General features: G+C 41.7%; 5 protein-coding genes across 12 annotated transcripts in view; 4 read left to right on the forward strand and 1 right to left on the reverse strand.

The window, feature by feature from the left end:
- Window positions 1-15686, reverse strand: part of znf280d (zinc finger protein 280D) — a 16983-nt gene extending 1297 nt beyond the window's left edge. The window contains exons 1-21 of one of the 6 annotated variants that reach the window (XM_088920673.1): window positions 15365-15686; window positions 12603-13019; window positions 12179-12247; window positions 11722-12095; window positions 11428-11542; window positions 10863-11195; window positions 10695-10778; window positions 10114-10226; window positions 9127-9356; window positions 7433-7590; window positions 7157-7257; window positions 6909-7055; window positions 4998-5132; window positions 4683-4906; window positions 4074-4214; window positions 3407-3469; window positions 2716-2834; window positions 2549-2588; window positions 990-1032; window positions 463-521; window positions 1-363 (exon numbers count right to left, since the gene is read on the reverse strand). The exon at window positions 1-363 is cut by the window's left edge and continues 1297 nt beyond it. In XM_088920673.1, coding sequence (XP_088776799.1) covers window positions 1-363; window positions 463-521; window positions 990-1032; window positions 2549-2588; window positions 2716-2834; window positions 3407-3469; window positions 4074-4214; window positions 4683-4906; window positions 4998-5132; window positions 6909-7055; window positions 7157-7257; window positions 7433-7590; window positions 9127-9356; window positions 10114-10226; window positions 10695-10778; window positions 10863-11195; window positions 11428-11542; window positions 11722-12030 — 2777 coding nt within the window. In that variant the 5' untranslated portion in view covers window positions 12031-12095; window positions 12179-12247; window positions 12603-13019; window positions 15365-15686. Of the gene's footprint in view, window positions 364-462; window positions 522-989; window positions 1033-2548; window positions 2589-2715; window positions 2835-3406; window positions 3470-4073; window positions 4215-4682; window positions 4907-4994; window positions 5133-6908; window positions 7056-7156; window positions 7258-7432; window positions 7591-9126; window positions 9357-10113; window positions 10227-10694; window positions 10779-10862; window positions 11196-11427; window positions 11543-11721; window positions 12096-12178; window positions 12248-12602; window positions 13020-15364 lie in introns of those variants that run through there. The other 5 variants (XM_088920669.1, XM_088920668.1, XM_088920670.1 and 2 more) reach the window with 5 other exon arrangements.
- A 13473-nt stretch (window positions 15687-29159) lies between these two features.
- Window positions 29160-148281, forward strand: tcf12 (transcription factor 12). 3 transcript variants are annotated; one of them, XM_088920988.1, is made up of 21 exons: window positions 29160-29347; window positions 30401-30493; window positions 31347-31419; window positions 61301-61374; window positions 68288-68390; window positions 91927-91991; window positions 102520-102649; window positions 103477-103529; window positions 118415-118514; window positions 119512-119651; window positions 121362-121503; window positions 121704-121771; window positions 128340-128418; window positions 133594-133667; window positions 134325-134396; window positions 134891-135094; window positions 141700-141808; window positions 142942-143119; window positions 143385-143617; window positions 144596-144749; window positions 145153-148281. In XM_088920988.1, the coding sequence occupies exons 2-20, from the start codon at window positions 30422-30424 to the stop codon at window positions 144736-144738; spliced, it is 2112 nt and encodes a 703-aa protein (XP_088777114.1). In that variant the 5' UTR covers window positions 29160-29347; window positions 30401-30421; the 3' UTR covers window positions 144739-144749; window positions 145153-148281. The 3 variants fall into 3 exon arrangements, with proteins under 3 accessions (XP_088777114.1, XP_088777115.1, XP_088777116.1); XM_088920989.1 differs by lacking the exon at window positions 134325-134396; XM_088920990.1 differs by lacking the exons at window positions 29160-29347; window positions 30401-30493; window positions 31347-31419; ... (4 more) ...; window positions 103477-103529; window positions 134325-134396 and adding an exon at window positions 112779-112938.
- An 8936-nt stretch (window positions 148282-157217) lies between these two features.
- cgnl1 (cingulin like 1) lies at window positions 157218-198533 on the forward strand. The gene is made up of 19 exons (XM_088920547.1): window positions 157218-157384; window positions 165547-167121; window positions 167536-167630; window positions 169259-169364; window positions 169821-169922; window positions 170329-170477; window positions 171653-171794; window positions 172910-173122; window positions 184728-184934; window positions 185297-185401; window positions 186266-186418; window positions 187064-187234; window positions 189384-189545; window positions 190330-190419; window positions 194222-194305; window positions 195433-195557; window positions 196072-196180; window positions 196521-196684; window positions 196914-198533. The coding sequence occupies exons 2-19, from the start codon at window positions 165580-165582 to the stop codon at window positions 197044-197046; spliced, it is 3852 nt and encodes a 1283-aa protein (XP_088776673.1). The 5' UTR covers window positions 157218-157384; window positions 165547-165579; the 3' UTR covers window positions 197047-198533.
- A 6661-nt stretch (window positions 198534-205194) lies between these two features.
- Window positions 205195-226953, forward strand: myzap (myocardial zonula adherens protein). The gene is made up of 14 exons (XM_088922287.1): window positions 205195-205601; window positions 208439-208522; window positions 215412-215480; window positions 216192-216356; window positions 217223-217315; window positions 217949-218062; window positions 218884-219036; window positions 220346-220471; window positions 220794-220922; window positions 221568-221662; window positions 222791-222896; window positions 223138-223221; window positions 223653-223759; window positions 224541-226953. Exons 1-14 carry the CDS (start codon window positions 205539-205541, stop codon window positions 224716-224718), a joined length of 1566 nt encoding a protein of 521 aa, XP_088778413.1. The 5' UTR covers window positions 205195-205538; the 3' UTR covers window positions 224719-226953.
- Window positions 226954-227612: 659 nt separating this feature from the next.
- polr2m (RNA polymerase II subunit M) lies at window positions 227613-232590 on the forward strand. Its single transcript, XM_088922288.1, has 4 exons — window positions 227613-227871; window positions 229326-229952; window positions 230692-230914; window positions 231565-232590. Exons 1-4 carry the CDS (start codon window positions 227762-227764, stop codon window positions 231706-231708), a joined length of 1104 nt encoding a protein of 367 aa, XP_088778414.1. The 5' UTR covers window positions 227613-227761; the 3' UTR covers window positions 231709-232590.
- Window positions 232591-243793: the final 11203 nt, after the last annotated feature.

Consider the following 243793-nt stretch of genomic DNA (forward strand, 5'->3'; position numbering starts at 1 on the left):
TGCTCGCTCACGTCGGAGCTGACCGACTGGGGCTCGTCCACCTTCCTGAAGAACTGCTCGAAGGGAACGCTGCCCCCCGAGTCCGGCTTCTCCTCCTCCTCGCTGGCGGACGGGCTGGGAGGCGCCTTGGCTCCGGGCTCCTCCCTGGAGATGTCCTGCGACGTCTGGGACCGGGGGCCTGGCGTGTCCTGTGCTGGGTCACTTGCGGAGGGCTCCGTCTTCACGTCACTGCCTCGCTGTGGCGAGCTGCGGTCCCTCTCCTCTTTCAAAGCTGCTCCCCGATCGCTGCTTTCCGAGACCACCTTCCCACCAGCGGCAACCTCCTTCGCCTCTCCAGGATCTGGAGGGTCGACCCTCTCATTCCTGGGGTGGAGGAAACATGAACACACACAGATACGGTACATTCCAGTGACAATGCAACAGTGCCTTCTTACGTTCAGCATGTTTTTAAATGTTACTTACCGTTCAACATCTGTAGGACTGGTCGGACTTTTATTTAACTCATCTGTGCATTTACCTCCCTACAAAAAAAAAACGATCTTTTAAAAAAGAAAACATGGTGAACATTGATGGTAAAAAAAACGTGGTGAACATTAATGGTCAAAATCAGGGGTCACCAACTCTGGTCCTGGAGACCCACAGAGCAGGATTTACAGGTCATCCTTTGCTCATTTGTTCGGACATGTATACATTTTTAAAATAAATTTAATAAAATGTATTTAGTAAATTCCAGTCTACTGTAGTATTTGTGATAAAAAAGCATGAGGTATTTTCATACCAAAATGTCCTTTAAAGTACCTGCTAACCTGCATAAGTGGTAAAAGCAAATTATTGCAGTCAGTTATAAAAATCAGTGAATTTAGGCTGACCTACAGCAGCTGTTGAAATGCGGTTCACCAGGACCAGGGATGACCACCTCTGGACAAAATTCTTGTTCGGCGAGATTTCAATTATGCAATTTTGAAGGAAGTGCAGTACGAAATGGTTACCTCAGAATCCTCTCTCTCTTGAACAGCATGACTGTCCCGCGGCCTTAAAAAAAGGCAAATGAATGCATTTCTTGCTGTAAACAATAATGCCCATACTGACAGAAAAATTCTAAATAACTCCAATCACTGTACAAAGGCAACACTGAAAGAAGCTTTTCAAGACACAGCATGATTCATTTATTCTGTTTACATAACAAATGGCTAGTGCAAAGACAGCAAAGTCCATGCCTTCCATTAAACCTTGTGAAGTCATCAGTTTTAATACAAATGTAACCTTTCACGAGCCTTTGTTCAGAACGCACTGGTAACTGTATATTCTTTGTCGATGCTGCACTAAAGCCCGTTTTTATCTGCTGAAGTACCACACGGGATCCTTGCACATCCAAGCTGAAGTGTTATTAATCATGGAGTAAATGATTCATGACCTCAATGAGCCTTAATCCCTGCTCCTACAAGAAGCACTTAGCATACGAAGCAACTACATTGATTTTCCTGCTTTGGAATCTCAGGAGGATGGTGACGTTAAAGCGTTTCATGCGACTCATAAAAATAAATTAATGCTCCCAATTTCACTTCAGGATTTGGGCTGCAGCACTACTGGGCCATCTGTATTTTTGGAGTTTCGGTGGAGAGCAGCGATAATATCCATTAGCATGATTTTGCCATTTAAATCCATGGATGACCCCGCTGATATGACTGTACAATTATTTCCCATTACTTTCACCCTTAACTATGATTAATTAAGTGGAGGATTTCAGAGGGTAAGGCCCCCAGCTATCTTTCCTTGCAGGTCTTTTTAAAAGCCGTGTATACACAACAATTAAAAACACACAAAAAAATGAATTAAGGGTAAAAAATTACAACCAACAATAACTTTCAAAGCAATTTTAGGTCAGGGAGTTGGAATCTTCCTAAGGTGTTTAATCACGCTCAGTAGTTCCAATAACAGACGCAGCAGCTCAGCTCCAAACAGCTTAGGTTTCACTCAGTTAAAGCCAGTGTCATTGGTGAAAACAGTATGTACCTGATTACGTTGATCAACAAAGCAAGTACTGTTTAATTAAAAACAATTTCTTCAAAACTCTTATCGATTACATTACGTTTAGAAAGCAAGACAATACTTCTTCGTAAGGATAATGTTCTTGTGTGCATATAGTTTTACATTGTGCAGAGCCATTTTCAGAAGAAAATTATATTTAAGTCTGTATTTTTTGGATTCTCAAGGAAATAGCATAAAATTCACTGTAGCAGTCATTTTCAAATGCACTGGGCTATTAACTATCAATGTCCAATGTATGTCTATGTGTATTGCTTTTACTCACACTGTTATAGCACAATCTTTAAAACCACAAAAATAAATGATTCTCCTATATTTTCAGAAGTACTCTGTTCCTTCTTGACTTATTCCAACGTGCAAGGCTATAAAATGTATAAACAATACCTATTTTAGCAGAGGTTACAATCTAAAAAAATAAATAAAATTTTCCAGCGTGTAATCCTCATAATGTATACTGATGTGAAAAGTAGCTTTAACCCAAAAGGTTTTTTTAAATACTTACTCAGTTTTGATTCGTTCACCTGTGCAAATTTCAGCAGTTTCTGAAATAAAAGGGTTAAAAGTTAGCAGTGCAATAGCACATCTGAGACAAGTTTATTTTCCCCTACGCAAAAAGAGACTGTTTAAATTTTTTACTTATGAAAATGCTTGAGAATCACCTGCACACACCTTGCTCGACGATGACCTGACAGGTGTGGTTCTGCCTGTCGGTGAGGTGCTTGCTCATGCTGTCGGCACCAGACGAGTCCGTTAGAAAGTCGCAGTTCAGGCAAACTAGCGTGACACCCCTGCAACAACATCGGCATTTCATTCAAAGTGCCCGGAGTGTCAGGTGGGGAAAAACAATTCATTCACATGGGAGAAACGTATTACCTGCTTCGGCCTTTTATTACCAGCATTTTAATATTTCAGAACGACCCCATTTATATGCGTAAGTTCACAACATTGCAACTGGGAAAGAAATGGAAAAGCACAGAGAGAGAGGCTTGGCAAACAATGGGGGACGTGCTTCCTGCCAAGCCCTAAACGTCTGACCAAGATAGGGAGCATTGTGTATGACACTAACCAGGGAGGGCTTTGCCCTGCTGATGACCACAGCCCTCAACACCTAGCTTATAATGAATAGCAAATAATGCAGGCAGATGCCCAACCACTGCAATCGCAGTTAATTATTTATATTGCGGCAAGGATTCACACACACACACACGTGAAATGAGTGATCTATCTTAATAATTCCTTAACTGGAAACTCACACTCTTAAGGACAACACTATCAAAAATATTTCAATGTCTAAACTAAGAAAACCGTGAAAGGTAAAAAAGGTGTGAGGATAGGCATTAGAAGTTTTATTCGTTCATACCGTAGACTACCTGGAGGTCTGGTACGCTTTTGCAATCTGTCTCTGGAACTAGCAGTGTGAAACCTGGTGATGACAGAAAAGCAGGTAAAGTACTGCCAGCTGCTTTATTAAATCACATCATAAAAAACAATGAATCCATCCTTTAGCTTCTGTGGAGCGGAAATGTAGAGCAAAAGGCATGTTAATTAAAAAAGTGCTCACTACAGGACATTAGATTGTTTTCCTGAGCTAAAGCATGTTTACAAATTTTCTAAATTTACATACGATATAGGTCTCATCTGAAACTACAGCGCTGCAACAAAGGGAAAAGACCACAGGCATCACGAGGAACTGAAGACATCACTAAAATAATCAAATAATCATGTTGCTTAATCATGACGAACCTCACACTCAGACTGCTGGACTGATGGCATGCAGATTGAAGGTTGGGGCACGAATCAGCTCCACTATATACCTCTGTATGACAAACCAGGTAAGAATCACCCCTTCTAGTAACATACCGCTTTAATCACATTTTGACAAGCGTGTATTGCTCTTTGTTTGAAATATTAAATTTTGATAAAAAGAGGTTTTCCTTTCAGGGGGGTTATGCACTGTATTATTGCTTAGCATACATACAAGCTTTAAGGTGACTTGAACAAATGATCACACCAAAGCTGAGCAATACCTCATCATGTGGTTCGCAAAGGCTTTAGTGCAGCTTGTCCGGTACGTGCACATGTGGCAATTCACAAATGTTGGGTAGTGAGAAGGGAAGTCCTTAATTTCCATGTAACATTCAACACACTTCTGAACTCCCAGGTGATTCCTATATAAAGAAAACAAATTTTAGAAAGGCTGTTGCAAACAATCTGCACAATCACATACGTATTTATCCTCAAAAAGGTAAGCTCTTTTGAAGCCTGTCCTATGGACAAGGAACCTGTCGAACACAAAAGCACTTTTGACTCTTGAGAAAGTATAAAACCTCGAGAAATAATTCATACGAGAGGAAGTCATTCCATGCATCGTATTTATTCAGTTGCTAGTAACTTATTGCTGATTGATCTGTGGATATTTCCTGGCTGCGTCTTGAAGGATCACAGTGAACCAGCTTGAACTCAGTGGCTGGGCAGTTTGTTCCAGACTCCCAGTCTGCTCTGCACAACGAACAGCTTCCAAGTTCAGAGTTACTACGATGCCATTAATAACGACGATTCCCTCAGGCTGCAGCAGGTCTAAAAGTTCCCAAGGAGGAGGCTTTGAAAGGAAAACTTCAGAAAAGCTGTAGTTTTACCTCAAATTCCGTAAAGCCAGTGTGCATCTTCCTGAAAGTTTTGAATTGTTCAGCCGTTCCTGCTTCTTGTTGTGGGAAGAGGACCTGGACCTTGCTTGGCTAGACTGGGATTTGTGGGACTGTTTGGCATTAGGGCTGTTGGGAATAATGCTTATGATGGATTTGCTGCTGGAATTAGGAGATGCAGGAGAGCCACCTGACGCCAAAGAAGCCCGTATAGTAACCTGAAGGAAAAGCAAAGACAGAATGACTCTCGGCCACCAGGTGACCAAATCAAAGGAGAATGAGACACTGTTGGAAAAATTCACAGACTACCTTGGTTCCAGGAGGAAGCCCTTCTAAGGATCTGGGTTTTCTGAATGTTCGATGGTGCTGAGTTTTGTGATCCATTTTCTCCTTGCAGGTTAAAAACTGCAACCTGCACTTCGTACACCGATGAATCCCTTTTTTCTTATAAGAAAAAGAAGAGTACATCCAAGTTTGAAGTACACCAAAGGAGTCGTGTTGTAACAAGAGCTGATTCGTTTTAAATTAGCCTTTACAAACACACAAACACTGTCATCATCTGTACTGTGTATAGATCATTTGAAGCCAACAAGTCAAGTTTATATTCTCATTTTTCTCCAAAATGACAGCCAATAGTCCTAGCAGCACATATATCTGCTCCTCTCAAATTCAGGCTTATTGTCATTATACTCATACACAGGTATATGGTATAATGAAATGCTATTTAGCTGGCTCTCAGATGGTAAGTAGTACAAAAAACAATACAATTGCATCAGAAAAGAAAGACGGAGACAACAGGCAATGTGCAAAACAACAACAGGCAATCCTTAATTCTTTAAGCACTTTTTAATGTTCACCATATGCATAAATTGTACATATACAGCACCTTGCAAAATTATTTAGATCCCTTAACAGTTTACAAATGTTGGTGGATTACAAATTATTTGAAAATTGTGATTCACAACTGCTGTCCAAGAAACTTGAATGAGCTGGAGAAAATCTGCAAACAGGAATGGGTGAAAATCACTCCTAAGCTGTGTGCAAAACTGGTAGACACCTACCCCAAAAAAACTAAAGCTGTTATTGCAGCAAAAGCTGGATCTACCAAATATGAATGTGTAGGGTGTGATTACTTAAGCAAGCAACATACTTAAAATTACAAGTAAAAGGTTTATTCCAGGCTGAAAAGAGAAGAAAGAAAACACAACGTTTTTCTCTTTACACCATGGAATAAACCTATTACTTGTTCCTTTGTAGCCTACGCATGCTGACGCAGCTGCCCACCTGAACTACTTAAAATTAGTTTTTTGCCAGCAAATGTCTTAAGTATGTTAAATGTCTTTAAGTATGTGAGTTTGCAATAAAAATACAGACAGGAAAAAAAGATGCATATCATTTGTAATCCAGCAACAACTGAAAACTTTTAAAGGGGTTGGATACCTCTGCAAGGCACTGTATAAAAATACTATACAGAGGCTTGATTACATATTAAAATTCCACAATTAATAAAAAATAAGTATAAAAATAACCTCTATTTGTTCTCATTATAGTGTATACCACTATATATCTTCATAAAGATCGTGATTTTTTTAAAATTATGAGTAATGAAAAAAACTAATATATCTGATTTACAGCTTGAAGAGTTTCAAACTGCATTTTTTTTTGCAAATGACCGTTTTTGAATTAAATTTAAAAACGAAGTTGAAAAAAATACAATTATTTATGGTCATTTAAAAAAAATGTATAGACACTGCAAATGGCATTATTTATTTGTCAAGAAACCAGTCAGAATTAACTTCAGAATTCACGGCAAGTGAAAGAAAAAACACCTTGGTTGTCAAACCATTATATATTGCTGCAAGGTGCTCGATGGACGAATAATCAATCCCTGTTCAAAATTAAACTGAACAGAGCAATTCACAAGTGAGTTACGAGTTATGCTGACTCTGTTCAAATTGTTGAGCTACGAGCTCTGAATGCAATTCTTTACAAAAAATGACAGATGAAGGTGTTCAATACTTGTACGAGCAGAAACCTATCAGGCCCCGTCCTACTTCCTTCCCTTTGAGCGAACACCAGTGTCAACAGGACAGAAATCCTCAAACCTCCATTTGGTTGACAGAGCCAGCAAAATACTCCAAGGGTTGTAATTTCAGAATTTCAGATGAAATGAAAAGGGTCTGGCGTACCCCCTGAAAAAAGGAAGACTCTCAGCCTTACCTGGTGCCTCATATAATGCTGCATATAAGGGGTCCCACTTCTTATCACTTTAAGGCAAAACGGACACAGGAGATACTTTGTGTTCTCATGGACAGAGCGGAAGTGATTCTCCACTTCCGAAAAAAAGGATGACCTGTAGTTGCAGACCTAAAAAAAAAGTAAAAAGAGTTACGGGATCAGATTTCCCTTATTTGCATGTCTAGCCAGGCGTTCCAATTCCCAGCTGCTTTCTCGTTTTCGGTTATTACCTGGCAAACGTAGGGCATTTCTCCCGGCTTGTGATTGTCCTTCATGTGTTGTAAAAGCACTTGTTCAGATTCAAACGCCAATTCGCATATCTTACAATTGGCTGGAAAACAAAAAAGACGAAGAGAACGGAAAAGACTTTAAAAAAAAAACTAAGACTGGGGCAGAATGTTTTTACAATAACAAGCTGTTTTTTTTAAAACACCTGACATTTTTAACAAACGCGAAAGCATGGCCTACAAAGGATGCTACTGCACCGAATCATCTGAAAGACCTACTAGTTGACTCGTACGGACTGTGGGCACTTTCGATGTGGCACTGCAGCTGGAAGGGAGTGGAGTACTGGCGGTAGCAGTGCTGACAGGTGGTGTGGTTTTCCCAGCTCTCGTTGCTTTGCTTCTCGAGCTCCAAGTGGTGCTTCATGTGGTTCATGAACCTGCAAAAAGACAAGACGTGCATCTGTGTGAACATGCGGCCTTGAATGCCATTAAGGAAAAGGTCTGCAGTACCACTCGAGCTCCCGTGACCGGAGTGGCAGGTGTGCATTGCGCTCGTTTGTGCACATGCTAAAGCAAAGAGCGACATCAAAAGAGGCAACCTCAAGCGAACCGCAGCTTGTTTTCCTTTTTAACACTCGCAAGCCAGCTACTTAAATTAGATACGCAGGATAACCTAGTTCGTCGAAGTTTAAAAACGAGCATTATTTCATGGCCTTGTTCACTCAAACCTCATCTAAAAAACAAAGTACTTTGTCGGCAAAGCATAAATGGCAACTTTCTAAATATACAGCAAATGAACTGTGCTTGGGTTTTATTCCTACTTCAAAAACGTACCGAAATATGACCCCTACTCCCACACTTTCTAATATTATAGAAGTGTAATGAGTAAGATGGCCGTTCTCAAGAAATACAACACTCAGGTCTGAGGAGCATACCCTTTGTAAGCATTGACACAGCGCATTAGTTCCCAGCGGTTTAAAAGATAAATTACCGCTGCTCCTCCTTGCGCCTCTCTTTCTAAGCGCGTATAATAGCCATTATAATACCTGCAATTACAAGACCCTTTTGCTTTTCTTAATGATCTGCACTTCCACTGTTGGTATAAGCCTCTCCATTTTTACCTGCCGACTGTGGCCTGGCTAGGCATGGCCCATTTTTCAGTTTTACATTACTTCAGCTCCCCTAAAAGGGATTTTTATGCGAAAGAACTATGACCTTAACTGCCAGACAGAGACTACAATACAAACGGGTCTACCCATTAAAACAGCTTGCAGAGGCTTTTTGCTGCATTTGAGAGTAAAGTTATTTAATCAAAAGAACAGTTCTTACACTGCGTAAACTACCAACTATTATTCATCGCCGGTCCCTAATGGGAATTGAGCTGAAGCCTGCTGATAATGTCATCAATCTATGTGAGAAAACTGTAATGAAGGTTGTAACGTTGCGTGCTCTCCTCTCCTTCCTCAGCCTAATCACTCTCCACGGAGAACATCCGCGGACTTCCAGCTCGGTCCCGAAACTTGTTCCCTTTAATTTGCTGCAAGAATCAGTCACGCAACAGCTGTCAAGCATCTCCTTATCTTTACCAAGCATCACATTACACCTCTTAGAAAATAAACGGAGGACAAAACTCTCATTAATAACACACAAAAACAGCCCAACACTACGCATCTGAACAGACGCAAATGGTTTTAGCAGAAGACCCATTATCAATATTCAAACTCCTTTCTGAAATAAACTTGATCGGTGGTTGGAAAAGCAAGTAACTGACTGTAAAGAAAACTCTGGGGAAAAAACTGCTTCTTTGGAGCGACTGCTAGCTACCTGAAATGCTTTCTTTTGTGCTCATGACTGAACCAAGCCCTTCGACATGGATATAGAACATTACTACTAGCCTAACGTCACTGCCAGAATCACTTTCTACTGTAATCCATTGAGAACTAATTGGTTCCAGAATTGAGGTAAATGAACACCTTATGTTGTTCTTGAGGATTTTTAAGCAACTGCAGCACTTGAAGGTTGTGTTAGTCTTCTGCTCCTGCTGGCCGAGACCGAAGTCCCCCTCATGTTTTCCATAGTAGAACTCATTCACCAGCATAATGAGTTTCCCTTTCTCAGCATCAGCAGACTTGACAGGTGTGGCTGGCGTCTCTTGTTTGGAGGTCATGGGGAAGTACACATTCATCATCTCATAACAGCAGTACTAAGGGAAGAGAACAGAAAAGGGCTGATGATTAAGTTATTTTGCACTCTCAATTTTGGGTTCCAAGATCAAAACTGACTCCTGGTACACCTCCGGGTTCAAGTGTACAACAGTTTCTTCAAGCACCACTCTAATGATGTATCCAGTCAACAAGCAGAGACAAAACAGTAAGAATGAATTGCCTTAATTATTTAAATGGATTGCGACACAATACAAGTTCTCTGAAGTACATCTATATATCCAGAAATACTGATCAGAAATATCAGGACGTATAACGACCTATCTTTTGAAAATACACACATCTTGGGAAGATGTGAATGCCATGTTACAATATTCACGCTAAAAATGGAGAGAAAAAAATTAAGAATGTTCACCATTTTTTCACTCAAACCAACAATACACCATTTCTCTGCTCTGACTGGATTTTTTTGCGCCTCTCCCTGATATCGTCTTGATTTTCCTCTCTCTTTAAATTTTAAAACACATGGCTGCATGTCCTTCAGTCTCACCATCTGGCGACATCCACCTGTACACAAGCTGCACCTGAAGAGCACAAGGCTGCCCTGCTGCTCAACCTTTGGCAGTGAAGCTGAACCCATGTGATTTGTGTGCATTCAGCAGGGGTGGAGGAAACGAAGGGAGTCTCAGCTTTGCATTCCCTCTGGATACCCAGACTAAGGTCTGCAGCTTGGCTCTATGGGACAATTCTTCCCATAATGCATGTGGTAGGAGCCAAGGGAGGCATTAATATACTCACCCTCATGTGGTTTCTCAGAGGCTCAGGAAGGTTAAAATGAATGTTGCATTTCGGACACGCTTTAAGAAAGGGTGCCCCATTTTTAACATTGCCAGATGCACTTGAAGGAGTTCCTGAAAGATGAGTGATTAAAAAAATATTACAAGAGGAGTAAAATCATAATAATGGGAATTAAGATCATCACATATTTCAAGATTACCAAAGATTCTACACACTACTAGGCATTTGATGGCTTATAAAACAAAACTCATTGCAACTTCCCTTATCTGTATATGATACCCTGTCAAGCTACTTTTAATTTAGAAGCTCATAAGAAAACATCAACTGCTTTCTAATGACAATGGATGCACATGCTGAGACACCCTCTGTCAGACTAAAAAAAGATCAAATAACAGACAGCCATGGGAAGAAGAGGCTCAGACTACAATTCAGTAGTCAAACATTGTAAAGGAATTTCTGTAAAGCTTGACAGCCCTTAAACAATATTATGAAAGCACAAAAATGCACCACCTGCTTTGCTCCCGAGGCATGGTTCTGTAACAGGACGGGAACTTTGAAACAGATCAGAAGGGTGAGGATACCTGCGTCGAGTTTGGTCTTTTTGGGAACGTTGCCGTTCCCGTCCGATGCCGAAGAGCGTTTTGCAGCAGAGTTTGTACTATTGCCTACAAGGGAAAAAACAAAAGTCTTTCATACATCCTTGGCAAATCTAACCAGATTCCTTGCTTTGAATGAATCTCTTGCCATACCTGTTCTGTTAGTGCCCTGGGGTGCTGGCTGCAGTTGGGGGGAAACCACTGGGACAGACTGCTGCTTTGCGCATATGACCGGGGAGGAGTGCAGCGAGGCAGAGGCCAACTGGATTGGCTGCAGCTTTGTGGTGGTCATCTGCACGGGCTGCAGTTTCGCAGAGCTGGGCTGGGAGGAGCTCTGCACGTGCGCAAGGCTGAGGATGCTGCTCTGAATGGTGGAAGAAACCTGAACTTGAGGTCGATGGCTGAGGTTCGACACCGTCCTTACGGGGGTGACCTGATGCACTTGAGTGATTTGCTGAACAGGTCTGCCTACTTGTGGAGAAACCCCTTGAAAGGAAAAGCAAATAACAAACATGCTCCAAATAATCTGAGAAACAAATTCAAAACACACCACTGCCTTGTAACTATAGTAGATCTTTACACAAATGACCAGAGATAACTCGCCCGGAGCCCCCAAACTGCTTACATAAGGCAAGGAATGTTTTTTTTTTCTGTACCGGTAAGATAAAACTTTCAAAGGTAATGCACAAAACTTATTTTTAAAAACAAAGACTTGTACCTGGAAGAACAGCGATAGATGTTCCACTTGGATACTGCGTCCCACCTGAACTTGCTTTAATACCCAGCATCAATGTCGAGCTACCGGATATCTGAGGCGAACTCATTATATAGCCCTGGAAAAACAAAAGACACAAAAGGTCTTGGGTGTTCTGTGCTCTTTGAATACCAGCAACTTCAGCAATAGTCCTGCCCAAACTAAAGGCACAAGTCATTGACGTTGCCACTGTTCTGTAAAATTGGCAACCATGTAGAACTGCATTGAAAAATCAAGCGGAATGGATGTAACCACTACCTGATTATTTATAATTATCGGCTGGGCCGTGACTGCGGTCACAGTGCGGGAAACGTGCTGGGTCACAATCGGAATAGGCCCAGATCGGTCCAGGGGCTGTGTGGTCACAGGAATGAGCAGAGACCTGGTGACGGGCTGCGAAGCTGGAGACAGGGGCCTGACTGCTACCTGAGGCACTATGGGGGCAGGGATGCCTCGGCACACAGGCTGTGCTGACGAGGGTGCTGGGGAAGGCCTCTGAGCCGGCTGGGAGGAGGCAGAAGCTCCGGCAGACCTCGAGACGGGCTGGTAAATGGCCGAGACAGCCATGACACTCGGAGCAGACGCGGGTGCTGTGTAGTGCTGGTTCGCAGCCTTAAAGGTAGGGCCAGGACCTAGATACAAGCACAAGAGTTAACAGCCGGAATAAGTCATTCATTACAATTCCAAAAAATGAACCACTCCAAAAAAAAAATACCGGTATTGTAAGATGCTGTCGATCTGTTAGGAGTTCCATTATCTACAGGTAACCTCTGTGGTGCACTATCTGTTAACAGATAAATACATCGCGCATCACAAATTACTCCCAGGGACTGAGACAGCAGGTACATCAAGTCATCCTCATACTTAAAACACTTCAGTCAAGAACGCTCATGGGAAAAACACAAAAACGGTATTAAGAAAAACATTTAAGTCCATGCATCCCTAACACATTTCTACAAGACAACCTAAAGGACGGTTAGATTTGCTTTTATAACGCTACCTTTTAAACACTGAAGATAGCTGATTTACATTAATAATTAATTCTAAGGGACTAGACATTTTTTATGACCGCCCCTCCAGGTATAATGTTAAGGACAGTATCAGTTAGAGGTCATAACTGATAAAATGCAATCCATCACCTCAGGTGAACAACAACAGGTAGGAAGTTGAAGCAGCTCCACCGCTGAATCCAGGAGGACTCAGTGTGCATGAGGAGGACTCAGTGTGCATGAACACTTCAGACATAAGCAGCTTCTTACTTCAGAAGTGTTCCTGAGGCAGAAGATATTCTTCAAGCATGAACTCGTGCCATCTCCAGCGAGGGACTGCTCTAGAATGATAATCAGGTCACAGGCATGCACAACATTTTAAGAGAACAGTACAACTGCATACTCTGCCTGGAGCTGGCGGACGCTTTGGAGCTCGTGAACTCCCCGACAAAAATGGGCTCATCGTCGTCGTCATCGTCGTCGTCGTCTACCACTTCAGGAATCCTTCTCTGCCACGGCTCCAGCTCCTCCTCCTCGCATTCCATGAAAAGTTCCGCCATTCCGAAGCTGGGCAAGAAGAAAGTTCACACGGCCATCAGAACCTGGAAGGCTTCTGGACAGGGACTTTTGAGAAGAGGAAAGACAGGGCCTGTCCTGCTCAGTGTGAATACGCATAAGGAGCGTTTTATTTTGTGAAACTTTATGACTGGAAAAACAAAGACATCCCCACAACTTTTTTAAATGTAAAGCGCTTCCTTTCGTCTAGTGTTAGGATTCCGGCTCCAGTCCAGAAATCCCTTTCCATGTCTTGAAAGGGCAGATCAGACGTCAGGGGAGGCTGTGACTGGCGCTGTGTGCTTGCAGGTCCCCAGCAGAGAAAGCCTGCCTGCCTGCAGGTATACTGTGCAAAGGTACGACCAAACTCCTTTCCGTTTGTCAGAACCGCAGAGCCCACTTCTAATGTCGCTATAAGAAGAAAGACAAAAATCTAAAAGGTGGTACCGCATATACTGTATACTGTAAGTGAAATGTGTTCTTTCGTCCCGGTCCGATGATTTTTCAAAATGACGAGACTAAGGTTCGCAAAATGGAATCGTAAGCCTGAAATTACCGCAGCCATGAATTCAAAGTCTTCATTCCTCCCTAAGGGGAGTGGGGGGCAATTTAATCAGTCTTTACCATCTGAAAGCACAGGAAGAATTCTCCACTGTACTAAACCAAGCCCATGCGGGTGAATTCAGAACAACGCAGCTCAGCCTGCCCCTCAGAGACACTGGAAGAGGGAGCTATGCTGTCCCCCAGTCGTTCTTTCGGAGATGAAAGCAAAAAAACACCATCGGGGCCCCAGTGGTCTTATTGTTATCCACTGGCAAAGGAAGAGGTGACACTTCGCACCTGAGAAAACTACTGTGTGAGGCAGGCAGAGGGGTGGCAGTATGCATCGCAGCCTTTCAGCTCTTGGATCGCAGGGTTGAGGCCGGTTGGCCTGTGGAACCTTCTGTGTGGAGTTTGCATGCCCCCCCCCATGTCATGGTGTGCTCTGCTTTCCTCCCACAGTCCAAAAACACGTTGGCTGAGTTAGCGACTCTCTCTACACTGTCTCCAAGTCCTTGCCCTGCAAAGGCCTGTTCTCGCACCATGTTTTTCTTGGAGAGGCTCTGACCTGGCACGACCCTCGCGCTACAAACAAGCGGCTTTTTGACGAGAAGAGTGAGAAAACGACTCCTAATTTCCATGTCTGCATTATAACACTGCAGGCAGCTCCCAGCTGCTGCAGCCCAAGTCTTTGTTCTACCTGTAGCACACAGGCCTCCAGGATTTCTGCACCTCACATGATTTAAACAGAGAAATCCTCCCTACTACTTTATTGGGACACAAGGGGTGTATTCTGTAACTGTTAAATCATTCCTGTAAGCTGGGGAGATACTAACCGCCAAGCATAAAATAGATCATGGGAACTGCAATTATTTTCTACAGGAAAAGCTGTGAATAACGAATAACCAGATTTATGGACCTGTTGAAAACGATGTGGTGGAAAACATAATCACCGACCCTCCTGCACTATGAAAGCATAAGGTGCACACCTTTCAAATACATCCATGGAAATAACCAAACCAAGCCCACATGTATTACTTGAGCCTTTCTGAGAATTAAATAACATTTTTCCTAAGATTTTATTTATTAGGCACATTATACACAAATGAACCATGCAGACGGTTAACAGCTGAAGCGCTGTTCCTGAAAGAAACGTCGGAAAGTTGTCTCTTTTGTTCACTGCAACAGCACATCGCCCCCACACACACACACAAAACAAAACAAAGAAGGAGAGGAACGCAACAATGAAGACACCGGTACTTCTTCACAGTCGCGGGAGAAGTGGGACAGCCTGGGTCACGTTTAATCGTGAAGGAAGAGCAGTCGCCACCGGGTCGGCGGCGAGCGCACAGTTCCTGCTCGCAGGCAGAGAGCAGCAGCTCACACGCTGCCCGTTCCGTTCTATGCGGTTTCTCAAGGCAACGGCTGTGAACACCCGTCACAGAGAAACAGAGCAGAGATGTGCGCTCTCCCGAGCCAACGGCAAAGACGTGACCAAAAAAAAAAATCCAACGGCTCGTTATTTGACGGAAGGCCTCAGGTGCGCTGTTTTTTAAACGATCACGCCACACCCAAAGGCGCGGGGGGCCGTTTCCACTTTTGTTTTGGGGCGCAAACTCGCCGCCTGGTAAAATCGCCAAAACAGCTGCACACACGATCAGCCAAACATGGCGCCCAGCACAGCTACAGCTAGCAGCCTCCAGACAGGCATCCCGACCTGCTTTTACCCCCGTCTTTGCCGCAGGAGACCAGAGGAGTGCGGCGCGAATGCTCCCAAGGTCTTTAAAAGTACGAATGCAGAGGAAATGAGGTCTTACCGTCTGTGTTTAAGGAGTAATTAGGCGAAAAGCATTTTGCTGTTGACAGTCTGCATTATCTCGCCAGCACCAAGGCTGCTCGCTGGGAGTTTGCACTGAACACTGTGGTGGATGATGGGTAATTTCAGGTCAGCTCGGGTTTATTTTTCATTCCCGGGAACTGGGGATAGGGATCCTTGAGACATTGTACCATCCCCCACCCAGACATAACATGAAAACGCTACTTTGTAACTGTTATTTATTAGACGCGGTATTAGTGCTCGCAACATGTGAACGCGAGAGCTAAACGTGGCTCATGTGCATCAGGGCTGCCTAATGGCGTAGATTGGGAACGGACCCAATTTCCGACGTTCGCGTTTGGCACCACCTAGAAATGTCAACACTTACATAATCGCAAAACGGTGTACAGCAAAGGTTAATTTCTTGCCAATAGCTAAACTGCATCGTACATCGGGGCTAGTAGGCTTTCATTTTGGAAACTGGAGGCGATATGTGTGCTGTAATATAAAAGTAAATCTCAAAACGTGACGTAGTTACACTGGGAGATCACCTCATTTTGAAGCGTTCTGAAAAATTTTGCACGCAAACGGTCGCACCAGTGATGCTCATTGATAGCTTCATAAAGACAACTTTTTAAAAAACCACTACCCGTTTTTTTCAAGAATTTCTTGTTCGTAAAAGGCGAACACGGCTACGCATTGAGCTTGTTCCTACAAACGAGCGAAAACGCCTCCCTGTTGCACGTGGTACTGAACGGTCTGTGGTCACGTGCGGCTACAAGAAAGCAACGTGAACGCAAAACCCATAGGCGCTCGCATGTGGCTACAGCGAGATATTCTCTGTCATTTTCATATGGTGTCCATTAAAATAAAAATAATCATTCAATTAACAGTAAACACTATACGAGGGCACACGACACATTGAAAGGCCCCATTGGACAGTTATGTTCGCCTTTATAACTATAATATTGTAACGCGTACAGCCTCCATTGGTTGCGAGAGCCGGCTTACCAGCGCGGTGACGTCACCGCCCTTCCCTGTGAATAGCAGGGACAGATTTCCCTTTGGCTCAAGTGGCTGGGTCCCTGTTGAGTGATGCCAGAGGCCTGGGTTCGAGTCCCCGACGGTGGGGGGTCGACCTGAGGCGGCAGCGGCGAGGGCGCATACCCTGGTGAACCCCGGAGCGTTACTACAGTATAGTATATACCTATAATTTATTTTAAAAGATAATTGTCGCTCACTGAGCAGCACAGTGAGGCAGCGATTAGCACTGATGCTTTGCAACGCCGGGGGTTTGCGTTTGGGTCCAGATCTGGGCTATCTGTGTAGGGTTTGTAGTGTAGCGCCCACGTGGGGCGGTTTAGCGACCGCTCCGCCCCCTCAGCCATGCGCACGCAAGGCGGGCTGCATACAGCGCCTGAGGGGCGGGACTTGGGTTACCGGACTGTATATGTAATAGGACGGGGGCTGTGTGTAATAGCGGGGACGTCCTCTTTCCTTCCGCGTCTGTCTGTAGTGTGGGTGTTCGTGCTGTACCCGCGTGTGCGTGTGCCGAACCCTGTAGCTGCGTGAGGCCAATACATGTGTTGCCAACGCACTTAAGAGGTGTGTCAGCGTGCTCCTTTCCCTACCGAAACCCCGCGGTCGTTACAGTATGTTCTCCCCTTAATTGCCTGGGTTTCCTCTGGGTGCTCTGGTTTCTTAACACAGTCTAAAGACATACAGTATTGGCAGGTTAGTGTCTGAGAAAATTGGCTCCAGTGCAAGTGTGCGCCAGACACTGAACTGGCATCTTCATGCCCATTGCTTGCCAGTATAGGTTCCGCCTCCTAAAGTGCGACCCTGTATTGGATAAAAGCTGTTAGAAAATGGATGGATGATCTGTCATTCTCAGTATGTATTCAATGCATACAGGAGTTCCTCTAATTGCGATTGCTTTTTAGTGTGGCCTAAGATGCCATTTTATTGCAAAGTCCATGAATGATGCAGCTTCTAAGAGAACACGGTGGAAAATACAAGTCTCCCAGATGTTTAAATCCATGATTTCTATTATAAATGTCCATAACTTTGGACAAAGTCAATATCATATCAGGAAAAATAAAGCAAATCTAGACATAGATCACGTGATCAGGAAGCATCCGTATGGCTCCACTTAGCAGCTTCAAGTGCAGTTAAAATTTATGTTTCAACCTTTTTGTTTTAAAAGTGTCTTTTAATTTGCATTCTGATACTGAATTAATTTACTGTCTTAACGCAAAGCTGCTAGACTTTGTTTTCATTGTAGCAATTATATTACATGAGAGAGAGAAACATGAAAGGTTTTTGTGTTTTGAAAGTTACTGGTCTGTAGATTCTTCAGTAATAAAAATGCAAAGCCATGAACTGAAACGGCAAGGCGAAGAATAAGGTTTCAGTAAGAATGAGAGACAGATTGTTTTCTGCTGCCTCTCCCATTTCAGCCCCTTATCTGTAAGCGTGGTATTTCCAGAGGTAACAGGAAGTTAACATTTATCATCAGGGAGTTAAAAACAGTATTCTAAAAACATAGATCGTTCTTTGACATTTACTGTACATAAGGAGATACAGTTTGAATGTCAATAACATTACAGTATTTTATATTTAAACCTGTAGTTCCACACTGGACTGAAATTCACGAAATTCACAAAACAGTACGTTTAATTTGGTGTTTGGGGCGTACAAATATGCTTTGTTATGTGGACCATTTGGGCACTTCTGAGAGTATTAAATTGCAAAGTAATGAAATATGAAACTGAAACAATGCATTCAACTATACATAAAGAAATGCTTTAAATATAATCTTTAGAAAATGATCCATTCATCTCTTTTAAGAAAGGCTTCTTAAAATGTCTTATTTAGGCTCCTAAAACACAGAGGGTTATGAGCAGCCCTCAGCTTTGCCTGTTGTTTGTCTAACCAGGTAGTTTTCATTATCTACTGATACTTCAGCCTTGCCAAAGGCTGCTACATATGTCCATTTAGACCTCACACATGGATAAATTACAAGCTTCAAAACCACTTTTTAGTCACTATCATAAAACGCTGAGCAGGTTGCAAACTATTTATTGTGTGTTGTGTTGTAAAGTGAGAAGCAGAGAACTCAAATGTGTGATCAACTGAAGTTGAGAAAAAGTCACTCAAGCAGGCTCTTACAAACCTAATATAAACAGGTGACATTTCCTATCAGCAAGAGCCAAGTCTGAAGGCAAGGTCTGTTTCAGAGCTAAAAACAGCAAAGACAACCCAGACAGAAATTTACCTCCTCCTGCTTCAGTTGTCTGTCTTTTAGAAATATACTGACGTTCATAGCCACATGAGAAGGAAATGTGGTCGGTAAGTATCCTCAGATTGTTTTCACTAAATTAAACTGGCAGATGTCATCAGCTCTATTCTTGCCACCTCTACTCTCAGTGGTCAGATGATCCTGATTTCATCTCTGTAGATAAAATGTGTAACAGAGCAGCATATTCCTCCCACATTATGTCAACAGAAAGGATCCTGGAAGATAATGTCCTCCAAACAGCGGTTCTCTGCTTTCCTTACACTTGTAAAGGTCTGTCAGAACCAGAGGGGAGAGAAACTTGAAAGACCTCCTCTTTAAATAATTGTTCTTCGTCCAAACCGGCTTACATTTACACCTTTTTTTACACAGAAGCAGTTTTTTTTTACTGGAGCCATTCAGGTGTTCAAGGGTACAACAGCAGTAGCTTATCTGTGATTCAAACACACCACCTTCCAGTTGTATGTCCAATATCCTATCCTCTGCTCTACACGAGCTTTACACTTGGCCAATAGTGCTCGATACATACTGCTGGTATGACTTCTATAGCACTCTTCTGGCAACCTGCGTGAAACCTGCGTGAAGGTGTCATTTAGCATTTCTTTATCATCAAGAATTATTAATCTCCTATGAGAAACTACATAATGCTTTCATTGTTCTTTTGTTTTAGTACGGAAGAAAATGCTTTGCATTATTGTTTATGTCCCTGTTACTATATTTCTTTTCTCTCTTGGCAATTCTAGTACCTTGTTTCAATGCTCCTTTTGTTTCAAGTCGGCTGCATCTGTTTCTCTCAGTGCTGAAGTGGTTTTCAGCCACACTATGGATTGTCTGTGCATGAACCTCATCACAGTGGAAAAGCCTGACATGGGGGCTGGTAGCCGGACAGTCTGGGTGAGGTGCATTTTGATTGCACCGATGATGTCAAAATCAGAAATAATATGAAGAACTGGGACTGTTGGTTTCCACAAACACCCCAGGGTGCGCCTGAGGCACAGTGCAGAGATTATACCAGTCCCAGTGGGGTAAAGCTGAAGCTAGACCCTTTTTTCCATCTTAAGTTTTCTTTTTACAGCAGAAACAACTTAGAAAAAAAGCAGGAGTAACTCACTGGCCAGCTCCATTACGTAAAGAACTAAAAACTGCCACGTTTTCACAGCAGAAAGAGATATGCCTGACACTTCCTTCATGTGTGAATGGCACCCAACTCAAAATACTGACTGATGCAAGCCTCAGTGGGGTGATGTACAATGGGGGAAAGCAGCACCAGTCTGCATGCATATGATGTCCTGGAACAGACACTGAGACACTTTCCAAATACAGGACTTTTCAACAGTATAACTAAAAAAAGCTTAATTGTATCAATTGTAGCCTGGGGAAGTATTTGTTCAGTGACTGTAGGTCACCCAAAGCATGTATATTGTATACAGAAGTCATAGACTTTTATTTTTTAACTACTCACTGTTTTTCATGGTTTTCCACCCTGTGCTTTTTGTCTTTCTCATAGTGGATCTGATAAATCTTTTAGTCTCACACCTGTATTAGGAACTGAAGCCCACTGTATATATTCACAAGAGAATAAAAAACAGCCTTTTCCTGTTACTCCCATGAGACTTGTTTCTCTGATTTGGCATTTTGTGTCACTTTATCCCTACACACAGAGACACACATCAGGTCATCACGCCATCAGAGAATTGCTGCTCTCAAAACGTAATGCCCAGGGGTGACAGCTTTTGACACACACACACACACACGCCGGCAGTGGAGCTGTAGGACTTCAAGGATGTAATGCTGAGAGCTTTCTTTCTTGTCCTGGCTAGAAGGGCTGTGTTCCATGTGATGGAGAGGACAGTGACAATAACTCTACGGTAGAGCTTTCTGTGGATTTGACTGAGTGTCATTCTGATTTAAGCCTCCTATCTCATTCCAGGTGTCTCTACAGAACAGCCACACTCAGTTCGTTCTGGTCTGGGGATGTGAAATAGTCTTGAGGTTTTTGTTCCACCTGAGCTCCTTATCACTTCATTAAATCAATTATTGACCTAATTGGTGTGTATGAGCTCTACAGAGGTTTTCAAGTGACTTATTAATCCTGCAGGGCTGTGACTTTAGAGCTCCAAGACTGAGCATGACAACTGTGCAATACAACAACACCCAGCAAATCTGCAGGCACAAATAGCCTGGCTGTACGAGCGCTATTTCATAGAAAATATTCATTTAAATTCTTATAAGCCATATTCACTTTTTAGAAAACAATCTGCTTAGCGCTGCTGCGAAGACTCAATTTTTCCCAAAGCAGAAAACTAAAAGAAACTATTATGCCATCGACCTCTCAGCTTCTGCATCATGAGCTTCGGAACATCAGACATCGTGCGCTGTGAACCAGTTTGAATGGGGGAACTCAGAGGAGCATCCACCATTTGCAGCTGTGAATCTGAATTTAAACAAAAGGGAGGTGACCGAAGCACACAAAACAAAATATGACAAAAAAATCCCTTTTGAAAATTATTTTGACCATTGCTGCTTCTGTTTTTTTTTTATCCAGATCATAATGTAAAAAAGAATGGCAGGTCTCATATTAAGTGCCGTCTTCAATGATACAGCTTAAATATCTTGACTACTGCTCTAAGTATATATTTTCATGATGTGTATCTGCAGTCCTCTACTGCTGTAGATTCCCATAGCCTGGGAAGTTCTTATGATCCCACTGATTCCTCCATCTGCATGGCCAGGAGTGTCACAGGCTGATGAATGTTGGAGGAATTAATCACCGGGCAGAGGCTGCTTTAGTGAGAGTGAGTTACGGCCAGATCTGACTAAACATAATAGAAGTGACTGTGGGCTGTTAGTGGGCTATTGATGATCTTGTTAAACCTGTCCATGTCATAATTAGATGAGTATTCAAAAATGCGGGGGGCTGTCCAAGTCTGGGATATGAATGGAGCGTGAGCGCAGTGAGACACAATGGAAATGGAAAGGAGGAATTTTTTTTTTATACTGCGTGGTACATAATATAGATAACGTTTTAGGAACCAGAGCTTCTGGAAACATAGGGGGTGATGGCAGCCCTTCAGTGAAATTCATGCATTTTGAATGGAAATACTGCTACACTCCAACACACATTGCTGATCACCCCAGGCAAGGAGGGGTCACTCCGATTCCATTTTTGCTATTTTTAGTACAGTGCTGGTCTAGTATCCTATCGTAAAAACGTGTCAAATAATTACATGACTGAATACAACAAAAACAGAAATACACCATTTCTGACTCGAGAGCCAGTAAACACAGATTCTGGTCTTGGAAGCTGAGGTAGCATAAAAATCCTGGTAGACATTCTCTACTTTTTATTTTAGAAACTATTCAAGAACTAAAAGCTTGCATGACTTTCAATGTTGTATAAAAACACTGCACTGCTCTCAGTTTATTCATACCAACGCAGTCAATATTCTTGGAAACCTCTTTTAGCTTGGATATCCTTCAGGAGACTCTTCCTGTATTCTTATGATATTTATATTACACACATTTAATACCTGCAAGCTACCCAAATCCGCCATCTCTTACGGCTGTAACAGCGCTGGCTTAAAACTGAGGTCGAAATTGCACAAGCACAGTGCAATGTTTTTTATATTTTACCTTCTAAACTTGCCCAGAAATTATTTCTTTTTCTAGAAACAGGTATATGAAAAAAGAAACATTTGCAGTTTTTTTTAAATTGTGCAGAAAAAATTTTGATTTTATTTTTCAATCCATCCTAGTTAAGGAATGAAGCACTTTAGCTGTTGGGTCTCTGTTATGCTCATTCTCCCACTTACACAAACCAGGAGAAACACTTCATCTCCATGCGACGTGCAGGCAAATAAATTGCTTTTTAATAGTTAAACTCATTGTAACAAAATGATATTCTTTAATGAAGCAAAAAAATAATTAATTATGCTCTCGGAGTTCAGTGTTGTATTACTGTGCAGCTGCACAGTGACAACAGGAATTTGAGCAGGGAGAAATCAATAAAGAGGCAACACCACTCATCACACCAGTCGGAATCCTGGCTGTGTGCTTCTGTCCTTAGTGTGTGTGCTCTAATGAGGACAAAAGATAAGCAATATCTAATTATTTCATTCTGTTTGCATCCTGACAGCCTTCCTGGTTAGAGTCAAAAGGTAACAAAAAGTTTTGGAAAAGGAAATAAACCTGTATGTTCATTAAAACACACAAGCTCACAAATGTAAATCACCATCCCATACTCATGTACGCATACCTCTAGAGTAATAAAGTAATTTACTTGGTTCAGCATTAAGCAGGATATTGTAATGTTATTATATTCTACTTCATTCAAAGGGGCTCCATTAAATACACATTAATACTTAATATTTTTAGGGCAATAACATCACAAAGTGTTACTAAGATCCACCAGAGAGCAGTTTTACATCACTTTCCGCATTACCTCGTACAATCTGGAACAAACGGAGATCTTGCAAATCTATCCCGTCTTCTTAAAAGACCTGGCCATTGTGGCTTTAATCTGTAGTTCTGATTTAATCCTGCGGTAAATATGGACTGTGCATATGAACTGCTGCTGTTATCCACGGCCTGCCTGCATTTTGCCTTTAAGATGTGAATCTCCAGGCCAGTTGAAACTCCCTCTTAAAGCAAAATGTAACAGAACGTGATTGATTTAACTTTAAATTGCGAATTAAATTGATGGATGGAGCTATAATCAGATCCATATTATGTCATTGCTGGGCTCTATTGAGATAGACAATGCACTTCAATGCGGTGACAAAATGAAAAGAGAGGACTGTGTGGGCAATTTGTTGGGTGAAATACAAAATGTGTGTGAACACGAGCGTCTCACGGCTCGGGCTGCAGTCGTAATTGAATTCACCATTTGATCAAGAAACTATTAGTTGAGGAAATAAGAGGTGCTCCATATTGTTAGTCTCATTTGTTTTCTCCAATACCTTGTGTCTCAGGCTTTCCTTTGTCGTTACTTCATTTACATTAATTAAATAATAATTGAGGACATCTACGAAGGAAATCCCTTTTAAATCTATTGGTTTTAGAACCTGTGGGAGTTCCCGTTAAGTCTTCATTCCTCGGCTGGTTACGATTTGGATGAATTTTAAACAATGAAAGGATCTACCCTGAGTTCACCAGTGACACCAGGATGCCTGTAGCTCAGGAGTGGTGTGGTTGATACTGTTGTTGACGAGGTTATTATTTGCTACTGTTGATTTTTTTTTCTAAGCAAACATTCTCTGTGGAAAATGTGTCGACGGACGCGCATTGAAACCAGTCATTTGAACAGATCTCCCACTTGCTAAGAAAAAAAGCCTTGATTTACAAGTGTTTGTTCACCTCACAAACTGCAATTTTTAATTTCTCACGTACAAAAAAAAAGTACAAGCTAGCCCTAAGAACATGTTGTGTGAACGTGTGGAGGGAAAAAAGGAGTTAAATAGAAGTTTTCATTCATTTCATTAGCTTTGTTCGGAGTGCAAATAACTTGACATCTGTTTCTATGTGTGTAATTCCCGTCACCAGGGGGCGCTGAAACAGAGGTGATGCAGTTTGACACAGTTCGTCAAACACAGTGAGTGATGCTGAGCTACCCAACAGGTGGCACTGTGAATTTGACAAAACGAACTGAAGTAACGTGCAGAGGTAGAATAAGTGTGTATCTACAACTGTGATGTCTACCAGCAGATATTATCATTTTAAACTACATTATACAGCTCGGTCAGGTAATTGCAGAGATTTTCAAATGGTTGTCAAAATCTCGTGCTGCACAAGTAATTGTGTGTAATTTTGTGAAGCATTTAATTCAATATTTCAATAAAGAATGAACTGATGGAATGGACCAATGGTTATCTGTGTCGCAAAGTACAGCGTGTTTTCTTTTTCAGGCACATCTTTCTTATTTCAGTTATTTTGTAACATCTTTCTTATTTCAAAGTTATTTTGTAATCACATTTTTAAAGTAAAAAATAATGTTAAGACGATACCGTACACCAACCATAAACTAGTACTGTTTTCAGATAAGTTACAGTTAAAGCAATAAAGAGTGTGCAGTTCTGTCTTTATTCTTTGAGTGTGTAGGTGGTGTGTGAGGTGTTTTTGCGGTTAAGTGCAGTAAATACTGAATTATAGTCAAAACTTTCATATTTACATAATCACTTAATTGGACGCGTAGGACTAATTTATGCAGTCCACTATGGATGGCGGATTTAAAATGTACATAGAATTAGAAAATATAGTCCTCCTAATGTGACACTATCTGTAAAGGACTGTTTAAAAAAGGAACCTCCGAGCTCCACAATTTCCCCAACTTTCCTTTACAGTACGTGTGTTTTCCGGTGACTCATTGCTAAAAGCTATTTTATGAAATATTTTGCATAAGAATGACGTCGTCTCTACGTCCACATATATACATTTCAATTATAACAATAATCAAAATTGTGCTGGGCTTCAAAAAAATTCCAATTAATTCTTTGAGCAGTGGAAAAAAAAAGTAATTATTCGACTTGATCAACGTGACCAACAGGTTTCTCAACAAGCACTCGAAAACTTTTCAACTTTCTGCTACAGTTGACAATATCGGCAAAATAAAACGTTTTTGCTGCCCCTGTTGCGACTGAATCTGTGCGAATTAAAACGCAGTTGTCGCATCCTCTTTAGATTGTTACAATATCCATTGTCAAAAATCCAATTCTCTTACGTCATTCCTTTGTTTTGGGTCGACCTCTGCCGTGCTAACTGTGCTCCTCGCAGTGACTCAGCACTTAGATTGACGGCTGAAGACCCAGGATTCCAGTAACAAAGGCTTTTACCGTCAGACTTAATGCTGTGGTCGCAACAGAGAAAATTATTTCAGGAATTGCACTCAGAAGGGCAGTAACTAAACTGGACCAGACCCCCAAGCGAAACTTTGTTTTGGTATAACTACACGCAAATACAAAATAACTTTTTGTTTCATTTCCAAATTTTTTAAACGTAAAAACCCTGCCGGTTGGCAAAACGAAAGCATCGATTCCCTCTTTTCGCTGTGTGACATCAAGGATTTTTTTTTTGCATTGGGCGTTCTGTAGGGCGAAACATCTGGAATATTTAAAATGTATAAAAACTTAAAAGGTTTGTAATGGGCAAGAGAAAAAACATAAACGCAAATTAGCATAGAAAATCTGCTACAAATATGGTTTTAAACAACTGCCCGGCGTACAGGTACACAAGAAATTGTCGTTTTAAAAGACACAAAACATCTCATTCCTTGGGTAAACATCTGTATTTCCCAAATGGAATCGGTTTACACCTGGCAGTGGAACAGCCTGTTGTAGACCCTGTATTCAAGAATTAAGCCGTCCTAAAGGCTTCCTGCATTTGGATCGCGTTGGCTGGGCTTAACAAAACTCTCGTTTCGCGTGGGTTGGTTACTTTCAATTGTGTGTGTTTTTTTTTAAAAAAGACATTAAAAACGACAGCTAGCGAGCTCCCTCTTACGATGATTATTTTCGGAATTTCTCATAGGAATTTAGCACTAAAACGTGTGGCAGCTACGAAAACACCGTAGACACTGAAACGCGCAACAGCGATTGAAAATCCTTTCAGACGAATTCAACGGATTTCCTCTGTCGATGACTAAAATGAACGTCGGAAACCCCAAGAATGTGGTACTGTCGAGGCTCTGTCAGCAAGCTATAATTTGCATTCCATTTCTTGACAGGAATCTGCGTATACAGACTCCTAAAACACTAGCTGCAAAACAATATTAAACTCTCAGGGGCATTTATCTGGCCAAGCTCTTCCATTTCCTAAATACCAGAAGGCCCCTTGGTTAAGTTACCTTACAAATCCACCCCTTTTGTTCCGTGCGCTCAAACGCCACAGAAAACCTAGTTTTCGTTTTCCTTACAAGCGGAAATTTGGATTTATTGGTCGTTTGTCAGGCACGCCACAAACCTGCCCTTTGCTACCCACAGCCAGACAACAACTTTTAATTATCCAAAACTGTAATCACAAAAGCCGAAGGTTCTCCGAGCGCAAAAGGGATAAGATTTTCACTGATAACATCCCTACACCCCTTGACACTTCGTTAAACGTCGGAACAGTTAGACAAAGTCGTCTGAACTAAGAAACCGCGATAAAAGTATATAGGCTCTACAGCAGCATCGTTTTTAACACCATTGTCCTCTGTCCTTGCTCCCAAACGGCGGTCGTGCTCTCAAAGCATTCCCTTGGCTACCGCATGGACATTCACACCCGCGGCTTCTTGGCACATTTATTAAACGATGAGAAAAAATACAATATAATACGAAATATATCCTTAACATTAAATTATCCTTAACCCCCGTTAACCTACTTGAAGAGGGGGAAAACCACTCACATCCAGGTCGTTAAAAGGCTTTGCAAACCGTTCTTCCATTTCCAGTGTATCATAGAGCTAATCTAATTTCCAGCTTCCAGATTCTTAATGTATTCACTAAAAGAAAACTAAAGTTTTCCTTTTAAAGTTTACTTTAGTTTAGATACGAAGTAGACCCTTTCTTCTAGCAAATTATGAGAAATGTAACAATATTCCAGCAGTTACGAGTACCGACACACAACACCTTTTGAGATTCTTGAGTTACAGTCAATCTTCCAAGCAAACATGCTGTTCTCCAGTTCAGTGCGTGTAATGTGGACATTTAGAAGGTTAAACATAAAAAAATGCGTTACACTTTACTACAGCTTACAAAAATATTTCAACACATGTTTAATCGGTTTCTACAAACGTTTATGGCTGCTATCCATAGCACTGTTTGTTTTTAGGATGCCTGGCCTTTTGTAGTATTTGCACACAGTCCAACTGTTGCTGTTATCTTTTCCAAAACACTCCACCCCAGACACATTCTGAAACCGCTCAAACTAAACCAAGTCCGAACTAATATCAATTATGCAAAACATCACCATTTCTGATGATACAGAGGATTTGGCTCTGTTTCCCTTTTGGTGTTTGCAACGCAGGTTTTACAGATCCCTGAAAAAAAAATATCCCTTTGAAAAGTCCATCCCATTCGATCTGAAAAACCTTGGAGATGGAAGGGTCCTTCTTGATTGGTTTTGCTTGCACTACAGAGTCAGCGAGTAATCCGCTGTCAGTCATTGACAGCAAAACATTGAGCACAGTACTCCCCTTTGGCTCACCATGAGCGGAAGGAAAAATAGTTCCAGTTTATTGTTAGTGGTGGAGAAAAAGGAAACTTTTTGTTGGTGTTTATACAGAAAGTTCATGACAAGGAATGGCACCGGATACAACACGAGAGCCGAGCTTTTCGAGCGGAAAGCTTGTCCAATGCAATCGCATATATCTACTAAAATCTGTTTAGAAAAACCCCCTAACTTTTTTGGCACCATCACCAAAACGAGTGCCTATCGATTACTTAATGCCTTGTATGCATGCAAATTTTGGTGCAACAGTAGAATTAAAAAAAAACATTTTTCAATGTATTTGTCAACGTATCGGGTTGAAAATAATTTGGACTTTTTACTCTGTTCTTCGCCCACAGAAGGCGCTGGCATTAAGGGTGACATTATTTATATGTACTCAGAAATTGTGTGCGTATAACTCAAGCTTTTTCTAAAGAAAAAGGTGTTTTTAATCGGTATTTGCAACAGATGAACGAAAACCATCACACCCCGTTGTCTGCTTCAGTTGCTGGTTTTTTGGACTTGCATTGAGTCCTTCGTAATAGTGAAGACTACTTCTGCAAATGTTTTAATGTTAAAAAACGGTTGGGCGGATTGAATGCAGACACTACTCCTGTAATCCAGAGATCTGATGTGGAACTGTCTGGTGGAGTTCATGTATATCCTTTGTTTCAGTTTTAAAGGAAAATGTAAAATTTGCTTTCTGCACAGTCATTTAAGACACACTGCTGGTATACTGGTCCACTCTCCTCTCTGTGAAACTGTACAACCGCACTGAAAGCACCTTTCTCACCCTTAAAAGTTCACCAAACCATGCAGGGCTAGTTAACCGAATTCAGCTCTTAAGACGTTACATACAGTATAAAGTTTAAAACAGAAACTAAGAGGAACATTTTACTCTTACTGACACATTAGCATGTTAGCATGCGTGAATGCCTCTACAAAACAGCCAGTGCAACACACGCTATTCGCTAAATCGTCAGAAGGCTGCAGTTGTTCATTCTCATCGCCTGCCAGGTAACAAAAAAAATATCAAAATCTTGAACACGCAGGATCTGGACTATCTGGTCGCCAAGAAGATCACGGTAACTCCACGCTTTTTTAAATGGAAGAAATGACCTCACCGGGTCCCTAAGTATTTAGGTTGTCTCAGAAATGAATTTAATCGCCGACTAAGGACGCGTAATTCCAGCAGCAGGATTGAGGCTGTCTCTTTCGCTTGGGGGAGGGCTTGTCACCCCAGATGTACCCCCGGGGTCCGAGGGGTTAAGAAACATCTCTGGCTCCGCTTGGCGGAAGGATACAACACCCAGCGTCAACGTGGTGCTGAGGTTTGCGAAGCAAAAATGTCTGCCTAAGGGAAACTCGTAAGTTACATTCAGGGAATATTTGGCGAAAATATTACCGAAAACCCCTTGATTCCCAAAACGAGCAGACGCGAAGAAGGAATACAAGGCTCGATTTTCCACCTCCGATCGCCCTAGTTGGATTTGTAAACGGAAAAAGGTAAAAATATATAGTGAGTTGGGAGAAAGGGGTTCGGACTAGGTGAAAGAAGTTGGGATACAAGAAAAGACCGGAGCTGGTTTGAGGCACGGGTCGATATTTGGTTTACTACTTTTACTACAGATTGCATTTGAACATTTAAAGGGCACAGCGGGTAAAGCGGGATACACGATAGGTGCTTTTGCGTTTTCTCTAGCCTAAAAAAAATCAGGCATGGCTTTACTTTATTTTGTTTTAGCGCTGCACGGTTTCAGCCAAAAGCCTTTTCCAAAAATGAGAGACAGCCTCAGCGACTTTCCAGACCACCCATTCTATAGAGTATAGCCAAGTCCAAGTGCACAGTGCCGTTTATCCCCCCCAAAAACCAACAACGAGTGAAGGAAAGTTAGTTGCTATCGTACAAGCAAATTCTACAATGGGCTGCTTCGGTCTCTTTATTGGCCAAAATCAACGCAGACCGATGTTGCGGATGCGAATGTCACTTCTCGGGAGCTTGTGGCGTGCATTTAAACCGTTCAGCGCAAATTGGGTTGAAGCATTGCATTATATCGATTTGTAGTGAGAAATGTGTCTTCTTAACTCCCTAGACGGTTTTTGGCTCTTCCAATTGTGTTTGGAGCAGTATGAGAGGTAAACACGTAGCGCAGAGTCCACACGGAAAGTCGATTCTATTGTTACAACTATTGCCAAGTGCTAGCTAGTTTTTGCTGTCCATGAAGAATATACGTTTGTGGGAAATTGCCAGGTTAAATATTTATATTTCTTTTGAACTGGATTGCGTGATGTATGTTCTGTGCAATAAAAAAAAAAAATCGGACACAGCGGTGATCGCCGAAAGCACCCGCAAACCAAATCAAGTTTTGTGTGTTATTAGCTGATTTTTTTGTTATTTAGCGTGTCGTGGAGTTCGGCGTTGGGAGGAAAACGCGGAGAAGCCTTTAATTTTAGTGGTGATTAAAGAGCGACTGGTCGCCCCGATTGTAGCTGGTCTACGTCTCGTAAAAAAAAAACCCTTAAAATGAAGGAGATTCGTTTTCCGTGCTTGTTTTCTAGGTGTAGTTAAAGGAGCCCAAGATGAACCCTCATCAGCGGATTGCCGCTATTGGAACTGATAAGGAGCTCAGCGATCTGCTGGATTTTAGCGCGGTAGGACAGACGTTACATGTTGTCTTTTTTCATACTGCTTTCCTCCTCTTCCAAGGGAAATCCGTTTACAAGGCAGACTGGAAGTTGTCCACCCGTAGGTTCTGGGTTAATGACTCATTGCGAGACACCTGAACTTAGTTGTAACGTCTAGACCTCTTCAGATTAAATACTGTACTCTGGGTCACTCCATCTAGATAAGGAAAAGAAAATGCTTTGACCCAATCTACGTGTTATAATCTGATTTTAAGGTTTGTTGGGTTTATCGTGCTGTGTTTAAAGATGGATTGTTTTTTTAAATCAAGGTAGTTGTGTGCAACATTACCGAAGAATGCATTCTAGCATTTAAGAGAACAAATATTTTTTTTGACTTTCCTTGAGGCATATGCAGTGTTTTTTTTTAAACGGACAGAAAATGGCTTTAGATTAGCAAATCTCGAGCAGGAGTTTCCATTTCTCCTTCATGCACACTCGGGTTTGTAGTCGGTTTCATTGCATAGTTTCATGAAATAACCGTGTGATTCTGACTCATTTTTTGCCATATTATTCATTAAATAAAAGGATGGCGATGTGTACAGTGTTCAAACGCTTTGCCTGTATTACGTCCGTGTTAAAATATGGATCGATTTCAGAGCAAAAGGTATGAGAAAGTTATCGCAACAATTCAGGTTTGTTAAAAATGAACAAACCTGAAAATACACCATTTTAATTAGGTCTTGTAATATGCTTTATATGTAAAATTCATGTCAGGAAGAATTTGTGGGTTTGAAGTATTTTTACAAGGTTGTTCACTGATGTAAGGGATGAGGAAAGGCACTTAAATTATAATTTTCTTCTCTATTCGTTTGTTTTTTAGATGTTCTCTCCACCTGTAAACAGCGGAAAAAACAGACCTACTACCCTGGGAAGCAGCCAATTCAGTGCATCAGGTAGGGTAGAAACACATGTGGAGCCTGTGATTTAATAGGATTTTCTCTTTGGGAAAAACATGCATAGTCATGTAGCCCTCTTATGATATTGTATTACTGCTGTCCTCAATAATAATAGTAATAAATACTGTTTCCTTTATTAATTGCTATTGTAATTAGACGTTGCAGTGTTTTACAGTTGATCAGTAACTAATTAAGGATTCATGCTGTATCCCCGGGCACAACTGAGAAAGTTACTGTTGTTTTTTTTGTAAGTGTTAATTAGGAGCCTATAAAAAAAACGTAATCAGTATTCATCATTTTCCTGTACAGTTTGTTGTTTTTTTTTTGCGTTATACATGCATTCAGTTAGCACATCTGGTGTTTGAAACCTTATATGTCCACCTGGAATTGCCATGGTACATGCATGCTGTAAGGATGAGGAGATACTGCTAAACAGTTTCCTTGCTGAATAAAAAGTGGAGAGGTACAGTACATACTGTGCACATTTGCCATCTTCAAAACTGTCTCATCGTGCTTGAAAATGCCGTCAAAAGTTGGGCATGTCTGTGTTTATTTCAAGTGCGCAGTACCTGTTTATTGGATAAATGAGTAGGATAAATGCAGACCATATTGAAGAGCACTGCTTGACCTTTAAGGCTGTTGGGTGAAAGCACAAGTAGTACTGTACACTAGAATTATATGAGTTGACATCTGAAAGTATTAATTTAGCTGTTGCAGTGTTTTAAATATTGGGTTTGGCTGGGCATTAAGGACTGAAAGGGTTCTTATGTACTGAAGAGTTTAATTGTCTTCAAAAGTTGTATAGCCTGTGTAGAGCCATATGTCTGCTATGTGCATGTATGTGTTTATATCTCTGTATATGTTTTTCACATAGAGCTTTTCAATGAATCTGAAGTATTGATCTGTGTTACAGACTAAATGAATAACTGTATGCCGGCAATGTTATTGGAGACATTTAATGTGAATTTCTTAATGACTGTACTGTAAATTAGCACGTGGTGAAAACTAGAAATAATATCCAGCCTGTTTTAATTATTAGATAATTCACAAAAATAGCACAATCAAGAAATAATCAAATTTAGATCACAGACTAGAACAATTGCTTTCTTTTTTTCTGTATTTAAATTTTCACTTTTTTTTAAAATGCGTGTAAAGGAGTATAATGGAAATACAGTGTAGACCTCACATTGAATTTGCTATTATGTGTTTGTGTGCTACAGACATGAGCTTTGTCAAAATGTGATTGTTGTTTTTATTGTGCTAATGCAGAAGAGGGGTCTTTTCCTGCTCTGCTGCATTAAATACAATTACTGCGGTAGTTCCCCTGGCCTGGGAACATCCTGTGAAGGGAATATGCGTCTGAGTGACACACAATATGAAGGATGTTTGGCTGGTCATCTCCCTATTAGATGCTAAAGTTTATTTTAATAAAGACCCTACATCCCTGCAGAACAGCGGGCGGCTGATTTCATTTTTTTGTTCATGTTTAATTTAAATATTGGAAGGGTGTGGATATATCTGTGTCATTTCATTATTTCTGCTCTGGAAAAATGGGTGGAAGATTATTAAAGAAAAATACATCTGTCCCTGGTATGAAAACAATGCAGGGAGAAATCAAATACTCTTAGCCAAGAGCTCCTGCCTTTCATATTGAAGCAGATCAGACTTGGTGGATAGTAGGAATGCGTGTTGTCCTATTGGTATAGCAATTAAGAGCATGCATGCAAAGGGTTTATAGGTATTGACTGCAAGCTTTCATTTTTTTTTTCTTTTGGGTTTTTAATGTATCTTTGTTTTCAGTCATAATCTGTTTTTGACTTGGGTTTGTAAATGTAGGAAGATTTCCTTTGCATTCAACAGTTTTTCTTATGTATGTGCTTCCCTGGGGTTAAGTTGTCTGCAAGTAGGCGGCGATTTCCTGTCGCTTTAATCCCCAAACGGAGGGACGTTTTTGCGGCCTTCACACTACATTTAGAGTCTTGGTGTTCTGAGCATACATTCTGATTTCCTTACGTTTCTCTTAAACTCGCGGCTCATCTGTGCTTTGCTAAAGTGCATGTCACAGCCTGCTTCCAGTAAAAAAACAAGAGGTCGGTTATGAAAGAATGGTAGTGACAGAGAGGAGTTTTATCGATCGATTTAGTTTTCAGTTTTGACAAAATATTTAACTATTTGCATACGTAGTCTTGTTTTGAGAAGTGTCATTGAAAAAATGTGGGATAATTTTTAGTTTTTTTCTTTGCAAAGTTCCTTCTTGAGAACACACGCTTCAGAACCTTAGACCTACACTGATTTATTGTGCGATTTGCTCTTAGAATAAGACAACAATTGAGCATTCTGTGCCTTCAATACTTGTGTTGTATCTGGTGACAAAGCGGTGCTTGTAAATAGAGTTATCTGTCGTATAAAGGACAGAGTTTTTTTGGTTGATGATAATTGAATACCAAGACAGGAGAGGAAGAAAGAGGCTTTTGTGAATCCATTTCTCTCTTTGCCATCATGTCTTCCAGTCCACTTTTATTAAAAGGTGCAGTTTTTCAGACTCCTTAGAAGTCTTATGCATATGTTTTTGAGAGACAGTGTCTTCATTGATGATGAAACCTTTAATGGTTTTAAGGTGAAATTCCCTTTCAGAGCTGTGAAATTACAGTGGGTTAAACTGAAGAATGGTAATGTAATCATCTTGGTGGAAGAGTTGAGAGAATGTGGACTGTAATTATTTGAAGAAAAAAATTAAAATTTCTTAATGGAAAAATTAATATGTAGGCTGTCTCATACATGGTTTGGAACTTACAAAAACAGATTAACAAATTACTTTTGCTAGAAGAGTATACTGATAAATTGGTAATTTCTGTAATGCCTGTTCTTCAAAATTTTAACTTGAATGTAATAATTTTTAAAGTTTCAATAATTAATAAAATATGCAGTACACTAAAATACTGTGGTTCGTTCACATGAGCAATGAGACTTATCCTGTACAGGCATTTGTAGTTGCATAGAGTAGCCTTGATTACTTTATTTCACTTACTCAATTACATTTACTTATACATTGCAATACAAAGTGTTAAATGAAAGTGAAGTGAACACTGAAGTGTTAAATTTAAAACTACAAATGTCCTCATTTTAGTTAAAATGGTGAGACAGATTCTCTTTGAGTTGTTTGCTTTGTAAACTGTTGGTATGCCTTTTATTAGCCAGTATAAGTTTGAATTAGCCACACTTCCTGTGTGTCTGTTTGCCAAATCCTTTAGAAGGCTGTTTTAAAGCCTACTGTATTTTTCCCCATCCTTCCTGATTTAGGGGAGTGGTTTATGGGTAGCCAGAGTCAGGTAGATTGTCTACGTTAGTGCCCCAGGCTTCTGGTGTTCTGATCCTGTTCTAAAATAAATACATTATGCACCACAGGAAAGATGGCAGCAGTAATAATAATAATGCTCATTATCTCTGGAAGCTGTTAATTCTTCAGAGCAGAGTACCAAATGTCTGTACCATATTACAGCAATTCTCACTTTGTTGCCAGGTTATAGGATTATAGACAGACAACGGTTTTAAAAGAAAGCTTGAGAACATCCTCTGTCAATTTCACTGTAAGGGGAAAGGTGGATCTTCTTGCATATGTGTAAGCAGATTTAAAAAAAAACCCACCATCAGTAGGCATTTACACAGAATAGATGGAGGGTCTGAAAAACACAGCTTGGCTCACAATTGCTGGGAACCCCTTGACAGGAAGGAGTTGTCACATCATAAACGTGGCAGATGTATATCAGCCTTGCGGTCCACGAACTCAGGATTTTATAGCATGAAGTTCCCGGTTCTGAATTCCACAGAGGGAATATTCATATTTGCATTTTTATTTTAAGCCTCAGGTTTGGAGTGGTTTAAACTTCGTTTGTTTCAGCAGACAGTCTGCTCACTTGGCAACGACACGCAGGGACAGAAAAGTCACTTGTAGCCATTAGTGCTGCCGTCAGGGCAATTTATTCCAGTTGCAGTTTAAGGATGTTTCTGTTTTGTAGGTCTTGTGTCTTAAGTTTTCCTGATCTTCTACATTTCATGCTGTGCTGTCAAACTAACTTCATTGCATTCCTCCAAACTGAGAATAAATTGTTTAAATTTGATTATGTTTTTGTTACCTTTGTTGATATTTTACACTTTTTTAAACTTCTACTGAGCTGTTTTGCTCCTGACTCTGAGCTTATGTTCTGTGAAAATGATGACTGCTCTTAATGTCTTGAATGAATGTACTGAATGCTGAATGCCGCCCAGTGTAAGGGAAAATTAAACCAAGTTTCAGAAATATCTTACTCCTTTAAATAATTTTCACATGACTCATGGAAATGAAATGCATAAAACATGATTTGCTTGTGACTTATAAACAATGGAGAAACCCTAGGGTGACTTATTTGTAGCAGTTCAATGAAAATTCTTTTTGGTATGTGTATTTAAAAAAAAACAGCTGTATGATGTTAACAGACTGTTTTTATGCAATTTGGGTTTTTGTTAAATGTGAAAGATGCAAATTGAGTTAATGATAAAGCTATGTGATTAATAACAGGGTTCATTTTGAACATGGTTGTTCAGTTATTCTTGTGATCGGAAGTCATAATGTTCAGAAATCGGTGCTGTGCCTCTGGTGGTCTGATCATCTTCTCTGTAAATGAAGCCCAGGGTCTCTATATACCTGATTGGGAGGCACTAGGATTGCAGCTACATCTTCCTCTTCATATGGGCACAGCTGAAGAAATTCAGAGACAGAAAAGAAAAATGGTGAATGAAAGATTATCGGACAGCCCCACAACACTGGGAAATCCACGTTTCTGATTGCATGTACCCAATACGCAGCACCAGCAGTGACCTGTGTCCAAAAATAGACATTTTTCAGAAAATGTGTATATCGTTTTTAAAAGGGAGCTGATCCAGAATTAGGCTTTCTGACCCTTATTTTAGGATCATTTTATTACTTTAAACATAAAGATGGTGGGCATTTGGTTGGAATGTAGTGAGAAAGTGATATTTGTTACAGTACGCGTCTGATGAGTTGGGTCTTCAGAGATTTCATCTGGATTTTTACTTCCACTGGACAGTTGCTTCCTGTCTATGAAATGTATCTGTCAGGTTGCTCTTTCGGCAGAGTTTTTGGAGCTCCTCTGTCCACTCAGCAAAGCCCTGTGCCACAGAGGAGAGCTTTCTCCTCTTTCGTGAGTTGTGGTGCTTGGTTAAATGTTTCTGATCTGTCCCACTGGGCTTTGAAGAAGTTGTGTCTTTGAGGATTCTGACCCCTGCTAAAGCATGTGTTGATTAATTATTAATGAGCAGCTAGAGCAAGAATTAGCATATTCATCAAGGGGTTGGTGGCAGATTATCATTACATGTAAGCCATTTTTCCCTCCCAAAAGAAACCTGTGGAAAAGACTATCAAATGCACTCAACATGCTCTTTTCAGATAATTTCCTGAACAAAAACAATCCCGTTTTGTGTATGTGGTGCGATGTATGGACGCATAGAAAGTAGCAAAGACCTGCTTCAGGATTGCTTATCTTCAAAGCCTTTTTAAAGGATTTGCAAGTTTCTTTTTTTCTTGTATAAGACAACCACTAAGTCTTTCCTCCATCTAACTGTGCTTTTAAATTGAATTAATGTAAAGCAGATCTGCCCTATTTCTAAATAGCAGCTTGATTTATTTTCAACAAGGTTTTAAAGACTTTTTCTGCGCGAAACCTATAATTTTTCTCTTAGGAAGCAGTAGTGCCCAGGGTACATCTCGTTCTGTCTCCATTTTGCTTATTTTAGTACACTTAAGCTTTGATTGTCAAGGGTGCATTTATGCAAATCCATGTTAAAATTAAAGGCCTTGCACGGCATATCAAAACAGATTTCCAATGCCGGACTTGCAGTACATGGCACTGTCCGTGCGTAACTGATCACTGCTTTCGTACACAGGAATAGCAAGAGGAAGCAATCCCAGAATTTCCGTATTTTCCTCTCATGATACCAATCTTCTCACCGAACTTAATATGTGTATTTTCTCAAGTCATGCTATCCTACACCTCCAGTGTAATAAGCCTTCTTCCGTTTAAGCTTTTCTGTGATGCAGAAGGTAGTCTTTTTTTTCCAGGAACAGCTGTTTATTTTTAGATAACCTGCAGTACCTGCTCTGTGAACCATTGGCTACTGTGGTTTTTGATGCAGTGCAATCCCACCGGTGGAAATTGGTAGGTTTTTATGACAGAATGTGCCTGCTGCTGCAGGGAGGATTCAGTCAGAGTTTGGACATCTTTCATTTATGTATCATAGGTCGCCTCAGACTTGGTTACCGAGAAACATGCTGTTGCCATAGCAATGAAGGTCCTTTGAAGGCAGGTTACTTGACAGAGCTTTTGCATCTTCTTAGAGTACTACTATGAGGTTAGAAAATGAAAATATAGATATTTAACACTGTACTGTAACTACTTATTGTGGTCAAAGTTTGGTCACGATAACCTTACTCCTGAAAAATTTAGTTCAAAGTTTAACCTCACAAAACTTAGAGGGTGCAAAAACATAGACGTTTCAGAAATGGAGCTGAAACAGGGCAAGCTCATATAACAATATTTAAGATGTTCAGATACCCTTTTAAATCTGAAATGTACAGTTCTGAAACTTAACGATAAAAGCTTCTTTCACTCCTGCACAGCTAATGGGTGTAAAATTAGATTAAGCCTTTACAACTAAAGATATTGTACAGCAAATTTAATGTTGGACATTACATTTTTGACACGTGGCCTGCTTTTTAATTAAATTGAGGGATCTGGATTACCGTCTTTAGCCCTCAGTTTGAGTTCTGTATTGTTTAGTGAATGGCATTTGATAAGGGCTGTTAGTACACCCCAGCATACTAATCTTTTCGTGGATTTTCCTCTTTATGGAGTTGTAAAACTTCAGCTTGTTTTGGCGCAGAGTGAACAGCCCTCCTTCTCTTGGCGCTTTGTGACTTCTATTGAAACATGCTAAGATATTCCAGACTTCCACATCTGGATCTCCAGTCCCAGCTAAGTGATTAGCATGGAAATCCTTGAGGTCGGAGGTCAGGTTTTTTCAGGTGGAGAGCACGGCTGGTGCTGATGTGTGCCTGGAGGAGGTAACGCACACGTGTTGCAGGGGAGGATTGAGCCACTTGTGCTTGTATAGTGCTGAAAAGCAAGCCAGTAACACTGTAGGCATCTGCAGTGTGCTGATCTCTGAGCTGAAGGTGTGGATTGGTTCTCTTTAATATTGAACACCAGAGACCGGAGGCCATACCTTGACTCAAATCTCTCAAAGTAAAGTTTATTATAAGAAGCATTGTCAAGTTGTGCCCAAAATGGATCTTCCCTTTATTTTTTCTTATTTTGAGCTGCTCGTTTGTTTTTCGTTTTTCCCCCACATTTTGGAATAGCCAGTTTTTCTTTCTCACCTCGGCTCTCAGCTGCAGACACCGCAGCCGCACACGGGGCAGAGCGAGGGAGCCACCTGGCCTCTCGAGCCGCTCATCTCCCAACGAGTCGCAGGCGCCTTAGCGCCGGCCGGAGGAGAGGCGTGTTCCTCACTGACGGGACTGCGTGGCTGCAGTTACCCGGGACCACAGGGGGCCACTGTGTCACAGAGAGCGGAGAAAACCCTGAACCCAGTCTGTTTATCCTGCAGCTTGGGGAATTGGAGTCAGCTAGTGATGTGACCCAGGTTCGAACCCGGGATCGCCTGAGTGCACCTTTACCAGCGTGGCCTCTCAGGAGGTCTCCTGTTTGAGGCTTTTCGATTGACGGGATTAATGGGGCGGAAAGGAAAGGAACTGTTAAGATGAATGGAGGGAGGGTCGGCATAAAGCCATAATGCAAACGCTCTGGGCCTCCTGTTCAATTTTGCTGGCGCAAATGTTGCTGCCACTCGGCAGCACCTGAGAAGTTGTGCTTCATCCGTTGCGTTTCGTGTAAGTGATGCCAGCATTCAGAAGCCTCTCCTTATCCCTAAAGGAGGACTTCTTTCTGTGTGTTCAGAAATAATACTATAATAGTCACTTTGCATTTTTTTCCATCTGTTCAAGATAAAATCTCTGCACTTACCTGATAACCTTGTCTTCAGATTTAAGTGAGGCAGATTATCTGACAGAAGCATTCTGCCTTTTCCTTAGACTGTCTTTTCAGTTCTTACGAATATGTGAAACATGGTATTTTGTTTTTAAATTTCACAGCTTTGAAATCTAAAAAGGGATGGAAGTTGTTTAACTCAGGGCTGTATTCAGAGATGTGCTGCTGAGCTGCAGTGCCACTTGTTTTGTTTTTTAGTGAGAAAACACCACAAAGTGCCTTCGAAATCTCTCAGAATGCTGCTCTGAGGGCTGCTAAATAAATTTCCTCTCAATTTTGGAGCACAGGGAGTTTTTTTTCAGAAAAGTGAAAGGTTGTGAGTAGTATAATGACAATAGATATGTATATGACCCAGAGCAAACGATAGCCTACAGCATAGATTTCTGAAACTTTGTTAATTCATCCCCAACACACTGTACCGGTTAAATCTTAACCAAAATCCTTTATGAAAATAACACTTAAAACCCTTTTTAAGGCAAAAATAATGGAGCAGTCTCTCAGAAGGTAAGCAGTGTCAGGATGTTGCTTAGAATATGAGAGAATAAGATTGGAGACTAAAACCTTCATCAGGGATCCACATCATGTTTTGAGCAACGCTTGCAGAATCTCTTGAGTTAATATTATTTTTCATGTGTGTGGTTTCTGTTGTGTTTTCATAAACATTTTAAAAATGCTGTTTCAGTCTCTGCGAGGTGTGAGGAGAAAACGACACAAAGTCAGCCGTGGCCTGACTGCCTTCTGTGAGGGTCCAGGTCGGACTAGGAGAGAAGGCTGCAGCTTGGGTCCAGTGTCCTGAATCGTGTTACGGTAGTTGGGAACAGACAGTTTCCTTTTCTTTTCCCGGGGCCCAGCACTCACTCTGTGGTCTCCGGAGCTGAGGGAGACCGTTCCTTGAGCTGTGAAGGAGCACTCGGGCAGTCCTGGCTCGAGCACGGGCCCTTGGATGCGTCTCCCTGTGGCTGGAGATATTCCTGGATTTTCCTTCCTTCTCCCCGGTGGGTTCTGGCGCCTGCAGTAGTTGCTGCGGGGCTGCGGCAGCGCTCCAGGTGTGGAGTGTGGGATCTGGAATTGGGGTCAGCGGGGACCGAGAGGAGAGCTAGAGGCTGATGAGCTAGCGAGGCCGAGGGAACTGCAGGATTAGGGCACATGGCGGTTAGAAAACGCAGGGGGGAGAGGTGGCAAAACGCAAGATGAGCTGGAACAAGAAGACGAGCTGATGATGACGAAACTTGAGCTGCGCATTGCAGAGTGGTCTCTGTAGGTAGGACGACAAAGGCTCGACCAAGATCACAGAAATGAGACGTTTGCAGAAGATCAACTGCCGGATGGGATTAATCACAGTACAGACCTGGTATGCAAGCCATTGTGCGTGTTGTGTATGCCATGGTTAATTTGCATCAGTGATCTTCACCCCAGCTGCCTTATAAGGGTTGAGTATCATTATTAGTAGCATTTACGCACATCACCATAACTTTCAGCCTCTGACCAGTAGTTGTTTTTCTACTAAAGTCAACGACCCTAAAGAAAGGGAGCTGACAGGGAGAGTTATCTTGTGACTGCTTGCTTCCTGTATATGTATTATGTTTTTTTTGTCGATATGGTTAATGGTGAATAGGGCAGGTAAGAATCAAGTCTTATCAGACAAAACGGCCATTTTCAAACCATATTAACAAGATATCATAAGCCGTAATTTTTGTTTTGTTTTTCTGTGCTCCATGTTTTGGGCATAAATGCCACATTGTAGGTGCTCAGGACAAGAAATACCACATTTTTTGCATTCTCTTTTGCTCCATCCTTCAGAGCTCTGGCTTTATTTCCTCTCCCTCTGGGATCCGCAGTGACCATTACTGACCGCGGCTCTTTATGAAATTCTGAGGTTGCAACCTGCACCCTGGTCTGGTGGTAATTTCCATCGTGGTGATTTTCAGTGCCAAAGGTGATCAGCCCTGTGACTTGAGAGGCACTGGCCAGTGGAATTCCTAGACATCTGTGAAGAATTCATCACAAAGTACATGGAACAACTGGGCGTTGAGGGCAGTCAAACCCAGTTTCGTTTAATTTTTAAAGGTTTGGATAAAGTAAAGAAACAGCATACCCAGAAAAGCTCTGTAGGACCTTGGTTGTCAACTGTGCCTTTATTGTCTCTCATTCCATATATTTTTGGTCCTGAGAGTCACCATTCTTGGGTACATTGAAGCAATTTAATCCACTTTATTTCATTTTTCTGTAGGTTCATATACGTAAAGATATTGCAAGAAAAAAACCATCAACACCGGTTTTTGTGAAAAAATAATTTAAAGGTAATTAAAAAATAAACATCTTTCCAGAAACCCTGTGTTCCCATAGTAACTCCTAGTTTGGAAGTACCAAAATTTTACTGCGAGTTATTCAATCTGTACCTTTATGGTACAGATTGGCAGTTTTTGGTGTGCTTGATATGTGATCTTCAACCTTTTACACTTTGAGATTCAGATCAATAAATTGAAATCTTATTGCAGTTGGAAAATGGCACTCTGGAATTTATCTCCAGTCCGTGTTCTTGGTGGATTCATATAGCTTTTAATAATATTGTTTGCTTTTGGTCAACCTTTTTTTTGCCTTGTTTAAACATTTTCTCGGAATTATGAAGTCACATCCCTTTTGAAGACTATATAGTTCTTGAAAATCGATGTTAGCATTTCTGTCTTGGAAAAATCTATAAACTGAATGGAGAAACGTCTGGTTTCTGACTTGTCTTTCTGGCTAATAGACAGAATTCACTCTGACAGGTGGATATGTACTAGCTATCTAGCCCTTGGCCACAATGTAATTAGCACTGTTATGGTAGCAGTTCTGTCGGTGAAGATTTAGCAATGAAATGCTTTTCAAAAGCAAGACTTCTGTGTAAGACTTTATTTTTTTAATGATTTTTATCTCCTCAGAATTATCAGTGGCAGATGTGCATGTACCTTTTTCTCTCTGGTATTCCAAATTGAATTTAATAATCTATTAATGATTTTGAGAAGCAGAAAGGAGCTGCTTTCTTGTGGAGCTTTAAAATCAGATTTTGCTTAGAGCTATGCAGCTAACAGATCTTTGTTTTATAAATATTTACAATTGAATCAGAACCTAATATATAAAGTATTGGATTTTTGTTGCCTTTGCTGCTGTCTGACATCCCTACTGATGTAGAAAGCTGAAATATGAAGTAGATGCTCCGTACAGGTTGAGTTTTAATCTTAACTTGTACTTCATTGCAGTTGCTGAATTGACAGTCTTTTTATGTTAAAGCAATGGGATTAAAGTCAGTGTGAGATGACAATTGATTTAAAAAGCATCACGCAGTTTGGCAGTACATGTTAAATACCTGTGTTTCATATCCAAACCGCGAAATCCCACTACGTTTATAAAAAAAATATCTTCAGTCCTATAAAACGGATCTGTCGGAAGGGTCTGTTTTCTAAAATGTCCTTAGTCTGTTGTAGTTACAGTAGGACTGTTTAAAAACGAGTAAACAGTTTTCTGCAGGAAAAGTCCATATAAATGGCAAGACCCATAACTAGCCACTTTGTACAGAAAGGAGCCTTAATGGTGACAATTAGCAGAATGTTCCTTTGTGTGTCTTTTTCTGTGATGCACAAATGCATTCAGTTGTAAAGGAGGATTGATGCTCAAGTGCTCAACATAAGAGCTTTTTTTGTAAATTGACTGGGTGGTTCGGAGGTGTGAAGCTACACAGGAACGTAACAGTTTGTTTTCTCTGAAACATTTCAAGTGTGATCCTTCGAATGGAATATGAGAAGCGGTGAAGAAAATCAATCTAACGCGCATGTACAGGCAAGTACTGACAACCACAAAAAAAAAAAACATACCGGGATCTCGTAAGATGATGCACATTGACTTTGAAGAGCATTGTGTTGGAGAGTGACTGCAATATTAGTTTACCTTTCAAACTGACAGGCTCTGCTAGGGTATACTCCTGCCTTCAGATTGAGAGGTCAGTACTTAACTCTACACTATCTGCAGCTTAAACAGAGGGCTTGTAGAGTCCAGGGATGCGTTTGTCGTTTTTAGACACCTTTTTTATTTTATTTTTTTTAAGTTGCCTGAGCAGATTTGCCCCCTGGTTCCTCTCAGAACAGTAAGAATTCACAGCATTCACTACTAAAAGGTGGGCGGGCGCCACTCACGGTGGAAGTTGAATGTGTCTGAGCTGGTTTTAGCTGGGAGAGGGTGCAAAGCGTGTTCGGTTAAGGAGGAAGCTGTGAAAGGCTGGCTCATTTAGCTCTGACAACTAATTACTGTGGTAACCCTCTGAGGATGTTTCAGGGGACAGGGCTGCAGTCTTTGTCTAATGATTTTAAAGCCTCTGGGTATTTCTAAATTCTGGCTTGCTGTATGTTGTCAGTGCCTTGAGGAGCGGTAGGTTCGATAATACTTAACACGTGGGGGCTCCAAGGTTAGCTAAGACAATGCATGATGGTCCTTTGATCTTTCCCCTCGTGGGCGAGAGGCGGCAGCAGCCGGCTGTGTCCGTTACACTGGAGTGTGTGCTCTCAGGGCGCCTCCTCTGCCACAGTCGGGGGGTTTCGGGGTCCGACTGTGTGCGAAGCAGAAACTATTCAAACAAATGAAGCATTTACGAAAGTAGTTTCCATTGTTCTGCTGCAGCCTGTCCTGATGTGCCTGCCACGTAAAAAGACTTTTAAACTCGGACAAGAAGCTCATCTTAAACCTGTTCATCCTGGGAGGGATCGGGACCAGGGCTGCTGCACGGTTTTAGAATGTCCTGCGCAGCAAGAGAGGCATACATGTGGTGCCTTCTTTTTTTTTTTTACCAAAACGTTTATATTATACCTTTTTCGCACGCTTCTCTGATGCCCTTGTTGGCACGTGCAGGTCTCGATCGCGGTTTGTGTCGCCGGTCCTCCTGGGCAGGCGCGGGTCCCCACCGTGTGTGCCCTCTCCCCTCATGCCCCCACGCCCCCCTGCCCCTCTCATTCTTGTGCGAGCTGCCCTCCAGCCCCGTCTCCCGGCGGCGACGTTTGCTTACCTCCAGGATAAGCCGAGCGGTAACGGTGAGCTAACTGGGGCGTTCAGTGCCGCTGAGCATGAACAGAAGTGAAACAGAGAGGCGAAGTCGAGCGAAGTGTGGAACCTGCCAGAAATACCGGTGGCTGAACCCTGTGTGAAAGAACTGCTCCCTCTCTCTGTCCCTGTGTGCCTTGCCTTATTTATTAATTTGCTGTGGTATGTTAAGATGGGCGTCGGTGGAATCGCACGTTGTCAAGTCTGTGTTTGCACATTCACGTAAAGCATGTTTAAGGAACACAGCTGGGACGTTTTTCGAACCTGATATAAAAAAAGGGGACATTTTGAGTATTTCAGTGCTGGCTTCTTCAAAAAAGACTCCTGTAAGAGTCTTAAGAGTTGCGTTCGTGGAACAGGCACTGTGAGCGCTGAGCGTAGCATGACCTGAGGGTTGATGCTTTTATCAGGATTTACATTTCAGATATAGAAAATGCTGATGAGTGGAAGGCATTGTTGTATAATCCCAACAGTGAGTGGTTAAGGCTTGGCTATGCATCAGGATAATTTGGTTTTGCGTTCGCACTTGATCAAGCTCGTTATTTTATAGGAGGTTCTGAAATAGGTCCTCAGCTTTGTAGACCAATCAAACTGAACCTAAATCTCTGCCTTAAAAATACTTGCGGATTATTCTGTTCAACTGATTTGTTCCTGGTTTTAATTTGTCTTTGAGGGATTTGGAATAATAAATTACAGATGATGTGCTTGTACTAAATCTTGGTCTTTTGTAAAGCCTTCAACTTTACATTTATATAACCCCAGGTTTGTTTGTTTCCACGGCTGTCGTTGCAGTAATAGAGAAGATTATTCACTTCTGCTGATAAAGCCATATTGAGAAAGGCCCTTTGCATAATGTACAGAGTGGTTTTAAAAGACGTAAGTAACGGTGTGACGCAGGAGCCTGAATCCATAAAATCTAGCTTCCTCGGCACTTTTTTTTATTTCCTCACTTGTTCTCGCGCCCCTGCTCAGCGTGGACGAGAAGCACAAGTGTGCTCTTGACGAATTAGCTGTGAAAAAATGAACTAAGCTACGAATGTAGTTTCCATATGAATCATTGCAAAGACGCGTATTTTTTTTCTAACTCTTCATTTGGTTTTAGTAATCGGCTCCACCCCTCCATGTGAAAGTCTTGACAAAGTAGTTTTGGTTTTGAGCATCTTATGCATCAAACTTTTACCTGCCGATATATCTGGTATTTTTGTTTGGATAATTTTAGATTGATGGATTTTAAAAAAGAATTGTAGTACGTAAGAGAGCAGACCTATTAAGGGTAGCTGTAAAGTTTCTCGATGCTTGTCATTTGTCCCCCTTTTGAGCCGAGACAGTGAGAAAACAAGCCACCTAACACTAGTGGGACGCAAATGACTGTTTTTGGTGTTAATCTCTGGGCTCTGTTTAGGAAGGTGAGTTGTACGAGATCACATGAGTACTGCCTCTAATAGGAAAGGGTGATAATTAGTTTCTAATATGAAAATAATTGTTCTTGTTCGTTTTTCTCCACGTTGGGAGCCCCCCTTCAGACCATACCAGAGCAGAGGGGTGCACAAAGGGCAGAGATAACGTCAGCCTGATAGCCTTTTATTTTCTTTCTTAAGGTGGGGAGTGGTAAGTTGTGTAAAAAGTCAAGGTGTTTCCCTCCTCCCTTCCATGAAACTTCACCGATGTTTGAGATCACAGGGTGTGAGAAACCTGGGGTCCAAGATGGGCACTCGGAAGATCTCTGTTTCGATCCTCGGTGTCACACGCGCACAGTCCTGCCCCGCTGTGTTGGGGGCAATGACAGGGTTGTGACTGGTGGGGGGTGAATGGGCGAGCACTTTGTCAAATAAAACAGTGCACTCAGAATGCCACAGTTTGTCGTCAGAGCAGTGTGTATCTGCTGCTGCTATTACAATCTTTTCATTAATGCGGGTAATGACGATGATGGAAATGCCATTATCCTGACTTGATGCAGTGGCTTAGCTGCATATAGGATGATTAGAAATCAAGTTCTGTTTCTGATAGTAGAAAATGTTCCTTTTTTAATTGCTCAGGTGCTGTAATAGTACCATCTATGCAGATTTCTCCAAAGAGTTTTCAGAATTGTTCAATGCGTTTTCAATGAATACCCACTGCTGTGTGGTCTGATATCAGTCATAAGGCTGTGTCCTCATTAACAGTACTAATGAGCGGCTCAGTACAAATGAATTATTTTCTTGTAATAAACATTGCAGTGCTTAGAAGTGATTTGTGGTATAGTTGCAAGCTAATCCTTTTGTGCTGCATGTGTATCCTTCTGTACAGACCATCTGAAAGTTATCGTATATTAAATATATTTAATGCTGCTTTTAATCTGCATGCTTGTACCGTACATCTAAAATTCAAGAGGCACTTTTGCTGTGTAATGAAACATGAATGCAAAAGCAACCTGGTGGATAGGTTTCTGGCGTAAAACGTGGTAGGTAAGAAAGATCCATGCCGATTTTGTTAGTGTCTTTGACTCATTTTGATCCTTTTTATAATCATTCAAAATCTGTTGCCTTCTTTTTTTCTTCTGCCCACTAGCCTTGGGGTGGTTGTGTTTTTAATCACAGTTAGGCCCACTTTTAGGGGAAGGGGAGGAGTCAGCCATTGATCAAAAGAGCACCTTTCCTTTAATAACGGTGTCTGAACATATGGCGCGGGCGCTCAGTGCAGGAAGGAAGTGTGAAAATTGCAGGGAATGAGAGTTGGGGATTAGTCCGTCTGAGCTCAAATGTTCACACACAAAAAAACATACGTTAGGCAAGTTGCAAAGACTGCTGAAGTCCAACATTGGGGAAAACAGCTTACAAGAACAAAATGGGAAACAATTTACCTATAAATAAACATTTGAACTCAGCAGTTGTGGTTTTAAACCAATGCCTCTTGTACACCGATCTCTGCTGCTTGTTGTGGGAAACCTGGAGCTATTGTTGGAGTCCGGTTTAGTCTGTCGTAGTAAATAAAACAAACGGCTCATTTTGTGAATCGGCTATGTACTGCAGATTGCCAGAAATGAAGAAATATAACTATCAGGCGTAATTTGTGTCCTGCGTGTGTGTGAGCGAACTGACATCTTGTTCTTATTTTTCCGTTTGGGCAATAAGATTAAAATGAGCTATTTATGTTTCTCCAAATGCAACAACTGAGGCGCATTGGTGACTGTAACGCTCTTCACTGCTTTTTTTTTGTAAGGAAGCGTTGCCAGAGTGTGATGCGGGGTCACTCTGCTCGCTGTTCTGTGTCGTCCGCAGGCAGGCCCGGCCCGGATGATAACTGTAGTCTCTCCTGGCGTCTGCCGGCACAGCCAGCGCGTTTCAGTTAACAGGCCTTTGGCGGCCTCTCGGGATAAGTGGTGCGCTAATCTGAAAAATGAGAAAACGTTGTGATTTTCATGTGTTACATTTCATCCTGTGCTGTGGGTTTTGGAGGTATTTTATTCCGCTTGCTTGGTTTTGCTGTGTTTATTTGTGTGGAAGCTTGGCCCCACACAGAGGCGCTTTTGAGTGGTGTCTTTGGCACATGCACAGGTCTTTCTCTCTTTTTAATTTTTTTTTCTTAGTCCAGCTGGAACGCAAGTCACGTCAGAATCCTTGTGAGCGTGAAGGTGGCACTGTGGTTCTGGTTTTCCTGGAGAGGTTAACCTTGTGAATTCAGGTATCCTTTAGGGCGATGCTGTTGAATGGGCCCGTTTCTGAGGCTGCGGACTCGCCGACTGGTTCCGAACAGGGCTTTTAAGCCCTTGTCAATCCTGAACCCTTTAACCCTTAGAAAAATTTCAGAGAAACAATGTTGTTTTTACCTTGGGAAGTTTTAGCTTTTGTCCCTGTTTATGTGATTGAGGGAGGTGTGCTTGATAAAATGTTTAAGTAAAAGCAGAAGGAAGCCAACAACTAAATAACTCGTGAGAGCCTTTAACAGACCCACCAGAATGTTTGCCATTGGATTTGTAATTGGGTAAAATTGCTGTTTCTTGGCCCTAATTGATGGTCCGTTGTTGTCGCTCAAACTGTATAAACGTTTTTGGTTTGTTTTGGAGCATTTTGGGTACCAGTATGGGCTAAACACAGGTGCTGTTGGAAGCTCTAACTCTAAACACACTGAAGCAAAGCTCTAGGATGTGAAAATAAAAGAATCTCTTGGCAGCGACAAACAGATTTTGTTTGCGAGTGAGGACACAGTGTCCAGCAATTGCAAAAACATCTGGTTTAACACATTATTGCGTGTTATTCCAGCGTGTTATTTGCATAGTTTTGATTCATTAGAGCACAGAGAGTCGAATGAAGGCCTCATCCTCCCCTTTCCTCCATGAGACACAAGCCATCGTGTTGTTCAGTTCAAGATCTATCAGAACTCTGCTAGGTCAGGTCCACGTTTCTTTATTGTGTTAGTCTATTTTGTTCTGTTATCTTTTGACATTTTAATTGCTCCTTTTGAGCACCAAACACTGATTTGAGAATCCAGAATTTAAGTTTAGTTTTTTGTGTGTTTTCTGCTGTACCACCTGAATATGACCCCTCCACAAATAGAGTTTACTTTAAAAGAAGCATGCTATTGCACACTTAATTTTGTGGGGAATTGGTCTGCTTAGGAAATTCCTAGTAACCTGCTTAGGTAAATCTTGGCAGTTTTTTTTTTACTTGCTGTTTCAGCAGAAGTTAAATTTCTGCTGGCCTTCGCTGAGTAGACTGAGATCATTATTTTCTCATTTTCGTTAACCCTTGTGTGTTTCTCCGTGTGTGACTATTAACATCATAGAAATATGCGGCCACTCTCTGGGCACCCTCCTTGCTGGGTAGGAGCAGCCTCTTCTGTTTCATGGGGCTATCTCATGCTGTAAATCAGTTGTCTCCTTTTCAGGCTGTGTGGGAGATGATGCTTATCACTTCTGCAATGCTATGATATATACAGTACATCTTCACAATCAAATCTGAGATCAGAGGTAGCAGGTAATTTAAACAATGCCTGATGGTTTGTTAGAATCACATCAGTATTCCCTAGAGATCCAAGGATACTAGAAACCAGTTTACACAAGCTTACCCTTGTCTCTTAAAGAACGAGTTTAATAAATGTCCATTATAAAGAGACATTTTCAGACTATGGAAGATCTGCTGGTGTTTTTGCGTAATCCAGATCCTGGTTACCTCAATTTAACTCTTTGGGGATATGTTTCCTCTGGATGTCCGCAAGGGCTAGAACTATAGAACTATCGAGTGCAAGCTGTAAAACCGTCTGCAAGACGAGCAAGGCTGAAAATGGTTTTAAGTAGTATTGGAGGAAAAAAAAGAAGGATTTGTCATTTTAGCTGTTTAACGATCACACTTGGAAACCCATTCAAGTAATTAAAATGAAAATGACCATGGATTGCTCTTGCATTGCTCTGCGTGTGTATTTCTCTCTCTCATGAATTTGTCATGTTTTAAGTGTAAGAGAACAAGCTTATGAAATGGGTGTGAAAAAGTACAGATTTACATCTATATTCCAAGTTTGAGAGGGTAGCGGTTCTGTGCTGTTGTGTGTGTATAAATAAAGACGTGATTTGTTTTGCTCCATGTTTGGTAATTTTCAGAATGCATGCTTAGTTTGGGAAAATACCTGTTGGCAAGCACTTAAGATCACGTCACTCGTGGTGAAAGCAACACCAGATAGAACAGGGATAACTTAAAATAACTTCTGCTCACAGTTGAATCCCCTGAAGGTGTGGAACTTTTATGTTAGCTAAAGCTACAGAACGGTACTGTCCACAGGTAATATACCTTTTTTATTTTGAGCATAACTGGTTAATACTGGGGTCTCTTCAATGCACTGTGTCCTCTGAAATTCTAGGATTCTCCTTGCTCTGACAGCTCATTGTAGATGACTGAGCTCAGGAGCACGATTTGTGTTTAATGAAGACATCTTGATCGTCTTGACAAACTCTCTTTCATCAATACAGGTGCACTGGAGAAATTGCTTAGAATACCACAGAGGCTGGCATGACAGGCACAGAGCTTGATGTTTCCACCAACACGGAGTTCACTTATGTCTGCAGACAGGCAGCTTCTACATACTCAAACAGACACGGGACAAAATTTCTCTCAACTCGCCTTCTTGTGCCCTGCCCGACATTTCAGCTTTTTGAAATCATTTTGAAAATGTCTTTTGGTTTTTATGTTACAGCGTTCTTTGGGTAGTAATCCATGTTTTGTTTCTCCTTAAGTGTTTAATTTGTAAATCTCACCAGATATTTCATCTCCTTTCTGTAGTGCATTTCTGCTGTTGTATACCTTGTAAATTTAAGAAACTCTAGACCTCGGCTGTTGGGACAAGACGGACTGATTTATTAAACATGCCCAATATCAATCGTGCGAAATGCTTAGTTTTGCCTACATTGCCAAACTGGTGAGTTGGGATGGATTTGTGTGTATTATATTTAATATTTGATTTATATATGTGAATGTGTAATGTGTGTACATGTGCATTTGTCTGAAAAAGTCATATTAATTGCAAAAAATAAATGTGCTTATTTATTACGGGTGCTTAGTGGTAAAGGAATGTGTAGGGGAAAACATTTCTTTCAATTTTCCTGCGAGGAAAGAAACTGTAATGCTTTAGCAACCACAGACGTTACCCGTTACTAACGAGCTTCTGTCATCGATCGATTTCATCCTCATCACTGATTTCGTAGGTGTCGCTCCAAATGCCTAAAACAAATGTTTGCGTTTCCCAGCGTTACGCGGTAGCCAGATTCCGTCAGATGACTTGGAACCTGCTTCATGAAGTCACGTCTGGCGAAATGTTTTTTCAGCAGCAGCAAAACAGGCCGTTTTTCAGGGTTTGCCAGCAGTGCGCTGGTTTTTCCACTTCTGGGCCTTCCAGGGCTTCGGTGGCCCGGACCGCCGAGGAGGTGAGGAAGAGTTTGGGCACCCGAGGAAGACGCGCCGGCCCTCCCCTCAAGGTGGCCCTGCTTTGTGCTCGGTGCTGTGTGCTGGTGATGGTGCACAGCGTCGTGATCCCTGCTGGAAGAGGAGGGTAGAAGCCAGCGCGTGTGGCGTTTCAGGTCTTGTGAACACTAGGTGAAGGAGAACGCGAGGAGCTTGTCAGGAAGCTGTGTGTATAAGGGTCTGTGTGCATTGCAGGCCCGTTTTGTTTTAACACCGAGATCATCTAAGGTCGGCAAGCCTCATCCCCTTTGAGTGTGGGACTTGCTCCTGTTTTGCATCCTTGCTCGCCTGACTTCAGAGCACGTGCAAGCCCTGCACATGTCGTTGTGAATGCACATCCACATAGCCAATTATGCCTGTCATATTTAATTTTCATATTCCATTACATAAGCTTTCCTTAAAACAGGCCTTTCTGCAGAGACTGTCGCTTACCTCTCCAGTTTTATGTAGTCGTTTTTTTTTAATTTGGCCAATTTTCGCGAATACTTTCAAATGTTCCACCCTGCGAAAAGGGGGTTGTGTTTTATTTTTCTCTCCCCCTTTTTTGGTAATGAGCCATTCGTGCTCGTCGAACGCCGATCTGGAGGCGTTCCTGGGGACACCAGCTCTGTGAGGAACAGGTAGAGAGAGTGTCACTTCATTATCTACAGGGATCGCTGACGAATGCTTTCTCTCTGAACAACATTCACCCTTTGGTGTGTTTTTTTACTGGATTTTAATTATTGTATAGTTAGACTGTTCTTCTAAATGGTTAACTGATGAGAAAAATAAATCCGTTCTCTGTCTCTCCGATGAACTTATTTTTTGGATATGCGCTGTCTTGCGTAAATGGAAAACGATCTTTGGTTGTCATATTGAAGTGTGTGGAACTAGTGCTGACACACTTCATGTATTTTTGCGAGTATTTGTTTTTGCAATTGTATTTTGCTGGAGAAGTTATAAATAAACAAAAACGTGTTTTGTCTTGATACTGAAAGTGAACTGGATTTGTTTGCCAGGCCAAGAAAATACAGGTTCACCTGAAAGCTTTTAGGTTATCAAGCTATTTTTGGCAATAACCATTATTTTTGCTATTTATTATATTAGATAGCTCCTATTTGTGAAACTGTTGTTTCTAAAAGGAACTGGAGTTAACCATTAGCTGGTCCACCTTAATTTTAAGATTAACAGTACTAAAACTCACAATACAGTATTTAGTACCTCGGAGAAGTCACTACATCCTGCTGCTTTTAGTAAAGACAGACAGGGCTTCATAAAGCTTTACATCTGAACTTATTGCAGCTCACATACAAAATCGCACAGTGAAGGAAAGTGTTTTTTATATCAGTGCCCAGACTCTTCTTTACATCTCGGAGAATTTTTTAAACTGTTATTCAGTAATTACGCACTCCAGAGAAAATTGTCTCGGTCTTTGCCTTCCTAGAACTTTTTCCAATCAGGTTTCACCCAAAATGTATTTTAAACAGTAACTGCGTTTTCATTTTTTATAATTACCATTTTAATTATTAGTCTTAACAAATGTATTTTTCAAATTGAAGATATTTGGGCCATATACAGCTTCCACGTTGCGATAATTTCGCCACCCGTGTTATTATTAGAAAGTGGATAAAAACATAAGAGTTGAGATCAAGGAGGTCTTTGGCCGTACACATGGGCCAAATATGACAAAATAAGTTCAGTTTTAAATTAGGAAACTTAATAAAAAAGTAAAAAAAAAACATTTAATGTGTTTCACTACCTCTTAAATTTGTAGTGTGAAAGATTTGTGAGTTTTCTCATGAGAAAAAAAGTGGGTGCTGATTTAATTCGATGGTAAACGTTTCATGAATGCGGCCCATTGTTAAAGAGTTTCATTCATAGCCCCTTAGCGCAAGATTGAAGTGTGTTTAAAATGAGAGCTTGAAAATAAATCACCCGCTATACAGCGCTCAGAACAATTCCGTGCATGATGCAGAAGAACATGGACACTCTCCAAAGGGAAGTGAATCTAAGGCATAATCACTGTTCGGAATAAATTCCCATGGCATCTATATAAAATGTAGGTGTTACACGCACATGCAATCTGACAAATTATGCTGTCAGAACGCACAATAGACAATAGGTTTATTTGCAACAGAATGAAACAGATGTATAAAAAAACACATCAGCAGGATATAACCGCGACGTTGGCCAAGTGTGAGGCTGAAGTGTTTCACTGAAATGAGCACCAGTTTTTCCAGTAGAGGTAGAAAAAAAGGGAGAAGATTTCAACGCTTGGATTGCTGTGGAAGAGAAATAGCTGATCATAATTCGGCTGAACACTTTCAACTTTTGCTTTACCATCCCAGAAATACAAGGTTTGATACTACAACCCTACACTCTTGATGCAGAGCGTTGCAGAGGTGTGGAACTCAGTATTTCTTTAAACTTGTGTCTTTGTCAGCTGACCAGACCCGTGCTCCAGTCGTGGGGGGAAAAAGACCATGAGAAGCCTGTAGTTATTATTTTGTTATAAGGTTGTGCTGGACCCTAATTTTGTTATTGGGAGCCGACAGAGTTCCTTGAGTAGAATGCGATGAGAAGTGTTCCAGGGAATGGGATTTTGGTGTGGAATTGGAAGGTGTGCTCTAATAAAGCTCTCGTGTTTGCTTGCCGTGTTTTTATAACCATGGCTGATGAAAACTGGGGATGTGTTTTTCACTTCCCCCTCAAGTACACAGATGTTTAAGTTGAAACACCTTCTATTTTGGAAGTTGTGAGCAAAAGGTAAATGACTGGCATTTGACATACAATGACATACAATGTGAAAATTGTATGAACAGAAATGACCTTTTCTGACTGTATTTGTAGCTTGGAAGTATATCGTACTCATATTGACGATTTGATTCTTTTTTTTTTGCTTAAAAACAATAAGGCCATCCATTCATTTTTGAACCGCTTTATCCAACGGGTTGCGGAGGAGGAAAAGCCTAACCCAGCAAGCAGTGGGTTACAAGGCAGGATACACCCTGGACAGGACACCACACAGACAAGCACACACTCAGACCAGGGGCAGTTTTCCTAAGAGCTACACTGTAGTTAACCTACCAGTATGCCTTAGGACTGTGGGAGTGTTTCTCTGGGAGTAAACTGGCAGAGGCAGAGAGCACCCCAGGTCCAGACTGACCCCAGGGCCCCAGCGCTGCAAGGCAGCAGTGCTCGCCACTTCAACACTGTGCCTCCAGTGCTTAACTGAAAACGTCATTTCTGATGTGATTGGAATGATCTGAAAAATCAGACAAAAAATTAAATGCATAAATAATCCTTAAATAAAGGAAATAAAAGAGTGGAAAGTTAAACAGAGATCTCTTGCGGCTGCTAGACATTAAAACAACAACAACAAAGACAAAGAGGAGAACACAGCGCAGGGGCTGTGCCAAAAAAACTCCACATTTAAATCCTCTTCTTGACAGACATTGCATGTAAATGAACTTGTTTTGGCACTGGTTTAGGCAGAGGACGCAGAATTAATAAGTTCTGTGCAAGGAGAGAACAATGCAACAACTTTATTAACTAATGCTCTTGGAATTGACTGAAAATTTCCCTTTGTTTTATATGCTCAGGCCTACGTCTTTTGCTAATCATTTTGGAGATTGGGGAGGAAAGATTTTGTTGGCCTCTGGGAGGGGGAGGGGGAGGGGAAGCATGTGGCTAAGGATGCTTTAGATTGAGCTGACGTTCGTCTTGGAATGGAGCCCAGAAGATTGCATGCCGACCCAGAGCTGATTGCACAGAAGGATGCGCGTGTGAGGTTTATTTAACCACTGAGTAAGGCGTGCAGCTCGTCTTCAAGGAGTTAGCCAAGATGGCTGCAGGTACCGAGGAATTTGCATCTGTAGAGCTGAGGCTATCTGGCGCACCTGGCTAAAATTAGAAACCACATGGGGTTAAAATGGTCATGAAATGAAAGGGCTGATGCCCGGAGTCGATAATAAATTGTAACAGAGAAGTGTATTTCTGTGACTTCTGATTCATCTTGTTTCGGGGCGGGGAGAGGGGCAGTCTGATATGGCGTCTGTAATATTTAATTATTAATTCGAAAAGCTGAAAAAAATTCATACAGAGTAGGCCTCCGAATTAAATTTTTCTTTTCTAGAAAAGCACGGTTACTCTCCGTGAAGTATGTTTGGGGGGGGAAATGGTTTTATACAATCTCCCAAGTGTAAAAATGCCCTTTAGCATTGTTAAAATCTTGGTCCTTTAAACTTTCTGATGGGTGTAATTCGTATAACTAAGAATTGTTTCAGGACTATATGTTTACGCTTTGTTAAACGGTGAAAAATTTAATTTTTTCAAGGGGTCAGTGATCACCGTGTTCTGAAAGTACTCCACAGATTTGGTGTATTCATATTTTTCAATGTCGATGATCAGGTAGTCGGGGTTAATAGAACTTTATTAACCTTTTCCAGCTTTGATCCATAACAAGCTGAGGGAGAGAGCGTTTGGTACGCTCTGGCACGTCTTCCGTAGTCGCCATTAGTCCGCACTGGGTCAAGTGTGCCTGGCAGATTCTGCTCGTTGGTCAGAAACCTGGCTGAAGAATTCAGGGTAATGTCATTGGCCTGGTTTTGATATACCGTTCCTTTCCCGGTTATGATTGAATTTGTGTCGCTAGCACGTTCCATATGGTGTTTTGCAGTTTCTGTAGTAGAAAGTTATTTACTGGTTTGTTAAAGTAGCATTAATTATACTCCCCATTTTTTTTTGTCGTTTTACATTTCCACAAATTAATTCAAGGTTTTGCAGTTTTAGATAGTAGTCACCCCCTAATGTGTATTGTAATGTTAACGTAAGAGGAAACTCAGAATACCATTTGAATCAAGCAACAACTGGAAACAAAACAGAAGACATTCCTAAATTCTAGGAATGTTACGTTTTACAAGCAGGGTGGCGTGGTGGCGCTGTGGTTGACATTACTGCCTTGCAGCTCTGGGGCCCTGAGTCCAATTCCAGGTCTGCGTGGAGTCTGTATGTTCTTCTCATGTTCACATGCGTTTGCTCCGGCTGCTCTGGTTTCCTCCCGCAGTCCAAAGGCACGCTGGTAGTTTTAATCCGCGTGTGGGGAAATCGGTCCTTGCGTGAGTGTGTCTGTGTGCCCTGCTGTGGACAGGAGTCCCGTCCAGGGTGTATCTGTTTCGGGGATAGGAATCGGGTAGAAGTTTTGTGAGAAACCACTCTTCTGTCATGGAGAAAAAATTAGACTGGCCAGTGGAAAAGACGTTAATTGCACATCTTTGTAATGCTCAGTGGGGGAAAAAAAATGTGGTCATACAGCAGAAACCAGTAGCTTTCACCCGCTAAACTACACTTTGTACATGTCTGACATCCGGGGTGCAGGATTGTATGACATTTTGTCTCGAAGGATTTAGAAGATGGTTAAAGCAGCTGAGTCACAGCAGAAGAAACCACAGGAAAAGTTCTCTTTAGAGCTGCCAAATGCGATGATACTCAATGTCCAGAGGCTTGAGCACTGGAGATTTCTTACAGCTTTTTAAAGTTCTCCTATGTTTTCTTAAAATCTAAACCTCAACATTTATCAGAAATATAAATAATTGATTTCATAGGAAAAAAATGTATTACTCATAAACTGTAGTTCTTTATTGGTCCTTGGGGAAGAGCATTGACTCATTCTGGATGATGTCATTTCCTTCACTTTAAATAAAAGATATACATAGGATTTTGCGTAATTTAATGAGGTGATGTTTTACCGCTATTCATACAGTTCAGTGGATTGCTTACTTCACCATTTTTAACTTGTAGATCTACTGTCGGGAATTTTCTGTTTCATGATTTTTATTTTCTGTAAATAAAGCTGATTTCCATCTTTTTTGGATCCATGTGTGTGAAGAAAGCGCTGCTGTTGCTGCACTGCTTTAAAAGCTGCTGGGAGTTTTGCATAACCAGCAGTGCCACCTGCTGATTTTCAAGCATGGCATTTTTTTTTTCAAAACAGGGATGAGGGATAATATTTCCGGCTGTCAGTTACCATCTGGCAGTTGTACTCTCTCGGTTATTGGCAGAATAGCTAAATTGTATTTGGGCAGTATTTAATTGTATTTCTGCTACAAGTCAATGCGGAAAGAAGAAAGAGACAAATACTTGAAAGTCCTTAATGAGGTCATGTTAGTTTGAGCTCATTGGCTTGCCATGAGCCATGCTGGCTGCTACATGTCACTACTTGCATGAAACACGCCTCCTGCAGACAGTTTGCCGGTGCCTTTCTTTCTACTGGGCTTCTTCAGCCCTGACCCATTCTTACTCACAAGCAGTACTTAAAACAAGAAAGTCCATTCGGCTCTTCTAGCTCATTTGTTTGGTAATAGCTGATTTGTTAATTAGCTAGTTGCCAATTTTGCAGTTTCCTCAAAGACTCCAAGTGATTGGCTTCGGTTACATGGCCCCTCAACAAGAATGCGCTTTTAAATGTACGGATGCTGTCTGTTTTTCGTGTACCCGTTCACCCGATTCGCTGTAGCCAAGTGGGTATTGTTCACGTCTCGGCTTGTGATTGCCGACCCCGCTACTGCACACGGGAGACAATGAGGAAGTGCGGGCAAGCTCCTGTGCCCCGCCCACCTCAGCCCCATACTGGAGATTGGAGGACAAGCTGTGTCCCATACAGGCAGAACCCCATGTCTGAGGTGCCCAGGAGGTTGTACGGTCTGTGTGGCTGAAAGAGCCCAGGACGACTAATCCCACCCTACCTTGTGCTCCGTCCTTATTGGTCCGGCCAGTCGGGAGCCCCCCATTAGTTGTGATATGGACCGATGACAATTACAGTTTTCGCCAATATGTTTTGCGGAGGAGGAGTGGCCCAGACCTCGAGGGCACAGGTTGTACTTCTTGAGGTTTCTCTGTGGGGACAGAGCGTTGCGTTATAACATACTTGTTCCAGACAGGGTGGTGTGGTTAGTATCATGTGGTCAGTTTTTATTTCGGTTCTTGATTCCCATGTCTGGGTCTCAGATGACCTTCACTCTGTACAGAAAATGTAAGGAAGCCAGGACACACAGATCGTGCTGATCATCCTGACCATTATTTCTGTTGGTCACCCTGGCTTTTAAAACCAGTCTAATTCTTGAACTTGAGGTACTTCTTCATTACTTGCATTCATTGGCAAAACCCAAGTCATTCATTTTTAAAACCAGTTTCATTTCTAGACCCTTTGGCTTTCTTGTGGGTTTGGGCAGTACGATAGTTCTCGGAGCAGAGCAGACGGCCTTTCTGTTAAATTGGTAAATGAAACTTTTTTTCTTTGTCCGTTTCTAAGAAAAACATGAAATGCCCAGTAACTGCTTTCAATTTCTCATACTTTACTGGGTAACTCAGTCGTGTTGTTGGACGGGGGGTTCGAGATATTTCGTTAGGTACCTGGAAAATGCACGAAGCAAGGAAACTGACGAGCAGGCATTTCACTGCGCTGTCCAGGCAGCTCAGTGCACATGGCTTTCCTTCCATTGTTGGTTAACCGCCCTTGACTGTGCTTGAGGCGTAGTCGGAAGGGGTTAAAAAGCGCTACATCACTGACAGGTACTGCACAGAGCTGATTAGAGGTTCACTAGAGACCGCCGTAAGGGCAGGCACATTTCAAAGCACAAGGGAGCAGAATGTATAGATTGAAGGAAAATCTGTCAGAAGTTACTGTAAGAAAGAGACAAGTGTGTGTCATTACAGGAATTAACGGTCTAAAACTCTGCACCAAGTGACTGAAGCGTTTGCACAGGAAATTAACAATCTCTTGATTCTGGAATTAGAATGAGAGCTATTCCTACATATTCTGTGCACCTTAAAACACTTTAAATTGATAGGAATATATTCTTCTAATTTATTATTGTGTCATTTCCCCGAATTATCCAAACAAATTAAAGTATTAAATTAAGCATTGCACTTAGGAACAGTGTGAAAATGTAAGGGTGTTTCCCGTAGGGTGTTTGAATATCTTTAAATGTAATAATATTATAGAGATTATTTGTCTTAAAAATTGTATTGAACTGTTTTGAGGAATGTCTTTTTAGGATTATATAAAGCTAATTTAGCCATGAAGTCTTTTTCCAAACTTTTTTTCTGCTATCTTAATTTTTGAAAAAAAAAATACACCTTCGTACTTTTAGTGAGTGATTGTATGTGGAAAAAAATTGAATAAACTATAATACTTCTTAGTGAAATGCATTTATATGAAAAGTGCGATCAATAACGCGAGTTTTCTGCAAAATTCCGGTTTACAATTATTTAGCTTATACAAGGATCTGTGGAAGGAACATTGTTACCTGCAAACAATATTGGATAAAAGGACATTAGGAGAGAGAAAACTCATATTTTTGAACTGAGTAGAGTCTCCATAAATGTAATTTGCTGGGTTAGATATTACATTTGTTCATCACATAGCAGATGTTGAATCCATACAATAAAGTATACTCTTTTTTGTCTTTGGCAACACCGTGATTTTAAAATGAGTTTTATTAAATTAAGATGCTCAGCTGCTTTTATAGGGTCAGGCTCTAAATCATTGCCAATCTCTTTCTCTGTTTAAATTGCTTTTTAGCAAACTTAAATGTATACTTTTGTAAAGCGTGCTTTGAAATTTCCATGTGTTACTTGTATAAACCAAAATAAATGAAGCATGGTGAATTGCCTTAATAATTGAGCTAGCCATGCAGATTTTTTTTTTAAAGTTTCTTGAACACGTTAGTCATCAGCTTCCAGGAATACTGTCAGACCATTGTTTAATTTGCCGGTAGAACAGCAGAAGTTTGCCTGATGACTGGGTTGAGTTAAGATTTCATGTTAATATGATTTCTCATCTGCGCTGTGAGGGCGAGATGAAGATTGACCAAAGATGGTTATGAAATTCATGTCTGTTCAAATGGCTGGCACAGTGGCGCAGTGGTTGGCCGGGTTGTCTTGTAGCTCTGGAGCCCCGGGTTCAATTCCAGACATGGGGTGGAATCGGCGCTGTTGCTCGCTTTGTACAGTTTGATGCTCTCCCCCTATTTTTCCTGTCCACAGACATACTGGTAGGTTAATTGGCTTCTGGAAAAGTTAGCCCTGGTGTGTGTATGTGCGCATTTGTCGTCCCTGTGGTGGACAGGCGTCCTATCTAGCCCGCTTAGCACCCGTTGCTTACTGAGACAGGCTCCAGCTTCCCTGCGACCCTGAGGGTAGAGGCGTTTATTGCCATAATTACACCTGTACATTGGAATTCATATTCGCGCTGATCTCTCAGGCCAGGCACAGTACAGCAGACAACACCACACAGTGTAGACAGCGCGTTATAGAGTAGTGGTACATAATAAATAGGAACAACCAGACCAATAGATAAGTTGTAGAGAACAATAAATATGTGGTAGTAAAAAAAAAACATTGCACAGTTACCTGTTAAAATTGAATTAAACACCCGGATTGGATGAAGTGGTTAAAAAGGGGATGGATGCCTGTTTGTTGAACTCTGTGTCTGGTGTGGAAAAGAGACTATCTGAAGTCGCCTAGTGGGAAAGAAGCTGCATTGGTGACAAATTCACACACGCAGAGCTGCAGTTTTGCCATGTGTGCTTTTTGGATGAGATTTCTCTTTTAACGACACAAGCTAATTATAGCTGTCAGTGTGTCTGTCCGCCTATGTGTTTCTAGTGGTATCTTTTGTGTGTAAGTGTGGCTTCACTTCTGCCTCTGCCTGCGGGCTTCAGCACCTGTATGAGCTACAGAGGACAAGTGGGGTTGGTGTTCGCCTGCTGGACTGATGTGGCTGTGTGTCTTCTTCAATGACAGGTATGGACGAGAGGACAAGCACGTCGTCCTGGGGCACCGGGGGCCAGCCCAGTCCTTCGTACGAATCCTCCAGGGTAAGGCTGCCTGCAGATAGGCACTCTCCTTCCTTCTTAAGTACAAGATCACAGAAAATTACTATTTTTTCTTCTCTTTTGTCCCCCCCCCAAAAAAAATTCAGATCTTATTTTCAGACTCTCAGGCTTAATTTTAAACTTTACAGACAGCAAGCAAGACCTGTCCCTGTTATTTCACCTCTTCACATGAATCAGGAGGAGATGGATGAATTCAATTAAGCGTATTTTTTTTAAACTGAGTGGGGGATTTCTTGTACTGATTTAAGTTTTTCATGTTGGATAATTATGTTTAATATATAATATATTAATTACATCAGGATTTGGAAATATTTGTGTATTTTCATTTAATTTTGGTTGATGTGGGTGTGTTCTTTTCTCTCTCTTTCTCACTTCATCATCTCTTGAATACTAATCAGAATGTTCTGTTACAGTTACACTCTGAAACAAAACAAAGAGAGAAAGAGGAACTGATAGTAGATCTATAACCAACAGATTAAAATGAGTGCTTATTTTTGGCAAATGGTAGAGGGGTTCAAGTTTTCCTGTGAAAGGGACCAACCACTGTTTTACTGGCTAAACATTTATATTTTAAAAATACACACACAGAGTGCTTGAAAATATGCATTAAAACTGCAACAGATGTTGCTGCTTTCAATATTCATTTGTTGTCATTTAATACCTTTTCATATATAATATAATCTGCTGGCTGTTTAGGCAGCCCAAGCTAAACTATTTCAAAATGTATTTGCTTTTTTTGTTGAGGTTTTAAATAATCATGAATGAGCTTAAATTGATTACAATTTGAACTCCTCTCGAAATGTGTTGTTAACATTGTGCGTTGTCTTGGAGCGGTGTGTTTCTGTGCGTTTAGGAAGCGGGGTGGACAAGCGAATAAAGTAATAATACTCGAGTGAACGAGACTGTGCTAATACTCCAGCTAAATGCAGATGAAATACTCTCATTGATTTACTGTGTGAGAGCAGGACAGATAATTCCTGTTTGTTTTACACATTTGTTGTTCTTGCTGTCCTGTATGAATTTCATTTAATGTCAATCTCTTGTCACTTTTCATTAGAAATCAGTTAAATGTCAGATCCACAGCGCTGGCGTTCCCTTGTTTATTTCCCAGTGCCCTTCCCGAATGAACATCTACAGGCTATAGTACCATAGACAGGCTGATTTGAATTACAAGATAGAGACACATGATATCTCTGCTTCAGGTACATATAAATCAGTATTTCTGACATTACTGGGAAGGGAAATAAGTCAACAGACAGATGCTTTCGCCACTAAAGTATAAACAGGCGCAATCATTTCAGTGCACATTTGTTTGCTGAGCTTCTTTGCATATAGAGAGCCACCATGATTAGGCCACACTGGGCTGGGGAAGGTGTGATGCGGGGGGGGAAAAAAAGTTGCTCGAGTGTGTTGATCAATGCAGTCATCTGTCCTTGTGATGCGTTTTCGTGGGGGGAAACTGCTTTGCAGGCAGGTAAAGGACACGACGCAATGCACAGTGCATTTAACACAACATGAACCCATTAGCTCTTAAGAGACATACGTGTATGGTCCAAAAAATATAAATAAATAACGTAAAATCTGGAGGGGTGTGTCTTGAGCGAGTTATCGTCCCCCTTCTGAAAAAGCACAAGAACTCCGAGAGGTTGACGGTTCACAAAGCAGGCGTAAGTCAAGAGATGAGAAGCCTTCTCTTTTGCAGTTTTGTAGAAACTCATCTCAAGAACTCTGAGCTATGATCTCATTCAAAATTCATATGTTGCGTTTTACAGTTCGGCTTCAGTTCATGTCTCGAGAACAGTGCTGAGGCTCCAGGTTGCTGTGTAGAATGGAACCAGTTTAAGGACGGCAACACAACCATGTACAGTCATTCTCTCCATTACATGTCTCCATGGGTCTGCGCTGTACAACTGCAGAAAGCAAAGGGAAACGTTCTAATCCCCTTGTATGCATGAACTGATTGTTTTTGTGAACCTCTCTATCTTTCTTTTTGTTGATCTGCCTTCTCTGTCTGTTTAATCCTCCTGCTCTCTCTCTGGTACACAGAGTCATCTTCAGCTCTCCATCAACAAATGCAGTCACAGTAAAAGTTGTGGAATGTTCCCGAGTGTGTTGCACTTTGATCAATTTTTGTAGTTACCTGCGGAGAGCAATGTGATGAGCGTCCATAACTTGTTGCTTTGAGCCTCCAGGAGTGCCTCATTGTCAAGCACTGACTGCATCCAGTAAAACAATCAAGCACTCCTATTGATAGAGGGGCTTTTATTTTGAAGGATAAAATGCCATTATGACATCAGGCTATTTTTGTTCAGTGAGTGAGCGCCAGAAAGAAAGAGACAGAAATAACAGGATGTTTTTGTTATGTGTAACAGACCCAATCTGCTGCCCTTCCACCATTGTTTGTTTTTCAAAGTTCTTGGTAGTTCTTTGTTCCTTGGTTTTAAAATCACCCTGATTCTTTCACCCTCTCCAGAAGTTTCAAGCTCCCATCATCCGCTCCAGTTTGATGTCCATGCCCGTCTACGCGATGTGTGATGACGGGATTAGGCTCATACCGGAACATAATGAACCTGCCTTTGTGCCTTTTCTGGAAATCGCCTTCTAACAAATGATTAAGCCATTGGATGCGTGCTTGTTGTCCACTATGCGTCTGCCTGCATTACCTGCGTTTTTGAACACTGGAATATGGTTGTGGAGTGCAACTTGTAAAACACTTCACAGACATCTCAGAAATTATTCCAAATGAGAAAGAAAATCCATCATAACCCCCCGCCCCCCGATCCGCTTGCATATAGGAAAACCACCCTGACAGACTTTTGGAACTGCCTCTTTAAACCTGAAATTTCTTTTCATTGAGCAGTAAGCCCCTTGCTTTGCGTTTGTTTCTGGTCTTGCAGAAACCGTGCCAGATTGTGCTCCCACAGAGGTGGGTTCTGAGAGGACGGATTATGATTCTTTGAAGCGATAGGGAGAGAATACTTAAGGCACTGGCACAAATATATTTGCATCATGTCAACACTGCTGCAGATGGTATTGTTTTGGCACAGTTTTAATCCTCACGTTAAATTTCCTTTTAAATATTTTAGCATTGAAGTTTCTTTATTTATGCTAAACAATTTGTACATGTCACATACCCACTTCTCCTGTTCTGCTGCCGTGTGTTGTTCACTTGCGTTTCAAAAAAAGAGATGTCAGACAGGATGTGGAGGCAGCCTAGAGGGTTTGTGTGCCAAGCTGGGAACAAGGTTACATTTGGCTGTGAACCTCGCATGGATATTTGGTTGTTATGAGCCATCAGACGTTTGCTGTCCCTTTTCTTAAATAAATAATTTTAACTGAAGTGCACTCCGGTCTGTGGTCTTGTCATATGGCATTTTCTCCCTGACAGTACTCCCAGATGCCTTTGTACCTTTGGCCTAAGTGTGATATCACACCAGTTCTATTTCTTGACCCTCTCATCCCTCTAGAGCTCACTTACGATTTTTTTTCATGTTTCTTCGCACTAGGAAGAGAAAAAACTGTGTTGTGGTGTGAGAAGCAGACTCCTCAGACTTTAAAGAGCAGAAACTAAATTTGGTGATTTGGAACTACAGCGAAATAAAAAAGTCCTTCATATGATTCTGAGGAAGGATTTGCATAAGTGGTTGCACTTCTGATTCTGACTGTGATTAATTCTGCCTTATCTTGGAGATATTTCAGAAAGGTGCCCAAAACAGGGAATGAAGGGTGAATGGGTTTCCAGCTTTGGTCCTTTTTAGAGGAAGATGGAGAGATGCCATTTGAATGGAAATTTCTGCTTGCTAATATTTGCCAATATATGTGTGTAATGTGAATGTAAATATTCACCATACTACGAATTATCCAAATAAAGTAACACTAATGAAACTGATTGTCATTAAAAATTAATGGCATTTTAAGAAGCAATCCCATCCCCTATTTTTTCTTTTAGTATCTTAGATGAGAAATGTTCCAGTAACATGTATACGGTTGTGTCTGTTTGAAGCAGAATTTGTCAATAATTCATTTAGTTTAACACTGTTTGTTAAACCGCGTTTGTTTGCCTACCAGTGAGTTATTCATCCCAGCGACCAGCAGTAAATATTCTGAATTAATGGAGCTCGGGCAGGGGGTGCAGATAGTATTCTCTGTGGCTGCAGAGTTCAGAGCAGAGTGCTACCATTGGTGGAAGGTGAAAGGTCGTGACCTTCCTGCCTGTGGTTAATCAAAGCTCTTGGAGGTCAGGCCAGACTTCATTAACATATGAAATGCAGACAGAACACAGCAAATGTAACTTGTTCTATGAAGAAAGTATGAACAGAAAAAAAATAATTTCAAATGTATTTCTTTCAATTCAAATATGTTAAAATTCTGTAGATGCACGTAGGTATAACCTGAAACACTATGGAGTATCTCCTTGCTGATGGACAGCATTAAGCTCTGCTCCTTTCATTTTACAGCTGCCAGTAAACAGTCTGAAATTGGTGATTTTTTTCCCCATTTCTCATCCCTTTTATAGATAAAAAAGAGCATTTCCAGTAACTGATGCCGCGTGGCAGAGAGACAGACAGGAGCACTTCCCTGAAGTAACTCCAGCCTTTTCTGTTGTCAAAGGCTCCCCCCCAACCCCCCCAACGCACGCGCACGTGTAATAGTTCATTCCTCTCTTTGGGGGCGCCGCCGCCGCTGCGCCACGCTGACCTTGGCCAGGAGCCGCTGTGCTTTCTGGGCAGCCGCTGCTGCCCGCGCCCCATCTGAGAAACGCATGGGGCCGCGCCCGCGGTTACCGCAGGACAGCCCCCACCGTCGCCTCCGCCGCTCTGCGCGTGTCTCCGAGCTTGCCTCCCCCCGTGTCCGTCACAGGCGCCTCGTCATGGGCAAAGACTCACCTGGGACACGAGACTCGATGCCAGTTGACTTTAAAGTGGCATAGCGAGGGGGGCGGTGACTCGCATCCTTAAGTGGCTTCAGTGATGTGACAGTTATTTAGCCCGGAGTTGCTGGCCCCCTGGCTGAGCTGACAGCGTGCAGCCGAGATAGCGAAGCCCGGCTTCGTTCCCATTAAGGCCTTCTTGAATGCTGGCCCCGGAGAGTGGGAAGTGATGAGTGTCCTGTGATTGATGATCTAATAGCCCCGGCGGACGGCGCGGACGCACGCCGTTGCTCCGAGCTCTTGTCCACTACTCCTTAGCCTTTTCACTCCCGTCTCCCTCCGGGATCCTGTCAGCCCCTTCAGGATCCAGGCAGCGGCCATGCCTTATTTAGGTTATGATATTTAACCCGTCAGTAAAATGTACTCGGAAATGAAGAACTGTTGAACCTTAAGAACGGCTTTCTTTCTGCCTTTGTTCTCCAGACAGGAATTCAACCTGCAATTATGGTTACGAAATTTCCAGACTTTCTGTACGCTATTGTTGTGTTCCTGCACAGTTTATTTTCCCTACTTCCTCGGTGCGGGGGGCGGTTGTGTTATTTTATTTCGTCGTGGAGCAGTGACCATACAAGCACAATGGGAAATCTCAGCAGACTGCTTTGATGCAGCCAGCATCCTGCTGCCAGTGAAATTATTCGATCACCCTCCAAAAAAAAAGACGGATAATAAGATTTAGCTTTTAGTTTGTGTCAAATTCATACGGCCGGAGTTCTGGAAGTCTATAGAAATGCAGCCCCATGACTGTGTGCGATTTTGCTGTTCATCCCATCCACATTAATGCAGTTTTGGGGAACAGATTGCGCAGCCCTGCACCAGACTCGCTCGTCTTGAGTCCAGACAGATTTCCTGGGAGGTTAGGATTAGTATTGCTACAGAGTATCTTTTATTGCAGGAGACCCAGAGTTTTTAAAAGATCCAAGTGTGACCAATATTTAGGCCAAAGCCTTATAGCTGATAGCTTTCATGAAAGGGCACTGTTTAAAGTACAGTGGAGGAAGAAAGGTTTTGAATTTACAGACACCTGACGGGTGAAACAAGTTATAGTGGTCTTCTTTCAAGAAAAAAATATACGCCTATTTAGCAGTTCTGCTTATTTTAATGCTCTAAACTGGTGGCATAAGAATCTTCTGCAGAAATGATGCGACAGTAAGTGGCCCTCTGCAGAACAGTGCTCTCGTAAGCCAGGGAACACTGAAAGAAAATCCCTCACCTTTCTTCGAATGTGGGCAATGGTTCTTTTTTAAAAAAAAAATTGAAATTTTGAATACTGTAGTAAATACACACTTGTCTGCAGCAGTCAAGCTTACACATACAGTAAGCCTTTATCTGCAATCAACTAATTTATTATTTGGATAGAACTGCTAAGCAGTCATGCTGTGCTCTACCACAGTTGTGGGCTCTGGGATCTGATGAGTACCCTACAGTGTCTCTGTATTGAAATCATCACAGGAGTCAAGGCCAGCAGCACAGAGTGATCATTTGTGGTCATGTTTACTGGATGTGGGTTGGTAGAATGTATAGACTCAATGCTTCCCAGCGTGTGTAAACAATTTTAGGAAACTGTGTAAATATATATAATTATAATAAATATATGATCGGCCTTAATTGGATCTTTTCAAATCCTCACCACTACTCAGACCTGAAAGATGAGGCAGTACCTGTTTAACCTTGTTTTGCGGTCTGCGGCGATATTATGGGAACTGAAAGCCCAGTTTGTCGCTGGGTCTTTTCTGTTATCTTTAAGGCTAGTGTTTTGGTTGTTTTTTTTTTGTTGTTGTTTTTTTTTTCTCAAGACCAGACCAGTGACAAACCTATGATTAACACCAGGCAAGACGCAACACAAATGGGAAAGCTAATGTTTGCAGCGACGATCGACCAATTGCAGTCACGCGCACTAATTAGAGGAGTGTCATCGCACTCAATTAGGGGCACCGGCTAATAATCTGTGTAATACTCTTCCTGCAGGGGTTTGCAGACAGTCCTCATTATGGTGATCACTTGACTGACAGTCGATTAGTGTCCCATGAAGGATTGTCCCCGACACCTTTCATGAACTCCAGCCTAATGGGTAAGTAGGTAATTCTTGCCAAGTAGACCCTCAAAGCCTCTTTCGTCAGGAAACAGCCATTCCCACCCACCCCCACCCCACCCCCCCCAGCTCTCTGGACAAGGCGCATCGCGCATCTGGGAGCAGTGACAGAGTTTTTTTTTTCTGCGGTGACAGTACTGTCTGTGGAAGCTGACCGTCCCCTGGGGTGCAAGTCACACCATCAGTATGATTTTCCATCACAAAAGCCTTGCTCCCAGCCATCAGGAAGCCAGTGGCAATGCGGGACCTGCGAAGGGTTTTTTTGTTAAGGAGATGGGGCTGTAACAGACATTTCCGAGGCAGCTATGGCAGAAGCAGTTCAGGCCCATGTAGAGTAAAGAAGGGATTTTCCACATAGTTAATTACTTCCAGGTGATCGTGCTGTTTGTTCTTTTATTAGTAGTCATTCAATTCCAAGGTACAGTTGTGGTTCACTGGTTTGCCTGCTTGCGTATGTTAGAAGTACAGCAGCGTTTTCCAACATTTCGCCACGCTGTGAGGTCCAGACTGGAGGATGGGTGCAGAGCAAAGTAAAAAAATCTCAAGCAAGAAGTAAAGTTTGCGACTGCAGACCACATGGGAGCAGATTGCCTTTTCTAGATAGTGGTCTAATTGTACTTGGAGTATAAGCAGCGAAATATGGAAATGGGACTGGCATAGTGATTCATCAAGGAATTAGACAATCTGATTTCATGTGTAAATTGCCTGTGCTTATCTGACAGAAGGATTGGCCAATTCCAGGAGATGAGCCTTTTCTTATCAAATGGAATTTTGCTGTAATATCTGGGATTTACATGGAATTACTTACTTTGGAGCAACCTTATTAAATCAAGTCTTTAAGGTTATTATTTGGAATGAAAGAGGTGAACACGTGTGTTAGATGTAATACAATTAAGCATTACGATCATATGCGCAGCGTTTCAGGAACGGCGGCTGCTGTTTGTGCGCGTGACCTATTTTCTGTGATCTCAGCATTGCCATTTTAAGACAGAGCCGTCCATGGTAATCTAAGTGGATTACCTAAATCCAAATCCTAGTGGTCTGCAATTTCTTTTTCAAAACCTTTCTATATTGCAGCTTCTTTGTCTCGAAACACAAGATTAAACGGAGAGAGAGGGGGGGCGTAAACAAACGCGAACGAAAGCTGAACAGGCCTCGCTATCCCAGTACTGGAGAGTTGACCGAAAGGATCTGGCGAAACGCCACAGTACAGTTGCTTTTAAAATCGAGTGACAGGTATGCAGGTATTTAGTTTTGAAATCGCAGCGTGGTGCGAGTTGTTTTACCCAATGTCGAAACAAACGAGCGTTTCTTTCCGCGCTTCCCCGGAGTTTTGTCCTCAGGAAGGCAGCAGGGTCAGGTCTAACGGTCTGCTGTGAGAGGCCGGTCTTGTCGCAGGTGGAAAACGTTTCTGGAAAAGCACCCCCCCGACGTTGCAAATTTCTGTGCCACGGCTTTATTTCTGCACGTGTAGTACATGGGGGGATTCTGACTCATAATAACAAAGAATCCTCATCCGCGGCGATTTATAAGGGCTTCTTCTGAAGCAGCTTTAGAAGTGTGCAGTGGATGGATTGCTCTTTGTCGTTCAGCCCAATTGTAGTCCATAAAAAATTGTTGTGATTACAAAGCTGAATAGAAGTTTTACATCATGTAATAAAGTGGGGTCTGACAAGCCGAAACAGCTTGGGGTTATTAAAGGTCACCCATTGTGTAGGGTAATGAACTTGTTTCAGTATTTGAGCATAGAGCAGATGGCTGATAATGACCATTTATTTGACATAATATTTTAATTACGAGACAAACTTGAATGTCCTACTCTATAGAAATGTATTTAAAATTTCAAAGGTCATGTACTGTCTCTTTTTGTACAGAATAAGAGGCAATTGTCGCCATGCAGTGCTTCAAATTTACAATATAGAATGCGCTCCTCTGTGGATCCTAAAGTAACTTTTAACTTGTAATAGTTCTTTAAATCTTATTGAAAACAAAAAGGGTGAATTTCAGAATGCTTTGTTCTTGCCTTGTGCCGTCTTACCTCCTCCTGGGATGTTTGTGAAAGGAGTTGTTTTTGTTAGCTGTTATGTGGCCTGACGTATTTGTGCTGGAGATGTACTCCCTTGAATGTCATGCCCCTCCAAACCCTCAACACTTTCCAAACCAGGCGGGGGCCAGACGTGTGTGCGCGCCCACTTATCAGGCACAAATCCTCTTTCCGGGCATCGCCCTGAGGAGTCAGCATTGCCGCCCAGCCATGACACTTGAGAGAGGGGCTGCACTGTGAATGGTCTCTTATTTTTTGGGTGCAAATTCCTGTCGATGTGATGAATGCCCGCCTTTTTAAGCACTGCCTGGGTAGTAGTTGCACAGAAAAAAAGGTACGTGCTCAAGCAGCCTTAAAAAATAGCCGTGCTGTCCTGATTGTCGATTAGCTCTTTGTCTACTCCAAGTTCCCATGGCGCATTTACCTTTAAACCGGCGTTCCCCTGCCAGCGTACTCCTGTCTGTGCAAGGCCTTTCTGTTATGAGCCATTTCAGAACTAGCGAAGGCAGTGCGGATGACATAACGGGACCACTTGGAGAATGCTGGAAACCTGTGAGCGCACACGGGGGAGAGTGAGAGTTACCGAGAGTCAGAGAGTTACTGGCCGAATGACATTTTGAAGTCAGTTGAAACTTCAGCTGGCAGTGTTGCAGTGGGGACCAAACAAGTCTGATTCTGCTCCTGACTTTTTGTGATGAACCCTTTCCCAGGCCTGTACGTTTTCTGTCTGATCTAACATGTTTCACAAAGGGCATGGGGTGATTGTGTGAGTGCAGTGTTGATGAAAACAAGGGCTAGTGCCAGTCTTTTTCAGTCAGTTGTCATGCCTCCCAAAGCTCCTTATTAGTGGCCAGAATCGCCAAGTGTTTTTGCGAAGTTAGGTTGTGGTAGGGCTTAGGATGTCTTGTGTATGATTCAGGAGAGAAAACTTTTAGATAAATTTAAAAGAAAAATGTGCAAGTCTCCTTTCAGTGTGTACTGAAAGAGTAGAATTGAGAAAGATAAGTTGTTCTTTTTCTTTTGTGCCGATTCTGGACATGATGAACATTGATGTGGTTCTGGCAACATTGCGCTGGGGTTGCGCTTAACTTTTTATATAGCGATGCTTGATTCTCAGCAGAATTCAAGTTATCTAATATAAAAAAGGTGTGTGTTTTGTGGAGAATGTCTGCTGCAAATTGAATTTTAATTTAGATTTCAGTTATAGGAATTTTCCAGAATGGTAACAGTGGTTCATTGTTTGAAGCAATTTTTAATAGTGTTAAAGCCAGCTTTAGATTACATCACAGTGTGCACACAGATAAGGAATCTTGCTTCTTCAGCGACTGCAGTACTTATTGGTCATACAGATTATGATTACTAAGACAGATTGTTTTAGTATTTGTGATAGGCAAGATCAAGTCAGAATTTCATACAGGAGCTTCCTGAGTGGCTAAAGTGGTAAAGGTGCTCACCTGAGCACAGGTTGAGCTCTGTGATCCCGGGTTCGAGCCTGGGTCGTGTTACTAGTCATCTGTGACTGGGAGTCCTCAAACAGTGGTTGTGGCACTGTTGTTGAGCGAGGTGCCTCTCCTCCAGTCAGCTCTGAACCTCCAGTACAGAGCCACGCTGTCTGTGATGTGTTAAAAGATTATTTGCTTGAAGGTAGGTGGGTCAGAGGAGTCTGACCACACCTCCTCATTCTCCCTGTGTGCAGTAATGGGTTTTGTAGCTTCAAGCTGAGACATGAAAAACACAACTGGCCATTCCTAATCAGATATGTATAACAACAACAACTGGTAAATCTAAATTTTTTGTAAAAAGAGAATTTCATACTGGTATATTAGCCTTGCAATGGCAGTAACCATACAGAACAAGAAATGTTTAACAGTTAAATGATGAAGTTTTCAGTCATTTACTGGAAATAAGGTGCTGTGCTTGTTTGTATTGTTCCAAAATATAACACGTCAAGGTGTAATTCCCTGTTAGTTTGATACTGTTTTCTTTGTTGCCGTAAAACAGTAAGTCCTTGGTCTGAGTATGCGAGTATAGGCTCTTGGGAGAAATTTCATACAACAGCACCCGAGTTATTGATTTGAAATGCCCTCCTGTATTGAGCTGTTGATGAAGTATTTAGAATTCATATATACGAGGTTCTCCATGCAGTAATGCAAAATATGAAAAATGTTTTGGGCAATGTTTATGTTAAGGTCATTTACATTAATTACATGCATAAATATTTTAAGACAAGGCTTTGTTGAAACTATTTTTATGTTTGGGTTTGGAACAGTTTATAAAAATGTATTCCATTAACTTTTTTTCAGAGTATCAGCTTTCAGAAAAAAATAGAATTATGATGAGGTGAGATAGCATATTTAATACAACTGGTGTGAAACCTTGCATTATAGTGTTTTTCCCAACATTTGGAAATTTGGTATTTCATTAAGAATATTTAACAGATGAAAGGGACAGGACCTTGGGTAAGCATTTAACTGAATTACAGTTACTGACAAAAAAATTATACGTTATAGAAACGTTGTATTATAGTGTTTTTTCCAACATTTGGAAATAAATTCCGTGTCATTTTGTATTCTATCAAGAACATTGAGCAGATGAAAGGTGCAGGACCTTAGGTAAGCATTTAACTGAATTACAGTTATTGACATATAAGTTTCTTGCCTGAAAGCTATGGGGAATGTGTAAATCTGTTTTATTTTGCATGGACACTATAATAATGCAAGAATATATATTTATTGCTTTGGAAAAAAAATAATGTAGCAATCCTCTTTTAGCGTCTTTGAAGTTCCAAGTTTGGATATGAGAACTGTTTTTTCCATAGGCTTTACGCCACCCAGCGCAGCTTTATGGTTTGTCACAATACATTCTGCAGTGTCATGTCAACTTCTGGAGCTCAGTGCTGTATCTTCATTGATCCCCTGTGTTCTCTCCTCTGTGGCAGGAATAGGCCTAAATGAGCAGCCTCTTTCAATTTCAACATTGTGCTTAAGTCCCATGGACAGAGCTCCTTAGCCAAACTGTTTATCAGGCTTAAACTGCCTTTTCTTTCTTAAAATACTTTAAACCTCATGCATTTTATGGTTTGCAAAGTCAATTTGAGGCAAAGTGATGTATGAAATTTGTTTTTCCCTTTTCTGAATTGTGATGTTGGTTGTTGTTTGACTGCTAGCCAGCAAATAAGCTGAAGTGTTCACCCTCGGGCGCATGTCTTCCTTCCCCTACTTTTGGCAGAATTTTGCTTCTGTTTGTATTAGCATATATTACATCCATAGCTTCAGAGCTGTCATCTTTGACAACAGTAATTGAAGTCCTTCCTCATCACAGGACAGCAGTGCACACAGCCCCTTGGAACTGAATGGGAGTCGCAAGAATCATCTTTATAGAAGTGTAAGCAATTTGGCAATGTGGTGTTTTTAAGGGAGATTCAAAAGGGTGTCAGTGTCTTCCTTTCATTATTCAGGCCCTGTTCGCGAGATCTTTCGCACAATTGCGGGAGAAGAATTTCACGCAAGTGGACCCGATAATGATCTCTGTAATGAACAATTACGGCAAAACGAATCATTTCCATTCTCTTTCATATTTTTTCCGAAGCTTTTCTCACAGGAAGCGAAGCTATTGTCTGAGCTCAGATGCGGCTTTGTAAGTGATGGATTTCCAGACTGTGCCTGTTGATGTGTTGGTGTAGTGAGAAGGCCTTCCTATTGCTGAGATGGGACTACAGCAGCGTCCTTGTCGCTGGGGGGGAGGGAGGGCTGATTGAGGAACTCCATCTCTGCACAGCTCTCCACGTCGGTTAGGAAGAATAAGATCTTTAATGCATCTGTATTACAGTAGTTGGGGTAATTTAACCACATTCCTCTCTCTTTGCTGCTCTTAATTGTGTGCAGTTCTGGATGGTATCTTTTGTCTCCCCAAGTCATTACACTGACTCTCGTACTATATCTCCCTATTTGAGTTGTTTCAAGTAATTTAGACTAGAGCATGTGACTTTTTTTGGAATGAGGTGGATAAATACGTATATTTAGAAAATACTCAATATTTGCGGTGTATCTGATTCAGATTGTACTTCTTTCATGCCCTCCATTCAGAAAGATGTATGTTTTTCTTGACTTGAAACATGATACAAAGCATCCTTCCACCGTTTTGCACTGAATTAATATGTACATGCTCACTAGATTTGACGGGGAGCTTACAGAATACTTGAAGAATGCAGTAGAAGAGTTTGGAAAAGGCATTTAAAAAATGTTTGTTTTTTTTTTAAATCCAGTGAGCCTGCATGCTGTTAAAGTCCAGTCAAGTCTCAGGGTGAAGGATACAAGGAGAGTGTTCTTGAGAGAGGTGCGCACGAGGCTGGCGGTTCTGGGCCTTGATTGCATTTATACTAGCAGAGAGTGAAGGGTTTTCGGCCTTCTGCTAAGCTTACGCCAACAAGTTAGTTATTGGCCCTGACACGATGGGATGATTGAGTGCCTCTTCCTGCACAGAGCGCAGGGAATCTTGCGGGCGCAGCTCCCGGCTCCCGTGAAGCGCTGAGCTGGGAGAAGCACAAGGATCCCACCGCTGACTCGGATGCGGGCTCTCTCTTGCTGTCTGGAATTCGGGATTTGGTTCAGGCTTCCCCTGGGCCACAGCGACATTTCCAGAAGTAGATTTTGGCTGGTCATTTGTAAACTCGAGGTGGAACGTCTCAGCCGAATAGCAAATTTGCCTTCTCCCATCCCCCGCCGACCCGGAGAATATGAACGCCGAAGAGCGTTAATAGATATCATGTTGTTACAATATTGCCACCTTGAATGAGCTGTGAAGAAGAATGTGCTAGAAGAAAATGCACGTACCTCATCATATGATCACATCTAAAGTGGAAAAATACACAAAGCGCACCACAAACGAATCTCTTGTCTTTGCTACAGAAACTTCAAATTTCTCTCCAAATTTTATTGCCGAACCTTTTCTGCGCCCTGCTGCCTGGCTGATTTGTGATGCACGTGACCCCCTGAGATACACCACCCCTGAAACAGACAGGGACTTCAAAGAAAGCAGCGCTGTTCTGCAACAGGGAATCAGACCTCAGTGACTGGCAGCTGTGTGGCTGTAGCCCGAGAGAAAAACCATTCAAACTCAATGTCACAAGACTGGATTTCTTCTTCAGTCAGGCCGATGATTTCACATCAAAGAGATCCAGGCAGAAATATCTGTTTCAAGGACGCTTAAAGCCCACGGACATGATTGCTGGAAGATGTCCTTTCTCTCTTGTTAATTTACAATACTTGCAACTCATGTGTGAGTCAAGGAGAAGTTTGGGGGGTTTAAGTTGGAAGGGTTGGCTAGGCAGAGAAATGGTTGGAGCCTGTATGAGTACTGTTCCTCGCAGTCTAGCCACTTGGATTTCGTTTTTGATTTTTTTTTTTGCTACTATTTTATATGTTCTGGATCCTGTTTGTCAGACCTGTGCTGTATGAGTTTATCTAACTTACATAATCTGCTGGACTGATATATCTGGGATATCCGTGGATCGGTACTACATTCAGTTTTAAAATTTTAAGATCTGCTGGCGAGGCCTTTTCCAGGCGCCAAGTGAGAAAACTCCACAGCGTTTTCTGTGAGATGTCTTGGTTTGAAGGGCTGATCTGACACAGCATTTCCATACATTCTCTTGGACTCCTTTCTTGTTCTACCATGTGATTCTCAGGTGCCTCTCTTGTCCCTGGGCTAACTGTTGTCTCGGGGATCACAATTAAAAACCTATTAAACACTCATGATATCTCCAGGCAGATAAAATCTATTAAGTTGTTGCTAATAGACTGTAAGAAGCCAGGCCTGGCCTCCAGGGCTCAAGTTCCAAGTGGGCCTCGAGACAGGCTGACTGAAGTGCTTAGGCAGCAGTGGGGAGGTGTGGCTGGGGCTGTGGGTGTGCATTCTGGGTGACGTGGTACCACTGTTCCCTTGATCCCTTATTCCAGGGTTCTCCACCCCAGTGGCGCTCCGGTAAAAAGCATATTGTATAAACGATTGGTATAGAAGCATGAGCTAGATAAATTAATCTTACAAATAAAATGCTCGCACGACTGCTGTCTCTCAAGGTCAGTTCTGTGACTCCGGCAGTCAAACCTCCCTTTTCTCCTTTTAATCGTCGAAACGACATGGGTGGGAATGATTTAAAGACGTGTCACGTCCCATAGTCCACCACAGCGCCAGTGGAAGCGGCTGGGGGGATGTTATCAGCCTGTCTGCCGTGTCTTTTTGTTGTGTCATAGCGGATCCGATGATATACCTCGAAATATATCGCCCGGTGCCAGCGAATGGTTTTGTTTACCAATTTTTCGAAAGCAGCTGTTCTTTTTAGGGCAGAGCTATTCCCTAGATGCACTTTACTCTCGGTCCTGTTTGCTCACTTATGGGTTGCATGTGGGGATGTGAAATTAGATTTGGACATTCCAAATTGGTGAGCAAAGCAGGGAGGAAAACCATATTAGACTGGCTAAATTAAAAAGAAGAGGACAGAAATTCCTTGGAGATCCTGAATAGTTGGATGATTCGTTCTCTGCGTTCCTCTTGGCAAATGGTGTAACCTTAAAAAATTCTAGATACTGTGTGTCAGAGTCAATGTCAGAGCCTTCTCATTCTCGGGGAAAACTGCAATATGTTTATATACACATCATTTTTCAATATAGATGTAAGTCCTACCCGTCAGTGTCTGTGTTTGGTGTCAAGCTCTGCTCGGTTTGTCAAAAAATGAATCTTGTCGAATGTGGATATTTATTTTGTTCTAAAAATGCCCAAGATATTCCCATGAAATTCATGGAACTCTTGAGATGCAAGTAAACCTTGTCTGTTAATTAAAGCACTAGGTGGGGTGTAAATAATTTGTGCAAAACCCATTCGTGCTCATCGGTTGGATCTGTTAGTGTTTCCTGCCAAAGCACCACTGTCTTACTTCTGCTTCCACTGATTGTAATTATTATTGGAAATGCCTTTGGAAGGACCAGTACAGCCAAATGCTCATCTGCTGTACAGTATGTAGGGATTGGAAGGTTTGTTGTGGCATGAGTGAGTTTCTGGCACCTTAAAAACTAGAAGTAAGTAAAATATGTTTAGAATTTATGTTCTTAAGAGAAAAGACCACATTGCTACACTAATTTTGTACATTTGCATACTCATTTGAAGCATGTAGTGAATTTGCTGCAGTTAGTCCTCATCTCGCTAGGTATTGTGCTAAATGAATTCTCCTTGCACAGAAGAATTGTTCTCATCTGTTTTTCATCTTCTTTTGATGAAACCTAATGGGTTTCCAGGAAATTAAATTATGCAGTCGTTTAGTGACAATGCAAAGTGTGCTGAGCGTTTGTAGCCTAGGGTTTTTGTATACAGAAGCGACAGTGTAGCCAAGCTGCATTTTCCCTGCCTTTTGTGTAACAGCAAAAAAAAAAAATCAATCTCTTTAAGTGCCTTAGTTGCACTTCTTCTCCCCCCCCCCCCTTTTTTAAATTATTCCTTAAGGCTTATCATACAGCGCCAAATCCCACATCAAGTAAATGTCCTCTGTGCTCTGTTACTGAAGCAGGTGTCCGCTCGCCTTTTTTTTCTTTCCCCCACGCATTCCCTTGAGAGCCTTTCCTCTCCTCTTCTGTGCAGACAGCTGTGGCGGAGGCAGTGATTGTCGTCAGGTGGCGATCAGGTGTGCGCAGCGCTAGGTAGCGCCGGCGCAGGTCACAGGTGCTGGGAGGCTGCTCTCTGCAGCGCAGCTGATCTCCGGGCTCGGCTCCTCCGCTCCACTTGTCCTCAGCAGGCGAGCTCCCAGGGATTCCCAGGCTGTATTCCACCGGGCCCCGGGATGAAAATGGGAATGCCAGGCTCTCCCCTTGTCAGTGTCTTTTTTTTTCTTCCACCCCAACAGGGACGGAGGGTATTAAGGGCTGCGTTTATCAGGTGTGAGCAAGTGTCTGTGCTCACGTACTGTATGTGTGAGCAGCTGTTAAAGCACTAGACTCTCTGTGGTCTGTTCTGTGAGCGTTTGTGATGCCGGCTAATCTGTCGTTCCGGATTGACCTCTGACCAAATGTGGCTTTCGAGGAGAGGTGTAACCGTGTTCAGTGCTGACACTCTGCTCGGTTCGACTGTGGGTAGCAGTTTGGTGTTCAGTGATTCTCAGAATAAAGATTTTTGAAAATTGCGAGAATGACAGACAGAAATTAGACCACGTTAAACACTGAGCAAATGCACTCCAGTCTTTTCTTTCAGCGGACATCCAGTGGAGAAGGAAACTGGCGCAAGTTGTTTTGTGGAGTGAAATCAGGACAAGGTTGTTTCTTCAAAAAGGACATTTTTTATCTTATGTGTTTTAACTTCTGCAACAAAGCTACAGAAAGGGAGCCTTATGTAGAATTGTTCGCCGAAGTGTGAATAGTCTTTTCACAGTAGATTTGCCGAATGTGTTTATAAGCGTGTCCTGTATATAATAACGTAGGCTTTGTGTGATTTCATTTTTTTTAGCATTGGATAAAAAAAGCCTGAAAAGAAGTCAAGACTTGGGCACAGAGGTGTTCTAGATCAACAAGGCTAGCAACAAAAGAAGCAAGTGGAGAGAGTGTCGAGGTGGTGGCAGAGTGAAGTGGAGGAGTTGTAGCACGCCGCTCTGCTGAGCTGCAGGGTGTGTTTATCTGTTGCTGGGCTCAGCGGAGCATGAAGAGCCGAAAGGGCACACTTCCCCCCGCTGGCCCTGCCCTCCCCAGGCACTTGTAAGTGTGCTGCCGGCCTGCCCAGCTGCACGGAATCAGCTGCGCGGGGCAGAGGGAGCGTGGCTCCCAGCCGCCCCCGGGACCCGCTGGCTTCTGGAGGAAAGGGGGGAGAGGGGAGGGGGGAGGTCCAGGCCGCGGTGATGTAACGCGTCTCGTGTGACAACTGCAGCGGCTCTAGAACGCCAGGCTGCGCTGGAGTGCTCTAGAACGCGGGGGGGTGCGCAGACATTCTAGGGTGCGCCTCTGCCTGGCAGCCCTTGTGTCCTCCTGTAACATGTTTTTTGTTCTTCCCCAAGCCAAAAGCGCGGCCTGTTTCATTCTCACAGCGCGACAGCAAGGAGGAACAGCTCTGGCTCTTCTATCAAAAGACATCTTCTTCCCTCCGCCTCTGTCTCTTTCTGTTTCTAGTTATGCTCTCTTTTTTAATAGAAGGCCGAGTGACACATCAAAACCCATTTTTGAGTGTATTGCTCGCATTTCAGTTATAATTATGGCAAGCATGGATTTCAAAGTCCTGCAGGCAGTTGCAGTATGAGGGTGACTAAATCATGCTGAGCTGCAATCATTTCAGCTGTGCAGTGTTTTGCCTTGCACCAGACTAAAGGACAGCACAACAACAAATCCTTGCTGCCTGTATTAATTGCACTCGGTGTAGGAGGCAGTGGCAATAGTGATAAATTAAATCGCTGCTTTGGTTGATAATCACTTAAAGCATTCTTAATGTGAAAGAAGCGAATTAATACTACTTCTGCATTCTACCTGAACTGGGCTCAGCAGGAAAGCACTGTTAAGAGGAATACCATGCTCATTACATCACAAAGAATGTAGTGGTTGTGGGTTTGGATTTGGGTGGGTGGTTGGGGCTGTTGAACTCGGTTATGCAGTTGTCTTGAGTCAAGTGGGTAAATGTGTCAGCTGCATTCGAAACCTGTGTAGGTCTCTCTCCCCTCTCTTTCCCCCTCCCCAGTCCTCCCTCAATGTCCAAGACCCTCTCTGGGCACTGATAGCACCTCTTCCCCTGGCACAAACAAGCTGCTGTTGCCAATACAAACCTTTGTGAGTGTTAAATAAAAGAGCACATTGAATGGCAGTGATTCATTATGAAAGAATTCTTTGTCGGAACAAATGAAGTCTCCTCTTTCTATTAACCTGTGTGATAGCTGATGCGACTCCCATGTCTCCCGATACCCGTTTATAAAGCATCTGTTGGACTGGAAGTTATGTGCAGGGCACAGTCGTCATCAGTCAGTGCTCCCCAGATACAAGTGTTTTCATATTAACCGGATTGTGTCGTGCTGAGTGTCGGAGCTGTCTTGTGTCTGTCTGGCTCCAGATGCGTTCTGAATGATTTAACTGGAGTTGACGTAGGCGTGTTGGACAGTGTGATCCCAAGACTTCATTGCAAAAGAAACCTGAATGGAAAAAATATTTGGCATTTCAAGAAAAGCTGGGGAGTGTCACAGAAACACAAGCCACACCATTGCAGCACAGCTTAAACGGTCATGGCACCAGAGCCTGTCTGTGGATTTCTGCAGCATCTGAATACAGATGACAGGGATGCTAAAATTGAAATATTAAGGTTACAGGGCTTTAATCACTTGTCATTTAACTGATTTTAACTTCTGTAATTTTTGTTCTGTTGAAATTAATTGTTCATTGATCCACAGTGTAATTTTATTTAATCTTTTTTGCATCGCTCTATCTATGAGTAATAGACTTAGCACCAGCCAGGCTCCCAGCCCTTCTTGTTATCTCTCTTCCTATTAACTTGCTAATTAACTGTGGAGTCCCCACATTCAGTGGGAGGCCAGTGCACATGAAATTCTGCCGTTCCTGTTATTAATGTGTTCCACCTGAAGTTGTGTAGATGTTCGGAACATGTAAAACAAGCATACTTTCTGGTTCCACCTCTTCTGCTTTTTCCGAGACGCAATGGGTGTGATTGGTGGAAAGGATTACTTTATTTTGGAGGAAGCTTTCAATCAGTCAATTAATCAAGGTTTATTCATCAGTGCACAAACTGTACAACATACAGCGGTGTTGTCGGCAATGAAATGCTTTGTTAAGAGGGATAGAATTTATAGGGATTCGATTAACATTAGGATACAATAAATTAAACAATTGCAATTTACAGATTGTGCAAAAGTAACACAAGGATAGGAGGTATTTAGCGCTCTTCTTATGTGTCCTGAGAGTGCAAGTGACAGCAGGGCGCCGGTGCACCTGTCAGTTCGAGGAGGTTGCCTATTCGCCAGCAGCCGTTTGGGTGACTGCAGGCGGCTGCTGTGGTTGGCTGTTTAAGCAGTCTTACTGCCTGGGGGAAGAAGCTGTTACGAAACCTGGTGGTCTTGGTCTGAATACTTCGGTACTGTTTTCCGGGTGGTAGTAGAGAGAACAGGTTGTGGTTAGGGTGACTTGATGATGGAGGTTCTTTCGTTCCTGGGGATGCAGTCATGGGTGAATAGGGAGTAGAGGAGAGGGCTGAGTACACAGACTCTGGTTTCTTGGGGATTGGGACGATGGTGGTTTTCTTGAAGCAAGAGGGGACTGTGCATTGAGATTAAATATGTCCGTGAAGGTGTCCACTAGTTGATCTGGGCAGGCCCTTCAGGACACGACCAGGGATAGTATCGGGGCCAGGAGCCTTGCGTGGATTAGTCTTTTTAAAGACCTTGTACATGTCAGCTCTGGAGACAGACAGTGGGTGTTCCCCCTGGTTAACTGGGATTTCCTTAGCTGGTTCCATGTTGTGGACTTCAAACCGTGCGTAAAATGAATTTTGTTCATCGGGGGGAAGAGTGGTGTGTGTCGTGTTGCTGTGTTTCACTTTGTAATCTGTGATGGTTTGTTCCACAAGCTTCATTTTCTTTTATTTATTTTTGCTTTTCCGTAATGAAATAGAGCTGTGAAAGAAAACTTGTTGCAACCCCTGTACATGCAGAGTACCTGACCTGTTGCACCGAATATTACACAGGTTTTGTCAGTCTCTGAAATCTGGAGTGGCTGGGCAGCAGTGGAAAGATGACAGGCCTGAGAATGAGTCTTGGTGGGATTCATTTGGCCTGCTTTGCTGCAGGAAACCCTGTCGCCTGAATCATCCTCGCGTGCTGCACACCCTTCGGAATCAGGCGGTAGTTGTGGTAAAGCGATCAGGAGGTAGAGGAGGGTGTATCTACTTAGCTCTTGCAAGCGTGTGCACATGTATTCTCCAGGCTGCCATCTCATCAGGTGTTCCTGCTGCACTTGGCCAAGTGCTGTGAAAGGTGGTTTCGGAAACAGTGCACCTTAACACGGCAACCTTATTCATAGATATACAAGCCTGACTTGTCTTTAACTGGGCTGGCTTTTAGTTGCAAATGCGAATGTTCGGCTTCCAAGCAGCCAATAAATAACTGATTTTTTTTGTTTATAATTTGTTACATGGAATCCACAGATGTAACCCAGTGTAATATAATACAACCTGGAGGGTTTAATCACTGATGATGTGTCCCCAGAGTATATAATAATGCTGCACTTTGTCCTTTTCATTCATATTAGATCTTTTTTTTTTTTATTCATTGCTATCCAACTGAGCCTTTGGCGGCGTGGCCTAAGTTTAATTGCATGTGATGCCTAGCTGTGTTTCAGTGGCCTATATTTATCCCCTCAGTTTTTCATTTGACTAATTCTTGCACTTGCGCGTCACGTGCGGTTCTGCGCTTCGTCTAAGCGGCTTATTGTCAGGTTACCTCTACCAAGCGGGACCAGCCCCCCCCCCCCACCCCATCATCCTTCCCCCACCCTCCTTTGTTTTTGCTTCATTTACACAACCTTTCCCTGCGTTTGCTCAGCCTGCACGAGCAGTAAATAAAGTGTCTGGCGAGGTGGGACAGAAATCGGCGCTAAATGAATGAGATGCCGACGGATGGCTTGCTATTAAACGTTCCCCGATTTAGCAGAAGTTGGTCACCAGGGTAGCCTGAAGTCACCCGCGCGCCAGGCCAGCCTCCTGCGAGCAGCTCTTGCAGGTTGGCTCTGACACTTTGCGCTGTGCTAATCAAATTCTTTCACATGCTGCTCTCTGCTGCAGTGGCTCAGTTGAGCAGAGGAAGGAAAAGCAACCTAGTAAAATAAAATTAAATCACGAACCGAGAGGATGTTCATTTTTTCCCCCTTTTTTATTGCCTTTTCCCTAAGCTGTAAAGCCCCTGGCAGAGACTTGCCAACCCCATTCACAACATGCCTTTTTTCTTTTTGCGGTGCTGCTCGATTGTATGCATTCCTCATCTGTTTTGGGTCCGACTGTGATTTATGTGTAATAGAATATGCTTTTGGAGCTACATGACTAAGAGCTAGATCAAAATTCCTGACCTTTCTCATCCTTCCTCGTCCTTCATCTCAGCTGGCTGGTGTCTTATTGTTTAACGGTTGCCTTGCGTTAGATGCACGTAGTGTACACAAACTTTGATGTGGCACAATGAATAATGTTGTCATTGATCTCGGACTGAATGGAATATCCTTCCCTAGACATAAAGGAGCTTTTTTTTCCGCCTCTTCATTTTTTTTTTTTTGGCTCTAGGTTTGTCTCCTCTGATCTGCAGGCTCTGCGTGTGCCTCGCGTTGTGAGGTCGATCACTCCACTATCAGTGCCACCCGCGCTATTAATATGCGCATCGTGATCATTTCCAGGGGAAGGTTATTAGATTGCTAGTTGGTATCCTCCAGTGAATGAAATGATGTGTGATTATGAAGTCATCAGGCATGAACCAGTAGGGCTCCAGAGAGCCTCCCCCTCTTGGAGGTCCTTAGGGTGCCATTGATTGGTGACCATGTGTTTGTGCCCGATAGACTGTGAAATGGTGTGTTTCTGCACGGCTGTGATGCACCTGCGCCCCACCGAGGTGATTGATTGGTTTGGTCATGTGGAATGTTCCCATCTGGTCTGCAGTAATGTGTTTTTTTTTCCCCCTTTTTTTTTTTCATCTGTGAATAGCAAGTACTGGCTGGAGGATAGTTAAGCTGTAGACTGCGGAGGCCAAATGCGACCCCACTCCTTTAAAAAACGGCTTCGACACAAACAGGCCGAAGTTGTCGTACCCCCCCCCCCCCACCCTCCATTTGAATAATCTGTCTGCGGGGGGAAAAAAAAGGGGAAGAAAATAAAAAAAAATCCCCTGGTAATCCGAAACACTGAGGTGTAGAAAAGAACTAAACGAGAAATTAAATCCCTTTTTCTTTCAGTCGTCTTGGAGGGGATTTGTACCGGCTGATTTTAAAAAGAGGGCTTTAATGTTAAATTATGTGCTTCGTAATATATATTACCTTTTATCCAGCTGCACATTTAGAATCTGATATCGGCTTAGCATTTCACTTTTAAATACCTTCCATGCTGAACTTGAGAGCCAGCCACTTTGCTATTAAAGAGAAGCCTTTTATTTTTCGGCGCATGAGTCACCTTTAGAAGACTTGTTTTTTTTTTTTCTTCGTTCATTCCTTGTTTGATTTCTCTTAATCCCAGTCTCTCTTTTTAATTGATCTATTCATTCCACCTAATGACTAATTACATATCAGAGCGCATCAGCAGCAGCATTCATCATCGTAGAATGTAATAATCAATGACATTTCAACAAAGGAAAAAATAAATATGCAAATAAGGACTCATTAACATTTGCATGAGCTGTTTGAATAATCACGTCCCTGACAAGGCTGTAATTAACAGAAATTGATGCTGAGCTCAGGGTTTGATAGTGTGTTTTCTCAGCGTTTTATTGTTGTCACTGCGGGGGCCGAAATGCAGCTCTGCTCTACTTGTACTTTGACATGAGCCTGATACACTGGGCACTGCCAGGTACTGGGGGCTTCTGGGAGCCTTAACTCATCTCTGACCTACCGACAGGCTGCATTCAGATGAGCTTTTAATTGCTTCGATGGAAGACCTGTCAAAAAACACCAAAGACTCTGCAGTGGGGCAGACGTTTTTTTTTTTAAAATACGGTTTAATAACGGTTTGATGCAGATGATAGTTATTTTGTAAGACGTTTAAAAACTTAAATGATATAACAGATATGCTGGGGCTTAGATTGTTTCTTACAGTTCTGAAATTCTCGATAGGTGTGTCATAAAAAAACAAAAAAAAACTGCTTGATTGCTTGTGGATCCCCAGTGTGATTAATTGGTCTTTATGTGTTTTTGTGTTTTCTGCCTTTTAAGTTCCCAGCTCCCCCACATTCCGCCTCCATTTCCTGCCTCGTTTCCTGTTTTTGTCATGGATATTAACAGAAAATTGCACCAAACACAATAAAGCTGTTTATGTCAGTTTTTTGGATGGCTGAAAGTGCTGATTATAACAAGTTTAAGGAATTTCCTTTGTTGAATGTGCACCCGTGCCATATGGTTCAACATGGAACATTAACTTGACAGGGATAATGGATTGTGGGGCATGGAGATGGTTTTTCCTGCAGCTTTTATGCTCTGTAGCTCGGAATGCGGTCGGATCGCAGGTTCATGCTTTAAAAAGGATACAGGAAATGTCCATTTTGGTTTACTTAATTTCCACCTCCTTCCCTGGCCAAAATTAGGAAGCGCAGATTTTGCTCTGGAATTGTTAGCACAAAGAATAAACAAAGGAGGCTATGGAATGCCTTTGAAAGGCTGTATAACATGGTTACTAATTGGCTGTTTGTTGCTTGGGTTTTGAAATTGGTCCCCCGAGAGTTATAGATCACTACCTCATGGAGCATCAAAACATGAGCAGTTCAGCCCCTTCAAAATACAAAATATCTGTAGGCCAGAGGATCCGACTGAAACCTTTGCACGTCTCACAGCCTCTTTTAGTTTTATTTTAAAAATCACTTTGTGTAGCGATTTCTCTTTTTCTTCTCAGTCCGGTATTTATAGCTTCTTCTCAGGTCTGACTATTTGAAATGTGCAGTCAGTTTTTTTAAAAAAGAAAAAAAAACTGAATCGTGAATCATTACTTTAATCATTTTCAGTATGATTTATTACAGTAGCTTAGGTTACATTAGAGTATCTCTTCAAAGTGCCTGCAGTTAATTTTACATCTCTACGTGCGAGGAACGTTCTTAAAATAACGAGGGAAGCTGAGTTTAAATTTGTCATTAATAGGTAATGTTCTGCACTGTCATTGCTGTGATATTTTTGTGTGCTTTGGAAATTCATTTATAACATTTCTCCTCGTCTTGTTATTTTCCTGTTATTAAGAGGACTTTTTTAGAAGGAGCTGTTCTCTTATTTGTGCCGGGCTGAGGATTCGTACTGATGTCAGGGCTATAGAGGCTGTTAAACCCTGTCAGCAGCTGGATGGTGATGGTGTATTCTCGGCTTACAGTGTGAACAGTGTGACGTGCTCATTTTCCACCCCATCATTCACTGCACATAACAGCCTGTCGGCTAAACAAAAAAAAATGTTCCATAATAATTGGAATCAGTTTTTCTGATCCTAAAGTTAAGTGAAATTGAAGTCTTTGCAAAAAAAAATCCATTGAATTCTCTAGTTTTTCCTCTGCAACAGGTTAGTGAGCTTTGATCCACTGGTTATCTCTTTGGGATTGGCTTGGTCTTCAGGTGCTGTAAAGGATTTACTAGCTTCTTGCCATGTTGCTTTCCATGCTCTGCGTCTACACATGGAGCATCATCAGAACCTTTACATTGGGCCCGCTGGGCGGCGGCCCGGTTTAAAGGGGACTTACGAAGCTGTTTTTATATTTGTCAGAGTTAGAAAGAATCAGCCTTGATGATTTCAAACCACAGGAGTAAAACATACACAGTAACTTGTAAAGCCTCCAATATGCATCACAGAATAGTTGCCAGGTATGCGCAGCACCGTATTCTGCGATTTGGAACGAGGCAACCGAACTTCATGTGACGTGAAGCAGCCCTGTTACATTGTAAACAAGCAGGCTTGTGAAAACATCTATTTTAATCCAAGAGAAATATTGCTCTCGCCTTCCAGTCGGTTTTGCGGACAAATCCTGCTTACTTGTTAGCTCTGCACGCAGGTCACGTTGGGACATTTCTGCAGTGAAACGTCTGCTGCACAACCTGTACTTATTCGTTTGCGCATCACATCTCATTAGTCATCCCAGTGACTAGTGAGCAGGAAGGGCTGCATCATGTCACAGTTCGGGGGCACTCCCACCCTCGCCTGTGGCCAGACCCAGGGGTATGTGACAACGTGGCGACTTGGAGCGCTTTAACAAGTTTTGCGAATTTGTGCTTGATTTGAAATTTGTAAAAATATTCCTTTGCTGTCAATTAATTTATTTTGTGACCGAGATTTCAAAATCGATCTGAGCAATAGGGATTGCGGTTCCCCTTGAAGATTTTCATTTCGCTCTCTGCACGTAGCCCTCTATGGAATGTGTGCGAGGAATAGCAGAGATGATGATCCAAATGATCTATTTCGGCTCTAACGAGCTGCAGAATCCTTGGACAAGAGGGTAACCAAGAGGCTGAAGTGCAGGCTTACCCATTTTTTTTGTGATGTAATTAACAACTAGTCATCACCTGGTACCTGCAGTTGGTAACACCTGAAATAGCTCAAAAAGTTAGTTTGATTTCTATACTTGGGGATTTCCACCTTGCTTTCACTAGGGTAGAACATTGGGTGGAAAGAATTTCTTAGTTTTGTGTACTATTTTATATGGAATTTGTAGATGTTAATAAAATAACTTACCTTGAGTTTTTTTTTTAAATAACACAATTAATGTTCACTAATCCATGGTTGCATTAGCCCAAAGTTAAAAGGTTTTAGCTGATGGGTTAATTACAAAGTAACTTTGAGATGTGACAGCTTAATACTATACTCTATTCTCACTCTGCTGCCCTTTTGAAGAAGGCATCAGTGCGCAATTCAAGGAGAAAGAGTGCTGAAAATTTAATTAATTTCTGTTTAATGTAGGTGGAACCAAGGTTTCTTAGGCCATTCAAGGATCAAGTTAGTTATTGTGCCGAGAAGTCGGCAAAAAAACAAGAGCTTTTATTCAAATAACCCCAGCCTTTGAAAACATCTCCATTTTCTATAATTGTATATTGTGCAAAGGGCTGGATTTGGTTTTGTGCTGCAGTCTTCTAACACCTTTACAGATATGTTTAGTGTTATAATTGTTACTGTTTCATTATTGTTCCAAGAAAATGTTTTGTTGAGAAAAACAGAAACGTCTGCCCAAATACTGAAATTTTAAATCCTAGCAGACAAGAGCAGCACCATCCAAACACTGTAGTATTTACATGCATTTCTGTTGAGACTTGCCAGCTTTCTCTGAAAAAAAAAATCCAGCATCTGTACTGTTGTGTTTTGTGAATAGAATATTAATTCTTAGACCTGAGACTCGGCTTGGGCACCGACTACTTTTGTTTGCTGCAGAACGGAGGAAGTAGCTAATTTCACTCATGCGTTAGGTAATCAAAATATGCTGGAGTTCTGAAGCATACCACCCTGTGCACTGAGCACAGGACTAAATACAGACGACCGTACTGCGAGATGGTGGCTGTGCAGATGTTTGACTGGCATCCTGCACGTATTTCTCCCTCCCTTTTTTAATTGTGGTTATTTTGCGATATGAATCACTGTTGTCACCGTTTGCCCCATGATGTCTGATGCTCTCTATTATCAAGAGCAGGAGCCTACTGGTGGCTTGTGGAGAGGTTGGAGAGGGGGGGGGGTTATTGATTGCAGAGCGGTTCGCTGCTCTGAATGCCTGTCACTCCTGAACACGGCGCGGGGCGAAGACGGAGAATACGCCGAGATAACACGACGGGGTCGGAGGAGCCGCGGCCGTCCGTCACCGACCTCTACGCGGGATCCTGGGGGTTTATCTCCAGCCTGGGCCGCGGCCGCTTGGCGCGCGGGGCAGGAGGAGGGCGCGGGGGCCGCACAGCTGCGCTGGCTGGCACGGGCCCCCTTTGACATCCTCCGCGCCGCCCGCAGCACGCTTGGCACACTCCCGCGCCAGTAACGCTTCAGCACACTGCAGCAGGAATGGCAGGACTGTCTTACATTGTCGATTCACATCCCTAGTGGGGTTTTTCCATTGATGCGGATCTTCCGCAGTGAGGAATCCACCCCCCCCCCCCACACACACACACTTCCACATATCTTGTCTTTTTTCTTTTTGACTTTACCGTAATTTCATATTTTTCAATTGCTGTGGGCGTTTTTTTGGTGGAGATCCTGGAAACATCTTTACACATAAAATGTCTCTAATGCTGTTGCTCCACATAACCGGAAGCATTTTCCGCAGCGATCAGGAAAGTAAGTTTCCCGTAAGGGACAGACACCTATAGGATTAATCCAAAATGGGAGAGAACAGAGAGAATGCTGTTTAGGTTCTCTAAATACTGTTTTTATTCAGCTGACCTACCTGTTTTTTTGTTAAACTGTAACTGAAGTGAAACAGCAATTATATTTGATTGTTTTAATATTCTAAGACACTGCTGACTAAAATGTGCTCAAAGTCATTGATGATATTTCTCAAAGGCTGAAAAGCTTGTGCTATTGATGGTACATTTTTAGAAATCACAATGTTGATTGTAAAAGTTCCTCACATAGTACCAACATTCCTCACATAGTACAGTGAATGCACTGAATTTAGAAGAATTTACTGAAATTAATTGCCTTCATTATAAAATATTAATAAATTAAACACGGTCTGTTTCCCCCTTGTCTAGTTGACCATGAACATTAGCCATTTAATGTAAAAATAAATTTGTTTTTTAAACAACTGTTCGAAGAAAACAGAAGTTTGCTTGGGCTATGGAGAACGGTATGAGTTTCCTCCAGATCAACTTTCTAAAATCTTGAGTGAGATTTGTCAGAATAAAGTTGTTGTTTATTCTAATTAAAAGACATTGAGCCTCTCCAGCTCCCTCTTTTTTAAGTAGAGATCTATGATGTAAACACTGTGATGACAGAGAGCATGGTGACTTGTGACTTGCGAATCGGAACATCTTTGTTTACTGGAGCTGTATTCTTAGCACTGTCTGCTCATGCATGTAACTGCTCTAAAACAGTTAAACGCCTGTTTACAGTTTGAATCCTGGGGGATGTTTTCCCCTCAGTTTCAGTTGCATTGCAGATTATAGTAAGTCCCTCAACACATTATAATGCTTCGTTTAGCTCGGTAACACTCAGGAGGCTAAGTGCATCTCTGAGGCTACCTTGAGCGTGTGGTTCCAAGTCAGTGTACAGTCCCGGCAGTTCACACACAACAGCTTGTACCACAGGTTATTTACAAAGAGGAAGTGTGAACGTCTCATACGCAATTAATGCTTTGCCTGTCTATTGGCTTTTTCTCATTGACCTCTAATTCATAATGAATGGAATTTATGTGTTCAGTGGTGATAAATGAAGCACTGCGGTGTGGGGAAGAGGTTTTATTTTTGCTCCTCTCACCCTGCCTTTTTTTTCTTACACGACTATCAGCCTTATCAAACAGATGCATTATCTCATTATGGTGGCAGGAACTGTGTAGTTGTTAACCCTCAACCAAATGTGCATTCGTTTCGTAGGAAAGGTAACCCAGATATGTTAGATCATGTTTAGAGTTCTGTTAACCCTGAAAGGAAACAAAATTGTCAGTTAAACCACCTTTCCTGATTTCTTCGCTCATTCTGGGTAGTTTTAGTTGTACTTTGAAGGTTTATTTTTTGTAGCTGATTGCATGACACATGCAACTGTACCACCATGTTCAGCTTCCTTGTACTAATAGCAGGCTCAGAGCTGAAATGTGCCTCTCAGTGCACATGCTATATATATGTGCGTAGGTCCAGACCATTCATGCCATTCCCTTTCTATTGCATGACAAATGATAAGATCAGATAGTTTAAAAAATATATATCCCTGCTGCAGTTATACTTGCTAAAATATTTACCTTTCCCAAGAGTAAACAATTTAGTTTCAGTGCTACATTTGCTCCTGTAATTTTTGAAAATCTGCCAAGAATAATGTATGATTTAGTCAGAGCTGTTTATCATTTCATGTACAATTCATATTTTCAAGAGGGGAAAAATGCTGAGTTTAGATAATGCGAGCAGCATGATCCATCTTGGTTCAGATGATTTTGCGTACTCTGTGTTTTGTTTGTTTTTCGCCTGATGGCTGTTTCATGGCACATTGCTTCAGCAGAATCCACTCGCATGCATGACATTGATGTAAGCATTTTACACGGAGCCCTTTAGGAGAATCTTTTATTGTAATCAATATTTCGGTGATGAGCGTCCTTGAAGGATCTCCATAATGATGCGAAGCAATGGAGCTGTTCTGTAGTGCATTATTATACTTTTTTAATGAGGCTATATCTCTGTTTGGTGTGATCATAAAATTGTGACCAAATAAAGGACCAGGGTTAGAATGTCTCTTGAAGTCATGTGGCTGTCCTCTGCTCATCGTGCCAAGAGCGAGTTCAGCTGCCCATACTGTATTACAGCCTAGAGTCCATCTTCATCTGTGGAGTAGTGTTAAGTACTAAGAAGAAATCCTTACAGATCACACTGCTTATTAGATTATATATTGGTAACAACCAGAATTATATTAATTGGTTAAAATACCTTTGAAGCTTTCTCTATATACCTGCTACATTATCATAAATATCACATTCATGCGTAAATGTGGTATTTAATTATATAGAGAGAATGATGTTTTCCAAAGCTATTACTGATTTTTACTTTAGTATATTTGAATTCTTGGAAGCCCTTTGAATGTCATCTAAGCATTTTTTTTTTTCTGTACTGTGACTTTCAGGTAAATCTTCTGAAAGAGGTCCATTTTCAGTGTATGGCCGAGAACCAGGTGTGTCAGGATGCCAGGTGAGTAGCACCTTATTACCATTACCGATTCTAAGACTGTTTGGGAAGCTCAAGCTGCCAGCAGACAAGGAATGTAAATCCTGTTGCGTGTCATTTTGGAGCTTCTTTTGCACGATGCGTACTTCATGTTTTGTTCGCTTTTGGAGCGGGTGTTTCACGGCAGGTCCTTGACACCCTTTGAAGTAGACGACACTGTGCTCTCTCCTCCTGTCACAGCCAGCCACCAGTTTTCACTCGGCACGGCACACTGCCCCTGTTCGGTGGAGTTAGTCTTGAGGGGGTGGGGGGGATAACCGCACTGCATGCTTCTTGGGGTGCATAGCACCCCCTGGAGTGTCCTGTTGCATGAGCCAGCTCCCATTCCCCGAACCTTGGGGCGCCCTGTCTGTTATGTACCTTACGTGGGCTGAAATGACCCAGAACTGGGGTAGGAGCCGCTCTCTAAACCAGCATTTCAACTGGCAGAGCCGGTTGTGTTCCCCTGTGCTACTGCTGTGCAATGCAGAAGTATAACACTTTGGGATGAAAAGTGTTGTTGTTGTTGTTATTGTTATTATTATTATTAGGCTTATGGCTGGATGGTAGGCCAGTCCATCGCAGGGAACACACAGACATGCCCACACTCACTGCAGGGCCAATTTTCAGTCTTTGTATGTTTTGTGGGAGGAAAATTGATCACCCGGAGGAAACGCATGTAAACACAGGGAGAACATACAAACTCCACACAGATAGCACCCCAGGTCCGGAATTGAACCCCCGAGCCCCAGTCAGGCAAGGCAGCAATGCTAACCACTGCGCCACCGTGTCGCTCCTTAATATTATTACTTCAGAGTATGTAACACGATTGCTTTTGTATTTGCTACCACCTGCACCAGTCCAGTTAAAAAATAGGTTTGAGTGGTGAACTGCAAAGGAACAGGTAGCTGAATAGAAAAGAGAAAAAACAGTGCTTCTACTGTGGTGTGTCTGGTTACGTGAGGAAGGCTCCAGAGCCAAAATATTTTCTTCCCAATTTCAGCATGAAACTTACCTTTAACTTCCGTTGTTGGGGGGGAAAAAGGAACCGTGGTTTCTTTGTGCTGTGCTTTTTTTTTCCCATGTGCATTTTAAGATTCTTAATTGATCATTTTTCATACGGAAGGAATGACAACCTGAAAAGCTTGTGCTTGAGGACTGCTACAACAGCACTCTAGTTAGTGTGATAATTATAGACCAATTAGCTGTTGCAACTCAGATCTTTCTCAGTCAGATTTGTTTTCCATGGGAAAGTTGCAGTGAGTTTGAAAACTGTAAGTAATGTTTATAAGAAGGGCTGAGTGGTGAGAGGTAGGGACACTAGAATGCAGGCTGCCCATTGGAGAATTGTAATATGAGAAACGGTCTCTGCAAAAGAGTTGTAATAGAAGTCTCTCCGGCCTCACAGTGATGAAGAAACAGTTCCATGCTGCGTGCAGTAATATTAGTTACAGCTCTCATCTCCGCAGAGACACCATTAAATAAGGGTCACGGTGAACAGCTCCCCCCTGCCTCCCTTCTCCTCCTCCTCTTCTGAGGTCGACAGATGTTACAAACAAAGGCACAATTGTGTCTGCGCCGAGCCGGGCCGCTCATTAATTCCGAAATCTTCCCGTGATGTCAAAAGGATCGCTCCCGTCCCAAACCGAGGGCAGCAACCTGATCGGTCACAGAAAACGTCTTCCTTCGCGATCGGACCGTGTCGCAAAGAGGGAGTTGCCTCCAGCCGGACCCGGGATAGGTGCTCTGTCCCAGCATGCTAGCCCCCCGCCCTCCCCTTCAGTCTCCCCCCGGTCAGTGAAGAGTTCGCCACGTGGGTGAACAGTGTGGACCTCGTCAGGGACTGTGGATTTTGTGCCAGTGTGGAAAATAATATTATGGATGTGGCAGTGTTTGTGTATTTACTTCTTTAAAGTGGAAAGTAACATTTACAGCACTTTCTAGTCAGCTCTGTTTGTTTTTTAAGCCTAAGATATCTCAGATATTTTTTCCAGTCCCTGGCCTAACAAGGCTCTGAGTACCTGGATATGGGGAACAGTTTATGAAGCGTGCTGGGAGCAGTTAGGAATGATCAGTGGGCTTTTCACTTGATGCTGTTGTAAGATGTAGTTCCCCCCTTGCGGATCCCACATGTTCTTAAACACGGTATAAAAATAGACACTGCAGGAGAACCCTGCATCTGGTGTCTCAGCCCTGCACTACTTTTAGTGGAATTTAGTCAGGCAGAAGACTAGTGTAGTAGCTTTTCCATTCTGCACTTGAAGGGCTGTCTGACGTAAGATGATACCTTTCTCATGAAATGCTTAATTGTTGCACATGTGATTTGACATGCAGTGCAGTGGAGGGGACAGTCAGTGGTGCCTGTAGCATTGTCACCTGTTGCTGACGTCAGGTGCTGCGGTGAAATCGATGGTTGAGTGTGGAAATGTAGTACTGTGCTCTGATTTCCAAATGATTAATAATTAATTCCTTTGTTATTAATTATCCCGGAGGATCCCACGGTGCTTTTTGTATGGGAGGAGACCCATTTCATCCACCGCTGAAGTGCAGCCCCCAAGTGCACCAGTAGTCCCAACACACAGCAGAGCAGGTGGTGGAATGAGAAATTGCTTCACCTACTGAATTAAGGTGCAGCCTGAGGGAGACTGTAGAAGGGTGGAGTTTAGCCAGAGCAGCAGCTTTAACTCTTCTGCTCTTATGAACAGTGGTATGGGATCTCTAATGCCCACAAGAAGTCAGTACTTCCGTTTAAAATCTCATCTAAAGGGCAGTGTGCTCTGTCTCCTAGAGCATACTACCCTTGGTTACCAGATTGTGAATAGCGCCACCTACTGATCTACCAAACCAGCAGCAACCTGCGTTTTCTTAACAGTTTACCCTTCGAATATTGACCAGGTGAAGTCCTGCTTAGTGTCTGAGATGTCATGAGATCAGTTTAGGGGGAATGTTGTGTCTGGTGGAAAGTTCCTGTGAATCAATTAAATTCTTCTTTTAATTTCTGCCTTTTTTCTTCATGCTAACAACGTGCTGAGAAATGGTGTTGAATAATTTTTGAAAATGATTCCATACGTTTTGGACATTTAAGTCCATTGAAAATTTAAGAAACCTATTTTGAATTTCTTAAATTTTATTAGTGTTCAAATTTTTTTGGCTAAGTCGATTTTTCATCCTGCTGAAATACACATTGGCTTCAGAACTTTACCTCACTTTCAAAGAGCAATGCTTCACGTGAAAAAGGTGATGCTGGAAAAGTCTTTTTGTTGAAGTGGAAATGATGTAGTTCTGCTGCTGCTGAAAGAGTCAACAGAGAGACAGTTGGTTTAGTCACACCAGCAAAACAGGAAAACCAAAAAAAAAAAGATGCTTCATTCCAGGGAGAATGCCAGAGGAAAGCTGGCTTGAATACTGTATTATTAATATTATATAAGGCTCAAAGTCATTATCACAGCTCTTGTAATTGCAGTTCAAGTGTTTAAGAAAAGTCACACGGTTGTGGAATTAACAGTTAGCAAAGCTTCTCAGGTGCAGCAATTATAGGAGGCTTTTTAACGAGCTGCAGAATGTGCACTGCTGTCCTCAGAGCCCTGATCTGTGCTGCTGCTTTTCACATTACAGCTCGATTACCTTGGATATTGTTCATAAAGATGTCCACATCAGTATCTTCTCGCTGAGGATCAATAAGAAAATTTAATGCAAAAATAATCTATCAGCATTGTCACTAGTGTTATTGCACTGGTCTCTCAGTAATGGCCCATCCGTTATGTGATTGTCATGAAGCTAATGTGAGGTGACTCATTTAGCAGCATGTTATTACATCATCTGAACATGATGTAAGATGCATCATGTCTTATTAAGTTAGATATTCTAAGTGTTCCTGCAAGCTGCTGCCCCTGTGTCTCTTGTACAGAAGTGTGCTGGGAAGCTCACTTCTTTGACAGTGCTGGTGTCTGCAGCACTCTTTCAGGTAATACTTTTTCATAAGGTGACTTTGATTTGGCAAAATCTTCTGTTGTTTAGCTCCCCCTTCACTGAGTGTTCAGCCACATCGCGTGTGTAAAACCCTAGCTTTAAAAGAGAGAAAAGTGCTTTTCAAACTGTATTTGGTGTGATTTTCATTTTTCATGCTCTTTCGTGCACAAAGCTGAAAATTACAGTCGTGGTGGGGCTATCAGGTCTTCAGCACACCAGCTGAGAACTGAGTACTTAGTAGGTGGAAATCCCCGTCAAGCTGTTTCTTAAACACCGACTGTGCTAAGAAAATGTCTGTTGCACTCGTACTATAGGTGGGCCAGTGACTAATTGTATATTCTAAGCAGAAGATGGTCGAGTCTCCTCTAGATCGAGGTCAGGCCCTCTTAGCACTAGAGCCATTCCACTGCGAGTCCTCGCTCCTGATAATGCTTCCTGAAGGCCCGTCTTCCAGCTGATCTGCTGTGAAGTGGGGCTGCTGCTCGCCGCCCAGGTGGGAGGTGCGCTGCAGTGGTGGATGCAGGGGTTGTAAAGTTACTCCGGGTTCCACTGGGATGGAGAGCACAGCAGCAATGCAAGGAAATAACTGCTATTATTAGGAAGATGGAGGTGATCTCCCTAATTAATTATGGTTAATAATTATATTAATTATTATGGTTAATACTTAATAATATGGGATTGACAGTGCGTTTATCGGAATTTGTAGTTGTAAGACCTGTAAGTCCTGTAATGACACAGAATAGAACAGCCTGCTCGTATTGTAGGTGCTACATAATCTAACGGTGTGATGAGCAGTCATGAAAGCAACTAAGAGCCTGAATTTTCTTTCTTTTGTTGCTTGGTGATTGCAGCATCAGGCTTGTGACCCCATTGAAGCATTGACCTTTGTTTCCTTGTAGCTCCTAGGGTGCAGAAAGTTTCAGCTCACCTCCCCTGTACGCAACAGCCGCCATAGCACTTTCTGGGGAATAGAGTGAGGATGGCTTAAACGCCTTGAACCCTTGTTCTGTATGGGATTGGGCCTGTAAAGTGGGGTCACTAAGACAGCTCCCCTTCTTAGGCCTTGTGAGGCACATGCTTGGTTTCATGACTTAATATTTCTGTTCTGGGATAGGAGGACATGAGAAGGAAAATAAGAAAAAAATGACTGTTGCATTGGTTTCCAATACATCCTCTTAGGAGGACACACAGAACAGTAACTCTTTTTCACCAGGATGTTGAAGCCCACCACTGTTAATGTAGGCAGGGTAGATGCCTCTGGTATGTGCTGGTTTGCCTTACACCCTGCACCCATAGAGATCTAGGAGGATGTCAATCAGCAACTCGCGTGTCACTGTTTTAAACATTTCAAACATTTTTTTGTCTGCAAAATAATTATTGGTGTCAATTAAGATAGCGCAACAGGTCTGAAGAATGTGTTCTTTGCTCTCAGTGGGTCTAGTCGCTTCTGCAGTTATTTAACACAGCTGAGAGGCGGTTGTGCTGGTTATAGCAGGGGATGGTGTTGCAGTGTATGGGAACGAGAGAGATTCCGCAGGTAGCTGTCTCTCTGTGGCAGCGAGACAGACCAGGCTGATTAGTCTGCCAGGATGCCATTGACGGATGACTGTCATTATCTCCTCAAACCTGCGTGACATTTCTGCACTGAGGGTGATAATTAAAATCTGAAGAGCAGTTGAATAGAAATCTTGTGATTTGAGAGATTTTTGACATAATAAACCCTTGTGTTCAATATTTTTGTTCGAGCAGGATCGACTCCACCGTTCTGCTAATAAAAGCCAGCGTCGGCATTGATATCGGGATTCAGCCGGAGTGTTTTTCTTCGGAGCTCAGTAGATGGGGGGGGGGGGGTGTCGGGATGTGGCCTCAGATAGCAGTACAAAAAACCGACACAACCATCTCCGAAAACCAAGAAACACCAGGGTCATATTCTGGGCTGCTCACTTTAGTCACTTCGAGTCTTACAGCTCTCATCAGCTAAAATCTTTTCTGAGTAAGATTCCCTGTAATCGACACCCTCAGGCCCTGTGCTCACCGTATATCAGACACCTTCCTACGAAAGGGTTTTAGTGTGATCATCAGAATCCTCAGCATTATCCCTGCAGGAAAATAGTTCTTCAGAGGAACTCATATTGATCCTTGTCATATGGGTCCTTGCTACAGTTCAAGCAGTGAGCGAACAAAGCCAGCCAGACGTCGGCACCTTTGCTCAAGTGATCCGCTGTCTGCGGGGGAAGTTGCTTGCCCGTCCCCGTCCTTTTTCTTCCCCTTTTGCACTTGCCGATGGGCAAATGTTGAAGGAAAGAGAGCCGATTCCCACATGCTGACAGGCTCGGTTTCAGTGTATTGAAATAGGATGCAAATATTGTACTTCTGTGTTCAAAGTAAACAGTCAGGCCACTTCAGCAGGAAGTCTTTTTGAGTTTGCGTGGCCTGTGTGTGACGTCATCATTATGATTAGCTGTACTGAGAAGCATTCAAAATGCAACTGGTACTCGTTTGTTGCTTTTTAATGCATGTCAGTCTTATCTGTGTCTTACTAGGAGCACCTTTCAGAGTTATGGTGTCATATTGCAGTCACTATGAGTTATGGGAACGTGAATATTAATTGACTCCCACCGTTTAACATAGCTGAAAAGCAGAACTGTCCAGATGGATTTCTGATTCCTTTTTGTCTTCATGCGCATGAGGTGGGATAAGAAGTGTTTTTAGATGGTTCTGCATTCTACTTGCTCTTTATAATATCAAAACTCTGACAGGTGTTACCCATAAGACCTATGTCCTGGTCAGACTTAGCTATGCTCCACTGATGAGCCATAATAAGGACAGAACAGTTGTCCCTTACTGCTGCTAACCTCGACTTTGTCTGAAAAATGGAATTAGAAAGCTGTTTAGACTGTTGTGATTTTCGGCATTGTAAAACTGAGAGTTAATATTCGCATTCCCAGATATTCGCAATTTTCATCCATCTATTCAAATTCATATGTTAGGATTGCAGTGAACTTTTGTTTCACTTAAGACTTATTTTCCAGTAGCTGCTTTGCAGAGTAATAACTTGACTCCTCTCTTCTGGTCTCTGAGCCATGTTTAGGGTGTGTTTGCGCTGTTATGTCCTATACTGTCACCACCTACACTTCTACCACAAGAGCTCCTAGAAACAAATTGCTCTAGCAAGGTGGAGTACTTAACCTATAACCACTATGTCTCCACAGTCCTTGTCGCAATGAGTCAGTGGGTTTTCTTTGTAAATGTCGAGATTGTGTCTAATGCAGACATTTGATTTTTGTATTTAGTTACAACTAGAACAATTTGTTGTAATCAGCCAATATTTATGGAAACCTATATATACATTATGCCTGTTTTGAGCTGCATTAAAAAAGTTATTTAGTAAAAAATTAGCAGTGACCTAATTCTAAGGGCTTTGTCAGATGTTTTGACAGCATTCTTTGGTCCTGTTAAATTTCACCTGTTGTACGTTGTAAATGGTAAACAGCTGCAGCTGAAAGACTGAAACAATTAGCTGATTATGTTCTCCCTTTAAAACTGTATTAACTTTGACTTGTAATTTTGTTTTCGATCCCGGCCTTCTGGAACAGCCCTCCTATTGTCCCTTTTAAGTGCTTACAGAAAGCATGTAAAACAGGTGCAGCTTATGAGTCCAAGTCAGTGATGGATTGCAAGCACTAGGACTGCTTTTTTATGTGAAGTTTAACCCAGTCTGCTCTGTGCAACAGATTGTCACGTGCACGTCAGGTAAGGGCACCTAGTGATTGTGACCTTACGTAGTTTTGCATGCAGGAGGAGGTCTGTAAGTATGTTAATCCTGAGCTATCAGCCAGTGGTTAAGGAAGCTACCCCTCACTTGGTTATTCTCTGGTAATTGGATATTTGTTAGAAGATGAGGGTCTAGCAGACTAGTGGCTCAGACATTCTATATCAGGGAGTTTTGTCAAGTTAAGCTGCAGTCGTGTCTCTGAGCTTGGAGCTCCCAAAGATCAGACAGATGGTTTGGTGTGAACCATGCCCGGCTTCCGCCAGCCACCCACTAACCTTCCTCCTCGCCTCGCATTCAGAGGGGAGGTTTTGATTTTTCTCTTTGTGTCTCTAGATGCCTGGAGGCCGTGATCAGTGCTAATCAATAATGTTTCACCGCAGACTTAACAAGGTGGTGAAATCAATAGGTCGGGTTGCTTGTATTGATTTGTAACCGCAGTTCGCTGTGCTTTTGAACCACTGTGTGTATCTAAGCGTTTGAAGTTTCATACCCAGCATTGCTTACTTTTTGGGGATTCCTCCTTTAAATTACTATAATTATATCAAACCTGACTTTTACCAATCATAACTGTTCAGCCAGCTGAACAAGTTTTTGTAGAAGTACTTAGTTTAAGACGGTGACAGTGCAGCTTTTATCAGAATGTTTTTCTGATATGAACTGTCCCGCATCATCATATCTGGGAACATAAATTTCTCAAAAACAAAAACACTCATCCGATGTATTCCAAAGAAAGCAATTTCGTTCCACATCAGTTGTTTTCCTGTTTTTTCTTCTTTTTCTCTTGCTCTCTCATTACCATTAATTGTTGCCTTGACTCTGTTCACTGCTGGGAGTTGTTCATTGGAGAGCATTTTGCGTAATTCTCTGCAAATAGTAGGTAGTTTGGAATTGTTGTTCGGATGGACATGGTGCTAAACAAGACTGGGGCACTTCAGACTAGCTAAAGACATTTCCCCTGCTTTTTATAGTACTCTCTAAAATAAATAGTAAATTACTAAATGGTAGGATGTTTGCTGCAGTTAAAATAATGCCCAGCCACCAAAATGAATACAAGGTTTTGCTCACTTATTGCCAATAATGTCTGTCTGTTCTTTACTCATTATATTCTGCATCCAAGCCTGCCAGTCTTCAGACCTCATTTGCTGTGCAGAGATTTTGTTTCTACTTCACCCTGTCCCTGTGTGTTTTTTTGTTTTGAAGTTTTAATGCTTTTAATTCCGGAGAACATAAAATAGTTGCCCAGTGAAGCCTGCTTTGGCAGTATAAACCCTTAACATAAACATAGCAGCCTTGCTCTCTTTTACAGGAAAGGTTACTGAGTCACTACACAGTTTACAGTAGACATTTGGTTGGGCTTTTGCGACTTGGCCCAGAGTCCCATTAAATAATTCCTTTCTTTAATGGGAAGAGGAGCAGTTGGTTTCCGGTACGCCTGATGTCCAGGACTGCTCACCTCCAGCGTGTCTCAAATAGTAGCTTTTTTTACATTGTTAGGTGAAAGCAATGAGATGGCACCAACTAGCTAAATATTATTCTGGTTTCTTTTTTTTCTGCAAAAACATGTATAAAAATGTGTAAAAGGTTATTACTAGTGTATATTAAGGAGTGAATTAAAAAAAGAATTTTAGCACATTCTGAAAGGAATGTCTTCTGATACAAAGGATTTGCTGCCTTTGCTGTAATTGAAAATCATGACACAAAGCATTCAAGGTCTGCTACCTTGCATGACTGTGTATGATTGTCTTTTAACTGTGAAACACATTACAGTTTTACAAATAAAGCTCATGACTCAAGTTTTCCAGCAGGACTTTTGTAGTGTTTAAGAAAAACAGCCATGGTCCTCATTATAAGCTTTTAACAGTGACATATGGAAACATTTAACATTAATTTAGCTAGGAAGTGAATTAACAGGCAGCATTCTGTCTGGAGAAACTATTCATCTACTACAGTCAGTCTTCAGCAGGTACTGAGTATCCAACAGAAAAAGACACAACGACTATGTCTTTAGTGTACTGAGCATTTTTTTCTTTACAGATAACTCTAGTTTATTCATCTCTTGTTGTTACTGTTTTTTTTTTGTACTTGTAAAACTACGGTTATTTTGGCCATGCAGTTGTCAGCGCTGCTGTTGACTCAAGTATTTTGAGTCCCGGGTTTGATTCCACCCTGGTGTGGTCTACGTGCAGTCAGCATGTCTTCCCCCTGGCTGTGTAGGTTTTATCCACCCGGGGGCTGCAGTTTTCTCCCCTTTCCAAAGACATGCTGTCTAGATTGAGTGTGCCCAGCGGTGGACCGGCCTCGTGTCCAGGGTATGAACTGCCTTGTGCCCGTTGTCTGCTGGGCTAGGCAGTCCTGGACTGAGCTGGTGTTGAAAGTGTGTCTCAGAATATACATCTTGGATTACTTCTGTTGTCGGCGTAAGCTCTCTGCATATAGGGCCTTTGAAACAGTCCAGAGTTTAATTTTTCACTGTGCGTTTTTTGCTCGAGGCCTTCAAATTACCGTTGCCATGTGCGTTTCGTCTGCTGCAGTGTACCTCCCTGGCACCCCCCCACCCATGAGGCACGATGGGAATTTTTGGTTGTTTCTTTTAATTTCTCCTGCAACAAAAAGGGCCTAAGGGTGATTCGTGGACAAGAATCCAGTCAGTTACAGCAACCGCCTTGAACATATGGCGTAGTGATGCGTGTCCCACACAGCTTTAGGCTCCCATTGCATTCCCGGAGTTAGGCGTTGTATTACTGTACTCTTTGTGTTTTCTTTTTTCAGTCCAACCTTCGGTCAGACATGGCGCTGGCCAGTCCTGGACCGGTGTCGTCTTCAGCGAAGCCTGGGACTCCGTTTTACTTCTCTGCTTCAAACCCCCGAAGACGGCCTCTGCAGGACTCCGCTCCTCTAGGTCAGTGGTCATTCGAGGGGGCTGACAGGCTGGCAGATGACAGGAGGATCGAAAACACGCTGAATTCTGCTGCCTCGTTCTCCATTTCTTTTTGGAGCTGGAAAACAGACAGACCAATGTGTATAAAACTGTAGTGAACGGTGAATTAATTGATACGCAAATAACGACTCTTGACTAAATTGTGACAAGTGAAACATCTCCTGGATTTATGACTCTGTCAGCCAGGAATTAACAAACAATAACCTTGCACATCCGTCAGATGTAGCATTAGTCATCTTTAATTAAAACAGCCGTCCTTCTCTAATTTAAACACCCTCTTTGGAAGTGTACCCGCCTCTGTTATTCTGAATGGTTTTCTTCTTCTTCTCTGTCATCAATTTGTTATTTGTTCGCCTGCTTGAACTGGTTGTTTTCGGTTTCTAGGCGCTTAGAAGGAGATCTCTAGATCGAGCTGTACGGATATTGAGGGACAGACACAGTGTAGATGCCCCAGTATGGATGCTTTTTGACAAGTTCAGAATGGTGCACAGAATTAAAGTACTAAAGTTAGATTTCCGTATTCAGCTCTGTAACATGGTGGCTCTAATGTAAATGATGAAGATCAGCTGAAACATTGGTAGTTAAACAGTCCAATGGTTTTTTTCCGATGGGAAAAATAAAGTAGAAAAGGGTAGCACCAGGCACGTGCTGTTGTGGTGTTCCCGGTGTCTATCCGATCGTTTCTTCAGACCCACCCAGAAAGCTGTACACAGGTTTGTGCTGAAGGCTTCGTCTTGCTCGCCTGTCTTTCATGCTTGCCTTCCTGAATGCTCTTTATCTCTCCGCAGATCCCTTACAAACAAAGAAAGTGAGGAAGGTCCCTCCTGGATTGCCTTCATCTGTGAGTTGAGGTTCACTTTCTCTGTCTGCTTGTGATAAATAGATCTGGGTCATGCCACACACCCGAGGCTGTTGATATCAGTGCCACAAACTAAACTCGGTTTTCGCTTTTCCTGTTCAATAACACTTTGGAAAACACCCGCGTGTGTCGCCTGTGCAGATACAGGGCTGCTCCTCGTGCGCTGCCCTTGATTCGATCATAAACGCTGTTGGTTTGTTACACCCGGCAGTGAGTGATTTGTGAGCTGGCTGATACACTGTGGCCTCTTCGATACCTCTCTTGGGAGGAGAGCTGGGACAGCAACTGTCAAAGAAGATCTCCAGTACAGGTCTTTTGATGTTTAATTAGTCATTATGTTGCTGAACAGGAGGACAGACAGAGATTAATAGCTCTGAATCTTAGAAATTTACATTTGTAATAATCCCAATGGAGCTGAAGACATTAAGATTCGGTGGAAGTGTGGAGCTCAGCTTGCTTTGCTAGGGCTGGGGTTATTAATATGCATATATCACTAAGTCAGATGTTCTTTGTGAAGCCCTGCTGGATTTTTAAAGCCTTTATTAAGCCGTTCCTAACTTCAGCCCAGCACTAGAAAAAGCTTAAAAGCAACTAGTTTGTAGATCCCTCTTGCTTGAAAATGTATCCCCTGGGAATAAAGGGCTTTGATGAAAAAAACGCTGGAAGGGAGTTTGCTAAGGGGAACAAAATCACTGTTGGCTGTGATAATCTGGTACTCTTGCAGTGTTCTTCTTGCAGAATTAAATGTGCTTTATTCTTTAAAAGGAGTAAAACTGTTTAGAAACGAGTCTGGATTTGCAAACTTACATCACTGGGAGGGAGGGAGAGAGGAAATAGGAAGAATAAAACTGGCATAGCAAGGGAGAAGTGCAAGATTTTATCCCCCCCCCCCCAAAAAAAAAACAAGCAAGTAAGGAAAGAGAGAGACGGGGAGATAGAGGGAGAGAATGAGAGCGAGCCTGGTTGCCGTGCGGGGTACATCTCTTTGTTGTGTAAATGGATGTAGGGCTTTTATTTGTCAGTACTTAACACATGGGCGCAGGTGCACTGGGATGAGTCATAACTCAAAGCAGTATAATGCTGAATGGAACAAAGTGCATTGGCAGCAGTGACGGAGGGAATCAGATGGGTTTTTTTTTAATTCTCTTTTAAGTCTGGGTAAAGCAGAAGTGCATCTTGCAGGAATTTCTCCCCATCTCTCGGTCTCCCCCAGTAAAAAAAAAAAAGAAAAGCTGCAGACGTTGCGATCGGAAACGTGCGATGGCGCGGCTCTCCAGATGCAGATGAAGCGTTTCTCTTTGCCTGGGGCAGCTGTGCTCAGAACCTGCAGCCTACCTGGGAGCGGGATTGCAGCTGCAGGCACTCTTGAAAGCTTTTGCTTGCATAAGCACTTGGGCCCCACTAGAGGCTGAATAGCTGCTTGATAAACAAAATGAACACAATGCCTCCAATCATTATTCCCCAGGCCAGGAATATTTTTTTTCCTGTAGCTAAAAATAGTTTGGTAATTTACATTTTAACAGTTGTACATTATGCAGTGGCGGATTTAAAGCTCGGTTGTAGGTAGTTCCTGCCAGATTAACAAAACTGTAAATGTGTAAAAAGGGGGACCCATAGTCTGCATTTCCTTATCTTGGAAATGTCGTTTTCACATGCATACGCCATTTTTTTCCAAGTTAATGTGTATGTATGAGCATTTTCCCCCCCTCTAATTTTTTTTTACAAATGATAACTACATGAAGATGTACACGTGGGGATAGGATTCTTTCTGGAGGCTTGATGGTGGAAAGAGGAAATCCGGGTTTTCTTTTTGGCCAGCCGTCACCCCGTAGGATCTCTTGCTGCTGGGGATTGCTGGCTGTTGCTCAGGCTGTGACAGAATAAGAAATCAGACTGACGCGAGAGAAGCGCCTGTACTGGCAGCTTGAACCTGAGATATGGCATTGATGATTGATGATCCCGCCTGCTTTATAATATTGCATCTTGCCAGCGAGAGATGGACGCCCGGGCACACGGGGAGAGGGGTGGGGCTGCGGAGAGCTGACCCCCAGGTGTATCCAAAACACCTCAAAGCAGACCAGTAGCTCTCGAAATCACCCGGAAAACGTCTGGCCTGCTCCCCAGTTCTCCCGCTTCGCACTTATTGTCGTTCTTTGAAGGCAATCTTGACTTAGTTTGTGGAAGTCTACGTGATCTCCTGAACATGTGTTGATCAATGTCTCACTCACAGGTAAACGCGTATGTTCGGAGTAATAAAATACTACAGTCAAGTGTCATTTTAAAAGATGCATTATTTCGGAGAAATGCAGGGGGCTCCCCAGGTTACGTAACGCTCCACTGTACATAAAACCTCAGTCAATTTTAAAAATCCGATTGGCGGAAATTATTATGGATATGCCGACATAAATGGGAACTACTCACAGTAGCATGCAGCTTCCTTAAATAGCGCTTCCTTAAATAACTTCCACTAATATTCCATGAGCTATTTTTATTGCTGCCGAGTCTGTTAAATCCGTGATTTTCATTTTATTGCAGATTACAGTGTACTCGTTACATTAAAAATGTGATCTTGTGAGCGTCGCAGTGCAAAGAATAGGACAGGATAGGAACTCAATACTGTCCAAGAACAAAATAGCGAAGATGTACAATTAAAATCCGTCTTGTGGAATGTTTTCCTGAAAAGAGCTCCTAGCAGAGCATGTAGCAGCCTGTACATGTTTTACTTAGCTGTACTTTTTGTTAATAACTTATGTGGCTGTTCAATTTGATGTCCACCCATTGTGGAGTCGCGGTGTTGTGTGTTTTGGCGCACAGAGACAACCACTGCAGCCTCGCAGGGTGAGTGAGGAGCTGGCACAGGCTCCCCGCCTGACAACACATTCGTCTGCAGATGTGATCCCCGCTCCCCGCTGGTGTCCGAGGACAGCCCCTACCCTCGCTCTCCACGGGCTGGCCAGCGCCCGGCACTCGCCTGGGCGCCCAGTGGCGCCGGGAGCCGACAGTGCCCTGCCCCACTAATCCCAGCCCTTCCCTGGGCGGCACTCTGCCAGCTGTGCCCAGGCTGCGCGGGGAATCCCAGTCGCGCACTCGTGACGAGCGCCAGGCTGGAACGTGCGCCATCGGGGTCACGGGTCGCCAGCTCCTTCTTGCGGAAAAGCTGATTAGTGGATCGGAGTTGGCTTTTCTAATAAAAAGCCCACTGGGAGCTAAGAGAGTGCCTGTACAAAACACAAACACATACGAAAATTGCAAATGAAGGGAGGCCATTTGGCCCATCTATCTAGTGTTATTGTTAGTAGCTAATTTATCCAAAACTCTCGTACAGCTATTTCTTGCAAGGAGACAGGGTATCGGCTTCCGTATCCTGTCTGGATAGCTTGTTCAACACTCCCATCACCCTCTGTGCCTTTGCGTAAAAAAAGATTCCCCTACGTTCTCACGCACCTACTAAGTTTTCATAGACACACAATGTAAGCCTTCCCAAATTGACAAATCAGTTTCATTTTTTAAAAGGAACTGTGGGAACGGCTGTACTTCTGAGGTTCTCTTAAGGTAATTAAGTTAAACATAAGAGACAGTGCCACCTGGAGGTCAGGGATAGTTAAAGGCTTGCCTTTGACCAAGGGTACTCCAGCTGGAGCCACTGCAGAATCCTGATTACTTCATTAATTGACCCTGTTGCTGTGAATTCCTTATCTACCGAAGGAACAACCGGAATAATGACTTGCAGTGGAATTCCTGAAGACCCAGTGTTGCCCATCAGACCAGTAACCATTGCTTCCCAATATTTGCCTCCCAGCCATGCAGATACAGCCCAGGTTACCAGCTGCCTGCATCCACGGCACATCTGTATCTTGAATTGCCTAAGGGACATCATTTATTGTGCCCCTTTGAGCAAACAAATATATAGAAAAGAACTAGCTGGAAAAATTGGAACCTTTGGTTAGTAGTCTTTTCAAGCTTGCAGACTATAAAGCTCTCTGATGTCCTGTGATCAAAACGGAGTTTGGTTCTGTTTTCTAGATGTGCCCTTCGGTTAGACAGTAACACTCGTCTACTTTCACAGAAGAGCAGGAACACTACAGACTTTGCTGTATGGGAAGGTATTATGAGCTCTAGTGTTGGAGTGGCATTTGACAAGGGAAACCAGGACAGCTACAGCTCTTGGGGTCCTCAGGTGTGCTGTGCTGAAAGGTAGAGGTTTAAAATAGCTTGTGCTGTGGGTGAGTCTTGGCTTGGCATAACTGCAGTGCTGGATGGGACTCGGACTCTGTTAGCAGAGTTAGGCTATAAAACAAATATTCTGTTCCCCTTGAGGCAGCACGGCATGCTGGAGCCCTGCCTGTGAATGACAAAAAGATTGTCGTTTGGGTTTGACGGATCATTCCAGCAACATTCCAGTTCAATTGAGAGAGAGTCACCCTGTGCAAAAAGAACTGGACAACACAAGGAGATGCTTGGTCTTCTATGAGCTTTATTTTAACAACTTGGGCATCCTAAACTGTGAAGTATCCGCGCAGTGGGTTCTGAGATGTGAAAGTGGATGGACATTGTTAAAAAGCAAACATTGTTAAACAGTGGCCTTAGTTAAGCAGCTGTAGTTCATCAGGGTTTTGCCTATAGAGCCATCTACAGGCAGAGCACGGATATAAGGCGAGTAAATATTTCTCTTTTTTCTTTGAACTTCAGAATCTAATGCAAGGTCAGGAACTTGCTTAGAGCACCTCTTGTGAAGTGACATTCAGCAGTAGGAAACACATAACAATACCTTTGTAGTTAAGTGTCAGGAGATGGAGTTTTGATGCAGTTCTTTCAAATAGACATTTCTCTTTGTTCGTAAAGATCTTCTCTTTCACTATTTGTACACTTGACAAGTGCTTCATTAAAAACACACACATACAAAATAACTTTGAAAATAAAGCACTGGGGTAATTCACAAGAGTCGAACACAAAGGTTCTTTAAAAAATAGATTCAAAATAGTATAGAATAAAGTATTTCTATGCCATGTCAATGCACATCTTTAATTTTTGTGCATGATAGTTTGTAATGAAAGCCCTGAAGATCAAGGAAAATGTTTGCCATTTGTTTTGCTCTGGTTAAGGAATTTTTCTGGTTGTATTGGTTTGCTTTCATTACATTTAGATGGCTTGCAGTTTATCATTCATCCACAAGGGGGGGTGCTGGGTCTCACTCATACCTGTCTGCAGTTTAATTGTCTTTTGAGCAGCAGATTAGATAGATGGCCTGTAATCCAGGCCCAGATGATCTTAAACAGAAATGTGTTCCCTGCAGAGTTAGATGTGTTTAGATTTGTTTGGGATTGAAATGCACACTTGTCAGGAACGGCTGAGATAACGGATCGGAAGTCTTGCACGGGAAAGCAAACAGCCGAGGGAAGCACAGTTTTTATCTTTAACATTCTCTTAGGGTGAAAGAAGAAAAGAAACAGATGGAAACAATTATTAATGCTTTGCAATGCAATATGGTTATAAATGAAATGCTCGTCATAACTATGGACTAGTAACAAATTGAAAATGTGGAAAAGAACCTTTACTAGAGCAGAGGTTAATTTTAACAGGATATTGTTGGGGAAATATGGTTTGATATTTTCTGTGTTCACGTATACAGACGATAAACACCAGACACATCAACTCTTGCTACAAAGTATAGGGGAGTTACCGAGTAGTGTGGTGAATAGCTGTCCAGCAAACACAAATCTGCCAAAGCTGTATCTAACTTTGTTTTGTGCGTCTGTGCCGTGTCACTAGGACCTTCTAGAGCTTGCAGAGCCCAGCTCAGCGTCGGGGTGCAGAGACGGGCCAGGGCAGAGTGACGGGGCAGGATGCTGGCCCCCAGACCCCCCGTGCTGTGGCAGAGCTGTATTAGCGCGAGCAGGGGAGCAGGACTGGGTGGTGGTGGGGGGGGGGGGGGCTTTTCTGGAGCGCCTTATCCCCACCCACGCTAAAGGAGCCCCAGCAGAAAGCAGAGCCTGCCGCTGCTCCTGCAGCTGCATACCTGTCCAGCTCCCCGCCCGTCCTCTCCGTGTAGAGCATTCGTAGAGGATCAATACCCCTGCCAGATGGGACAAACACTACGTCCTCAAGACAAGAAAGAAATAATTTACTTTTCCATTTGTACTCCATGGACTAAAAACAAAAAATCAGATAATACATTATTATACAGATACAATTCTATGGGCATCTCCAGCTCTGAAAACACTTCTTGTAGTTTGTTTACTTTTTAGAAAGTATTTTAAATGACTAAAAGGTGCCATCCAGACAATGGTATCTTAAAGCTATAAGGCATGAGATACAAAATCGAACTAAACTGGCTTGTTGGTACTTAAGAGTCCAGTCTGGTCCGGGTGGGATCAAGCCTGGAGGTGTCACGTGCCAGTCCAAGATCACCAAGCAAGCCAGCCAGCCAGCCACTGACTGAGCTGGGATTAAGTCTGGAAGAAATGTAGGATGTATATATTTACACGGTAAACTATACAGACAGCTTTATAAATTGCCTATTACCTAATGCAAGGCTTCCCACTGCAAGTTTAAGGAGTTAGGAACTGGGTCAATACAGTATAACAGGTCAGAGTGAAAAAATGCTTTCAAAAGTCTGAAAAATCCTTAGCAGTTGGTTTATGCTGTTACGATTCGAGATTGACGATTGTACTTCTTTATACATTGATCTTGCGTGCCTTCAGCACTGACCTGTTTAAATTGCTACTGTAATAGAGTATGTATATGTGTCATTTTCAACGTTTCACTTTTTAGGTAATGCTGCATGTGTGCAGTTTTAGAAGCTCCGTTTCTGTGTTGTAACTCAAGACCCAGAGCAGTTGGTTTTAAAGGCCGTAATTCGGACACAGCATGAGAAAAGCTGATCGCTATGTTTTCAGCCTTCTTCCACTGTAAATTGAAAGGACAGTTGCATGTTGAATAAATTAAAAACACGATTGCTAGGGGAAGTAGTTTCAGCAATTAAGAATGAGTAACCTCGACTCTTAAAAAAAAAAAAACGTGCGTGAGTTATCCGTCTTCTGGTCTCTAATGGAATTGACCTAGGTGGATTTGTGTTTTCGACACCCAGACGGACCTGGAAGGAAAGGCGACTGCTCAGATGTGATTAAGAGTGAGGTGCGGGCGCAGTGGCCGATTCGGGGGACGTGTGTGTGTTTGTGTCCCACAGCGAGCACAAACAGCGTGCCGTTGTGTCAGGGTCCTAGGTAGGTCACAGGCGGGACAGACTTGAGCTCCCCGGTGTACGTGGGTCCAGTGTATCTCTCCACGCTGACGGCATGTCTGTCTCAACTAAAGTTTTTTTTTTTAAAAAAAAAAGCTCCATCTCCAGCTGACTCACTTTGTCAGACTGAGCCACGGATTAACCCTTCACGTGTCGCCCGGGAAACTGGAACAAACAACTGCTTTGACCCGGGCACTGTGAGAAGAGTGGAATCCATTCTGAATGTAACAGGATTCTCTCGGCTGGCCAGGGAAAATAATACAGTGCAGCTGTGACAGTTTGTAATGTAGTTTAGCAGATTTTGTTAAACAGAGTTGGGGGAGGGCAGTATGTGTATTATGTAAGTTCTGCTAAAGAAAAACGTCACAGTTCCACACTAAGAGTACGGTTTTGTTGTGTGATCGGGTTGTAACCTCATTCATATTTTAAACCCGCATCTGCCAAACGATTTCTTTGATTTTTTTTGTGGAACCTTATTTTTTTTCTTTTTCCTTCGTATTGTCTCTGGGAACGTTGTATTTCGACTTTATTTGGTCTTTAAACAATTTTTTGTACCAATTTTTCTTTATAGCTTCACGTCAAATGAAACATATCCAATTTTAAAACAGTACCAGCATGTCCTCAAGTGCTTTGGAAACCAGAAAGCACTCAGAAAAGTCAGCAATACAAAAAAAAACACAACAAAAAAAGCATCTTTTTCTATATTGGCTCAGGAACAATGCTTTCATCTTTTCATAACAATAAAACTATTCAAGCCCTTCATCTGCTTTGGAGAAATTGCATTTATTCCTAAATGCCCTCGCCGTAAACAGTAAGAGCTATGCATCATTGCAATTGGATTTTAATCTCTTGCTACACTAATGTCAATAGAACCCAGACTGTCAAAAGAGATTCTGCATCTTGCTAGTTGAAGAAGACAAAAGCTTTAGCGGAGAGGTTTAGGGAAAGACATTACTTATTGCAAATAAGTTTTTTTTTTTTTTCCCTCCTCCCCCTTGGTCTCTGAGGGCTGAAATAAGCCTTTGTGGCTCGGGGAGAAAGAGGAAGTGGCGTGTCAATGTGCTGCCTGGCGTTTCAATGGCCTGACGTAACACCTCGGCCTGCTGCAGCTGCTGCTTGTTTTAAAGAACTTTTTGTTGATCGCCAAGACTTAGTGCTGTTTATTAGCGCTTCAAGTGCACACCACAGCCTGAATACGTTCCCCCCTCCGCAATATCGGACTCCAGCTAGCACTGAAATATCAGTAAATATCACTGTTGGCCTGTTTCCGAAGGTCACAGGTATTGTCTGGTCGGCTCGGGCTCTTGGGTTTTCAAGTTCAACATTTGCTCTTGTTAAATGTTACAGGGCGGCCGCGCGTCTTCGCCATTTTACCACGTTGCTGCCCAAAACTGAATGAAGAAAATGGAATAAAATTGTGAACGGAGGGTTTCACCCGTGTTATAGGTCCTTGAAAATAAAATCCTGCTTCCCCCCCCCCCCCCCCCCCCCATTGTCCGGAGTCCGATTACTGATTGGGAAATTTCTAGAGTTTGGGAGCAACTTAAAACCAAGCCAGATGGCGTAGGCGCTGGAGGTGCATCAGCCCCGGTCTCATACTGCCACGAGCGCTCTAATTTAATTAAGACAAAAACAAAAGATTAACCAGCTCAGGATTAAGCCATGTGTTTATTGCTCTGCAGCTTTTAGTGGGTTTAGATAAAGCTAATAAATAATAGCATGCTCATTAATTAATATGATTTTAGTTAAAGCTTCACATTTTCCAGAAAATCTTTTTTTTTTGTTGAAATCCACCCCGTGAGTCGTTGTCGTCCCCCCCCCCCCACCAACTCCCCCCCTTCTCTCTTTGCATCAGCACTTATACAGCTTAAGAGAAAACCTTGGAGATCAACCCCCTCCCCCCTCCACTGCTGCCTGGAATGGTTCAGCCCTAATTTGCATAAGTTCCTTCTGAGTTGATCCATGTGTGGAGGGACAGTACTGAAGGAATTAGTCCTTTTTCTGCGGGTTGGATGTATGTCTGGGATAAAAAGGTAGTGTGCTGTTGCTGTACTCTGAGACTGTATAATTGCTAAACCCAACATGTACTGCGCTTACCCTGTGCCTGGAGTGGGTAGCAACTCCTTAATGTATTACTACAACGGTAAAACGGTAAGTGCACTTCTTTTCATATGTGTGTGTGAGACAGAGAGGACAGGTTTTCACACTGGTCCGCAGGTTTGAAAGAGCAGAACAATACTGCTGTCATTGGGTGCTGTGTTTAGTGAGTTTTCTGCCTAGTTTGATTTTTTTATGTTTTGTTTTTTTGAGGCTTGGCTATGACTGTTTTATCTCAGCATTACACACACAATATTTGTTTTGCCAGGTATAGCTGTTGTATGCATCAGTGTTTCCAATAAAAATGGAAAACTTTAGCAGTGTTATAAGTATTTGTGAGCTTTTGTCCTGAACTTTGTGGGAGAGTGTTTTCTTTTAAATATTTAAGATTTCAGCTCACAGTTTTTCAGGATTTCTGTTTGAAGATCTGATTAAAGTGTCACAGTGTGTGAAAACATGTTGCCGGTGGATTAATGAATGAAATGTGATTTGAAAAATAGTCTTGTGGGTTTTCTCTCCTTGTTTTCTAGATTCCCCTGTGATTTCTTTCTAACTTGAAACATAGCTACAGAGTGAAATACCTTTTACTCGTTCTTCTTTATAGAGTTTAACTTGTTTAAATTATATAGGTCTGATAGACTGAAAATAGAGTTCTTGTAACTTTGGATTTATTTTTATTGGCAAGTTCGTGCAGCAGGGAGAGAAAGATGAAAGCCTTTTTTTAGTTAGCTGAAATAATAACAAGTACAAGTCTGGGAATGATTAGGGGAAACAGTCAGACTGTTAAGGTTAGACTTTCCTGTTTGCAGTTTGAGGTCCAAGCACTAGCTTTGCTGTTATTCCATCTGTTTCTAATCAAATCGGCATTCTTGACCCTATGGGGAGCCTGATCTGATTCCTAGCCATTTCAGTAATAGCCTCTTTGATATTGTGCTGTTCTGAAAACTTTATTTTGTGCCTTGCCTGGTGTGTGCGTTTGTATGGAGTGATTCCAAAAGATGGTTAGTTTTGTGAAGGATTCTGTCACAGGTGTAAGTAATAGAAGTAAGGTGCTACATCAGTGAGACTTTAGATGTGCAGTCATGTTGAACAAAGTAAGAAAAACATTACAGCCTGTTGGTATCTTTAGCTCCCCGCGGAGCATATGCTGGGTGATTAAAAGAAAAAGAAGTCTGTGTTGTTACAAATATGCTAAAGGAACAGGTTCTGCATTGTACTTTCTGTGTAGTAATTACTACCGTGTGATGCCATTTTAATATTTAATAAGTTTGCATTTTATCTGTGAATCTTAAACACCATTAAAGCATCTACCAATGCGATAAATTAGTGTGTGGTACTCTGGTCACTGTTCTTTGTTCCAAAAGGTGTTTTTCTAAAATGTCAAATGGCTTCGCCTGTCAAAGGAATATTATCCACCTGCTAGATTTTAAAATGTAAATTTATTAGGCTGCAGAAAGAAATTTGGAAGTAGACTAACTTGTTTATTAGTCCTTCTCAAAACGCAAATGTTATACTTTGTTATATACTTCTGTCCATGCGAGAACTTTCCAGCAAAAAAATACTGAGGGCAATACGACTTCCATCTATCCTTACTTCTTCCCTTCCGCATGCCCCATCACAACATTTCCCTTTGTTCTTGCACCACAAAAGAAACTCTTTGATCTTTTTTATATTAAGTATTTCCAGGCTTGTATTGTGCAGGAAGAAGAAAATTGATAGCATGTGGTCATAACGGGTCAAAGTTGAACTTTATGATTCAGAACAGTTGGTAAATAACAAATAAATCATTGATCGCCAGAGACTGAGAATCAAATGATGCATTTAATGTTCATTTATATATTATTATTCCTTACAGCTTTAAAGTTTATTGACACTCATATGTGCAGGTCTAAGAACTTTGTGTAGTTTTATAGCAAGTCATTTGGCTCACTGTGCTGTTGTCTCCTTGGTTTCTGAAGTATTTTTCCTTTGTCCTCTCCACGTTTGCTTAGATAAATACCCAGATGTTGAAGAAACTCGCATATTTCAGTGGATTGGAAGGGCAGGGTATATATTTATCTAAGGTGTTGGCCTTTCCTGTTCAGTATCCCTGAATAAAAGGGGGAATTTTAATGAATAAAGTTATTGAAGGAAAAAGTTCAGTAACATTACTCTTGGAATGATAAAACCCAATATTTGTATTTCCACCAACCTTGGGATTTCATTTTGAAATTAAATATCACATGTTCCAAAACCAGGTTTCGTTTTTAAAATAACCAGTTTCGTTGTGTTCGGGCAATCTGGGTAACTTTCACATTGTTTACACTCGCAGTCCAGTCTGCGACAGAACTTAGGATTGTGTTTAGAGCCAGATCATGTTCTAAAAGAAAGAAAATGCAAACGTATTGCATTTTTCTCTTCGATAAAAAAACACATTTTTTAACCAGCCTCACTGTTAACAAGTGATAACAGTAGGCCAGTAGTGTACTTTAAACTTAAAATTTCACCCCGTTTCAAGATGCCAGTCACAGAACTGAAAAGCTAACAAGTCTTATCAGGAAAAGACGGAATTGAAAAACGAAGGACTCTTGTGTTTAGGCTGCGTGCCTTCTGTCTTTATAATTGTTACTTTTTTCTTGAAGAAAAGAAGAAACCCTCAGGCGAAGTATGATTCAAACTAATGGCTTGTAGGAACAGGATATTTTGTTGTCGCTTACAAACCAATTGCTTTGAGGTATTCTGGTTGAGCTTTTGTTTTACAGTACTCTTTTTTTCAGATTCCCTCCAGAATTAAGGCGTGCTGATGGTTTCATGGTTTTCTCTTGTGCCGTGTTCTCACTGCTGTAATGTTTATATCAAATACAGGTGTCCCAGGGAAAGGAGGTTGGGATGTGGTAGAAGAGAAGATTTGCAATATCCAGCAGATCCTGATAAATGACTCCCATTTACTGTTGTCCTCCTTGTTTTGGTCTCATTAGTTACCTCTTGGCTGATGGGCACGTCCGTTGAGAATAAAAAAATTAGTAGTAAAACATCTGATATTAAAATAATATGAAGTTATTGATATGTTATTACGAGGTAAGGCACGTGAGGATATGTGAGGTTAAAGACAGCGGGGGTAAAAATCAAATGTAAACGAATCCCCACAAACACACACATCAAAAAAGCAACTGCTTGGGTTTGTTAAAGGCTGAGACAACGGTGACTGATTGATTTTCACAAATGCGCCCATGAAGAAATAAACTAAACGCTCCCAGCCTCCTCCAGAGACCAGAGTATCTCGGGTGCCCGGTGTGCCGTGGGGGCTTATTAATGGGCTGGCCGCTTGGCCAAGGGTAAGGAGGACAATTAAGTTTATCCAGTGCCATATGCTGTCCATCACGGCTCAGACAGGGGACAAAGCTGGGGCCAGCGCTGGGGTCTAACCTGGGATTGCCTCCGAGTCGGTGGGGGTGAGGGGGGGGGGGCATTTGCCCCAGTGAGAGAGGAGCCCAGGAGAGTTTCTCCTGGTTGAGTTCATAGGCTTCACCTTGGCCGCCTCTGTGCCTCTTTTTTTAAGAGGCAGATTTCCTTCTATATCCTAACTTCTCAGTCTTGCTCCTCTTGGCTGCTTCCAAAACCCAATTAATCATCTGTGTTAAATCACGGCTGTTTGTACCTGACAGTCACTTGTTTTCAGACAGAGCCTTAGAGTCTGGAATCGCTGTGGAACTCTGCAGGACTCTGTGACAGGTTCTCAGAAGAGCCTCTTTATTAGTTATTTCATGTTCACTGTTTCACCATGTTAAAGAAATACACTGCTTAAAAATAATAAAGGATCAAAAATAAAAACTCGGAAGCTTATGATGGCTGTGAACTTCATGCAGCTATTCTCTAAGATACCTTTTTTAAAATCTGCTCATCCCAAAATAATTGAAACATAGAATTAGTTATGTTCTCTGTCATGTCTGGTTCAACATATTATATGATTGGAGCATTTTTAATATTTTTCAAAAGGAAATGTACTCACTTTCAGCTTCATGCCTGTAAGGAGAAGTGCTATTTTCCTATCTTTAATCATGATGTATTATTACAAATTTAAAGGTACGAGTGGATCGTTAAATGCAGGGATTGCCATTGATCTGCAGGTGATCGGGTGACATGTGGGGTCTGTTTTTAATTTGCACAGTGTTCTGATTGTAACTGAAAGAGACATGCTCCTTTTTGTGGCATGGAGTTGCAATTCTGCTTCCATCTGGATTTCATGAAGTCCGAGACCACATCAGTAGTGTTTTGCCACAGAACCCCTTTGATCCTTGAGGGTTAGACTGGCATGGGCGCAGCTACATAACTTGCAGTTTCATTTATGTTCACCCGAAGTTAAAAGGTACAAAAACAAAGTAAAAGAACAGACTGTCTTTCTCTCTCTGGAGTTTTGGTTTCCTTAGTGCTTTTTGCAAAGTGTTTAATGTTAGGATATTTTTTATTTCATTATCGTCTGGGAATGAAAAAACAGACAGTCCAAAAAACAGCTGCTTAGTATTTCTTTGGTTGTATTACTCGTTTGGTTTTACTTTATAATTATTAGCCAGCTTTAATAAAAGGGTCTTTAGGGGTTCCATCATTTAATCCCAGGTGTCATTGAATGTCCATCATGAAATGGGAAACTAACTAAGAGAGATCTGTGGTACTTTCTCACATTAATCAACACTCTGCTTCTGCCCTCATTGCTTCTCTGTGACTTTGCTACAGCCCAGCCTGTCTTTTTGCATTGCGACATTGATGGATTATCCATCAGCTTCGGCATATGTTACACGAGTTGGAGCAGCAAAAAGACTGAGGTTATTAAGTCTGATTTTGCTTAATATGTTAGAAAGGCTTTGTGACAAGAGTCTCGGTCCTGCCAGTTTTCATGGGCGGGCGTCAGTGCAGGATGTAGTCAGTATCCTGGGATTTTGCTCCGTGTCTCTTGACTTCTCTCAGACAGCTAAAGTTGAATATTTTGGCCACAATTTAAGAGGTCCCTCCTCCATTTTGACTTTTTCCCCTAAATAATTGGAGTTGGTCTTTTGCCAAAATGAGATGCTCACGCAATGCCATACAAAAGAAGAAACATTTCACTCTATTGAAATGGGTGGTCCTGTAACAAATGGAGAAGCTAGCTGTATTTTTCTTTTCTAAAATCTGCCCAATGCAGATGAATCATGAGAGGAGGATGAAGACAGGGATTTCTCTTCAGAAAGAAATATCCTCAATCTGGATTTAGAACGGCATTGATCTTTGGCCTGCAGAATGTGACAGCTGCTATAATCGTGCTTCAGATTATGGGATTTTTAAAGTTCATCAATAGAAAACATTTTGAGCCCTCCCGCCTTTGTGTTTCTTAGTTCAAAAACCCCAGATGTATGTTTCTCCTACTGATGGTTTGGAGCAATTCCCAGCGAATGTTGAATGTGTTAAGAAATACACTGGAAGTTCTGAAAGCAAGTAGTGTGGCTTTGCAGCCCACAGAGTCTTTTGACTATGTAGATCAAGATGTTGTGTAGTAACTTCTCCGGTTTTCTTTGGGTAGGTGTACGCACCTTCGCCAAGCTCAGATGACTTCAACAGAGATTCTCCCAGTTACCCGTCTCCCAAACCTCCCAGTGGCATGTTCGCAAGCACTTTCTTCGGTAAGTGAAATTACAGCACTCCCCAGGATTGCTTTTGAATGTTTCCTGTAGGGACGCTGGTGAAAGCATCTTAAAAAAAGATGAGAATTGTTTTCTGTTAATGTTAATCTGCCGGTGTCTTCCCCCCCCCCCCCCCCCCCCCCCAAGATTTCCTGCAGCTTAAAAAGTCATTTTTTTTACTCTTTTTCTTAATCTTGTTAGTTCCGCCACACAGTTAAATAAATAACATTTTTTTTTGTTTTGTTCTGTTGAAAATGCTTTCCCTGTGAGATTATTTGGGCAGAGGTCTCTATTCAAAATATATAGTTTGGCTCCTCTGTAGGTTTGTGTTTGCATTGAAACAATGGACGAGACCTGTTAAATCTAAGCTATTCTATTCAGCAGCAGACAAAATGTCTCTGTACATGTAGGGAAGGAGCCTATTTCTAATTACATTTTGAAAGAAAGTTGTATGTTATGAAGCATTTTTTGTTTCCAAGGACAAACTCCTGTTTTCAGGCCTCATGAATTTTTTGCCCTTCTGCTCAGCGTAAATCAGATTGCACTCAAGGTCTTTACAATTAGTAGGGGGAAGCTTTGTGTTTTCTCAGCTGTGGTCAGGACTAGGTTTCAATTTCAGCAATAAAACAGAGGTTTTCAGGATACCAGTGTTATCCTGGCCTAAAAGCAGAGTTTTTCCTGTATTTTCAGACCAAGACATGCTGTATATAAGAGTGATAAACACTATGTTTAATGTTAAAGCGCACTTTTAATCACATCTAAAAGCAGCCTAAAAAGTAATGGTTTACAGAGCTATTGATTGAGATAAAATAGTTTAGCTTGCCCTCTGTGTAAACATAACTGGAAATTTATGTAAGTATAATAATTTTAAAGACGCAGAACAGGCCGCAGGCTTGTAAAAGCATCTCTTTGTGATAAATGTCTTTTTTTTTCATTTCATTGTAAAATCTCGTTGGGACCGGAACTCTTCTTCATTCTTATTTATTTTTTTTAATAGATGGGACCCACAATTCCTCTGACCTCTGGAACTCGTCCAATGGGATTAGCCAGTCAGGCTATGGGGGAATGCTGGGAAGCTCGTCCTCTCACGTGTCGCAGTCTGGCAGCTATGGCAGCCTACATACACATGACCGCTTGGTAAGACAGCTCTGTGTGTGCCCTCCCAGGCCCGTCATCTTCACTTGGCTCTGCGCAAACGTCTCCAGCTATCTAACAGATCTTCGGCTGTCTCAAGTTTTAATTGTTGTAGCTCATTTCTTCAGGTTGTTTTGGAACGTTAAATATTACTAGAGATTTAAGCCTTCTGACTTGGAATTTTTTTTTTAATCTGACACATTTCTTATAATAATGACCTAACTTCTGCTTGTTTTCTCTCTATAAAAGAGAGATACTGGTATAGTAAGAACAGGGCTTGAACTTATTTTTACAGTTCTGGAAATGTTTTGATTTGTGAAATTCTCGTGTGTATGATTACAGCTATCTTATAAGGTAACTATACTAAAATATCTGTGTGATTGATTAAGCAGTGCGCGGCGATAGTATAAAAGGGGCTGAGATATGATTTAACTAATATTGACATCTTTGTATCGGTTCTCAGCCGTGGAAAAAAGCCGGTCTGAAAGGGCATTAGATCTAATCTGGCAATTAACACGCATTAATGGATTTGTACCCATAGGTTTAAGTGATCCCTTTCTGTTAGACCTGTGAAGTGGTAATTCGGGAATAACAGTATTGACAGGTTTAAAGGGAACATGTCAAGTAAATCATTTTTAGCTTCAGGATCCATCAGTGTAGCTGCGGTTGACCTTTGTGAACACGGGGAAAGAGGTCTGGGATTGTGGGGCTGTTCTGGAAATCTGCTCCGCTGTACAAGACTCTCAGTTCGTGGTCTTCTGTTCAAGATCAAGGCTTTGTCGATACGTTGCCAAGTTCTATTCAAAGTATTTTTTCTGCGTGACATAGATATCAAAGGGCCTTCTCTGATGATCTGTCCTCTCAGCCTATGCTTCTGAGCCTTCTCCTTCATCTGAGCATCTTACCCTCATTTTGCTATAAACACTCGATTATATTCATTTACCAGAGTGTAGCATGAGTGGTGAGGGTGAGGGGGTCTTTTTTTATAATTAGCCCTAAAGGAATGGCTGCATTGCACACTGTTTGTTTTCCACCCCTCTGATTCTTCCTTAGTAAATAAATGATAAAATCCTCAGTCTGCAGCCCTTCACCTCCCCTCCTCCCCCCACCAGTAGATACCTCTCCTGCGAGAGTGTGGCAGACCGGCGTAGTTTGTACATTCGCTCCTCTGAATTTCTGCTTATCGCGTCCGTGTCTGGTTATCACCTCTGCCTGTTGCTCCGCCCGTATCTGAGTTCCATCTCTCTGCCGAGCGCTGCTTGTCGGCCTGCTTGAGGTGGCCACTGCGCAGTGCTTGAGGCTGACCTGGGGTCAGAATGAATTTGCAGCTGCTGCTTCCCAGCTCTTGGTCTCACCGCTCAGTGAAAGTGACTAGTGTTGGACACGGAGTCAGCTGTCTCCTGCCCGTAATACTTGTCTGTCAGTTGTCCTGAGTTCTGGGTACAGACTTGGTGACCTGTGAGGCCTGTTAGCATCACAACGACAATTGTGTCATCTGTTGACACAAATAGGACTAGCCGTCATTTTTAATGCTTCACACTGCTTATTAACCTGGCTAAAAGACAGACGGTAGAAACTGACTGTACTGCGTTTTACTCCTCTAAAGAGAATATAGTTAAAGATCTGGAAAATACTTGCGGTTATAATTTGATGTAGAATCAAACTGCTTTTAGTTGCGCTTTCAACTTGTGGTGTATGTTTCCTTTTCCCCAGAACTACCCGCCACACTCGGTGTCCCCGACAGAGATCAACGCCAGTCTTCCGCCCATGTCCAGCTTCCATCGCAACTCCAGCACTTCGCCCTACGTCACCACTTCTCACACTCCCCCGGTCAACGGCACCGAGAGCGTTCTGGGTAGGCCGCGGGCCGCCGTCGGAGCAGAGCGCCCTGCTTTAGCAGGAGAGCTTAGGGAACCAGATGTGCAGGATAGGGTCTTTGCGTGTGCGTGTGCTGTTAGGGTCTGCCCAAATTAAAATTTATTTGCCTGCTTTATCCGCTTTAATATTTAAATGCTTATATTTTAATTGAAAAATGTTTTTTTTTTAACCTTGCAGCAGGAAACCGGGGAAATGCCACTGGAAGCTCGCAAACTGGAGATGCACTGGGAAAAGCTCTGGCTTCAGTAAGTACAAAGCAGTCTTTCATCTGTCTCTCACTTCTGCTCTTATTGACCAGACTCTCTTTCTGGAGCAATTTAAAATTGTTCTGTTTTAAACATCCTGGTATTTTATCAAACATTACGACTGCAGTGCCCCACCCAAATTGTTAAACAAACAGCCAGGGCACGAACCATTAATCATTCCTGCTGTCTTTACCCAAAGGTTGGTGGGGGTATGAAACAAGCTACCCAATCATTATGCTGATTGATAACTTGGTTTCTTTCAAGAAACTGCTGGATGACATCCTCGGGGGAATTAGCTATCAACAGCTAAACAGGCTGGCTTGAATGGCTGAATGACCTTCTCATGTTCATAATCTTTCATATGATTTTATTTATCATTTATCAGTGTTTTTTTTTCAGACGTCTGCATGATAATATCCTTATTAATAATTCCTTGCACTTCTCTTGTTTGTGACAGTCCCTATGCCTGAAAGGCATGAAATAGATGCTGTCTGTGCAGTGTTTATGCGTCTTTGCTAAAATGCATATTGCCGATTTGTTATCTTGAGTTCAGAAGCTGATTCATGGGAGACGAAGCCCATGTTAAGCTGGTTACACAATAATTGTGAATTGAATTATCTGCATTGTAGTCTTAGCCTTTTGTTGTTGTTTGATGTCTCCACTGCTAAACCTAATTTCCTGGTAATGCCTGATGCTGTTCAATGCTGTAACAACTTCCATAAGGACAGGCAAGAAAACGTTTGTGTTCCTCTGTTTCTAACGTCTAGATTGTCTCAGTTTTTGCACTGCTTCGTTTAGAAGAATAGTAGAGAAGATAACATTTTCTCAATTTTCTTAGTGTTCAGTTTTTTTATTTGTTGATGAAATGGTTTACAAGCAAAATATACAGTTTTTTTTCCATTTTCTTTTAGCTAACAAATGCACTAGAACTCTTTACATTAGGACAGCAGAGATAAGGAGTTAAATTCAGAAATATATTTATTCAAGTCAAAATTAGTTTGGTCATTACAGAAAAACAAAAGCAGTCTACACAGAAATATTACTTCCTTTTACTTCAAAAAATGAAATCAAATCAAATCTAAATTTTAAAACCGGTTAAGACATTGTTTTGCCAAACTTTTCTCACTGTAAATTGAGAGACAATCTTAACCTTTCCTTTTTATAAATCTCACTCACAATGTTCAGATGATGGAGGTTCTTTAATAAGCCAGTTTGTGATTGCTTTTATACTCGAAGCTAGAAGAAATCCTAGAATTTATATCTGTCTTTTTGTTCAGTGTGATCAAATGGAAAAATTCCAAAATGCAAGTTTCTTTGTTTTACTTGTATTTTGGGGCTAATGAAGAAACCATTTTTTCCCAAAAGACATTTCTCCATGTATGTGGACTTTTTTGTGCTTATTTGTTGAAATTTGCATATACTCTTCCAGTGATTTTATTTACATATATTTAGAGTCTTTTTCATGTCCACAATACTAGTGAACAACTTTGATATTATTTTATTCTGATTACTTTGTTGATAAGCAGGTATAAAAAATATGATTTGGTAATATTTTGGAAGTTTGTAACACATGAGGGCACTTTCCAAACAGACCCAGTCTTTGGGGGTGTTTCATATAAGGCACAATAAAGGTACACCATTTCCTATTGAAGTTTCCTTTGAATTGCCTTGAAATATGACACTGTCCTTCAAGCTGGAAGATCATAAGAGTGATAACAAATGAGAATAGGCAATTCTGCCCATCTATCCTGTTAGGTAGTTAGTTACTGTAGTAGCTAATTAGAAAAAGTAGGTTACCAAACTTTCCTTTTCACAAAAGCAAAAAAAAAATTAAGTGATTGGTTTGTAGTGAATTTGTTTTATAAAGTGAGCTCTTATCCAGTTAACCACCTACCTTTAATTAGGGTTAAAAAGGTTTTTATTGTGTTTTCGGGATTTAGCTGGTAATTGGCAGCCCTGTGTTAAACTGAGACATTTTTGTTTTCCAGGTGAAAACCTTTAAAGTTCTGATTTCAACTTGAGGCCGACTAGTCCCTTTCAGTATTACAATAAAATAAGTACCTAAGCAGTGCAGAAAATTCAAAGTTAGTGGTCATTTGTGGAAAAATCTGGCCATTGCAGAGGTTTACAAATTCACGGGCAGAGGAAATCAAGGCCGGCAATATGTAATCTGACTGGTGGGTGGGCACTGGTTACCACGGTAACTTGATTTTTGTCATCCTGTGTTGTTGCTTGGCAGGAGCAGCCAGGTCATTCCATAAATCATTTCTGTCATAGCTGATGGTGATGCATTCCATCTGGCCTATCAGTGCATTCCACAGTCACTGCATTTCAAACCCCGCACTCACACATCTTCACTGATTTCACTCAAATACTGGAACGGAGAAGAAACCCCAAAACAACAGGTGAAACAACAAGAGGCCGTTGCAACTGCAGGGTTATCACCTCAAGTGTTACAAATCGCATGACAAACGCAGGAAAGGTTTGGAAGAGGAAAGATGGGGCGCGCACACAACGCTCGTGTACGCGGCGATTCATTCTGTCTGTAAAAATTGTAGGAATTTTTGTTGTCCCCACCTCTCCCGCCTCCAGAAACTGTTTAGACCATAAATTGTTTGCAGCCCTGTTTGCTGATCGCGGTGCTTTAAATTGTTAGATTACACGGGACACACTTAAAATCATTTAGGGATTTTCCGACAGAATTAACCTCTGCCATCAAACGCACTCAGACCAAAGGATGGCTGATAAATTAACCATTCGCCATCCCACTTTGAAACAAAGCAGGGTGGCTGTACTGAGTCATTCTTGCATGTGATAGCTCTTTTTTTTTAGAAATTGATACTGCACGCAAAAATAATGCCCTACTTCAAACTTCAAAGAAAACGACCTTTGTTGTTATGACTGGGTATTAACCGCTATCCAGAATACTACAGTATGTGATTAAACATGTAAGGCCAGATAATACATTTGCAAATGTTTTTTTGGGCCTAAGCCTGGATAATTGTGGTCTTAATCTCAGAGTATGCAAGAAAGGGAATTGTACATAAAAGTATTTACTCAGAGTTCCCAAAGCCCATGGATTATGCATTAGTTTGGATAATCAACCAGCCTTGATAGAAGCAAAAGGAAAATCTGGGTATTCGTGCCGTTTCTAATGTGTTTCACTGAACACTTGCCAAACAATAACCCTTTAAGATTGTGCCCGTGGAGGGCTTGTGAAGGCTAAAAACATCTGGTATTTCTCAGTGCCTAATGTCAAATCAAAGCACACTTCACTCTTTAAATTCCCAGAAGATCAAACGGTGAGAGCATTTAACTAACACTTTGTTTGTTATACCAGCGCTGTCCCTGAGAAAGTTTGCTTTGATTTTTTTTGCCATACCTCGGAACTCACTGAGCGGCAGTTCGCCTTTAAGGTGTGGGTGTGTGTTTGGGGGGGGGGGGGAGAGGAACGCTGGCTAATAGCTTTTTGGCACAAAGGAAAAAGGAAAACATAGGGAAGTTGACTACAAAAAAAAATAATAATCACAAATTAAGTCTTTTTGTATTCGCAGACTCCATTCTATTTGCATGACAAAGCTGATGTGAAATGTACACTGAGGGGCTGGGGGAGACGGGGGGGCTCTGGGCTCAGGGGTTCAGCTCTGCAGGCTGCCCATTGAATGTCCTTTGTCCGGACCCTCTTTCAGGGGGCTCTCGTTATTGGCACCCCGCTGGCTGGAGCGGAGCGTGACCGATGGGGAGGCGGGGTCTCATTTGTTGTTGTAAAATGAGTCGTGTTACAGTTTAAATCTAGCAGAAGGCGCAGGAGACGGCGAGAGGCAGCCCGGGCGCGCAGCGGGTCGAGAGTCAGTTACATAAGCTGAATGCGAAGCAGGCCGCAGAATGCATTTGTCACGTTAATTCTGCTTTGGGAGAAAAAAGGACGCGGGAGATGCATCATTGCCTGTTCTTTGTAATAGAGCTGCAGGCGTGTCACAGCTCTGAGCAGCATTTCAGCCCAAGTGGTTAGGAAGTTGGAATTTGTAGAATGAGGGCAATTGCCTATAATCTATAAAGTATATAACACGTCCTGTAATATTATTCGTACAGACCTTAAAGAATCCTCGACCTCTATGTTTTTTTCTCTGAGTTTACTAAAAGGTTTAAATATATGTATTTTGTATCGGAAACATTTTTAAAAAGTTACCATTTTTACCATCAGTGCTGCGTTGTTGAATGATAGTGTGGCATTCAGCTTCCTTAATTACATTTTAGGTGTTAAGCCTGAAAAATGTTTTGTTTTGAAGGGCTTGCAATTTTCTCTCCCCTTCAACTGCAAAAAAACAGGTCAAAGGTATCCATTTCCTTTATCCTTTGCGCTTTAATTGGTGATAATACTGTTTCTGCCATGCAGTTAATAAGAGAAAAAAGACTCTTTACAGTATAATTACTACATACAATGTGGCTTTTGTTTACAGGTCAGTTTGTAGTAAGAAACCTTTTGTGTGAGGTATGCTAGAAATGAGTTATTAGCCTTACATTCTGTACTATTTTAAATGAAGAACAGAACCATAATGATGAGTTGCAGTATGAGACAGAGCTGGATTGGCAGGGTTGTTTTTGTAAGCACCATATGCCAGAAATTTTAATATGATCACAGTGTTATTTGTGAGAGGTAAATACAGAAATCATGACAAATCTAAATTGCCTTATTTCATCACTTCATGTAAGACATTTGAAACACAACAAATGTAATATCTGTGAATGCGGGCTTAGTGCTTTCATTTGTAGGTTTCACCTTCTGAGCAAAATGCAAAACCTGACCAAAGAAGTTCCCTGAATCCAGTGATCAAGATTTTTTTAAGATCGAATGTGTTTGAAATGTGGTTTGAAATGCAGCATTGATTTATCACCATAATAACTAGTTGTTAAATTTTAATTAAGGTCTTAACAGCATGGTACATCACACATCTTTTAAGTCTAAAATATTAAAATACAAGCTTCAGCTTTCCTTGATCATACAGTTTCTACCAGTGGTGCTATTAGTTTCTGTTCCTAAAAATTATGTTTTTAAAACCCCTGGGACAAATAAAACTTAAGACCTCAGTTTTGTTTTGTTTTTCCATCCCAGTTGTTTTTCTCCAAATCTTTTAAAAGCCATTACAGGAAATGAACATCCAGTTTCTCTCGGAACGTAAGGCGTTTCTAGTGCCCTGGGGGACACTGTTGAGAACTAATTGAGAAGTGTTGTGAAAGAACTGAAGTTGACCATATTTTTGAAAGCTAAATAGGCTTTTCTGGTAAGCTGCAAATTGATGATTTGGACCCTCTGATTGAGCTGTTCTCTACTACAGATCCTGCTGGATGTGCTATGTGTTGTAGAACTAATTAAATGGATAGAAACCTAATACCCTAGTCTTCAGAAGATATTGTCCATTATGTGGTGGAACACCTTCTTATCAAATGAAGAAACAGTGAAGCTTTGCTCATTATAATCCATCTTTTGTTTAAACAAACACAGCATAGAGCTCTCTGGCATTTCATAGATTTTTTAGATTTAATCTGGGTCTTTCAACTCTTGCATACATGAAATGGTTTGCAATCCCCTTCTCTGTTCCTTGCAAATCTGAAAAGAAAAAAAAGCCGAGCCTTTCTGTGCGTTGACGGTGTCTTTGTCGGAGGCGTGCTTTGTTTTCCAGATGAACACCCGACAGGTCATTTATCTAGAAAAAAAAAAGCAGAGCCTGCCATTATCTGGCAAAACGTCTCCGTTGCTAATAGCAAGGATCAAATGACTGTGTCATTTTATTAGATCACATCAATAACTAGATCTCACATCATCTCCCTGTGCTGCACTCTTCTGCCAAGGAAAGTATTACAATGGGATAAGCACAGGGGTGGCTGCTCTAGCAACAGAACTCATTCAGACTGATGAGTAAAGAAGAGAGATTAATGATGCTGAATGTTCTTTTTGTGCCTGGCATTCTCCACTTTTCTCCTCCCTCATCTCTGATTGTGTTCCACAGAGGCAAGCAGAGTGTGTGCGTGTGTAATATTGCAGCGCATGTTAAGATGATATTAATAGGATTTAATGGAGATTTGAGTCAAGCTGTAGCTTCCAAGTATTAGGGATACTATTTTTACTTTTTCAGCAAGGGTGGAAATGCGTTTCCTTAGCCTTGTTTGAGAATAATGATTTTTTTGTGTGTTTACAAATCTTAAAGGACATAATACACACCAGAGAAAAGCTGCATGATTTGCGCATCGTTCTTAATTTAAGAAGAAAAAAAATGAGGGGAAATAGATTTTCTATATTCATGTCGCTGTAAATTATGAGCGCTGTGGATTTGGTAGACGGTATTGGAGAACAGGCTTCCCAGTGTTGTTAAGGACCTATATGTATGCAGTGAGCATCTTTATAGCCTCTCAGGTAGTAAAACAGCCACAGGATTGATGAGCCAATTTTGGCTACAAGCAGGCTGAAGGGTGACAATAAAGGCTATAAAAAGTATCAGGAATGACAAATTTTGCTTTTACAGTTGTGTGTGTTATTTATTGACAAATTCCTGTCTTTCTCCTTTGTCAGATTTATTCTCCTGACCACACCAGCAGTAGTTTTCCATCTAATCCATCAACGCCGGTTGGGTCTCCATCTCCTCTCGCAGGTACAGTACACACTCTTCCAGGCAGCGGGACAGCGCAGTGTGGTGCTCTGGTGTCGGCAAGCAGGCTGGGGTCACATCACCAGCACGAACAGATCGCACAGCTGCAGGGCTTTGAATGTTAAGAGTGTTTCAAGCCTTTCCTGGTACATCACGCTGCTTTAATAAGTTCAGTCAATATATATGGTTTTAAAACAACTACCTCAAGGTTTGCATGTATTGGTTTTATTGACACTGTCTTACGAAGGGCAATATGTGTTTGGAGAGATGCCGTTGTGCTGCAAGCCTCTTGTACAGATCATTGCTCTCATGCTGGATAGAGATTGTCTGCATCTGTCATGGCTTGACATTTTGTTTTTTTAAGGATTTTTTAAGGTTTGATCCACTTGGATAGCTTGTTAATCGTTTAATAAAAACGGTTATGCCTTTGGTTTCTAAACGTGGCTTGGTTAGCAGGTAAGTTCTTTCTATCTCCATGCCACAGCAGCTCGTTGGAACATACTCTGGTTTTGGTGGGGTTAAGGGAACTAGAGAGCCAATGAGTGGACAGGGCACCGGTCCACCACAGGGATCACCCCCTCCAGCAATGTTGATCCCCCACTTACACAGCTGGGTGGACTGGAGCCACTGGGATAAAGTACCAGCTGCGCTCTTGTGCACCACCCACCAGTTGGGAGAGCAGAGATTTTCCCAGATATGCTAAGGGGTTTAGATTTGTAATCATGATTTTTTTATTGGCATGTTTGGCTATGGGGAAGAGCCACGTGTGACATTCAAGGTGAGAACCTGGAAGCATGTGGAGGTTTTTGTGTAGTGATGGGAGAGGGCTCCGGAGAGGCGGCGGCGACACAGCCAGCTGTCTCTTCCTCCCGCTCTCTGTCTCCCACCCCTGTCCTCAGCTGCCTTCGCGCCAGGACACAGCTGTTCCTCCTGCAGACAGGCCGGCCCTGGGCTCATTGATTGAAACTGGTTCAGGGGGAGCTGGAATTGCACAGTGCTGATGTAACTTCAGCCCTTTCGGCGCTGATCACTCTCTTCTCCAACTCCTGCACCATGGTTTTATGCTGTTTGAAGGTGGGTGTGATGCGCTGTGTGTGCATTCCTGATGTTCGAGTTGCACACTGCACCGCTCTGCTCTACAGTGGAACCTCCTGCAAAACGCAGCCAGGATTCCTGTGAGTTTTGGTTTTACATCTGCTACTGGTGCGTTTGTTTTGACATGCCCCCTCCCAGCTGTTAAAAATCAGGTTTTATTGCCAGTGGGTAACATTGTGACCATACCTGAAGGATGGTTTTCCTTTTATTTGATTCCTCACTGACGTGCCTGATAAACGTGTTACTAGGCTAGCATTCCATGCCCGGATGGCTATAGTAGGTTCTTTTCGTTTGCTGCAGCAAATGTTGGGGAGAAACTAATAAGCATCATTGTAGTAAAGGAGAAATTTCTTTAAAAACAATCCTCCTCCAGACCTGGCTTGACAGGCCTGTACTGTATTTCTGTCCCAACTGTACACAATGGGGCAGTAGGAGGGAGTTCGTGGTCGAAAAGAATACGGTGTTCAATCGTTTATTTAAAGTGCCGTTCGCCAGATTTTTTGGAAGGAGCATTGTGGACCTCTGTGCTTACAAGAAATTGGAGAGCCGTGCTTTAGCAAGGTGCAATGTGAGCCTGCTGGCAGCAGTGCAGTTGTGCAGGGGCACAGCCTCTCAATGGGGCCCTTGTTGTCGGAGGGCAGTGACTTGTGCCTAATAGTCACGGGGCGGCTCTCTCCAGACCTGCTTTTTAATGTGGACACACGCGCATAGAGATCAAACTCTTTCCGTTTTTTTTCCAGCCTTCTTTCCTTTTGATTAAATTTCCACAATTCCGCAGGGCTGTTTCCAGTCCTGTACACATTAAGAACTGCAGAAATATAGGCCTCCAAGCCAATTCAACAGATTTTGTGAACTTGAAATAGCCAACCTTTATTCTGTGAGCCAGGGGTGTAGGTGTGCTAACACATCAGTAAGCCCTTGATAATAAAATCCACTGATTTATTGATGAATACTTTTTATTTTTGTGTTTTCACATTGATTCACAAATGTTGTTTTTTTTGGTACTGTTCTGAATTGCTTACCGCAAGAAATTTTCATTTTCGCCAGAAATAAAACAGCATAAAAGGCAAATGGGCAATGTGTTGCTGTCCAATGTGGGCCACCTTGCAAAATGTCAGTATTTTTGGCAGGAAATTGTACTTCATTCACAGTGCCATTGAAAATCTCTTTGAGAATGTGAAAACAAAGCGCAGTCGTGCACTCAGGTTCATGCTCCCTGAAAGCACAGCATTCAAGCTGCTGTTTGTGTTGGTCCGGTGAATATTGTGTGCCAGAGCTGTGGTGGTGGGCAAGAATGGACTTGTGGGAAGGAAGCAGAGCTGCAGGGCCCTACGGCCTGAACCCGCCCAGTCCTGGATCTGAGCTCCATTTCCTCCCAGGAGCCCTGAGGTGGGGCTAATCTGATTATCTTTCATGGAGGTGTTCTAAAAAAAATTGTCCTTCTTTCTTTTTTTCTCCATTATGTTTTAGAAAATATAGACCGAGTCTGACAAAGAATTATTAAAATCTTCCCTTTGAGCCAAAACTTTGATGTCTGCCAGCAGTCATAACAATGTTTTTTTTTACTACACTACAAAGGGATTGTTGGGTCTTTTGTAATAATGCTCAAATAGGTGATATATCAAAGGAAAATTCAGAACTGTTTTTCTTTCTTTTCGTTTTAATTGATTGTTGCATTTAAAAGATACAGACCAGAAATCAAGTTACCAGGATTTGGAATCATTTTGATAGGTTGTTGCTTTCCTACCTTTTTTTTAATTAGCACACAGCTATTTTAGTGAGTTATAAATAATCTGGCATGATCTACAGATTAACTTCAACTCCATCCATCTAAAATGTTCATTAGGATTTGGTCCTTTAATTCAGCTTTAATTACTCTTCTCCCATCATAGGAAAAATTAAAACAAATGACTATTTAATGTAAGAATGTGGAAACCTTTACTGATATTTAAAATTGTTTAGCAAGTGTTTGTCAGAAAAATTATTTTCCTTAACAAAAGCAGAGAAAGGCTGATAGTTTGTTCCCTGTGCAGGATGAATACATTGGGTGTTTTCATTGAAGTCAAAGTTTGTACCTTTTTAAATAAAATGGCCCTATGTCTGGATTATATTTCCCATTGTGAAAACTGACTGATGTTATATCTGTTGTAAACTCAAATTTAAGAAAATATAATTTGGTTCTTACCATGACCCTGAATTAGTTATTGAAAGTGATGTGATGATTTTGGTACTTTGTAACATATAAAATACATTTTTTTTTTCCTCACTGAAGATTTTTCTAAATAAAAAAAAGATTTTAAACATATTACTGTTGTTGGAGCATATTGGCACGTGCTGAGGAATATTGTTACAATACATACCTGCCAGATTAACAACATTACTTATTCTTAATAAACTTACAGGTATATTAATAGGCAGAAAGCATAAAGGATACAGACGTTATTTCAATATCTATGCACAGACCAGGACTGAGTACTGGACAACTGAAGTGCTGTAAGAAACAGAGCTCAAAGAGGTCATTAGAAAAGGGTCCTAATCACAATGGTATTCTGTTAGCAGTACTTTTTTGCCAAGATTGATATTTGAGGCCATCTTGGGGTTATTGTAATAGTTCCACTACTGATACTCCACACTTTTTTAAAGCAGTTGATAAACAGAAAGAACAACTGGGCTCAATGATTGCCACTTGCCTTATAATCCAGCTTTTAGCATTCGTACCGATTCCTTGACAGTTTTGCCACTGTTAATGGCAGTTCTCCGAAAAGGCAGTGTGGTTCGAACGTGCAACAGACTGTGAAAATAAGAAGTGAAAGCAGAGCACAAACAAGATTAAGATAAACAAATTTGTACTCTGTGAGTTCTCATTAGCTGAATGTTTATCTGAGAAATGATGACCATGGTGCAGCTTTCTCCCAGATATTTAAACCGTTTTTAAAAGTATTTTTGGATTTTATTTTTCTTTATTTTTACTTTTATTTTGTTTTGTTTTTATCCTTAAAAAGACCATGGTGTTGAAAAGTGTTTTAAAAGGTTTACACTCTAGGCCTTGTGTAATACATTATTTCCTGTTGAGGTGTGTTTGCCAGTAGGATTATGCAAGCTATATATGGAAAAATCAGTCTGCCTTTTTTCATTACAAAAAAAGTTCCACTTTCTAACTACAAATGTGACTTGCAGATGTGCATTCCTTTTGCATTATATAAACTTTTACATTCTCATACTTCATGAGTTTTTATTTCTTAATTATGATTAGGATCCTTTCCACGTACAGAATACTTTTACATTGGTAATATTACAGTAAACTGTCTGAAATTTGTCAATGAGCAGTGTCGTTAGATCTATGCACAAAAGAAAATGCTTTGTGTCATTCACAGTGATACCATTTTTTACTCCATGAAATGTATTCTGAATCTGTTCAGACAGCGTTGTGTTCTTGAGTAGATTGTTCCTGTTTTAAGTTGCCAGTTTCTATGTGTAATAAATTATTTTTATATGTATTGTTTTGCCTCTGGGACGGGGATGTTGGGGAGCTGGATATAAAACAGATTTCTGGCAGAAGATGGACCCTCTGTCTTCTCCCTGGAAGCAGAGGGGCTCCAGAGAATCTGACATGTCCTTCCAGAGCTCCCCAGCAGAGCAGGGGGACTGGGTGGGAGGGGCAGTGGAAGTCATTGCGTTTAGGCCAGAGGAGAGGGATGAGCCAGGATCCCACATTGGGCTCTTTAAGGATTGGGATCGAAACAGTGCCCTCATTGTCCTAATGTACCTTTTAATGATTAATTAATTAACAAATGGCCGGAGATGCAAGTAAATTACCGTAAGGGGAAAGAGTCTGGCTTTTCTGCTTGGGGGCACATAATGCTCAGGATGCATTCCTTTTCGGGGGAAATAGTTCTTTTCCACACACACAAAGAAAAAACAAACTGAACATAAAAACGTCCTTAGCGTCTCGTGTGCTGTGTGCATTAGGCCTTGGAGTGGTTATAGTCCTGGAACATGAGCGTCTGGAAGCTTGGTGTAGCTGTCCTTCCTTTTTTGCCGGTATAGTTGGGTCCATGAAAGATGCTTTTTGTTTTCATCCAGGCACCAACCAATGGCCCAGAGCGGCAGGACAGACCCCATCATCCCCCAACTATGAGAACTCCCTGCACTCGCTGGTAAGGCCGCCGTCGACCCCCTTTTAAGTGGGTTTTAATTGACAGCGGCAGAGCTGATTGGTGTTGCAGGGGTATCGCTGGAGAGAGGGGCAGGGTAGCGTTACAAGTACATTCCTTGCTGACAAATGGTGGGGCTGGATGGAACAACACCCGACACACAGGGTGTGTCTTCTCTCGCCATCTGTTCCGCAGTCGTCGGGCTTTTGCTTTCCGAGGACAGCTGTTGCAGTAACTACTGTTACAGGATTCCTGGGCTGATTTCACAGAGCTACTAAAACAAGAGATTACTTTTCATTTACACCCCCACTCAACATCCGCATACACAACGCATTTGCCCTGAGTGCGCGGCAGTGTCTTTAGATCCCTTCCTCTGCGCCTGGGTTTGCGTTTTACAGTTCCAGGTCAACGCAAGCCGTTGTCGGTGGCATGCGTTTGGTTTGCTCAGTCTACTAGAAATCGGTGTTGAGTGGTTTTTGTTTAGGCTTAGAGGGGTAGGTGGGCATTAGGGCTCCGGGACTGTTTTCAGGGTAGCTTGAGCACACACCTGCTGTTATAGCTGGACTAACATGTGGATGCTGACGTGTGTTGCCTTCCTTGTCTCTCCTTTAATAATCTAAATGTGTGCTTTTGCTTCCTGTTCTATCTTGACTTTGCCAGAAAAATCGGGTTCAGCAGCAACTTCATGAGCATTTGCAAGATGCGATGTCCTTCTTAAAGGATGTCTGCGAGGTACTATTTCCCTTTAGGTAGTGCCCTCCCCACCCCTCCCCCTCCATTCCTTGTGTGACTTTTCGCCTCTTTAGTTCTGTGTTGCCGGCTTGCCCCGACTTCAATTCATGTCTGTCGCTGTGCTTGTTTATTCCTTGCCGTTTCAGTTTGCACGAGATGCACACTAATCTGCTTATAAGAATTAAATGCTTAATAAAACATAATACCAAATTAATAGTCGTAGTATTGCAAATGGCTTAATTTGACCAAATCCCGGTTTTACATTTTGCCAAGGAGCTCAGTGTTCTTATGCGCAGATGAGTTCCAGGCTGAAATGGCTCCGGCTCTTCCTTATTAGATCCTAAAAGCAGCTCCGAATGTGTCTGTCTTGTTTTTAGTGCCGTCTTGTCAAGAATGCATTATCCAGTCAAAATTTCTTTACTTTTTTTGGGGGGGTTTGCTTACAATAACCTGTGCTATTTCTGCGCCTGTCTCTTTTTGCGCCCCGGAAGCAGTCTCGGATGGAGGACCGCTTGGACAGGCTGGACGATGCTATCCACGTGCTCAGAAACCACGCTGTTGGGCCCACCACCAGCCTGCCAGGGGGCCACGGAGACATGCACAACCTGCTGGGACCAGCACACAACGGGCCAATAGGAGGCCTCGGATCAAACTACACCGCATCTGGATTGGTCGCATCCAGTCGGACAGCACCCATGGTAACTACCGCAAGCTGCTGCTCAAGAGCAGTTTCAGGAGAGATGTCAAGCCTGCCAGTTCTCTTGTTTTTCTTACTTTAGAATAACATTACACATCAGTTATGACTCTACCGTTAACGATAGAATTGTAAAACTAAAACAGTCCCAGAGTTTATTCAAAAAATATAATAAAACGTGCCTCAGACAGTGCCGATGTTTGTATTTCTACACTTTGAAGGCCGCTGTGAGACATTTTGTCAAAAAAAGGCGTTTGCCTTGGTCCTGTTTCTTAGAATTTATTACCGTCTTGGGGACGTTGTCCCAAAATCAGTTCTCACACGCTGTGTATATACTAATACCTGTACGTGCACAAAAACAAACTGCCCTCCCGTTATTAAGCCGTCCCAGAAGGGCAAGGCGTTTTTCAGCGATTTCCCATGTTTTTAGTAGGACAAAAAAAGGTCTGCCTTGCATAAGTGTCTTTCCAGGGAACATTCAAGTGAGCAGAGGCCACCTGCTCCGGCAGCTAGTTTTCAATTAGAGGTGAGCATTTCTGAGTGTGTTTATGCAAAGGAAATTTGGTGGCCCGGGAGATGTGTGGCCACGGCCATGTGCAGAAAGCCGAGACTTTCCGCAGAGAGCAGTTTAGCTTATCCTTGCATATTTTCCAGATGTGTAATCGCTGGTAGAAGAATTTTCTCCTTGAAATAGAATATACAGAGTGAATGGGAAAACCATGCAAGATGGACTGAAGTTTCAGTTGCGCTCATCTGGAAAATGTACGCCTCCTGCACTGCAGCTAAGGGACACAAGTGCAGATGCTGGCTGGGAGGCTGAAGGGAGCCTTTGCTGGAATGTCATGCACGATGTTTGAGATTCTAAATTTCAGCCTTTTTTCAGGCGAAACGGGATTTGAGCACAGCTGTAGTGGAAGTAACAACAGAGGAAACAAGTTTTAGATTAATCCCCAGGCAGCATAAAATAATTCAGTCCATCTTCTTTTTTTTTGGTGCAAAATGCGGGACTCGTTCCTAGTCAAGACGGGGGGGGGAGTAAAATCACCACAGATAAAAACGCATTTTAGCAAGTAAAAACTGTATTCAGTGAAATGCTTCAGGGAGGGCCTGGTGGTTGCTGATTTTGAAATCGATCGTGTTGAAAAAGCCTCCGATGATGGTAAAGGGTTTCCTGCATGCTTGCATGTTTGCCGTATCATTTTAATCCCAGATTCCCGCTGTGAAATGTGCCCTTATAAAACTGAAAACCAGCAGGGTGTCTTTGTGATCAAGGCAGAATCTCACCTGTCATGAAAATAATTAGGTTGCTCAAATTGGTGTATGGTCATTCTGTTTGTAATTGGATTGGTTCCAGGTTGGGTTACATACACAACAGAAAGCCATTTATATTCATTACAGAGGTATGGTAGTAAACATCAAAAGAGCCTGTTTTCCCCGAGAACAACATTTTCTCATTGCTTTTTTTTTATTATAGTAGCAGAGCCTATAAAAAACGCAATCTGTAAATAGGCACAGTCCAAGATCCATTTCAAAAAAAGCTTTACCCGGAATGAATTTTAAATTCATTTCCTAAACTAAATGGTTTATGATTTGTTTTTTTTTCAATTAATAACCTGTGTCCCGAGAAGACACCTACAGCCTGAAGGGAGATCTAGGTCTTCTTCAATCAGCTTTCTTATTTCGTTGTACTTTATAAAAAATATCATTTTTGAGTCTACATTTACAATGGAAGTATGTTAAAGAATGCATTCTTTGAAAACCTATAAATTAGACCCAGTCCTACATATGTTTGTGAGGAAGGTTTTGTTTCATGTGTGCACTAAAACAATCTGCTGATGGAGTCTTTCTTTGTTAGGTGGAGTTGTTCCAATAATTTTCTTGGGTTAGTATAGTGATTTTTTTTAATAAGGGCAGTGTTGTGACCCTGTTCCTTTTTGACAAGTGTTTTTATGCAAGTCAGCTCAGCTGCTAAAGTAAACATTAAATTAAATCCCCCTCAGAGAATACTAGCCTTGGCAATCGACTGTAGGAAATAAGTAATTTTAACTCTTATTTTATGCGTGTAAAGTAAACGGAGGCAGTTTGATTGTTTTTTTTTTGTTTCATTTTCAAGCCAACTCGTAAAAAAAAATCCACCATTTCCTGCCTTCTCAGTTCTGTTTATTTTTTGTCTTGTATTTAAAGCTGCCTTTCACACCAGTAAGATAATTCACAAAACCCCCATCACTAGGCTTGAATTTTCATCCAGCTTTTGTTGTATTAGTAAACGTCCAAGTATTTCTACCCTGTTAAGTCTGCAACATTTTCTTAGAAGCAGTTAACCAGCAGTTGTTGTCATCTGTGTTTTTGACTTAAAGTCCCACTAAAATCAGTACAATTAAAGGTAGTAAAATAAAAAAATACAATAGAAATAAAATAAGGATTTAGTGATTATAAAATGATCAGTACGTGAAGTGTTTTTATTATGAAGAGTGTGAAGCTTGTGCTATCTTCACAAGCTTTAGGGAGAAAGAAGCTATGGCAATTGAATTTTGCATTTTAATTAGAAAAGAAAACATGCCTCATGAAAATGAGTTCATAGAAGCCTGTAATACACCCTAACATTCATCCACCACTGTAGTTTTATTTTCTTATCTGGATGCACTGGTTACACAAAGGGTTGTAGGAGCAGGGAGCTGGCTTTTCAGCCATACAATTGAGAAATGGCTTGTTGTGATGAACCTGAGATCAATAAGCTGTCAATTAACTATCAAACAGGCTAGACCAGCTGAATTTGATTTGTAACCTGTTCTTATTTAGCCATCATTGTTTTTTTCCAGAAGTTTGATAAAATTGCATCTTTTTCTTAATCATTTCTGGCACTTTTAAAACGCTTTCCATCGAAAAGCGCTTTCCATTTTGAAGGCAGCCGTCTCGGAAGATCCTTATTTAATACTAAAAACAGCACTAGTGTTTCTTTTAAATATTCGAAAACAAAAAAGAACAGCCCTGTGCTGTCAACTTCAGGAGTCTGACCCAGGTTTCGAGGCTGTGGCTGTGCTTGAAAAAACACACAGGGCTTTTACTTGTGAGGTGAGAGCTGTGGGAAAGGGCCCTTTTTTCATACAGAGCAGTGATTTAACTTGGCCTTGCACCAGGCTTTTATTTTGGCAGAGTGGCTTTCTCCCTCTCTCCTTTTACAACTCCTGGAGATCTAGACAAGTGTGTGTCTGAGGCCACAGTCCCCACCCAAATAGGAGGCTCTCAGCTGTATGCTGATGAGCCCCTACAATTAAAATGCCACCCTATCTGGCCACACTGAGCCCTCCCCTCCGCTGAGACAAAGGCTTGTTTGGACACCTGTTGAGTCTGCAGCGGGCACATTCTGAGGAGCTGCAGAGATTAGTGCTGGGGGAGGGGTCGGGGGGGTGACGGAAGGCCAGCAGTGACTGGGAATCACATTCCTTGGGAAAGAGGAAAGGGAGGAAAAAAAGTCTCAGCCCCCTCATTGAAGAAAAATTATCAAGAAATGAGATAGCTGTAGCTGGGGAAAATGTGATTGCATCTCAGGATTGACACAGTGCTGTGGGTTTTGTCAGAGCAGAAGGGCGATTTCCACCTGTTCCATTATGAGCAGAATTGATTTTTTTTTTCCATTATTAATACGTCACATCAGTATTTGAGCTGAGTTCAGGTTGCATTTTAAAGATACCTTTTGAAATGGATTATTCTGATCTGAGTGTATTTTTATGGTATAGATGCACTTTACTGAAGAGACCTTGGTAGGTGTCTGTGGTGGTCATCGAAATGGCACATAGTGCAGTATATCCACTTGTTTAACTTTTTGCAATAAATGTTTTTGAATAGTTAAAAAATGGTTTTCCCTTTGAACTCTGTGTTTTGCACTGTGACAATTGACAGATCTAAAAAAAATGTTTTGGGGGGTCTCAGCTGACTGTTCTTTGGTAGCAATTGCTAGAGTTATATAATTCAACAAGTGAAAATTTCTGCTTCTTAATCAGCTCATTTGCAATGATTCAGCATAGCCATGTATATCAGAAAATCAGCCATTTGTTGACTGTTGAGCGGAGAGTTGAATTAAGGAGGAATGCAGCTCACGATTCCTTCTACTGACTCGAAGTATAATTATCAGAAAAGAAAAAATACCCAAACATATTCATGGTATAGAGTGTTCGACGTATCATCCTGCAGTTTTAAAAGAGATAACTTGTTAAGACAAGTGATGTATGTTTTCAGATTTTAATTGCTGAGGTTCTTCTCAATAAAAGGAGATATTCAACACCCTAGATCAGGTGTCTGAAGCTGTAGTGTGCAGTGACTGGTAATACCAGATTTTTTATAGACAGATGGCTCTGAAACAAAAACCCATACATACTAAATTGCATATTTTAATAGAGTGAAATATGGCAAATGTCTAAATTAATGCTTCTTTTTCTAGTATAACAGACATATTGCAAGGCTTGCACAGCTAAGGATGAAACGCAGTCTGAAAATCATGCTTTAGTGGCCTAATTGTGGTATCCTATAAAAAATAATAACATATGGTATGTGTTGCTTGAGTGGATAAACATTTCATATTGCAAATCACTGTGGTAAAATACAGTGCAAAAGCACCCCCAAGTGTCTGGTTTAAGGACTGGATATGAAAGAAGAGGAGTTAAACTGATTTTTTTAAAAGCATTGCCTTCTTAAATCTGTTGACTTAATACTCTGATAATTCCATTAACTGTGACTACCTTACCTTATTCAGTATAATTGTACTGTGTAAAGCTAGTATTAACCCTGAGAATTTATTCCCTTACTCTAGACAGTTAATTATATTCCTCTTCAAAATTCAAAATGAGCCCCAAAACCAATTTCTGAGCTAATGAGAACTTATTGGATCTCACCATATGCAGCCTTCTGCCAATAGTGAAGAACAAGGTATTCCATATTCTGTTTAGTCTGGCTATTGGCAGGAGAGCTCATGCCCAGCTCAGGTCTTTTTGTCAGCAGAAACATGGCACACCTGAAGCTGAACCATCTTAGTGTTTCTCTGCTTTTAAGGCTGGCTCAGAGCAGAGGCTGAGAGTCATCTCAGCTGGGGTATCAGTCTAGCTTGTCCTTGGGCTGAGTCACACAGGAGAGCATGTTGGTGCTCTTGGCTGAGAAAAAAAGGGATGAGGCAGCAAAATGCTTACATTCAGCTTATAGATATCTAAGTTTTTATTTTTTTTGCTGAGGCCTGAGATCCAGATAATTGTTTTTGAACTGTTTTCTTTCTTTCTAGTTCACACACTAGAATCGAATTAGATCTGGCCTAAATTTAAATGTTTTCAACGTGCAACTTAGTGCTGGTCACCTTTTGTTCCAATTTAAGTGGCTTCAGCATTGTCTTACAACGACTCGCTCACTAAACACACTGAAAGTCCTCTCTTGAAAACGGTGTGATGTCTGTATGAGTAACATTTTCTAATCATGCCAATTCGATGTGAGTTGGCCAGTGCTGATGATATTAAAAGAGATGACTACTGCAGTTGTACAAAAAACACTCAGATGTCTTGCATCTATGGAGCACCAACGCAAGAAATTGACTCTATAACATTGTTAAATTAGCTTTTGTCTGAAGACTTTGATAAGCACCAGTTTACCAGTTTACTGAGTTATTTCCTTTCGGCTTTGCATTTTTGGGATGGACTGTCAACATGACAGCTTGTATTGTAATTTAGGGCTCTTCTAGTACTGACCAGACATAAATATTAAAATAGATATTAAATATTTGTGTCTTCTGATCTCTGCATCCAATATTAGTGTCACAGTGAAGTTTGAGTCCTGTAAGTGTAGTTGACATTTCTTCTTCTTTAGTTTTAGTGGAAAGATAGCAGATCATTTCTATGTGCAAAACTGTTTTATTTGCCTGATAAGAAAGAGGATTTTTAGTTTTGGGTTTATTTAGGATTTGATATTTTCTTCTCTGTTCAAGTAAAGACCTTGTGTACAACAAAACAAACAGAAAATAAGTTGTTTTAAAAAAGGTTCCACACTTGGTAAGGCTTGATTGAAACGCATTTTAAGAGGTAGAAATTGCAATGTACAAAGCACATTGTCTATTAATGGAATAACTGAAACTCCGGAAGCCTTACTGCAGTATTAACCAGACTGTTTTTCTTTCTTTTTTATGTTAGGCACAATGAACTGTTGAGTAGAAAAAAATAGTGTAAAAGACCTCTGCTTCTGGCCATCAAGGATGTTGTAGGAGAGAAGGTCAAGAGGAAATATTTTAAAGTGTTTCATTTACAAATGCTATCAAATAAACCCCTCCATAAAAAATGCTTTCAGGAATTTTTACTTCAGAGTTCAAGGGTGCTATATTTAACTGTGAAGCCACTGAGCATTTGTGGTTTGTAAAATCTGGGTCCTTCGTGACAAATTTCCCAAGTGTAGAATTTATTTTACAGGAGTTTTAGAAATGACAAGCCTGAAGAGGCTGATCTTTAGGGTTTTTGCTCTTGGTGTGCAGACAGTGGCGGAGTGAAAATATGGGATTGATATTCTGGCATTATGTTTTCATTAGAACCACAGAAAGTAGGCACTGTTCCTTAAACAGTGGCTTTCTAATTTTATTTCCAGGGTGGAGCACATCGTGAAGAATCTGTCAGTCTTAACAACAATCACTCAGTGTTGCCCAGTACCGTTCCCACTTCAAGCACAGAAATAAACCATCAGGACAACTACAGAGGTCAGTTAAACCAATGTATTTTTCTACTGAAGTATCTTATATCTGTCTAATTATCTGTGTATATGTACACTGCTGAAACGTTCTTAAATTTTCCAGAAACGGAGATGCATAGACATTAATATCACATTCCCAATTTTAAAGAAATGGTGAAATAACATTAACATTTACTGGATATCAGATGCCATTGGTGAAGTGGTGTCTCACCTCTGCACCTGATCCGCTGTGTGTAGGAATCACTGGTGCAGAATTTCTGCCATGTATCACCCAGGTGGGGTGGTGGATAAATTGGGTATCTTCTTGTATGTAAGATGCATTGGGATAAAAAGATCGTGAAATACATCAGATTCGGTTCATTTTAAATAAGAGTGCAATGAGGAAATAAATGAGCAGCCCGGTGGCACAGTGGTTAACGTTGCTGCCTCGCACTGATGGGGCTCTGGGTCCAGTTCCGGACCTGGGGTGCTGTCTGTTCTCCATGTGTTCGTGTGGGTTTCCTCCAAGGTTCTCTGGTTTACTCCCACTATAAAAGGCATACTGGTAGGTTGAAGTAGTTCAGGTGGGTAGCTGCGTCAGCATGCGTAGGCTGCAAAGGAACAAGTAATAGGTTTCTTCCATGCTGAAAAAGAGAAGAAAGAAAACCGGCTGACTGCCCTATCTTTCTTACACCCGAAGAAGTCTCCACAGCCGAAACGTTGTGTTTTCTTTCTTCTCCTTTTCAGCATGGAAAAAACCTATTACTTGTTCCCATACTTGTAGATTGTTTGGTTCTGGGAAAATTGGCCCTGGTGTGAGTGTGCGTGTGTGTGTGTTTGTGTCTCTGTGTCTGCCCAGCAACGGACTGGTGTCCAGTCTGGGGTGTACCCTATCTTATACTTTTTGTTTGCCAAGATAGTCTCTGGCTCACCTGTGACCCTGAATTGGAAGAAACAGTTAGAAAATGGATGGATGAACAAGAAATTAATATTGATTTCAATGGCGCGGTTTGTGCTATTTAAAAAGCGAGGAAAGGGATGTCATTTTGAGTTTTTCTGCATTGGGGATGTAACGGTGGAGAGGTGTGGCTGCCAGTCATTGTGCCTGCCTGCCTACCTGTCCAGCTGTATGTGAGACATGCTGTTCTGGCCGTCCCACAGGTCTTCCAGGGAGTTTGACCACTCAGGCTGCAGGGGCTGGACCACTTGAGCTGAAAACAGAAGGGAAGGACAAGGATGAGAACTCGCACGAAAATAACTCATCGGACGACCTGAAGTCCGATGATGAGACTGAGAAAAAAGACATTAAAATGACACCCAGAGGAGGAACTAGGACAAGGTAACTACAATAGCTCCATTAGACATACACTGATCCTAACGAGGATGTGCTAGAAGGTCCTTGCTTCACTGAAACATTTAGTGAAAACATGCAAAATGGCACAAAATGTCTGTTTCTTCCCTGATTGTGAAATCAAGAATGAAGTAATAGTGTTTCTGTAAATCACATTTAAACCAGAAGCACAAATGCGTTCTTTTAAAGCCCTCGCACATGTTCGAAGGCTCCTCTCTCTGGACCTGACAGAGTGTCGTTTTGCCCCCTGCAGCAGCATCAACGAAGACGAGGATTTGAACCCGGAGCAGAAAGCTGAGCGGGAGCGTGAGAGGAGGATGGCCAACAATGCCAGGGAGCGCTTGCGGGTTCGAGACATCAACGAAGCGTTCAAAGAGCTTGGGCGCATGTGCCAGCTGCACCTGAAGAGCGAGAAGCCCCAGACGAAGCTGCTCATTCTGCACCAGGCTGTGGCTGTCATTCTTAGTCTAGAGCAGCAAGTCAGAGGTCAGTCCATCACTTTTTGCCCGTGCTGCATGAGGCAGCCCACACCCAGTAATCCCCACCACCAGGCTGATTCTCAGCTTTGTACATGACATTGTTGGTGGCTGGCGAGATGCGAGCAAATTTTTCGGTCCTGCAGGATTTAAAACGGTTTATCAACCTCAAGTGCAAAAAAACACTAGCTTTTTCCATAAGGCATCTTAGCCGTGAGATTGAGTTATTCACTTGTCTCTTGCCACTGGTGAGGTATTGTGGGATATAATACGCTCTTTAATTTGGTTATTTGAAAAGGCTGGAGAGCGCAACTGAGGGCTCCGCCGCATGCGGGGCTGCTGAGTGATGCACCAGCGGCACATGCAGATGAGTCACATGACCAGGAGGGGGGCCCACATGCAAACTAGCGCTTGGTGCTGAAATGGCTTGTCGGGATTTATGGTGCTTTTCAGGCCTGCTTATGCAAATCTCATGGCTTCCAATTCTAATTGAACAGCAGAATAGCTGATTTTTTACTTTCCGGTATAAGAAGTCAGGGCTGCTCTTGGGCAGAAACGTAGAAGTGACTTTCGCCAAGATCTGTCGTATTAAAATGAGCAAACATAAATGAAATCGTTGGGCAAAATCTCTAGGAACAAACTAGAAAAACATGGTAAAGACATGCCTTTACCGAAAAACATATTTTATGTTAATTATGATTACATTATATGTAATTTAACTTCTTTTTGAACTCAGTGCACAAATGTGGAAGCAGTGACTGTTAATTGTAGTGGCTACTTTAAGATCTCACAGTAGCTGTAGTTTGCAGAGGAACATTAAAATAATTAAAAATAAAGGACTGGTGAATGCAACAGCTACAGAGAGTTAGGGATGGGGCGGTGGGATTGGACACAGCAGTTCACTTATAGATGGAAGTGAAGCGAAGCAAAACACAAATGCTAATAGTGATATTTTTTTTGTTCTGGTTGTTTCATTTTGGAACCTCAGAGAGGAATCTCAACCCCAAAGCAGCCTGCCTTAAGAGGCGGGAGGAGGAGAAGGTGTCTGCAGTATCAACAGAGCCCCAGCCAGCACATCCCACAGTGCACCCTGGGCTCACAGACTCTGCCAACCCCATGGGCCACATGTGAAATCCAGCCAGGTGGGTCCACACGAATGATCAGTGCACACAGTCAGTGCAACACCAAACAGGCTAATTTAGTGAAAGAGGGCAAACAAATGTATCCAGTGAATATTCTATAAAAATGTTGGGTAAATTTAGCTCATCTTCATTCCACTGCCTCCCCTCTCTGGCTTTTATTGACTTCATTCAAAAATATTGAACAGCCTTTTCAAAATTCTGAATTGTTGTGTTGTGGTCATGTTTTTCCTTTGTTGTGGTAACTCCGGCAGTATTTTTTCAAATAGTGCACATGGAGCTTTAAGTACAGTTGTAGTGCTTCTAAAAACACAAACGTATTTTAATTTTTGGGTGATTACCTAAACGCTAAATGGCTAAAGTGCAAACTTCTCTTATAACTCAGAATTGCCTTTCTCTTTTTCAGGTCTGAATTCTCAAGATCAATTTTGTAATATAAAGAGTGGGTGACCTTGCTTCACAAGGACAGACAGAATTAACTCTTTGTGACATAAATTTGAAAAGACAAACCACTTGAAGCAAAAATCCAGAAAAGCAATCTTGTGATTGAAGAAGAAAACTGGCCGACATCCAGCTCCCTGTGAAAACATACAATGCTGATGAGAAAATTTCTGCCCACGAGAAGACTTCAGCACATATCATTCTGTTTGCAAGCAGCGTGTGTCGCATCTGAACAATCAGAGACTTGTCGCGATCTCTCCACTCCTTGTGGAAGTTGACTTGTGCCTAAACTGAATTGACGAATGCATTGTAAACACAAATTTTTATTTATTATGTTACTGAGCTATAAAGTCTATGTCTAAAGGGAAAAATGATATTGTTTTGACGTAATGAAGTTTCAGTTAATCTACAGTTTGCCAGAACCCACTAGCTTGGAAGTCTCTGGAAAGTCCCCCTTTGCTTTGTGCAGTTGGATTCTGAGCCAGTGCCAAGGGCTTCAGAAATAAAAATGAATGGAACTGCTCACGATACCATGCTCATGGCGGTGTAGGTCGAGGGGTGAGCCTGTGCCAGGATAAATTGGCGATGTGCGTTGGGTGAAGACCTGCTGTGTCCCAGCACCCAATTTGGGTCATGAACTTGGTGTAGCAAACTTTTGCAGTTCGTTCACGTCAGAGATGAAAGTAGCACATGAAGAAAGTCTGAAAACAAGAGGAGGCCATATGGCACATCTGGCTCGTGATAGAAACAGTGTTTAGTGCTTCGGCGTTGCTGTCTGTTCCATGTTCGATAACTATTTAAGAAGCAGTCATGTGACTAGGCCACTTACTAAAACCACACAGGAACATTATCACTACTGTTTTCCATCATCCAGTTGTGTGCACAGGAGTACTAAAATGGCTGCCCTGCAACACCAGCTTGGTGACTCATAGAAGAGAAATACTAAAGTTAAGATTTTTTTCATGTTTTAATAATTTGTCAAGAAGCAGCGCTTTCATACTGGAACTACCTATTTAATTACCGAGTCTGGTTTGCTATCCCATACACTCCAAAACTGGATAATTCAACAGCTGAAACTGCGGCTTGTGTATGTGAATGTGGCAGTTTGAAATTGCCTCCAACCCCCTCCTTTTAGCTCAGATACTCTACAGGTGTGAACCATGGCAAACTGTAGCTTCCCTGAAAGATCAGCTGCAGTCTTTTTTTCAAGCTGTTCAAATGCAGAGAGCAAAACACAATGTTTTTAACCCTTAGCATTCCCTGCGTACCTGTTAGTGTCTTAACTAGAGGAGAAAGGCTGCCCTGTCCAATATGTTCCTTTGCCATATAGTGTTTTCAATGTCAAATTGAATTGTTCCTGGTTTTTGCGATTTTTCATTTTTTATTTAATGTTTTTTTTTTGTCTCTGGTTATCTGAACAGTTGTTATGGTCATAATTTAAACATCTGTGACGATAAACACCATTCGTACTTTTACCATGAGCGGATTGCAGTGGTATCAAAGATTGCTTCGAGTATCAGTTGAGAAGCAGTACAGTGACTGTATTTACGTATCACCTGGTGTAGCTTTTTGTTTATTTTCTTTCTTTTAAAAAACATCAGAGTAACCACAATTTATATGCTTTATTTGTAATTGTATGCAGAATCATTTCCTTGGCTTCATAGTAAAGCTTGTAACGTGAAGTGTGAATTAGAAGAAAGAAATTCTAATTTATTAGAATTGCTTTGTTTTCCAAGCAGCGAGTACTAAATATAGTACAGAACAAAGTGTTAGCTGTGTGCAACCACAAATGCTTTACAAACGACACCATCGGGCTCCACTGAACCAGTAAGATCATGGCTCGCCTGGGCAGGTAGTGATTGATGAACAAAGCCGAACTTTGAGCAGGAGTCTTTGGGAGGAAAAGAGCAATGGTCACAGCTTTCTGTCTTTGGTTTGTGCGTGTGCTTTATTTCTTCCCTGGTACCACGGTGGTTAGCCAGTGGGCAGGTTTTAACGTTATTCAGCTAGCAGCATTAACTATCCAAACCAATATAAAGCCATTTGTGGTACTGGCGTGAGATGTATTTAAAAAGCGAACCACGAGAGCATCACACAGCGCAATCCTCTTGGTCTTAACTCTGTCGCTTCATGCTCCTCTAACTCCTGTCTACGCTGTCTTCCATTACTGTTGATTCCGACGTCAAGGCTGTCACGTCACGTGTTAATCTTGCCTTCTCATTGGTTGACAGCAGAATGAACAACTATTAATCAATATTTTAAGAAATTTCAAGAACAAATATTGCCATTTACGCTGAATATTTTGTTTTGCAGCAGGGGAAGGGGTTTATTTCTTATCAAGTTTACTTGTGAAGGTTTGTGGATTCTTTTCCCTTTTTTTTAAAAAAAAACATTGTCAGTATCCACCTGACTATATTTATGGCCTTGTTCTTCATTTCAGTGTTTATGAGCTTAAAAACATGTTGCTTAAACTGCGTGACAAAGCTCACGTGTCACTGCCTGGCCTTTTTTTTGTTTTCGTTTTTCTCCTCAGCCTGTTTCTTCGCTTGTCTTTTTGGCTATATTAGACTTTGTCGTATGCCCAGAAGCTTTCCTTCATAAAAAATAAAAAATAATAAAAAACATTTGGCTTATTTTTCACTGTAGTTAGTATTTTATACAATAATCTTGTAAGAAAATTTCTTGAATTCTAAATATTACTCTTTCTAGATTTTTGAAATCGAAAAAGTTTTCAGTAAAAAGTTTCTTACTTTATTTTACTATATTAGGTAGTAAAAATGTAGGGTTATCTACCATAACCTGTCCATTAATATCAGAAATTTACAAATAGCATCCTAAGAACATAGTAGGGCTCTAGCATACCGTGTAGTACGTATGGAGTATTGTACGAGCTAAATCTTCGAGACGAAGCGCTTCTCATCTTGTTCTCCAGTCTCCATTGTTGGTTAATAATGATTTGTACCTGTTCAGATTTCAAGGTATTGTTGATAAAACATTTAAAAACAGCAGCAAGAGGTTCAATTTTTCTGTCACTGTAACAGAAAACACAATATGTATATAACATTTATGTAGCAATAAATGTGCCATCTTTTTTTAACAAGACCCTATGTGCGTTCATTTCTTTCTCCTCGTGGTTTTTCATCTCTGTTGCTGTTTATGTCTGTGTATACGTGTGCATTCGGCCAGCCCTCAGAAGTACCACAAAGTATTTTGCTGTCGCTGCAAACGTACTGTTAAAAGACAGAAACGCAGCAGAAGTCTTTCTCCCTTCCGCAGTAATATGCGTTCTGTTTTTGAAAGAAGTGTCACTTAGTTTTTAGTGGTAGAATGGTTGACTGACTTTTTATTTTTTTATACTGCAGATCTCAGCCAGCTTAGAAACACTGTGCAAAGTGTGATTTATAGTGTGTGACATATTAAATGAAACTTTTGAAAGTACAGTATATTGGTGGACCATTGTTGTTTGTATGATAAAAGTACTATGGAATACAATGTTTCTATTTTTTAATAAAGTATGATAGTAGCATAATGCTTCTTAATGTAGTCCTATTTTCTAGAAGCTGTGTCTATTTTCTGAAATGTCATGCTGTAGAATGGGTATTTGGTACATGAATTACACAACAAAGCAGCACATCTGTGAATGAGTTAACCGAGAACTTGATTGTTCTGCATCAACTTCCTTCATCAGCCATTGGCAGCTGCACGCAGAGCTTGCTTATTCTCAGGTGAAAATCTGTTTTGCGCTGCTCACACAGCAGGTGCATTAAAATGGTACTAATAAAGTTCGATTAATAATAATAATTGCTTACACTTATATAGCGCTTTTCTGGACACTCCACTCAAAGCGCTTTACAGGTAATGGGGACTCCCCTCCACCACCACCAGTGTGTAGCCCCACCTGGATGATGCAACGGCAGCCATAGTGCACCAGTACTCTCACCACACATCAGCTATCAGGGGGAGGAAAACAGAGCAATGAAACCAGTTCAGAGATGGGAATTATTAGGAGGCCATGATTCGTAAGGGCCAATGGGAAATTTGGCCAGGACGCCGGGGTTACACCCCTACTCTTTTCGATTGGTTCGTCTGATTAAATAAAAGAAGCACATTAAAAGTAAAAGTACAACCCTGCAATCACACAAAACTGCTGTTTTCAGAAGTAAAGTGGTCAAAAATGTGCTGCAGCAGGTCTTTTCATTACAACTGTTAAGACTTTTTTTGACGTTTTGGTTCTTTAAATGTGTGCTGCGCTCCCTCAAAGAAAACGTAATTCAGAACACTCCAAGCCTGTCTGATGTGACTTGGAGCATGATGGCATTTGTAGAATAACCCTGTGCTGCACAGAAATACTGCCACAGCTGAGCAGAGATCTCCCAGCGGATTCTTCAGTACAATGAATCGCTTGAACCCAGGCTGGACTTGAGACTGAGGAGAAATGGAACAGTTGTGCTTCAGGGGAAAACAGTAGGCTGAATCATTTCTGAATTGGAGCTTAAACGTACTGTACCAAGTAGTCACTATTTTTTCCCCGACATGAGCAGTTAGATTTTACCGTTAAAATTTGAAACTTTTCCAAACCGTATTAGTCAGTTTATGTTTTTTCTAATTTATACGCTGATATACCTGTCTAAACGTTTTTAATTATGTGGGTATGATTTCCCAACTCAAGATCATCAGTTTTATTATGTCAAGGAGATCAGCCAATAGCTGCATAAAGACCTTCGTATTACTATGAGACCTCTTAATGTCCTCTTTGCCACACACAGTCACATCTCTGTGTTGTTCAGTTGGCAACGAAAAGTCGTGGTGTGTTGAAAGGTGGTGTTCCTGCCCTGCTTCACCCAGCTATGAGGCCAGAACACATAACCCTCCTCTTGCTTATCAAAGCTCTCACCTCCAATTACAATAAATACAAGAAGTACAGGGATATATACAGTATAAATATATTACAGTTGTGACTTCTGATCTAAAGTGAGCATGTTTATCTATAGCAACATCAGACACAGGATGGTGAAATGTATGTTTCCTGTTAATACTTTTTGCAGTCTTGTACTAGAATGTTTTGGTGCAGTTGATACAAAAGTATCATGATCGTGAAGGCTGCCTGCTAACATCTGACTTGACGTGATTCACTGTGAACACATACCTGCACAGGCCTTGAACACCACCAAATAAATCCTTCTAATTCCAAGGACCAGCTTTATAACCAACTACTGTATAGCTGTGGCAGATGATGATTTTACAGACATTATGGTTTAGTTTCATTGCAATTATAAAAATAATTTCTGTAATTATTACATGACTGGTTGTCTGGTTAAGAAGACAGGGATCAAGTCCCCAAAACCCACTGCAGTTTACTGTAGTGTTCTATCTTGCAGTTTACTGTACAGTTTAGGATTTCTGGGCTCAGCCTTCCTAAGACCTGTGCTGCTCAATTTGAAGATCAAAAAGAAGATAAGGCACTTCAAGAGAGATCATGCCTGGTCTGTGCTACAGGTAAATTCTGCAGGTGATACCTGAATGGTTATGTTACGATTTCTTTAATAAGTGGGCTTCTGTGACAACATAATAACACAAAAACATCAGAACATGAAAAAGGGCAAGTAAAGCTCATAACATTATTGCTATATTGCATTATTGCTACATATTGCTATCCTACTGTCCATCTAAAGCACTTTAGTAAAGTAGGTTTTAACATATGGGGAAGAATTTTCTTGGCTCCATCTTGTCTCTGCCCTGTGATACCATTGTATCTCAGTCAATGATGATTGTCTACCATGAATCTGGACTTTATGACAAGACCAATACATTATTGTATTTGTAACAAGTCATGGACTTCACTACTTTCTTCCAAAAATCACCTATTGATTACAAAGCCCAAATTTCAGTCTACATTCCTCTCTAAAGATTTGACATCCCAGAAAATGCAAAGCACAGGCTTATTTACATACAGTATTAAACAATTAGCAATGCATGTTGCTTCAATGAAGTAATTGATAACTTTTAAAAAATAAAATACATGCAAGTATAAAATAACAGTGTGTGCATGTGGGATAGCATGATTTATTGAGCTTTCTTGGTAGCTGATATTCCCAAAGAATAGAAAAGCTGTTAATTGAGTGTCCAGACATATTTTGGGTTAATATGTTGATTCCAATTTAACACAATTTTAAAATACAGTATGTACTGCAGAGTAATTCTGTCAGGATTTACTTTGTTGTAAAGAATTTTATTTTCATTCTAAAATGAAACCAAGCCCTACATTTTGACTATTTTATACCCCACTTTTGCTGGCACAATTTAAATAATTCTAAAAATGTGCAACAGTAAACTAAATGAAAAGATCAAAGATAAATACGTATGTTTTACTTCTAAATTCTTTTATCAATAAATAAAAATAAAAAAATATTTATGGAGTGAAAATCAGTTTTTTTTTACCAGTTAACAGGGATTTCAAATGCTTGGCTTCTTTAAGCAATCATGTTAGTTTCAGTGCTGCTTTTCAGTCCTTGCATAGATTTCACTTGTTACAGGTTGTGTGATGTGGCATAATTTAATTACAAACCCATTACATGTTTGTTCTTTTGCAGTTGTACATCAAGTATGAATGTCTTTGTTCTTCTGGCGAGCATCAATTAACACAAATAAAGTCATTTCTTGTAATCATCTGCCATACTGCTGAAGAAGAAACATTATGCTCTGTATATTTTGTTGACAACATTCAAGACAAAACAATTTCTGAAGTATTCTCTTGACTCCAAAGGCTTCTTGAAACCTGATAGCCTTCTGTGTGTTTCATCATAGATGTATATAATTGGCTCTGCCAATTATGGATATGCTGAAAGAGAAAGATAAACTAGAAAAATATTTAATCTTGCTTAATGTAACTAAGATTTCAAAACACAATTGAGCAGGGTGTTCATGAAATCTCTTAAGTCTAGTAATGAAAATACTTTAAAGATTGCTGTTGTGCTTTTGGTGTTAAACTGGGACATTGTGAAAACCACTAGGACACATTTTTTGGTCAGTATTTTTGGTCAATTAAATTTGACCAGTGCTACAGCTCACTGTATATGTCACTGAAGAGGTTTTTAAATCATGCTTTGTGTTCTTACTTGGAGCAGCAAATGTATTTGTCCTGCTCAGTGCTAAGTCATATCATTTTCATGACAACAAGAATTTGTTTCATTCCCACTACAAAATGGCGTCATGTATTAGCAGAATCATGTAAAACTCCAATCAGGAGTGAGTACAATTTTAGTATATGAATACATGCATAATACACACATGCTAAAACCACAGGAAAATAATGGACTATTTTATTGGAATATTTAAAAACTATTCCAGGCACAAGGCTATCATCGTAAAACAAGTAGTGATAATGGCGTTTTTGAGCTTCCCTACAGCCAGGGCCTGGTCAGCCAGTCTGGCCATTGCCCTCAGAAAGTGACCACTGCCATAGGCAACAAGTCTGTCGCCCAGAGGTCCGAGCAAGCCCTTTGACAAAGTATGTGCTGACAACCACCTGAACAGTGCTGACCTTCCGCTTGGGAAGACCACTGTCAACAACAATGTGCTCACAGACCCCGCTGTGAAACACACAGCCGAGGTCAGATTCGAGGAGAGATACGAGACTGGCCAGAACAATTGGCTCTTCCAGAATCGCAGAGCAAAATTGTATCTTTGCTGTATCAATAAATATATAAAATGCACCGAAAAAAAGACGTCCTGGGCAGCGTCTTGTTTTGTCTTCAGAAAACCTACAAAGAGTGAAAGCTGGTGATTTAGTCATTCCTAATCTCAAAAATTGGATACTTGCTCTAGACAAGGAAATTGGCCATTGTCCTGACAGCTCTGAATTGTTTTGATAGCAATTCAAGTGTTTTTGCTTCTTTTGATCCCATTAACCTAAAAAGCGGCATATTTAATCTTTTTTTCTGACTGTAGTCCCCATCTTCAAAATTAACATTCAGAACGGCTTGTGGCATATTTCTGTGGATTTGTAACTAAAAGTAATTGTCTGGGAACACAGGAGGGGGCTGCAAATGTGACAGACATGTTCTAGCCATCACAAAGCTATTTATTTTCTGGCTGAGAAACCATATGCTGTGTTTTAAAGCCAAGTTAACAGCAGTGAAAATAGGTAGAATACCTTCCCTATGTGCTCCTGGAGCATTTTACTGTTACAAGAAACTGGATCATAGTCCTCAAGACACTGGCTGTTTACACAAAGAAAAAACTCAGATAACAAGGAGGCTAAAGATGATTCCGCTTAAAGGTGCCTAGCTTTAGTTCTTCCTTCTCACACACAACCAAACATTCTACACATTTTTTTACATTTACAAAAGCCCTGCTTGCTCAGTTATTAAAACATTCCAAAACCCACATCTTGTCCCCAAGGACTGGACTTGTAAAGCCTACAACAGCTGCACATTGAAGTTCATCTGTTTGAGTGTGCGTGTGTGTACTACAGTATGCGTGTATAGGTAGGCATGCACAACAGCTCTGTTTCCTTGGCAGTGGGAGTCAATTTTGATATATTTTTCTGATTTCTAAAGAGTCCTGTAACGGATTAGATAGACACCAAGTTGTACTTTGGCAGCAGTGATAATCCGATATTTTTTTTGTTATTGTTTGCAGGCCATATACAACACCAGGTCTGGGGCTTGTACAGCATCCGATGCACAAGACATACTCTTAATTTTCTGACCATCACATTTCTTTTCAACAACAAACGCATCCAATAGCTAGCAGCTCATTTCTTCTTCTGCACTCCTGTATTATGTCATCAGATGTTTACTTGTGGTTACCTAAAGGGACTGGATTGTTTGATTTAAAGGCAGGACCACCATGTTTGTATTCTGAATTCCTCCCTGCCTCCATGCCTTGAACAGACCTTTCCTGCACGTGTGGGCTGTCCTCGGGGTGGCCTGCTGACAGCCTGCTCTTGGCTGGTGTATCTCTTTCTGCTGCCTGTTTATTCGAAGCAAAAATACGGGCCCCTCTATATTGTATTGCAAAAAACAACCTATTTGCTTTGTAGTTTACAGAGGCTGAGATGACCCTATTCTGAATTTTGTTGTTCGATTGTGTAGTCTTTTCTGTTTACGTTCAAGGAAACTGTGACTGTTTCTCTGTTTTGCAGAAAATTCCAACAGAACATTAAAATTGGATTTGCAGTCTCGCAGAATTCACTGACATTTACAGAAGATGACAGAACGGTGCAAGATTTCAACAATGCTTGTCTGAAAGTATTTCTTTAATCTAAGCTTGCACTTATGCCTGCCAATACCACAAAACAAATCTAACATTTCTGTTTCGGATTCCTAGAGCTTAACATTCTGAAGCTGCGTAATGTCATGTATTTTTGTGGCTTTATGGAATACAAAACTACTGATGTGATGTGGTAACAAACTGGTAAAAGACCAAATTCAAATGAAAAATTATCCTCACATTAACACTTCAGCATGCAATGCTTCTTCTACGTCCGTAGAGCAAATTGGGCCAGCTAAGATATTTGAGTGAAAGATTGCTTGCATTGGGTCAGCACTGAAGAGCCCCTGCGCTGTACTGAGCATGCTCTGTCCAGCCCAGCTGGGACATATCTACCGAGAACAATGCTCCATTGTGTTTGTAACATTATACAATGCCGAGGAGTTAAGATTAAAGTTTGCCCCTACACATCTAGTTTTCCCACTCCCACAGATCAAGAAACGAAAACACACAGCACAACAAAGCAGGGGCAGCTGGTTTTGACTGAGTGTTTCTGAAACCTCTTTTCTGCTCCCCATAACAACGCACTTCAAAGACCTGGGCTTATTACATTACACTACTGGCCCTCTCTTCTCACACCATCTTTGTTGGACCTCATAGTGCCGCATGCTTTTAACAAGAATTCTTCCCATCTCTGGTCTTCTAGAAAGTGACTTGGCAGCAAACAACAGTCAGGAAAGAAAGAATGAGAAGCACAATATGTAAACATACATCACGAGCTCGTTTGAACACTACAGTTCATATATTAATCACAGCAAGCATTCACAAAGTATTAATAGGTTACACTTAGAAATTTGGGTGTAAAAGCAAATAATTTATTTCAGAAGACTGGAAATGTTCTACAGAGTGGCCATCTGCAGCCAATTATAATTATTATTATTAATAATAATTTTTCAGTTTTTTTGTAGGAAGGCAGATATACGAGAAGTATACAGAGCCACTATCCAGATGATTATATAGGCCATCCTTAAACCAACGTTTCTAAAATCTTGTTTTCATTCTGACAGCTGAAATGGGCGGTTTCTTTCAGTTAATTAAGCAGTTTTCAGATGGAGTGAAATGCAAATACCAGCACCCTGTCGCTTTAAGCCTTGCTTAATTGAACCAAGTTCATTTACAAAACCCACGTCTTTCCAACAAGACCTGCTGGACTGTGGTTCTCCAGGAACAGGGGTACGCAGATTTGTCATGCACTGTTACGTGTGCCCTCAATTCCAGTAATATTGCAAAAATGTAATCGAGCACTAGATGGCGGTATTGGCCTTGCTGAATGCTCTGGAGAAAAGGGAAATCACACCACAGCCTAGTAATACGGGTCACCGCACTTTGTGCAGTAACAGTAGCTGGTGAGAGATAATGAGCACTGCGGACGGAATGACACCATTCCTCAATTCTTACCGGTGTAAGCAGTCTATAATATATTATTATTGAAGGAACACTGCGTACCTTTCTGCCTGCTCATGATGTAGCCCAGAGCTCAGTGGGCACGTCGCCATGGCCCACCCACGACACAAAACCCCCGTGGTAGTAGTGGGCACGGAATATTAAAAATTTGGGATCTGCCAGGCAGTGGAGGGAACCTGCCCGAACTCTACCTGCTCAGGGAACAGAGGTGTTCAGTCGCAGAGCTACAGTATCTGCACTACTCTTTCGTAACTACGGTGACGGGGCGGTGAGGGAACAGCAATGAAATTAGTCTCTGTTCTGTGTGTATGTAAATACTTACTGGAAATATCATTTGAGAACATTAGGGAGAAAATGTTATGGGGTAAATTGAGACGCATATTTAACATAAACACACCGGCGCAGTGAAACGCAATAGTCTTATTAGTAGGGGGAAAAAACATGCCCTTGTTTTCTTGAAACAAGATTCAACTTCAGAGAACTGAAACACACATCATGAGGTACCGCCTCTGAACAGCAATTCTGATCGCATTGTTCCGAAACATTTCTGCTTATTCACAATGGTATACTGCGAGTGATGTTTTTTTTGTCAAAAAGATCAACAGTATCTGAGCAGGAGGTACAGAAAACACAATGCAGCCAGCTTGCCTCCCTCTCTTATCAGACAGCTCACACACAGGTCTCTCTGGAAACGTGTTCCTGTTTTGCTTAAAATAATCATCTGTTGCTATCAGTGTCCTTCAGAGCAGTCTTACCGACAAACAGTGAAAGCCATGTTTGACGACGGTAATAGCTGATTCTGAAATGAATTTACTAGCCTTACTTTCAAATTAAAGCCCTACTACTTGAGTGAAATGGCACTGTACCTCAGAGTGAATTACAGGATACATACAGTAAGTAGTTCTATAGATTTGTCATTCATATTGACAGTGATGGAAACTATTCCTTAAAAATAACTTTTCCAGATTCTATACAAGGTGGACCAGGGAAAATCGAAATATATGGATATAATGTAGATTAAAAAAACGAAAAGGCGTGATGACGGGAGACGCAAAGTGGCGCAGCAGGCCTTTTGAAACACAGAAACCGCCAGTGCGTTTGTCTTTGGTTTGTGAAGTTAAAAGTGAACTTTCAAGAGTATAACGTTCACCTAAAAGTCCAGTTAAAAAAGTATTTTTCCCCAAAAGCATACTGCCCGCATCCATCCAAATGTTGCTCGTGTGCACACTAACCCAAATACTTCTCCGAACGCCCGTAGAGTCAGCGTTGCTAAGCTACGCGGCCCGCATGTCACCTGTGCGGAGCGCCGCCGCCAGGCGGGAGTGGGCGGGGCCAGAGGGAAGCGAAGCCAGGCTGGGGGCGGGGCTGCTGGATGCCCTGTAGGAGAGAGCGAGCCTGCCAGAGCTCTGCAACAAGTCTCTGTGATTATCGCCAGCGGCATGGCACTTTCTATGCAACTTCTAACTTACTATTAAAAAACTTTTGAATCATTATATGTACTTGTCTGCGTTAAGAAACTGGTAAGTATACACCGCATTTTCGGGGTTTTGTGGCTGTTTTCTGTAATTGTCCTTAAGTTACAGCGTGGGAAAGTAGTTTTGGCAAGCTTTTTTTCCGCTTTATCTGATTTCAGTGTAATTCACCCCTTTTCAGGCGTCGACGGTGTTAAATTGAGCTAGAGTTAGCGTTTAATATGCGATGTGAACTGTTTTTGAAAAAAGACAGGCTTTCTGTCGGTGCTGATTAACATTCTTCAAAGCGTCATCTAATTAATAAGGGCCAAGAGGCATTGGGTGCGAGTTTTGCTCAAGAGGGTAGCAGAAAACGTCCCTTTTCAACAGTGTTACAGTGTGCTGTGTTTGCTACAAGAAAAAACTTTGAAATGGCTATGTTGTACAGTTTAAAAGATTCTTGTCAGTTAACCTCGTCAGAGAGACCACCCTAGGTGTTGGCAGACAAGATCCTCTGGAGATGGAAAATAGTGCTTGATTTTTCGTTTTCCGAGAAGGCAATCAGCAGTCGAGGTGGAGAGATTAGACGACGGGGTTCGTGTTTCACAGGTGCAGTTTCAGAGTTGCGCGATGGCTGATAATGAAATTCTTCATTTTCTACAGGAGTTGGCTTGTTAAAGGAGTCGCGGGAGTTTATTTCCAGTATGTCTTCAATAAACAAACTAGCAAGCATTGAAGTCATTTTCAAGGGTTGGGATGTTTGGACAATTAGATACAAAAGTGTACATTCCACTTATTTTCTACAAAGGCTGTACAGAAGTTTTGTTAACAGGTATTCAATGTACTATTTCTTCTGGATCAAATAACCTTCCGTTGTTTATGTTTAGTATTATTTTAATTGAAAAAGACAAACTATCAAGTGTTCTGTGTTTCTGATCCTGAGGCCCAAAGTCCCTGGTCTTTCTCATCTCTAGCATTTTTTCCCCACTAAACTCTTAATTGAACTGCTCATTAGCTTACTTCGATTTATTGAATAGTTTTCCAGGTTCTACAAAAGGATGATTCTGCATTACTTGCAAATATTTGTAGGTCTCTTGAAAATATCAGCGATGTCTTAGTAAAACACTCCAATTAAGGATTCAATTAAGGAATTTATTCACATTTCTGTGCAGAAAAACATCAGAAAACCTGTGATGACAAGCAGGCCTGGGGCATACTGGGTTAAGTGGTCTGGAAATAGTGACAGTACAGTGCTTACTGTAAAATGGTTAATTGCTGTTTGTTTCTCAAAAGAGTTCTGTGCAGAACTACATACCTAGACATAAGTTGCTCTTTGACTAATGTTGGTAACAGGCAGTTTACAAAAATGCCACCTTCTCATTTCAGGGCTCTTGAGCTCTGGATTAGAGAAAATGTAGCCAAGAACGGCAACACAGAGCCTACAGTGGCTTTGTAGAATTTGCAGCTAAAGGCCATTATTACCGTAATTATGTAATTACAGAGTATCGGTGCTTTAGGCCAGGAGAGAGGGGAGGGTACACCTTTTCCAACCAACACCTTGAACAGCTGCAGTCTTGGGCCTGGAAGAGTTGTGGGGCAGACGCAGAGATGTAACCGTTTCTTTAATTGTGGATGAAAATCCCTTGAATTGTTTTTTCAAGGCTACAGCGATGAATGGCAAATGAGATAGCGTGGCCGCTGGGAAGATCAAAGATGATGTCTTTTGACATGTCGTCCCCCTCGTGTGACTCACCGCTGCACTCTGCTCAATGTGCAGGCACAGGATGCTACTGCAAAAAAAAATGGTTTTGGAAGCAAACTTGCTTCCTCCCAAACAGCAAGCAGTGCTTCTGCGGAGCACAATGTGAGGAAAAGCACAGCGTTAACACCTCAAAGCCCCTATGTGCTGGATCCATGTGATACTCGGGCTCAAAGCAACTATTGTTTGTTTTTTCTCTGCTGAAACTATTTTCCTTCGGATAAGGGCCTCAGCATTACTCACTCATATTGTTCTCCTCTTCCTTCTGTGGGGACTGGAAAGTATTAGGCTCAGTTCTTTGAGTATTAATAGTTTTTTAAGAAGAGCTGTTTTTTGTGCGTGAGTTTTGGTTGCATTGAGCAGAAACTGGCGCAGCGCGATGGCGCAGTGGTTAGCACTGTATCCTTTCGGTCTGTCCGTGTGGAGTTGGTATGTTCTCCCCGTGTTCATGTGGGTTTCCTCCCACAGTCCCAAAATATAATAATAATAAACTTTATTTTATATAGCGCCTTTAAAGGTGGCTTCTCAAAGCGTTTTACAGGATGACAACAATAAATAAGAAGAATACACAAGATAAGACACAATTACAATATACAGTATAGAGGAGACCGTGGGTGGTGGTACTAAGAAGAGCAGAGGGGTGAAGAATGGAACCAGTTCAGTAAAGGCTTTTCTGAAGAAGAGGGTTTTGAGTCTGGCTTTGAAGGAGTTTAGAGAAGGTGACTCTCTGATATCCTTGGGCAGAGAGTTCCAGAGCTTGGGGGCATAACAGTACTGGTACTGGTAAAATATACTGGTAGGCTAATTGGGTTCTGGAGAAACAGGCCTTCATGTGAGAGTGTGCTCGTCTGACGGTGTGCCCTGAGACGGACTAGGGTCCCGTTGTCTTGCGCCTGTTGCTTGCTGGGATAGGCTCTGGCTTCCCCGCGTCCCATGAATTGGAAGAAGTGGTTAGAAAACGGATGGATGGAGAAGCTGCGTATGAGTTTTTTTTTATTGTAGTAGTACAGATGCCTTGATCTGTTAGAGAGGACTGTACAGTCCAAAGCTTATTATTTCAGTATGTTTATTCCATTGTATTTTGCATGGTTTATTGATTTAAAAAATGCTACTGGAAATGGCAATTCAGCCACATTGTTCCAGTTAATCCATTTCTAGGTTATTAAAGAGCAAGTGTATGGTGGTCAGTTAATCCATACTGAACAATGTGATTTTACTAGTTGTGGTCCAGTGTAATTGATTCTGAAATGTAGTGTAGAAACGCAGTAGGTCGCTCCGGCCCATATAAGACAGCAGATTCCTTAGGCAACTTTAATAGTGAGCATATGTATGAACTGATGAAGTTGGTGCTTTCCAGTTTTATGTACATGTCAATATTACCTATCACGTTGCTTAATTAATACAGCATCAGAATGATTAAGGCAAACTCCTACATTTCCTGACGTAAAATAACACCTTTTGCATCCTTTGGAGCCAGATTCTCTCCACCTACTAAATAAGATCCTCTTCTGAGACGCATCATTGTCCACAGCGGCATAATTACAATGTGGCAATAGCAGAGAATTGACTGGTGCATTTTTAACAGCCGTTTTTGAGATGCACTGAGGCTGCAGGCTTCCCACAGAGCTGTTGCTCAGTCTGCCATTGCATATAGCTGTTTCTCGCAGGAGGAAGGAAGGCCTAGATTTAGTTATTTCGAGCAACAAGGCACTCTTAATGCCCAAGCCCATTATCCTGTTTTCCTCAGCAACTTTGACATTTCCTCTTCTCATCCTTCACCGCCCCTCTGAAAAATCATGGCAATTCTATGCAGGCGGTAGCCATGGTTAATACTGCGCTTCAGCTCTTAAAATTTGCAGACGGGTTATTGATGCAGCTCTGAAGAAAAGCCGGTTGTAAAAAAGCTGGTGTATATCGCCAGCTGAGCCTCAAGCTGCTTTGATCAATGGCCTCCCATGTTTCCGGTGGGAAGGGTGATTAAAAATGACTGTTAAGTCTGAGGCTCGTGGTAGCAGTGATTGACTGTTGCACATGAAAACAAAAGTTTAAAATAAATAAAAGTTTATATAATAATAATAATAATAATAATAATAATAATAATTACTTATGCCTATATAGCACTGTTCTGGAAACTCCTCTCAAAGTGCTTTACAGGTAATGTGGACTCCCCTTCACCACCAAAGTGCAGCCACACCTGGATGATGTGACGGCAGCCATAGTGCGCCGGAAGGCTCCCCACACACCAGCTATCAGTGGGGAGGAGAACAGAGTGATGAAGCCAATTCGAAGATGAGGATTATTAGCAGGCCATGAATGGAAAAGGCCAATGGGAAATTTGGCTAGGATGTCGGGTTAACACCCGTACTCCTTTCAATAAACGCCCTGGGATTTTTAATGACCACAGAGAGTCAGGACCTCGGTTTTACATCTTATCTGAAGGATGGCGCCTTTTTACAGTATAGTGTCCCCGTCACTATACTGGGGCATTAGGACCCACACAGACGTAGGGTGAGTGCCCCTTACTGGCCCCACTAACTCCTCTTCCAGCGGCAACCTTAGCTTTCCCAGGAGGTCTCCCATCCAGGTACTGACCAAGCTCACACCTGCTGAGCTTCAGCGGGTTGTAAATTGAGTTGCAGGGTGGTATGGCTGCTGGCTGCTGGCTGCTGTTTATTTAGCAAACAGAAACTGGACAAAGACTTCATTTTTTAAAACAGTTCTGTCAGATGTACTGTAATCAATATGTGATTCAATACTTAACTCTAATAACTATGTGTTAGCTATCGGTTAAATGTATGTCAGTAACATATATTTTTCTTACCAGACTTACCAGATGAGTTGTTGCGATAATATAGTGACTCAAATGTTCTTGTGTAAAAGATGTTGCATGCACATTGCTTATTCAAAGTACTTATACTGCCTTTATCTCCAAATGCATTGTGCAGAAGTACAAAAAGTCTTTGTTTTGGGTTCTTTTGCTTATTCATTCAAAATATTTCAATATTATTGTGGTCATTCAAAATGTATGTGCGTTAGGTGATGTCTGAGTCTAAGCTTGAAATGGAAATATTACGACTGTAATCTCCTGAATGCCTTTACATGAATGAGACCCGCAGACTGCAGTTTGATATACAGTGGCAAATAAGGAATTAAATCCGAATAAATCTAAAATAAATCTAATTTTATTTTAGAATAAATCTAAGCATGGGTTTGTTTTCTATATCAGATTTAAAGCAATATGTTTGTTTTTGCAAAAATATAGCAAAATTGAATCCCCATTGAACCTTTGCAAATGTAAATTAGAGTTGGTTTCTTAACTGTTCCTCATTAACATAGGAATAGCATCTATGAACTTCAAGTTCAGTTTCACATTAGAAAAATGGATAGGTTTCATGCACTGACTGGAGTATCCTGGCTCTTGTTCCCTAGTGATCTTTGGAAAAGGTCTGAGACATCTGTGTGAGCATTTTTTAAATGCCCTTGGGCACTGTTAGCACTGGGTTGGTATGCATGCAGAATTTAAAAAGGATCTATTATTTTCTAAATTAACTTAGTTTTTTCAATGCATTTTGAAAGTGAACATATTTTTGCTGGTCCCTGTTTATCAAAGGTTATACCTAACCTCTTGGTAATTCAAAATGGCTAAATTTAATATAATTGAACTAACAGGGTATGGATTTTCTCTTTTAAATTGCGGTGCACATAAAGATGGTGGAGTTAACTTTATGGTTGGACTTTATTTCAGTTTGTTTGTGGTCGGCGTAAAAATTGTATACTGAGCCTATTGCTCAGATTTAATTCATTCACTCCAGACTTGCAAGAATGGAAGAGAATAAAATAATTTGTATAGCAACATTTTCCTGCGTTTCTATTACTTCAAAGAGATTTATTACATGGGCACTTTGGAAACAGTGTTTGACAGAGTTATGGAGCCACTTCAAAAACCTGGTTGAATACAGATATAGCTCTACGTTTACAGCTTCAGCTTGAAAACCACACTCCAGTGATTACATTAAGATGAAGACATTAAGGAAAATAGGATCTCTTCTGCGTTATCGGTATTTAATGTCTCCTCTGATTTCTTTCTATAATTGTCTTCAGTTTGCTTCACAGTGTTGCATTGTTAAATAAAGCCCAGGCATAAAAGGTTGAAACAGACATGGCAATAATGGAACGTTTTGCTGAGAGTTCATCTTCTAACCACTCAATTAAGAGAAATATGATCTAGGGCTGAAACAAGCCAGTATTTACAAGTGTGTAGGCAGAGTTGAGCTCAAATGGTTGGGGACTAAGAGAAGCTATTAATTTGACTATTCTGGAACAAAGTATCAAGATTGGCCATAATACGTGTTACAGTTAGAACTCTTTTCTGTTTTAGTATAGAAGCTGCTGTATGTAAAATACACCTCTATTTTTCTCTGCTGCTTCTTCATTGTGTTGTGTATACATTAATGGAAGTTAGAAGGATACATTATTGCTCACAGCTAAGAAGATGAAACAATTTGTGGATGTGCCATTGCATTTCACTGACAGTGTAGTATTTTTTGCAGACTAAGCAAATATTTAGTAGTCTGTTCACCTGCTTGCATTTATTTTTCTTTGTTGAGTCACTTTACCACTGGGGGACTGGATGGGAACTTATCCGCACCTTTCAAAGCTCATGTTGTGTGGAGGGTTCTTGGTTCCCATAGTGTACTGTTACATGTCACAGACTTAGGGGTCAGCAGGCGTTTGAAATGTGATTTATACAGGGCAAGCCAGGCATGAGCCAGCCTTTCAGCCTTTCCCTAGTGTGTCCACTTTCTACCCTTTTTCTACTACTACTGGGCTGGTTTTGAAATCCCAAAGTCTGCTGCTGTTGACCAAAGCCAGCTGGAATCGCTGTTGCACAGCCCCTGAAGTGATGTACTGTAAATCCCCTGTACTCACTGCAGTGCGGCTCTCGGCTACTGCTGCTGACGTGGGCAACCTTAGTGAACGCGCAGGTGTGTGTGGAGAAAGAAGTGGTTATCGCAGGAGATGATCATTCTGAAGAGACGGGACAGGTGGAGGAGGAGGAGGTGGAGGTGTGGTACAGTACGTGGGAAGAACTAGCAAGTGGTGGAAGCTAACATAGATGAATCCAGGGTCTCAGTATCTGTCGGGCTCTTATGACTCAATCAAAAAAACACATTCAGAGGGCATTGCGTTAGGAGCGTGCTTTCCATTAATAAAGGTTAGTGGGAGATCACTGCTCTGAGCCGTGTTACATACTGTATAAAGTATGGGTTATTGATCATAAAGTCAGAATCTGAAAACCTACAGGCCCAGCAGCAGGTACAACACAGTGGATGTGTTGCAATAATAAAATCGGCCTTATAGCATATGACTGTAGTATATGCAATTACTAATTAAAAACATTTTTGAACAAACGTTTGCTGGGAGTATTTTGATCTTTTTTGTACGGCTTTGTAATTTATTGAGAAAACACACTAAGGTTTTGATTTGCGAACGTTGAGGTAATTTGACTTGAGGTTCCAGTTCCTTTGATGAACAGTGTCCCACTCTGTCCAAGCAGTTTGCATGCTTTGTTAGACTGGGTATAGAAGCACAACAAAGAGCTGTAGTGGGCAAACCCACAGCAACCTGTGAGTGAGAGATGCTTTCTAATGCACTGTTACCTGTGCAAAATCTTTCATTTGCTCTGCAGTCTGCCAAGTCTTTGCATTCCAGTCAGGGGTGTGGGGGTTCAAATATAATGTACAGATACGGTGCAGGGCCAGGAATGCTGGGTATGTTTAGCTTTTTTCACACGGGGGTGGATGTATTCCCATAATCCCCTGTCTGGCATGTCTCTTATTTTTATTCTCTCAACATCTACGTTTTAATCTTATCGTACTTCGAGGTTGGCAACCAGCATTACTATAAAAAGAGTTTGACATTATTTTTCAGAGCACACATATCAAAATAAAACTAAGGTTAATTCCATGTTGAAAAGTTGGAAGAAAACAACGCAACATTTTGGCTGGTGAACATTCTTCAAGTGTGAGGGGGAGAGAGGTAAGGTACAAGGATATAAACCATTTGAAGAAGACTCCACTATCAAAAATTTTTCTTTTTCATTTTCAATGTGGAATTAACCTCGACTTGTTTCACAGCTCCCCTCTTGAACCTTATTTATCAAAATATATCTGTAGTGTTTTTTTTTTTGTTTGAAGGTTTAACTGTGAGTTTTTTTCTGTGGCATCAGTATATGGTACCCATTGACTTTGACATTGTTGGCTGGAAGTGCCCTCTACAGAATTTAAAGTGATCTGAGTGACTGACTAAGCAAGCAAGCATTTGGGGGCTTTAAATGTGATTTAAGTGAATTATATTATTAAAGCGCTGCATCTTTGAACTTAAATTAGTGGCCAGAATTGCAAAATGTTAGCAAATGTTATTCCGATAGCATCTTTTCGGATTAATAATGAGATTACGTTCTTGCTTGCAGCTGTAGACTTCAGCCAGTGGAAAGGGTTTTGCCATGGAGTCGTACAGAGTTGGTGGTATTCCAAGCAGCCCAATTCAGCAAGATTACATGCAGTGTGATCGCACAGGAAGATCTCAGAGCAACGGGACCGGGTCGTATGGCGTCAGCATCCGCGTTCAGGGCATTGACGGTCATCCCTATGTTGTGCTGAACAACCGGGAAAGAGAATCGCTGCCCTGCAGGCCCCAGAATGGATATTCCGCTCCCTGCAAAGACGAGGGGGAATCATTTATTGACCACTACCATGAGTATGACTTTAAGGGAAGCAAGCTCTCGCGTTCGGAGAACCCCTTTGTGGAGTACAGATCTCAGAAGCAGATGCTGTTCAGCGGGTCACACAATGGGGTCACAGAGTTTAAAGAAATGTCAAGGAAGACCTCCACCCTCTTGAATTTTCAGAGGCACCCGGAGCTCCTAAAGCCTTACGATCCAGAGAATAACAGCTGGAATTTGGAAGGGTGTCACAGCCTTCCTCCAAGGCCGGCCTCTTTTGCCGAGACAGGGAGCCGGTTTGGGAGTTCCTTGCCACTGAGGGCTTCTTCCCCAATACGTTCCTCAAGCTTCGAGAACCCCCAACCCGAGAATAACGCAGTGGTCAAACCCAGTCCTCCAGCGTGCCAGGAGAAAGTGGGCCCTCAGTCTTCCAGTGCTGTCAGCTGTTCAGCTGACACCCCCAAGCTCACTGCTGGAACTCCAGGTACCACCACCAGCAGCACCGATTCCAGTTTGGAGCGTAAAAGTCCGGGGCCTGACATCCTCCCTCTTCGCCGGTACGATTCCAGCGGGCCCGTGCTGGAGTCCTCGAGGTCCCGAAGGTCGTCGGGTTCGTCCACGACCGCAGCGTCGGTGACGTCCGCCAACAAGCTCCTGCAGGATGACCAAGACGACGCCCTCTACGCGGAAAACATCAACAGGCACGAGAACAGGCGTTACATACCATTCGTGCCTGGCACGGGGCGCGACATTGACACGGGTTCCATCCCTGGGGTGGAGGAGCTCATCGACAAGTTTGACAAGAAGCACAGCCCTCAGAGGAGGGGCCGGGCTGGGAGACGGAACAGGATCAATCCCGAAGATTTCAAACGGTCCAGAAGTGTGGACAGCGCACTCCCCTTTGGCCTGCGGGGGGATGCAGGTTACTCGGATCTGTTCCGCGAGAATCAGGGCAAATCAACTGAACGCCTGCTCAGGCCCTCTCGGTTGCGTCAGCAGAAGGCAGCTCCAGGTTCGAGCCTGGCAGCCAAAGCCTCTCAGTCTGGCCAGCCCAGCAGTTCTGATGTCGGCAAAGTCGACGACGAAGGTCCTGTACAGGACAGCAGCCTCAGGCCATCACCAGGCTGCAACAGTGGAAAAGCAACCAATCTGGGAAGCAAGCCAGTATTATGTCGGTCTTCCACGCTACCATTTGAAAGTAAGGGATATGAAGAGGAAAAGATGCCAAGGTCTATAAAAGTGCTGTCCACCACAGTAGCTTCACCTCTGGCCAAGACTACCTGGAGCGCTAGTAAAAAGTCTGACGGAGAAAGGGACACGCAGGTACAGTATGGGCTCTGAAACGAAATACGTGATTGGTGTTGTTGAAATGAACGTGAACCAGTTGCTGCTAAAATCAATAATTCTCAACGCAGGATTTCCCAAAGATAAATCATAATCATTAGGTCAATCCGGGATTATAAGAAAGTGCTAAGAAAATGACTCTTTTTAAGTATACTTACTGTAGATATACTGTATTTGCTTGGAAATAGAAACAGAGGTTTTCTCATATGAAACAGACAAATTGTATTAATCCATTTTATCTTGTGGGGTGCCCTTTCATGGCGTCATCTCAAAGCTCAACCAGGCACAGTAAAGCAGAAGAAAAAGGAAAAACTACAATGTATGGTCAGGTCGCCTCTATGTTTTACATCAGATGTTTTGTGTTATTTTATGCTTTTTTTTCTTCTCACACAGGCAACACCTGATCTTTTAAAAGGTCAGCAAGAGCTTTCACAACAAACAAACGAGGAGACTGCAAAACAGATCTTATTCAATTACCTCAAGGACGGGTCAGTATATATTTATCTCTTGATGAACACTGCGCACAAATTCAGAATGCACCTTCTGTGGTGCGTGACAGTGATTGAAAGAAAAACAGGAGCCATGTTGGCTGATGTAGCTTTTTTTGATAGCTGTTTGTTTAATGTTCCTCTTCTTGAAATGTTTATACTAGTATTTGTTCCCGGCAGGATATAAAAAATGAGAAATTCTAAAAGGAGCTTGAGGATGAAGAGTAGTGTAATGACAGTCGAAAGAATGTGAAAACATTTTAAAATTTTCAGCACGGTTTTTTTACGTTTCCTTATCTGAGCCTGGCTGTTAGTGATAAAAGTTGAGGTGTTCTGTATTCTTGCTCACCAAGCAAAGCAAGAGCTCTGACAGCTGTGTGTGCTCACATCACCCTTTACTGCTTATCATGTGAACATTGGATCACCTTCAGGACTGTAGAGCTCGCTTCTTTTAAAAACTGCTTTTGAGGGTGGAAATTAATATTTTACAGACTCGCAGGGGATTGGTGTTCTAAGTTCAGCACCCTGACCTTAGAAACCGTCAAAAAGAAACGTAAGACTTTCTAAATGCAGAGGAAGGCTTCCACTCTTACTGGTCTTTCAAAGAAATTAAAATCCTAACTCCTATACCCTCCCTGAGGGAAGTTTTGTGCCTTGAAGAAACTGCTAGTTTCTCTTTAATTCTCCTTACACACTGTCTCCGCTAATTAAGGGAGACGCCTTAGCCCCTCTTGTCACAACATCTGTTGCTACATCTGTGGAATTTCACAAAAAGGAGGTTTTTTATGTCTACCGATACCCATCTTATATCTTCCTTTCTCTGCACCAGCAACAGCAGTAATTGTAGTCATTTGTCAGTGGGTTTTATTTGTGTTCGAATCATTTAATAACCTCGCACTTGGATGTGGGACTGAGCTCAGCGGGTTCTAGAAGGCTTTCCTCTGCAGCTGTGGGGGAAGTCTGTCTGCTTCCAACAGCCCCCCACCCCCTCATTCTGCCCTGAACATCTGGCTGAGGACACTGCCGAATGCTGCCAAAGTGCATCCTGGGTGTTGTCCCCTAGACCAAAGTGCATCACTAAACTCTTTTATGTATTTTGCCAGCTTGGGACCCCACATAAAAGTGAAGACAGGATGAGGGAAAAAGGCCTCCTCATTCAACTGAATGTGGAACAATAAACAGATTTAACAGTATTTTGCAGGTGTTTTCAAGGCAAGGAAGTTAACTGCAGGAAGGTGTAGTTTGTAGAGAGCCTCTTTGTTTGAGGGGTGCATTACCAATGGAAAGATCTCTCTTTAGGTTTTGCAGTAGTACCTGTAGAATTCTGTGGACCCCTGCTGTTACTTTTTATGTTCTGTTTGGGCTCTTTGAATGCAGTATCAGCTGTGGTAGCGTTCTCCATCGGTGTATTATGATGCTTTCAAAAGCTCTGTCCAGGGAGGGAAACGAAGGCCAGGGGTGAAGAGTTAAAGCAGTGTTATCTACTGACCTGCTGGGAATGAGGGGGGGGAGCCTTTCAAGACATTCCTGGAAGCCGAAATTCCAGGATTTGGGTTTGATCCATGGTGCAAAGAGATAGAAGTTGCAAATCAGTGCGTCGTCAAGTCGGGGCTTATTTTGTTTTTCAGGAGCACTGATAATGATGACACCACCAAGAAGAAGGTCAACCTGGTTTTTGAGAAAATCCAGACTTTAAAGTCGAGGGCTGCAGGGAATGTGCAGACGGACAACAAAGTAAGACTTTGTTTCCAGGCTGGGACTGGACTCGACGAGCAGCCAAGCTGGCATTTGGCTCTTAATATTGAGTTCAAAATATTTTGCTTGACTGGTAATAACTGCTGCCAGGTTTGCATGATGTAATTTTTAAGTCACTAGAGCAGGAGCAACTTTTAATTGCTCCTGTTGTGTGAGAGAATGTCTGTAAAAGTAAAGTAAATGTGCAGTATGTGTGCAATTAGAAGTGGCTGCTGGAAACATGAGCTCGAAAGGGTTACTACAAACATGGTAAAAAATCATTATTAGACTACTCTTCACATTTCCAATGTAAAATCTCTGGAAAATCACTCCACTAGTTCACCATTTTTAGTCTGTGCCTCTTCTATCACATTCTACACAACGACCCAGAGAAACGAGTTTGCGCGAGGCCTGTCCGGCGCCGTGTAATGCGTCGGCGTTGTTTTCCCATCGCAGACCCCTGACTCCTCGGCCGAAGCGAAACTACTGCTGGAGCAGAGAAACGGACTGGAAAGAAAGGTCACGGAGCTGAGAAAGCAGCTGGAGGAAGAAACGAAGGTATTTTTAATGCTGCACTTCATCTGTAGTATTTTAACGTCTGTCCAGAGGAGGTAAGGACTCGTGTTAGTCCAGAAGACCGATAATGGTAAACCAGGGCAGGCCAGTCCCGGGCCTGGAGCACCGCAGTGTACCGGGTGTTGTAGGTCACTTTGAATCCTCAAAGGCTTAGGTAGAAGACCTAGAAGAGGACTGGTACTTCTGTGCTATTATGCAAGCAATGGCTTCAGTACATAAGGCCTTGTGCAAATCTGAAGGGCAGAAATGGACATGCCTGCCTTGGCCAATATGTGTATTCTGGGACACTGATGCCAATGTGAAGCACAGTTACCTGGCGGTGCCCTGCAGGGCAGTACAGCTAGTTCTGCTGTTCGGATTTGCATCGTTGAGTTTCTGTTCACTTCAGACCCACAGGCGCCTGACTGAGACGAGGGAGAAGGCCGAGGCAGACGTGACGGAGCTGCAGAAGAATCTGGAGCGGAGTCAGGAGGAGTGCAGCAAACTCAGGGAGCAGCTTTCCAAAACGGAGAAGGAGCTGCAGGTCACAGTAGAGGAGTAAGAGCCGGTCAGGTCCTTTCACAGCCCTGTGGCTGCAGCTCACAGACAGGGATTGTTTTTCTCTGACTCACACTCCTGAAAATGACGGTGTTCGACACCCGTCTGTGGTTTTTGTTAGTCTGTGTTAATCTTTTTGCATTTCATATGGCCTGCTAGAAATGTTTTAATTATGCAAAGGGAGAGGTAAAGGTTTAGTCCATGCTAAAGGAAAAGAAAAGAGACGATGATTTGGCTGTGGAGTCTTCCTCTTTGCAGCCTATGCGTGCTGATGCAGCTACCTACTCGAATTGTTTAAATTATTACTCTACGTGGATGAAGGGTGTTCTTTTAGTCATGAAACATCATGCATTCACACCTTATCACCCTCATGCGAATCCTGTTTAGGCTCTTTGTCCTGTAAATAAAAGAGACCGCAGAAAAAAAAACCAATCCCAAGCTGTGCTTTTCATTGACAGACTGTCCTTGCAGTCCTCAGCCTCTCCCCCTGTCGTTTTCTCGGTTCACTGTTCAGGCCACATTCAAAGCCCCGCTAAGCAATGTATTGCTAAAGTTTAGACACCCTTGCAGAATTTTCTTCAGTTTCTGCAAGGCTTATCCCATAAGCTTCTCCCATCCAAAACGGTATTTTAATTCTCTTAATAAGGGAGTACAATAGAGCCCAGCCTATTGATAGGATAACGATGGACATCTACTGGACTGGGGATTCCAAAGCCCTGCAGCTCTGGTTGGAGCTGTAGGTGTAGTCTAAGCTTTAGGATGTGTAGCTAGATGTGTCACAAAACAATACAGAATTATACCACTGGGGAGCACAAACCATGAAGAACTTTAATGAAATTCAGAATGCAATTTAAACATGCTTAAAGGCTAGATTGGATATAATTCAGCAGGCAACTCTAGAGAATGGTGACCTGTTATTCGAAAGACCCATCACCTTCTATTTTCAGAGATGGTCAGTAAGGCTCATTCATTACAATGCAGAGCCCAGGGAGCAATGTAATTTTACCACTTTAAGATGGAGCCCAGCTGTGTAGTGCTTTGTATGTGAATAAGAGAATCTTAGCACTGGCGGGAATGCGACAGGCAGGCAGTGTGGGTTTTCAGGGATGGGGGGTGACTGGTGTTCTAGCCGATGTGCCCAGGCTTCTCTTCAGTGCCAGGATGGTGCCTTGCAGGCTGTTCCAGGTAAAGATGGAGAGGGAGCAGTATCAGACGGAGATCCGGGACCTCCAGGATCAGCTGTCGGAGATGCATGACGAGCTTGACAGCGCCAAGACAACTGGGGCTGATGAGCAGGAGAAAGAGGCTATTCTGGAGGTAGGGCTTGAATCCATGGCTTCTCCTGTAGCAACGTGCCTGCACTTGCTTAACCAATTAAGATGGTACCCGCCTTTTAAATGGGGGAAATGTTTATTAATCTCTTTACTCAGCTCTGTTTATTTAGATTTTCCTGATGAAACTTAAAGCATTTTGTTTTTGTTTTTCCTTATACACAGGGAGATTCATGACCGTTTTGGAATTTATAGCTTTTCAAACAATGAATTACTCCCAGAATAATTTTGCAAAACCTTTAACAAAGATGATATTGTAGACACATTTCACAACTTATTATGATGACATCAGGGAATTTCTCTTTATAGTTTTGTAGCTTTGGTCAGCAGAAATACATTTTGTATTGTAGTTCTTATAAACGGCATGCTGTATTTAAACTTCTACAATACACACCTAGACCACTGTCCACATTGCTGGGAAAATAGGTTGCTTTGTGTTTTACTGCTTGTCAAATCCTTGTACTTGGAATGTGATGTGCTCAGAGCTCCTGGCAGAAGAGACTGTCAATCTGAGAGCAATGTTTAATTGCAGGGTTGTTTTGGTGAACAATTAGATTGACTGTTAGACACAGTGCTGAGACTGGTTGACTGTTTCTTTTTTGGAATGCTTTATGTGAATGCAGCTAAAGATCACGATTGTAGCTCCTTTTTAAAACTACACCACGTAACAACGTGCATAATCCTTTACAACTGTTTGTGCAGATAACATTACAGGACTGTGATTATTATTTATAACAAGAAAGTTTTGACTGACAGCTAAGAGCAAAACTCCAGGCTGAAAGAAGTCGGTGAAAATGTTAGAGGACGCCATTAAGCGCTCACAGAAGCTCACAAGGATTTTCTTTAACAGGGTCCTGGTATGCTTGTGGTATTTTACTTTGCTAAGTGGTTTCTATACATGTGTTTTTGTGTTTTATAGTGTTGATGCATGAGTTACAACTGTGTTTTTAGCCTCATTCAGGTAGAGTGTAACTGTAATTTCTTTTGGCTGATATAAACTCTGCTGTCCTGATCCTCGTTTTTGTGAACCCATCAAAATATCAGATGGGATTTAGTTCTGTAGCGGGTTTTTTTTATTTTTGCCCCTGCAATGTTCTTCAGGATATGTTGCAGCTGAAGCTGGATTTTCAGGAGATGATGATTGTGAAGGAGGACCAGGAGGAGGTGCTGAGGAGGAAGGAGCGGGAGCTGACTGCCCTCAAGGGGGCCCTGAAGGAGGAAGTGTCCAGCCATGACCAGGAAGTGGACAAGCTGAGGGAGCAGTATGAGGAGGAGCTGCGCAGGCTGTGTGCGTCAGTGGAGGAGGCTAAGGAGGTACGGAAATGAGGCTGTAGCAGCTGCTAACACGTGAATATTTGTAGCTTTAGCTACAAATATTTTCTTAGTTAAAGAGTGATGAATTTTAGACTTTTTAGAATTTTAGAACTGCTCGTATTCATGTTTAAAAAGCAGTGTGCTTCCTTTTTTATTTGTCTTTAATATCTAGAAGTGCTTTCATTGCTCGTGATCCCGTGTGAATTTCACAGAAAGGGGCTGGCTTACACTTTACAGAATTGAATGGAAGATTTAAAGTTGTGATTTGTTTTCTGCTATTGTGTTAATTTATTGAATGATGCTACGTTTTTCTTTTTAAAATGAACTCCCGTCATGAAGTCAGTCTTCCCACTAAAGTTTTTTCTGGGATTCTGTCGATGGGTTTAAATTACTTTTTTCTGTAAAATGAATAGACGGCAGACGTTACTTTAAGCCTTTGGCTTTGCAACATGGCATTCTGATGAATTTATCACCTGTTTTTTAGCAGAATGTCATACACTGTAATTATTGCCTAGGAGGAAAAGAGGAAGCTTTGGTGCTCTGACAATTAGTTGAGATATGATCAAAGATGTTTAGCATTAACAATTCCAGACCTGGGGTGCTACCTGTGTGGAGTTTGTATGTGCTCCCCTGTTCCAGTAGGTTTCCTTCAGTTTCTCCAGTTTCCTCCCACAGTTAAAAGACATGCTTGTAGGTTAACTGGCTTCTGTGAGAATCGGCCCTGGTGTGAGAGTGTGCTTGTATGTGCCTTGTGATGGACTGGCGTGCTGTCCAGGGAGTATCCTGCCTTGCGCGCTTTGTTTGTGAGGTTGGGCTCCGGCTCCGCTGTGATCCTGTACTGGATAAAGTGGTTAGAAAATGTAAGGATGGACTGCTTATTAAAAACAAAAACGACTCACCCACACAGGAGTATGGCCATCCTCTCACAGGAAACTCCCTAGTCATCTCTTTTCATGGGAATTGCTGACCCCATACAAACAGATATTCTTCCCGGGTGAAGTAAGATTTTGTTTTAGAGTACATAAGCTGGGTTTTCCAGTAGTTCATTTGTACTTCACCTTGCAGTCTTATATGTCTTATTCTGACGTAGAAAACTACACAGGAAGCAAAGTGATAAAAAAACGAACCTCCTGCCTGTATGTTCATATGTAGTATGTAGTGAGTCTTCCACTGATGTCCCTGACTCTGGTGCGAAACTTTGATGTACGTTCACGTGAGCATGCTTCCTGTTTGTTCAGGCTCTCTGGTCTTCAATATCCTGTGCTTTTTTTTGGCTGGGGGGCAGCTTCCTTGTGCTGTAACTAGAGGTAACGTTCATCCCCATCTGCTGAGGTCATTGCCCTTTTCTGAACTCAATTTCCTTTTCTGAAGCAGCGACAAAAAAATCTGCTTGGTTATATCTTTTCCAGCCTTTGAGGTCTAAATGTCTGTTTTCTTTTTGTTTCTGAGTTGCACTACAGGATGCAGTGCAAAGTGCTCATGAAGTATTTGTTTCCAAGCTGTAGTTTTTTTTTTTTACTGGCTCATTTACGCATCAAAGCCCAGCTGATTGACCCTGGGACAGCTCTAGGCAGGAGCTGCTACCACTCTTCAGAATAGTTTGGTAATTAAAGAGTGATGAATTTTCGAATTCGTATTTAAAAAGCAGTGTTCCTTTTTTGTTTGTGCTTCATATCTAAAAGTGCTTGCATTACTTAGAGTGTGATCCCAAGTGAAGGAAAGTAGACTGTTAAACCTGTTTGCAAACAGCTCTTTTTTGCCCTGTTAGGCAGGGCTGCTGGTAGTGTCCCTGGGCTCGTCCCGCTGTGATTTTCTGTCCTGCTTTGTTTCACAATGTCACTCTCCTCTTTCTACTTCATCACATTTGCATTGATACCGCAGACCCATGCAGAGAAGAATGTGGGAGACTGGAGCACTAAATTGCTCCCTTTGCCATTTAATTGCAGTGGCAGGCCATCGCTAATGAGCTGTTGTTCGGTCTCGCTGTATTCTTCCCTTGAAAGAACTGTAATTGTGGGTGACAATTAATGAACGATGAGTTTGTTTCAGACTATAATAACAGGTCTGGCAAATTCAAAATAAGTGGGTCAGTGTGCTTGTGAGTGGGGACTATTAATAGTGCTGCATGATAACATTTAACTGGTTTTATATCTTTAAGAACGTTTTATTTTAATAATGTGTTTCCAAACATTAATACAGGCTCTGTTGGTCTATAAGTGTCTAATAAAATGATGTACTATAAGTGATGAGGGAAAATAAGCATGTAATGTATCAAACTACAAGAGTAGTAATGAGGAAACCAAGGTCAAGTTCCTAAAGGGCCTGGTGTCTTCAGGCCTTTGGACCAACCTAAAAACTGTTTTAAAACAACTAACCAAAGTAGTTTCTTGGTAACTGGGAGATTACATTTTTCTCAAGATTATATTAAGTTGATTGTTCACAATGTTGACAGTATTAAAGGTACACAGTTGCCTGTAAAACACCTTGAGGCCTGGTTAGAAATATTCCAATGCAGTTAATTAAATAATTAGGTAACCTATGTGACAGAGCTCAGGTGGAATATAAACCAGAGGATGTTAGACCCTCCAGGAGTGGAGTTGGAGACCCCATGAGTGGGTGCATGTTCTCTAGGGTTTGTCTAATTTTTCACTCTTGTTGGTTCCTGGGTGGACGTTCAGTAACACAGTAAACAGTGTCTCTTTATTTTCTGTACCATATTCCATTAATCTGTTAAAGATAGTGCTATAGTAATTATTCAATTCTTTCAAAAATCTGTTCATTTCTTTGACTGTGATGGACTCACTAAACAGGATTTCAAAAATTCAAATTCAAAATGTTGTGCTTTTATATTTACTTAGCTAAATTGAAAGAGGTGGTATGTTTTATTCTGTTCTATTTTGAACACTGAAAGCACTCTGTAAAAGCGTTTTGAAGCGGATAAAGGGCGGTTGTGAGACGAGACGAACGTTGAAGGCGAGAGACGGACTGTTCTTCGATACCTAGCCGTCAATGGGTGTTAAATACCTCTTCACGGCACGTCGCGGAATGGGTTTCTCTTCCTCCCAAACTCCATCGCCTGTGGTCTTTCCAGAAGATTCCACCGCTCTCTTTCCAGAGAATGTAATTCCTGATTATAAACAGGTTCTCACCATAGAGTGTAGGATGTCATTCTCTCATCGCAAATGTGAATGTTTGCTTTTGTGTGTGTGTATCGGTTCATCATTGCAGGCATGCGGCCATCGCGTTGCCTTGTGAAGTTTGTTTAGGTTGAACAGAGTCCAGGGGAAGATGGTGTGTTTCCTCAGCTGATGAAAGCTGTGTTCTGGGCCTTCCTGCAAGGTACTGATTTAGTGTGAGTGCGTGGGGGGGGATCCCTGCCAACAATATAGTGCGAGTCATTGCAGGAGGTCAGTAAGTGTAGATCTGGTTCCCATCAAGAGGGTTTTATCTCATTGGGGTGTAGGGTCTGTGAAAGGTAGTGCACGAAAGTTGCGAGTTTTTTGCTTGAGTTATAGAGTACTGTACTTTCTACCGATCCTTGTGGCATAAAGGAAAGACGGGACTTTAGCTTGAGGGTTGAAGGTGGGGAACAGTGGTGCTGTGTACACTGGTACAGTGGAGAGCTTTAGCTCATTGCCAGTGAACGGGGGGCTCTGCCCTGGCCTGAAGACCCACAGTCAGTCACTCCTGGGCGTGTGCCTGGCTGGACGTGTTGCCATGCCAGATTGTGAGCCTTTCAGACACCCACTGGGGGGCTGAGACTGGGGGTGCACTGAACCCACTGAGCCTGCGAAGTGTGTCCAATTGGACACACAAATCCAGAGATGTAACCTGATCTCGCCTCTAATGGGAGCAGAAACATGCCACAGTTTTTTTCTTCTCTTGTGTGCGTCCTTGGAGAACACCACTCCCTCCCTCCCTCATGTTTTGCACCTGGGCTTTTTTTTTTCTCCATTTGACTGGAGAACTTTTTTTTTCCCTCTTCATTTTTCTTCTTTCCAGCTGATCAAATTGTCCTCCCAGAAATCATTCCTTCCTCTGTGCTGTGGGGCTTTTTCCTGGTGATTTGAAATTTGGTTTCTCACACGCGTTGAAGGCCCGTGCAACATCCTCTCAGGGCTAAAGGGATTGTGGACTCAGAAATTTATAATTACTCCTTCGCACAACACAGGCTCTCAAGTTAATAGCTGAAATCCTGCCGTTAATCTTAGATTGGTCATCAGACTGGGGGAGCAACTGTGGGGCGGTCCTGAGGACATGTCTTTGTTCTGGAAACCTGTCTGGGATTTGGTTTGTGCCCTTGAGTCTTGAACGGTGGTTTTCATCTACAACATCCATAAACTAAGGGGTATTGACTATTTGCTTCTTGAATACTTATTTTTTTAGTAATACTGCTCCTGTGAGGGAGCGGGGGTTCATCACCTGCGATCTTTTTGAAAATGTTCAGTCATCTTAGGCAGTAAAATATTAATTTATCATACTTTGTAGTGTATGTGTTAACAGTACAGGCTCCTGCTGTCTAATGATGCTGTCTATTATCCAAGTATCCAGTGAAATGTCCCCCCACCCCCCCCACCCCCCGCCAAATAAAAACAAACACATACACATCACCTTTTCTTCTCTATCTTGGATAATATGATTTAAATAGAATGGAACGGCACCACACTCTCCCTGTAACAAAGGTGACCTTGACAGGGGTGTCAGAGAAGTGTCAATAGCAGTCCCTGAAGCTTTGGTGTGAAAGGGCTGCAGCTCCACAGTCCAGACAACGTGTTTCATTCACGTGAACAGGGCAGCGGCAGCTCCAGGCAGGCTAGCAGAATGGCCATCTCCTGGCTGAACTTCATGCACAAATACAGATCCAGTAAAAAAAAAAAAGCACTGCTGTAATCTACTGTAATCTACCGTTGCTTAAACGTTTTATAGACTGCTAAAATCCATGATTTTATGTTATCTGAATATTAAACTCAGCTGAGCTTTTGTCTCCCCCCCCCGCGTAATGCAGATCCTGTTTAATTTGATGGGTTTAAATGTGGCTTTTCCACTAGAGCTGGTGAGCCACTCTGCTGTAAAGGTCTTTATTTGTATGCGGAGTCAAACACCCATGGATTCAGTTGTACTGGGTGGGTGGAATCTCCATTAGAAAAGGTCTTTAGGCTGCTTCTACAGACTTGGTTCGGATTGCAGACTTTTTATGGAAACTGGAATATTGCCAGCCCCTCTCAAGCATCGCTTTTTAATTTCCATAGCAAGCATTTTCCACAGATCCTTAATTCCCCATCTTTACTAAACAAATCCCAAGTCTGTGCCCCTTTTGTTTTGAAGAGATTCATTGTAATGCATACCTGGCAGATGACTGAACAGACCAAGGCTTATTCATTGCCAGCGGGGGTAAGCCATTGAATGGATGTGGTCTTTATGTTTTCAAGAAGTAGAAGAAATTTGTGCAACGCTTTTGAGAAATAGCTGTTTGAAGTTATTTCCAGGTGGCCTAGCAGAAAATTACAGTTACCACTTTTCATATTTTTGTCCTTGTTAAATTATACCTTCCAGAAGTAGTTTGCCACATTGGGGATTGTAATTGGTGTTCTCTTATACAATTAAGAAAGCACTGTAGTGAACATTTGTTTTTGCAAAAGTCATGCAACACTCCTTAATTTATCGTCCGTCATAATGAGCTTATACCTGCTGCTGCAAAGAGGGGAAAAAAACGCGCGTTAAGATTAATTCTTTATCACGTGAACCCAGTGTGAAAACCATTAAGAAGTCACTACTTATCTGTTTTAATAGTCAAACATATAAGTGAAAGAGAAATTTGTTAGAACATTAATATTAATTCATTAACAACCACGATTAAGCAACAGATACTGGAGCGTATTGTGCCCGTGTAAAGATGAGTGTACATTGGGCTCTTTCTCAATCACATTTGATTTTGAAAATATTTGGCGAAAATGCCCCTCAAACTGAAGATGTTCTAAAACAGCGTTGAAGATGCAGGCGTTACCTGCAAATAGCTTAAAGCTGTATCTTGGCGCCTTCCGTAGGTTTATCAGCTTCACGCTGAGGACTCACCCTGTAGTCTGGATTTTAGAGAGAATGGTCTCTTACAGAAAACGGTGTGCTTATCAAAGCTTTTGTCCTTTAGTGCAAAGTGCTGGGGGGTAGTGGAAATCCTGTTTGTTGTTATGCGCAGTAAGAAAGGTTAATGTTATCGCTTTTGTATGCTAAACAAAGTTTTAGAGACGCCACATACTCTCCGCGAACTTTTGTGTGCACAAAACTCACTTCCAATGGATAAGGTTCGTGATACTACTGAAAGTTTTTTTTTGTACCCATGTCGGGGGATTATTTCCATAATGAAAGTTGTTTTCCATTTTAATACTTCTCCAGAGATGCACGTCAATAAGTTTTTTGTAAAAGAAAAATCTGGCATTTTTCTTGGTCTTCCTCACCTGACTCTGAAAGGACGAAAAAATATTTAAAAAACATTAAAAAGCCCGAATAAAATCTTTCTGTGACCTAACATCACTGCTATGTTTGAAATGCGTAATCAACAACTACCTAACATATCGCATACCCACGTGAACCCGAGAGCGCTACAATATTTTGCAATCTCCTTATAAAAATATAAATGGTATTAATAGTGTTTAACGTGAGATCTTTGCTATCGGTAATCAACAACAAACCTAACATATTTTGCAATCACCGTCTACAAAATATAAACGGTATTAATAGTGTTTAACGTGAGATCTTTGCTATCGGAAGAGCTCTAAATACTTTTTGGAGTTTTTCTCCCAGGTAATACCAATATATGTTTGTACGTAATTTGATTAACGTATGTGAAAGTTCCTTTGATTTTTGTTGTTTCCGTTTTAAAATATTTTTGTATTAAAATCCTCCACACGGATGCTGTTCAGGATCAAGAGCGGTACACACTACGCATCTGCGACGCAACGTTTAATGTTAGATCTCAGTGTATCGCACTACCGCCGGATAGCCTAGTGCGCGAATATAAATGGTTGTTTTTATAGGTGATTTTATGATGGCAAAGAGTAATGGAGACGCGAAGCAGCTCAAGGTCAGGCGAAACTCTATTCCGTACTGCGCACAATACTGTAGAGAAACAGGATTTTCATCTGCACCCTTCAGCACGTAGGTTTTCTTTGCAGCTTTTGAAGTCTTGAATATCATTTGCTTTTACGCTACTGTACATTTACACGCTTTTAAGTCCCGTTAACACCTCAAACAAGAAGCTGTTCATTCTGAATTTGCCTTTAGCGATCTAAGAAAACCGAGAAAATTCCGTAGTGTATTAGCCCTTAAACACACAGTGCTTAAATCGCACCTGTCTGGTTTTAATAAAATGCATACAATGCCTGCTAATGCTAAACTATATATAAACAGTTTAAGGACCCCACATGATCCCTCTAAACAGCTGTAGAATATCATTCTGAGTGTTGTAAGTTTCTGAGGAGACGTTTCCTTTGATTAAAAGAAAACACTTAAAGTTTAAAAGAAAACGCTAATGACACTTGCTGAATTTTCACTGACAAGTCTTTATGTAACCCCACGGAAGTCCTTAAAATAGCTAATAATTTTTTTCAGAGATAAAATCGGTGGTTTTGTGTAGACACACATGGTTAATTTGTATGTTTTTACAATTTTTGGGAGAGGGCAAGCAGGTTGTGAATCTGGGCCTAGGAAGAGACACTTATTGTGTGCGTTTTGTAGTCTTGTGTTGGTCCTTTTCGGTCAATTAACTCCATTTAAACATCTATGTGAAAGGCTTCAGTTAAACACCCATATTTCCAGTGACAGCAGAACTGACTTTCAGCTGTTTTCCACATCATTCTTAGATTCCTCTGCTGTGGCGTGATGCCTGACACAAATATAACTGTGATTTTTCTTGCACACAGTCAAATGGCTTATGGCCTGAGGATAGCTTAGATGTATAATCATTGTTTATATTCATGTCTAGACTACAGACAAACATGTACAGTATAACAGAATTTAATTTTGAATGCATGTTTAAGTGATGATACACACATTCTTGTAGGCATCGCAATGGCAGTTCACAAACTGGTGTTGTCCCACAAAATACATCACTCACATTTTAAGACAAATCGTTTGTTAGAATTTTATTAGAAGCATAACTTTTGTTGTTTTCTTTTCTAAAGAGACACAAGCACATAAGGGACACATCTGACTGTTTCTTGAAAGGTAGCCGATACCCTTACTTAACATGGTTGGGTAGTTTGTTCCACACCCCCACCACATTTTGTGTAGAGAAGTACCTCCTTTTCTACTGCATAAATGCCCTTCCCCATGTTTTCCGCTGGTTGTTCTTTCACCATTTATGTACTGACAAAACAAGAATCATGTCTTCTCCTTTCAAGACAAAAAAGATTAGTAGCAGCCCATCGGTGTAGGATTAATAATAATGTGAAGGGAAAGCTGTGGTTCATGGTGTGGGAAATGCAGGAGTGACGTACCCATAGGCATCAGAGCTGCACAGCTTTTTTCAGCCCTTTTACTCTGTGAGCTGTTGAAATGCCACTTCATGCCACTTTCTGCAATTTCCCTCACGGGATCAATAAAGTATCTATCATTTTAAGTCTTGTAAGTAATGTCACAAATTGTTTTCTTCTTAGTTTTTAAGAGAATTATTAATTGCTGACTGTTTTGTGATATTGAATGTTAAGGTTGATGATTTTGTTTTAAGTGTTTGATTTATTTTTAAGTCTTTTTTGTTTCACACAGCAGCCTACTTTTTACAGTTATATTGATCTGACTTTAGGTTTTATATGATATAAGTGTAAGGCACAGGCTAAGACAGACACTCTACAGACTGATCTACTGGGAGACGGTCGGTGGCTGGGAGATCACTGAGACATTCTGCCCGGCTGTCACCCCAGCGTCACCCAGCGATTCTGCTCCTATTGGTGTGACTGTGATGAGCGGAGAGCATATTCCCTCAAGTGGTCTGTTCCTGGCCGTGTCGAAGCGCATTAAGTGAGAACTAATTTGCCCCAAGAGGTAGAAGATGTAGTACTTATACTTGAGACACTTGAAGAACGTGCTGCAAATCGAGAACCACTGGTACTTCCTGAAGTACGCGTTCCTCAACTTGTTTTCTTCCAAACATAATCAGCAGGCTGACTTGCCCCTCCTTGCCCCTTTTTCCATGTGAAGAGACCGGCTCTCAGTCTTTGGTCGGTGATAGGGGAGAGAAAGGAGTGAGCGTGTCAAACAGGCTGCAGTCACCTGGAATTTGTTTTAGTTAATCATCTGCCATTTTGCTTATGAATGACTTCAGTCACCTTGTCAGAGTCCAAGATCAAGGCGCTTAACATGAGCATATAGCAATGTTCAGCTGCCTTATATGTGGATGTGGGGGTGGCTTTGTACTGCCCCAAAAAGGACATAAATCTGCCATGTGATTACTAATTGCTAGCCATGAGCCACATTATAGAGTTTAATGGGCTAGGTCTAATCCATAAACCCCATCAATGGCACCTGTAGCTTGACAGAGCTATTAGCAGTAATACTTCTAGAGAATGTCATTAAATTCTTTGCAGTTACAAGGGCAGGGATTTGTTCAACTTTATAACAAGTTTGTCGATTTATAAGTCAATAACAGCTATCACGCTGAGTGCTTTGTTAGGTCTAATGCAAGAATACCCTCATGCTTTAGTTAAATTGGTGTACTGCAGCGTGTGAAATGCAGTGAAGTGCTTTTTGGGCTACTTGTCTTTTAACCTTCTGATGATGTGTTACAACAATAAATAACCCAGTTATTTTAAAGCAGAAATGGAGTTCAGTTCCTTCTGTTTGTACTTGGATTGCATTATACAAGTTATTTGATGCAGCAGAAGTTGTAACATTTTGCAGTTGCTTTTTTATGTGGACAGTCAGCAGAGGTGTGGTGATGTTAGAAGGCTTCACTTGTCTTGACGCAAGGACTCGCAGGCTAGCAAGGAAGAGGAGGAATCTGAGGCGAGGCTGTGTCTTGGGAGGTAGGCCAAGGAGCTGGTCAGCAGTGTGAGTCCGTTAGTGAGTGATTTTTTTTTTTTTTTCCTCCAGACTGGAGAAGCTGATGGAGGAAGCAGCTCATTCATAAAACTCCCACAGCCCCTCCCCCCCCCCCCTTTTTCCCCCCACTTCCTTGGCAAAACCGACCAAGGAGAAATTAACAAAAAAAAGCACTGCCACCAGAGTCCTTTGCTAATTAGTAAATCTTGTCATGTTTAGTGAGAAACGCTCAATGAGGGAGAAAATTAGGCTTAAACCGAACTGAATAAATGTGGCAGGTCAGAGCCGCTGACAGGTAGTACATTGCCATTCTCACTGGTTCGGGACTGCTTAAGAAGATTTATTGAACGGGTCTTCATTTAAGTCTTTAAACAATCTCTGCTGTTATGTGTGAAGCAGTTTGCAGTGACAGCATTTGAAAGTTGTAGTGCTGCTGAAGAACTCGGCAGGTTATCGTCTGGTAACGAGGTTTTCTTGAGTTCTTGAATAAAAAATGTTCTACTGCAACAGGGTGCAAGGATATTGGACTGTAATTGAAGGTCAGTTTTCCAATATGGTCAAAGCGGGCGGGGGTAAAACTTGGGGCAACAGCAGCTGCTCACGCCAGAGCTCATCCAGGTTTCTGTTGCCTAAAGAGGACTAGAGAAACCCCATCTGCCCCTCTGCTTCTACAGCTGTGTGGACTGGAGCCCCTGGGGTAAAGTCAGGAGTCTAAAGGCTTACCCACAGCTCCCTTTATAATTTGGACTTGCTCTAAAATCAAGTGAACATTTAGTGCAACTGCTAAGTGAGCAGCATGTGCAAAAGATGACTCCCCCTACACCCACCCTGTCCTGTTAAGCCTGCGCCAGGGTTTTGATTTGTGTACCGGAGCTTGTCTGAGCACATGTGGTACTGCAGCACGTCTGGCTAACGCCAGGCCAGAGATCACAAGATGAGAAGAGCCCACTGGACTGCACCTGAGGCCACTTGTGTATTTAGTTTTGCCTCTCTAGTGTGTGTGTGTGTTAAGGGTAGAATTATTAATAATGCAAGGTGGCCATGATCCGCAGCTGGGGCCAGACTGGGCAGCACTTATCACTGTTCTAGTTTTCGTGTGGCCGGCTGAGCACTGCGGTTCCTCCACCTGCCAGCTCCCCAGGGGTTAGAATGACTACAGGGAGACCATGACATCCTTCCAGGAAGGACTGGTGGGTATGTGGCCTGCAGCAGTATTACAAGCCGATTCACTAGTTGAGCTGCAGGAGTTGCAGTTCTGCTGCAGCAACTACCCCGACCCTAAAAAGAGCTCATTTTGTCCTAATGAGGAACAGGTGGATCTGTAATTGTAAATCTTGTTTCGGTGTTTTATTCCCCCTGATATGCAACCAACTGCATGTATTTTTCAAATGGCAAAATTCGGAAAAATTAAGAGTTGTTACTGGACTAAATCGGTTTTTGACTGGAATCAATTGAAATTGTAGTTTCCCACGCATGTTCTTGGTTCTGCAGGAGTTAATTCCAGGCCATGTGCGGTTTGGAGTGACTGTTAATTAGGTGCCCTTACCCTGAGCCCTGCTCTACCTTCCCACAGGGCCGTGCTTCTGTGTCGAAGGAGAAGAGTGAAGTTGAGGCGGCAAAGAGAGCGGCGGAGGACAAGGCCGCCCGGCTCGGCCAGGAGCTGGAAAAGCTGCGGAGGAGAGTCCAGGAGCTGGAGAACGAGGTGGCCAAGCTCAATCGCATCATCGACCAGGCCAAGCTGGAGGAGAGCCGCAGGGCGGACAGGATGGGCCGGCTGGAGGTACCGGATAAAAACGATCAGCCGTGTGCCAGCCGGAGGACGAGTTTGTTCAGGATCCATTAAGGGGGGGGATGAAATATGCAACTCTGCCTTCCAAACATGCGTTGTCTCATGGCTGGTTTGCATGGTATCTGCTTGTATTTTCAGAACGTCGGGAGCAGTAGTTGCTGTAGGACAAAACTGTGAGTTTGGGGAAAATCCCCTCTCTGGAATAAGGAAAAGTGTTGGACCTGTATTACTGTTCATTATGAAGCAAGATTCAGAAGCTAGATGATATCAGAAAGCCATGATACTGTCCTGAGAGAACATGCACATTTTTTTCTGCAGCATGGAAGGGCATAAAAATGTATGTTTCTCAACAGAAGGAGAAACGACAGCTGGAAGAGAGTCTAGTGGAAGTGAGGGAACAGGAGGAGGCGATGACCGGCGCCAACAGAGCCTTAACAAATCGCTTGGAGGAAGTTCAGGTAGAAGCCTGTCCAGCTCCTTTTTATTTATGCAGCCTACCCATTAGTTCAGAATTGACAACATCAAAAGCTCATGGTTTAGGCTTCGGTTCAGCACAGCGAGGATGAGGAGCCGCAGACATGAGCCCTTGAGACGAGACGATCACCTACCAATCCCCACTCTTTGACGTGCTGCAAGCTCCCATGGTGCCTTGCAGGAAGTTAGCTCTGATTGAAGGAGCGCCACCTGTCCGCAGGCGCTCATTGAGGTCTATAAGTCTCAGCCAGTGTAAACCACCACATCTTCAATGTAAAAGTTTCAGGTTTCTGAATCTGCTTTTTTAGAGATGCATTAAAACCAACATACAAATTTCTCACATTTCTTAGAATTAACTTCTGCAGTTGATTTCTTGAGTTATTATCTGTAGAGTTTCCTTAATCCATGAATGATTTGTTTTTGTATTTTTGTTGTAGAACACAGTGCGTTACAAAATAAGCTAAGCAGTGCATAGGAAAGGCTGGGCTCCGACAATCTTCCAAGTTTGACGTAGGAAACGTGCACAAAGGATTACAAGTAAAATCCAACTTGCTAAGTGGTTTGTAGAACCAAACTCATGCGCAAGCTGGGGACTGTCTGTGCAAGATCTGCAGGCACCTTGCGAGTCACAGGGCTTGCTTTTTCACAGACTTCTGTGAGGAGCCTGTCTTATAAATTGAGCCTGGTCGCATGCAAGATGAATGTGACCCTGGCTGATTACTGCTCACCCTACTATAGTGACACTCCTGCTGCCTGGGGAGTCCCTGTCACGGTTTTCTACTTACACATTTTACGCTTTAATTAAAAATGGGCTTTCTGACGGCTTTTTTTTCCCCCCCCTGTTGCAGCGAAACTTAACCAAATTAACCCACGAGCACAAAGAGCTAAATGAGAGACTGAAGGATGAGAAAAGCCAGAAGGAGCAGTTTAAGAAAACGAAGAATGAAATCGAGGATGAAAGGAGGCTGCTGGACAGAACGGTGGAGAAGCTACAGAAGGAGGTGAGGCTGCATGTTAACGAGATCAGTCAAGCCTTCGTTTACGGAGACACAACTAGTTCTCCTTCGCGATAAACTGCAGAGGTACACAAAACTCTGACCGTGAGAATACAAAAAAAAATAGTTGGGAAAACTATTGGGTATGGATAATGAACTAACTCTAGTTTTTTGGCTGTTAGTTGTAACGTCATCCACTTGAGTGCTGCAAGCAGAAATTATTGGCGATTCCCACCTGGTGAATTGCTGCCAGTAACATTCATGGGTTTAAGCTTTGTAATAACAGGTTTAGTAAATGGGAGTAAATTAAATGGCCGAGTCTGATTGTATGTGCAATAGTCTTGGTGATGAAGAGAGGTTTAGTTACGTATGATTTATCCAACAATTTCTCTTCAGACCTTGCATGGTTGCATGCAGGAGAGAAAAAAAAAAACATCTCAAAAGCATCTAACAAACTTGTAGAAACCACCCTAATCAATTAGAAAGATTTACGCCTTTAAACAAACAAGGCGGACGTCCCATAATTTCTTAGTTCAAGCACCATTCAGGCTTTCCCCTCACAATGCAGAGATCTAACTTTGTATTTTGAAAAAAAGTCTTCAACAGTGTAGTTGTCTGCGTTTTAGATCATAATCTTTCCGATTTCTTCAGATGTGCGAGATAGTGGAGGCATCACAGACGTCCACCCAGGAGCTGCAGGTGCAGATCGACGAGTACAAGGAGAAGAATCGTAAAGAGCTGACGGACCTGCAGAGACAACTGAGGGACAGGTCCACGGAGCTGGAAAAATCCCGGCTGGCATCCAAGAAGCTTCAGGACGAGGTATGCTTTTGAGAAGCAGCTTGGCAGTCCCGCCTGTGACCAAGAATATGCGGAGGACAGTCCGTTGTGCTCACCCAGCCTTCTGTAAACCCCTGCACCTGATAGTGAAGTCATTGCTCGGACATTCTGATCTTCTACGCAAGAAGGTCAATCTTATTAATCAGAGATTCACATGAAACATTGGTGAACGTTTTGACACGCAGAGTTCACCTCATGTTTTAGGCGTTAAAGTTTTAGGCACAGGCCTTTTTGTTTTCAAGAAGATTTGCAGTCCTCTTATTTCTGTGATGAAAGCCAGCCCCTGTGCTGTAAAAGTAATGTGTTGGGTCACGCCCTGTAGGAAGTTCCACATTAGTATGGAAGGATATTGGAAGGACAAAGCTCTGTGCCATTGCTAATGAGAGGCCGTAAATTAAGGTGAAGGCCATTAATAACCCCTCTCATGTGTTCTCCAAGGAAGATGTAAAATATGAGTAAATTCTGAAACGTGGTGGTGTTTGGCCTCATGCACAGAATAGAGGGGTAAATTAGATTGAATCTGGGTCTATCTGCATGGAGCATGTAGTTCTGTGAATATAGAGCAGTGGAGAACTTTATTTTACTTGTTTGGCTGCCAATGTGATGACCTGTGGAATGCAGCCTTTATTCTTATGACAGATTAAAAACAATGTGGTCAGCGCACACAGTGTTGTTCCGGACCCCTTGCCTCTCCTTTGTGGTTACAGTTGTGCTCTTTAACCTTTGTTCTGTTGAGGAATCCTGGGAATGTTTTTGTTGTATATGTGAACTTCATAAGAAAGTATCATTTGAAGGGGAAAGGGAACAGAATTTCTTGTTTCTTTCTTTCATACGACTGAATCAGATTGATGGCTGCTTTAACAGAGAACATGCAGGAACTATTTTCTTAGGAGTTGGAAAAGTTGGAAATGTTTATCAAGACTTTATCACCGAGATGGACCTTGTTATTATCTAAGTCTTAGAGCTAATTTTGTAAAACCATGAAAAACTCTTGAGACGTTTCCAAATGTTTGGCAAGAATCTTTTTTCGTGTGCTTTTTGTGCTGACAAGCTGACAAGAATTGTATGCAAGTGGAATCAAGCATCCAGGAAAAATAGGGTGCGGCAATGTTTTTGAAAGGGTTTGTCCAGTGTGGACTGTTTTCCATCATCTAGACATGTTCACAACTACTTCAGTTCCCCCATAACCAAATGGTCTTTTCATAATAAATTATGTCACTTTGTTTCCAGCTTTTATCAGACTAGGTACTGCAGAAAACACTGTCTGGTTTCTTTTTTGGCTGAGACCTTCAGAGTCAGGCTCGTGAGGATTTATAATTAGCCAGAGGAGATTATAAACCCGAAGGTTCTCATGGTCTCAGAACTTTGCCCTTCACTCTGCGTTCCTCTCATTAGTTTTTGGCAAAGTGAAACATCATTATTTTCTTCTCGTTTTTATTTCTAGAGTACTTCAGATCAGATTTCTCAGGTCTTTTTGTAACACAATATCTGCACATCTGTGAGTTTTAATGCAAATAAAATCTAATTTGTCATGGCTAGAGTGAGACATTCAGAAGTGGGAAATGATTCATACATCTCAAGCTATTAAAAAAATTAAAATATTGTCCCTATAAAACTTCTGGTTAAGTCAGATGGATAAAGGCAACATCCTGTGGTCAGAAATGAAATTGCACAGTAGGTTTTCTGTAGTAAAGTGTAGGAGTCCTAAAAATACCAACTAAAGAAGGCTTTTGTTTGTAAAAGGTTTTGCAATGTACTATAAAGTATGTACTGCAAATTCTAAGCCTTTAATTTAAATATGTAGTACTATAAATGAAGACACAAATGTTAAGATTTGTTTGATATGGAGGGATAATGCTCTGTGTCCAAGTTAAAAAGAGGTGTTAACTTAACCCTGAAGGCCATCAATGACACCTTGTATCTGTTCTCCAAGGAAGATGTAAACTGTGAATAAATTCTAAACCATGTGATGCACAGAATAGAGTGGTTAATGAGCTTGAATCTGGGCACATCTGCGTGAAGCATCTAGTTTTACAGATGTATAATGGTGAGTAACATGTTAATTTATCTGTTTGGCTGCCAATATGATGACCTGTGGAGCTCTGTGGTCCTCTTCTCCTTTTCGATACAGCTGACACTCAGAGAAGAAGATCTGAGACAGTGCAAGAAGGAGCAAGACGAAGCTGTTCTCAGAGGACAGAAACTGGAACAAAAGATTTATGACCTAGAGATCGAGCTGGATGCCAAATCCCACATCAAGGACGACAGATCGCGACAAGTCAAGCTGCTGGAGGTACCGTATGTGAGCTCAACTGTAGAGGATTAAACCAGGAATTTCTTTTTTTGTTTCCGCTTTAGGGGAAAAAAAAGACTTTCGAGGACTAATATACAGGGTCAGATCTAGAAATCCTTTGGCACAGGTGCTTGAACGTGCTTTTTTCCTGTGATGTCAGATTTAACAGCTTTAATGCTGCTGCCCCTGTGTATTTCAGCATTGTGACTGTCAGTGGAAAAGAGACATTTTAGCTGAAGAAATGTGTTGCTAAATATCACAAGGTGCGGCTGATTATTCTGATGATGGCATAACAAGGGCAAAGGAAGCTAAAACAAGCACAGTTGACAGTCCAAAGAGAGACATTGGCAATTCTGTTTAGTGGCTGGAATTAAATGTTCAATGGAAGAGACGCACATGTAATCCCACTGTTCCTTTTGAACACGCTTCCTAAACGCGATTCCTTGCTGGTTCTCATTCGTGCTGAGCTCTCAGTGACTTAATTGAATCAAAGATGTGACCTTCTTAATGCTTCTCACGATCTGAAGGGTTGCGGGTTTTAAGTCACTAATCAGATTTTATGGGTGAACCTGAAATCCCAAGCTGTTTTTTTTTCCCCCCCCCCAAAGAAACAAAAATAATTTAGCGGAGCAAATTATTTGTTCAATACACTGATTGAGCAGAATGAAAACCAGATGAGGACCCGGGACCCTCAGATCGGGCTTTGACAAGCCGCAGTGCGGGAGACGATGTTTGTTTTGTGAAAGTGAAACAGTGGCCCCCCTCCTCCTCCCCCCGTCCACAGGACAGGATTGCCCAGCTGGAGCTGGACCTGGAGGAGGAGAGGAACAGTGGAGACCTGCTCATGGACAGGATCGACCGGGGCCGCGAGCAGGTGGGTCAAGACTCCTCCCACCCACCCCCCGGTTAGGAGCCAGCGAGTCCAGTTAGTCCCTGACCTGTGGGACCGCTGCCAAGTAGGCACAACAGGAGCTCGGGTGGAGTGGAACAGCGGGGGTCTCTCTGGCTCTTGGGGGCCACCAGTGTTCACCCTGGCTGAACAAGTTGTGAGTGATTGTGATCCCAGATGCACTAATCTCTGCAGACAGTGTCACAATCAGGATCTTCACATCTATCATGGTTTTAACCAAACTGATCAAGGAATAACTTGCTTTCAGTCAACCTAATCTGATATCCAACTAGTTGTTAGGCTGCTTTCTTTCTGGGCACAGAATTCTTTGGATTTGCATTACACAAACATTGCCAGCCAGGCATAAGAACAGTTACAAACGAGAGGAGGCCATTCTGCTGAACTAGTAGCTAATTGATCTAAGGACCTTACCCTGGCTTCTTTTAAGAAATGGCTGGATATCAGGTGGAGAGCTTGTTCTACAGCCCCACAGCCCTTTGGATAAAAGGTGCCTCCTATTCTCAGTTCTAAATGCTTTTCCCCACTTACCACTTGTGTCCTCTGGTTTGAGTTTCACTGTTAATTCTGAAGAGGTACACTGGCATGACTTTATTACTGCCTTTAAGATTTTGAATACTTGTGTCAAGTCCCCTTCTCTTCTCTGTTTAGACTAAAAGGGTTCAGTTCCCTTGTGGGACATTCCCTTAAACCCCGGAATGGATCTAGTTCCTCTTCTCCAGACTAATTCCAGAGAAATCTGTGGGTTATGCAGGATTCAAACGTGCATTGGAAAATCCCATTGGATTTCAAGTACAGCACCTTAACCACTCTACCATCTCAACTCTTGAAAAATGTGTTGAAAAGGTTAAGAAATCTGATTGGTTTTTGTGCTTTTTTGCTGCCCCTGAACTAGTTTGATCCCTGTTTCTGACTACAGAGGCGGGAGTGAATATTTAGGTCACAGCACCTTTGTAGCCAGAGACTGTATTTAGAGATGTCCATCCTGAAAACAGGCTTTGACGTGGCTGCATGGTAGCAAAAGACCGGTCATATATTCAGCGCATTTTCATTGTGATAGTAGTGAGGGTTCTTGTTAATGTCTGCTCCAGTGAAATTGGTCTTTTAGGGAGGTGTAAGAGGATCTTGCATAATTGTTAAGCTTGGCAACATGCCCTGTTAGTATTAATAACCCTACCCCTCCAATTTCATGCATCAATTACAAAAGGTTCTTTATTCAGCTGAGACGCCAGACATCTGAAACATTTCACAGAATTTAGGTAACTTGGCTGTTTAAAGATTTGAAAGAAAATGTTACATATATACTTTTAGACTTTTATGCTTTTGAGGGTTTCTTTAGGTTTTTGTTATTTAATGATGTAACTTACTGAGGGAGACACAGTGGGCTGTTTTACAAAGAACATACAGTGAAAACAGCTGTTTCAACAAATTTCCTAAGAGAAATTTGAGAAACCAGCAGTTCCCCTAACATATTCCAATCTCCTGCACCATATCCCATAAGTGCCTGCTGTGATGATGTGTGTCTCTACACACCTTGAGAATTCCACATCACTTTTTGGAACATAAAAAAACAGATAATAGCAAGTTATTTATCTTTTAATGGTAAACAAATTGTTTTAAATATAGGCGTTATGTTTCAAGAAGTAGCTCTGTTTCTATTAAATTGGGCTTCATAAACAAAATCAGAACACAATAACAGAAATATAAAAAGTGTTTTAAGTATTGGCCTCTGTATCCCTGTCGGCATCAGCAACTGTATCACTTGGCTTCACGGATGAATGAAAAAGTTTCTCACGGAACATCACGACAGACAAGTTGAAATACAAGCAGTTTCTCATCTGAAGCCAAAGACCATGAAGCCTAACTGCAGCAGTAGGAGAAACCAGCTCGAACAAAGCAAGAGGAAACGGGAAAGAGGAGAAACCACCTCCATCTCCCAAACCAGATTTTCGTCTCTGTGCCCAAGAGCAAAACAAATACAGAACAGAACTCGGTGCTATTTTCTGGTTGCTATGAGAAGCACGGGGTTGCCAAGGAGACGCCAAAGGCGAATACAGAAGGGGAAGGCTGTTTCAGTCTTGGCTGCCCGCTGGTGCGTTATCGTGCAAGGTTACGGTTATGGCCCACCTGCTCCTCTCCTGGTAGCAGGTGTGCCGTCTCCTCTAAATGGGAATAATCTCCCCATTCCCAGAATGCGGGATAAAAAGCTGATTTGCTGCGCTGAGTTCCAGTCTGCTGAGTCAGGTCCCTGAAGCATTTAAATGCATGTACCAGTTTGTAGGCCATCATTCAAAAGAGGATGCCCAATTCAGCTTGTAATTGGCATACAATATCTTCCATTCTGGGCTCCTTTATTGGAAAAAGAGCCCATCTCGTATTATTCAGCATCATGCCTTTTCCCCATTAGTTCTGTTCAATCACCGTCATTTAATCCCAGTGAAGAATGGCAGCTTTCACTGTGGTGTGAGGTCATCGTCACCATTCTGGTTTGCCAGGAGGTTGACTTTTGTTTCTTTGTGTGCTGAAGGAGAATGTGCCATCACTGGTTAGCAGCAAAATGTTATTGAAAATCAAAATAAGAAGTTACCTCTTGTGTGAAAGCCTTGGCTAACAAACATGAAGTATGATTCATGTTGTACCTGCGCTGTTGTAACGATGCGACGTTATTTCCCTTCTGGCTAAAAAATGATATTTGATCTTTTTTTCTCCTACATTGCAGCCTCCTGCAAAGGGAGGATCAGATTTAGTGCATTAAAACTGCACATTTCCCTGTGCACAACCTAAGCTAAATGCATTGCAGATATGCATTAATTGGAATGAAACCTATGACACGAGCAGAATTTCCCCAAAGCCATCTCGGTCAGATGTGGGCCTTTCCAATCTATCCCTTTGCAATTGAGTGGCACAACTGTTTTTTTTAATTGTTTAATTAACTGACAAGTAATTAAATTAGAAAATTAGCCATGTGAATGTACTGAAATCCTGCACTGGGATGGTTAGGGAGTTTACGGACCAATGGCCAATAGAAAATGAAGCTTTTAAATAATTGATCTGGTCTCTTTGCAGTCCAATGCCATCAACTTCTAATTGTCTGCAAGGTGCAAATTCAAACGAAGCAGTGAGCCAATCTGAAGTGCATTGCAGAATACAATCTGAAGAATGCTAATCGCTTTATGCAGAAAGAGATCTATGCTAACATTTAAGTCAGCATAGCCGACGTGACCTTCAAACAGCGTACCATGGTATTGCTCTGCAGGAAGGTTTCTGGTAAAATGCTGTTCTAGTGACTTAAAAGGGCAGTTTCAATTGAGCTGTTTTTTTTCCCATGGGATGTTTTGCATGCCTTTCTGTGTTTGAGTAGAACTTTCTGCCTACCGAAAAGAAACCTTAACTCGCTGGTCTAACAGAAATATCATTTTCAGAGAAACTGCCTGAGTGGGTTATGAGGATTGTGGGTGTGTGACGTGGCACAAATGTTGTTTTTTTTACCCTCTTTTCCTCATATCCATCTTGGATCACTCATTTTCATGTCTTATTTTTGTTCTCATAGTTTATTCACCCTTCGGAAAAAAAAATGCATAATGGAAGTAAGATATGATTGTATTTCCAATTAATTCCAAAAATGCAGTATCTTCCAGCTTTTCGTAGGAGATCCGAAGGAAAGCTGGACTAAATTTGTGGCTGTGATGGACTTGTTTTTTATTTTTTGAGACGGCTGATTCTCGCAGTGGATGTCTAGCTGAAGACATGTTTTTTGTTTCAATGACAGCTCGAACAGATGAGGAATGAACTTCTGCAGGAGAGAGCTGCGAGACAGGACCTGGAGTGTGACAAGATTTCACTGGAACGACAGGTAGACTGCCTCGTCAGGTGCCCTATTCATCTCATTACTGCCTGGGGTAAACGGAGAGTTTCTACTGCAACTCCATTAAACTGAAATAAAGAGCACTTCTTAATCTCTCTTTTATTTCATCCCCCAGTAAGTCTGACAACCTTTATCTTCTCTTCTTACAACACGTTTTTCTAATGAACCACCTCATCTGTTTTCTTTAGAAGGGAGTATTTCTATTGGGGAACTTTTCACCCTCCCCCAATACACACAATACAAACCCCATCAGCTGCAGCTTTATCTGAAGCTGTACAGGAGTTATCTGGTGCCACAGTGCTGTTGCATCAACATTTTAAAAAAGGAGCGGTATTGCGTAATGACTGACATAGCTTGACATGGTAAACACAACCACCCCACTCTTTCCTTAGGAAACCATGTATTAATATGCTTCCCTCTCTAGACAAACTGGTGATGACCTATACTTCTGATTTCTCACAGCTGTGTTCAGTGCATCTGCACCACATGGGCGCAGCATTTGGGAAAACATGCACATTAACCTGCATTCCCATAAACTTAATTATAAACAGATGCCAATTTAGAAACTCCTATTGCATTTGTTATACCTACCTTGTAAATGAATTAGCTAATTGTGTGTTCGCACACGGGAAAGTGAGGAAGTGTAGGCAGACTCCTCCCACACACTCACCTTCCAGACAGTTGCCTTTTGACACACACAGGCACCACAGCCCCATACCAGGGATTCAGTGCCAATTGGAGGAGAGAAGTTTCCCCCAACAACAGCACGATGTGCCTGAGCACTTCACTGTGATAGAGACAAGAGTGCCCTGGTCAACTGATCCCTCCCTGTCCTTGATAGTGCTCAGCTAATTGTACGTCCTAACCCTAACTTGGCTACTGACTAGAGCTCAAACCCTGATCCTATAGCTCAGTCATCACTCGAGGGAGGCCCATTACTGGTTGAGCCATATGGGTAGCCCCCAAAACCTCTGTTTTTAATTAATGAGTCCGCGGAGTGCTTCAGATGGGGTTTGTGCACTCTGTTGTCTTATTTCAGATACAATACCACGTGCTCGTTTCACCCTTCAGGTGTTGTTGAGTATTAATGTGAAATCTGTTTTATTCGACTCCAGAATAAAGACCTGAAGAGTAGAGTGGCCTATCTCGAAGGCTCCCAGAAACCCAACAAGGATGGCCTGGTCTCCCAACTGGAGTCCAGAATCCAGGAACTGGAGGAGCGTCTGGAAGTTGAGGAGCGGTAAAGATCTAGCAGTGGGAAAGCACATTTCAATGTGGCTCTCTGCTTTCAGTCACAGACATCGGAGAGCAAAACATCCTGTTTGTGAAGAGACTCCAAACTGAATTTAATACAAGATCGGTTTTCCAAGTAACTGGATCTGGTCACTGTCTCTAAGCTGGCACAAATTTTTTTCTCTTAATTATGGGAAAAACTCTGATAAAATTAAGAAATATTCTTTCCATGTTGTAATGGGAATAATTATAGAATTTCAGTTAAGAAACTAATTCCTGAAAAATCAATGTACTACTAGTAATTCCTACTTTATATTCCAACAAGAATGCTGGACTCCAGTATCTTGAGATGCTGTATATGATGACAGGTGAGATATAGATGGCCAGTGTAATACAGCAATAGTCTAGTTCTTGGTTTCAAGCTCTGTCCATCAGTGGCTGTCATTCAGAGACAGTACACAGGCACAGGGGAGGGGGTGTCTGAGAGATGGGATGACTGAATGGTGCTCTTCCTCCTGTAGGGATCGCGCTAACCTCCAGATGGTCAATCGTAGACTGGAGCGGAAGGTCAAGGAAATGATGATGCAAGTGGAGGACGAGCATCACACTCTGATGGACCAGAAGGACCAGGTGAGATTACTAGTGTCACTGGGGGCCAGCAGCCTGACTAGCGGCCTTTCCCAAACCAGTTGGAAGCATTGATTTTTTTTTTCCCTTTTCCAGTCTTGTTCAGCTGCAAATCCTTTATTTCCCCATCTGCAAAGTTAACGGACACTTCGGTGTCATTTACAGTGGACTCCAAGGCCAAGATACAGATGCTTAGCACGTTTATTAATGTGTAAATTCAGAAATAAAGCCACCAAGGAGCTGTTAGAGTGGTCTTTTGGAGAGACGTTGCTCACACCCACGGAGAGCTCTCTCTTGAGGGAATGGCTTGCTTTTAACCCGCCGTGTCCTGGCCACCTTTCAGCTGACCCTGCGGCTGAAGGCCCTGAAGAGGCAGATGGACGAGGCGGAGGAGGAGATCGACAGGCTGGAGCACAGCAAGAAGAAGCTGCAGCGTGACCTGGACGAGCAGGTCGAAGCCAACGAGCAGCTGCAGGGGCAGCTGAGCTCGCTGCGCAACGAGATGAGGTGAGCGGGCATTCACGTTGGATGGCGAAGAACGTCCGAGCGTCCGTTCGTCGCTGGTTTTTACCCCATGTAAAAGTGAAGGTACCGCATTTTGCGTTGTAGTCGCGCGTGGCTGGTCCTCTCTGGAACATTGAGATTGGTGGGGAAATGGCTGAGGTTCGCGTGGGCTCTGTCCGAGCCGGTGCACACGATCTGTCTGAACACCATCCTCTCGCCTCTCCCTCTGCAGGCGCAAGAGCACGCCGGCAGCTCTCCTCAACGACCTCGACGAAGACGATGACGATGACCTCAGCATCGATGGAGACAATTTCTATAGCTCGTCTACCGGATACAAACTGTCTAATCAAGATCATTCCCCATGAATGAGCATCTGCTTTATACGCAACACAAAACTGGACAAATTCACTTGAGGTTGGAGGACTTGGCCAAGCAAAATTATGGGAGTTTAAGCAAATGTTCTACTTCCAATGAATTAGTTATTAACTCCATGTCTGCTCCATCGCCTGCATGCAAGTCAGCACATCTTTTTGACCAATTGAGACTGTTTTCAAGCAGGCCGCCCATGATGTTTGGATTCTGTTACTCTTTTGAACCTATCTTGCGTTTTTGCCATCTTAATTAACCTGCGAGTCAAAAAGTAGGTGTTTGTTTTTTATTTTGTTCTTTAGCAGTTTTTCTTTGTATGCCATTATTATTTCTGAATAACTTGAATATGCGTGCTGCCAACTTTGAACATAATGCCTTAAATGTTTTATTTATTATTTTCTGTATAGAAAACAAAAATGAAGGATGAGAGATTTTTCAGTAAGGGATATTGTCATGAGGGATCATGTTTTATATATATACGTTTTAAATAATTTTGTACATATTTAAAAGATTTCAATTCCTATTCATTTTAAACATGCAATTTTTTTTGTATTAAGCTTAGGTGGAATTTTTAAATCCTGTCTAACTGGAGGAAATTAGAAGATGCTTTACCAAAACTCCCTTTTGACTATAAACAAAAAATATATTTATCTTAGAAAAGGTATCAGTTACTACAACATATGTTTCAAGTGTTTATTTTATGGTTGACAGAACCTGAGACTTTCTACAGCTTAATTTGCTTAACCGTTATTGAGCATGAAGACTAATTTTCTTTAAAAGTTCAGAATGGAATACCTTACGGACTAGCACATAGACATCCCCTACTGATAAAGTGCCTTTGTGTAGCCTTAAAGTATCATTGAGGCGTTTGGTCTTATTTTTGTAAAGAGAATGTCTGTACAAGAATCTTAATTTTTCAGGTGGCAGACACCGAAGCATGTGAAAACAAACCAGTGTTATCGTCAGTGTTAATGTCGCTGCTTCAGTCAAGAACTTCATAGTGAGCAGTTTCTCCAGACAAACTGGAGTCATTGTGTAAGCAGGTTTTAACCACAGCCCTGCAATATAGAATCAGATGGCCTCAACACAGAGGTAATACAAGCGTGACGCAACACCGAGCCGAAAATCCAGAAGAACCAGCACTTCCCAGTCTGGTAGTTCTTGGCGCTGTGCATCACACAATTATACCGCAAGTGCAGAAGTGTTGAGGAAAGACATTCCAAACTGGCTCATTCCATTTGAGAGCAATTACTGCACAATGTTACACTGACAGTCCCCAAGCTGTGCTGCTCTGGGGTGTGTTCTTCATTCTATCGCTTTCACATAGACACCACTAGTCCTACCGGGCGGCAATGTTGCTGGTCTGTTGCTACTCCATAAGCCATTGGGGAACGAGTCAAAAATAATTACACTGCTACCTCTCGGTGTCCGGAACTGTAAAGCTGCAGCAACACCTTTTGGGAAATAAAGGATTATTAGCCAACCTGTTGTGCTGTTCTCTTTCGGATCCTCCGGTGATAAACTGCAGGAAGCGCTGTTTGTCTTTGACCCAAGTGATTCACCTTGGACCACATAGGCACTCGCTGTATCCATGTTGTTTTTTTTCCCCAAAAGCATGATCCTTTGGGGAAAACGGAAGGTTTCAGATTCATTCAAAGCTGTCCAGCGTCAAATAAAAATGCACGCTCTGTGCACCGAGCACAGGCATTGAGCATATCGGACTTGAAAAACATTATGTACACAAGAAAAGCCTGGTATTTGCCCTTGCATTAATGTAGTAGGCAGGGTCATTCAGTTCTTATTAATTCCTTTCAGTTCTCCAGAAGTTGTTTTTAAAGGATCCCCAGTTCTCTATTCTTGACGGCTGCATCCGTATCAAGATCAAGCCCCTTCCAATGATTGTCTAGTATGAAATGGTTCCCAGGGATCCTGTCAGAGCAGCTGACACTATTATGCCATCACATGTCTTGAAGAGAGAAAATGATGAATCCCTTGTGTCGAAGTGGACCCAAGATGGAGTATGCATTATTTGTGGGTGTGGGGGGGGAGGAGAAGGTCACACATTTCTTCATTGTATTAAGAGGTAAAATAAAGATCTGACGTGCCACCTCAACCTTGTGCTATTTTCCGAGGGTCGTCACCTCCACTTGTTGCCCGTCCTTGAAGCACAGAAAAATGTGACCTCAACGCGAGGGGACAGATTTGCCTTTTCTTCTCCGTCTCGCACATTACCAAGTCACACGCTGCAGAAGTTCTGTTGTCCGTAGCTGAAACGGTCACCATTCCTGGAATTCCTCTTCTTTGAAACGCCGAGCTGTGTCTCGGCAATAAACGGTATGACGGGATGCTCCAGGAGGGGCTGAATTCTGGAGCTTTTGTCATTTCATGAGGGATTAACCATTTTTTTTTCAATCAAATAATTCTAGTTGCATGATTTATTGAGTTTGTGATAATCCCTTTGCTAAACCAGGTCAAGTACTTAAAGTCTTGAGTTGAATGCAAATTTAAAGCTTCACCTAGGAGCCATTTTATTAACCAGAGTACCAATGAGTACTTTTTATGACTGGCCGGAGAGCATATATATATGTTCTCAGTTCAAAGTACATCTGAATATCCCCCTCAACAACACAATAAAGCAATACTTTAAGTTTATCAGTGACACTGAAATGGTTAAGGGCAGCAATTTCTCACTGCTGTCTATGCTTTTGCGCTGAATGGCTCCGTGCGCTATTAAAGCCGTCATTGGCTGTCGACCTTTCTTTCATATCACCGTGCTGCAAGCCAAAACAAATTTCTTTTCCCATGAGGTGCAAAACATAATCTTTGAGATTGATATGATTATTCGTGACGGAATGAGAGATACTGTAAATGTAAGTTTAAATTTCTACTACGTACCAAATAGCCTAATGTAGTTAGCTAGCTCAACCCGCTTGACGCTTTAGCGAAGGAAAACGGTGGTTTTTCTATCCCTGGATGCCCCCTAGTGGTAATAAAAAAAACATAATCGTGGTTTAATTGTTTTTCAGTTTTGGGTCACTGCAAAACGTAATATTGCTGAAACTTTGCAATTAAAAACTTTTCATTTTTGAAATTCGTGTTTGAATGCAATACAACACGTCAGTAACATTATTCAGTACATATCCTTTCTGTATATGAAGGTTAACCAAACAGTTTTGATTGTTCGTTTGATCTACTGTAAGTACACGATATTAATCTTCATATAACTGTTTTCAGATACTGTAAGTGAATTTTTCACAGTTTCTAGCAGCAATCCTATATGAAATGAAGGTTTTCTCCACAAAATATCTACCATGCAGTTTAGAAAAGACAAAAGCTAAATAGACTTACACTTATTTTTTTCAACACGCTAATCCCTGTGCTTTTGGCGGCGGGGCTGTTAGTGGAATCTGAGGCAGGCTGCATAATTGTAGAAGCTATATGGTTGTTTAGTGCCTTGTGTGTTAGTTATGTGCAATGTAAGAGACCTGCATGTTGTAGTCGTAGGGAGTTGTGGTCCCAGGAGGATTAAGGGCAATATAACTGGATCCCATGAACCCTGTGATGAGACAACCAGGTGTAGATTCAGAATATAGGAATTCCCAAAACCCAAACAGCACACATGCTGCCAGCAATAAGAGAAGCACCGAAGGCCATTGTCCTGCTAAAATTAAGCTAAGTCTCTCAGAGCAAATATCAACCGCAGTGGTCTGGCTCTTTGCATGAGACACATCTTTAGATCCTGTCCTTAATTCCTTCATGAGGTGGAAGGGAAGATAAATCTCAGATTTGTTTCTGGAACTTTGAATGGCAGGCATGGCAATAAAAAAGGAATGTAGCATTCCATGGGCACTGCTGTGTCTTTTCAAAGATCAGAGCCTGTGAGCTGAAGAGCAGAACGTGTCTGTAAACAGGAACCAGTCTGTGTCACAGGATTCTTGGAAAAGTCTGTCATGCTCATATCACCAGAAGGGAAGTTCTAAAAGGTTAGTATCATGTGGGGAGAAACAGAACTTGATTTCATACAATTTTTCAATCGCTACAGATGTTTTTCATGAGTTAGACCGAACGTTTCTCCCCTTGAATGTATCAATTCTTGTTGTGAAGCTTGAAGGAAATGTTTCAAAAATGCATGACGTGCACATATATTAGGAGTATTTTTTTTTTTAAAGAAAATGCTCCTCAGGCAAAATATGATAAATTCAATTAATTTTAAATAAGATTACAATGAGGAAATAATCAGGAGGCACAGTGGCTGCCAGTACTGCCTCACAGTGCTGGGACCCTGGGTTCAGTGTGTCTGTGTGTCTGCCCTGCGATCAGCTGGTGTCCTGTCCAGGGTGTACCCTGCCTTGTGCACACTCATGCTGGGATAGGCTCCAGCTCCCCCTCAGCCCTGAATTACCTGAAGCGATTCAAAAATAGATGGATTGCTTCTCAACCACTCCAGAGGCATGTTCTAAGTTGTTTTTACATAAGTAAAAAGTAGAAAATTCAGCGATGTCCCCCCCCTCTTTGGAATACTCTTCTCAACTATTCCAAAAACACCCCCTCTGATGAAGTTTTTAAATCATGCCTCAGGTATTCTAGTTTTCTATTTCTACCTTTTATTTTCCTCAGCTACCTTCAGTTCCTAACCTATTTCTTTCTTTTATTTTCATAATTAGTTCAATTTGCTTATTATACTCTTTCTGCTTCTGTGCATTTTTTGTCATTTATGTACAATTTAGGTAAAGTGCCTTGAGAACAGTCTTAGCGTAAGGAAATGTTCTCTTTCTTCTCTTTTCAGCATGGAATAAACCTATACTTGTTCCTTTGCAGCCTACGCATGCTGACGCAGGCACCCACCTAAACTAGATAAGAACATTATTGATTGATTGATGGATTGATGAGAAGAAGAAAGAAAGATGGTTTTAATAGCTCAGCGATGTGCGATACGACAGGAGTTGATGCTCATTTTGGGCCGAAGGAAATACATACATAGCCAGAACACACATTGGGTGTATTTTTCAAGGAAGGTTTCCACCTCAGGCGACTTTTATTTCACATTTGTTGCTCCAAGAGGAACTTCAGACTGCTAACCCAGTCTTAGCCAATATCTGTACTTCTGGACCTTTGTCAGCTATACCAACCTGTTTATATGGTGCTTGTAAAATGTGTCCTTTAGTGCTGAAATAATCAAGGCAGCTGGCTGTCCACATTGTTCACCCAGTGCCCAAGGAAAACTGGTTTGAACTCTGTTTTCTTTGAGAATTAAAAGAAAGTGTCACACCTGTCCAAAGCTATATGTACTCATTTAATACAGCAAAAAATTCCACTGCTCTGAATGGTGGACAAGGTATTGCAAAACATGAGCGGTATGTATGTGTGTTTTCAGTTTAATTTCCTGGCTGTACTGGAATATGCAGGGTTTCGGTTTCCAGGTCATTCTTGGAGTGTTTGCTCCCAGTACTGGTGTGGAGACCACAGAGAAACAGATGCAGAACAGCACCAGGCCTCCTCTGATATGTAGCCTTCCTGAATGTTTTAAACATTGACGAGGAACACACAGCCTTATTGTGAGAGTGTGCCATCGTCACAAGGACAGCTATTCTCCTTACACAGCCTCTACAATTTTCATCTCCGCGCCCCCCCCCAGAGGCTGCCTGACAGGTCTTTTTAACTCTTCTTCACACTAAAGCAAGGGAACGTGAATCCTGAGTCCTTGCGGGCTTCATACTCGAGTCTCCTCTCTGCCCGTGGGTTAGTGTCTCTCTTAAGAGTTACTGATCACCCAGCCTGGGAGATGCCACATGAGGACACTTTTATCAGCAGTAATAAGAGGAACAACAACAGCAGCAGCAACAAAAACAGTAAATTGATATTACAAAAACTTTCCTTCCTTCATAATCTATTTCTTCCTTTTAGTTTCACATTTATACATCACAGTTTTGTTGTATTTTTTTGTTCACTTTTCACATGTATAATTTATGTTAATTGTTTTGAGAGTGCTCTGGGTTGGGAGGTTCTATATAGAAATACAATTGATTGATTGATTGATTGAAATACCGTGTAAAGGTTTATTGAACTTAATGGGACTTGTTGGGAGGAATCAGCCACGAACATTCTGGTTTCTGTAAAGAACTCAGTCTCAGTGTAGCTGGCGGTACACATGGGTTTAAATTCAGCCGGCAGTCATAGTCATGTTAGGAGCTTGAAACTTGCAACTCGGCCCAATTCCTTGGGCAGTACCTCTTCTCCTGCCTCTGGTTGCACTGATCTCTCTGTCTGGTCATTCTTGAAAGACACCAACAGAAAACACTCTGGAACAAATTAACATGACAGAGACTTAAAGTAGGAGCCGCCTAATCGTCTTCAACTGATCGTTACAGAGGTGTGAAAGGATTAATACTACATCATATTTTACCTTTGGTTACTGGCCTGTCTTTCTCACACCTAAAGAAGGCTCCATGCCCGAACCGTTTGTGTTTTCTTTCTTCTCTTTTCAGCATGGAATAAACCTATTACTTGTTCCTTTGCAGTCTACGCATGCTGACGCAGCCACCCACCTGAACTACATTATATTTTGACTTCTTTCAGCAAAGTTTATCAGTACATTTTATTATATGTTAGATGGTATTTTATCACAGCTGGGACTTCCTATGGTCATTTTACACATTTGTTCTATGGAAGTTAGAAAGTTACAAAGTTGCTCTACTGGTTAATGTTTGTTTAGATGCACAATACTGCATGTCTGAGTTACTGGTAAATTATTCCTTAAAAATGTCCATGACGCCTTACACTATTTCCACATTTGCCTTACATTTGTGGTGTATAATATGTTATCTAAAGAAGATAGCTCTTGATCTGTTGAATCCAGTTTTATCAAGAAGCTCTTAGTTAAATTGGATCTGGCTCTTTTTAAATTTCTCACCTGTGTCCAGTGAACAGTCTGACTATAACCCTCAACCCAGCCCTTCTCTTAACTCAAACCTGGCTGGATCTTGTATATAAATGTCTTCTGCATAAAGGTTTACATTATTCATTTAGATAAAAATGTGACAAAACAACAACTTCTATGTACTGATTAAGGCCCTTACATTGAACATTCAAATTAAAAGTACCTTTAGGATTCAAAAACATTGAATCCTACACAATTTAAATCTTATTTCATAATGAATTTTGTCAGGTGTCACACTAGAAATCTGTTTTGTTTGGTTGGTGTGTTTATGTTTGGATTGGTCTGCTGAGCATACATTTTACTAAAGACTGATGCTGTGAAGAAAAAAACATTATAGCAGTCAGTTCTTTATTATACAATCTAGTCTAGTCCCTGTTTGGTATCTCCCTGTCTTTGGCCAGAGTTTTCAAACTACTGTTGCACTGTGAAGAGCTGGATGTAGCTTAACTACTATACTAGTTTGAACATTGTCTAGTTTCTGCTGTGATCTGACACAGAGTCGGGTGAAAATGACAGGAAAGGAATCTCGCTGATGCAAGTTAGTTCTGGTTGTCCTGTCCGGAATGCAGGCCAACTTTTTAATTCAGTGCAGTTATTTATGCCTCATTGCGAGAGTAAAGAAGTCATTGCGTTTTCTTCGGTGTTTTTAATTCCTTTTTTTTAAGCTGACTCACACAGTATATTCAAATACCTCAACGCCCTTCTACAATAATAAGAGAAAGGGTGGAGCACAAGAGGAGAGGCTGAATTCCTCATCATTTGATAATAAAAATGTTGTGCATGAAATAGACGGGCATGAAAAACTTACACGGAGAAAAAAGGACATTTGATCTACTTTTTAAAAAATATATCAATTGTTTTGTTGTTTGGCCTATTTTGGATTTCATTGTTATACATATATGAGTTGATATTTTCAAATAACCACAGCATAGTGTGCAACCGAAGGGAACAACTAGTTTAATTTTTCATAAATGACATTTGGAGACCAAGGAAGACGTTGAAGGCGGTTAATAGCATATTTTTCGTAGCAGCGGTCTGTGGTTAAATGTATTTCTTCCAACCAGCACCTAGGAAATTGCACCTGTCACCTTTAGCACCACCCTCAGAAAATACTCTCCAGCACTGCACTAGCAACGCAGGTGAAATGTAGCTAAACAGGTCTGTTGAGAAGAACAGGCCAGAGGTGCATTGTTTCTGCTGAAGAACTACTAAGAGACTATCTTTCAGAGATACCCAGGTGTTGCCTCTGTCAGCTCAGTGTCCTGATTATCCTGTGTAGAGGCACTCCTGCTTCCCTTGAGCTCCACTTTTTGGCACCGGGAGAGGATCTCTTTGTGGCTGTCAGCCTCCAGGCCTGTCTCCTCCTTATCAACTGGGAAAGGAATTCTTTCTAGAGGAAACACACGAGCCTTTCTTTGTAGGCTGGAAGTATTTTTTTTCCCCCCGTGCTTTCCCACAGGACACAGAACAGGTGGCTCAAGGGCCCGAGAGCTGCTGTTTTCAGTCCAGGGGACCGGTGCGCTACGACATCGCTCTCCAGCCTGAGGAGAAATGATCAAGTACGGCTCTGGGAGCACAGTCACGACCGCCGAGACTCAGGACTCTGCCGGGGAGGTAAGTGTGGGAAACCCAGCAGCGAGATATTTTTACACTTGTTTTAACAATCGAGAGACTTTCTGTAAGGAAGAATTCCATTGTACCAGTACATGTACCGGTTACATATGGCAATAAAGTTCAAGTTCAAGTTCAAGATACTGCTTTGGTGCACAGCACTGCCCGTCAAAGAGTGGGCTCACATTTCTGTCTCAAAATTCGGATGTGCTGAGCACATTTGACCCCCTCCCCACTGCCTCCTCCTTCTCTGCTTGCTTTGCTTTTCCTCTTCGTTCTTTTCCATTTTCCCCCCTTTGCGTACAAACTTTGCGTCCTTGTGACTTTGTTTTAACAGTTGGTAAAACTGAGGTCTAGATTGCAACTAATCGAGTCCTTTTTATTGCAGTGCCTTGGCAGAGCAGTGCTGTAGGGATTCGTGCTTCCTTTTGATGGGATTGTTGCTAGACATGCAGTAATGTAAAAGTTTATCTGCAAGACAAACAGAAAAAAAATGTTTTTCTGTGGTCTCGTGGATGATGTGTAGTCTGGATCTCTGTAGAAAGTGCTTTTAAAAGACCTTCTCACAGCATGATAAACAGGAACAATCACCTATTCCAGCCAAAAGGCAGTATAGGTGTATGTACCTTCAGTTTTTGGAAACAATTGATTAAGAATCAAGTTTATTACTTACATATTCTTTCCTAGTTTCATGCTGAAACTTAAGCATGTGAAATACAAGAATCATTTCAGGTTGTTATATTTATATACAGTGCCTGTAGCAATATTTCTGACACCCTGCTGCACCCTCATGTTTTGTAAATGTCTTGGTTTCTGCTGTGGTGCCACACCCATGGAGAGAAGAGTTAATGACAACACTCTGTTGCTGGTGCTGTTCTGTCAGATGAGTTTTGGTAACAGTTCTCCCTGAGGACATGTCTTCAGTTCCCACAAGAGCAACAGCTTCTAAATTCTAAATCAGGGAAATATTGTGTTCGAACAAGGCAACTGCAGATCACGAGGACTAGTGGCACCCAAGAACTGGAAGCATTTGAGAATGCATGAAAGCACAAGTCTTATATCCAAGTGGAATGATCGAGAGAGAAGCAATGGACCCAAGTTGTCCCTTACTTTTTTGTATAATGTTTTAGCCTCTCGTTAATTTTAATTGGAATGTTTAAATACTGTACACGGGGCACCACAGAAGGATAGTAAGTTAGTTTCCAGATGCTTCCTGTTCATTCAATTGAAATTTACTATTTATTCCTGCATCAGGACATTGGAATGTCTTCATTGTTTCGCAAACTTGCAATGCCCCTAATCTATTGCACACATTCAATTACACTGTGCATACATCCACATCTATTTTTGCTGTTTTATAGCTTTAGCTCTGAATGATCGCTGTGGTCTCAATAAGTAAAGGGAGAGTCCGTACCAGAGCCATGGCAACCAGAATGTTTGTAGCATTCAGCTGACTGGTGAGCAAGTGACTCCCCTCCTGGCTCGGATGCCGATTTGAATAAGATGCAGAAAAGTTTTACTGTCCAACATTTATTTTACAGTGTGGAGTAGCATGGCTGTTAGCACTGCAGCCTCACTGCTGTTGGCTCCTGAGAATCCTTCTGCTTGGAGCTTGCATGTTCCAGTGAGGGTTTTTTTTCAGGGTCTCCCATTTCTTTCCACCTTCGAACACAAATGCTGAATAGGGTACTTAATGTCCACATGTGCTGGTGTGTGTTTGCTCTGCAAAGGAAAGCCATCCCATCCAGGGTGTGGTGCTACCTTACAGCCTATGTTTCCTGGGACAGGGCTGCTGCAACCCTTAGCAGGATAAAGTGCCTTTCTGCTAATGAATGGATGTTACCGGTTTGAAATAGTACATTGTACTTGCAGTGCATATCCTTGCTCTTGTGATTGCAGGAAATAGTAAGCATTCTGGTGAAGAATAAAATAATTATTTTGTTTTAAGAAAACAACATAGGATTCTGAACTCCAGCAGCTTATCAAATATATGTCACTGTATATCTGTAACTGGCACAAATGGTTGTTAAATATAACTGTATCAATGCAGCTGTTTACCTATGGCTTTTGTAGGTGTGTGTGCTCAACATGCAAGTCCCATTACTCTGTTTGGCAGAACAAAATTAAGCCAGTTTGATCAACGTGATGGTGTGGTGGCATTTAAACTGAAATGAGTTTAGAAGGCGGGGAAGGGTTGGAACAGGTATTGATGCAGTACTGCTTCTTCTTTAAAGAGGACTAACTTTCACACTTGCTTATTGAAGGAAAGACCAAGAAATTGTCTGTGCTACTGAGTTTATTTCTATCAGTGCCTTAGTGGTTCAAAAAAAGTTTCCTTCTCTTGCTCCTACATTTAAAGATTTATGTATATATTTTTTCATTTCCATTTTTTCACTGCTTCTTCGAATTCAGGGCTGCAGGGGGCCAGAGCCTATCCCGGCAAGCAATGGGCTCAAAGAAGGGTACACCCTGGACAGGACGCCAGTCCATCACAGGGCCTACACACATACCAGGTTTATTTTTTCCCAGAAGCAAATTAACCTACAAGTATGCCTTTGGACTGTGGTTAATTTCAGAGAAATCCACATGAACATAGAAACTCCACACAGACAGCATCTCAGGAACCCAGGGCCCCAGCACAGCAAGGCAGCAATCCTAACCTCTGCACCACCATGCTGGCCTTATGTATACCAGTATGCCATAATTACAGATTAACATTACTGTCCAGTATCTTTGCTAGGTAATAGAAACTCCTGTTAGCATTATTCTGCGTGTCTTGAGTAAATTGCTGAGGATGTTTGCTAATCGTGCGATTGTTCTGTGTGTGGCTGTTCCCCCAGCGGAGAGTGCGCAGGCTGAGACTCACCCTCCACAACAATGACGTGACCCAAGGGCCGGGTAAGAACACAGGAGCAGCAGAGGGGGTAAGTCAGTGCTCCTCCAGCACAGTGCCCACGGTCAGGCCGAACACACAGCAACCAAATGCACTGCGCTCTCCCAGCTCACCTCCTGGCACCCCACTGAACCGTAACACCATCTTCTTAGTACCCACAAAGAGACGGCCATTTTCATTTTGGGCTGTCAGCAAAAACAAGGCAATCAACGACAACAAAAATAAAAGTAATAGGAAGAGGTAGCTAAATCGGGAATTTTTTTTATTCCAGCATCTTAAAAAAAGGCTGATCTTCCCAGTCTTGGGGCTTTGGCTGAGCTGACTAAAGGATGAAGGTATTAGTAAAGGAACAAGCAGAGTTTAAGCCCATGCGAAAAGCTGAAAAGGAACAAGAAGAAACAGAACGTGCATTGTCAGATGTGTCAATAGTTGCCAAACACAAAATGTAAAATAAGAACAAGAACTAGGGATTATTGTCTCAACAGTACAGATATGATACAGCCTTGGTGCACTGTTACATTTCTTCTTCATCTGTGCGGGAGCTCCACTTGCTCAATCTTAATCAGAACATTGTGTGACACCAGCTCCCTCCTGCCTCCTGTTTCTGTTGCTGTTTTTTGCGTGACTTCAGCCAGTGCTGTGTACTTAATGACAGTCCTGGTAGAAAATGTTACACAGATACCGGATTCAAATGTCACTGATAAACAACATTCCAGAGATCCAGAGAGGCAACATCCAGAAAAACAATGAATCTTCTGAAAGATTTACCAGTTTTTTTAAACTGTGCCATTGTGCAATTACCCTCAGATAGGACTATTGTAGACTACTGGTCCAAAAGCAAGGCTTTTGCAAAGGGAAAATGAAATGAAGAAGTTATAATGTGGGAGACTGTAAAAATCAAAAACTGATAGATGATTGTTAAAAATATACCTTAACATATACACAGTAATATGGATACCTGTCTCTCCTTATGCAGTCCTTATGTTTGTATATGTGAGGAGCAGTACTCATCAGTCAGCTATGATAAACTGAAGGGCCTGCTCTGTCATGAAAGTTAGATCTTCATTTGCTCTTATATATTTTTAAGTTTACCCACAACTGCTGGAGAAAGCCATTTTTGTTGTCAAAAAGAATTAGCTGTGGTTGTACTCAGGAATTGTAGCATTTACAAATGACAGTGCTGTGGACATAACAAGTCCATTTTCACCTCGTTTGACTCGAGCTATTGTCAGGCCAGCTGTTTCCATTATTCACTTATATCATACTGATAGACATGAGCCGAGATAATGAGATGCTCTAAACTAATGAGGCGTGTGTTCAAGAGCAGAAAGGACATATTGCACATGACATTAATTATTACAGCCCATTAACTTTATAAACTTCTACTGATACAGGGATTGTGTGGCAGATTAGCCAGTATAAAACACAGACTGGTTAAGCCCCCATATGCAAATGAATCCTTGCTCAGCTTTTACCTGTAATGATACATCAATTAGATTTTATGAGGAGGCTTTATCAGATGTTAACATTGTTCTGTCAGTACGAAAAAGCCTACACATACATTTCTCAATTATATTAACTAGAGGAGTATGCCAGGGCTTTTATGGGTGTCACTATAAGAAAAATAGGGGTCTCCTCCTTTTCCTTCTGTAAAATGTGTCCTTCCAAAAGTGCATGGGGGTGGTGAAATAGACATTTTGGGTTCTCTACCTTTAAACTGTATGATACCGTATTTAGGGGACATGGCAAAAACCATGCTTAAACAACCCCTAATCCTCTCTGTTGGGGAAAATCTCATCCTGATTTAAATTAAACCTAAAGGAGATATTTTGCACTGTGATACTAGAGAGTGAGGGGAGGAGATAAGTGATTTCTCTGCAGAAATGACTTCATTGGTTGCAAATGAATGACACATGACACAATGTCACATCTCACAAAGTTGTGATTGGAGCCGTTTCTGAAGTTCGAGTCAAATGCTACAAAGACATGACATTTGCAGAAGACAGGGCCGTCGCTAGATAGCAGGCAGAAAGTGAAAAGCAGAAAAGTGAAGGAGAGTCAGCACTGTTTACATATTTTGGTTCTGGTACATTGAACTTGATTTATGTCATTTTCTTGAGGAAAAGCCAGCCTGTGCATTTATTTATTTATATTTCTTACATTCCTTTCCTCTTTCTTCGTAGCTGCAGGCTGCAGGCTTGTTAATCAATTCGACTTCTTTCTTAAACATAAAACACCACTAGCCAATGCATGTGTATGAGGCGGGAGATACCTCCAAAATTCTTCCAGTTTCATACATACATCACTCTCATTTATAATTAAGGATTCAAGTTGTACAACATCTTCCTTAGTAGCTCTATTTGTGAAAATGGCAAGGAAGGAGATAAAGCCAAGTGTAGAGGAATGTTGTAGATGTCTTGAGGTTTTTTAATGCAGTATAGGGATCTCCTTGCACATTGTCTAAAGAAATCCTGAAATGATCCTTTACTGTTATAAAAATATATACAATTCAGGTTTTTAAGATGGGATCTTTAAAAAAATGTGCAAGCAAACTTAAACCTAAACTTTCTAAGACCAGATTTCCCTGGTTGTAATTCCAGTCTTACGTATTTAGTTGCAAAATATCTCTATATGTACAGTGCCTTGCGAAAGTATTCGGCCCCCTTGAACTTTTCAACCTTTTGCCACATTTCAGGCTTCAAACATAAAGATATAATTTTTTTATTTTATGTGAAGAATCACCAACAAGTGGGACACAATTGTGAAGTGGAACGAAATCTATTGGATTTTTGAAACTTTTTTAACTAATAAAAAAATGAAAAGTGGGGCGTGCAAAAGTATTCGGCCCCTTTACTTTCAGTGCAGCAAACTCACTCCAGAAGTTCAGCGAGGATCTCTGAATGATCCAATGTTGTCCTAAATGACTGATGGTGATAAATAGAATCCACCTGTGTGTAATCAAGTCTCTGTATAAATGCACCTGCTCTGTGATAGTCTCAAGGTTCTGTTGAAAGCGCAGAGAGCATCATGAAGACCAAGGAACACACCAGGCAGGTCCGTAATACTGTTGTGGAGAAGTTTAAAGCCGGATTTGGATACAAAAAGATTTCCCAAGCTTCAAACATCCCAAGGAGCACTGTGCAAGCGATCATCTTGAAATGGAAGGAGTATCAGACCACTGCAAATCTACCAAGACCTGGCCGTCCCTCTAAACTTTCAGCTCAGATAAGGAGAAGACTGATCAGAGATGCAGCCAAGAGGCCCATGATCACTCTGGATGAACTGCAGAGAACTACAGCTGAGGTGGGAGAGTCTGTCCATAGGACAACAATCAGTCTTACACTGCACAAATCTGGCCTTTATGGAAGAGTGGCAAGAAGAAAGCCATTTCTCAAAGATATCCATAAAAAGTCTCGTCTAAAGTTTGCCACAAGCCACCTGGGAGACACCCCAAACATGTGGAAGAAGGTGCTCTGGTCAGATGAAACCAAAATCGAACTTTTTGGCCACAATGCAAAACGATATGTTTGGCGTAAAAGCAACACAGCTCATCACCCTCAACACACCATCCCCACTGTCAAACATGGTGGTGGCAGCATCATGGTTTGGGCCTGCTTTTCTTCAGCAGGGACAGGGAAGATGGTTAAAATTGAGGGGAAGATGGATGCAGCCAAATACAGGACCATTCTGGATGAAAACCTGTTGGAGTCTGCAAAAGACCTGAGACTGGGACGGAGATTTATCTTCCAACAAGACAATGATCCCAAACATACAGCAAAATCTACAAAGGAATGGTTCACAAATAAACGTATCCAGGTGTTTGAATGGCCAAGTCAAAGTCCAGACCTGAATCCAATCGAGAATCTGTGGAAAGAGCTGAAAACTGCTGTTCACAAACGCTCTCCATCCAACCTCACTGAGCTTGAGCTGTTTTGCAAGGAAGAATGGGCAAGAATTTCAGTCTCTCGATGTGCAAAACTGATAGAGACATACCCCAAGCGACTTGCAGCTGTAATCGCAGCAAAAGGTGGCTCTACAAAGTATTAACGCAAGGGGGCCGAATAATTTTGCACGCCCCACTTTTCATTTTTTTATTAGTTCAAAAAGTTTAAAAAATCCAATAGATTTCGTTCCACTTCACAATTGTGTCCCACTTGTTGGTGATTCTTCACATAAAATAAAAAAATTATATCTTTATGTTTGAAGCCTGAAATGTGGCAAAAGGTTGAAAAGTTCAAGGGGGCCGAATACTTTCGCAAGGCACTGTATAACCCTAGTGACGTCTTCCCCCAGGAGACAGAACTACCCTGGGGTGAAGGAGATTCAGAATGACTTTAGGCATGGGCTAAGTCACTACAGCGAAGGTCTGGAAAGAGCTGAACAAAAGGACTTGTTTAAAACAGCCAGCAAACAGGAAAAACCAGGCAGGCTGGCTGAGATGGCTGAGCACAGGGGAGAGAGGGAGAAAGCAGAGCCTTCTTATATTGTAGATAGAAAGACTCTATCACCTAGGAAAGATGGCAGTTCCTAGGAGGGAAAGGTGTTTTTTTGTAATTTTACACTCCCAATGATGATGAACCCATCAAGATCCATAATAGGCAAGGCCTTCAACCCTGTGGTTAAGAGTAGTGATTTTCACTTGAAGACATGGAGTAGCTTAAATAGACATGTAGAATAGGTATTGTATAAAGCTCTTAGATCCATCCATCCATTTTCTAACTGGTTCATTCAGTTCAGGGGTATGGGGGAGCCGGAGTCAGCCTCCACACAGACAGCACCCCAGGTCTGGAATACCCAGGTTACCAGCATGAGGCAGGAATGCTAACCACTGCACTACCATGCAGTACAATAGAATTCCATGACTGAGTTATGTGAAGCCCACTCATCTCACAGGTGGGACCTGTTAGTGACACCCACACAGATAAGAAGTCCCTACTGGTGTTGACAGCTCTTTCCAAATGACTGCCTGGGGTGTAGCTTCCTGTTTTGTTCTTGTTCATGATTGCTTCTCGTAAGGTGATATTACTTTTAAAGGATTTCACGAATTTGTAAACCACACACCAATCAGGCAAACTTTGCCTGATTGGTGTGTGGTTTACAAACTTGGTGAAATAGACCGTTGTGAATAGCTACCCTCCACACACATACATTTAAATAGAGGATTAAAAGGGGAAGTAGAAGGCACTGGGTGATTATTAGCCAGCTCACTGGAGAAATGGGAAAAGTCAGTGCGATTAAAATCTGCTTTGGGTCTTGGCACTAGTGAGAGCCTTCATTGAAAGGAATCATAATGAATGACCTTTAAAAATGTGGTTCAAATCAACAACAGTGGAAGATAAGAGGAAGTACTTTGAAAACTGAGACCAGGAGGTATGCCTTCACACAAATAGTGGCTGGAGTGTGAAACAAGTAGAACTGATTCCATTGCTTCTTTCAAGAAGCTGATGAATGAAATCTTTGCCACTTAAAACATAACGAATGGCTTCTCAACTGCAAACTTTCATGTGTTCTCATGGACGGAGCAGTGGCAGAGTGGCTAAGGATCTGTGCCTGCGGCTGGCAGAGGAATTCTACTCCGTTAGGCCCCTGAGCAAGGCCCTTAACCCCAACTGCTCCAGGTGCGCCGTATAAATGTCTGACCCTGCGCTCTGACCCCAAGCTTCTCCCTCCCTGTCTGTGTGCCTGTGTGTCTCATGGAGAGCAAGCTGGGGTATGCAAAAAGACAAATTCCTAATGCAAGAAATTGTATATGGCCAATAAAGTGATCTTATAATCTTATGAACGTGTACAGCACGCAGGGAATCTGAGTATTTCCTTGCGTTTAGAGCAACAGCTTCTTTCCAAGTGTGCACTTTCACATTGTTAGAGCCCTATGAGGGTTTGAGACATCACAATTAATAGCCCTTCTGAGAAAATGTGAAAATACAGTTGTAAGTTGTCTGAAGAGGTGAATGAATATTCAAACAAGTCTAGGTTCCAAATACATTAATAAAGGAAAAAGGAGCTGTTAAGGGTGTGTTGTGTCTGGTGTCACTGTATTTATTTAAGGCTATGATCACAGCCAGTACCAATTATTTAGATTAGATAACAATGTGTCATAGAGGGGCAGTAGGTTCTTGCAAGTGCCTCATGTTTCCAGCCCAATACCATTCAGCAGAAGTAAAGGGCTGCCCAACCTCTGGCAAAACACAGAAAACTGGAGCACAAGATAACGTTCCTACAATCAGGGGGCAATACTGCTCGACAGCTGGTGGGAGCTAAAAATACAGCTTGATATGGTTCTTGATTCAGCAAAGTAGGAGGTTTTTTTATTCTGCACAATGACATCCTTGTCTTTCCTGTTCTTGCCGAAGAGGATGTCACATATGCGTTGATATACTGTAGTTGGCAAGGTCTTGTGTGAAAACAACATATGATGAAGCAGGTACAGTGCTTCATTGTTTTAAAAGCCGCCAATTATCATATAACTTTGAAACATAATGTTTTCAAGAGTGCTATCTTTGTCCCAATCAGTTACAGTTAAAAGGAAGCTATAATTTTTGCAAAGGGACAGCAGGTGACGAAGGTCTGGAGCTCATTAAAACATTGACACTGTTGTTCTCCAATGAGAACTGTTTCACTTTTCTATACTCACAGCGATGCATCCATGCCTGTACTGATGATACAGTATCCATATATTGATTCAACATCTCGATTTCCCATTTTGGTTTCAGAGAACAGTAATTAATTCTATAAAAGGCGATAAAAGACTTGGCCAATTATGATGGATATATTTACATACATATTTACATGGTTACTGGTTATCTCTTGTGCCAATGGAAGATTTTAACATTTAGAATGAATTGTTCAGTGCAGGATTTCATATTATACACTGGTCCCTGTTATGCTGTCTCTCTCACATTGAACTTTCTCGTTAACAGGAGGAGAAAACTGCCACAAGAAGGAGGAAAAATGGCTATAAATACCCTGACAGAGAGCCTCCTGTGCTGGTAGGACTGTTGATTGTTAACTCAGGCTTTACCATGCAGACAACCTTTCTGCACGGGCTTCCCCTAAGTGGAGTATGCTGCCATGTCAGAGAACAGCTCTGCTGTGCGCACTGAACACTGTACACAGTGCCACTCCCCATGTGCCACTCCCAGCAGGATCTCTCTGGAGTCTCATGCACAAAGAACATGATGATGTCACCACGCATTATCCTGCACTGAAAACCGCAATGGCTACCTACTGCTCACTAGTATTTACTACTGAAAAAAGCAATTGCAATGCACCCTACTCTTGATTTTAAGGTCTGGAGACAAGAAAATAATTAATTTAAAGTCCCTGCTAAATTGCCTCAACCACAATTATTATGTTTTTGTTTCAGTGAAAAAACATTAATTGGTGTTGTTAGTAAGCTTAATCATGTGGAATTTATTGTTGCTAAATGTTGAAGAAATAACCTAAGACGTGTGTGTTTTTTTCCGCTTTGTCAAAGCTGCAATAAGAGCAGTTTTTTGCAGAATCTTTAGTTTGTTTGCACTCACAGCTGTGTTCTCTGAAACTTGGGTTTGTGGTTCCATAGCCGAGAGAGCTGCTATTGGGTTTCTGAAATAGGAAACCCCATTCGGGAAGCTGCCCTTCAATCTCAGGTCTCTGCAGCAGAGTTGGGAGCAGGCGGGGAATCAGGACGGGACTGACAACGCGTCTCTCCTCCGCAGCACCTGTCTGGCGCCTCGAACGGCAACTCAGCGGAGACCCGCCCGCAGGGCAAGGTGTTTGGAGTGGTACGCAGGAATGGCACGGACACGGGCAGCCAGGAGGAGGTGGTGGCGTGTGAGTGGTCGGTGAATCACCTGAGGCAGGAGATGAACTACATCCGAGAGGTGAGCCGGAAGCCTGCAGTCCTACAACCGTCCAGGCCCACCGCTGGGGCTCGAAAGAGCTTAGATCAGCTTAGCGTTGTGTTGTCTAGCTGCTCCTTTGAGGCTTTTGGGCTCAAACAAATGGGGGAATCAAAGGAAAGAATTTCGACTGGATCGAGTAAGTCATGTTTCGTCCATCCATGCATTTTCTAACCACCTTATCCGGTACAGGGTCATGGGGGAGCCGGAGCCTATGCCAGCAAGCAACAGGCGCAAGGCAGGGTACACCCTGGACAGAACGCCAGGCACACAGACTTAGAAACACACACCCACACGCACACCAGAGCCAGTTTTCCCAAGAGTCCATTGACCTACCAGTCAGTATGTCTCTGGACTGTGGGAGGACACTGGAGCAGGAGACCCACACAAAATCTTCACGCAGGTAGCAGGTCTGAAATTGAACCCAAGGACTCAGCACTGCAAGGCAGTAATGCTGGTCATAGTGACTATTTTATTTCTTCACAACAGTAATATGCAATTCAAGTTTTCTTTACTTTTTTATTTTCATGAGAAGTGAACAGCTAAACAAATACATAAAACAAAACTAATTGTCCTCTTAATTGAACTGCTTATTACTGAAAATGAACATGGAGAAAAGGTCCACCCACTACAGAAGACTGTAATAAAGAAAATGTTGATAAAATCTGTATTCTGACAAACAATAAGATCTATGGTAATCTCTGTCTACTCCTGTTACACAAGAGCAATTTGGTAGCACCTCCTGCATTGTGGCTTTAAAAGAGCTTTGAGATGGTACCCAACAATGAAGAGGTACTCTTTATAATAAACGGGACAATTCATCTTTGTGGTCACCTTCTTCCACGCAGGTGAGAGATTCTCTGGAGAAGGTGAGGCAGAGGATGTATGGAGAGTTCGGGGGCATGCAGCAGTCTATCAAAAAACTGTCCCAGGAGATCAACGTAAGTAGCCACAGCTTCAGTCTTGAAGCAGTCCAATTCTCTTTGAACAAAAACTTTAATTCGGTCAACACACTGCCCATTTAGTGATGGCAGGCATTTTTATTTTTCACTCTCAGATAAAATGTTAGTGGAATAGTTAAAAAAGCTAACATTTTTTTCAGTATTTCTACATTGCACTATTTTCCTGACATTTTTCTGGTTTCTTAGTTCAGTCTTGCGCATGGTTCAATATCCTTGAAATGTCTGGTTGATACCAGGACCCCAGAAACCCTGATCAATCCAATATTGAGCTAAAAGTGTAGAAGGGCCTTCTCCTTTGTTGATTGGATGTAGTTTTATTTGAGAATAAATAGAGTTTAAGAAACAATATTTGTAAGGGCATGTAATTTCCTTGAGCTGCAAAATCAAACCACCGTGAGGGTTTCACAAGGTCTGGTTCCCAGTTGTCCAATCAAGTCACTTACTTTCCACATCACAGAAAATAAATGAATATGGGTTTCAGTATTGAATTTGTCGAAGAGTCTTACGTGATGCAGAAAAGTCTCACAGGCCTGCTGTGCCTGTCTGTACAAATTTCTGCACATTCCCACTGAACAGCGTGATGCGACTCTGCTCCTGACTCAATCTATCTAGGTTGCCAACTCGCAGCAGCAGTCGTTGCAGGCAGAAGTGAACGTGAAGACGGCTGCTTTAGAAAGTTTCGACCAGATGAACAGCTCCCTAATGTCGGCCACGATTGATTTGCAGGTACATGATTAATAACACTTGTCATGTGTCTCTGTCAGAGCCATCAGCAAAACCCCTGCAGCTTAGGTTGCAGCATAAATTAGAACAGCAGTTTGTCAGAAGCTTTTGACACAGCTCAAGCGCAAATAAGATACTTTATACTGTAAAGCCGTCTTTGTGTGTGTATTGGTAATGCCCTTGTAAGGTTCTAAAACATTAATGTGGAATCGCATTTATTTTAAAACAGAGGGTGAACAGTTTGAGCAGGCCTGAGTACTTAGCCTTTAGTTGCTCATAAGAAAAAGTGATTTTTAAAAACATAATCACCTCTAACTAGAGATCTTATGATTTATATAAGATATCTGAACAAGGGTGAACAATCCCCCACTTGAGTCTTTTTCATAAAATAATGTTAATTTCGTCTGAATGAAGAAGGGGGATTAAAAGGCGACCTTTTAAAATTTCACACATAAAGTGTCTTTCGATACAGAGATCACTCTATTTTCAAAATGGAAATAGCCAAAATATAGCAAGATAAATAGTGTAATTGTATAATTTTCAACCAACTAATTCTGCTACATTAGACTTCACATCTGTCCATGAAACGCAGAGCCAAGCTAATATGCAGGAATGTGTTTGTGTCTGCTCTGTTTTGTGCTTGTTCTTTATTATAGTTGTCTTATCTTAATGCCAAGGCAGCTCATTTCAGAGCGGCAGGGCCACCCATCACAGATAAAAGCAGGAGGACTCGTTGACCTGTGGAGCACCCTGGGCTGTGCTGGGTTAAAGGCCACACAGACAGGCGGTGTCTCTGAGGTGTGTGCGTTTGTGTGGATGTGCAGAAATCCTTGCTGGAGAGCTGCCTGGATCGCACAGAGATGAGGGAGGAGATGAGGGACCTGCGGATCTCCTACAACCAGGCGGTGGAGAGACTGAAAGAGAAGGGGAGGCAGCTAGAGGCGGCACAGGCCGAGAACGAGACTCTCAGGCTCAAGGTATGGCCCTGTCACAGCTGGGGGTCCCTGGCCTCACTTGCCTCAGGACTCGTGTCTGTTTGCCATACAGCTCGGAGATCTCTGACTCTTTTTGCACCGCTCCATAGGGGACAAGCTGCTGTTTTGTAATAGTGAAGACGTCAGTCATAGCCATTTGCCCAGGATAGCCTCATTTTTAGAGATTTAGAGATGTGTGACACTGGGTTCTTCAGGAACATGAGAGGCCCTTCTTTGCTATATTGTTGGCAGGATGCTTCTGGTACCCATTGATCCAGTAAAAACCAATCAGTACTTTCCACAGGGCTAGAATTTTCTGATCTGATCTTTCGGATCCTTCCTAAAGGCAGCAGCCTTTCATTGGAGAGGGCTGTGGTAATGAGCTGTCTGCAGGAAAGGAGAGGAACTAAAAAAGGCATCACAAAAGGTGTTGATGTTAAAAGAGTGATGTGGTTTTTGGAGAGGACAGGACTTTGACCATTCCACATAGAAACAGCATTTCTTTTTCCAGGAGGAAGTGGTGTGAAGATTTGTCTAAGCCCTGTTTTTGATCTTGATTCCAGCTGGCTAGACCTCCCATGGCACTTCTCCTATTCTGCCCCACTGCCCTTAAACAAACAAACCAGCCTCCCTGTTTTTATTAATCTCTTTCACCCTGTGGCAGGTTTCAATAATCCAGACCTCGTTCTTAGGCATTGCCAAAACTTGGCTTGACATTTTTCCCTTCCTCCAAATTGACATTAATTATGCAGCTTTACCGTTCAAATCTTGAGAGGAATTTGTAACATTGCATTTTATCCAGTTGAGAAATGCATTGTTTTCAAAATCGGAATGTTTCTTTCCACCTCCAAGCCAAAAATAAAAAAAAACATATTTTCTTTAACGTTCTCTCAGAATAAGCAGCTTGCAAGTAGCAAAGGAAGTCGGAAATGAAAGTCTGACTTCAAAACCAACTTCTCAAGGTTGTACTTTCAGATGTATTTCCAGCTCATTACTTTTTTTTAAGTTAAAGAGGAATTTTGTGTTCAAATGCCCTGTAACCTGTTTTCTGTCTGACCAGCATGAGGAACAGAGCTGGGCTCCTCAGCTCATTACTCATCACTGTCAAGGTTAGCTCTGGTGCCTCTCTCTGCCCTCAGCTTGAAATGGAGTGTGGCTTGCGTTGGAAAGCAGAACTGATTGGTTTAATCCCCAAGTTAATATTGAAGGGGCCCATGGCCAGATAATGAGCAGGTAGCCCAAGCGCCCCGTCCTCCAGAATTGGCATCACTACTCTCTATAGTAATACATATCTTGTTTCTTTGTGAATTAGATAGAATCCTCACAAGAAGCCAACTCCCAGGTCCTTCAAGACATGACCCAGAAGCTGTACAGAGAATATGAAGAACAGCTGCAGGAGGCACAGCGAAAACACAGAGAAGAGATAGAGGTCCTCCAGGTACACACGTGTGATGTTAAATAGACAAAACTAACATCATCTTTTCACACCTGCATAGCTCTTCCCACTTCTGCCTCGCCTGAGTGTCAGGATGAAGAATGTGGGATCTTGCACCCTCTAGTGGTGACGAGCGCCACCTGCAGCCCCTGTTTCTCCATACACCTGCCGTTATTTTACAGCGCTCTGAAAACACATTACTCTGCTTTTTCAACGGTAAACCAAAGTGAACGTGTATAAGGGTAACTAAAAGAAGAAATAAGCGCCAGAGGCGATGGCTGATGATAGAATCTCCACCCATAACGCTCCTTTCCCTTGGCCACAGGCGAAAATCGATGCTTATGTGAGGCAGATCGAGGAATGCAATGAGAAAATGAAAGCGATGGAGGCTAAGATCACGGAGAGGGATCAGAGGATCAGCGAGCTGGAGAGACTCATTGACTGTATGGAACAGGTAAATATGAGCACCAGCAGGACTGATGCTTGATCCTCAGGGGTTGTTCAGGGCATGAAGTATGACCTTTAATTACTATGTATGCATGACTGTAATCAGCTGCACTAGCAATTGCTCCTTAAACCCTGTTTAATCTGTTTTAAATCTCGAAGCACTCATAAAGTATTTCACATGAAGCTGTGAAGCTGTTGTGAAGCTGCATACATAGTTTCCTGTGCCTTGCAGAATATACAAATGTTTCCTTTCTTTATTTCTATTCATGCATAAGTAAAAGCTCATTTCCTACAGTTTTGCATTCATATTATTATTTCAAGGAGACGAATAAACGAGACAAGGAGAAAAATAAACGAGAGACTATAAAACCCTAGTTTTAACATCCAAGACAGATAGCCTGTAAGTTATCCAGAAATGAAGTACACATTTCAGGTAATTCTATAACTATAGCTGCTTGGCTAAATCACTGCACGTGGAGGAGCCTCGTTTGAAATGTTTTTGAGCCTGTGCGTGACAGACGGGACATTGAAAGCTTCAGCTGATGATCTAAGATGCGGGGAGATGCCCGTGTGCGGGTTTGTGCGAGGCTCCGCAGCAGAGGGCGTCCCCCGCGCTGTCAACAGGCCGAGAGTGACCCGTGTCTGCCTGCAGGAAAGAGCCCAGCTGCTCGGGAAGCTGCAGGAGTGCGATGCACGGCTGCACCGGCTGAGACAAGCTGACCAGCTCGACGCGGCAGTGGCCAGGAGGTAACGGACTCTTCCATTTTGCAGCCAACAACCGTCTTTATAGATGAGAAAGTTAGTCGAACACATTTACAAGGCTGCGATTGTTATCGCAAGCTAAAGGGACCTGAAAATTATTGTAACGAATACGGCCCTGCGCATAACAGGGATGTGGGCCGCCCGGGCTGAGAAAGGTCTTCCTTAGCTCAGCCGGCCAGACCCCATTGAGCGACGCCGGAGACCCGGGGTCGAGCCCATTCGTTGGAAGGACGAACTGGGGCGGGAGCGGCGAGGGCACAAGTCCGAGAACCCGAATCCGTTACATTATAGTGTATAGAACAAGTGATCTAAAATGTATTTATAGAACAATATTATTACAATGGGTGAGAGTTTCTTACTTATTAATATGTTAAAAAAATTATAGTAAAACACTAAATATTGAAATAAAACGATATAACTATTACTTAGAGTCGGTCTCGTTAGAACATAGGAACGTTTACAAATGAGACGAGGTCTTTTTGGTAGTGATTAGTTAATTGATCTGAGTATCTCACCTGGCCGTTTCTTGAAAGAAGCATGAGTATTGCCTTGACAACATAGCAGCTTGTTTCCTACTCCCACAACCCTTTGAGTAAAGACGTGCCCTCTGTTCTTGGTTTAAAACGCATTTCCACATAGTTTCCACTGGTGCCCTCTGGTTTGGGTTTCACTGTGCATCCTGAAGACAGTGCACTGCCGGACTGACGTTGTCAGTGCCCTTGAGGATTGCGAATATTTGGATCTGCTCTGCTCCTGATCTTCTCCGTTTAATACTAGCAGTCCCTTCAGCCTTCAAAATATCCTCCTTCCAGTGCCACGCAGTTTGCTGAGGAGAGCGACAAACCGCATGCACTTGTCCCAGACTGGAACACTGTGTGATCAGGGCAGTGTTGGGAAAGAAATGTAAAGGACAGGGCTTGAAACACGTTTCTCAGTATCCAAGACTCTGGGTGCACCTCCCCTCCATGGATCTCAAACGCCAGTGGATGCAAAGCACATCCACGCTATTTGCAGGAAGCTCTCGGTGCACTATTGCTTTTTGTTTTCTTGCTAATTCCGGAGGTCTTCCTGTATGAGTCGTTCGAACAGCTCACTGACAGGCACCTCTTTCAGGACTCTTCAGCTCGAGCAAGAGAGATCAGGCCTGAAAGAACGGATCAAGCATCTGAACGACATGGTTTTCTGCCAGCAGAGGAAAGTGAAGACCATGATTGAGGAGGTAAGGACCGAGGAGTCATGTCCTTCTCGTTTTCTGTTACTTCACCAGCTGACACTGGTGTATAAAATAACCTCAATAAGAAAAGTATACGGTAAATCATTCCCTGATTACAGTGTGATGTAACATTTCAAAAACTATGTCCATAGTGCATTTTTTCCAGCTTTTCAGTTTCTTTGGATAAATATGCAAAAGCATACATTGTTTTAATAACAAGGATCTTATTTCTCGCTCCTGGTTATAGGCTGAAACGTTGCGGTCCAGGGTTGTGCAAAAGGACATGTACATCGCAGAGCTGCTGGACAGAATTGCTGTTGTGGAATGTGAGGTAGGTTGTGCAGCAGTGACTTTCTGTGTGAAGAAGACCAAAGGAATGGAACTAACCCATTGCCAGTTTACTGTGAAGTTTAATGTATCAAATAAAAGCAGCCATTATAAAAATAATATATACTTTATATATATGTACACTAGCAGAAACAAATATCATTATATCCATAGTATATACATGTATAAATATTTGGAATATATGTGTGTCTGTTCATCCCTCAGTTATTTTTCCAGATCTATTTCCCTTTTCAAGAAAGAGAAGGACAGATACATGTGTCATTGATGTTACCTGAACTTTCAAGCCTTTTTGTCTGTCACCTGTATGTACTGCATGTATATACTGTATACAGAATACACACGTATAGTGAAGGATACTAAACATTAATTATTGAATATTTACTCTGACCTTGTTTTGCTTGTTTTGCTTACTAGAATAATGAGCTCCAAGACAAGATGAATTATTTACTTCCTGACCAGAATGGAACAGAGAAACAAGTGCAAACGAGAGAAATTGGAGTGGGCTGTGATCTGCTTTCAAGGTAAATAACATTAGATACTGAATTTTTATTAAGTACAGACACTGTGAAGTAGACACTTGTTGTGCACATTCTCGGCAACTTGTGGGTGTTCTTTGGTACAGATTAAATGAACCTATTCAAACTTTTGCCACCTAAACTATTGGGCTATTCTAAACCCAATACTTGGAATCTAGTTTTCAAAAGGCTTCTGCCTTCTCTGTAGTGGAAACTCACCATCAGGCACCTAAGATGTAATTTGAGATTGGTGGTAAAGTTTCAATTTAATCAAAATGGTCTACGTTGCACTGCTTTGAAGTGATTCCAGTCTTGAATTAAGTCCGGTCCGCATGCTGTGGTCTGTATTCCAGGGTTAGAAGAATTCTGAGAAAGAAAGTACAGCACCATTAAGAATATACTGTATTGTGTACACTTTTGGGCACCACATTACAAACAGATATTGTTGTTCTTGAATCAGTCCTGAGAAGACTAGCAAGATTAAGGTCTTAATTAAATGTCCTGAACTGACAGACTGAAAGAACTGAACATTTTTAGTCTTCAGTCCAGACGTCTATGAGGAGAAGTGAAACTAGTATTCAAAATCCATCGACAAAGTCAACCCAGTGACCATTTTCAGAATAAATAGTGAAACACAATTGGGAACTGCATGAAAGTTAGTTGTGCGTGGACTGAGCACAGCAGTGCAGAGATCACCAGTTGTTAATGCAGACTGCAGCTGAAAGCAAACAGGTGCACACCAATCGCTCTGACGTTTCCTGACAAATCACTTTTGTTTTCTTTTCAGACCAGACAGGCCAGCCCAGGTGGAGGTACTGTCCAGTCCTGTCCCACCCAGTCCAATGCAGTCTGGTCCAGTGGAGTCCAGTCCACGGCAGTCCAGTCCCAGGACGAGATGCCCATCGAGAGTTTACACACCATACATGAAGCTTATGGAAATAAGTGCTAGTCTACCAGTACAGTGACTGTAGGCATCTGTGTTCAAAGTATTGGTTTTTACTGCGGTTCATAACAGTTATGTTGAAATACGCATCCCGGGTCCTCAGAGGAACTGTAGTATTAATTGTCTGCCTCACGGGGATCAGAATTTCAACCTTAACATTTTCTTAATGTCAAAAGGAACCAAGCAGCCAAGTCTATTCAGAGCACAGCAGGAAACAGTCATGGTGTTGCAGGACCTGTGGATGGTATTTAAAGGATACAGTTTATACCACAGACCAGAGGAACTCTGGTTTTCCACCGCTCAGACAGAGAGCGCACATAATGTTTATTGGTCTCTGCAAACGGTCTGGCGACTAAGAGCTGAACTGCAGTGTCTTATTGTACATCTTAGAGACTCGTAAGATCCACTGGGACCTACAAAACCAGCTTCTTGGTGTTCATAACGGTCTGGGAGTATTAGCAGTGAGTGTGAAGAGCTCAATGCTAATGAGGCTTTTAACTTCAGACATAGGTGCTGAGAAGGTCACCTGTCAAAATACATCAAGGAAAGAAATGTACAGTATGTATTTACATGTTGTAAATAATTTATTTAGAAGAAGTGTCCATTTTTCCTCAAAATTATAATGTGTTCTAATTCATACAAACATGAAGTCAAACAAGATGAAAAGATTAATTTACTTTTCAAACAGAAAAAACAAGTTTAAAATTATTAGAAGTTTTATTAGAAGTATACTCCAAATAGTTCTATTTTTATATTATGGAATTAACATATTAACAATTGCGATTAACAGTTTTGTAATTATTTTAATTCCAATTCCATTTACAAAATTATTTTTGTAATTAATATTGGAATTAATAGCTTTCATTGAATATTTTAAAGGTGCTCAGGAATATTCATAATAATTTTAATGAAGTATTTTATTATTTACTAGAAATGTATATTTTACTATGTTTGGGGTCTTATTTTGTTAAGTTAAATCTTGTACAATATCTTGTAAAAAAGCACAAACGTTTTATACGTATTTTGCTGTGTAAGGGTCAAAAGCTTTGAAACATTCAAGACAAAGTAATCTCTGTGTCCAATGTACATCGAATTGTTCTATACTGCCAGCAATAGCAAACCATCATTTTTGAGGCCTGTATAAGAAATATATTTTACTACTGTGTTTTCCTTATTGAGCATGATACATACAAATAATATATTGTGCCTATATCTCCAGAGAACTATAGTACTGTATGTATTGGCTGGTACATCTCCTCTTTGTTAATTTTACAAAATATACTGTGATCGACCATATTTGTGATTAAATTTCAAGAAAAATATACTGTTATTTTCAAGGTAACGTACATTCATATATTCATGGAGCTTGGATCTCTGCGCTGAAAAACATTGTGTAAAAGCCTATAATTATGAAAGGTTTTACTGGTATTTCACACAAGAAAATACATAGAGATTGATTTCCGATAAGCAGTATTGTAAAAAGGCAATTCTGAATCTTAGTCCAGGATTGAATCCAGTCTGCTGGGTTTTGTTCAATCTGAGCTCTAAATGACGAGTGCCAATTCAGTCTTTAATCAATCTATTTCATTGGAAGTTTGAGACAACTACCGCATGTAGAACTTTAACTTAAGCAAGCGCCCTTAAAAAATGCATCTTTCTATTTTCTAACGCTTTATCTAATACTGAGTAGCGGGCGCTGCTCAGATCGCCGATCCTTATTTCATATTAAACCTCCCTTCTTAAGTGACCAGTGTATGAAAGCAATCGATGTATGGTGAGCAGATAGAAGTGAGAATGACGGTGTATCAGACACTCCTTCAGTGTTGTTTTTCCTTCTGCGGAGGTCTAGTTGATTGCGTTTCCAGAGACCCCGCACAAAGGAATTAGACCGGCTCCGTGATTAACAAATTGGTGCAGGGGTGGGGCCGATTACAAACCCTCTCGTTATATGAGAAAGTTTACTATTTAATTTTAAAAAAATATACTCCAAATAGAAAATTGGGGGAAAAATCAATGTTTCTGCGATTCAGAAGTCGAACGGAGAAAACAAAAGGGAGATACAGCGATTCCTCAGGAACAGGGAAGACAAGCATCGCTCTACTATTGATTGACAACTATTGATTATACGCTGAACGGAATCGAAAATGCATAGTGTATGTAATAACCAGAATATCGAGAAATGGCTACTTGGAAGAGATGTTGTCTTAACTTTTCAGAATCCTGTGCTTTTTGTTTCAAATAAAAAATACAAAAGTGAGAACACAATTTAAAACTGTTACTGTGTGTCTGACAAGATTATAACTAAGATGCCCAAAACACCTGTGCAACTTTACCGTGATGATAATGTTTGTTTTACGGGGTTTTACTGACCCCCAGCGGAACTAAAGCGACATTGTTAAGTACGGATGTAATGCTGGTAAACTACAATTTTCTCCAGGCTTGACTGCCACATCTTCTGATATATGCCAACATCTTTATGCCCAAGCAAACACTTCTAATTTGTGCTCCAAAATTAATCAAGTCTTCAGTTCATGTGACTGCCATAAATAATGCTATTATTGTCTTTTATTTGAAATCTAATTTTCTAAAAGAACGCTTAATAAGAACACTTAGGTGACCACATTATAGGAGAAGTTTAGAACTATAAATAAGAAAATGTGACAAAATAACTTTTTAGATTTTTTATAGAATATTTTACACATGACAAAATAAGTACTTTTTTGAAACAAGTTGGAGAGAGAAGTGCCAACCAAAACATATATTAAGAAAATGTTAATCATCATCAGAAATTCAGAATTTTTCTGTTCATTGGGACAGTACCTATTTCACCTGTGTTAAATACGCTCGCCGTAGTTCATCAGTTTTCGTCCGGAAACACGAAACTTTCCGGCGACTCCCGAAACCCGGAAACCATGTTGGATTTTGAATGCGGTTGTGTCTCCTAAACCAAGATCGCCATGTTGACAACCAGAGGCGGTATGCGTGCAGACAGGATGAATTGTATTATTTAGTTTTTATTGCTTTTAGTATTAGTTTGTATTTTTCTTACTTATTTATGAAGGACAATGTCCTCATCGTGGACAGAACGACAGGGGAAAGTGGGTGATCTTAACAGTAAAAGTAAAGAAGAGCTTTATGACATATTAACTCGGCAGCAGAAACTGCTAGCTAACACGTAAGTCAAACGAAGGTTCGAGATTTCTTGAATGTACAGTCCAAACTGATGATGTCTACCAGTGCAAAATAACAAAAATGACAGGCTTTGTTTGGTTTGTATAGTCACAATAATATTTTTTAGTGTGTACATTTTTATGTACTGCTGTCAGTGCTAGCTTCCTTAGTACACCTTACTACATTATACTATTCATCAGAAAATACCGATGTAGTTGCCAGTGTTGTTAAGTGGTTATAGTAGAATCTTCGTTTAGTAAAAATAGTTTAATCTCGTCGCTTTATACTGCAGATAGACGTTTTTTTGTAAGAAATTAAAAGAATTCTTATGGTCACAGAGCCATAACGTTATGGAATCATGACAGTTTGAGTTTGAGATATTTAGGACACTGTCTAACTGTCTAAAAGTGTCTTAACTGCAAAACGTTAAGCAGCACAGTGTCTGTATCCGCATGCTACATGTGGTTTATTGTGCTCGGAAATAATTTTATTCAGATATCTTAATCGTGTCATTTATGCAGTTGCTTTTGTTCAGGTCATCTTCAGAAACTGGCGTTTGATTCAACTTTAGACAAGCTTTTAGAACACATCTACATAAGTGCTCCAGGAAGAGAATAAAGCACCCCTTGCGTTCTGCAGTAATTCAGTGGTGTATGTTGGGGCTTAAGTAAGAGTATTTGTTGTTTAATCACAATTCACAACCTGCAGGTACTTTATTGTTAATAACCCTCTCCTTAAATATGTATATGGCTTTATTACAGATGTGGAAAAGAAATCAGGAATATCTGAGCTGCAATTTGAGCAGATTTGAAAAAGTGTACAGAACATTTCTTTTATTATATGTGAGGTGCAAAGAGTATTATTAATAATAATAATTGCTTACACTTATTTAGCACTTTTCTGGTCACTCCACTCAAGGTGCTTTACAGGTAATGGGGACTCCCCTCCACCACCACCAGTGTGCAGCCCCACCTGGATGATGCGACGGCAGCCAGAGTGCACCAGTACGCTCATCACACACCAGTTATCAGTGGGGAGAAGAACGAGAACAGAGTGATAAAGGGGATTATTAGGAGGCCATGATTGGTAAAGGCCAGTGGGAAATTTGGCCAGGACGCACCCCTACAATACAGTAACACCCCTACTCTTTTAGAGAAATGCCCTGGGATTTTACATGACCACAGAGAGCCAAGACCTCGGTTTTACAGCTCATCCGTCACGTACTGGGGCATTAGGACCCATACAGACCAAAGGGTGAGCACCCCAGACTGGCCCCACTAACACCTCTTCCAGCAGCAACCTCAGTTTTTTTTCCAGGAGGTCCCCCAAACGGGTATTGACCAGGCTCACACCTGCTGAGCTTCAGTGGGCTGCCAGTTGTGACTTGCAGGCTGATATAGCTGCTGGCTATGAGTAAGATATTATCTGTCCTAATTGCTTTTTGATGTTGTTTTTCAGGAGATTCGTCCAGTCCCTTCCTGATAAAGGGAAGAAAATACTGGATTTTGTGCAAAAGATCCATGTAGCCATTTCTGACCATGAAGAAGCACAAAAGAGAACGGAGATGCTGCTGTCAGTTAAGACAGAGCTGCAGTCTAAATACCAGCAGACCCTTAAGGAGCAGCAAACAGGAACATTTGAGATGGAGGATTTAGAAATGAGCCATGAAAATGGAACTGTAGAAATGGACATTAATGCCAGAAAACGTGATAAAACCCCACTAAAAGTCGAAAGCGAACTGAGTCGTACAGTTGCTGATGGGGCTGAAAACTCTGTTGTGACACAAGCTGATAATTCAGCAGGAATAAAGGAAGCATTAACAACTGCAGCTTCTCTGGGCGAAACAGGCCTGCGGGCGAGCTCTGAGACGAGGAAGGAGCAAGGTCTCATTGAAGCCTTTGGACAGGTCACGCTGACCGATGACACATCTGCTGGCAGTAACGACAGGCTGAGCGGTGGGGATAGGTCACTAATAGCCAGTTCCACTGGGAGGAAGCTTCCCCAGAAAAAGCCTCATTATATTGAGGTCCTGGAGAAGACAGAGAAGAGTCCCTCTGTAAGAAAAGCAAAATTCAAACCAAATCAGTAAGTACTGTTTACCCTTTTCTCCGTTTTCAGTCCTTATGATAAGATTGTACCATCAATTAAAGTTGATTAACAAAAGCACCAAACATTCCTAACTTTATATCATCATCATAATCATCATCACTTTCAATATCCGCACAGTAGCCTGGATCCTAGTCGTGGAAGCACTGGGCACAAGGTGGGACTGCAGCCCTGTTGCGACGTCAGTCCACTGCAGGGTTTACAAAGACAAAAACGCACACATTCACACCAAGGCCAGTTTTTCCAGAAGCCAGTTAACCTACCAGCACGTCTTCGGACTGTGAGACAAAACCAGAACACCTGGAGGCAACCCACATGAGCATGGGGATAACGTGCAAACTCCACACAGACGACATGATATTTGTCTATTGATAGAATTGAACCCGGGACCTCGGTGCTGCAAGACCACTGCAACGCATTGCCACCCCCTTAACCTTATATACTGTATTTTTCTCAATCTGTTCACAGTCTAAATGCTTTAATTTTATGAAAGGACAGCTTCTTTGCTAGCCCTCTCTGTCTTTGCTAACTCTCTCCGTTTGTGTATGGCATAGTTTAGGAGCTGACAGTGAACACTCGTTTGCCAGGTGGCTGTTTTTAATTCTGATCCTTGCATATTTCTAAATGTTTCGCATTATGTGACGCATCCACACTTTCGACGTAAAAGGTATTTTGTGTCTAGATTCTACTGATAAGCTTGTGTCCTCGTTTACGGCAGGTTACCACAGAAATCTTGTGGATCTTCAGCTGGGTCCTCCTCTCCCAGCCTGTCGTCGGGGGCTGTGTCTCCCCTCCCTCTTGCAGAGAGGAAGCTCAGAGACAGGAAGCACCTGGATGACATCACTGCGGCCAAACTACCCCCGCTTCATCACACCCCGACGCAGCTCCTGTGTCTGGAGGAGTCTGCTGCCCTTCAGCAGGAGCAGAAGAAGAAGTATGAGGTATAGACAGCACACCCATTAGCTGATCTGGGTTAAGTGTGTGGTTAGGAATTAGAATCACAATGCAATTGCACTTTTGTAATACAGGGATACCTTGACTTACAGCTGAGGGTACATTCCAACAAAAGTACGCACTGTGAGAATCACAACTAACAGAGGATCTTAAACATTGGCTTCAATGGGGATTGCAGGATCCCAGGAACACGGTGTCTTACACGAGCGATGTATGAGGGCTTTACTGGGGGTATTTGACTGATATTATTGACTGATATTATTGTTACAACTTAAAATCCATTTAAAAGCATAAAGATATTTATTTTAAAACTGTAGTTACCTCAAACTGGGCTAATCACCTACTCTTATATATAGCCTGTCATTTTGTTTCTTCTTTGTTTGAGAAAGATTTGTTAAGCAGAATGTGATCCAGGAGGTTGTAAGTTGGGGAGTTACAGCAATTTGACATTTACAAGCTAAAAAAAAACTAATTTCATGTTGCACACAACCAAAAGAAGAACTGTATCCTTATAGAAGGCAAACTGTCCAAGTCTGTGCTCATTTTGCGCTGTTTGATGTGCTTGATCTAATGAGTTCCATGACAGCTCCTGGAAACAGGCTAATCTTGCTTTTGTCTTGTGGACTGTGTATTTTAGGGATTGCAAGCCAAGCTTGCCGCACAGAAACTGTCTGAGAAGTTGAATGTCAAAATGGTGAGCTACAGCCCTGAAGGTGGAGAGCTGACAAAGTACAGAGAGTTCCACGATGATGGAGCCACTCACTCTTCAGAGGACGATTAGCTCAGAAGAATGCGCCGCTGGTCTTTTGACTGCCACTGTTTTCTCAGCCTCGTCGGCAACTTGAGATGTTTAGTTAATGCTTTTTGGCATTTAATGGAGTGGACATGTGAAAGGTGATCCATAAAGTACCTAAGTGGGCTTAGAAAACTGCACAGTGTTGCACTCTGAAATACCTTAACGTTTTATATGATCTTGGGTCCTAGTGCAGTGAAAAGGAGGAGCAACAGGCTGTCCCCCTTTAAAGCTGCAAGGTCTGCTGGTCTTCTGCGTCAGCTGTGTTTATGTAATTTGTTAAAATTACTGTTCTTGCTGTGTCTTCGGGCTCTACAGGCACTGAAGCCAGCAAGGCTCTCTCTTCAGGAGCCTTGCTGACAACTTCCAGCTAATAACACGAGAACATGTTATGTTATAGGTGTGTGTAGGGATCCCAGAGCTGTTTGTCTGATTCCTTGTGGAACTTTTTCAGTGAGCTGATAGTACGTCATAGTGTTTTCTTTTCTCTTGGATGTCACCACATATTTTGATTGCTGTGATATCTGCAGTCCAGGGGTGATTGGTTTTTATCCCTCTACCTCAGAATGTTTGTGTGTGTTTTATCCTGCAGTATCCTGATCCATAAAATCTTTCTGAAGTTGTCTTTGTCCCTTATCAGAACATGGCTTCTTGCTCATTCCCAAATTATGGATTATTTGGGCTGTCTTTTTCAAATGATGGTAAAAGATATGTGAAATGTTTGTCATGTGTAGAATTACTAAATCTGAACATGCTGCAATTTCAAAGAGAACTGTATCTACTGGATAATAATCCATAAGTAAAGTATTTTTTTACAAAGCCTTTTGTATTGCCTTTTCAGAGGGATAATTTAAAATAAAGTCCTACTGGTACTTTTGCTGTTTTACATTTTTTATGTGTTGTGGCAATATAGTGTCACATCACTGCTGGAGGAGTACTTAAAGCTTACACATTATTTTTCATTATTTTGTTTAGTCTTCACATTTCATTTCACTTTCATTGGTGTAAAAACAGCAACCAATTTATGATTACAGTGTTTTCAGAATGTTACAGGTATGTATCTCACATTCATAGATTGTTTCTCATTTTATTAACATAAATATTTGCTTTCTTGTTGTGTTTTCACATTTCAACTCTTTTATATGGGTGATATATCTGTTAGGGCTGCAGTTTTTCACTTTTGTTTCTGGGTGCGAGTTGATTCTGGACTCGGTTTGATAGCAAGCACCAGCCCTTCAGTTTGGAGTTTGCATGTTCTCATTAGCTATATGGGTTGTTTCTGAGTTTTGTCCCCTACATTACAAAGACTTGCTGGCTAGGTTAATTGTTGTCTTTAAATTGTCTCTGTGTGTATCCTGCGGTAGGCCGGTGTCTCACCTATGGTACAGTCCATGCTTGAAACCTGAGTTGGTCAGGTTAGGCTCTGACTCACTGCTTCTCTCCATAGGATAAATTAGATATGAATAAAGGATGGGTGGAAATCTATACATGTATATAAGATTGTAAAGGTCCCTGAAGTATATGTCAACTTTTCCACTTTTGTGTAAGTCTATGAAGTAATGGAACCTAAAGTATTTACTCAGCTGAAGAATACATTTAATATTAAATTCATATTTATGAAGCTTATAAATTTAAGATTCTTCCACTGTTTTTTTTATAGCATCGGCTATTTTAGCATAAGAATGAACAAATGGTTATTGTGAAACATGGCTGTTTAATGTGTCTCATTGTTGTTTTTTTACGTTTTGATGAGTTGAGCATAATTTTAAATGAGGAAATCATTTTTTTAACAATTTGTTATAACCAATAACTTGGGAAGATGAGGTATAGATAGTTGATGAAATATAGAAAACCTGGCTAGAATCGGGCGACTTGCTGAACTTGTACATCTGGAATGGATTTATGTTGTGTTTCTTCTTCTGCCTTGCCCTGATTAAATCGCTCCTCACGTGAGGCCTGTAGCTGATGGTGAAAGGCTTGCTCTGCAGATAAGGCAGCTCACGTCATCATGCCAACAAACCTGCACGTTTATTTCCACTCTGACATCAGCAGATTTCTTTAATAAGCCTGTGCCAGGAATTTTAATGACGTGGGGGGAGGAGGAAAAAAGAACTTCAAAGATGAAGTGGAAAAAAAAATGGAATATAATTTAGGAGAGATGCACAGTGATGCTCTTTGATAACCTCTGATAATTGGCACTACGGCAGTGTGGGAGCTGCTTAAATAAACATCTGGACGCTGTGTTTAGACATTTCGGGTGACAGAATCCAGACAAATCTCCCCAACTTCCAACAATAAATATTTCAGCAAGCTCCAAAAGGATCTTCCTCGTACTGTTCTTAATTATCTTGGTTACATAAATATAGTGACTGTTACCAATTTAAGTATAAGATTTCTTTTGAAGTTTTTAGCATCCGGCCTGTGCCATTGCTCGCAGGATATGTGGCTGGGTTTGAAGCAGATACAGCCAAAGCTTTTAAGTTTTCATCTTTCATAAAATTCCCATTTTATCTGAAAGTTCTCCCTCAGACATCTCTTCGTTTCGGATACCTACTTTTTCAAAATCTGTGTAAAGGAAACTGAAAAACTCATCATTCTTGGCATAAGTTAGATTCTGTTCACTTTTCACTTGGATGATGATAATAAAGGTGTGCATGTGTATTTCTCAATGCTGAGAACTGTTACCATATTGATTTGGGTAGTTTTAGACCTCTGTATAAAGGCTTTAGCCCACAATTTGGTGTAACATATTTAAATGTAAGTGTAGCCACACAAGTTGTTACTTAATCAGCTTTGTGACATGATTTTCAAACTCCCCAAATCATGAACCCTTCTTTTTGCTACTGTTTTTGATCAAAATCTCCACTCAGGATTTTTGTCAGCATGTTTCTTTTTCATCAGTTACTTATTTTAATCAAGCTGTAAACTTGTAGCCATTAGTTTTCAGGGTAAATGAAACAGTGCAGCTGTAGTTTCACTGTAACTGATAATGCAAATGAAAGTTGTTCGTAAACTGACCTGCATGTGGTTTAGTATAACTGTGGGACTGAAAACAGCCTGGGGAGCAATGATAATAATTTTTGTTTAAAACCCTAGCTGGAGCATACATGACAGCAATTTGATATATAGCCTTTAGTAAAGCACAATTTGGATTCTCAGTAGCATGACTACATTATCTGTGCATTTAGACCAGGCTGTCTTAGGTTACACTGTGAGATCATTAGGCTTTTTTTTCCAAGCTCAGAGGATATGAAATAATTCTGCCCTCTAAATCATGAGCAGGCTTCTGAGGTTTGGGTTTCACTTCATCTCCCAAGTCCAATTAAAATTGTGGCTGTCGTTTTTAACTTGGTTATAATTGAATTACGTTCTTAAGGGATTTGCTTTTCTAATATTGTGATTAATGTTTCCTTTAAAAAAACATTTTAGTTAATTTGCTGCATATAGTGTTTTATTTTTTCTGGGATTCAAGCAAGATCCAGTTTCATAATAAATGTATATGTGAGACAGAAATATATAATACATCTTTAGAGATCAAACTCAACTGCAAATTGCTGGCTTCGTTGCTTAGATAACATTAACTGTATTATTTGCTGCAGGTTAGTTTTGTTCTGATTGTCATTATTCTAATTATTTATAGTGGTCCCAGATGCTGCGGTTAATTAACAGCATAGTTCCCTAAAGCATTGTCATACAGAGGCTTCTCAATGGAACACATCAGCACAAAGAGCAAGAAAAAAAACTTATCTCACAGTAACATATCACCTCTTAAAAGACATATTCAATACAAAATGCGGAGTGCAGTATTTTCTCACACTGCAGGGTCTGTATTGCATGACCCAGTGTCCACTTCTGAGTCTGGGAGGCTTCAGTTTGTCACGGGGCGTTTCCGAAGGAAGAGATGACAGACTTGTGCCCACTTGGAAAAGCTGCGATCATTCACTGTTAAATTCAAGAGTTTCACACACTTGATTGCAAGTAGTGTTTTTTCATCCGAAGTCAGCCTGCCCCAGCAGAACCCACAAGTGCCATCACCTTATTAATATCCTTGAGCTCTGATTGTCTTTGGTAAATCACATCCTCATTGTCTGATTCTGATTGCATGTAATTGAATTGCTCATCGCGTTGCGTAATCCATAACGCTCGGGAAATCTGGCACATTCACGCTTGATGACACTTGAGAAAAAGGGTCTGGCTAAAATATACCTTATGGTTTCCTCTGGGTTGCTCTGTCGCTTCTTCCTCAAAACAAAGTTTTTTGTATTATGGAGGCATAGATGTAGAAAAGCTATTAGTGTCTTTAATTTGTCTTTGGTCTGCTCAGACATGCAGGCTGTGGAGGTGGAAATGTCTGATTACTGTCACATTTTACTGAGTAATCTCAGAGAACCTGGCAACTGTATCTGTTTAATAGCTCTTCATGTCTAGGTATATGAGTGACAGTCAAAGCAATATATAATATTACTGTTTTCATGCTCTGTGGTTATGTTAAAACAGACCCCTGAATCTTGTTTGGCATCTTTGAAACCAAGAATAAAATGTATGTTGTTGATAGGAAGACCCCAGATAACATAAATGTCACAAGGGTATTATTATGTCTGCTGTGGTAGGTAAATATTAACCACCTGTAGAGCTTTCACTCCCCAGTGTGATCTGTATAATTTTACTAGAGTGTCTGGTTTCATCTTTACATTGTTTGGGATTAGGATTTCTTGCATAATAAGACACATTGGCATGATAAAAAATCCTTTCATATTCATCAGTCTTTCAATACAATGTCTCTATTGAATTACCTAAAGGAAGTGATCTCAAACATGTATACAGTAGATAAGAATTTATAGCACCTCTAATGTAATAAATGTTTAATCTGCTTGTATGGGCCTGTCACTCAGCATTCTGTGTGACATGAACCAGCATGTTGCAGTTGAGGAAAATAGTTTATATTGATTAGAATAAAAAAACAACAGAGCTTGCACGTCTGCATTAATATGGCGATGTTGATTTTATTTTTGCCATTTAAAAATAAAAGTCAAATGGCTCAGATGAATTAGCCCCAGTCCTTTCTCTATGCTAAAATAAAATTCTTATACGTGTACACATAAATAATGTCGACAGTGTAGTCTTTTATACTAGTATAGCTGCCAGACAAGGGAACTGCTCTTCCTTGTAATAAGCTATAGTTCATTCCACTAAATATTTACTCTTCATGATGTAGCAGTTAAAATAATACCAGGCACAAAAAGGTTGAGATTCAGTGCAAGGGGTAAAATGGCAAGGAAGCTTGTTATGGCATTCCCACACGTGTTAACAGTGATTTTAGAGACCTATTCTGTACTGTGGGTTTTTAGACTGATATGGCAGAGCACCCTGACAGACCTGCTTTATCTCCGTGAAACAATCAAGAAGGCAAGGGTGACAAGCTCAGCACAGGTACTTAAAACACACAGAGAATAATAATGAAGATTAGCATTTTGCTTATGTGATTTCTAATGTCTTCAGTATGGAGGTCACATACTTGATGGCCACATGAAAATGAAGTCATTAAACAGCTGTTCCTTTATCAGCACCATGTGCTCTCTTAATAGTCGGGATTCCTGCCTGGCATGTTATTTTTTTGTCAGAACCTCCGGTGTCAGTTGTGGACTATGTTACAGCCAAAAACACTTAGATTCACAGAGCAAATGATGAGCTGTAACATGTGCATTTCAAAAAGCTGTGCTCTATGCTCCCAGCAGGCTCTGTATACATAGTGCTGACGTTTATATACAAGAGAGAGAAGCGTGTGGTAGGATTTTGCCTTTATTTTCACAATTGTCGCTTCAATTCAAGTAAACACTTTGAGGTGTCTTCATCCAGAATCAGCCCATTTGCACTTTTTTGTGTCTGACTTTCTAAATAAATGCTTTTCCCATGTTCTGAGACTGGAATTCAAGCACCTTTCCAAGTCAGTTTTCACACAGACTTGTGCTCCTTATTCTTTTCATTGCCGGAATGAAATTATCCAGTTTCTTTGAATGAGTCTCAGTCCTCACGTGTCACAGTATTAGTCTGACTTCTCTCATCTGGGTGCTGCCAGCCAGGGGGCACCTGTCATAACTGGCCATCCTTACTGGGCAAAATGACCTCTTCTTGTCTGTCACGGACCCCATTTACTACTGAGATTTTTCCTTTGAGAATAACCTTGGATTGTGCCACAGGTGCTGTCTCAAGCTGTCTCATGCACTGTTGTTGTATCACTTGCACCAGATGGTTTGATCCACCATCCTGCAACCCTACAGTTTCAACCATAACCCTGATGTGGGAAGCCTATGGGTACAATGCCTTGTTTAAGGCAAACCCAGAGACTGCTGTAGCTAAAGAGTCCTTGCCTCACTACTACCCTGACAGCTGAGACAGGAGGCAGTTTGATGTCATACTCAGGACATGTATTATATACAGCCTGTACATTCCAGAGTGTAACGTAGCTGAATGGTTTAGCTGAAGAAGGTTCCAAGTGACAAGGTTGGTGATCAAATTTAGAATTGTTCCCTTTCTTTATCCATTCTGCTGCTGCAGTAACTATACTTTGACTATTGATAGTTTTTGAATCCAGATGGGAATCTGGATGTCATCTTTGATCCAAAACTTGCATTTGAAACGTAGGTTAGCAGTGATAGAAAGGTGTCCTTGCATCTTCATAGCATTACTTAAATCCATTCATCTCTATCCCAAGCTAACACAGAAAGCCTAATGCAACATGTATTTTTCCAGGCTTAATTATCAGTATGCATTTTTTTATTTCCAGTGCATTCGAGCATTTTCTTCTGTTTTGCCATGTACAGAACTTCAGATCTTAGCTAAAACTAAAATACATCAGCATATATTACCCATTTTAACTGCCCTGGGCTGCCTCTCTGTGCATTTCAGAATACAATTCCCCCTACTGCTGCTCACCTTCAAGGGCTCAAACAGTTTGGCTCCTCACTGCATCATTGAACTAAGTATACACCTGCACGTCATTTGTCCTCTTTAGATTCTGGCCTCCTCTCAGTTCCCAGAGCTAGGCTCTGAACACTGGGAGAACATGCTGGCTGTTGTCATACTACAAGGCTTTGGAATGATGTCACCAGTCCATATTAAATCTACAAGTCAGTCAGCGCTTTCGCATTCTGATTTAAAACTGTCTCACGTGCACTAGCACTAGCAGCTGTGCTTTTCAGTGGTTGGTAAACATAGGGAAGATGACTTGCATGTCATTTTGTGTTACTGTACAGTAGCTATAACTGACCTCATCCTGGGGAACACATGAGATAACTTAATTAATGCAGCCTGTTTGTCTGTGGGACTGCAGTACAGGGTGAAGCAAATTCATTTCCACTCATTACGGCCTCGTAGTCTACAAGAAGCACGTGCAGTTACAACCGTTTTACACTAGATGGCAATAATGCAATGCAGAGTACTCAACTTGACATCTTCGTAGACAGTAATGACACATTGGCTACAGCCATCCCAAAAAACCGACAAAAGCAGAGCAAGCTAATATTAGTATAGCTACTCTTAATGCTTATTTGCACTTATTAATACTTATATCCACATAGTGCTTTCATCCCAACGAGCTGAATATATTGACCCTTGGGCTCAGTGCTGTGAAGTTTTATTCCATACTGATCATTTTTAAATAGCAGTTTGAGACGAATGCCACTCTGCATTCTGAGCGTGTTTGTCAGTAAGACTGCGCACTCTTTTTCTTCTTTTTACTGTCATTTTACACAGATGATTTTGGTGCCAGCAGACGGTGGTGCTCTCTTTCAAAATTTAGAAAAGAGTTCTAAATTCGTTCTAGGTGAGAATGTTGGATTGTTAAGCTCATTGCATTTTTAACCAGGTCATTTTTACCTGGTTTTATTCCCCCACATAGAAAACAGAACTGTATATGCTATCACAATGGAATTTTCCACCTTACAACATTTCCAAAGTGTCGCATTCTTTCTGCAGAATTCACAAAACACGTGAGCAGTTTATGCCATGGATAATTTCATAGTCCATAGTGTATTTGCAATAAGTAACAAAAATCATTTGAAGCATTTCCCATTATGTAATGTGGTCACACTTAAGTAAAATTACAAGAACTTCTTTAATAGGAGTTCCACTCTTTTTCAGGTGCAGTAGAAACATGCTAGCTGTTTGGGCTCCCCTTTCACATTCACCTGCTTTGTCTGTTATCATTTATTTTTTTTAGTTTCCAACCTGCTTGGGTTCCTCTCTGTCCGGTTCTGTGGCTGTACCTGGTCTGCTATAGGGAGTTAAAAAGTAGAGATGTGAAGCTGGAAAGAAAGGGCGGCAGAAATGAGAACGCACTGCACACTGCTGTTCTGCCAGCCTTTCATCTCCCCTGTGAAGAACTTTGCACAACAAGCGCGGGCTGGCTGTTGTAAACCGGCAGAGCTCTTCAGCCTGAGAGAGCCAGCGAGGTGCCAGGGTCTAGGCAGCTCCAACCATCAGCTGGCACAACATGAAGCAGGGCACTTTTGGGACCTGTCAAAACCTCATCACTTAAAGGAAGCCGGCATTGCGGGGCAGCTGAAGCTCTGCCAAGGCACGGCAAGGGAGAGAAACCAAAGACTCCAGCCCCACGGTCTGCGTGTTATAAGAAGGAGGAAATGTTCCCCTCTGGTACTCGGATTGTTGGAACAAAAGTCCATTTTTTTCCCTCCCTTTTTTGTTTTTGAGCCGTTGATGGGTGTGTGCTTATTGTTACTTCACAATAAAACCTGGTATCCTTCTGGCAGTGTCCTCTCGTCCTGCTGATGTAGTACGATACTGTATATCTTTCTATTGTATGCCATGCAACGCTGAGGTTTCGTTAAGTTGTGTTATTCAGAAAACGTTAGGTTTTTCTAACAAGGAGTTTGGCTTCGAGACGTGCACAATGTTATCCAGAGTACACTGCATAATCCTGGAGAAAATACATCTTTTTTTTCTTTTTTGCATAGTGCTGGCACTGAATTCATTCATAAACTGTGGCAGTGGTAGAGTCTGTTTACAGTTTATACCTGTGATATCTTCTGGGAGAAACGCATCAGTGTCAGCATCGGCAAAACTCTGAAAGGACTTCCCACTGGCGATTGATGACAGTTATAGAATTGTCCAATCCTTCATTTTGGGGATTGTAAATATACCTGTATGTGGTTTGCTACACTGTCAAGTGAGACAGATTTCTCAAGTTGCGTGGCTAAACTCACACAAGTAAAGTAGAAAGTTAGTGTTGTTGCTTAAGGAATTTTTAGACGCATCTTCTGTGAGGCAATATTCTGAGACAGTTTCTCATATTATTGTGGAAAGACATCAGTCTTAGAAATCAGCAGGCTGTTTTCTCAAAGAGAAATATATATTTTAAAAAACCTTGTAACTTTTGCCGCTGTTTGTGTCATGTTTCCTTACACGATAGCTCAATGCATATATTGGTGTTAAAAATTAAAATCCTGTTTTTCATTATTTGCATTCTCTTCAAATGAAATCATGCCCTTTTGTTTTCTGAACGCACGAATTGACAAGTACCAGGAGTGTCAATTAGCAGCTAGCCGGGGCCTAGCGCCAGACATTACAAATTGAAAGTACTAAATTCGTTTAACGGGTCATGAAATATAATAGGCAAAATGTCAAATATTATTATTGCCTGCATTTTCTACGACTTTGCAGGTGTGAACGCGGAAAATAGCTTTCCACAAATCCTGAAAAACAATGGTCTGTCGCAGCTCAGATTGCCGCAGACATTTTGGCTTCAATTTGTTTCTTAAGTCAAATATAAAATTTGATATAAAATTTTAACGTTACTGCCTTATACTTTCAGTCTGGTCTCCTGGCACCTCACAGAAGCAGCTTGCTTAACATCATTTCTTCCCTAGCTGCACGCAGCTCTTCTCGACAGCTCCAAATAGGCTTTTCTCAGTGCTACACTATGAGCAATATTAGGAAAGCAGTCATCTGTACTTTGACAATTACCCCTGGCTGCAACAGAATAGTGTCGCAATTATTTATATGCTGTAATGCAGTCTCCAATCATGCACTGGGCACACTTCCTAGGATACAAAATTCAACATCGCATTGTTGGAGCACTGCTGTTCTTCTTCCAGTTTCGCTAAGTGCTAGTGTTGAAGGTGACTAACCAAGGCACGTCCCTACTCCAAGCAGACAGAATGGAGGAGGGAGTGTGGAGACGGAGGAGACAGTGATGGGAGTGTGTCTTTATTTATTTGTTTGTTCCACAGTTTTCTGCCAAGATGGCTGTCAGGAAAACAGTAAAGTGATTTTTTTTTTACATCCGTGAAGAAAACATGTTTTTTCAATTAGGCTGAGAAATTCGATCCAATATACCACGATCATAAACGTAATCCGAAGAGTGGCAGTATTAATAATAACTGAAGATCTGTGGTTAAAAAAAATGGTCAAATTGCCTTTCTCCGTCGTCCTCCATCTCTTCTTCTTCTTTGATACTTCTTTAAATACAAGCAATTATTTCTATCCGTCGTATTTTCAAGTCACCAGACCCTTGTATGCTGTTTGGCTACTTGTCCTCAGGAACTACCCTTTGTGGACCTGCGCCCAAAATAAAACAAGGACAAATAACTGAGAGAGGGGCTCTTGCAGTTGTGAGCAGGGATATGAAAACATGAACTTCAGTAGGTCACATGCAGACAGTAATTCTGCCATGGCTAAAGTTTCCAGCTCTCCTTTCTGAGAGCTATGAGTGGGGAACAAAGCCTTCTGCTGTCTTTTCAGGAGTCCAAGATACATGATTTAACAACTGCTCAGACACGGGACAGGTGGAAACCTCCGGACATCATTGTTTGTGGTCATTGTGAGACAGTGTTCCAGAGTTTGCTGCTATTTACTGTACTTCTGCGGCTTGTTTCACAGACTTTGGTACTATAGGATTTTAAATTGTACCTTAGAGTAACGGGTGAGGACAGCTCTGCCAGGTAAATGTTGACTAGTGCCACAGACAAATCTAGAAACAAGAAATAAAAACTAAAAATATCATAGCTAATATAGGGCACTTGTAGTGTACTGCATTTACGTGAACATTGTAACACATTAAGTCAAGACAATGATTAAACCACCACCAAAGTTAGTTTTTGAGCTAGCAGCTGTAATGTTGAAGCTCTTTATTGTTTGAGACCAGTCTGACACATTTTTGCTAAAAATAAATCAACAGAAACTTACAGTAAAAGTCTTACAGTAAGAACTGGGGAAAAGGGAGGCTTTTATAAATAAGCAGACTACAACGAATGAAACTAGGCCGACAAAAAAGCATTCAAAGAATTTCTCCCTTGGAGATTGAGAAATTTGTGACTCAGCCATAAGATTACTGAGTGTTACCCTGTTCTTTTAACTAAATTGATAGAAGCTGTGATTCTTCCTGAAAAACTTCGTGCTTTTTATCCTTTAAAAAAATGTAAAAAATGGAACAAGACAAACCACCACCAACAACAACAACAACAACAAAACAACCAAATGCATCACAGTCTGGCAAAGATTCATCGCCTTAGGATTTTTATACTTTATTTTTTTTTCCATGTGTGTTTCCTTACAGGTGCCTTGGAGCACAGTAATATGAAACAGAGTTGTTTTAAGTGAAAACTGCCGCGGCGCTTGAGATTAGCTGGGGGCTGTCACACACTCGACACCTCTTGCTCCACCAGGCTGCGGGATCTGTTTCGATACCGGCAGGTGGTACCGTAGACATGACGAGGGAGGTGGTCTGCTGATTCAGGCACTGAGCGAGGAAAGCGGGACCCTTCCGGGTGCCGGAGAAGGCCAGCTGGGCTGGTTCCGTCAACTCGGCACGGCCCAGATCGGCGACTACGGTTTCCGTGCCGGGGAAGGGAGAAAGCCGATTTTAGCTGCTGTCGTTTTTCGCGTCGGAGGAAATAAAATATTTATATAAAAACTCTACGACACAGCTCTTTAAAATGACGCCCTTCTTTTTTTTCCACCCCAGAAAAAGAAATATGTCAGCTTTGACAGTTATTGAAATATCTTTTAACGGCACCACATAATCTTCGAACCCCATTGGATTAATATCGCCCAAGGT

The sequence above is a fragment of the Atractosteus spatula genome, chromosome 7 (genome assembly GCF_055471065.1).
Source record: "Atractosteus spatula isolate fAtrSpa1 chromosome 7, fAtrSpa1.hap1, whole genome shotgun sequence".
In the NCBI taxonomy this organism is placed as follows: domain Eukaryota; kingdom Metazoa; phylum Chordata; class Actinopteri; order Semionotiformes; family Lepisosteidae; genus Atractosteus; species Atractosteus spatula.

Bases quoted from the DNA above. Each gene is read 5' to 3' on its own strand.
- tcf12 (XM_088920988.1), top strand. From the start codon at position 30,422: ATGAACCCTCATCAGCGGATTGCCGCTATTGGAACTGATAAGGAGCTC. The intron at 119,652-121,361 runs GTAAGACAGCTC...CCTTTTCCCCAG, and splicing joins TACATACACATGACCGCTTG to AACTACCCGCCACACTCGGT. The intron at 133,668-134,324 runs GTAAGGCCGCCG...TGACTTTGCCAG, and splicing joins AGAACTCCCTGCACTCGCTG to AAAAATCGGGTTCAGCAGCA.
- myzap (XM_088922287.1), top strand. From the start codon at position 205,539: ATGATCAAGTACGGCTCTGGGAGCACAGTCACGACCGCCGAGACTCAG. The intron at 215,481-216,191 runs GTAGGACTGTTG...TCTCCTCCGCAG, and splicing joins ACAGAGAGCCTCCTGTGCTG to CACCTGTCTGGCGCCTCGAA. The intron at 220,472-220,793 runs GTACACACGTGT...CCTTGGCCACAG, and splicing joins AAGAGATAGAGGTCCTCCAG to GCGAAAATCGATGCTTATGT.
- polr2m (XM_088922288.1), top strand. From the start codon at position 227,762: ATGTCCTCATCGTGGACAGAACGACAGGGGAAAGTGGGTGATCTTAAC. The intron at 227,872-229,325 runs GTAAGTCAAACG...GTTGTTTTTCAG, and splicing joins CAGAAACTGCTAGCTAACAC to GAGATTCGTCCAGTCCCTTC. The intron at 230,915-231,564 runs GTATAGACAGCA...TGTGTATTTTAG, and splicing joins AGCAGAAGAAGAAGTATGAG to GGATTGCAAGCCAAGCTTGC.
- cgnl1 (XM_088920547.1), top strand. From the start codon at position 165,580: ATGGAGTCGTACAGAGTTGGTGGTATTCCAAGCAGCCCAATTCAGCAA. The intron at 173,123-184,727 runs GTACGGAAATGA...ACCTTCCCACAG, and splicing joins CAGTGGAGGAGGCTAAGGAG to GGCCGTGCTTCTGTGTCGAA. The intron at 196,685-196,913 runs GTGAGCGGGCAT...CTCCCTCTGCAG, and splicing joins TCGCTGCGCAACGAGATGAG to GCGCAAGAGCACGCCGGCAG.